We start from the raw sequence: 288,358 nt of genomic DNA, 5'->3' as shown, positions 1-288,358 counted from the left end.
CCCTTTGAGGTCATTCAGCAGGTCAACCCAGTGGCTTTCAAACTCCGGTTACCCAGCAACATGAAATTGCACCCAGTGTTCCACAGGTCGTTACTGTCACCTTACAGGGGGGGACGTGAAGGGGAGCACACCAGGGGACCACCCTTGGAAGAAAGGGAAAGAAGCAACCATGTAGCGGAAATCCTCGATTCCAGGTGGAAGGGAAATCAGGTGGAGTATTTGGTGGCGTGGGAAGGGGAACCGGAGTCAGAAAACACCTGGGTGACTGCAGGGGAGGTTAATGACGAGGTTTTAACAGAAACGTTCCACCAAAGATTCCCGAGGAAACCACAGCCGGTAGCAAGGTTTAGGAGGGAGTATTTCGGCACCACCGACGAGGAAGAGGAACTGGAAGGATTCGCGGAGTCGGAGTTGGAAGAGGGAATGGACTCCGATGACGAGGAGTATCGAGAGACCAGGAACAGCAACCAGTGGAGGAAGGTGTTCGAAACCTCGGACTATGAGGAAGGTTCTTTCAGGGGTTTTACCTCCTCACAACCCGTAGGGAAGGAGACGGGAGGGGGTGAAGGGGGCCCTGGAGGGGAGGTGGATGTCAGGGAACTGCCATCGGAAGGACAGGAGGTGCAAGGGCTCTCTGAGGCTGAGAGAGACGCAGCAGCGGAAGAGGGAACCAATAGGGGGAGAGCAGGAACTTCAAGGGAAGATGAGTTGGAGGAATGGCTCAGAGACGCTTCCAGCGAAAACAGCGGGGAGGTCTCAGGACCTCCCATAGGGACACCTATTCCTCGCCGGAAACTGTCACGCCGAGAGTCCAGAAGACGTGTTTCCGTTAAGGAGCTTTTATGTTGGAAACGATTCCGAAAGCAACCACTTTCAGATTCTGCTAGCGATTGACGCAGCCATGCTGGAGGGGCTCCGTCACAGGCAGAGGTTTGAGAACTTGATCAAACTCTGAGGGACTTGCAGTTTACGCACAAGCAGCTCTTCATCCCATCACACTGCCCCATCGAATTTGGCGCCCAGGTGCACCACACCCCTTGCAGCCCCGGGTAAAGACAGCCCTGACTAGAAAAACAGCCAATGAAACAACCAGCAGACTGTTTATTTGAATATGTTGGTCAGCAGTCTGTGTTAATTCTGTGGGGAGAAAGCTGAACCCAAAAAGGTAGAAGAAGCCTGTAGCAGAGTCATATGATGAGCCACCAGGCTCACCAGGTCTAGTCTGAAGCAAGAGTGGCCTGGCATTCTGAGGAACATCAAGGGGCGGTTAGAGGGGAGATTACCTGACTCTGAAGTGTAACTTTTGTATATACATAACGCAGGGTTTGGGTGACATGAGGGAAGGAAAGATCCAGAGAATGAAGCCAAGAAAATGAAGAGAGAGTTTGAAACACAAATGTTTATCTCTTGCAAAAAAGAAGGCATGTATGGAATAAAGTGAATGGATTAGATACCAGGCCTATCTAATCCACTCATGAATTACAGTTGGGGGTTCTGCCTTAACTCGATGACAACAAGCTGAAGAGGGTTGTTTTTCTCCCCTGCAAACAAAGAACTGAATGCAGGCAAGCTTTTTTCTTTTTTTTAAGAACTCATGAACCCTGCATGGTGCAGTTCTCAAAGCAAGACAATTTTATTCTCCTTGAGCCCTCCCAGTTGTCGAAAGAGAAGCCGCTTGATGGGGAGCATAGATATGTGTATTATCTTGGGTCTCAAACTAAAACAGAACACAACAGAACCCAAGTCCCACCAATCAGTAATTTGAAAGGGCAGGGGAAGAAACTGAGTACACACATACATATCCATGTATGTACATGCACACACCACGCTCCCTGGCGAATAGCTGGTTGGTGACATTTCAACTTTTAAAGGGCTATTACGTGAAATCTTTAGATCCAGCTCTTGACTTTATAATTACATCTGTAGCACTCACTGATGTATGCGATTTAAATCCATTAAGAATTGTATAATTTTCTGCCCAAAAAGTAAATGTTACTTGGTATGTAACCTACCATTATTTAGAGGGGGGGGGGAACCCAGGTCATCTTTCTATATAAACAAAGACCACTTTACATCTTTCTGGTAATATATGCTGTTCTGTTCCATTGTACCATTCTGCTGATGTTACAAACCCTTCACATGAATATTTCAGAGTTAACATATCCATTAGTATTAGCTTTAGAATGAGAAAAATTGCTGCAATTAAGAGAGCCGATGGCCTTTAAAAAAAAACCAAAAAACTGGCCAGGCCAATTTTTCCTCTCTCTAGCAAGCTGCCAGAATAGATGGCTAGAAAGCTGGAAGTTTCAACATTAATTTATTTTAAATAAGTGATTGAAGCTTGAAATAATTGAAGCTGGGTTTTTAAAACTAAACTTGGATTCCAGATTCTCCATACGTTGTAGGCCAATTCATATGTGTGTAAGCCACGTTTGATTCATAGTGCATTTTGCATGTGGGGAGGCACTTGTCAAAGTATTTCACTTATTAAAATATTGCAACCAAGCTTAAGACCAGAGCTTTCCAAACTGTGGGTCACGACATGTTAGTGTGCCGGCCACCATGTGTAGGTGTGTCCCACAGACATTCCCCATTCTACTCCCAGGGCTGGAAAAGGTTAGTTTAGCCTCCGGTTTGCTAGTATAACTGAATTGCTGTGTCGTGAAACGATGCAAAACTGAATTGCTGTGTCACAAAATGATGTATGTCTGAAAAGTTCCAACTTGAAAAGTTTGGAAAGCTCTGCTTTAGACCAATAGAAGGAGGAGTTTGGATTTGATATACCGCCTTATCACTACCATAAGGAGTCTCAAAGCGGCTAACTTTCTCCTTTCCCTTCCTCCCCCCACAACAAACACTCTGTGAGGTGAGTGGGGCTGAGAGACTTCAAAGAAGTGTGACTGGCCCAAGGTCACCCAGCAGCTGCATGTGGAGGAGCGGAGACGTGAACCCGGTCCCCCAGATTACAAGACTACCGCTCTTAACCACTACATCACACTGGCTGTGTGACTAGCCCAAGGTCACCCAGCAGCTGCACGTGGAGGAGCGGGGAAGCGAACCTGGTTCACCAGATTACGAGTCTACCACTCCTAACCACTACACCACACTGGCTACCTGTCATGATGGCTATGTTTATGTCCAGTATCAGCGGTGGTGTGCCTCTCAATGCCAGTTGTTGAGGACCATGAGTGGAAGAGTGCCCTTGTGCTTCTCTCTTGCTTGTGGGCTTCCCTTGAGCATCTGGTTGGCCACTGTGAGAACAGAACTCTTTGGTCTGATCCAGGAAAGCTCTTCTTTATTACATTTACGTACTGCACTTGCCATTGTTGTAAAATCCATGCTGAAGTATGACACACACAAAATCTGCAAGGTTGTATCTTTCAAAGCCCAGGAGGATCCAAAGATCTATTTTAGACTGATAATTCAGATGCGCCTCATGAGATCATCTACTTTTGTAACAGTAGACCTCTTAAGGATTCTTGCAAACCGCTTTTGAAATTGCTTTCATTTTCAAAAGCAGTTTGCCATAAGGCACAGAGGCCCATGGCACCATTTCAGTAGTTCTTTGGATCCTGGTTAAGCTCAGTGACAACTTTTTAATTTCACAAAGCTCTTTTCCAAGAAGAACATTGTGATTATCGTTCAGATAACAGAAGCCACATTGCAAATTCTATCCTTTTCATTGCTGTTGTATTTTGAAATGAGACGTATGTAATTAGATCTGTAATACATAGAATAATTATCCCAGATGGTTTGAATGTCAAGAGAAATGTGCATTCTGCTTGCTTAATGTAATGTTTTACTTTACTTTGTACGTAATTCAGGTGACGACTTGCCTCCAGGTCTTAGATAGTAAGATGATGGCAGCTTTCCTTAGATAGTTTGCCAGTTTCAGCGTTGATGGTTCAATTTCCAGTGCCCACAGGCCTCATAATTAATATAATGTCAATCTTGTGGGAGTCTTCTCTGCCAACAAACCTCTAATGTGACCAGGCATATATTTGTTAATGCTTTACCAAAAGGGGTGGGGAGAGGAAAAGATTCTGAAATTGCTCCTGAAAGTTTAAAGACTAGAAGGTAAAGCTTTCATCCTGATCATGCTATCTCTTTCAAAAGCTCAGAAGTTGGGAGTTTTGTTTTTTGTTTTTTTGCTGGAAGAATCAAATGTGTTTTTTTCCAGCCTGTTTTTATGCTAAGACTAGCTAGGTTTAGACATGTTAACTATATGCAAAATCTGTTTTCCACTGTGGCATATTGCGGGGAGTATTATTTAATGATGATGATGATTATAATAAGAATTATAATAATAATTGTATACTGCACCATACCCACAGGTCTCAGGGTGGTTCACAGGATATCAGGGCGGTTCACAGCGTATTTGGGAACTATAGGGAATTGGGTAATATTCCTCTGCCCGGGGGGGATATAAATTTAGAGATGGCCCCCTTAGGTGCCAGGAAATTACTTTCATCCAGTTTTTTATTGGTTACCCTAGTGCAGACTACTAATGTACATCCAATGAGCAGCCATGTGCTTGTTTATCTCCCTCCACTGACATTTCCTGGCACAGAAAGGTAAGAGTGGAAAGTCCTTCCTTGCCCTTCTTCCCATGCCAAAGCTGCTGGTGGTTTTATCTTGCAAACTGCATTAGTGGCCATTGCCGTCTTTAAACAAAATGTATTGTCACTCAAGTTGGGGACATCACAAAAGCCAGGTAAGGAACGTTTGCAATAACTGTGCACCCTGCTGCAATGTCCTGTGAGCTAATAGCCTCCAGGAGTCAAATAGCGTACCGTCTTTCTGTTAAACAGCCAAAGACAGCACACAGTCATCATTCAGACATAGGGATTGCTGCGTTAGTTTCCCCGGTTGCATGGCTAGTGCTTCAGTCTTGTTTACACTGCAGTACTTGTTGCATTTTGGGTCTGTGGCTTTGGGGTCACAATACCACCATGCCAGGCTAAATTTCACAAGGTGTAACACAACAGCAAACATCACCAGACATGTCACCACCCTTTATGCACAGGTGTGCTTCTGTTTCCCCATGATTAACCCATGAAAATGAAGGAACGGTATGGTGGGATACTGCCCCAAATATCATCACATGGCATAGTCCATGAAAACAGTGGCAAAATTACAATGCAACACTCCTGTGATGTTCCCAGTTAATGGAGTTGCAGACATATATTTTTTCCAGAATCTATTATCATCACCAAAATGAGCCCTAAGCCCAGATTTCCAGAAGTTGCTTTTGTATTGTCAGGGAACTGCCATTGGAGCGGGAGGCGGTGAGGGGGCTCCCGGATGATGGTGGAGAGGGTCCTAGTAGGAGGAGGGATAGCCCATCCGCTGGGGAAGGTAATCAGCGTAACACCAGAGGAGAAGGGGAGGAGATAGAGGAAGCGGAGAGGTGGCTCCAGGACTCTTCGCAGGAAACCAGCGGAGAGGGACAAGTGCTCCTTTGCCCACACCCACCCTGCGCAGAAAGCTTTCGCGCAGGCAATGGGGGAGGAGAATGGGCGTCAAGCAGCTTTTATGTTGGAAGCGGTTTAAGAAACGCCCACTGACGGATTCTGCCAGCGACTGAGGCAGCCACGGAATAGAGGCTGTTTGGTCAGAAAGGGTTCAATCATGCAACCTAGCCATGAGTAAAGGCAACTTACGCACAAGCAATCCCTAGAACCATTACATGTATCATGTGAAAGATCACATAAAACACAAAAATGATCAGGTAAGGAAATGTCAGGAAAATGAAATAAAGTGCTGTTGGAATGCAGCCAGTGAAACAACAGGAGCAACATCCATGTACAGTATGTTGAGACTCATTTCCCGTTATTCTTACCCTTCCTCTAGCTGCCTTAAAATGGAGAGGAAAAACATACTGAAGATTGCAACACATATAGAGACCTCTGGGTGGTCTGCCTGCTTCACAAGTTATGTTAGGCATGTGGTAGAAGCACATGGGACATGCCCATTTCTCCACGGTGCAAAAAAAAATGATTGCCACCTTATTTTGAACACCATCCGCTTAGATAAAACCATGTTATTACCCAGATTAAAAGCCATATGTGTATGTGATATTCAAGTATGGTGTCATTTATTCACTACATATTTTTCTGGCTTAGTATTTTCCAATAATGTTAAGTTCTTTGAAATATTGCAGCCCGAATTGACGATGACTTGCATTGCCCGTTTCAGTTAGTTTGAAGGCCTGGTAATATCCTACCTGTCATGTAACCATAACAATTTTGTTTTTCTATCATATTTATGCAGTGTGTTCGTTTCTTGCTTAGTCATGCTCCATTCTGTCTCCCAAGAACTGGCAATAGCTAGGAATGTGTAATCCATTAAGCTCTTCTGCATGCCAGCTTCCAATCCAATTTCAACAGGGTTTAAATACTACAAGCCCAGTTTTGCTCTCCTTCATTGCAAAGTTAAAGAAGTTAGTGGAATCTGAATTCTTGCTGCTCGCTGCCCTGAAAGGCACATTAAGTGAGTTCCTCTTCTCTTTGGATATGTACTGTAAGTGAGGTAAACATACAATTATCAAAGTCACAGAAAGCTAAGCCCTCTCGCTGTGCTTTCACTGCATTCCAATGTGCATGTATGGGGTACTTTGTTACAAGATACAGTGGTACCAGTGAGAGCTGGACCATAAAGAAGGCTGATCGCCGAAGAATTGATGCTTTTGAATTATGGAGCTGGAGGAGACTCTTGAGAGTCCCATGGACGGCAAGAAGATCAAACCTCTCCATTCTTAAGGAAATCAGCCCTGAGTGCTCATTGGAAGGACAGATCGTGAAGCTGAGGCTCCAATACTTTGGCCACCTCATGAGAAGAGAAGACTCCCTGGAAAAGACCCTGATGCTGGGAAAGATGGAGGGCACAAGGAGAAGGGAACAACAGTGGACAAGATGGTTGGATGGTGTTCTCGAAGCTACCAGCATGAGTTTGACCAAACTGCGGGAGGCAGTGGAGGACAGAAGTGCCTGGCGTGCTCTGGTCCATAGGGTCACGAAGAGTCGGACACGACTAAATGACTAAACAACAACAACACAGTGGTACCTCGGGTTAAGTACTTAATTCGTTGCGGAGGTCCGTTCTTAACCTGAAACTGTTCTTAACCTGAAGCACCACTTTAGCTAATGGGGCCTTCTGCTGCCGCTGCGCTGCCAGAGCATGATTTTGGTTCTCATCCTGAAGCAAAGTTCGTAACCTGACGTAATATTTCTGGGTTAGTGGAGTCTGTAACCTGAAGCGTATGTAACCTGAAGTATATGTAACCCGAGGTACCACTGTACTGTTGTTTCTCAAACCATCATCACGTCAATTGGAGTCCTTAAGCCCTTTCTAATTCATTTCTATCCAAGGTGTAAACACATTTGCATAGGGTCAAGACATCGCAGCCCGTTTAGCACCCCCCTGTGTGTTCACAAACAGAAAGGAATTGAAGCCATGCTGATGTGAACAGCTGGGGGTGAGAATGCTATGAAACACATTGAAGGAAAAAACAACAATTTCGTTGTGCATCTGCCTCAATTCTCCAACACAATTGAAGATGGCATAAATGTGAGGTGTTAAGTATGAACCCCATGTTTGATGTGTCAGATATTCAGTTTGTGGGGTGCTGCAAAACATTGAAACCCCCCCCCCAAAAAAACCCCTGCTAAACTTAGGCATAGGCTTGCAGAGGATCCCAAATTTGGGGGTTTGTGGTTAATGGTTCCATAAATGTGGTTCTAAGATAGCCTTCCAACCAGGTACCAGACCTCTTTTAGTTTCGGTTTCTGCATCATGCCTCTTAAGCCTGAATCCTGCACCGTAAATGTTTCTGTGCCCCTGTGCCTTTCATAATAGCTCCTTGCTGCATCACAAGAAGAGGTCAACAGATGTAGCCTTTGCAACACAATAAATGAGACCTCTTAGACATTGCCGGGCCACAAAAGTATTCGAGGCACAGGGGTCCTCCATGACTCATGAGTTGTTTATTCCTATTTTGGTAACAGATCTGGCTTATGGTAGGGAGTCCCATGGCATCCATGTGTAATTTGAGAAGCAGTTGCCACAAGCCTCATGCTCTTAGGGAATGTGGAAATGAGGCTCATGTAGGAAGGCTGAAGCAGGGGAGCTAGCAATATGCCATTTGTAAGGCGCACATCTGCTGCGAACCATTGCATAGCTTTCTCTAGACTGCCTTAACCCAGAGGCCATTTTAAATGATATGTTTCCCTGGCAATTATCCTCCCGACAACAATGTGATTATGTCAACTTTAGAGGCAGGCAGTTCAGCGCTCTCTAAGCACCCTGTTCTTGTGTGAGCTTCTCTGGAAGGGATGGGGATGTGAGGAACAGAGCCCAAAGCACAATTTATATTAAATACAACATGAAAAGCAAAATTAAGACATGGGGAATTACACACCAGTTTGAAAGCCCCATGAGAACTGTTTACATTTTCCAAAATCAAAGAAGTAATGGATCACAGGGCTACTGTTTTTCCCCAAATAACCACTTGTGAAAGGGATTATTCTTTATAACATTTTAAAATTCTATTCTACATTTCCCCAAAATGCATTTGTGATTAAAATCTCTTTCAATAGGCTACAACACATACCATTATATGTAAATTATATCCTGGGTTTATCGTTCTCAACATCTGCTCTTGCGGATTGTGATAATTTTACCCCAGAATGTTTTGATATAAAAAAGGAGCAATCATTGAGAAGAAAATGACCTTTTCTTCACTTGACCAGAACTCTTAGCATGGGAAACCTAAAGACGTACAATGTGATACCTTTCTATTGATAAAATATATTTTGAATGTTGATCAGTGCCTTGCATTTACTTTCATAAGCTGCAGTTTTTCAAAACAAGTGAACTAACAATAGTTTTGTTTTCAAATGTCAAATAAGTAACTGCTTCTTTTTAAAAATCCAAGTTGCCTTTTTTCAATTCATGGGAATTAATATAAATTCCTTACTTCTGACTTCTAAGGAAATGTCTGTTGAAAAACCTGTAATTTGAGGTAAGGGATTTGAATGTGCACACATGCCTTCTTTGAAAGACATCTTTTGATCTTCTGGAGGTCTCTGTTATTATTTGCACATGTTTACACTATGTTCACCATATTCAATAGAAGGAAACCATATTTTTAAAAAAATCAGGCAGCAGGAGATCAAGGAACACACTTTCCTATATATTACTGCATTCTGAAGGGCCGTCAGATAATGGTTCTGTTCATTAAGAAGTACCATTCTGTAATATTTATGAAATTATTTGCTCCAGTTTTGGAGCAGAACTCACTGAAATGACTCCACTCTTTGTCTGCATGACAAATGCTAATCTACTTTAGCAGGATGATGAACCAGCATTTGGTTACATTCTTCTTCCAGAGGTTTTTCTCTCCCTCTCCCCCTCCCCCTTGCCCTCACATGTCTGTGAAAGCATTCTTGCTAATCCTCACAGGAAGTACTAGAAGGGGACAGGTTTGGTGGTGTTGTAAGACAGCTGTTTCCCTAACAGGTCTGTCTCTTAACAGGTTAACCTGCTCAAATATATAGGGTTGTTGAAACAGACAAGATACCATCTGAAGAAGTGTGCATGCACATGAAAGCTCATACCAATAACAAACTTAGTTGGTCTCTAAGGTGCTACTGGAAGGATTTTTTTTATTTTGTTACACTTAGATATTTACACTTAACCCCAGCTGTTAGAGGATCAGTCCAAGCCATCATTCTGGGGGCTTGTTTTCAATCAGAGCGCTTTCTTTGCTGGTCTTTATCGACTGTACATGTATTGAAATGGTTATTTAGTGTTCACAGCATCTCAAGACTACATCCGTATGCTGATACAGATAGATTCAATTGGAATTTTGCAGTGGCAAAATGAATCAAGTTTTGTGGAAGAATAAGGTAGCAGAAATATGCATGTCCCCAAAGGGCTCATCTGAAAAATATACGTGCGGGCATATGAAAAGAGTCTTCAAAGTTGCATCAGGTCTTTTGTAAATGCAACATTGTTTATATGATATGATATTATATGATGAACGATTACTCTGGTCTGTTAGTGACATCAATCGTTTACCCATCAAAATTATGCAACCCACCAGGCACTGCAGCTGGGCAAATCTTACCAGGGTCATCTAGTTGACTACTGTGAAGAACAAGGTGCTCAACAAGATGGACCTTTAGTCTGATTCAGCAGAGCAGCAGCAATCACAATCACAATAATAAATTATTTCTATTCCACCCATCTGACTGGGTTGCCCCAGCCACTCTGGGTGGCTTTCTTTTTTTACATTCTGATTTAGGAGCAAAGCTTTTTTTCAGCTGGAAATCAGTTCCGGCACCTCTCAGGTGGGCGCCATTGACATTGTCAACAACCAAGGCATTCATGGTGAGTTCCGATATCTGTTTTTCTAGAAAAATAGCACTGCTTACGAGCATTTTGGAGTTGCGCTTTCCACCACATGCTTATTCTTTTGCTCAATACATTTTCCTCATAAATGTCAGGTTTCCTATATCCTCCCCTCAGTTATTAGGATTGGAGGCACAGGTGGTAATATATTTACACACCAATCCAGAGGTTCTTCAAGGTGTATGCAAGCTCCAGCTTCCCCATTTGAAGACTTCCTATCACTTGCACTCCAAATACACTCCACACACCTTTCTTTGGCAGATTGGGTGCCTTAGCTGAAAGGGATGATAAAACCCACACATAAAAGTTCTTTGTGGGCACCCCACAGCACATATGCTGTGCAGTGTAGCACCCTGGGTGGCACTATTCAATGCTGGACCACCCTGTGCCATCAGAAACAAAGACTCGGCTGTCTGAAACAAAAAATCCCCCAGTAGTTGGTTACGTTTTTCATTTGAAGGGAATCCTCACAAGGCAATATTTATGGTGTTTCCCAGGATCAAATTACATTATTATATGAGCTTTAAATTAAGCTTCTATCCATGACCTTTAAGATGGCCAGTTGCAATTACGCTTCCCAGATGATGGTGGGAAGCTTGAGCCCCCTGTGTGGAACTGAGTGAGTTGGATGAGATTTTAGTATGTAATCAAGTATAGATTCATTTAGCACAGCTGTTCAATGGAGCATCTAACGTGGGGTTATCACAAGGAATGCCCTTTTTTCCTTTAAAACAAAATGAGTGTTTATAGTAGGAGGCCCAGCTTGTTGGTGTCAGGAAAACTAATAGAGACATTTATGGATATTGGGGGGGGGGGTGTTTTGTTTTAACTGACCATGTAGAAAAATGTAACGTGATCTTCTGGGTCAGTGTATTCCGTGACAAAGGGGAGGAAACAAATCAGTAACTTTTATTTGTTGCTTGCAATTCTATTTCTAGCAAATTTAATCTCACAGGGCAATAGGCTTTCTTGAGACCAAGAGTGGCTAATTAAGAAAAGCTGAGAGACAAAAAGGTATGTAGACGAAAAGGTAGAGACATCACTTTTGTATTCTGATCGTTCAAGACTTTATCAGAGAATGATTACCTGACAGCAGTAGACCATAATACAAAGGAAGAGGGAGCAATACAACAGAAGAGACCCATGTAGCAGGGGATCAACTGATATCCTCTATCACCTGAGGACATGCCTTGAAGAGTAGCAACTTTCTGGTTGTAAAAAGATTTGATGCTTAAGAATAGAGAGATGAGGTTTTGTGCACCAGATGATGACTGAAGGCTGTAGATATCAATTCATGGGTGACTGAGTGTATGTATTTAGTAGTGGTTGTGGCGATCACACACAGGGCCCCTGGACATTTGACAGTCTATTGACCCTGTACCACCACTGCGATTGCTTTTTCCGCTGCCACCACCCCATATCTCACGGGGACACACGGAGTCCAGTCAGTTGTTAACATAAACAAATAATCAAGTTTATTTTTAAATGCAGGAACAACCTTATGGTTACAGTTAATTTTACTAGGCAGTTTCTTATTCTTAGTTCCTAACAACTCCAAACTGATTATTCCAACTATCTGTCTGACTCCACCTGACAATTCCTCTCACTCTCTCACAATACAACTCTACCAACCCACACCTAAACCTCCCTCTTCCTTCTCCAACTCCCAAACCTCAACCAACTCCCAACCCTCAACTCAACTCAACTCAACTTTTACTCCCCCCCCCCTTGCATTCTCACTGGCCAATCACATCACACCTATTTTAATGCTTTCCTTATGACCCATCCTAGGAGGCAAACACCACATTGGTGAAAATAATAATAATAATAATAATAATAATAATAATAATAATAATAATATTCTGCCCATCTGACTGGATTGCCCCAGCCACTCTGGCTGGCTTCCAACAAAAATCATATCTAAGTAAATCATATCTAAGTTAATTTTCAAGACATTTCAAGGAGGGTCTCCTTGAAGTGAGGATGATATGGATGAAGGCAGTCCTTCACGTGGCTCGGGCAACATTGTCTAGGGGTCCGAACGAGCATCTTAAATGGGAACCAGCACTAGATCCAGACACTCAAAACTAGCTGTCTGAAGAACTGGGATCCAGGGAAATGTCTCTATACCAAGGCTGTAAACCATCTTGCATTCTGAAGTGATTGCATTTACTTTAGAGCAAACTGTGCCAGAGAGCTCTGTAATAGGCACCTCACTGTTCTAAAGTACTTTATAGACCAGGCGCTGTGTTTTCTTCAATACCCCTTATTTTTGAAATGTCTGACTAGGAAATGGGACAATATGATACTGCAATTTTACAGTATTTATTGGGGCCAGACAGGTTCCACAATGTGAATGCCAGCAACAGATTGAGATGGGGATAACTGCTGGGTTTTGTGATTTCAAAGAGCGAGTTTCCATTACTTCTCTATCCCAGCATGCCTTTCTACGCAAACTTTTGCACTAGGCACAGGTCTAAGCTAATGTGCTGCTCAGGGGGTTCTCCCAAATACCCCACTGAGCCAATTTTGGGGGCACTCGAGGAGAGAGAGAGAGAGAAAAGACCCTTTGCACAAGCTGGAAGCCCTTCTGTGAGGTTTCCGCTGATGAGGTTTCTTAGGTGAATTCTGCCCAGTGGAACTTACAAGAGACATTTAACCTTTGTTGTTTTAAGGGAGACTGATGAAAAGTTCTGTGGCACTTTTATGTATAGCTATTTGTTGGAAACTGGCCCAATGCATTGCCCATGAATGCCCTTTCATTTTCTTAAAAAATAATAATACTCCGTTTGACTTTTGTTGCCACACAACCTTTTCTGTCCCAAAAATATGTCCTGATTACATGTCAAGCATCTCTTAAAGCAGATGTTCCTTCATAGCCTCTGCTGATTCCTTCTGTGCAATAACAAAAAATTGTTTTTACTGTTCTTCCTTTCGGTCCAGAAGGAAATAATTATTTTCTGTCCATGAGGTTGGTCTTTTTTAAGCTGCTCGGGGAAGGTATGCATATTGTAAAAATGGATCTGCAACTTTTCTTATACTGCCTTTGGGTCAAAGAAATGAGAAATAGAAAGATACATTTCTTACGAAGGACAAATTAACTGTAGGACCTCATATGTGATTAGAAAGCTTGCGGGCCCTTCAGTTACTGCCCTTGGCTATGGGACAATTTTTAATTCTTAGGAGGTCTTCTCAGCTACCACAAATACAGGACCAAGGTTGTTTTTTACTCTTTCTTTTTAATAAGCATAACAAGTTGTGTTCAGATAGCACATTCTAGGAACCAGATTGTTCTTTAATTTTTTAATCTAAATGAATGCTATTAGTACAACAAATAAGTCAAAGAAATGTATTTTATATTCCTCTTCTTCTTTGGCAAACACTTGTAGCCAAGTAAGATTGTCTTCCATAAACATGGTTTTAACAGTGAGTCCGTAAGTGACTGTGGAGGCCAGTTCTGGATCCACACGTCCTTCCACAGTGGGGACATAGGTTTCTGGGTGGGAATTGATTATGGTGAGGGTTTGCCAAGTGTGCCTTCCTCTTAGCACATTTCTCCCTTTTGTCCTGAGTTTGAGCGTCTTCAAAGTCCATGACACCTTTGGTAAAGGCTGTTCTCCAATTGGAGCACTCGCAGGCCAGTGTTTCCCAGTTGTTGGTGTTTATACTACACTTTTTTAGCTGTGCCTTGAGAGAGTCTTTAAACCTCTTATGTTGACCACCAGCAGTACACTTTCCATTTTTAGGTTCGGAATAGAGTAGTTGCTTTGGATAATCTGGCATCCACACAACTACCAGACAAATAAGCCAAAGAGTTGTATTTTATATTATAACCTCTACATATATGTTACAGACATAATGTAACAATGTTTGTACGTTCATCTATGACAAGTCTTCTTGGCCGCTGATTAACCTCAGCCATATGATAATAGGTGTTTCAGTACCAATAACTGACACTATCTCAAATTAAACTTTTGCCCCTGCTCCTAGTGAAGTGCCTAAGTGAGCTGGTTTCTTTGCTGTCTGCTAGCAGCACATCACAGATCAGCAGCGACAATGAACAGATGGAGGATGTGTTGAAAAGAGGACCAGAACCTAAAATCTCAATCAATCACTTAAAAGTTGCACCACTGACTTCTAATATAAGGCACAATATTCTATAGATCAGGGCTTGAGAAGGGATCTGGCCAGCTGCAAAAGAATATTTTTCTGTTGCACGGCAGCAGGAAAAGGGGTGTGTGGGTGTAAAACATTTTGGCTGCAATAGGACAAGGTTCACCCAAAAAATGTGGTTCACCCCAAATGACTCTGAGGTCTGGTGGGCCTAATTAGGTCCAAAGGCCAGAGAATCTTCACTTTATTTCTCATTAAAATAAACTTGAGGGGAAATCTAAATACTCTGAGCTTAGAATATAGATGGGCCTAGATCCAGCTTCAACATGACATTTATTTTAGTGGTATTTCTCTGGAACACCTCCCACAGAAAGGAGGGCAGGAACATGTGGAAAATATTATAGTGGACTAAAAAAATATATATGCTTGAATTTGAGATGTAGAGATCTGCAGAACACCAGATTCCTATAAATTCTGATTCCTTGGAATTTCCAACAAAACAGATGAATTTTTCATTCCTCATTCCATGGAGGAAAACATTGGGCCAGAGAGCTAGTCTTTAAAGCAGGTGTGTGTAATCTGTGTCCCTCCAAATGTCACACACTAGAATCTCCATCATGTCTGATAATTGGTCAAGTTGACTGGGGCTGGTGGTAGTTGCAGTCCAGGTTGATGGACTCCACAAGCCACAAGCCATTGTTTTTATTCAGTGTCACTGCTCCTCCCTCGTCTTCACTTTGAGGAAAACATTTCTGGCATATTTTTCAGGGTTACGCTATTCATTATAGAGATAGTGTTTGTGTTGTGATTTGAGTACATGATATGTGGTATATTAGTGCTCTGTATTATTAATATCAGCTTCAGTTAATGCATGCATAAATGCAGCTAATTCCACCAGATTTAAATTCTGCAGTGAGCCTGAAGAGAAAGCGGTGACATGTAATCATTATTTTGCACACTTTCCACCCACACACAAATACATACAATTGCCCTACTATCCATATCTCTGGCTGCCAGATCATAATTCTGGAAAAAAATAAGGGACATTTATGGCGCTCCAGTGATTATTTTCTACACTTACTTGCTCTGGAAGAAACAAGCATTCCATTCCATCTACATCCCTGAAAAAAGGAGACATGATAAATTATGGGGATTGAAGTAGCAACAAAATGTTATCAAATACACTTTAAGGACCTGCCAACAGGTAACGGGTTCTTTGTGAACAAAATCCAAACAGTGAGAGATCCTATAAATCAGAGGCATGGGAGTGCTGTTCCTGCACCTCAAATTTCAGAAGAAGAGTTTGGATTTGATATCCCGCTTTATCACTCCCCTTCAGGAGTCTCAAAGTGGCTAACATTCTCCTTTCCCTTCCTCCCCCACAACAAACACTCTGTAAGGTGAGTGGGGCTGAGAGACTTCAAAGAAGTGTGACTAGCCCAAGGTCACCCAGCAGCTGCATGTGGAGGAGCGGGGAAGCGAACCCGGTTCACCAGATTACGAGTCTACCGCTCTCAACCACTACACCACGCTGGCTCTCAATGTGCTCCCTCAACTCACGGTCCCTCAACTCACGGAATGTGCTCCCTCATCTCACGGTCTCAGAGCAGTTAATTCCTTACTCCAAGTCTTTCCTAGCTAGTATATAAACTGTGTTGAGGAGATTCTTGCCAACTCACCACCACCAGAGGTGGTGCACAACCGGTTCCCCCACATTGGATGCCACAACCATGACTTAGAACAGAAGGCGAGAAGTGGGGGTGCCAATTTTTAGCATCTCACAACGCACCGCTGAAATTTGAAAGCCCCAAGTCCACCACTGCCTTCACCCCTCCAGCACTCTCACATTGGGTTGACCTACTCTCAAGAAGGGTAGAGTTTACCCACCCTCAAAAAGCTCTCCTGTCCCCACCCTTGAGCCCCATGGCATTGATAGGTAGGTATGAGGAACACCCCACTCTTCATCCCCCAGAAGGAACTTCAAGGTGCTCAACAATTCTTTTCTCTTCGCTCCCTTTCCACCCTAATCCTGCATTGTATCTGCCAAGTAAGATTCAAGAGCCCAATACTTTGACTAACCACCACCAAGCATAGCTGTCAACTTACAGAATTGAAAATAAGGGATCAGCAGCCAAAATAAGGGATTTTCCGGGTACAGGTATGTTCAACTTCTGAGCCCCTCCAAGCCAAAGGCAGAAAGCCTAGCCAGCAGCCAAATGAAGCCTCAAGCGGTGGTTCCCACAGCGCAGCAACCTGGCAAAGGGGATGCAGCAAGGAAAACCACCGTCACCTCTCTGCTGGGAAGTGCTGAGCAAAGGCGAGTCCCCAGGCAATGCGGCCAATTTGATCGGCACAAGGCATGCAAGCTCCACCCCCCCAGTCATTCTTAGACTCCTTATTGGGTGCAGCCAAGCAACACAGTTGGAGCCTCCCTCCTCCCTGGCCGGCAGGGAGAGGAGCTGCTTCCTTTGAAACCCGGGAAATTTAAGGGACATCATCAATAATGGACAGCAGCTGGACACGGCACTGGGATAAGGGAGTTTCCCGCCAAATAAGGGACGGTTGACAACTATGCCACCAAGCCGGACCAATGTGATGTAAGAGGGAGGAGAACCTAAATAGTCTAAGGCTGATCAGGATCTAAGGTGAGGAAATGGCCCAAAATTTTAATTGGCAGCTGGAAAAACTGTGAGGACGGGTAGGAGGTTGCGTGTCCAAAAATGTGACTGAGATGGATGAGGTAGAGCCACACTACAAAGCCAACTGTGCTCCTTCCGTTACTCCCAGCTGAGCAAAATTTTGGAGCTAGACTTGAAATTAACATCTCCACATAGAGCGTTGAGTGCAAAACTCCACCAGCTCAGATGATATTAATGCTCTGCTTGCCGTTAAAATAAGGCTTCCATGATATGCAGCTGTGCAGTTCTCAACATATGTGTGTTATATACTAATGAATTAACACATTTCAACCTATTTTTCAGACCTGGAGTGACTGCAAGAGAACGCCCCTGTAATAAAATATTATCTATGTAATGGTCATAAGAGCCATTTATGACAACCCTCAATATATCTATTTAAAATAATTTAAATATAATAAACTGTAAAACTGCTGATATGAATCAGCACCAACAGGGTGGTTTACACTATATGAATTAAGCATTGTTTCATGAAGAACGGTTTATTACAACTTTGCTATTGCTTTGCTTTGTGGGGAAATTAATATGACAGCGCCTTTTCCTTCTGAGTGCTCATTCATGTCTAAATAAAGTACTTTTTAAAGAAAAACAGAAAGGCGTCATGATCTCATGATGAAGAAAGTCATCAGTGAAGACTTTATTAAGGCATTTCCTTTTAATTCCTGATTCCTGTCAAAAGCCAGTCATCTAAACAGTAATATTGATTCAGTAGTTACGCTTATAAGTATAAACTCTTCCCAAAAATAGTGGATTCTTAACAGGGGGTGAGCGAGCAGTTTTGCTATAGGTTAGTTTATAGGCATATGTCTATGTTAAGGATATGGCCTTGAGGCACAGTGCGAAATTGTCCTTTTCCCTCCTCCTCAATGTTTCCTATAAAAATACTACCCGTAGAGAAGGAACAACGGTGACTTTGAATTGTCAGATTTGGGTTATTGCCAGACTTCTGGCTTTTTCCTTGTCAGCTACAGCGTTGCCGTCATGATGCATGTTTCTAAAACTTTGGCCTGACTTCTGAAGTGCAGAAAATTGGAGAACTGGCTATAGGGGAAACTCTATTAACATTGCGATTCCATACACTCATATTCTGAAGCAAGACCCATTGAGTTCAGTGGGATTTATTCCCAGGGTAACTGTGTATAGGATCACATCCTCAAAATATAACGTTGCTGTGCCATCTACCACACAATTTATTTATATGTGCTGTAGGAAACTAGTTTAGAGTTCTGTCTTGGATTTAGCTGTGCCTGATGAGGAGTGCAAGGGAGTTTCTCTGCTTGGTAGATATTTTACATTTAACCATAGTTGCAGGACACTTTTTTGATCAAGCCAGTCCAGATTTCTAAAGCAAATTTCCTCCAGGAAAAAAAAAAACATTTCCTCAATGTCCTGGCAGTGCCTGACAAAGATACACATGGATTTCGTTTATTCTTGTCTGCCTTCGGTTTTAAAATTTTATACATGGCCTGCAGGCACGACTTTGATGCTGCTTTTAATATATCTGTATGTAAATAAAGAAGTCATACATACATTTGGGGGGGGGGGGAGAATCAAGCATAAATCAAGGTCGAAATGTTTTTAATGACAGTTTTGGAAGTGGGATTATGTTTCACCACTTGTAGTTGTTGTCTGCTTCAGCTCAAGGGATTTCCATTTTGTGGGCCATGACCAAGAGTTTAGTTACATTGTGAAACTGTATAACTGTAAAGACACAAGCCTAAGAGCTGTGAAACAGTTTTAACAGCATCAACATTTCATCTTCCCTCCCGGGACTATTAAAATGAACCAAAGGTCAATTGTATGCCAGTGACACATCTGTCTAAGCCAAGGCTCCTTCATTAACTCCAAGCATGACAAATTCAATTGTCCCACTAACGCTCGCAATGGATAACCAAACAATATTTTAGAGTCGGGAAGGGGGTTGGGGGGCTGTTTTTTTGGTTTTTGTTTTTAAGACAATAACCAAAAGCGTATGTGGAGAGATTTTTCTTAGTTTTCCCTGATCCACCTTGCTAAGTGGGTGGGCCTTCTCTTCCTAATATGCTTTCCATTGCACATTCAGAGTACATTCTGAGTAAGAGAATATGATCTCTGTAATGCCTCCAAGGTCAGCGATGCTGGGAGTGATCTTCTGAGAAAGCACTGTTCATTCAATTTGCAGATGCCTGAAAGTAATCTGAACTATCACCACACCCATTTTGCTTTGCTTCGTTTTTGCAAAGTCCTGGAACGTTTTCTTGGACTCAGGGGGAAGCTGTAACTATTCTTTCTTTTGTGGAATAGCTTACTTCGATCGTACGGCCCCAGTCCTTTCCATAACCTCTATATTGAAAATGTAGGAGGTGTCCTGGAAGATGCCAGAACTGTGCAAAGATTTTAAAATTTCCCAGTCAAATTTGAGCATTCAACAGTGCTATGAAGATGCCTATGTTGGAGTTAACTGACAAGGAATAGAAAGGAGGCAAATTGGGGCTTTTGATGTTACACTGAAGAGGGACAATAAATGTGTGATACACTTATGCGTCAACTGTGACCCATCTAAAGTATGAAGTCATGTGTGCTCCTATCTTCTTCTCTCTTCTTTGGTGATCACTCATAGCCGAGTAAGATTGTCTTCCGTGAACACGGTAACATTGATGGGCATCAGAAGTGGGGATGAATTTCTTTCCATTCTGCATCAGTTTCATGTGCACTCATTCACAGGTCTGTTCATTCCCGTTTTTGTGGATTGTTTAAAACACACAAAAATCCATTCAAATTATGCCCATTTTGCCAACCTTCTTCTAATATATGAATTTTTGTAAATTCCCCATAAAATAAATATTTTGTGCACATTTTTCAAACAAAATGTCATTGCCAAATCCAGAGAAGTGCACAATCCCTTTGACAACTGTATCCTAATCTGCATATGAGTCCAGGATTAGATAATTAGGTTGGTTTGTTTTGGTTTTATTTATTTTATTATTAGCCATTAATCTGATTTGAACTGATTTTATAATGAAATGATTTTAGAATGTTGTATCATTTTGCTGTTGTTAGCCGCTCTGAGCCCAGCTTCGGCTGGGGAGGGCGGGATATAAATAAAAAAAATTATTATTCTTTAGTTAGTTTTTATTTATTTCTTTATTAACTTTTATATACTGCTTGATTGTAAAAACAAATAAAACAATCTCAGAATGCTTTACAGAAAGAATAAAGCAATGAAATTATCAGTAAAAAACATTATTTAAAACATTCATAACTGATGGAAATCAATGATAAGCAAAACGCAGATTAAAATGCATCTCAACGTTCTACATATCTGCATAGGCTTGTCTAAACAAAAATGTTTTCAGCAGGTGCCGAAAAGAGTACCGTGAAAAGTGCCTGCCTGCTCTCTGTAAGTGTGAGTCGTGGCACAGTAAAAGATTGGTTGATTACAAATGCAAAATGAGTCTTAGGTGTAACTGTGCCAAATCTGCTTTAAAAATGTAAAGCAAATTATCTCCTCTTTCCCTAACCAGAGGTATCAGCAATTCACAGATCTCAGCATCTTCTTTGGACATTACACCAGAAGTGGAAAAAAGCAGAAACATGAGTTAGTCATACCCTCCTGGTTTCTATATAACATCTGAAGCCATCGACAGTCTCAGTCACCATATATATAGAGGGAGAGGGAGTCAGTGCATTGGTCCAACAAATAAGCTTTCTGGGGGAAACTCCTGGATGAACCCTGGAGAGATGCTGCAAGTAAGTATATTCAATGGTCTGCTAGATTAACCAATGATGTGACTTGCTATAGAGTGGCTTTATTATTGCGGCTTCTGAACACAGACAAAATTACATTGAGGGCCCTCAAGTTTGGTACATTCAAGTTTGCAAGAAGAGCAGCTACTCTCAAAGGGTTTAAGAGGCTTGCCTTTATCCACTCAACACTGTGACAAGTAGCAGCAGTGCTCCTAGAAGATTCTGGAGAAAAGGGAGAGGTGGGCAATCTATATGAGCAGTGACATAAATGCAGGATTGTCTGAGGTAAAACCAGTGTTTTTTCTGGGGGTACGCAGGGGTACACATACCCCTAAACATTTTGTGAATCTACGTTGGGCCTCATTGAGGGGCAGTATTTCAATATGAGTAGGAAAATGAGAGTACCCCTTAACAAAAAAAAAGTACTGGGTAAAACAAGTACATACAGTGTATCTAAAATGAGATTTCCATTCTTTGACAACTAAAGCCAGCTGAGAGTTATAAATTGCCAGCTGATTTGCCACAGAAGGGCAACAATTATGACAAATCTGAGTCTGTAGTTTGATGCTGACCTTTCAGGGAGTTAAATAATGCATTTATTTCTCTAAAACCCCCATAAATCAAGGCTGCTTAAAGCAAATGTTTTTTCTTCAACACAAAGCATGCATATCATCTCTTCTTCCCATTGCTAGGTTAAACTGTGGGGCTGAAAAACTGTAGCTGTGATAGGCTCATTCAGACTCAGCCAGCAACAGTTTGGTCAGAGGCTGCTGGAAAATTCCTACACCAGTTCATCAGGGTTTGCAATGGCTCTCACTTGTCCTGGTTTTGATGTATGAAGCTTGTGCAGCTGGACACTGTATATCAGAAAGACTACCCCTCCACTATTTTCCTCATGACCACAACACTTACTTCATCCAATCATCAAAACAGGGGATAAGCAGTGATTTTACCAACGTATGTGAAACTGACCCAGAAATTTGAGGAGAAATGGTCTGATAAAATAGGTGGCCCCCGCAGCTTCTTAAGCACAATACCGCTGTCCTTCCTTTGAAGGCTCTACCCATCTGAAACAAAACAGGCTGCCAAAGGAACAATCTACTCATTCAGTAGAAGTGTTAATGTTAAACATTACTGCCCTCCAAAGACTGGCAAAGGAGGCAGCCAAATATTGGCAGCCATTTTGAATTGCCCGAAATTGAAAAACCACCTCAGAACAGGACTTTCTGGAAAAAATGAAACAGCTTCTGCTCTTGTTCTCCCCCATAAACATTTTTGCCTCACTTCCGAAATACAGACAAACAGTTCATTTAAGTAGGTGAAACTGCTGAGAAATGGTCCTTTTGATTTGGTACAACCCTAATCCCAATGCGGCCAATGTATCTTTTTACTGATATTTCAGATCAGTTAAGGGTGGTCCGAAATATCTGTTTATCCCTGGCCACATAGTGATTTTTCCAAAAACCCTTAGAATGCAATGTTGTGATAGAAATAGCATACTTTGAAGACTGTGCAAAATACCCGACACTCAAATTGTTTAATTTGCTGCAAAGCTTAACCTGGAAACGATTAAATGCTCAACAATACTTTCCACACTTACCATTATGATATCTCAGCTGATCAAGGACTTTGATTAGTACAATGATAATTAACGAACCTGTATTTCTCATGCTGATTAGCAGTATCTATTTCCTTTCTCTTTCACAAAGTGTTCTTAAACATATTATTCTCTTCTGCTTCTTTCTAGGCTTAAATTTCACTGAGCAAATGATGCAAAACAAGAAACAAAATCAGCATATAAATTTATATCTGTGAGTAAAGTGGTGTATATGAATATATGTTTACAAGGGTACATGGTCTGCATGCATATACAGATATCAAGGTACTAAAGAATTGATGGGGAAACTGTGGTCCACCAGCTGTTGCCAAATCTGATGAACATGGCCTATGGTCTCTGGAGGTCTACAGGTTTCTCATCCCTGTGCTAAAAGAAATATTTCAGGGCTTGTTCATCCATGCCTCTTTATTAAGTAAAGGTAAAGGGACCCCTGACCATTAGGTCCAGTCGTGACCGACTCTGGGGTTGCAGCGCTCATCTCGCTTTATTGGCCAAGGGAGCCGGCGTACAGCTTCCAGGTCATGTGGCCAGCATGACTAAGCCGCTTTCTGGTGAACCAGAGCAGTGCACGGAAACACTGTTTACCTTCCCGCTGGAGCGGTACCTATTTATCTACTTGCACTTTGATGTGCTTTTGAACTGCTAGGTTGGCAGGAGCAGGGACCGAGTAACAGGAGCTCACCTCGTCACGGGGATTCAAACCGCCAACCTTCTGATCGGCAAGTCCTAGGCTCTGTGGTTTAACCCACAGCACCACCCGCGTCCCGCCTCTTTATTACTTCTTCTCAAATTATGCCATATGAGAGGAAGTGCTGTATCAGACCACCTCAATAGTAATACTTTTCAATGGAGTCAGTTCATGCATTCACCTGTCATCAGGTGTCCAAGAATGCTGTACACACATGTGTATACCAGATCTAAATGGAAGTTGGTTTACGACCGTCACATTGTCTAATCCTGTCATTTGTGAGACTAATCTAAACAAGTAGAACTTCTTTCCCTTTTTCTTTGTACTTCCACAACTCAAGAAGACATATTTTTCTCCTAAAAGCTGCATGATCTGAAACTTTTCCAAAGAAGCATCAACAGACTATTTTAATTAATATCAAAAAGTTAGCAGGGATATGCTTTGAATTGCAAAATATAGTTAAAAGCAACTTTCCCCCCATTCTTACCAGCACAATAAGTCTACCACATGCGGCTAACATTTCATTTTAGTCTCATGCTAGAGTCTTCCTTTGTGGATTCTTAAAACAAAAAGGCTCTGTTTTCTTTAATCATTGACTTGGACTAATGTCAGATAAATAAATACATTTCCTTGAATAACTTGGGATTGTCTGGCCTAACCCTATAAAATTCAGTGAAGTTTAGCCAGTTTGCAGAAGAGAAATATCTGGCAGAACATTGTTTATGAGATACTCACATTAAAGAACAGTAATTGTTAATAATAATGCTACATTGTCATGATACATCATAAGTATGTCAGTAGTGAAATGAGAACATGGACTTTCCTATTCAGCATATGGGGACATGGGATACTCCCCTCGCAAGAAATACAACTTCTCTGTAGCTTTCTTCCTGGTGTCCAACTATTGCCACATCCACACCATATATTTAAAGCAACTGGTTATCCAAGGAATCATGGGAACCATATTTGTTCAGGGTTCTGGGGGTAGTAGCTCCCCAACTGTTAAAGTGGTATAAATGCTTTAAGTGCATGGTGCAAATGTGATCTATGCTTTATTTCCTAGGAGAGCTGCCTGGACAAAGTCAGGTTTTAAATGTTTCCTTAGTAAAACTACCCAGTAGCGGCCAGTGTGGTGAGGCAGAGCTGCAGAACTGCCCTCCTGGCATTGGTATCACTGCAGATAACCTTGGAGGGCCTGGGATGAGGCACTGTTGCAACAAAATGTGCGTCAACGTAAACTTAGCCTTGCTGCTGCCCTGACCTGCCCCACCTAGGTAAGCTGTTGGGAGGGTACCCCATCACACTGGCAGCTACTGAAACTTAGCTATCTTTCTGTAGCATTTGCTACTGTGGATAAAAAGTTAGTCGACAATTAAATTCTTAGATTTGTTATAAAGAAATATTTTACAGAACTGTGCAGAAATGGGGAGCATTTTTTAAAAATAAAAAATGAATAATTCATTCCATATAAGTTTGCATAAAGGAAGCATTAGACTTTGTAAAAACCAGATAACAACGGTGCTTTTTTTTTTTCTTTTAACAAATGTTTAGGGGTACTTTCATTTTGACTTAAAAAAAACCCCACCGTTTTATAGTTCAAATCAGGAAAAATAAATACAGTAAATCAGCAAAAGTACAAAGATTCACAAAATGTTTAGGGGTATATGTACCCCTGCATCCCCCCAGAAAAAAAAACACTGGATAACAACAACAACAAAAATAAAAAAATAAAATGGGGACATGGGTAGCGCTGTGGTCTAAACCACTGAACCTCTTGGGCTTGCTGGTCGGAAGGTTGGCAGTTCGAATCCGTGCAAAAGGGTCAGCTCCCGTTGCTCTGTCCCAGCTTCTACCAACCTAGCAGTTCGAAAGCAACTTATTTTACTTTTTAAATAAAAAAAAGAATAATACGTTTAATATAAGTTTGCATAAAGGAAACATTAAAGGTAAAGGTAAAGGTACCCCTGCCCGTACGGGCCAGTTTTGACAGACTCTAGGGTTGTGCGCCCATCTCACTTAAGAGGCCGGGGGCCAGCGCTGTCCGAAGACACTTCCGGGTCACGTGGCCAGCGTGACATCGCTGCTCTGGCGAGCCAGAGCTGCACACGGAAATGCCGTTTACCTTCCCGCTAGTAAGCGGTCCCTATTTATCTACTTGCACCCGGGGGTGCTTTCGAACTGCTAGGTTGGCAGGCACTGGGACCGAACAACGGGAGCGCACCCCGCCGCAGGGATTCGAACCGCCGACCTTTCGATCGGCAAGCCCTAGGCGCTGAGGCTTTTACCCACAGCGCCACCCGCGTCCCCCCCCCCAAAAAAGGAAACATTAGACTTTGTAAAAACCAGATAACAACAACAACAAAAGCAGTCCTATATCCACATCAGACTGTTGGTCAGTAATGTCTACACATGGAGGCAGAGGGAGATTTTCAGCCAAATTTCCTTCTAGACAACCTTCTGTGGGTTTATACCATTGAAGGGCTGGATCAGTGGCAAAAGTGAGAGGAGCAACAAATGTGAATTTTGCCTTTATACAGTAGGCTAGCTTCTATACATATTTGCAGCAGGTGATTCTTACCTTTGCACAGCAGGGTGCATCAATTCTTCACTCAAGCAAGCAAGAAGCATTGTTAGAGTTCAAGGAAGAAGAAGAAGAAGAAGCGTTTGGATTTGATATCCCGCTTTATCACTACCCTAAGGAGTCTCAAAGCGGTTCACATTTTCCTTTCCCTTCCTCCCCCACAACAAACACTCTGTGAGTTGAGTGGGGCTGAGAGACTGCAGAGAAGTGTGACTGGCCCAAGGTCACCCAGCAGCTGCATGTGGAGGAGCGGAGACGCGAACCCGGTTCCCCAGATTACGAATCTACCACTCTTAACCACTACACCACACTGACAGGCAGAAACACTCACAGAGTGTGACAATAAAGGCCAGTGAGGGGTAGTAGGTGGTGTCCAAGGGCTAGGAAGAGAAGCTTGGAGGTCTGCCTTTCCCCCCAGCCTGAGATTCCCCACCTGCAGTCGACACTGATTGGTAGAGGCTCTACTTTGTCTTTAAAAGAAGCATCTTTCATGTTTGGTGTGTGATTATCACAAACATTTAAAAAAACTTCCCTCAAAGAAAACTGGGTTGTTAAAAGAGACTCCAGATCTCATTATATGTCAATTATCTTAAACAAATTAAGAAAATGGGTGTATAAGGATTGAAACATCATAAACACTGAAAATAAGATGCAACTGTCTATCAGCAACCAGATTGCCCAAGAATCTGGTGGATTCTCCACAACTTGAAAAGATAGATTATGACATTCTTCTAGGCGATATGCTTACTTCAAATGCAGGTCAGTGACCCTCATGTTAGAAATAGCCAAAGGAAAAGGAATTGGCCTCAGTAACTGGGGGTGGGGTGCGGGGAGGTCACACTACATGGTTTCAATGTTCCTTTCTGACCTTAACATCTGTCTATGAAATGGAACTTGCTGTTCTGAGGAAAAGGTGAAAATAATGTCAAAGTCTGCACACGGCCACACACCCTTAAAAGAAAAAACCAGTGAGGACCAATTTCTCTTTAACGCATTTAGCATACAAGGCATTCAGCAAAATGTGTGTGTTTGTATTGTCTTGTGAAATACCATCCATACTTATTCTAAGGCTTCATAACGAAGGGATGCAATTTTTTTTCTCCTTCTCCTTGTAAAACTGTGTTTCAGTATATTCTACTTAGAATCTTTTTTCTTTGATTAGCCACAAGCAAACTTTCTCACAATTCCCCCCCCCATTTTTTTTATTCATTTTATAACACAAATAAAGAACACAAGCAGAAAAAGAAACAATACAAACAGATTCTTGTCTTATCCTTATTTTTCCTAAGCATTGTTAAGTGGGCTTCCCCAAGTCCCACCTATCTGATTTTCATTTTACTTCATCTTTAGCAGTTTACATATATCATAATTTCTAACCATTTTTTTATCACACTTACTTTAACCATAAAAAACTTCACACTTTATCACTAACAAATAATACTATTTTAAAATACACTATCTTCTACTTCTAACCCTACAGCCTTTGTCCACTTCCAAAGCTATTCTGAGATTTAAATATTAACATACTTCTTCAAATAGTCCTTAAACTTCTTCCAGTCTTCTCCCACTGTCTCTTCTCTCTGGTCTGGGAGTCTCCCGGTCAGTTCGGCAAGTTCCATATAGTCCATCATCTTCATCTGCCATTCTTCGATAGTCTCACAACTTTTGGGGCAGTAGAAATAAAAATAAAATAAAATAAATGTCCAGTAGCACCTAGAGACCAACTAAGTTTGTTCTTGGTATGAGCTTTCTTGTGCATGCACACTTCTTCAGAAACTTTTGAGGCAGTATATGTTTTTTCTGTTCCATGGACCTCTTCTGTGAAGGTCTTGTCAGCTCACATCATATAGCTGCAGTTCAGTATCCAATTAATGAGGTCTGCAGAAATATATCCATATGACTCATTTGTGAGGTCCCTTCTTTTGGAGGGGGAGCAGTCCCTTCAAATGGTGCTTTGGGCTAAATGAAGCCACTTGATCTGACAGAACTAGAATGACTTTGAAATGACCCAACATACATGAGTGAGGGCAACTGAGACTCAGCACCCTACTTGGAGGTTGAGGCTGATTCCATGAGAAGAACCCATGTAATCACACACAGGGTCCCTCCAGATGTACTTTTCATTGTGCATTCATTATGATTTATGATGCTACTGAGGTGGTTACACACAATCTTGCTTTCAACACTGTTTGTACCAGCAAAAGTTTTGGGGTGGACGTAACTGTTTCATTTCCAGTAGGTGCCTGTCCTGTAGCTTCCTGCTGAAATCCTGTAACTTTTTATACCACAAATGCTCCACCTTTTTTTTTTTTTTGTACTGCTTTTGATGCACTATAGTGCAAGAGTGCCCTGCCAGACAACAATAGTGCAGTAACTTTGGGAAAACATTGCAGAACAACAACTCTCCAGAAGTGTGGAGAGAACATTCACCGCTAATGCACTATTACTGCATCAGTGTGACATGTGGTAGAATACACCCACAGGGGGGAAAATAGACACAAACACACATATACACATGCTGTGGTTGGGTCATCTAAATCTTTTGCCAGCTGCCTGGGGTCCACTAGTAGATAAACAGTTCCCACATGGCTAGGGTAATGTTTAATAGGCCCCTGAAATGGCAGTAAGAGAGAAAGATAATACATTATCCTGTTTTATAATCAAGAAGCTGTGTGTGTGTGTGTGTGTGTGTGTGTGTGTGTGTGTGTGTGTTGAATCTGAAGCTCAAATAATGCAGAGCAAATTCCGTTAGGACCTTAAATAGATAGTCTGAAATGTATTCTTCTGTAATTTTACATCCAGGGTCATCTGGGAATTCTATACCAAATGTGTTTTTGTCATGCTCATCTCATTTCCCCTCATGATTAACTTCTCTGGTAACTTTTATTAAGATGCTTGCAGCACTCTAAAGATGGTTAACTTTTTCTTGTCTGGGAGAGGAAACCATAATGTTTTCACATTAAGAATTACTTACACTTTGGGTGCCCTGGGACTTAAATGGCACATACATTGTGACATGATGATGTTCCAAATTATTTTGGTAAGATCTAAATAGAAATAAGGGCAAACTGCAGGTGCCCCCCCATTAAGTAAATCAATAAAAAAACTAACTGAGGTTCTGACACACACACCCCAACATAAAGCCTGCCCCCTCCTAAGATAAATCCTGGTTGTGCCCATGGTTCTGCAGTAGTGACCTCTGAATGTTGGGATTGTTGTTGTTGTTTAGTTATTTAGTTGTGACCAGAGCACACCAGGCACTCCTGTCTTCCACTGCCTCCCACAGTTTGATCAAACTCATGCTGGTAGCTTCAAGAACACTGTCCAACCATCTCGTCCTCTGTTGTCCCCTTCTCCTTGTGCCCTCAATCTTTCCCAACATCACTGTCTTTTCCAGGGAGTCTTCTCTTCTCAGGTGGTGGCCAAAGTATTGGAGCCTCAGCTTCAGGATCTGTCCTTCCAGTGAGCACTCAGGGCTGATTTCCTTAAGAATGAATGGCTTGCAGTCCATGGGACTCTCAAGAGTCTCCTCCAGCACCATAATTCAAAAGCATCAATTCTTCAGCAATCAGCCTTCTTTATGGTTCAGTGCTCACTTCCATACATCACTACTGGGAAAACCATAGCTTTAACTATACGGACCTTTGTTGGCAAGGTAATGTTGGAATTACCTAGCACCATATTGGACAAGCAAGGCCTTCAGGAAAGGTTCTAAAAGAAACATTTGTGCATTTTGTTTTGTTTTTGGGGTGAGCTATTCAGAATTGCACCTCTTCTGGAAAGTGCATAGGAGGCTATGCAAGCAAACTTGCAAAATCATAAACTAACCTGTTGGTTGTTTCACTCTGCATGCCTCATCCAATGTGCTCAAAGTGACTTCAGGTTGGGGGGGGGGGAGAGAGTTAGAACAGTCCCTAAGCAATTGCTTGTTGCATGGATACGACTTCATATCTCTCTCAAATGTAGCAGAAAATAAATGTTAACGGTTTGTGTTCGAAACCCTTGGAAGACGGTTTTCAGAAAGTTCCTAGAAAAGAGCTCTCTCAGCAGTTATTTCTGTAAACAAGATGCTCTTGGAACTCAGAAGTATATCTAGGGCAACAGACTTTGTGCATGCAGAATTAAGTCTATGGAAGACAGAAAAGACAGAGAGCTTAATTTAAGACTTGGAACCTGAGATTGCATCTAAATCAGCTCTCTCTCTCTCTCTCTCTCTCTCTCTCTCTCTCTCTCTTACTTATTTTAGGATCAGAAAGATTTTCCTCCCCTTAGGTTTCAAATGGAATAATGTTGTTTCTCTGCAACAGCAAACACAGATATAACTAGTGATGGGATCTCTCTGGAATAGAAGACCACGAGAACATTGTGGAGAGGCTCAAAAATAGGTTAAGGTACTTCATTCAATACATAGGGCCACATCAGAAACATCTAGAGTTGAAAAGTCACAATTAAATACAGTCAAAGACCCATCACTCCCAGGCGGACTTGCTCTCTTGCAATTCAAAGCATATGGTGGCATGCGGCTCCCAAATATCGATGGCTAGAAGACAGTTTTGGTTCTTTTTAATACCCCTATTTTCTCATCACAGAGCTATGGTTCCCAGAGTTCACTGAGAAGAAAAATTGATTATTAAACTACTCTGGGAATCAAAGGTCATTGAGGAGAATAGGGATCTCCTAACAGCTCCCAGCACAAACTACAGCTCCCATCATTCTTTAAGGGAACCCATAACTGTTTAAGGTGGTATAATGATGCCCTGTGGCCCTACTCCAGGACTCTAAGAGATCTACCATCTCCTGAACTTGGTGCTTTTGAGAAATATCTGGCTACACTAGAAATGTTGATCATATATATTTTCAACCAACTGAAATCAAGGAATGTGTTTGAATGGCTGAGAGTATATAACATTTAAAAATTCATTATAAAATAACGCCCATACTATCAAAATGAGTTATTTATTTGGATCTGTCATGTGATGTTTGGAAATGAATTTGCATTAGACAGTTGTGCTGTGAGCCGCTATGGGAACATTTATGTGGAAAATCAGCAAACAAGTTGAAATAATAATTTGAAAAAATGAGGTGTCCCTAAATTACAGTGGTACCTTGGATTACAGATGTTTCAGGTTACAGATACTTCAGGTTACGGACTCCGTTAACCCAGAAACCCTTGGGTTAAGAACTTTGCTTCAGGATGAGAACAGAAATAGCGTGGCGACGGCGCAGCTGCAGCAGGAAGCCCCATTGGCTAAAGTGGTACCTCAGGTTAAGAACAGTTTCAGGTTAAGAACGAACCTCTGGAACGAATTACGTAAGTTCTTAACCCGAGGTACCACTGTATAAACTGTCATTGCAGTTGGCCCCTGGTCTGTAAGTTTCTGAAGCCACCACCACCACCCTGCCCCACCCCTGAACACCACACACAAATGCTTCCGGGGTATAATAATAAATTATTATTATCAATTATTATCCATAGCCATTTGGACTCAGCCAAGCTGGTTTATCGTTCTGCGAGCTTCCATGCTCAAGCTGCAAGGAACCAATTAATCTCTAAAGTCCCACAGTGACTTAGAATCTCTCTCTCAGCAACCGCAGACATTGCACTCGGTGCTTATTTGGAGCCGATTATCAATGTCACTGTAGCTCTTCCAGTGTGTCACAGCTCCACATATTCAGGGGATGATGACTACAAAAGAATCCCTTCACCAATGAGGTGAAAAATAATCGCAAGCACGCTGCTATACCCACAGCCTTACCGATTCTGGGAGCGTAGCCCCTGAACTTCAATTAGCAGCTTATAACAGCACAGATGTTCCAAGTCTTGGTAGAAGCTGCTTCCAGCAGCCAAGCCTGATAGTGACTCCTCAGAGTACCGCATCTGTTGCCTTAGTCAGACATGATCAGCCTAATTTGCATATTAATTGCAGATATTCCACCCCCAGCACAGTCTTCTGCGACTGTTAGGGATATGTTTCGGTCCTTGGTTTGTCACTTTGAAGCTTATAAAGGGGAGGAGAGGAGGGGAAATTGTAAGCGGCTGAAACAAAAGTCTCTGGCTATAGTATCTGAATGACCTGACATTTTAAGATGGAGAACGTCTTGAACAAAAGCATTTCCCTCCCATTCTACTACTAATCTCCATGCATCATCTTCCTTTGCCAAGTGACAGGTTAATCCAAGCATAAACAATCATATTATCATGGTGAAAAATGGGTGTTCTGCAGAGATTCTATTTTTTAAAGGGCTTAATTTTTTTTTAATGAAACCCAGAAGTCCCTGAATAAAATTTAAGTGTCATCCACTACAAAAGACGCCTCCGTATGACAGCTTCAGATTGTGCCATTATTAATATGCCATATGGAGTAAAAGGCATGATTATAATGCAGCCCGCTGATGGATCAATTAGCACATGATTCAATAGGTTATATAATCTCTTACTTTAAAAAAACACACAATTTCATTTTGACTTACTTAGATTATCGGACATGGAACTTACGAAATCTTTGAGTGTCTGTACCCTGCATTCTTTCCACAACACACAATGTCCTCTAAAGGGCAAATAGGGGTTTGTAAATCCCTGTCTGGGTCAGGAAAGAATAAGAGCCATGTTTATCACCAGTGAATATTTGTGTTTAAGGGGGCAAGGGGTAGGATATCTAGTGTCATTTTCTTCGTGCCTAACTGAAAACTATCAGCAGTGCCACAAGGTAGTTGAAAACTGCTGATGCATTTGAGAAGCTGTCGCCAGGTTAGATAGAAGCAGAGGGCTTATGCCTTGAGAGCCTATTTATGAAAAGGAAACCTCAGTTGTCTGAACACTTATCTCTGGAAGGTTGGCAAAAGCACGGGAAATTACAGAGCATGGAGCTATTCTCCCTGCAGCCTTTATCAGTGAAATGCACATTTCGTTCTATAGGGGAAATCACTGGCATGAATTCTTCAGTGCTGAAATGCGATACTATGATTTGCAGCCAGTTCATGCTATTCTACTTAAGAAAGTAGCTGGCATTTACTCGGTGTATAATTTGAAAGCTGTATGGAGCTTGGCTGTGGAAGTTCAGGGAGGGGGACAAAAATGAAGCCCACAGGCTTTTGGGGAGCAATGTTTTTCCATGGCAAAACCAGGCACCTATTTAGTTATTAATCTGAAATATTTGTGGCACACATTTAGGGCCTAGGCCCCATGAGGTAATTGCCTGAAGTAGGCATTTTGCCTAGAAAGGCAGCATAGACAAAGAAACACAAGTACGTATACATGCAGGTCCCGCTATTGGAATGCTCATTATCTGAAATCTCGGTTATCTGAACACAAAGAATATACCCAAATCTCGTTACACAAACGGTTGATTCGGATATCTGAACAACTGGAGACGGGACAAATCAGAGAGCAGAAGAGATTGGGAAAATCTGTTTTTCTTTTGTTTGGCTTTTGCTGATTGGCTGCAGAAGTTTCAGGCAGAAACCATGGAGGGAGGTAGAAAGGACAAACCACGCATTACAAATGTTTCCAGAGGAAATAATGGAAATCATTAGCTCAATATGCAAACGCACACCTAACGAACAATTTCCTGGGAACACAATGTGTTTGGAAGGTGGAACCTGTGTGTATGTTATGATTCTTCAGGATGAGCATAGGTGTGGTGTAGTTCCTATGAGTTCCCCCTGGAAAACAACAACACTGCCCTTCACAGAGAGCACGGCCATTCCATTAGTTGAAATGATAACTGCTTCTTTTTTAATACATCTATTGAAATGTTTTCAGGAAGAATTAATTGATATGAGAGAGAGAGACTGACTGACTGACTGACTGACTGACTGACTGACTGACTTCTAGATGTGTAAAAGGGGTTGCTCACCACTGGACCTCTAGATACTAGGTTGCTAACTGCTACATTAAATATTTCCAGAGACAGTGTAGCATTTTCAGTGGGTAGGTTCACTGCTTTGCCAACAGGAGTGATGGAAGGTTGAGGTACCAGGATGCCTTGGCATTTGAGAATCTGCCTTTGTGAAAGCAGCTCAGCTGAAGTGTTAGCCCATGTTCTTCTATACTGTATTTTTTTATAGGGGTATCAGATTTCAATTACACTCTCCAGTACTTCCTTTGCACTCAGATGAATTTTATGTTCAGATTTTAATGGCAGACTCCAACACTAAGGTTACATAAAATATAGCCAGGTTCCTTGCTGAGGGCCATCAAAACAAGGACATAATTGTCAAAGGGAATATTTTTGATTGTGAATTTTGTTATATTCCTTCTTTTTTAAATTTGTGTGCATGTTTATTGTGTGTGTTTTCTTGGTAAACCTGCACTGTAGCTGATGTATATGGTCTGTGGATCAAATAAACTAAACATATGCTTCCAAAATTAGTTTCCTTGGGGCAAATATGTATAATATCGTGGCTATTTTTGTGACTGCTTCTTCACATGAGGTAGTACTTAACTTAGATGTCATGAAAGATTTAAGAGGGTATACATCATTATCACTTATGTGCATATGTAACAAGTGCATATAGATCATGTTCATGAAGAAATCACTGTATTAATATTTACATCATAACAGCTTATGAACTGGGACATGTAGTCAGAAGTGGCTAGCTAAGAAAATACCTGGTATTGCAAATTAGGTGCAACATTTAACCTTTAACAATACTGTCCTTCCCTCCCTGCCTATATAATTATGTAAAAGATTGAACATTGCTTCATATTACGTATATTTTTTTCAGGTGTCTCATTGACCTGGAGCCATGCCTGCCCTAGCTATGCTCTTTGGTAAGTGTTTTCCTCACCTCTTGCTTATTCTGCCATTTTGAATGAACGAGGGCCAGCTCTTGTATGAAGCCATATTCCTCATCTGCTGTTTGGTTGCTGGTTTACATCGACGAGCAGATAAATGCTGGATTTGTAATAAAATGGATGCAGTGTTTAACTCCTTGTGTGTAATGGCCTGGCCTGAAATGTGTTACAGCTGCTAGCTTCAAAAAGAGACAACCAACGATAATGAAGAACATCAGTTATGTCAGCTACAGGATTTCTTACATCAAAAAAACATAATTTCTAATTGGAAAGCAATGGATTTTGCTCCCAGGCAGAAGTGCTGCAGAACACTCCTTTAAAAAAAAAAAAAAAAATTCTTCCAGATTTTCAGTTTCCCTTTGTGCTATTCCTTTAGAGTCATATACCATATGGCAGACACTCACACTGCTCCGGAGATTAATGAAGCTTCACAGAGATCATATATTTATTTCCCCAAAGAACATCACTGCTTCAACTGTACTTTTTTAAATTTTATACCACTCTCCCACTGTAGAATTGCTTACAAACTGCATGTTAAAGCCTAGGTAATCCACTCTAATGTAACCCTAATGAAACCTATTTAAAGTCTGTTATTCGTTTGACACCTTGACAAGCAGAGAATACCTATGTCACCCACCGTTTTTAACAGAAGACCTCAAAAAGCAGAATGACCAGACAAATACCTTTAATCTTTTGTGTGCATTGCAATTATGCACTACAGTGCCAGTGGCAAAACGAGAAATTTTGAAAGATCTGGAATTAATTCCATTTTTCTAGATTTACACTAGTGTAATAAAAACTGTAATCCAGGTGTTGGCAACACATTCAACCCAAACAGTCATTCAAAACATATTGCAAGTTGGAGGCCTCTGTTAATTTGCATGTTTGATCGTAGGAGTGTGATGTGATTTGCATATCATTTCCATAAAATGGTTAGGTTGTGAAGGCATAGCATGTGAACATGTTGTGCTTGTTCTGCGATATGCTTGCTGTGAAATTATTGACTCCAAAAGAATTAAGATTGATGGAAAATAATTTGAGATTCTCTTATTTGTCCAATTATTTTTAAACCCTTCATGGTGCCGACAACCTTCAAATGAGAACCGAAAACTTCCTTGATCACCATAAATTGCAAACCAATCTTAAACACTCCTTTAAAAATATTTCGCAGGTTACACAAGAGGATGTGATAAGACTGATTGGCAGAGTGTGGTATTCGACAAAGCTTGCAGTCCTCTTTGGAAGATGATGCTTATAAACATCCATGGACAAGACAAAGCTACAGTTTTAAATTTTGCTATAATTTGTCTAGCCTAAAACTTTTGGATTAAATCCCTTAAACTTTACTAGTATTACTGGGTTGTAGCCAATGTCAGTCTTACTCAGAGTAAACCCATTGAAATTAACAGACATTACTAACTTAGGTGTAACCATTTCAATGAGTCTACTCTGAGCATAACAGTTGGATGCAAACCACTATATTTGTCCGATTAAATTGAACAGAAACATATGCAGATCAGGGTTATGTCAAAATAAACCCAAGATATAAAGGACCTAATGAAATGAACTGTAGTCAGCAAACTGCACTAAGTTTTTCTTTTCATTGTAGAAAGGGTCAGTTTCTTAAACTGAAAGGGGAGAAAAGGTTCAGCCATTAGATTGAACCATATTAAAAACCTCCATGTCATTGGTCCAGTGACCTTTCCTTCCTCCAGAGTTTAACCACTTTCTAATGTCTCTTAACAATCATTTTCTTGTTGGGAAAACCCTGTCTGATAGCATCTAAACAAGCTTATACCTTAATTGGAACAATTCTCCCATAAATATTTATGTTGCCATGATTAAGCCATTTACCAAATGCAACTACCCATTATGGGTTAAAATAGGGAGCATTGTTTCGGGTAGCCTGGGGCATGACATGGTTTATACTAGGGGATTTTAGCTATAATTCACTTAATCAAGCATCTGACCCCAAGCCTCTGAAAGAGCCAGTAGCTGCTGGGAGGGAAGGTGAGGAGAGGAGAATAATCCACCATTTTTCTTAACATAGCAACCATTATCCATTTTCCATCGATCAATTTCACATTATAAAACTGAGCTGTGTGCTCAGATGGCTTTTGTCAGGTATCACATTTCTCTTTTGAAATGACAATGGGGAAATCTACTAGCTAGCCTATCAGCTTCGCTCATTATCCACTTCCTGCCTCACACTCATGAGCCAAATGGGAACCTATCTACATAATTTTTATGTTATGATTTATTTATTTACCACCTTCCCCACATGTCTCAAGGCGATGTACAGAATGCAACAAAAATAATTTAAGAGAGTAACAGACACCCAAAGCAGAGACTTATTCGGCCAGCTGGGAAGGCCATAAGTCATATATTACATTAGTTTAATTAACATATTAAAAAATAATACCCAGGCCTTTCCTAAAGCGTAAGGTGGCTAACTGCATTATTATTCAGGAAGCTTAGCAGTAACAAACATATAACTAAAAGAATGAAGCAACTGATAACAGGAGACCATATCACACTAAAAGATGCAACTTATTAGTTTCACAAATATCCGTCATTTGCCAAAGGCTCGTCTGAGCAGATGAGTATTATGTAATCTGACAAATGTTGTTGTTTAGTCGTTTAGTCGTGTCCACTCTTCGTGACCCCATGGACCAGAGCACGCCAGGCACTCCTGTCTTTCACTGCCTCCCACAGTTTGGTCAAACTCATTCTGGTAGCTTCGACAGCACTGTCCAACCATCTCATCCTCTGTCGTCCCCTTCTCCTTGTGCCCTCAATCTTTCCCAACATCAGGGTCTTTTCCAGGGAGTCTTCTGTTCTCATGAGGTGGCCAAAGTATTGGAGCCTCAGCTTCATGATCTGTCCTTCCAGTGAGCACTCAGGGCTGATTTCCTTAAGAATGGATAGGTTTGATCTTCTTGCAGTCCATGGGACTCTCAAGAGTCTCCTCCAGCACCATAATTCAAAAGCATCAATTCTTCGGCGATCAGCCTTCTTTATGGTCCAGCTCTCACTTCCATACATCACTACTGGGAAAACCATAGCTTTAACTATACGGGCCTTTGTTGGCAAGGTGATGTCTCTGCTTTTTAAAATGCTGCCTAGGTTTGTCATTGCTTTTCTCCCAAGAAGCGGGCGTATTTTAATTTTGCCATACCTTCCACAGAAGCTCATTCCAGAGTCTTCTGATACTCCCCTCTGCTGACACTGCCTTTGATAATCCCTAAAGGACATCCACCTGAACTTTCAAAAATGTGGATATGGACGGCCCGGCCCACAACATCTTCACTTCCATCATGCCTCCCTGCTCTGGTCCCTGGCCCTGCCCCTTGTTGCACATATGCTTGAACATGAGTTGCATGGCATGGGGAACAATGATCTGGAGGGCTGATCTGCTGGCTCCTCAGCAGCACCCCACCCCATTGCCACTGCTACAGTGACCTCTTGGCAAATAGGAGGCACTTATGGTCTTCTCGTGCCACTGGAGATCTTTATTCCCTCCCTTGTTCCTGATGTAGGTCTTCACTCACTCCTTCCCTCTCATTGTCGGCTTTCTGACAGCAACAGGGGGTGGGGGGCAGGGAGCCATTTTGTGGTTCACCTCAGGTGCCAAAATGTCTTGGGCCTAGGTTAAGGCAACACTTTGAACTGAGGACAGAAGTAAACAGATAATCATTCCATCGTCACAGTATTGTCTGAGTATGAACATGGCTCTCCTCACCAGCTAAGAGGTGGGCTGGAACGCTTGCCAGCTGAAGCTTCAAAACCAAAGATAGCTGTAGACAGAGCACATTACAGGACTTTGTATCCCAGAAGTTACCAAAAACATGCATGACCATGGCAAAGAACTTGCTGTCTAAGAGATAGTATAGCTGACAAATCTCGTTTTCTACTATTGGTGCTAGGCCTGCACAGAGCACAAGAGACTTTCAAGCAAATCCAACCTCTTCCAGGGAATTAGACCACCTTACTATACACTATCATTTCTGTCTTGCCTGGATCCAACTGGTTTTCACCTTATTCACATGCTCCATATTCTGGCTCAGGATTGAGGCAGCTAACTCTGCACAGCTGACTTCGTGGACTATCCATACCCAGCTGGGAAAAAAAAGCTCATCTGGACAATTCCTCACAGTTTAGGAGGTTTAAGAAAATGCAACACTTGCTGAATTGGGCGAAGAAGAAGAAGAAGAAGAAGAAGAAGAAGAAGAAGAAGAAGAAGAAGACAGGTGTGAAGGCATTGATGGCATCTGAATAAGGCCCAAAAGATGTCATAAAGGAAGAAAGAGCTATTAACCTTTCAACAACATCACAATCTTTCTACATAGTTGAGGTTATATATTTTATTTTCCATCCAAGACAGAACTGGTGGAAGTATTTTTTTTAAAGGGAAATGTTAGCAAATTATCTTGTTGATAAATAAACACAGAGCTCTTTGTTTGAAGAAACTTGTGAAAGCAGACCTGGGATGGGAGGCAGTATATTCTTAAAGTTCAGCGATGACTGGGATCAAAGCAGCTTTTGTTAAATTTCCTGGCAAAGCCATATGTTTGGCAACCATAATCTTAATGTTGGACCTTATCAGCAATAACAAAGGAAGGGCCACGTTCATTTACTCAGACCTCCCATCATGAGAAGGGCTTGGGCCTCCATTTTGAACTACCAGGAATCATCTTTGGTGGGCCAAGAATAATTCCAGCTTCGCTCTTGTTTTCTAACGACACTTTTGTTTTTCTTCATCCTGAGCATCTCAACCAGAAATGGCATGCTGCTCTATTGCTTACCTCTCCAACTGCAATTATAGTGAACTGGAACCATCTTATGCTGGGAGTGAGGAAGTGAACAGACTAAGAATATTGTACCACAAATCCATTGCATGGTGAAGCACAGGTAGTACCACCGGCCATATCATTAAATACTACAATGGTACCTTGTTAGTCAAACGCCTTAGTCGTCGAACAAATCGGCAAACCCAGAAATGAGTGTTCCGGTTTGTGAACTTTTTTAAAAGCCGAACGTCCAATCTGGCTTCTGCGACTTCCAATTGGTTGCAGGAAGCTCCTGCAGCAAATCGGAAGCCGCACCTTTGTTTTCGAACCATTTTGGGAGTTGAACGGACTCCCGGAATGGATTAAATTGGAGAACCAAGGTACGACTGTATTTGAAGAAGCATCTACAGTGGTACCTCAGTCTATGAACTTAATCTGTTCTGGAAGTCTGTTCTTAAACCGAGGCTCGCTTTCCCTAATGAGGCCTCCCGCCGCCAGTACCCTTCCACCGTTCGGATTCTGTTCTTAGACTGAGGTAAAGTTCTCAAACCAAGACACAATTTCCGGTTTTGCGGAGTTTGCAAACCAAATCGTTCTTAAACCGGACTGTTCTTAAACTGAGGTACCACTGTATTACTACAGCTGAATGCAGCCACCACTTCCTCTGCTTCTGCTCGTACATAACAGCAGATCAGTACTTTAATAGGCCATTCATTCATTCAGAGCTACTTAACACAAGACATGCACACAAAACTCCTCTCTTGAAGCAATCTAATTGCCAAAGCACCTACCCTTTGGAACTCCCTGCCTATTGACATCCTGCAGGAGCATTCACTGTTCTATTTCCAGCAACTGCTTGGAAGATATTTGAAACCTGAAACTTATCCAGACATATGGGGTGCTGACCATTAGCCACTTTGACCCTTTAACCCTTTTGGCAAAAAAGGAGTTAGACCAGGCTTCTTCAACCTCGGCCCTCCAGATGTTTTGAGACTACAATTCCCATCATCCCTGACAACTGGTCCTGCTAGCTAGGAATCATGGGAGTTGTAGGCCAAAAACATCTGGAGGGCTGAGGTTGCAGAAGCCTGAGTTAGACACTCTTGTTTGAGAGCAGGGTTTCCCAAACTTGTGTCTCCAGCTGATTTTGGACTACAGTTCCTATCATCTCTGACCACTGGTGCAGCAAGCTAAGGATGATGGGAGTTGTAGTCCAACAACAGCTGGAGACCCAAGTTTGGAAAACCCTGTTTAAATTTAGAGGCTAGGGATACATTTAGAGGCTAGGGATACAAACGGGGTGGCTAACTTCTAGCCTTAAAGTTTGGCCAATATGTTGTTGTTTAGTCATTTAGTCATGTCCGACTCTTCGTGACCCCATGGACCAGAGCACGCCAGGCACTCCTGTCTTCCACTGCCTCCCGCAGTTTGGTCAAACTCATGCTAGTAGCTTCGAGAACACTGTCCAACCATCTCATCCTCTGTCGTCCCCTTCTCCTTGTGCCCTCCATCTTTCCCAACATCAGGGTCTTTTCCAGGGAGTCTTCTCTTCTCATGAGGTGACCAAAGAATTTCAGCCTCAGCTTCAGGATCTGTCATTCCAGTGAGCACTCAGGGCTAATTTCCTTAAGAATGGAGAGGTTTGAACTTCTTGCCGTCCATGGGACTCTCAAGAGTCTCCTCCAGCACCATAATTCAAAAGCATCAATTCTTCGGCGATCAGCCTTCTTTATGGTCCAGCTCTCACTTCCATACATCACTACTGGGAAAACCGTAGCTTTAACTATACAGACCAATATAGTCAATTGGCCAATATTGGCCAATATAGTCAGACATTATAGGAGTTGTAGTCCAGCAACATCTGACGAGCCAAAGCTTAGTCACCTCTGCAATAAAATGAATTGTTGCAGACAATTCATGTAAGTAAAAGCTTCATGTTTGGAGACAAAATGCCTCAGATTATCATTTGCTTCATGTTTGGAGACAAAATGCCTCAGATTAGCATTTGCTGGAAGACAAAGGGTGGTGTGGAACACCAGTCTTGCTTGTGAGCTTCTCAGGTGTCTGGATGTGAAATTTAAATAGGTGGTATGACTGGCATGCTCTGATCCAGAAGGTATTTTAATAAAATTCAAATTTTGGTGATTAGTAGGGTGGTAGTTATTAGGAATTTGTAACAATGTAATTAAAATCATATGTTAATCACTTCAGGACAGGAAATTACTGAGGGAGACTGAAGCTCATGTTTTCATATGGTGTATATTCCAGAGAAATATTGAAGCTCTGCAAAATTTTATTTTGGAGTGAATGTAGTTTACTATAAAATACTGAAAACAAGAAATAATTTTCCAAAGAAGAATGTATGGCTTTCCCAAGAGCATCAAGGCCTTTGAAAACATTAATCTTGCAATAAAGCGGAGGGGGGGGAGCGGAGAGAAAATTTAAAATAAAATAAAGAATAGATGAGATTATCTATAAGGAACTGTTATCTGTTTCACTTAATGTAATACTAAGCAGCTGTTGACTGCAAAACACCATCAGGCTTGATTTCCTACAGATGTTACTAAAGGATATGGAAGGGTTGCTAATATTAATCATAATTATCACCAGGAATAATTGTTGGAGGAATACATCTGGGAACCCAGAGGAATACATTAGTTCCCAGGAACAAACCTTGGTTACAGGTTAACCTTGTGGTTAAGGAGGAAAGAGTTTAATCATGATCCCGGGTTTGGATACCATGCAAAAACAAACCTTGGTTTAGCTGCCATGTCACCTTCAGCTAAAAGGACTGGGAAGGAGCAAAGCAGCTGCAATCTCCTCCCTGAGAGCCAGCATATTTGCATACCCTAGCTCAGTGCTTTTTTTCTAGGGGGACACAGGGGGACGCATACCCCTAAACATTTTGTGAATCTACGTTTGGCCTCATTGAGGGGCAGTATTTCAACATGAATAGGAAAATGAGAGTACCCCTAAACATTTTTTTAAGGGGAAAAAAGCACTGCCCTTGCTAAACCATGGCTCAGTAGTTAGGGCATCTGCTGTATATGCAGAATGCCCCAGGTCTAATCCCCAGCATCATCCTGAAATCCCGACCCAGTCAGTCAGTGTAGACAATACGGGCCTAGATGAAGCAATAGTATAAAACAGCTTCCTGTTTTCACCTTTTAATCCAGGTGGTGATGAATAGTTGGGTTTTTTTTCCAACTGCCTTTAAAATGTAATATTTATTTTATAAGAATTGATGCTTTTGAATTGTGGTGCTGGAGAAGACTATTGAGAGTCCCATGGACTGCAAGAAGATCAAACCTATCTATTCTGAAGGGAATCAGCCCTTAGTGCTCACTAGAAGGACAGATCCTGAAGCAGAGGCTCCAATACTTTGGCCACCTCATGAGAAGAGAAGACTCCCTGGAAAAGACCCTGATGTTGGGAAAGATGGAGGGCACAAGGAGAAGGGGATGACAGAGGACGAGATGGTTGGACAGTGTTCTTGAAGCTACTAACATGAGTTTGACCAAACTGCGAGAGGCAGTGGAAGACAGGAGTGCCTGGCATGCTCTGGTCCATGGGGTCACGAAGAGTCGGACATGACTAAACGACTTAACAACAACATATATCTTTGTGACACCACAGCTTGGTCTTCATGGCATCTGCAACTATTTGAGCCTGTAGCAGGGAGTAGAGTTAGGGAGAGAAAGAACAGAGACTGCATCTCCCCTCACCCGAAAAAAAGCAGGCCACAATTTTATGGATTGCAACTTTCAGAAAATGTTGTGTAGCATGCACAGGTACCCCCCAATTCACTGGCATCCCAAATGTCGACAATGGAAGCCCCAGTCCACCTGCTAGGGAACATACCTAGGGAAGAAAATATGTTTGGCCCACCCACCAACCAGCGGTTTGCAGTCAGTGGACTAGGGGGACTAAACTAGTCCCCTGAATGTTCCCCTGGCACCTCCTTCCCAAAGCCTGGGGAGCTTCTGCCTGGCTTAGGGAGGGAGGTGTGATACTCACACCCAATACATCATCCTTGCAGACTGGCATCTCTGGCCCTAACCGTTCCCCTATGAAGAATTTCACTGTAGACCACTGCCACCAACAACAATCTGGAAGTGGGGGTGGTGCACCAACCGCCAGGATGGGCTGGCCTACCTCTAACGCCATTTTAGGGGGTGCTCTAAATGCAAAGAGCCTGCTCCCCCCCCACACACACACACATGAACTGTGCCCTAAGGAAGGATTGCAGATACTAGCCGGATAAACTCTAGCAAATGTACAGTCATACCTTGGTTTTCGAACAGCTTAGTTCTCGAACATTTTGGCTCCCAGATGTCTCAAACCTGGAAGTGACTGTTTGCAAAACTATTTTTGGAAGCCGAACATTCGATGGGGCATCCGCGGTTTGGTTTTTTTTTTTTTTTTTTTTTATAAATATTTATTAAGTTTTACATAAACAATAAAAAAACAGCATAAACAACACATAACACAGAAAAAATACACAAACATAAAACACAAAAACAACAATAATGAACAATAAAAATAAAGAAAATTAAAAAAAAAAATCTTCATAATAACCTTGCATTTACTTGTTTCTGCGACTTCCCCCAACCTCCCTACTCTGTATTCCAAATCAAATGTTCTGTCTGCAAATTCTTTCCCTTTATCATAATTTACTTTCTCATCATCTTAAATCCATGACCCATAATTATATTTCCTTCAATCTAAATTTTGGATCTTTTTCTGTTCACCTTTCTTGCTAAAAACCAGTCACCTTCAGTCCGATATCTTCAAGTGTTCATTATCTTGCAGTATTTCTGTAAATAGTCTTTAAATTTCCTCCAATCTTCCCTCACCGTCTCTTCTCCCTGGTCTCTAATCCTGCCGGTCATCTCTGCTGATTCCATGTAGTCGATGACTTTCATCTGCCATTCTTCCAGAGTGGGTAACTCTTCTGTCTTCCAATACTGTGCAATAAGTATTCTTGCTGCTACTGTAGCATACATAAAAAAAATCCTATCTTTCTTATGCACCTGTTGGCCAACCATGCCCAAGAGAAAGGCTTCTGGCTTCTTCGGAAATGTGTATTTAAACACTTTTTTCAGCTCATTGTAAATCATCTCCCAGAATGCCTTTATCTTAGGGCACGTCCACCAAAGGTGAAAGAATGTACCTTCAACTTCTTTACATTTCCAACACTTATTATCGGGCAAATGGTAAATTTTCGCAAGCTTGACTGGTGTCATGTACCACCTATATATCATTTTCATTACATTCTCTCTTAGGGCATTAGATGCCGTAAATTTTATACCAGTGGTCCATAACCGTTCCCAGTCAGCAAACATTATGTTATGACCCAAGTCTTGTGCCCATTTAATCATCACTGATTTCACTTCCTCATCCTGTGTATTCCATTTTAGTAGCAAGTTATACATTCTTGACAAAATCTTAGTTTTGGGTTCTAACAATTCTGTCTCTAATTTTGATTTTTCCACCTGGAAGCCAATTTTTCTATCCATTTTAAATGCTTCCATTATTTGATGATAATGGAGCCAATCTCGGACTTTACTTTTTAATTTGTCGAAACTCTGTAGTTTCAATTTGTCTCCATCTTGTTCTAAAATCTCCCAATATTTTGGCCAGTTTGCCTCCATATTGAGCTTTTTTAGTGCTTTTGCTTCCATTGGGGACAACCACCTTGGGGTCTTGGTTTCAAGCAAATCTTTATACCTCATCCAAACTTTGAACAATGCATTCCTAACAATGTGGATTTTAAACATTCTATGCACTTTAACCTTGTCATACCATAAATATGCATGCCAACCAAAAACATTATTAAATCCTTCTAAATCCAACATGTCAGTGTTTTCAAGAAGTAGCCATTCTTTTAACCAACAAAAGGCTGCCGCCTCATAATAAAGTTTCAGGTCTGGCAGGGCAAAGCCCCCTCTTTCTTTTGCATCGGTCAATATTTTAAATTTTATCCTTGGCTTTTTGCCCTGCCAGACAAATCTAGATATATCTCTTTGCCACCTCTTGAAACAATCCATCTTATCTATGATTTGCAGAGTCTGAAACAAAAACAACATTATTGGCAATACATTCATCTTTATCACGGCAATACGACCCATTAAGGAGAGTTTCAAATTAGACCATATATCTAGATCTTTCTTTATCTCCGACCAACTTTTCTCATAATTGGCTTTATATAGATTTCCATTTTTCGCGGTCATAGTAATACCCAAATATTTCACTTTTTTCACTACTGCCAATCCTGTCTCATTCTGAAATCTTTCTTTCTCAGTTTCTGTTAGGTTCTTTGTCAAAACTTTAGTTTTTGTTTTGTTCAATTTAAACCCTGCCAATCGACCAAACTCTTGGATCAGTTCTAAGGCTCTTTTCACACTGGATTCTGGCTCCTGTAATGTCAAAACTAGGTCATCTGCAAATGCTCTTAATTTATATTGTTTAGCTCCGACCTGGATCCCTCTGACCAATTGGTCCTTTCTAATCATATTCAGCAACACCTCCAGGACTGATATAAACAGCAAAGGAGAAATTGGGCAACCTTGTCTCGTACCTTTCTCTATTCTGAACTCCTCGGTAATTACACTGTTTACAATTAACTTAGCTTTTTGTTCAGAATAGATTGCACCTATACCATTTTCAAACTCCTGGCCTACCCCCATACTTTGGAGATTTTTCTTCATAAAACTCCAAGAGATATTATCAAAGGCCTTCTCCGCATCCACAAATATTAGAACCGCCTTAGTATTTATTTTTTCTTGTAGAAATTCCAAAATGTCTATTATATTCCTTACATTATCTGATAGATGTCTTCCTGGGAGAAAGCCTGCTTGGTCCTTATGAATCTCCTCTATTAAAACCTTCTTGAATCTTCTAGCCAAAATATCTGCAAAAATTTTGTAATCCACATTTCCGCGGTTTGGTTTTTGAACGTTTTGGAAGTCGAACGGACTTCTGGAATGGATTCTGTTTGACTTTAAGCTATAAACCCCAGATCACAGTCACAAGTCAGGGACCTAGGTAAAATTCCTTCCCAGCACTGTCAACTCTTAGCTGGCGGTCAGCCACAAGGAAACAGCAGCAGCATCTCACACTTTTCAACTTCTGGACTGGACACAAAGAGGTTCCTCAAGTCAGATGGGGAATTAGGCAGCCTCTTTGTGCTTTCTTGTGTCCTCAGTAAGCACACCCTGCCATTTGACCCATTATGTGAACTGGGTCCCAATTCAGACTGCAAGGGCAGGACATATTGTTTTAATGTGAAAACAGCTTCCTGCTTGTAGCAAATTAGCACATCGGAGAGGCTTGTGTGAAACATCTCACTGATGTCCTGGTTTATTGCATGCAGGTATTTGTTGGCTGGCTGATTTTGCGTTAGGGATCACTCAGAAATGTGGTACCTTTTCCTTCAGTCTAAAGCAAGCTTTGCAGTCTAGAATAGTAAGCCAACAAACTTCCCTTAGGGCATCAGCCTGTTCCCAGGCACTAATCTATTCCACTTTAAAAGGAAGCGATGTTATTTATGAGAGCATGCAGCCTTCGCAACTGACACAGTATGCACTTTGTATTCAGGCATCAAAACTGACGTTCAGAAATCCAGCTGCAGCTTATTCTCATCTTTCAGATCTGAGGACAAACAGTGACACGTAAAGCAGAGGTGACTATCTATAGCCCTATAGCTTGCATCATCCCTGGCAATTGGTCATGCCGGCTGAGATGGATGAGAGTGGGAATACAACATCTGCAGGGCCGCAGGTTAGCCACCCTTTGGATAAAGCATGTCTTTATATGACAATAACAAGACCCAATGTTTGTGTCATCTCCTTGAGGCTGGTATTGAGTGTCTGTTGCTTAAAGCTGCAGGATGTAACTGTAATTGAGTTAAATAATGTAAAGCACTTTTTTTAAAAAAAGTGATGAAGAGATCAGCAAGACCATGGGTGCAGTAAGGGAAAGTGCTAAGGACTTCGCTTAGCTATGAATGCCACATGTGTCATGGTCCGTGACTCGCTCTGCGATCAAAGGCGAACGAGAATAAAAATGAAACATTTGCGAGCCTCGCAGTTGCCAAAGAATGTGAGTGAAGTCATAGAAAAATCATTGAATGCATCTGAAAGGCCAGCAGCAACTGTTGCTCCTACTTTAGAAGTTGATGTGGTTGGATGAGCTTTAATTCCTCTCTGAGGTTCCAGTAAAATAATTTGTCCCTTTCAATTATATCTGCAAAGAGCCCAAACTGCATTTGTAAATATTGCTTCATTGTTTCACATTGTTTCACATCCATCATTTAAGGAAGTTTCCTGTGGAGACCATTACAGATGTGTATTCGACAACAGTACATTCCTATGCATGTCTACACAGATTTCAGCCTAAAAATAAATAAATAAGGACTTTAACATAAAGTAAATATAAGTATCAATGAACTATCATCTCCAGTCTTCCAATTCTGGTGGAAGCTAGTGAAACCGGTGGCTTCACTGCAATTCCAAGTACACCAAGTTTCTTTGGGCTTTCTGGACAATTGACAGCCTGGAGGCTCCTCTGGTCAATTTTTTTAATCGAGAATTCATCCTGATTTACTTGCACAAAGCTTACCCGGAGGTTAGACTAGATTTTTACTGAGATGTGTTTTGATTTGTTTACAGGGAGGTTATAGAACAAAGAGTATTCAAGTGTATTTATTCCACCAGTGGATTAACTGTGTAAACCTAGAATTCTGATATGTGCTTGAATTCCTCCTACAAACAACTAACAGTCTGAAGGCAAGCTGGTTTTCTCCACAGGTAACTGTGATTACACCTAGACAATTTCAGGGAGACTATTTCCAGTCTGAATAGCTTTCACATTTTTTACCCATAATTCTGTTCCTGCGTTAATCTGTTGTTTTTATTTTTAAAGCTAAATGTCCCCAAATACTTCTATTTTTACTTATATTTTTTAAGAGCACACAATTGGCAGGAGTGGATCGTTGAATGAGTTGTGCTTGTATTTCCCAATAGCACTGACACGTAAACATTCTTTGGAGCAATTGTTGCTATTTTCCTGGGTTAAAGTTTTAAACCTTCTGTGAAGTCTCCTTTGTACTACAAGAGATGCTTTGAAAAACAGATACCATTAACTATGCTGGAAGACCTCGAAACATCTACTATAGCACAGATTTGCTGTTTGATCAAATGTCAGTACAATATTGATCAGTACAATTTGATCAAACGTCAGTACAATATTATCGGTAGCGAATAGATAGGACTAGCTCTTCAGTGACTTCCAAGTGATGTACCAAAGCTGTTAAACATGTGTCTTTGGTTGCAGACTTCAGGACAGCTGGTGTGGCAGAAGAATAACCAAGGGAGCAGAGTGTTGTATTCAGCAGGAGCATTCCTTCTGTGTGTGGAAATTCTTCTCAGCTGCCACAATCAAGTTTTAACACAACTTTGTTCGCCTTAATTAGAGCGAGACTGAAATCTTGGTGCCAAGAGTGAGGCTAAATTACAGTGTTTCCAAATGAGGTTGAAGGCAGGAGAATATCCTAAATAAGCATCCCCATTAAATAATGAGAGTGGATTGCCATAATTACAAGAAAGAGCTGGCTGTAATAGTTACTTACCCTCCGCTTGCAGGATCAATGGTATATATTGCAAACCCAGGATCCAATCCATAGCCATGGGCATAGGGAGAGAAGCCGCCAATTCATTCAAATGGGAGTTGAATCAGGCCCATAATACATGAGGTACAAAATGAACAAGGCGCATTGGATCAGATCCTGTGATCATATTATAAAGTAGTTGTGCTTTATGTTAGAAATCAAGCACTGCTAGGAGTGCTTTTGTTTTTCTTTGGCAATATGGTGTAGTGGTTAAGAGCGGTAGACTCCTAATCTGGGGAACAGGGTTCGCATCCCCGCTCCTCCACATGCAGCTGCTGGGTGACCTTGGGCTAGTCACACTTCTCTGAAGCCTCTCAGCCTCTCAGTCTCTGACCTCACAGAGTGTTTGTTGTGGGGGAGGAAGGGAAAGGAGAATGTTAGCTGCTTTGAGACTCCTTCGGGTAGTGATAAAGCAGGATATCAAATCCAAATCCATTATTTAAAAAGTACAAGTGAATTTTTATTCTGAAAGCATGGCCCAGAAAAAGAAGTTTGAGAACCACAGCTATACACTGAACTAAAGGCAAACAGGGCCCACCTACTCAGGTAACCCAATCAGCAGCAGTAAGGGCCAAGAAAGCGACCTGCCATGATCTGAGAGATATGTGTTCCAGTATCTTCTCTGACCTGCAGGAGACCCTGGGGCACATCTCCTAGATTAGGCAGCCAAATGTCTCAAGTCAGTCCTGACCAACTTTATGAAAAATGTTTTTTTTTTAAAAAAAAAAATGCTTCTCCAAAAACTTGAGATAGTTTCAATGGCCAATAAAAACATGCAGAAAGGAAGCAGCACCGGGCCTGAAAACTAAAACACTTTTATATTCATCCTATGATGGCATAGGAGCTTCAGTTAAGAAATCTGGTACACACATACAAGACTGCGTCTTTCTAAGTTAATCATGCCATAATTATGCTCAGAGTGCGGCATTACAGAAAGGGAGCAACCAATCCAGACGAAAGTTCTCCCTTCCAAAAGCACTTAAGGAACTGAGGGAAAGGAGAAAAATGCTTTCTTCCTCTCATCTGACAGATTTGTTTGGCTCTCTTCATAGCAGTGGGCTAAGTAAGGCAATAAAGGGAATGGTGGTGTCAGCATTCCACCGTTGTTGGTTTTTGGGGGAGTTTTTTGCTGCTGCATCCGACTCCGTTCTTTGAAGTCTCCATGCAAGCCTGCATGATTTTGGTACAGAAAACATTTTGAGCTTGTAGGTGGTCTAACACCTGCTTCCTGAGCCAGAACTGTAGCAGCTGTTGTCAAACGCATACTTTAGATGAGGGAGTAGAGCGTTTCTCTCATATTTGTGCCATGTTTTTTGTTTGTTTAATAAGGTTGTGTTCGTAGCTCGATGTGACATGGATTATTTCTCCTTTGGCAAATAAAACGAACCCTTTAATGTTGTAAATACGCTGCTTATAATAAAATGTAACTCACTCATCTTGCACCTTTTAATGTCTTTCTGCCCTTGGAAAACGGTAGCTGGAGTGTAAGGAATGTATTGTTGTGCTCATTATAAAGGAGACTTTTCATCCCGGGTGCACAATGATGCACAGGATGAAAGTGGACGACATTGTGGTAAATGTTCAATTGGCCTGTCCTATAGGCTGCGTACATACTATGCATTTAAGCCACAATCAACTCACATTATTCTCCTCAAAGAATTCTGGGCACTGTAGTTTGTGCAGGGGCCATGCTGATCTTCTCTGTAACGTTCCAATTTTAGTACAGTAGATGTGCTGCCGAAGCAAGCACTGTAGTTTGTTAAAGGTTCCTGGAAACTGTAACTCTGTGAGGGGTAAACCACAGTCTCCATAATTCTTTGAAGAGAAAGAATGTGCTTACAATCCAAGTTTCTCCTCAGGATCAGAGGATCTTGTCCAAAGAAAGAAGAAAATAGAGAAATGTCATCTCATTATCACCCTGCCGTATTGCCACTAAGTATTCACACATAGTCTCTCATAACTGATTGATGTGTTTTCTCTTAAACCAATTCCCATCCAATTTGAAAAGGTAAGTTTCAGTCAAGCTGAGGTGCGTACATTTCTAACAGCCATTGTGGATGCCCAGGTAAGAGCTCTTGCCCAGGAGTCTGCTTTATTGAATAGGAGTTCGGCAAGGGAGAAAAATCAGGTGTTGTCCATCAGGAGACGACACCCCCGCCCCCATATCTGGTGTGTAAAAAAGTGATTTGAGGCTCAGGAGGGGGGTGACATTCCTGTGTTTCAAGTCGCTAATATGTACATAGTCTTAGTTCTGAGCCTGCTGGGCTCCCTACAAGGACTGGTTCACACATGGCATGGCAAGCCAAGCTAAATTATTGCTTCTCTGGACCATATGACCATGTAGGCTCCTGTAGAGGAACTCCAGTGTGGTGTAGTGGTTAAGAGCGATAGACTCGTAATCTGAGGAACCGGGTTCGCGTCTCTGCTCCTCCACATGCAGCTGCTGGGTGACCTTGGGCTAGTCACACGTCTTTGAAGTCTCTCAGCCCCACTCGCCTCACAGAGTGTTTGTTGTGGGGGAGGAAGGGAAAGGAGAATGTTAGCCGCTTTGAGACTCCTTCGGGTAGTGATAAAGCGGGATATCAAATCCAAACTCTTCTTCTTCTTCTTCTTCTTCTTCTTCTTCTTCTTCTTCTTCTTCCAACTGCTTTGCTTCTCCCTCATTGTTGTTTGACTTAGTGTGTCATCTGAACCTGGGCTTGGGGTTAAACTCTCTCCTTGGCTGCAGCCAATCCATATATCGTATTGTATTTTTAATATTGCCTTGCCTTGTTTGTAAGCCATCCAGGGAATACCTGATGGGCAGCCGTATTAAATGAACTAGATACATACATACATACATACATACAGTGCTATAATGTCATGTATGAACATCCCTATGGGAAAGGAAATGTTACAATGGGCTCCACATCCCAATAAGAGAATTGGTGTCTCCCAAGTTAGATAATTCAGATGGTCAGATAGGATCATCATCATGTAAAGTGCCTACCTACAGTTTTCTACATGCTGCAGAAGAGATTAGAAAGCAGTCTTTGCCTGCTGGTTTACAATCCAATAGCAAAAAGAAACTACGACGTAAGAGAAAAGCAAGGAAATTCAGGTTATATTTCTTTCAAGTACAGAAATGTGTTTCCGCTTCACATCTTTACACAATAGGCCATCCACACATGGCAAGCATCCTTGCCACATAAAGTGTTAATCAGCCCTCAGATCCAAGTTCTCCGGCAACTTGTTATTCTGCAGTTACTGCTTCTTAAGCCCCCACCCCACCCATTTAAGTTAATGGGAAATGTTTGGTGAGTCCCTTCTCTAGTAGCTGTTCTGAATTTAAAGCTGCACTTTGAATGAGGAAGCTTCAAAGGAGGACCTTAAGCAACAGAAATCCAGATCTAGTTTCTGAATGAGAATCTCAGCTATAGCATTGCTCTTTTGTGCTTTACTCACGTAGTGGAGTGACAATTGGAGATGCATGCATCAAAAAGACAGCCTGAAGTTAAAATCCACAAAATCCTGGCTAATCTGTTACAATGAGTCATCTGCTGCCCTCAGAGCTAATGGAAGCGCTTATGTAAAATACTAAGTGATGAAGGGCTTATATGCCCAGCATGTAAGATCCTACAGGGGTGAATTGGCTGGGGATGTTTTTCTACTATTTTCTTGCGCTGGTGATATATGAGCTCCCTTAGTCATGATAATGTTCTCTGACGCACCATAATTCTGCAAGTGACTCCTGATACTTTCTCTAAAAAATAATGGCATAAATACAATTGTGCTGATGTACTGCAAATGTTTAAGGCTTGTTTTCTTTTTTAAAAGAATGTCATGCAAACAACACCTTTAGATTGTACATAGTCGTAGCTATTGGGGGGGTACCTAGCCAGGTTTTTTGCCCCAGGTGAAGCCTCCAGAGGGCCACCATTGGGACTCTCAGCCTTTGTGGGTGTGTATGAAAGTGTGTATGGGTGTGTGTGTGTGCCAAACTGGGTCTTTGACCCAGGTGAAATAAAGCCTAGTTTCACCCCTGGATTGTAATTACTATTCTTCTGGAATCATAAATTAGAGTTAAACTCACAAACTAAAGCTGTGGTGTGTCAAGAACTACCATATTTTTCGCTCTATAATACGCACCCGACCATAACACGCACGTAGTTTTTAGGCGAGGAAAACAAGAAAAAAAAATATTCTAAACGAAACAGTGGATGTATGATTTTTGTGGTTCATGCTGTGGCCACAGACATGTGATCTGACAGTGAGTTTGGAGTAGCTCAATGCAAAAATCCTGAGGATCCATGTGGATCCATGTTTGTAACCACGTTTTTGCACCACTGCGGCCCCAGGCAACAGTGGGTGCGTGATTTTTTTGGTGCAAGCTGTAGCCATGGACATGCTATGTGATCTGATGGTGAATTTGGGGTGACCCAGTGCAAAAACCCTGAGGATCCATGTGGATCCGTGCTTTGTAACCATGTTTTAAGTGGGGAGGGAAGGAAAAGCACTCAAGGGACAAGGAGCACACGTGGGGTGTGTGGAGAAGGATGCTGCTAATAATGCAGAAGAGGGGTTTAAGGGGAGAAGAAGCACGCGTGGGGTGGGTGGAGAAGGATGCTGCTAATAATGCAGAAGAGGGGTTTAAGGGGAGAAGGAACACGCATGGGGTGTGTGGAGAAGGATGATGCTAATAATGCAGAAGAGGGGTTTAAGGGGAAAAGAAGCACACGTGGAGTGGGTGGAGAAGGATGCTGCTAATAATGCAGGAGAGGGGTTTAAGTGGAGAAGGCTCCTCCCCTCTCCCACTTTGCTCCTTTAAAGCAAGCAGGCTCTGCTTTTCTCCCTCCTCCCCGCTCATCCCCGGCTTAGCGGGGTGAAAAACTTTGCTGCTATTTAGCAAGCTGAGTGGGGAGGAGAGAGGGACAGAGAGCCTGCTTGCTTTAAAGGAGCCAACCAAACAGGAGCTGCTTACACTCGTGTAAGCGGCTCCTCTCCTCTCCCGCGTTGCTCCTTTAAAGAAGCAGGCTCTCTGTCCCTCTCTCCTCCCCACTCAGTGGCTCTTCTCCCGCTTTGCTGTTTCAAAGCGAGCCACAGAGGAAGGGAAGGAAGGGGAACCATGGATCCTCTGCTCACGACTGCAGCAGATCCCGCCCCCTGCCACCCGTAGGCATTCGCCCCATAACACGCACAGACATTTCCCCTTACTTTCTAGGAGGAAAAAAGTGAGTGTTGTGGAGCAAAAAATACGGTATACAAACAAACTGAAATATACTCAAAGTCGAGTGTGAATTTCATGCTCTTTATTCAGCTCATAGTAGCAATGAATGAAACTTTCCCCAAAACATCTAGCTATATATACATTATTTACGCAATGGGCCCAGTGTGATTGGCTAATTCTGGGCTGCTTCAGGTTTCAAATTCACCTCCTCCGGAAGCCTGATTGGCTGCTCCTGCAGGCTAATCAGGTTGCTGATTCACTTCCACCTGGAGCTGGATTGGGTGGCTCCTGCAGACCAATCAGACTGCTGCATTCTGGATCCTATTGTTCTAGGATTCAGCTCAGTACATAACACAAACTGACAATTGATGCTCTACCACAGTGATTGCCAAGCCAACAGAAGCCATTGGACTACAATTCCCAGCAGCCCCTGCGTGCTCTGCCAATGGGCAGAGAATGTGGGACTTGCAGTCCAACAACCTTGGGAGGGCAGCACACATGGGCTACCCCTGCTCTTACACAAGCCACAACTGATCCACAGACCACAAGTGCATGAGATAGGAACATATCAAAGACACATTCATGTGTTCAAGGGCATCATTTTAAGTCTCTAACTCTCTGTAACAGCTGCTTGGATCCTACCAAGCTGCAGTACATTATGTGCAAAATATCATTTCCAGTTCAAACAAAATTCAAACGAGAAATTAAAAGGGAACAAAAAAAGGATGTGTGCCTTGAAGCCTTGCATTCTTAAGCATTTCCCCCCGATTTAATGTTAAAACAGGGAGAGAAAATTGAAAACATCACACAATGTGTGTGCAATATAAAATACTGCTACTAACCAAAACCATCACTGACCTAATTTGGTTGGATTCTCAACGTAAAATGACATTCAGGCATGCAAAGCAAGCAAATATAATACCACTAAGGGACCCCGACAATCCTTCAGTTGAATACCTCAAATACATTCTATAGAATGTATGTGATAGCTATATGTTTAATTTTTGGGGTTTGTGTCATTAACTTAGTCTCAAGAAAGGATTATCTGAATAGAACTGAGGTCAAACAAGACCACAAGATTACAATGCCCAAACATATTTATCTCTTCTGATAGGTCACTGAAATATAGAGGAGAAGACAGAAACAGGGTTCAGAATTGGCAAAGCTTGTTGTCCTTCTCCAAATCTCTGGGTCCTGCCTCTTATCTCTTGGTGGCCCCATTTGGACTCCAATTCTGTCGGCACTTGTGTTCCAAGTTTGCTATTAGAGGCAGTCATTTACTTTACATTTCTTCCATGCCTTATTACAATCCTCAAGAACATTGCAGTGAGCAAGTTGCTTTATTAGAATATTGGCAACATTCAACGATGTAAACAGCAACCGTCATTCATCGCTGCCTCTTGCCTTATCTGTTGACACACCCAAATCAGCACTTGCAACAATAGCTTTTTCACACCAGCCTTGTTGGGTCATGTTTACAAGGCTCAAGAGCTTGCCAGCATATCATAATAAAACCATTCAGTGACTCCAGTGTAATTATCTTCCCTTTGGTTGGCACAGCATTTCACTCATAAAAATACACAAGAACAACTGATTGTGAATAAATGTTATCCAACACCACAAGTGGCAAAACATGAAACTGCCTCTTGCACCCAGTTGGTGCCAATGGGAGAGGGATGTAGATGCAGCAGCTAGGTGCCTGATCCAGCAACACACTTTTTTGCAAACCATATTGTTTAGTTCATGATTGATCTCTCTGCATCCCTAGGGCGGAGTCCTGAACGATGCCATCAGTGTTAGGGGATGCAGAAAACTTCAAGGCTCCTCTTCCCCAAGCTGGTGTCCTGCAAATGTCTTGGACAGCTCCCATCAACCACAGCCAGCATGGTCAATGCCACTCAATGATGATGAGAATTGCCACCTAGATAAATCAATGGTATAAGGCAACTGCCTATGTTCCTATCCGATACTGAGTTGAAATCCCACAATTGTATACCACCCTGTGATCTTCAGATGAAGGGTAGTATATAAATTTAATAAATAATAATAATAACAATAATAATAAGGGACGCGGGTGACGCTGTGGGTAAAAGCCTCAGCGCCTAGGGCTTGCCAAGTGAAAGGTCGGCGGTTCGAATCCCCGCGGCGGGGTGCGCTCCCGCTGTTCGGTCCCAGGGCCTGCCAACCTAGCAGTTCGAAAGCCCCCCCGGGTGCAAGTAGATAAATAGGGACCGCTTACTGGCGGGAAGGTAAACGGCGTTTCCGTGTGCTGCGCTGGCTCGCCAGATGCAGCTTGTCACGCTGGCCACGTGACCCGGAAGTGTCTTCGGACAGCGCTGGCCCCTGGCCTCTTAAGTGAGATGGGCGCACAACCCTAGAGTCTGTCAAGACTGGCCCATACGGGCAGGGGTACCTTTACCTTTAATAATAACAACTATCCATTTAGTAAATACACTTCTAATACAGAAACACAAAGAATTAGATTAGCTGATCATTTTGGTCTACCCTCTAAGCTTCTGTATTTGGATCTGATCCAGGGAAGGGAGCTAGCTTTGCACGTCCGCTTTGCATGCAAATCGTCGCAGGTTCAATGCCCAGGTAGGACTGGGAATATCCTCTAGCTGTAACCCTGAAGATCTGCAGCCAGTCATGAATAGACAACACTGGGTGAGGTGGTCTGACAAAGTAGGACAGCCTCCTAAGTTCTTGTGTACAGAGGAAGACTCTGAGCACAAGAATCCTTGGGGGAGGTCACACTGAGTCCCTTTGCCATACTGAGCCCACAGAGAATAGTGGCCACTTTGCTGTAAATCAATTGAGGTCGCGGTATGTAATGTCGTTACTTTGACAGCGGTCTCTAGAAAGTGTCCAGAGAGCCTCCCTGAAGTGTTTAGGAAGCCAAGCAGCTCTCGCTATTAACACACTATTGATTCACAATGAACTTAAAAGTGGTTTGGGTACCCAGAGAGAATTCTTATTATTTCCCCTTTGATAATTCCATATTCAAACTGCAGAAGCAGCAATTAAAAGTTTGGCCTTTTACTCTTCACATAGCAGATAGCAGTGACAGTTCTGCCCTTCTCCCACTGTTTGATAAAATTATCATTAGCAAGATAAGGTAGCAACAGCAACAGGGAATTGTGTCAGGGCTCTGAGAAGAAAGCAGCATGCATCCCGGCTCAAGGAGCTGATTTCAGGAATTTCTAAGCAGCAGAAGAGAAATAAAAATAAAAACCCAGCTTGTGGCTTAAAGTGCTGCTAGGTGATTTCAAACAACTTTCATCACAAATAAGCGATGGCCAAGACTAAATGAAGTGGGAGTGTGTTAATCTATGTCAAAAGATAAAGTCTGGGCGAAGTCGAAAGGATGCAATTGCTCTGTTCATAACAAGTGACAAGAATCCTTTTTGGTCAGCTCAGCAAAAGAAGGTTCCACTAGATCAGAGACTGGACTCCATTTGTGATCATCTATCAAGCGGGTTAAGTCTGTGTCGCTGACTGGAAATCTTCAAACAGGCCTATTCTGTCGTCCTCTTCACTCTGACTCACCAGTGCCTAGCAGCCTGCGGGGAAGTTGACGTGGGTGAAACGGGTTCATTTTCCTCATCAAATGATGATGCAAGCTTCAGATTCAGTGAAAACACATAAAAACAAAGGTGGAAGATAAGGTGATAAATGCACCAGAGAAGCAAAGTAATTTATGGGCAATTATCTTTTATTAGTATTGCTCTGCACTGTGTGTCAGTCATGGTAAGTCAAGGAGTGAACCATTTAAGAATTCCAATACAGAAACACCTGTGGCTGTTCCAATATTCCCACTCACTTTGTAAGTATTGACTTGTAACACAGGAATATTTGTCTTTTTAAGATTAGGTTTCAGGGAAGAGCAGAAGAATAGAGCAAATTAATGGCAAAGAAGAAAAATGTTCTGTAAGCCCCATCTTTCATGAAGAGGACCTTGTGCTTTGCGGCTATTAAAACTGTAATACCCCTATGCAAGTTACAAATAACTGTGACACATTTTAGCCCGGTATAATTTTCTACAGCAATAATATGAACCAACAGCAGGCATTGGCTAATGGTCTTTCTGGAAAGTGCTCCCAGACTTATTTCAAAATCCTGTATTCAAAAGAGCAAATGGAAAAATACGGCAAATGTGAATTAGCTCTTTGAAATGCCCAAGTCAATTTGCAGCTTAGCCATTATGCATGTAACAAAGCGACCCAGGAAGTGGAGGGGGAACGGAAGAAAAAGTGAAGGTGCTCCATGAAATCACAGACAGACTGGGTGGTGCTTTTTTCATTTTCTTTCTTGTCCCTTAAAAAATGAAGAGTTCCATTAATTCCAATAGGAGGCAAATGAGCTCTAGCAGCTCCAGAGATAGCATAGCTTAACTCTAGCGTAGGAGGTTCTGCTGCCGAAGGATGGGGCCCACTGGGCAGGGGGCAGGAGATGTCCCACCAGTGTAGATAGCCTACTAGTAGTGCTTCATCTGTGGTGTGGGCCAAAATGTGCAGGGTGGGTGCTCTGCAGGTGTATTGGGGGAGAGCTGTGGATCCACAAAATCCCAAGCTGCTTCTTTCCCTTCACACACCCTCACAAATGTCCTGAAACTATGCTAGTCTTGGCCCTGGAATAGTGATTTCACTCTCACTCAATGAGAGAAAAAATAGGGTCACACACACTCACACTGCCCTTGCTGCAGAGAGCTGACAGGGCTATGGCTATGGCTGTGTCAAGTACTTCACCAGTGGAATCCCCACAAGCAGCTGGACCGTTCTGCCAATGAGGAACCACTGCAATTGCCAATGGGCTCAGTAACGTGAGTTGCTTTTAACATCTGAGTAATATCCTAGTGTGTTTGGGTAGAGAAAACGCAGAACATAAAACAGCACTGCTGGATTAAGCCAAAGGCTTGTGCAATCCAGCACTCTGTTCTCACAGTGGCCAACTAGATGTCTATGGGTATCCTACAAAGAGAACATGAATGGAATAGCACTCCTCGCACTGTTGGTAACCAAAGACTGGTATTCAGAGGCATACAGCCTTGAATACTGGATGCAGTGTAACCATCATGACTAGCAGCCACTGATAGCTTTCTTCCACCATCCTTTAGTAAACTCTGTGTTCAATGCGGCTAATCTACGAGAAGGAGTGCTTCGGTTTATAACCTTAAATTCTGTTTTTGAACTCTTCTCACTGCTTGCCAACACTATCCTTCACCTCTTCTTTCTGCCACATTCAGCACAAATGAACACTTTTTGTGTGGGATGACCAGTCTTATATAACCAACCTGCTAAAGTCTAATTAATACATGAAGAGGTTCAAACCGTAGAACAAGCTATCCTGCCAGGCTTAGCTCACCTTGGGAGGGACTAGGTAATCAAGGCTTTGTTCCAAGTCTACAGTTCTATGATTCTGTAATTCTATACATAACAGAACAGCCAACTTCTACAGCCCTTTTCAGAAGTTCAAAAACTGTACACAATGAACACATGATTGTGGGATTGCACCCACCGCAGTTTCTCTGGATCTCCATGTGTTTGTTGTCTCTGTGTACATGGAGCTCATGCATAAATAAGATTACGCACATAGGCTCTGCACATACAACCTGGCATCTCACAAAATGCATACATCTAGACTCGGAGGAAGCACACAAAGCCAGTGAACATGTAGATGCCAGAGGTGGGGTTGTGGGTGGTATACACTGTTCCAACACATGAAAAGGACTTGTGGCAAAATATTGTTGTTCAGGTTAGGAAGTAGTACCTCCAAACCATGCTGGGGTTGCCAACTTCAGTAAAATGTGGGGGCAAGTAAGCTTTGCCCCGCATAACCAATCACATGATGTGGCACACACACACCCCATTTGAATGGCAATGCCCATCAACTTGGGAGGGTGCCCCCCAAATATTTTATGGAGGGGGGCTGAAAGGACCTCAGCCCCTAGGAGTTGGTTCCTATGAAATCATCATAATACAGTATTTTACTTCCACATTTATTTTCCAGAATGTATGCTTCTGACTAAATTTTTCAGCATTCATTTGCATTAATTATTCTCTCCCTTTTACCACAAAATGATTAATAAAGGTTATTTCAAGTAGCTTGTGAAATAATCAAACTGTAAATTAGCTGGAAAGAATATGAAAATAAGTTAAGAAATTGACACTGAGTTCTTTCACATCTTGAAATAAGTCATTAAAGCTGCAGACAGACGAGACTTGCACCTGATAAATGAGTCGCACTCATTGAAACATACAGTACTCTTAGATATAAGATACATTCAAAAGTCACTCCTAAAGTAACTACAAGAGAAAGAGCGGAATAGCAAAGTCTATTAAGAATAATCCACTGTATTAACTCAGAGAAGGCCCACTGTAAACCTGTTCAGTAATGGAGATGCCTCCAGACTGTCAGTATTCTGTAGGAGGAATCCAAATGCATATCAGAACTTTGTGACATTAAAGTGGATAAAAATTAAGCAAATTAAAGTTTTTCAAAACAAAAGCAGGCTTTTTGCCATTTGGAGAGTGATGGGGAAATGTATTGAAAATGTGGGGTGGACAAATTATAAACAGGAAAATGTGTTTATTTTCCTGTTTATAATTTGCATATCAGGTTGAATGTGTAAATCTCTGTGTCTGTTTTAAAATATAGAAAAAAGAAACTGCATCAGCTCTCATTAACAAGAAACAAAATCCATAAATTCTGACCTAAAAATATATGAATATAAGCAGCCCATATCTCCAAGTAGATATCCAGACAAGATTGAGTGAAAATTTCCAACCACTGAGAAGTGGGTGGTAGGTGTTTATCCTTCCAAATAACAAAAACAACATTAATATTATTATTAGGCGTCTCCACCACCATCGTCCTACCCGGACACTGAGGTCTAGCGCTGAGGGCCTCCTAGCGGTTCCCTCACTGCAAGAAGCCAAGTTACAGGGAATCAGGCAGAGGACCTTCTCGGTAGTGGCACCCGCCCTGTGGAACGCCCTCCCACCAGATGTCAAAGAGAACAACAACTACCAGACTTTTAGAAGACATCTGAAGGCAGCCCTCTTTAGGGAAGCTTTTAATGTTTGATACATTACTGTATTTTAATATTTTGTTGGAAGCTTCCCAGAGTGGCTGGGGAAGCCCAGCCAGATGGGCGGGGTATAAATAATAATAATAATAATAATTATTATTATTATTATTATTATTATTATTATTATTATTATTATTAGGCCACCCACCTAACTGGGTTTCCCCAGCCACTCTGAGCGGCACCCAACAAAATATTAAAAACACAACAAAATGAGTATAAGGCTCTTTGCAATCATAAGGCCTCACTACGTCCACTTTTGTTGTCCATCTGTTAATCCCCACACCCCAGGAAGATAATTTTAAAATGTGTGAACATCTGCAAAATTATTATGAACAACAACTTCTGTCCAGAAAGGAGACACTATACCTACATCACATGCTTCAAATGGGCATTTGAGTGAGGATGAATGTTCATTGTCGTAGAAACAAATCAGAAAGAATGCTCAATAAAAATTAAATGTAATCTAACTGCCATGTAATCTAACCTAGCAGTTCGAAAGCACCTCCGGGTGCAAGTAGATAAATAGGGACCGCTTACCAGCTGGAAGGTAAACGGCGTTCCGTGTGCTGCGCTGGCTCGCCAGATGCAGCTTGTCACGCTGGCCACCTGACCCGGAAGTGTCTTCGGACAGCGCTGGCTCCCGGCCTTTAGAGTGAGATGAACGCACAACCCTAGAGTCTGGCAAGACTGGCCCGTACGGGCAGGGGTACCTTTACCTTTTTAGCTGCCATGTAAGCATTGTACAGATGGATGCTAAATAAACAGGTCATCCTAAGGAGCTCTAAATCTACTCTATGATTAATATTGGATGCAACACACTGGGTTTTTTATTTAGAACTTTGCAAGACTTCAAACTACGAAGCAATAGCAGTCAGTAGGATGACGTGGCAGCACTTAGCTGACCTCCCATCACTGGTGTCGTTGCAGCTTAATGGGAGGAAGCAGGGAAGAAGAGACAGGGTGATGAGGTCAGCATGGTGCAAATGCACCGGTAGAAGCACCAGTTGAACTTCACCAGGGCATTTGCACCATGCTGACCTCACTTCCATCTCTCCCTTCTCCCTCCCAGTAAGCAGCATCAGTGCCATTGATGGGAGGTCAGGTATATGTCCCCACTTCACCAACCACGACCACCACCAACAGGCTGCCCACTTTTCAGGCTACCTACTCCCCCCCCCTTCCTCTGCGGGGTAGACCACTAATAATAATAATAATTTATTATTTGTACCCCGGCCATCTGGCTGGGTTTCCCCAGCCACTCTGGGGGGTTTCCACAAAGACCAAAAATACACTAAGATGTCACACATTAAAAACTTCCCTGAACAGGGCTGCCTTAAGATGTCTTCTGAATGTCAGATAGTTGTTTATTTCCTTGACATCTGATGGGAGAGCATTCCACAGGGCGGGCGTCACCACCAAGAAGGCCCTCTGCCTGGTTCCCTGTAGCTTTGCTTCTCGCAGTGAGGGAACTGCCAGAAGGCCCTCGGTGCTGGACCTCAGCGTCCGGGCAGAACGATGGGGGTGGAGACACACCTTCAGGTGTCCTGGGCTGAGGCCCAGTAGGTAAACGAAGAACAGAAATGAAAAATAGCTGCTATGTATTTCTTATGAACTCCGCAAAGCATGAGAGAAAACTCACAAAGTGTTGCGGCCCTGCAGACAGACGGGTGAGCTTGCCATTCGGCCAGACAACTCTATTACAATTTACAGTCAACGGTGTTTCCTATTAATCAGGAATCCTTTTTAATCAAGGCAAAAGGCCACATCCCGGGGCATCTGCATTAAGTGGAATCTGGTGTTGGCTGCTTGCTTTACAGAGTGTTTCTTCCCAAAGAGCTGTTTTAAAGTTAATAGCCAAGCAGTCATAGGGTCCCAGCTGCACAGCAGAAGACTGTGCTGCTTTTGTATTCCACACTTGCAGAGCTGAAAACGCTGCACACTTCTTCCATCTAGGAACTAAATTTAAACATCATCTACTAAAATTTGAATATAGACATTTAAAATTTGGAACTTACTAGAAATTCACCCCCCCCCCAAATTATTGCATCCAGTAAATTCTAAGATTTAAAACTCCTTTTTGCATATTATCTTAATCTCCGAAATTGATAATCAAAATGTATGATGAGACTTGCTGGATCAGGCCAAAGACCCATCTAATTCAGCATCCACTTTTCACAATGGAAGCCACCAAGCAGAATTTAACAGCCCTCTCTCTCTATTGTTATTTAACAAAATTCATATATACTAATTGATTGTACAAATCAAGAAATAGTACCATTATGAATAATCATCTGTGAGTCCCAACAACTAGTAATTAGAGCCATACTGTCTCTGACAATAGAAGCATGATTTATTTGATTTATTTAGGTGGGGAGCTTTACGCTATTTGAGGAAATATATACAGGTAATCTGTTTGATCCTTCAATAAGTCACTTGCCTTTTGATTCAGAAGTCGTTAAACCTAGATATTTGGATTTAAGGTGAGCTATTCCCTACAGCTTTGACATGGCTGGTTCCACTTAAATCTGCATATTTGCCACAAATCTTACTGCAGTTCAAAGGCAGTTAGGAGCTGGTTCCTTGAGAACCAAACTCAAGTCCGACTTCAGTCAGCTGTGAGCATGTTCTGGCTCCTGTCAACTCAATCTTCAAAACAATATTCAGAATAAAAATGGCCTGACTCAGGGAGGTTATTGTATTTTAATACAATAAAATATTAAGGAATATGTTGGAAGCCGCCCAGAGTGGCTGGAAAAACCCAGCCAGGTGGGCGGGGTATAAATAATAAATTATTATTATTATTATTATTATTATTATTATTATTATTATTACTATGAGAATGGGTCAAGCATTATGCAAACTAAAATAGTATATGAAGAGATATGGACTGATGGGAGGAAAGTCTTTTTTAAGCAATCGGACAGGTGCATAGATTGCAGTAACACAATTTACAGGTTGCCTAGTTTAGCCCTCACTTGCTCTTTCTGTTCCCTCACTGTCCTTGCTTGTGAAACGTGAGAAGCATCTTGCTGCTTGGGCAGTGGGAAACTGTGCAGTAACAGAACAGGTGAAATTATGCTCTCTGTCTATGTGTGGGGATCCCTTACACACTTACAACCCTTTTATGGATCCCAGGCTAGATAAGCAAAATGAGGCTGGTGTGATGTAGCTCATGCCTTAAAATACTCCTCCTCCCCACCTGGTGTCTGCCAGACCCTTTAGACTACAACTCCCATCAGCCCTTGCCAGTACATCTGCTGTAGTTCAAAACAACTGGAAGGCAACAGGTGGGGAAAGCTGCCATCAGGGATGGGGAAGAAATTCAGTTCACAACTTGTTGAAACTGAGTCTAACAAATTCACGCTTCTGAAAACTGTATGCGAACTAAAACACAGCTGCCATTCGAAATCCACCCTTATCTGAATTTTGCTATGTAGTTCACCAACTAAGTAATGTTTTTTTAAAAACATGTTAAAGCATATATATGGGGAAAGTGTGCACAAAAATGAATATATTGATGAAAATAACATGCAAGAATGCATTATATTAGCAGGCGTCAATTGCAAAACTGCATGCATCACGGGGACAAATAGAAGAAGAAGCCTTCACCCCAGTATGGTTCTCCTTTATCACATACATAGCCCAACAAGACAACAACAAGAATCCACCAACAGCATACGAATCAATCTGGCTAACTTGATCCAAAAATACACACCCACTCCACACACTCACACACATAAACAAATCTCACTTCAGCCAACCAAAGACAACCAACCACATCCATCTTAGGCCACCCCCAACCTCTCTCACCACCAAGGAGATACAACAAGTGAATAGCAAGCGAACCCATACAACTGACACTGACACAAAACCCCACACATATACTAAGTGGAAGAATAGAAGCATTACCACCCCACATCACCCCACTCACTATCTCCCTCCTCCTTTCCTCCTCTTTTCTTCCCAACCTAATACTGCCTGCAACACTAATGTCTCACGACAAATGAAACTGATCTGTAGAAAACACATCTTGAAAAAAGATACAATGCACGTATTTTTGCAAACCAAGAAATCTTTGATAATAATAATCAAAACTGTGTGCATTGGTTAAAACTGCAACTAAAAACATGTTTATTAGCAGAAATGCCAACTAAAATTGGCAAGTTTTTAAAGTCTGGTGTTTTATATCTTTTTATGTGTACTGTAAGCTGCCCAGAATGGCAGAGTTATTATTCGTGAATTTTCACGAAGATATTTTTTAAAAATCACGAATTGCTGCAAAATGCAGAGAACTGAGTTTAAGCCTGGAAAAATGAGAAACTGAGAGAAGTTGATAGATCCTTTCATCCCTAGCTGCTATTGGGGTGTATTATGAAGATATGCACACACAAATACACAAAGATTCTCCTGAAAAGACAGTAATTTCAGCACAGTGGGGATAAGGCCAACTCTCTTGAAGTTGTTCAAGCCTGACTTATGATTTGGCTGTTTGGTTATGACAACAGGACACTCACGATGACTTTGTACGCTAAGCATTTGAATATATTGGATTTTCCAGCTACTGCCTCCAATGTGTATCCAGCTTAGTCCTCCTCTAATCCACACTTCACATTGAACTAGGTAGTCCTGTTTGTGTGGTCAGGGTCAACCAAGTTCAGTGCTCCTTTAAAAAGTTCATTGTCAGCTTCTTGTTTTCACAGCTGCTGATGATTTTGACTCCCACCTTTGCTGGGCGTTGTACTTTCTGCTGATCAGCTGCAAGACTGGGAGCCCAGCCTACACTCTAGGACATAGAGACCTGTGCTCTTGCACCCTTATTTGCATGCGCTGATGCATCTAAGTACAAAGAAAAATTGCAATGGGGCAGGAATCCATAGGAAAAGTCTCTATCTTTCAGAACGACAATTCACAGTGGGTCATATTGTTCGTCATGCTAAATTGCCCTGAGATTCTCAATGATTTTCACTCTATCTTTCTTCCCATAGCAGCAATCTTCAACCTTTTCAGCTCCAGGACCCAACAATTAACCCAAACATGTGTTTGGGTGCCCGTTCCTTTGTCTTCTTTTATAGTAAAACACAATTTGAATGTATGCAAAGGAAGCACTGTGACCCTTTACTAAGAGCATTGATAAGTGATTTTTAAAAAATCAGCTTGACATAGACATGAAAACAAAGACATAAATAAATAAGATAGAAATGAATTGTTTGGTATCTTCTTTAGTTTCGTTCTGTATGTGTGTCTGTGTTTTCTTTATTCAATGAAATAGAGAAGCGTTTATATAAATTTACATAGCATTTCCAGAAATTAAACAAGTTTTGTACAGGCTGTTATATATTATAGACAGATTTAATTATACTCATATAAAAATCATGTCTGGGTAACATTTTGTATTGTACCTATTTGTTACTAATAAAAAATAAAATAACTGGACAATGCTAAGTTAATACATTTTTACAACGGTAGAGTCCATTGCCTGTATTCAGTCCCTAAATCATGCATCCCCAAACTTGGTCCTCCAGCTGTTTTGGGACTACAACTCCCATCATCCCTAGATAACAGGACCAGTGGTCAGGGATGATGGGAATTGTAGTCCCAAAACAGCTGGAGGACCGAGTTTGGGGGTGCCTGCCCTAAATGATAGAGTTGAGCTTCTTGATGAATTGTCATCTAGCTGTTACACACTGAATCCCCACTTTGAAATTACTCAGTTCATTTGTCTGAGTCATCGGAGTAAAGACAGTTAGCAAGGATAACACACTCAGGCTTGGCTTAGCTTGGCTTGGCTAAGCATGGCAGAGGAGTTTAAAATACCAGGGAGCAAAACACTCTTAAACTCCTCTCTAGGAGTCCAGATGCTACTGCAGTCTTGCTAAAGCATAGTTTGGTTTAGTGTGACATACAAGTTAGGCCTTTGTTAAAGCAGCCCTTGCTTCAGAAATCAGGAAGACTGCACCTCTGGTTCTGGGCTGCCATTAGAGTTCTTCAAAATGACTCCCGCCTAGAACAGTATAGATCCCCAACTAGTGTTCAAAATTAGCCAGGCGCATTTTGTGACTGGTGCAGGTCCAATTGTGACCAGGTTGGCGACTAGGGAAAGCAGAATGTCACTTAGAGAAGGATCTGAAATATTTTCCTTGAAGCTTGAATTCGTTTTATTCTGGATTGTTTTATTTGACGTTTTAATGGGTAGTAAACTGCTTTGAGGTTTGTTCTTTAAAATACAAAGTGGTATACAAATGGAATATAATAATAATAATAATAATAATAATAATAATAATAATAATAGCAGCAATAAATCCCATTGGGGAAATGGCACCTAGACATTCTGTTGTGGTGACTGCAGCCCAGTTTTAAGGTGCTATTTGGTGATTAGATATATATCTGAGTTTCTAACACTGTACCATATAGAAATATTATTTGGTATAATATAATGTCTTACTATTATGAATCTTTCCTTTTTCTTCTTATGGGACAGTGTTCTACTAGCCTACAATACCAATTTAAAACATGTCATTGATTGCTACATAATCAGCAGTGTACATAATCAGCAGCAAACAACATCATAGAGAGAACATGATATGTACATTATTGGTATTAAATCCATCATGCAAGGTTTTCAGGTATCAGTTGCCATGAAACACGATGTTTAGAGCATTGTATTCTTTCATCTATGTGTCTTTGGTTTTGGGCAAAGCTTTTCAACAAGCAAATGATATGTTTGTTGTATAAACAAAGGTACAGCACTTTAATTAAAATGGGCTTTCACACTCCTGAATATAGATATCTGTATGGGATATTAGCTAGCAGTTTCTATGTTCTGACTTGTGCAGACAGCTGTGTTCTTTTCAATAAGAGAATCTGAGAGAAAAACAATCATGTTTTCCATTTGCTCTGTTTCCCCGCCCACCTGCTGTTAGTAAGAAATCACTTGATAGGTTGTCTTTAATCACCACATTAACCAACTCCCTTGAGAAAGCAATTTTTTATTGGAAATTAGAAAGCCCTTAGTACATAAATCAAAACACCGTTGGAATACTTTGCCTTGACGGAGATTTAGCCAAGTTCATGACAACAAAGAAACGTTAAAAGCTGCAAGGAGAATATATCTCTATTCAAAAATGCAAATTGAATTAATTACTTTTAGCCAAATTGTATTGGTAGCATTTTACTTCAGATTCATTACTTTGTACTCTGTTTTGATTATTCTTGTGCTGGGACTACCTGCTTGTCAATTACAGATGATGTATGGTCCGAAACCTAAATTGCAGCTTCTATCAGGAAAGACTCATCCATCTACAGAGCAAGTTATCCATCTAGCTTCTGACAAGAAACTTTCAAAGAGTTCTATAATCAAATTGGAAGACACCCATAAAAGGATAAAAGTCCTGTGCCTTGGTGCAGTAATTAAATACTGTCTTGATTGTTGAATCCATAATTGCACTTGTTGCACTAACATCTTTTCTTTTGACACACACACACACACACACACACACACGTCTTCCTAATTATGTATATTTGAATGTTCTATTAGAGTGGAAGATGTTGACTTTTCCATGTATTTTTAAAATAATTGATACTGAAAAGTCAGTGAAAGAACATAGACATGGAATTGATGCTAACACAAATAAATTTAGTGGCTCAGTTAAAATTAGACTGCAGAGACTGAAGGGAGAGAGAGTACGTGTATCTCTTAAGCTAGTCAAACAAGTTTGGCTGAAGAGCTCCAGCAATGCTATTATCTTCTGATAGTATCTTAGGCAAGTCAAACTTGTTAGGCAAGGATGGCCCCTAGTAAGAATGGCCACATATATAGAGAGAGAGAATGGACACGTATATGGAGAGCGTATATGGAGAGAATAGGACACGTAGTAATTCACTAACTGAGCATGCGTAGGAATGTAAGGGTGCCTTCCTCCCCCCATGCTCCAAGAAGGTGGAGTGTATAGGTGGATGCATATGATTGGGTGTAAAGGGGGGGCAGGAGGAGAACTGAGGGTGATAAAAGCTGAATGCACCTTTGTTTCAATGCGCCAGTCTTGGGAAGCTATTCCGCTGGTGCCCTTCTGTGCAGATGAAAATAAAACCTTTCTCTCTGAAGAAACTGGTCCCTGGTGCCTTTGTCTCCTCCGAGGTAGGGAGAGCGTGCTAATGGGCTCAGGCCCTGGATCCCCCTTGGTAAATAAGGCTTCAAGACCATAATCCAGAATGTAAGCATGGATACTGGTGTTCTAGAAGTTCTGTTGCAATGGATTAGGGCCCTGATACCTTGATTCACAGCCTGTCTTTGCAACTGTGCATGCAAGTTTTTTCACTCACTTTGGGCATGAACATATTAGCAGCTTAAACTACAGAGGGGGGTTCCCCTACACACACTACTGCGTTCTGAATCACATTTAACATCACTGTATACACCATTACCTGATAAGATTGCTCACTGACAACTGCTCCCCAGACTCCTATTCAACGATGTCTTCATCTGAGCATGTGCAATGGATTTCTAAAATGTACACATTTCAACTTAACCGTGGCATACATTTTCAAATCTGACGAAAGCTGGTTTGTGTGGAAATATGCCAAACATCAGCGTTTCTCAAGAAACAACGGGATACATATGGATTGTGGCTAACGTCATGTGTACTCAGCTTTAAACAGTAGTGGTGGGAGGGAGTACACTGGAACCCGTGTAAATGGCAGTATGTTTTTGCAAGCTGCCTCATCAGCGAAATGAAAGGGGTAGGTGGGCATGGGTAGGTGTACACATAAGAACATTAGTAACAATTAACCTGCTGGAACAAACCAAGAGACTATCTAATACAGGTATTGTTTCCAATAATGATCAACCAGATACCTCTAGGAATCCCACAAGGCAATGATTCTTCCCTGTTTGTTTGTTTGTTTGTTTGTTTTCTTGCCCCCAGCAGATGATATTTACAGGAATACTATCTGTGGACTTGGAGAGTCCAGTTTGTTACTACAGCTCTAACTGTGCAAATGATTACTTCCCAAGAGTTCTCATACTTTACAAAAGTCAAGCCCACATCTTGGGGTTGAGAATTCAGCAAGTTAACCATGGCATTGTCAGGAGCCATTGTCAATGTGTCTGGGGCCTTTGAGGCTAGAGCTAGGAGGTGGAACCCCTGGGTCTGTTTGCTCTGTCTTATGCAATATGTCCCCAGGATATAGATCAGATTATTCACTGGGCAGTGAAATCTTCTTCTGGAACTTCTAGAATGTTTCCATTCATTCAGGTTGGCCACTGATCTTCCTTCTCCTGGAAGGACTATAAATGTTTCCTGGTTCAACTAGAAGGCAGATAGAGTACTGGAGAAAATATGATGCCATTTGAGTGCTGTTCCATTCTAGCCCAGCTCTCAGCTCTCCCAGTGGTTGAATTTCTAATGGCAGATGTTTGAGAATATATAGTTCATCTTACATGTAGACGCTAAATTCAAGGTTACCCAATGACTCTTTTTAAAACAGGAGGAGCCACTTCCATTTCGAAAATCTGGACTGGAAAAGCAGCAGAGGAGAAAGTGCTTAACTTTTTGTCTTCAAGCCATTCCGCCATTCCAAATTGAACTCCCAAGATGCATCACATGGAATTCCAAATGTGCATAAATATGCATTTTAAATCCTGTGTGGTGGGACAGTCGGTTTCAGGGGCAGGGGATGTAGAAGAGGAAATAGTAGGTATGGAAAGAATAAGCGCCTCTTTCTCGATCACCTCGCTAGTTCCGATTATGCTACCAGAAGTGTTTTCTCCTGTTAAAAGGGCTGCTAGTGGTAGCAGTTGGAGGGTGGTGGAACTTACCTAAGCTCCTGTCACCAGAGTCACTACAGCTTACTGGTAGGGCCAGAGGTGAGGCTGGTGCAGTGCAAATGCACCAGCAGAGCTAATCCTGTGCTCCCACCAACCTCACCCCTTCCCTTCTCCCTCTTGTTAATCCACAGTGACGCAGGTGATGGGACGCCAAGCAAGCAACACCATCCTACCCTACTGCCTGCTAGAATGGTTAATATCCATGCATCTCTATGTAACATCTAGGTTGGCCTCTGGTATAGTCATTAAACAAATCAAGTCAAGTTCAACAAATTTTTTGGTCTACAGCCCATAAACATCAAACAGGGTATAGGGTTATCAAGACCACCACAGTCAGAAATAATAATTGTAAAAAGGCAAGAGACATGAACATGAATTATGCCTTTTAAAATGAGGCTATAGCAAAAAGAAATACTTTAAAATACTAGGAAATAGTTTTAAACTTAGAACTCATCTTCCCTTTCATAATTGCAGCCTGGTTTTGACAGCTACGGAAAAGAAGTTGGCTATATTTTCTGTGGTCTTGGGATTAGAATCTGCCATTAAAACGGAAATGTAAAATTCCCCAAGTAATGCAAAAATACTGGTGAGATGTAATGGGACTTTATATCCACATAAAAATGGCAGAATAGGAGAACCAAAGGCTAACATTTCAGCTGACCAGCTTCCACAAACACAAGCTCTCAGGTGCTGGTGCCAGCCTTGACCAAACATTTAACTCAGCCATTTAGAAAGTTCCCTTGTGTCATGAAACTTCTCCCTTCTTTTGCTCTTTGGGATTCTGCCTAGTCTGATCACAATAATATTGAAGCCGTGGCAGTAATGAAATACAACATGGGCTGTTAATTTGAGATATAAAGAAATAATCGCCTTCCTTTTAGTAGCTGCTAAGACAACTCATTGCTCAAAACTAGAAGTCTCCAGAGCATTTGCAGCTATCACAGCAGAAACAGAAAACATGGACGGACATTTGTGCTCTCTGAAAAATTACCTAAGGCATTAGCCAGAAAAGGAGAAGAGATAACTTTATAGGGAAATGGAATCCTTTCATTACACACTCAGCAGACTATCATTCACAAGGGCACCCCCTGGACTCACACCTGATGCAGCATTTTCCCATAGGAAACCTGTGTTTGGAGGGTGGGGGTAGTAAGGGGGTAATGTTGGGAGGGGGGGCTGTTATTCCATGTTATTTAAAAAACACACCAATAAAATACATTTTAAAAAATACAGCATTGGCAATGTACATTAAAAGGCTTCCTTTTCCCCCACTTGTTTACGTTTCTAGAAAGCCATTGCCAACTACAGCTGTGTTTTAGCCAGATCAGGAACATTTAACATAAATGCAACCCACCGGATGCTTCTGTTCTTTTGTGCACTTACATCCATTTACTTAGGACTTCCCAGTGGATGTGGACGCAGGTGGCACTGTGGGTTGAACCACAGAGCCTGGGGCTTGCCGATCAGAAGGTCGGAGGTTCGAATCCCCGCGACGGGATGAACTCCCGTTGCTCAGTACCTGCTCCTGCCAACCTAGCAGTTCAAAAGCACGTCAAAGCGCAAGTAGATAAATAGGTACTGCTCCGGCGGGAAGGTAAACAGTGTTTATGTGCGCTGCTCTGGTTCGCCAGAAGCAGCTTAGTCATGCTGGCCATATGACCCGGAAGCTCCCTCGGCCAATAAAGTGAGATGAGTGCCACAACCCCAGAGTCCGTCCATGACTGAACCTAATGGTCAGAGAGCCTTTACCTTTTCCCAGTGGATAGTACCCCAACTCAGCAAAGCAAGAGCCACCCTCTGTGTGGCTATACTTGTACCTGGTCCAGAAGCTCCAGCCACTGGTAGGGACAGACTACTGCTAGCACATAACACTAGTATCATAAGCTTGCATTGGCTGCCCATATGTTACCAGGCCAGGTTCAAGGTCCTTGCATTAGCTTACAAGGCTCTTAATAACTTAGGTCCAAAAACTTCAGGGCCAACTGATTCCTTATATCCCTGCCCAATCACTGAGATCTTGGGGGAGTCTCTATTAGTGGTTCCCATGGTTCAGTTACTTGAAACCCATGGGCTAGACCAGGGTTTCCCAAACTTGGGTTTCCAGTAGTTATTGGACTACAACTCCCATCATCCCTAGCTAGCAAGACCAGTGGTCAGGGATGGTGGGAATTGTAGTCCAAAAACAGCTGGAGAACCCCAGGTCTAGAGGTTCCCCAACTGTGAGACAAGGCTTCCAGAAATAGTATTTCATGCATTTCATGCTAGTATATGATAGCAGTGTATTGGCTCAGGAGAAAAGAGCAAAAGAGCCGGTATGATATGCCTTTAACCATGCAGAATATCTTGGAAACCAGCAAGAAATCACAATGCAAGAACACCGTTGTTGCAATAATGTAGGGGTCGATTTATCCCAGTAAAATATCCTGAGTCCACCAGCAATCAACTCTAGAGATCGTGAGATTTCTCCCACACTCACTCTGTTGCTCCCATGCATCACACGATGGTAAACGGGTAGGTTTCGGTATATCACATCAATATAAATCCTAGTCAGCTTCTTCTTACCCTCTTACACCTTGTGTCAGATAAAGTTATATATATCCTGTATCCCGTTCTCCCTTTCCTTACAGCCGGACATGGGAACTGCAGATGCAAATATGGCTATCAGATACGCCTGTCACTGATGTCATAACATGAACAGTTCATTTTATAAAAATGAGCGTCTAATATCCCAAGCCCCATATTTTGTCTACACAAGCACTGAAAGATCAGGTACTCACTCCAGACCATGAATCTGTAGGGAGTTCATTGTGACTTTTCAGGTGGTTCAAGCCATTAACTTGTGACTTATTACAGCAGCTGAGCCATTCAGCAATCAGCCAGAATTGCACGGCCTGTCATGTCTTAATGCTTAATTAATTTTTGGCATGCACACATTGAGAAATAATCCCCGCCTCACCTCAAACAAATTATAGGAAAAGGAAATGATGGTAATCTACCACTACACAGTATATTTCTCCCCAAACTATACTGAGACTAATTTGATGCCTTACGATTCATCATCAGTCCAGGTTGCCAGCTGGTTAAAGAAAACCATGGAAAAAAACATTATTCCTTCCATTTTGAATGGGCATTTTCAGGAGAGGGAGAGAGAAATTATCACTGCTGATCTACAAGAAATTCTGGCAGTGACTTTCTGTCTGCCCATTTCTCTGTCAAAATTCCCAGTGGACTAAATGAGAGCAGCTGTAAACTCCCCCTCCCCCCCTTTTTAAAAGTTAAAATAATGATTAGCCAGACGGACGAGCCATGCTATTCGAGTCTAGAATTCCAAAATGAAAGTGACAGGAATTCTTAACAGGAGGAAAGAATTTTCTTTTGATTCTCCACTAAAACGGACCCTCAACTTTCTAAAACTTTCACAGAAAGACATCTCATTAGTTACCTTACTCCAGTTTCTCTCCCCCCCCACACCAAACTTCTGCTCCTTTCCTATGACACATAGGTGAGTAGACATTCTGTCTATCATGCACTACAAATTGTGCGTTGTATTCTATGTCGTGCACTTACAAATGGAATTTTAAGCAAGAAGAGACTATGCCAGACATAGGCAAACTCCGGCCCTCCAGATGTTTGGGACTACAATTCCCATCATCCCTAGCTAACAGGTCTGGGATGATGGGAATTGTAGTCCCAAACATCTGGAGGGCCGGAGTTTGCCTATGCCTGGACTATGCAGTGACTTTTCCTGCCTTTTGCCTGTGAGCAATGACAGTCCTGAGCCCAAAGCAGCTACAAGCCGATTTTAAGTGCCACGGCCAGCCACAGCAAGGAGGCAAGCTCAGGCATTTGCTGATTTTTTATTTGTTTATTTAAAAAAAAAACATTTTAAAATGTACAGCCAGCTTTTTGACAGATGCCCTTCACAAAGCAGAGTACACTTCCATATAAAAACCAACTCCGCCTGACAAATCGAATATAAAAATTCAAAATGCGGTACGACTAAACAATGAACCAGCATAAAGGGGGAGTATAGAAATAAGATGCAAAACATAATGCAGATGATAAAAACAGAGTTAATAAATTAAAAAAGCCCCAGCACACACACACACACAGTGGGTTGGAGACAGTGTTATTTTTCTAGGAAAAGAGGTGCTGGAACTCATTATGAACATCTGCCTTCTTCTCTTATACTGGCAATGGTGCCCACCTGAGAGGTGCCAGAACTCAGTTCCAGTGAGTTCCAGCTGGGGGGAAAACAGCCCTGGCTGTAGGTATGCAGGAAAACAGTAGAGAGAAACAGAATTATAGAACAGTGGGTGGTTTGCAATAGCTCAGCAAAGGTTTCCGTCTCTTGGTTGGTTCACGTTAGCAACATCGCAAAAGGCTCTTGCTCCCCTCTAAATTAGAAACATGAAAATGCTTGGGCAGGGATAGGAGTGGACTTTTGTGTGGAGGGACACTGAACAGCTACCCCAGTTTATGACTCCTAAGGCATCTCAGATCGTTGGCTTTGCCCCATGTTGCTGTATCTGAGCCATAGTTCTGCACCTGGCCTGGTTGTAGGTTTCTTTGTTTTTAAGAGATTCTGCAAGCTTGATATCTACCCTCCTCTACCCTAAATCTTTCATTGCCCCACTTCCATTGGGTGACCAGTGAACTTGGGAAATATTCCCGTTGTTGCAGACAACCAAGCTATCCTCTATCAGCATTTGTGGGGCTGCTCTATACCCTATCAGCTGCCTACATGTACCCAGTAACAGGATCAACATCATTCATACAAACAAGGCCTCTGTGTGCCTTTGTAAAATATTGCAGATATTTATTGTGATCAGACAGAATTGCAAGAAACCCTCTCATTGCATAGTACACATCTAGCAATTAAGGTGGTTTTGTTTAAATAAAGAAATGCAGATTAATTTACATGCACACATGGCTTGTGTGATATTATCATGGCCCTGCTCTTTTACTAATTTACTCCAACACATTTTCCTTTATGGCTGATCTTTGCACATTGTTAACAAATGCCAAATAAAACCATATAAACCATCCTCTCCAACAGCTGTGGGAATGAGTTGCATTCTATACATCCCATAATGATAAGAGAAGACTGTTTAATGAGATCCAGCCCATCTACATGCTAAAAATACATTATTTAAATCTCACAATCCCTAATAAATATATAAGCCCCTATTGGAGACATTGTCTTGTGTTTATGTTTCACAATGGAAAACATACATGTCACTTTCTGCTGGGGACTGAGTGACTAGTAACACTATATTAATGGCTTTAATAAGTTTTAAAACAATCCCACATTTTACTTGCCGGCCCCTTTGTTCATTGTTAGCTTGCTAATAAAATACAGTCTTTCAGTTACACTTTTAAATCAATTTGTTTTTTCAAGACGTGAAAAGCCTTTAAGGCTTGCAGGAGAGTTACTCATGGAAATAAAATATGTATGGTCCTTTGTTCATAAGGAGTTCAGCAGAAAACAGCATATTACCTAAGCAAAATTAAAGCCCAGATGGCCAGTGGTTATTATAAACAGATCTAAACTCTCTCCACAGTGATTTTCAATGAATATTTTTGTTCTTTAGGCATCGAGTGGCAAAACAGGGGCACTTTTCTCTTTTTCCGCAATTTACTTCCCAGATGTGGATATACGTTTTTAAGACTAGATATGGAAAAGCATCTCTTTCCAATAACTAAAGTATAGAAATATTTGGATGACAACAGGGAGGTGGGGTTTGGAAAAACTAAATCCTTGTGTCCGTCACAAATCATGGTAGAAATAATGGTATCAACTGACATTACTCAAGTATTCTTCAGCCATGGGTGAAGCTCAACAACTCTGATTTCTTAAAAAAAACAACTGAACAACTTTTGCCGTCACACACCCCCTCAACAAAATTCTTGGCTACAGCCATGCCTTCAGCAAAAGAGCAGATCAAAGATGAGTCCTTCCACTAAATGGCACAGCTTTCAAGATTTGGATCGCATGCACACTGTATGGGTGGTGCTGTGAGTTAAACCACCGAGCCTAGGGCTTGCCGATCAGAAGGTTGGTGGTTCGAATCCCTGCGACGGGGTGAGCTCCCGTTGCTCCTGCCAACCTAGCAGTTCGAAAGCACGTCAAAGTGCAAGTAGATAAATAGGTACCACTCCGGCGGGAAGGTAAACGGTGTTTCCGTGTGCTGCTCTGGTTCACCAGAAGCGGCTTAGTCCTGCTGGCCACATGACCCAGAAACTGTACGCCGGCTCCCTCGGCCAATAAAGCGAGATGAGCACCACAACCCCAGAGTCGGTCACGACTGGACCTAATGGTCAGGAGTCCCTTTACCTTTACCAGTGGTGAGAAGATGTACAAGAATCTAGCTGCTTGCATTAAAATTTTATTTAAAAAGTGCTGTGAAGGTACTCAAGCATGCGGGAATCCCCCACTGGAAACTCCTTTCCATGCCCATGCACACCACTACACAAAAAGAAACAAAAATACCCCAAAGGCTACTTACTTTGGGCCACAGGCATGAGGTAGTTGGTAGGCCAAGAGGGCAATGCCTGCCAAAACGAAACAAGAGCACCACCAGTTCCTCACTGAAGACAACTATCCCCTCCCCTCTTAGGGAGGTCTGTGTCACAATGGAAGGGAAGGGAAGCATCCAATTAAAATCAGCATCCAGTACTCCTAGCATCCAGTGAAAACTGAGTAGAGCAAGGGGGCATGTCCAGCATACAAGAAGCCCAGCCAGGCTGAAAGCCTGGATTTTAAGGGTGATATTTACAGAGGGACCAGTGTGGATGCCATAACAGGCATTGGTAGGTGAACTGGAACCAGGGGGCGCCATGTTGGCAATGCTGGTGTATCAACCCTTATTCTCAGCCGCATCCTAGCCTAGCTCATCTCTGTCTACAGAAGGTCCTGGCGTTTCTTTTCTATCATTTTTCAATGTTTAGGAGTGGCACATGGAAAAATAATGCCAAAAGATATATATCTGCCAAGGTATTTCTTCATAAATCAAAATGGAATGAAATGAAGTCCATTTGTTAGAGTAGATTATTCGGTCCCTCGTAGCCATCTCTTCCTTTTGCCACCCATTAGCTAATTAAGCTAGCCTGCCAAATTGAAATTCACTGTCGAAGGAGGACAGGAACAATATTTTTGCATGCCACCCCAATCTCTGAGCGGTGCAGAATTCCAGGGGTTCCAGATTTGTGTTTCCTTTGGAAAGAAGGCACTGTGGAGACTGTGGTGTCTTTGTGATATATGATTTATTTACACACACATATATCAACGCAACTTGAGCCTACGATGGAGAAGTTCACGGCATTAATACCCCAAGAGGTTCTTGCTTCTCCCACAGGCTTGGATGCCAGCAGAAATCAGCCATGACCTTCTGCTCCAGCTTACCGCATTTAACAGGCTGCAACTATTTTTCCTCCATCATTCCCACCTGCAATCCTAAGCCAACTCTAAAACTCTACTTCAAAGGTCTTTGTCTTTTTAACTGATTCCGAGTTGAGGGAGTGGGCCTTCCCATTTGCCTTTGGGCACAGCACCATTCTGTTTGTGCTCCTAAGGACTATCTTTAGCAGGCCATTACCAGACCAGCTTCTGGCTTATATTTTAATATGCTAAATCCAGCTCCTGGAACCCAAGAATCAGAAGGGGAGTCCAGGCACCCCATAGACTTAAAGAATTGTAGAGATGGAAGAGACCCCAAGAATCACCAAGTCCAAGACCTGCAATTCAGGAATCTGAACATGTAAACCCTCCATCCAATGTGAAACCATACCAGATCCTGCTTAGCTTTCCAAATGGGCTAGCAGATTTTTTTTAATTCTTGCACCATTATTATAGTGCAGCTAAAAGCACATCTGGAGTGACCTATGCAGTAGCTGGGAGAACATTAATGCTATCCTATATTATAATAGCCTTGTTAATACTAGACAGGAACTTGGTGAAGTTTGGACCAATTTGCCATTTGTTTGTTTGCTAATGAGTCTTTCGGGGGGGGGGGGCTAGCCAAGGGCAAGCCAAGATTCTTGACTTGATAGGAATGCTCCAGGTTCCAAACTTGACATGAGAAATCAGGAGAGGTTTCTGGCATGTCTTCCAGGACTTATTACTAATTACTTAATACTAAGCCACGATTGGCAAGCTCTTCCTGGCTTAAATCAGAATCACAAATATTTTAAGAAAACTCTCATTAAAATCTCAGGGTTTTTCCATAGAATTGGCTTGTAAGGGTGCATGCAAAAGATTGGCTTAAAACATCGTCTATTATTAATCCCATTTCTTGACATCAATTAGTGTTTGCATAGAGCTGAAATAATTATTTGCTAAGAGGAGTTCTGAAGCTCTGCAGACTGGCAGGCAGGCAGGCAAGCCCAATGATACTCCAGAGCCGTGGTGAAACAATAAGTTGTGGAGACTCGGAACTGGCCAGCTCAAGCTCTGGGGTGCCTCCTAAATACTAGCAGGGAACTATCTCTACATCCCAGGACACTCTGCAACTGACCATTCTGTAACAAAGAAAGAACTTCAATGGGAGACTGCAACATGAATCCACAGAATGGTACAGTGGTACCTCAGGTTACATACGCTTCAGGTTACAGACTCCGCTAACCCAGAAATAGTACCTCGGGTTAAGAACTTTGCTTCAGGATGAGAACAAAAATTGTGTGGTGGTGGCGCGGTAGCAGCAGTGGGAGGCTCCATTAGCTAAAGTTAAGGTTAAGAACAGTTTCAGGTTAAGAACAGACCTCCAGAACGAATTAAGTTCTTAACCCGAGGTACCACTGTATTTCTGCAAGGGCAACGTTTACAGTTCTGGGGTGGTTAAAAAAGAACAGACAAAATCTCCCCTGTTGGTTAATGGGCAACTTTCCTAACTCTTTTATGACACAATTCCAACCCTTTAAATGCAAGAGTGTTAGCTGGTTCATATCAGCTGGTTCATGACCATGGTTTAGCCATTGCAGATGTCCTTCCAACTCATACCTCCCTGTTCCATAATCTCCTTCTGTGTGTACCAGCTGCCACTGCCAATTCCTGGTTTGCATTAATCATACCTGGCAAAATGTCGGGATGGTGTTTGGACCCGTGCCAAATTAGAAATCCACTTCAATATGTGGTTTCTGGTTCTGGTTTGAAGGCAAACTATGTTGAGTGTTGAGATCCCTTGCATTGCATGGGGTTGGACTAGAATAGAAGACCCTCAGAGTCCCTTCCAACTCTACAATTCTATGATTCTATGAACTTGTATATAAAAATAGCATAAATCATAGAGGCCTCCCTCAGCGGGGGCGGGGGGGACCTGCCAATTTACAGAAAAATAGGCTAAGGCTTTTTTTCTGCTAGGTGCCTTTGCTTTTGGGAGGGAAGAACTAAAAGGAACTCACTTCCCTGTCTGTGGTTTGTGGGAAACAATTTTATTATGAAAATGGCATAATTAATGGACATCCTAGAATTGATAAATTACTTAACTCATGCTGTGTGATAAAAAAATCCTTTATGCTGAATCAGTCTACAAGTAGCACAGAATCTCCTGATGACTTGTAATTGTAGCTATCCTTCTGAGATTTGGCATGATCAGAGGAGGCTATCATGCCTGCATGATCAGAGGAGGCTATCATGCCTGCAAATTTCACTCAAATCTGCCATGATTTTTTTTTTTTTTATTAGTTACAGAAAGTTCCTTGAGGAGGAGAAACCAAATTTTCGAGGTACCCAGCAAAAGCAACATTTAGGCCTATTTGTATGTAATTTGGCAGGGTCTATCAACTCGGAGAGGTTACTACTATACCTACAAATTTTATCCAATTGTGTCCCCTCTGACATAATTTATAGCTGTGCAGTTGCTGCTGTTTTATGTAGCTTCATTTTTCTGAATTGGGATTTGAACCCTAAGCCAAATGAGACAGCCTTCATCTTGAAACTGAATCATGCTCTTGAAACTGAAAAATGTTGGACTGCGACATGAGAATGTATAGAGAAGCTTGTTCCAATCCAGACATATTTGATGAAGAAGCAGAAACTGACAGTGACAGCTCAGAAAATGAGACTGATCAAATTTCACGTAGCATTCATTTCATTCTCCACCCTTTTTTCCACAGCTCTTTTTATGGAAATGAGAGTGTTATTTCTGCTTGACACAGTAGAGGACTGAAGGAGTCATAGTGTAGTATTCACTACTGGGTAACTATAGGGGCAAGGTAAAGGACCCCTGGACAGTTAAGTCCAGTCAAAGACAACTGTGGAGTGCTACTAATTCAACTCAGAGTAGTTATCCACTAAAGTTAATAAAAATGACTGACTTAGTTCAATACAACCCATAATATTGTTCATTATAGTATTCTTTCTATCTCCTTTTACTGTAACATTGATGGTTTCTCCTGTTATTGTTTTTTGTCTGCTCCTCATATACTGGAAAATGAAAGAGTTGCTAGCTTCCTCACAGTTCAGCAGCTTGTAGCTCTATGTGTAACATTTTTTAAAAGAACAAAACTTAAAAGTGAATTAAATTTGCAACTACGTAACTAACTAAATGTTATTTTAATATACTAAACATAATAATGTAATGACAATACAAGTTATAACAAAATATATTCTGTGCTCCCACAGTAACAAAATGACTTTCAAATGGTGCTAGAAAAGGAAAAGTGTTGCAAAGTTTTCCTTAAAACCTCATGGTGGGGGGTGTCCAAAAAAGAACCAGGGAAAAAGGTGTCCCCCCCCCCCCAATTTCCAGATATTTTACAACTCTACATGTGGAACCTAAAACAAAATGTCCCATTGCGTGCTGCTGCTCAAGATTCCAACTACTCCATTCTATTTCCCACCCTATTTTCCAGCCCACCCCTCAATTCATAGGTGGATTTAGGGGAGTGCAACCAGTTTGTTTGCACTGGGTGCAGAGTTTTGAGGGTGCTGCAACTATGATTTAAAATGGAGCATGTGAGGCGAGGAGCGCTGGAGTTTGGCATCACACAGGGCGCCCCTGAAATCTGAGACCTCAAGGTCTGCCACTGCTCAATTACTTAGCATTTGCCACAGAACACATTCAGTCCACAGTGAACAGATTGGGTCCCCCTCAGACTGGTTTTTTTGTTTTTCCCCATTGAGTTATTCCCCCCCCCCCTGTACTTCTTCAAACCTCAGGCTTCTTTCAAGCCTAGTGATGTCTCCCTCTTGTACTGTAATCAGCATGGTTGCTGCTGTTTTGTCTACATAAACTACAACACACCCTGAACATCAGAGTTACTATATATACGGTGATAACACTGGTCAGCAGATCAGAGTTTGGGTTGAGACAACAAAAGATCAGGACAAACTTGTAGCAATAAAAAAAGATTGAAAGTATTAGTTGTGTGAATAACATATAGGTTTGGTCAGATCAGAGCCAGGAAAATCAGTATGTTTGACTGAAGGCTATGACAGCTTGATATATATCTGTGCACATAATAATAAAAAGCTATAAAAGCTAAAGGTTATTCACAGCCTGACACCCATAATTTGCAAGTTGAAATTATCTTGTCTCTTGCTTTTCAATTTTGAAGAATGCTCAGAGAACATTTGGTTTAAAGTTGTCCGCTGGCTGACACTGTCAATTTTTCTATTGGAATATTAATGGGATAACTAAAAACGAGAGATCGTGCCAGATAGTTACCACCAAAGAAAAATTAAGCGTGTTCAGGCAGCTTAGCATGAGTGTTAATTAGATGTTTGGTGTGCTCAGATTAGGTGGATTTCTCAAAAATAATAATGATAAATCTCAGGTGACCAATGCCAAGGTTAAGGTAATACAAAGTAAGGATTTATCTGTGAGTAAATAGATCACTGTGAGGCATAACAGTGTGTGATTAAATAACAGTGAGTTGGGGGTTTTTTGTCCAGACAAGTCTCCAATTAAAAGCATATAATAATGTTTGGAGAAAATAGTAGCTATGGGTTGTATCCAATAAAAATAGCTATGTATTGAATCCAATTAAGTCACTGTGCTGATGGATGTTTGCCACTCATGCAACAGAATTCCACCCCTCCTCCCATGAGCACCCACAAATCAGATCTGGGTTTCTCCCCCACACTCTGGAGCAGATTGGGCGGGCACAGGGGTACGAGAGGGATCGAAACTTCCACTGTACTATCCGAAGTTGCTCCATGAACACTTTATTGGCTGCTACCTCAAGTACTAAAATCTACATTCCGTCTCTGTTGCAAATGAACATTAAAATCCAAAACCAAAATGCTGAATCCAGTACTCTTACTTCAGTCTTAGGGGAAATCAAGAATGGGGTCATCCATTTCATATCAGACCAGGTATGTTGTTGTATAATCCTAATTTGATGATTTGGAAAAGGCATTCAGATGCATCCAGTTAAAGTACAAATTCTCACAACAACAATTGGCAAATGAATGTTTTGAGTCTCCTTGATAACACAGTCGTACCTTGGTTCTTGAAAGGAATCCATTTTGGAAGTCCGTTTGACTTCTGAAAAGGTTCAAAAACCAAGGCACGGCTTCCGATTGGCTGCACTCAGTCGGAAGCCTCATGGGACATTTGGCTTCTAAAAAACATTCATAAAGCAGAACAGTCACTTCTGAGTTTGCGGCATTCGGGAGCCAAAACGTTCAAGTCGCAAGGCATTCCAGAACCAAGGTACGACTATAACTAAAACCAACAGTAAACATGATTCCATGTTTTGCCATTTCAAGTTAAGGGATATATATGGGGGAAGATATAAGAAGTAGTACAATTTGGACCCGCTAAGTATTCTGTCGTACAACCGAAGGTGGAAACTGATTACCTTATTCAGCCACATGATAGATGAATTCTGAGCAATAGTATACAGTATAGTGCACTTTTTAAAATTGTACAATTTTGTTGTCATAACCTGGCCTGGGATCTTACGTTGAAGGATGAGTAAGAAATCTTATGAATAAATAACTCAGCAACTTGGCTTAAACTAAAATAATTTCACATTGCATGGAAAAACTACTGCAACTTTCACCTTCCCAAAAAGAAGAAAAAGAAAAAGAAACCAATTTAGAAAAAGCTACGGGGCATGCTGACTCATTTTACTTGGCACAGAGCAGGTCAGACAAGCCAAATATGACTTGCAACAGCTTTGGGCTCAGAATTTGAGCAGTGAAGCAGTAGGATTTGGACGGGTTTGAGCGCTGTGTACGCATAGGCTTAACAAATAAAGATTACAGTAGTCTCAACTTTTGTTTCTGTTCCCTTGATCCTGCAGTTACCTCAGCCACCAAACCTGCCTTTCAGTAGCTTCTGTTACAGTTACAGGGACCCAGGAAATTGCAGAGAAGTGGTCTAAACAGAATATGATTCCATTAAAACAACTTTAGCATCAACAAGCAAGGTTAATAATTTCATTATTTATGCCCCACCCATCTGGCTGGTTCACCCCAGCCACTCTAGAGAGACTGTTCCAGATTCTTGTAGTCTGGTATTCAAAACTTTAAAAATATGGAACATGAACTCAAGCTGTGTTCCATAAAGTACTTCTGCCAGACTAGTTGGGCTTAAAGCAATATAGTAGTTGGTGCTAACTAGTGACAGCTGGTGCCCATTGGGACTGGTAGGGTAGAGGGCAGGGAGGTTAACAGTAGGTGGCGCCAGAGCTGATGATTGGCAGAGCCAACTAATTCTAGTTTTGTCCTCATCCTCCCTGATGAGTTCTGCAAGGGCAACAGTGAGCCTGAGGAGGATGAAGCTTACAGCCAGGACCATCCTCTGGTTGTAAGTAAGAAAGAGAGTGTATTTGGAGGAATCAGGACTGAGGTTGGTGGGGCAATGCCCCATTTGCCCTATTGGGCTAGCTTTTACTGGTCCTGGCCTTTTAAGACTTCAGTACCAAAATTCAGAGAACTTGGTGCTGATGTGCATTGGTTAAGAAATTGAAGTTTGTTGGATTGTTTTTGTGGGAAAAGGCAATGCCTAATTGCCAGACTCCTGTGAAAATTTTGTTTCCCAGGATCTGCTTCCGTCTGAAGTTAATTGACACAAATTCCTTAAACAGTTTTCTTCCATTTTGAACATGTTTACAGCTTTACAACCTCCCACACCCTGAACAATTTAAATTATGCATTGGAAAGGTTTGATTTTTGTGGAATCAAATGCGAAATGCATTCATTTCAAGATGTGCTCATATTAAAAATGCTGTTTACACTTACCAGCGTCTGGATAGCATTATTTCACTAGATTAATAGATCATATGATATCACTCTGTGGCGGATTACTTATTAAGGCTGGATAGCATTTTAACATTACACAAAATAATTCCTTAAAACCAAACAACTGTCAGGCTTGTCTCACGATACAAATTCTTCAGTTCCCCCGAAGGATTAACACTATAATCCACAAAACGTACTGGTGCGTGGTCTCAAGGACTCTTTGGAAATCTAAGGTCAAATGTCAAAACTGACACAGGACTTGTTGGGTGGCCTTAGACAAGCCACTAGCTGTAAAATGGGGCTACCAATAAAATGAGGCTTGTAAAATGGGACTTCCAGTAACTTGCCTTTATGCAAATGAACATATACAGAAGAAGGAAAATAGCTTTCTGAATCCTTGCGATAAGGTAGCCTATATCGAAATGAATAATAGAGATCCCTTTGGAAGGGATGTAATTTTTGCTTTCCTTGTGGTAGTATCTTTGGGAAAGAGCCTGCAGATTAATTGTCATGCTTTTAAATAATGTTTGATCATTTAAGAAACTGGCTCCAAATCACCATCGCCGTGATGTATGTCCTGTCTTCCAGTCTCTCTGGAATGCTGCATCCTATAATAATTATGGCTGCAGTCCCTATGCACATATAACTAGAAGCTGAAAAGCAAAGAATGAAGACCATTGCCCTCTCTTGTGGTTGCTCCCCAGCCACTGGTATTCTCAGGCACACCGCCTCATGACCACAGGCTGTCTATTGCCATCATGACTGGACTTATCGATATAGACTTATTCTCCTTGAAAACAGACCCATCTTTTATTTTTTCTATTTTTTCTATTTTTTCATAATTTTTCTTAAATTTCTGTTTTACATTTTAGAATATTCACTTAAACAACCTTAAAATATCAGTAACTTCCTTTCCTCTCTTTTCATGGTTCATTTTGCACAACATAAATAGCTGCATATTTTATATAAACGAAACCATTCAGTATTCCATTATTACATCCATCAAAACTTATTTACACTTGATTTTATCTTAATGCTGCCCACGTTTTCAAATAAACACATTTTTTCTCCTTATATTTAATAAACCTTTTCCAATCTTCTTTAAATGTATGTTTTTCTTGTTCTCTTATTCTATATGTTAGGTCCGCAAGCTGCACATATTCCATCAGTTTAAGTTGCCATTCTTCTTTAGTTGGGACTTTGCCCATTTTCCATTTGGGGGCTAGCAAAACACAAGCTGCAGTAGTGGCATACATAAATAACCTTTTCCAACACCTGGGAATTTCTGTCTGAGTTATCCCCAACAGAAAGGACTAAAATGGACCCATTTTTTATAGCCACGCTGTGGTCTAAACCACAGAGCCATAGATGGCAGAATCCCCTGGGACAGTGCCCCCCACAGGCTCCCTGCGCACCTTTGATGCTACCAGTGGGGTTAAGCAGAGCTGGCGGAGATCTTGCAAGAGCTCATGAGATCTAGCCAAAAGCCACTGCTGCAGCCCTCGCAGACATACAAGCCTGGTAATAAATAAAAAAACTAAAAGGTTGTCCAGTAGCACCTTGTTCAGTGTGCATGCACACGAAAGCTTATACCCAGAACAAACTTAGCTGGTCTCTAAGGTGCTACTGGACAATTTTTAAATTTATTTTGACTGTGTCAAACCAACACGGCTACCTACCTGAATCTACAACCCTGGTAAGCAAGGCTTCAGTGGGACACAGCACCTCCCCATTTTTCCTCAGGTGAAATGGGATGGGCCATCCCAGTAGAACAGTATAGTGGTACCTTGGGTTAAGTACTTAATTCGTTCCGGAGGTCCGTTCTTAACCTGAAACTGTTCTTAACCTGAAGCACCACTTTAGCTAATGGGGCCTCCTGCTGCCGCCGCACCACCACTGCATGATTTCTGTTCTCATCCTGAAGCAAAGTTCTTAACCAGAGGTACTATTTCTGGGTTAGCGGAGTCTGTAACCTGAAGCGTATGTAACCCGAGGTACCAGCGTACATGAAAAGGTAACCCTGTTGGAACAGAGCTGAAATAGGCAGAAATTTTGATTGCAATGAGATGATGTTTTGAGAAGACTTATAATGTGGTAGATAATTGACTTCATCCATTGTTGCTTGCCAAAATGACAAATCAACCCAAGTCATCTTCACATAAAAACATTTCTAATGCTACCTAAAGCTTGGAGACGCTCTTGGAAGTGGAGGACTTTGGATTCATTTTGTTTGGCAAAGCTGACACTATGAGCTCAACTCAGAAAGAATGCTCTTTCCTGCCCGCCCCCTTGCACTCACTTTTGCCCTCTGGCAGTCGGTAAATATGTTAAAATCAGCTTATACATTTAAAAGAATGAATAGTTAAGATATTGTCAAGCTGAATCTACTTCCCCAGTTTTTACATTTATTTGCTTCTCCATTTGCCAGAATCTAGGTCACACAGTATGTATTTTAACCCAACTTTAAAAGAAGAAGAAATAACCTGTAACTTTCAAGAGAAAATTCCAGTGATAAAAATAGCAAAGATAACGCTGCAGTGAGAGAGGCTGCTTTAATGACCAAACTAATACAAAAAAATTTAATTAATTAAGTAAATAAGTAAAATCCTACCTATTGTCATCCAAAGAAGAAATGTGATGGATATTTTCTGAGTAATAAAATGTTCCTCACATTCTTATAATGCAGGAGCATACTAATGATCAGGCCACTGAAGCATTCTGGATGGGAACATGACAACTTCCAAAAAAGTATACTTAGTTCAGAAGGACAGTTTCTTCCTTTTGAAGAGTAAAGGCATTTTACCTATTAGTCATTTTCTCTTTTCTCCTTCCATCACACCATCATATCTCCTCCCCCTTTCCCCCCTTTCCTCCCTTTATCCTTCCTCTACTCCATGGACCTTAGGCTACAAGTTCTCCACCTCTTGATCAAGACCTTTGGGGCATTTCAGCTGTGAGACCAGCTTCCTTCCATGGTTCTTCAAAGGAACTCAAAATCATCTCCAAATGCCATGCTGAATGGCAGAGAGAGCTGACTCTGTGTGACAAGAGGATAGCAGTTGTCTGTGCAACCCTATGCATATTTACTCAGAAGTAAGCTCTACAGTCTTCAGTGGGGCTTACCCCCAGGGAAAGTGCACTGGACTGCAGTCTTTTAATATGTTCAAATCCATTGTCTGCATGTCTATTCAGAAGTTAGCACTGTTAAATTCAACTGGGCACACCTCCAAGTAAGTGGTTATAAGATTGCAACATGAGAGTCTTTTGGGTGTGATATATTACTGTTTTATGTGTAAACTTCTGTGTTCTGACAGATCTATCGGTACAGAATCTTCTTGCTTTGTGGCCTCCCATTGATCTGTACTTGAATTACAAGGGAAATCAGAGAAGGATTACCTTCATACAGAAGTGTCTCGCCCAGTGGAGTAGAGCCACAATGCTAGCTTCTCAGCAGTTGTGTTTTTGCTGCTTACCAGGTGAGGGTGGGTGACGTTGATGTGGTGTGCGGTGAAGCCCATCTGGCATTGCGCCAACCCCTCCTCCACCTCATCCCTCCCAGTAAGTGGTAGTGACACAGCTACCAGGACTCTGCCCTACCGGGTAGAATAGTCCGGAAATTTAGGGTGAAATGTACTGTGGTGTCCCAATGCTGTTTCACATATATATTAAGCCACTGGGAGATGATTTGGAGCAAAGTGTCACTGGGGCTTTTTTTCCCCTCAGCCAGAGCTCAGCTCCAGCACCTCTCAGGTGGGCACCATTGCCATTCCAAGAGAACAAGGGAGAAGTTCGTGGTGAGCTCCAGAACCTATTCTTCTAGAAAAATAGCAGCGAGTGTCACCAATAAGTGGGTGATACCCACCTCGGTCTCTCTGTTCCATCTGAATCTGAAAATGCACCTCATGAGATGTACTGACTGGAGGTAGTGGCTGACTGGATTTGGGCCAACAAATTGAAGCTGAATCCTGAAAAGACAAAGGTATGATGTGTTCCGAGTCCTCTAGCCAGAGAGATGGGAAGACAGCCTAATATGGACAGGAACAGCTATGTAGCCTGGAGGATCCAGTACTGCCCTAAATCCAGTATTGTCACTGGAGGCTCGCATGACTAGATGACTAGGAGTCACCTTTTTTGAGCTATGACTGGCTTGCCAGCTACAGCCCTCTTGGTAGTTCCACCACACTCAGAAGTTCAGGAAGTGATGGCCTGGGAGAGGACATTCTCCGTGGCAGCCTCTAGGTTGTGGAACTCCCTTTGCACAGACATATGCCTGTGTATCTGAAGAAGTGTGCATGCACACAAAAGCTCATACCAAGAACAAACTTACTTAGTCTCTAAGGTGCTACTGGAGAATATATATCTCTATCTATCTATATCTTTCATATGCCTGGCAGTTTCATTATATGCACTTAAAATGATATACTGAATTTGCACCTCTTTAGCCTGCCTTTGACACCTGAGATATATTTTAGGATCCACACCATTCTGTTGACTGCAATTTGTTTTAACGGAGTGCAAGGCTGTATTTTTAAATTGGTGTAACCTGCCCTGAGACCTGATGGTGTATGATGATGATGATAGTAGTAGTAGCAGTAGTAGTAGCAGCAGCAGCAGTAACCACAACAACAATTTATAATTTATAATAAATTAACTGTAGCAATCCTATTAGTGGCAAGTAGGCATTTTGACCTGATTTTGCAAGCTTTAGGCACCCCTCAAAATACTCATCCCCCAAGGGTTTCTAAAGCATTTGAAATTCAGCTTTGCATGAAATCCAAATTAATGAACAAAATGTACACAGTCAATACATTTAAGTTTTAACTATTTGAGTCAAGAGAAGATCACATAAAACATTCCCTAATATTCCAGTGAGCTCCCCAAGTCTGCAGAGATGACAGGCAATGAACAATGAAGGCTGAGCTGGAGGCAACATGATCCGGATATTTGGCCCCAACAGTCCGATTAAAAAGACACGATTGCCATGGTTCTTGGCAGGAACAGCTGGTGTGCAACTGTCTTCATTCCTTTCCTAAGATCAACGTATCTCTCACCTGCCAAGTAAGATTTTAAATTGTGAATAGGCACAGCTAATAGATGTTCACAGACCTTTCTGCACAGCAGATGTTTTGAAACAGTTATCCAGTATTAGGGTTGACACCTTTGGTTGGGCTAAATATGGGTCAGGTCGGAGAGGGATTAGGGTGTGTGTGTGTGTGCTAAAAATTGCTTTACCTGGTGTAAAAATGACTTCAAAATAATCCATTACAATGGCACACGGGGTTCACAGTGGTTTATTCAATGAAAAAAACAGGCCCATGCAAACCCCCTCTCTCTCACTCTCTGACTCCAAGTCTCCATCTCCGACCCATCTGCCTCTGTCCGTGCAAAAACTCTAATCGCTCCCCATTCTGAACCAGGGCCATGCAAACCCCCCCCCCCCCTGCTCTCTGACCCATCCACCGCCCATCCAGTCATGCAAAAACCAAGACTCCACCAAGCAGCCCTGTGCACTGCAAACCCCTCAGTCGCTCTCTGCAACCCACCCTCTGCCCACGCCAAAACTCATTCTGTCAAATTCCTCCTCCTGGCCACACCACACCTTCCATCCACATCCCATGATAACTCCTGCTGTCACTCTTGGCTCTCCTCCTCACAGACCCACCCTCTGCCTGCACAAACTCCCACTCAATCTCTCACTCTCCTCCACCCGCCAGATCCACCCTCTGCCTGTGCAGTTTTGAGGAGGAGGATGAGCTCGAATGCATTTTTTTAAAAAGCATTTGGTTTGAAGTCCAAAAAGGACAGGGGACACTTTTCTCCCCCAAAAAGAGGACGGTCACATTTTTCTAGGGATGGGTGGCAACCCTATCAGCGTTGCTGCTCACTAAGATCAAGGGTAGACAATTTTCACCGCTGCAAGGCCTTCCTTTTGACTCCAGTGACCTTGGGCTAGTCACACTTCTTTGAAGTCTCTCAGCCCCACTCACCTCACAGAGTGTTTGTTGTGGGGAAGAAGGGAAAGGAGAGTGTTAGCTGCTTTGAGACTCCTTCGGGTAGTGATAAAGCAGGATATCAAATCCAAACTCTTCTTCAGTGCAGCTGAGCACATAGAGACACCTTCAACATAGCTTTTTATATCATTTCTTCAGTCTCTTGAAGGCTTCAGCAAAGTGCTGGCCCCTAGATCTGCTCATCTTCATTTAGAACCATTTTTTCCTTGAAGAGTGATATCAGCATCTGTCAAGCTGAAAAATATGGAATTAGTCTCTATGCTCAACAATGTTTGGTGTGTGTGTGTGTGTGTGTGTGTGTGTGCGCGCACACACACACACACACGCACACACGCACTGAATACACCTACTAACAACACTGCACCTATTCAGACAAAGAAGGAACTCATACAATGACACATATAACTAGATACTTCCCCATACCTGATACTATATTGTTCTAGGCCAGCCTATTATCCACCACAGCTGGAAATAAGGTTAAGACCTTTTCATTAATCAGAGTGGTAAACTAGTTGACTGTTATCAAGGTCTACATCCTTTCATGGAACATCAGTCAGGCTGCATGCTGGGTGGGACCAAAGCCAGCAATGAGCAGAGGTGGAGGCAAAAGAGGAATGGACATTCCTTTTCCCTCAGCTATGCTCATTTCTCTCTTTCTTCTCACCTATCCTGCTTCTCTCAGCCTTACCACTCACATGAAATTAGGCTGAGGGTCACATGTGTCCCTTGAACCACATGTTGACCATCACCACTGTCGTAAAGAAACAGCCGTCTTGTCCGGAGCTGTGGAGAATTATAATCAAAGACACTCAGGTAAGGGAACAAAGGACTCACTTTCTTCACCGTGAAGCATTCCAAGACAAAAGAAAATGGAAAGGGGGGGGGGAGAGCCTCCATAGTGACACTAAAAAGCAGAACTTTGACAACTAATCAATGACTTAGAACTGTAAATAGTCCATCTTGCAAGCACTTTGAAGGGTTCTTTCCTTCTTTAAAGCACAGATGCTCAGCAAACTTTGGAAACTGAGCTTTTTACAGGTATCTTAAATCGGATGCCCCCAAAATATGTGTGCTATAAAGCATCCCAAAGGCAAATAAAGCAACAGGGGGAAAAACAGCAACACAATAACATGTCTTGACATCAAAAGTTGTTTTGGCTAAATCAATTTATCACTGGAGTCACTAGAATTGTTAGCATCCTTTGAGGAATAGCCTCAAGTAAAGCCTTGATTAGAATGTTGATTAAGACCTTACCAGTGATACATTTGAGGAAAGCTGTTTTAAATCTGTGTAAAGTTCCTTAAATTTAGTTGCAAGCCCCTGAGACTGGCCCCACTAAGAGCAAAGGAGAGAGGGAAACATTTTACAGCCCCGATTAGCCAAGAATACAACAACTCTTGATGTCGGTCGATCACGAACAAGCAATGCTGTAAACAGTTGCCAAAATTTAATTGAAAATTAGTGTCAGCAAGGGAGGTAAACTCAGTATGTCGCGATGTGTGACTGGAGTCTCTGGAAAGGAACAGAGGCCACCAGAAGTCAATGGTATGGTCCATGTTGTGCCAGCCCTTGAAGAAAGAGGCATATGGTAGACTCCCCCTGGGGGTTTAACATATAGGAACAGAAACCCAATTCAGGAGAACTACAATGTGCCTTGGCTAATGAAGGCGTTCTTGTCATAGGAAAGGATTCTGCTGGGTAATATAGGGAAACCTGTGGCCCTCCAGATAATACTGAATGACAACTCCCAGCACTCATGATCCTTGGCTATGCTGGACGGGGCTCATGGAAGTTTACATTATTGTAACTATTTCTAAATCTGCATCTGTTGCATAAATTAGCACAAGCTGCAAATGCTTTGCAAATCAGAGTCCTTTTTGGTCCTTTGTTTTGGTGATGCTTAGCTGGCACTCCTAGGAAAGGAATGCCTGACTCATTGAGGTACAGTAGTTGGTGAATCGTATACAGTGGTACCTCGGTTTAAGAACAGTTCTGTTTACGAACGGTTTGGGTTATGAACTCCGCAAAACCGGAAGTTGTGTCCCGGTTTGTGAACTTTACCTTGGTCTAAGAACGGAAGCTAAACAGTGGAAGGGCACCCTCAATAGAGAAAGCACGCCTCGGTTTAAGAATGGTTTCGGTTTAAGAACGGACTTCCCGAATGGATTAAGTTCATAAACTGAGGCACCACTGTATTGGGGTTTGCGACTTAAGGCAAAAAAAAAGGAGCTGGGGAAAAACAGGGAAGAAAAGGAGGGTTTGAAGGATGGAATTTAGCTCTAGTTTTGATTCTGAGTTGCTGGAATAAAAATGCTTTGAACATTTGTCTCTGGTATTTGGGGTTTATTGCTATACAGCACTCATACTATTGCCTTATGGAATCTGGATATCCCCATTTGCATCATTAATAGTCATTATAATACGTAGAATAATTCCTGTTTTTATGTATTCACATTCCGAGTGCTACAACAACCACACCAGTGTGTTGTTCAGTTTGTCTTTCTATTAGTGATTTTTTTGTGTATCTGAATTTTGGATAACAAACATGACGGTTCTGCAGATAAATTACCGTATTTTTTGCACCATAACACTCACTTTTTTCCTCCTAGAAAGTAAGAGGAAATGTCTGTGTGTGTTATGGAGGGAATGCCTACAGGTGGCGGGGGGGGGGATCTGCTGCAGTCGTGAGCAGAGGATCCATGGTTCCCCTTCCTTCCCTCCTCCGTGGCTCGCTTTGAAACAGCAAAGCGGGAGAAGAGCCGCTGAGTGAGGAGGAGAGAAAGACAGAGAGCCTGCTTGCTTTAAAGAAGCAAAGCGGGAGAGGAGAGGAGAGGAGCCGCTTACACGAATGTAAGCGGCTCCTGTCCGGTTGGCTCCTTTAAAGCAAGCAGGCTCTCTGTCCCTCTCTCCTCCCCACTCGCTAAATAACAGCAAAGTTTTTCGCAAGCAGGCTCTCTGTCTCTCTCTCCTCCCCACTCCTCTTATAAGAGCCTTCTCCTCTTATACCCCTCTTCTGCATTATTAACAGCATCCTTCTCCACCAAGCCCACACGTGTTCCTTGTCCCTTGAGTGTTTTTCCTTCCCTCCCCACTTAAAATGTGGTTACAAAGCACGGATCCACACGGATCCTCAGGAGTTTTGCACTGGGTCACCCCAAATTCACCATCAGATCACATAGCATGTCCATGGCTACAGCTTGCACCAAAAGAATCATGCACCCACTGTTGCCTGGGGCCTCAGTGGTGCAAAAACGTGGTTACAAAGCACGGATCCACATGGATCCTCAGGATTTTTGCATTGGGCTACCCCAAACTCACCGTCAGATCACATGTCTGTGGCCACAGCATGAACCACAAAAATCATACATCCACTGTTTCGTTTAGAATACTTTTTTTCTTGTTTTCCTCCTCTAAAAACTATGTGCGTGTTATGGTTGGGAGCGTGTTATAGAGCGAAAAATACGGTATATGTTGGTTGAACTAGGTTTAATAAACACATCACTCAGTAACGTATGTTTAGTACTCATTCATGGGCTCTATCTCTCGCTTGCTTAAAATGAAACCATATGTTTAAGAAATTGTTTTGGCTAAACCAAATTATCGGTTGCCCCAACCATTAAAATGTCCTGGCTATTCTCCTCAGTGATGACAGGACTATGTGTAGTGAAAGAGTATCACCAGCTGTCTTGCTAACAGAACACTGGCATTCCTTTTAATTGAAAGATGCAGTATGTGCCGAATGATACCATCTCCACTCATTCAGGCTAATATTAGTGTGACCCATTTGTTAGCTGACAGAGGTTTCTTCAACTAGTTCCCCTAGTTGTCCTAGAAAACAGCGTGGCTTTGAAAGATTTGTGTGCTTGTGCGAAAGTTGAGGGGAATGTGCTCCTATCTTTACAAGCAGCAGAACAGAATGCCTGGTTCTACGATGTGAACAGTTTGTTTTTCCTGAGGTTTACTAGTGAAGGAGAAAAATAATGGAAAATAAAGCAGGATATCGGTATGTAAATAGAATGGAGAAGTTCTGTGCCTTGGCTGCTTCGAGTTTCATCCAAATCACATCTGGTTTTTCTTTTCACTTTCCTCTGAAACCAGAAGGACTTAAGACATCTATTCTTTTTTTTTCTTTAAGATATATATAAATGAAACTGCCTTTCTGCACAATTGCATTCGTGTGCTGAAAGCCAGCTTGTTGTGGAACAAGTGTGGCTCCACATGTTTCCATGCCTGCTGTAACGTTAGAGCTAAATATTGTCGTGTTGCTAAGGTACAGCCTCATATAGTTCAGTGTCCCTCAAGCACAGTGATATCCAGAGGTTCAACTAGAAGGAAAGTCTCGGAGTGTTCCTTAGGACCTAGAAACAGAAATAACAGGTGCCATCATTTCCCTCCTCAAAGGAAACTAAGGTTTTGCCTTGCTGCTCTCTGGCTCATGGACAATCATCAGTGAAAGAGAATAGTCATGAGGATACAATGGGAGGGCTTACTATCACTTAGGTCAGGGGTCAGCAAACCTTTTCAGCAGGGGGCCAGTCCACTGTCCCTCAGACCTTGTGGGGGGCTGGATTATATTTTGAAGAAAAAAATAATGAACAAATTCCTATGCCCCACAAATAACCCAGAGATGCATTTTAAATAAAAGGACACATTCTACTCATGTAAAAACATGCTGATTCCTGGACCATTCGCGGGCCAGATTAAGAAGGCAATTGAGCTGGATCTGGCCCCCGGGCCTTAGTTTGCCTACCCATGACTTAGGTTGTTTCAATGGCCCGCGTTTTAAACAGAAAGAACAAAATGCCAGGATGGAGGGATTCATTTAAATGTCTACAAGATTCAAAATTCTAATGCAGGGATGGGGAGTCTGTGGTCCTCCAGATGTTGCTGGACAGATGTTGCTCCCACCAGTCCCCATCATTGGCCATGCAGCCTTGGGCTGGTCAGATTTGTAGTTCAGCAATATCTGGAGGGCCACAGGTTCCCCATCCCAGCTCTCATGCATTTTCTCATGCATTTTATTTGCTACTTGGTGTCCTGAATCCCCAGCCTATGTGACAGCGAGGCCCGCTGGCATATACAGTATGTCAAGTCCAAAGCTCAAGAGTCAGGAAACGCTGTCTAGGGTCAAACCTGAAGCACAGTCCCATAGAAGTCCTGGAACATCTAAGCTGAGGTCCATTAACATGGGCAGTTGAGCAGACACAGCGCCTCAGCTCGGCTTCCCTTTTATACCCTGCACGTTGATTTCAGCATCTGGGCTTGACACGACATGTGACCCTCACCTGTTCTGAGTATACTCCAGCTGAGAAACCACACACCTCCCCCGCCACAAGCCAATGAGCCCCACCTGGGCTGTGGGCCCTTGCTTGCCTCAGCCTCGTAAGGGACAGCTGCATATTCCTGCATTGCAGGGGGTTGGCCTAGATGGGTGGGGTCAGTGCTTTCTTTCTGGGGGGATGCATACTGTTATGTACTGAGTTGAATAGGATCCAAACTGCAGCAGTCTGATTGGTCCTGGAACAATAGGATCCAAATTGCAGCAGTCTGATTGGTCCTAGAACAATAGGATTCAGAATGCATCAGTCTGATTGGTCTTAGAACAATGCAGCAGTCTGATTGGTTGGCAGGAACCACCCAATCATGCTCCAGATATAAGTGAATCCACAACCTGATTGGCTTACAGTAGAATTCCAGAATTAGCCAATCATGTGCAGCCCATTGTGTAAATAATGTATATAAAGCAGATTCTTTGAGGGGACTTTCATTCATTCCTCCTCACCACTATGAGCTGAATAAAGAGCATGAAATCACTTTGCGACTCTGAGTATATTTCACATACCTCTAAACAATTTGTGAATCTAAGTTTGGCCTCGTTGAGGGGCAGTATTTCAGTATGAGTAGGAAAATGAGAGTACCCCCAAACATTTTTTTTAGAAAAAAGCACTGGGTGCAGTACTGTTGTTGTTGTTGTTGTTATACTCAGGGTCCCTTCCAACTCTATGATTCAAGACAGGAATCTCTCCCAGTCCCACCTGAGTTTCCAGGAATTGAACCGTTTTCCTTTATCAGTGCTTTATCACTGAGCTATGACCCCCCCCCCAAATATATAGGTAATTAGGATTCTACTGCTATATATCTTGGTCATCAAGAAACGACTGGGGATATATGATGCAATGTGGTGCATGGATTTGCAGGTGGCAATGTGGGATTCTCACATACATTATGCTTCCAAACATTTCCCTTCCAAGACACAGAGTTTGCTCAACTGGCAACCTGCCCAGCATGCTGTGACAGAAAGCTGTGGTCCGCATAGTTGCAATACTGTGAGTACAGGCTGTGGAAGGATGTCTTGAAGAAGACTTCAAAAGGGTCGTAAAAGCCAGCTGCCCCCATGCTGCTCTGCAGAGCAATTTGGAAGTTTACATGCAGGGATGTAGGCATTTCTCGCCGTTTAAATATGTTTAAAACAACAGATTTTTAACTCGGAATGGTATTTCTGAGTGACACTCCAGCAGGAATAATGTCTTGGTTTTGGATCCAAAACGTATGCTTGAATGATGAAAAAGAAAAAGATCCAGAGGGGGAGGAATGTGAGGCACATCCTGATAAACAACACATTTCGGCTGAAGTTCAAGGATCAGGAAGACAAAGAGCAGCCTTATAACAATTGCTCTATATTTCTCTCATTGTTGCCCAAGCTGAACGGAAGTGGCTTTCCAGAATTTCAGGTGAGGGTCTTTTTCCCAGCCCTGCTTAGAGATGCTGGGGACTAAAGGGGATGGATGACCCATTAATATTACCAGTACACCAAGTCCCTACCAGGGGTGAATGGCAAACCAAGCTGTTTCACTACGTCGAAATGGCAAAGCTGACCAGAAAGCTCAGGAATCAAGAAGACAAAAATTTCAAGAAATAATGGGGGGAATTCATAATTTATTTCGGAGACCACTGTAAGCAGATGAAAACATTAGCAGGATTCTAATAACACTTGTAATGTAACAAACACTATGGACATGATGTGAAATATGAAATAATACAGTGGTACCTCAGGTTAAGAATTTAATTCATTCTGGAGCTCCGTTCTTAACCTGAAACTGTTCTTAACCTGAGGTACCACTTTAGCTTATGGGGCCTCCCACCACCGCCACTGCCGTGTGATTTCTGTTCTCATCCTGAAGCAAAGTTCTTAACCCGATGTACTATTTCTGGGTTAGCGGAGTCTGTAACCTGAAGCGTCTGTAACCTGAAGCGTCTGTAACCCGAGGTACTGAGCTGTTATGTACTGAGCTGAATCCTAGAACAATAGGATCCAGAATGCAGCAGTCTGATTGGTCCGCAGGAGCCACCCAATCCAGCTCCAGGTGGAAGTGAATCAGCGACCTGATTGGCCTGCAGGAGCAGCCAATCAGGCTCCTGGATGAAGTGAATCAGCAACCTGATTGGCATGCAGGAGCAGCCAATCAGGCTTCTGGAGGAAGTGAATCTGCAACCTGATTGGCCTACAGGAGCAGCCCAGAATTAGCCAATCACATGGGACCATTGTGTAAATAATGTATATATAGCTAGACGTTTTGGGGAAAGCTTCATTCATTACTACTATGAGCTAAATAAGGAGCATTTCAGAGGGATAGCTAATCAGGTCAAGCCAATGTAGCTCCTCCTACAAATACAAGCAACAATTACACTTGGAAAGGATGTGCATTAGGAAAGGGTGTAACAGTGTGAAAACCCAAATGCAATTCAGCTTGTAGCCTACAATGGAGGCGCTGCATGTGATGTCACACATGTCACAATGTCACATGGCCATTGCATACCTCCCAAGTGTCTATGTAATGCCTCCTGATGCTGCGTGGCCCAGGTGACCTCCTGCCAGGCCACGCCAGGCCACACAATATCTCCCAAGGCAGTGGAAGGCAGCGGACAAAGGTAGGAGGGGGTAGGCAGGCGAGGAAGGGCTCAGCCTCCTCTGTGCCCTCAAAATTGGGGGGGGGGGGATGGCTCAGCCCCATACCAACAGACATTGGGAGGCTGAAGGTGCCTCAGACTATAGAGTTGGTGTCTATGACAGTGGTTGAATGCAGTCTAGGAAATTCAGTTGTGTAGGAAAGTGGTGAAAGCTCACTCTTTCTTTTTAAAAGCTATTTTGCTTAGCTATCTTAATTATGTGCGCTTGCACAGTAGCAGCAGGTGCCATTAGCAAATCGTAGCTTATTATTTTTAGTTCTAGAACACACCAGGTGATAGTTATTGCCCTGAAGAAAGTCAGCTATTTAGATTAAGCAAGTTTGTGCACACAAACAAATGTGATGGTTGACTGCCTCTTTTTTTCTTCGAAGTGTTTTACCTTGAGGAGAAAATGCACTTCAGGTTTTTTTTCCTCTTGACATTAGGAAATCGAGGTCAGTCATCTGCACGGTGATGTAGTTTTGACTTCAGCTTGCTATCCTAAGGTAAAATGTGTCTTTGCTACATTTCACCTGAAGTAAAACACACCTATTTGGGCCCTTAACAAGTCCAAACAGAGTCAAGGAGGAGCCTTATTCATTGAATAAGGAAATCAAACTGAGGTATGCAGTCTGGCTGCCTGTGCAATTTGCATGTCTGCTGTTTAGTACCTACCCTTTCCTTTAGTGGGTATTTCTGTGGTCTTTATTGGGTGGCAATTTAGTATTGCACTCATCAATCTAAGTGGGTCCAGAGGGAGGGAAATATGGAGCAGCAATAACATCAGCAGCAAAGCACCTGTGAATACTTTTATGCTCAAGTTGGAAAGAGCTTTGAATTACAGCTTCCGAGTGCTCAAATTGCTATATGTAGAAACATCAGAGGCAGCTGACTTGATAAATTTAACTGCTGGGTTCCTGACATAATTACAATTCCATTTTTAGTATGAGGCTATCTTTTTCATGTTGTCATTCACAAGGATTCAGATCTGCAGCTCATGTTCTCCATAGACTTTATTTGATTTCTTACTAAATTGGAGGAGGAGCCATTCCCTTGTTTGTGCCCACAGCTGTTAGTGGAAAACTGAAGCCCTCTTTATCCTCTGAATGGTGCCCATGTGTAAAAGGGGGGTGAAGGGAAATGCCACTACCCCCTTCCCTAAGTTTGCATGGCTCCCCCTCCCTTCAACAGCCATGTGTTGAGTGTGGATATCTCAAAAAAGGAAGCTTACGTACACAGATTGGGGTCCCCAGCTCCTGTGGTATCCTATGCAAATAAAAGTCTACACATGTAGGATTCCAGATCATGTTTAAACAGATGTCAGGGATGAGGCAAGAAAGTCACACTACCTTGTTGTGAGGCCAGTGTGCAGGTCCATTGACTCTTTTACACTCATTTTGTGTCATTAAAAAGATCAGCTCAGGGTAAAGCTACAGGTGACATTAAATATAATATGTATACAGTGTGTGTGTGTGTGTGCGTGCGCGTGCGCGCACGTGTTACATTACACAGGATGGGGGTGGTGCTGTGGTCTAAACCACTGAGCCTCTTGGGCTTGCTGATCAGAAGGTCGGCAGTTTGAATCCCCACGACAGGGTGAGCTCCCGTTGCTCTGTCCCAGCTCCTGCCAACCTAGCAGTTCGAAAGCACGGCAGTGCAAGTAGATAAATAGGTACCGCTGCGGCGGGAAGGTAAACGGCATTTCTGTGCGCTCTGGTTTCTGTCACTGTGTTCTGTTGGGCCAGAAGCGGTTTAGTCATCCTGGCCACATAACCCAGAAAGCTGTCTGTGGGCAAATGCTGGCTTTCTTGGCCTGAAAGTGAGATGAGCGCCAATCCCCATAGTCGCCTTTGACTGGATGTAACTGTCCAGGGGTCCTTTACCTGTACAGTGGCACCTTGGGTTACATACTCTTCAGGTTACATATTCTTCAGGTTACAGACTCCGCTAACCCAGAAATATTACCTCGGGTTAAGAACTTTGCTTCAGGATGAGAACAGAAATCGTGCTCCGGCGGCGCGGCAGCAGCAGGAGGTCCCATTAGCTAAAGTGGTGCTTCAGGTTAAGAACAGTTTCAGGTTAAGAACGGACCTCCAGAATGAATTAAGTTCTTAATCCGAGGTACCACTGTCCATTACACTGGACCTGGGCACATTCTGTCAATCACTTCTCTTTCCTTTTCCCCTGACTGACTTCTGTTAGCAGGCCAACCAATGAAAGAAACGGCTGTGTTACTCTCTCATCGCTTTGAATCATTTCAGGACTGAGTCTAACTGCCTAGTGGTCTAAAGATATCTAACCAGAACAATAACCAGACTTCTTTTCCGTTTCCCATATACTGCTTACAAAATTCTTCAAAATGACTTCATATAACTTTGAAATGGTGTTTAAACTCCTGCCTCTGTGTGCAGTTTGACACGATAAGGTTGGCTTGACCTGCTACTATTCGTGTCTGTGAACCAGTCTGAAATTTAATAGGACCCACTTATGTGAGGAAAATCATCTCCCCACTTTCCCCTCTGCGCAAGGAGAACCTCTGTTCGCCAATCCTATTGCTTTTGTTAGGCATCCTTATACTGTAGCTCATTGTTCCTAAACCTGTGAAAGAATTCAGGCAAAGAAAATGGTGTCTTATAGGTCCTAAGGTCTAAAATGAGACGTTTCCTTTCCAGTGGAGTAGGGCACTGTAGCCAGCCTCCCACTATCCTGCCCACCATGCCTGAAGTGGTGAGCTTCTGTGACTTATCAGTGAAGATTATGATCATAGATTCACCCTCCTTTGGTCAGGACTGGTCTGGGTCCTGGGCAGTAGCCTCCAGTGAGCCAGGAACACAAGCCAAGAGTCAGGACAGAAGAACTAACCGGCATGACAGAAGTCGGGATCAAAGAGCAAGTAATATTTTGGTAGACTTTTAGGGCCATGTGATTTGGTCTGTCGCAGGAGGGAGCACGATGCTAATTAAAATAGTATTTTAAAGCAGGGGCAGGGTTCCTTAGGCAAGGGACCAAATGTGGCCCTTCAGGCTTCTCTATCAGGCCCCTGGGACCCTTCCCAGGCCCCACATCCTTTCCTCAGCTCATACTCCTCAGCTTTGCAGAACCCTTGAGCATTTTCCTCTGGCTGGAGCATGCCCTTGAGCTCAGAAAATGCCTCTTCCTTATACAGATGGAAGATGGGGGGGTGTGCGCGCGCATGCAAAAAACTATCCTGTTGTAAAGGTAAAGGGACCCCTGGCCATTATGTCCAGTTGTGGCCGACTCTGGGGTTGCGGCGCTCATCTCGCTTTATTGGCCGAGGGAGCCGGCGTTTGTCCACAGACAGCTTCCGGGTCATGTGGCCAGCATGACTAAGCCGCTTCTGGCGAACCAGAGCAGCACACAGAAACACCGTTTACCTTCCTGCTGGAGTGGTACCTATTTATCTACTTTTGAACTGCTAGGTTGGCAGGAGCAGGGACCAAGCAATGGGAGCTCACGCCGTTGCGGGGATTTGAACCGCCGACCTTCTTATCGGCAAGTCCTAGGCTCTCTGGTTTAACCCACAGCGCCACTGCTCCATGTGTCCCTATTTTCCAGAGACAGTCCTGGATTTACAGAAGCCATTCTAATTTGACCCTGAGAAATGTTGGAGAGTATGGAGTTATGCGACCCCTAAGCTAAGGAGATAAGTAACTATACAACCTTTAGAAGACATCTGAAGACAACCCTGTATAGGGAAGTTTTTAAATGTTTAATGAAGTTTTATATATGTTGGAAGCCACCCAGAGTGGCTGGGGCAACCCAGTCAGATGGGCAAGGTACAAACAACAACAACAACAACAACAACAACAACAATAAAGAGGAAGTCCCTGTTTTCATCAGATAAATATTGTAGGCAAGGTATGCATTTGTTGCTGTGCACTTTTGCCTCTATGTTCACGCACCACTGTCGTGTGGCCCTCAGACTGAAAAGAGGTCCCCCATTCCTGCTTCACAGTAACTTCTGTATACAGCTGGAGAATCTTAGCCAATAGGTTGGATGAGAGTTCTCGAAATTAAATTGGCAGTCGCCAGTTGGCATGTCCAGTCAGTTGCATTAATGTAATAGCTCCGAGACTGCTGTGGTGCTGAATGGCTCATGCCATTGACTTCAGTGGGCCTTAAGGATCACAGCTAATTGACTCAGGGATTGGGCTACCTTTGTGCTTAGCACAGGGCTGCTTCCATCAGAGTGCTTCGTGGATTTCAATAGAATGTGGATTGCATCCATGGTGACATTCACCCTCACTTTGTTTTTTCTTTTTTAATGGGAGGGACTGGAATGTTACAGCTAACAAAGTCTTTTTCTTTTTAAGAGACATGCATTGCCTCCCTTCTTCCAGGCCAGTTGCTTCCAATTAGACATCATCATAAATACAGGAAGGAGGCGGCCATTTAACTTGAATCCGGGATGTTCCAGGACAGAAATACAATGCAGGTGTTGTTTGCCCAGGGTCCTTTTCAGACCTAGATGGTCAGCCCTGCTGCGGGGATTTAGCTGTTGTATCAAAGGCCTTGTAAAAAAAAGCCTAGTCCCAATCTTGTTAATTTTTCTGGTCACCCAAATAAATTCTTTGTTACCTTTTCACAGCGGAAAAAAGAGAGAGAGAAGAAGTCGACTTTATGATTTTATAGCCCTGCCATTAGAAATCTTTGGGGAGAGGGGGTTAAAGGCAGCCAAACACCCAACGTTCCACCCCCAGGTTGCATTCTGCGGTTATGAACTTCCATTTGATCACTGGCCCCATCCATATGACATTAACTGCTACAATTTACAACTGCCCAAGCTTTCCACCTATTATTGTCTTACCTCTGCACATGCAGAGAGAGGGGGGGGGAGAGAAAGGGGTGGGGGAGCAGGAACCCTGCTGCCCAGGGGAAGTTTAAAAGAATGCAATGTCTTGTTAAAACCTGAAAGAGCAAATGAAGGAGGAGGGGAGAAAACCTTGCAAGACAGAAAAACCAAAGATCTGATAATGAATAATGCTTTGCTCCCTGCTGCGAACACCACCGGTGACCTGGCATGCAGACCACAGCAAAGTAGTGAATAATTCACCGAGAGAGTCATAGACCTCCTGGTTAGACCGCAGCATTGCTTTTGTCTGACAAGTACGCTCTCCCGCAGCATCAGGCTTGACAGGATGTTTCAGTCCGCCAAGGCTTAAACAAAAGGTGTGTGTGGCAGGCTCCTGCAAGCACACCTTGTATGACAGGAACAAAATTTGTACTGCTTTTTAATCCATTAGCAGTCAATTAATAAATCTGTAAGCTTTCTTTTAGAGTGGGGGGGATTTGCAATTGAGAAGAGAGGAGGGCTTTGATGAGGTTGGAGCATCTAGAATTACAAATTCCATCCAGGAATCTCATCCCACCTTCAAAAAATAAAATAAAAACCACCACCCAAAAAAAACACATTTAAATGACTTTTCACTGTCTGCAGTAAAAACCACAAGAGTCTGAATCTTTGGAGCTGGAAACTCAAGCTGACTTCTCACCCTTTACATGCATTTAAAAAAAAAGAGCAAAAGAAAAGAAAAATGTCCTGATGAGTTATTAAATCTGAGGTGTCGTTCCTGTTTTTGTATGTTGCTTTCTTGGCACTGTGTGACTGTGTATGTATGAATCTCTGTGTGTGTGTGTGTGTGTGTGTGTGTGTAGACTGGCAGCCCATTCTGGGAACAAGTTCCCCAGTGTTTATTTTTAGTTTGAAGACTTAAAGACTCATAGTCACAGGAAAATACAATAAAGGGTTTCAGTCTGCACCATCTCTAATTTCTCATGTACATGGGGGGGGGGGGCTTGTCTGCAAAAACAATTCAGCCCTTAAGTTCCTGGTGGGGATGGAAAGAGAAAGATTTCACTCAAAATTTTCAAAAGTGTTTGCAAATCAAGTGAACAGCATTCCTTCTCAATTAAATGTTCCACACATTGACTCCCTGGGGTTGCTGAAATGCTACATTGCTGCTCAAAACTTTCTGAATGCTAGACCTAAACGCTACTCACTCCTGGGAAGGCCTGCTGAAATCTGGAGAAACCTACTTTTGTGAGGTCTTCAGGCCAATGAACATGATCACTCTGAATGTGTCGTTATTGCATCTCTTTTTATCTGCTCCTCCTTGATCCACTGAGGCACCTCGGCTCACAGAAGGGCTGGTCCAGTGTTTTGGGAAGGTTTGCTGCGGATATGCAAAATCACAACACACCCAAGAGCCATGGTGGCAGCTGCTCATTGGGATTGGTAGGGCTGAAGGCAGGGAGGCCAACACTAAGTGGAGCCAGAACAAATGGTAGACAGAGCAAGGAGCCGGTAATAGGCAGAGGCTGTGTACACATCATAGATTTAAAGTACATTATTTCCCGCTCAGAATCCTGGGAACTGTAGTTTGTTGGAGGTGATGTAGCTCTGTGGGTGTAAACTACAACTGCCGGGAAACTGCAGTTCCCAAGATCCCATGTGACAGAAATAGAAGGGGAGGGAAGAGAAAGAAATAATTGTGGCTAAACAGTAGGGAAAACCTATTGTCATCTACGGAGCTCTTCAGGAAACAGCAAGCTAGCATCTGGCAATAATATTTTCTAGAGAGAAATAAACTGCTGTTTTCCATTCCTAGTAAAACTGCCTGAAGGAAGCACATATTTGCTATGGCAAATGGCATGCAGCGATTCTTTGGGAGTGTGCTTTTAAAAATAAACTTTCTTCCCAGCTCAGAAGGATTGTTATGGATGATGGCAGTAATGGGGAAACACTTCAGAGATGGCACTCCAAGCATTTTCAGTACAGAAGGGGTATGGAAGCAGTGGGGCCACAGCCAGATTTTCAGGAACCCTAGCCAAGCTGCTCCCTGAGGGCGCCCAGTATCACACTGGTGGAGCCCTCCTGGGAAATTAAGATAATGTCAGCTGAAACCACTTCCCTTGGGACTTCTCTGGTGAACACCAAGGCTGCATATGCACCATAAAGCACATGACTTTCCCTAAAATAATCTTTACAGATGCTGGGAATTGTAGGGGTAAACTGAGGGCTTTTTTCCGAAGGGAAAAAAGTGAAAGAACTCACCGCCTCAGTCTCCAACCCAGACGTCAACACTGGCGCCATCTTGAAACCAGAATCACTTGACAAGATGCCAAGTTCACCTCTCTTTCCAATCAGGTTGCTTCGGCCGCCATTTTGATAATAGGCAAAAACACAAAGTAAACTTGGGGTGGTATTTAACAAGGTTTTGCTCAAAGCAGACCCACTGAAATTAATGGGCCCCACTTAGCCATGTTTCTTAGTTTCAGTGGCTTTGCTTGGAGTAAAGCATGTTTTCGCATAGTTATAGAACTTGCTAAACAAATGGCAGGCAGGACTCCGAGTCGGCTCTTTGACTGACCATATGTCTTCCACATGTGGAATTCATGCAATTCCTTAAGCAAGCTCTACATAATTTAAATACAGATAGCCACAGGTTGCTATGATAAGTTGCCCTTTCCACAGCTGTTCATTAGAGCTCTCAGTTGACAGCATGCGATTATGTTGACCAGGGCTTGCAGATGTGTCCTCTTAATGAATAAACTGTTCCATTATCTTTCTTCCTTACCTGCCTGATTTGTGAGATATGACTGCAAACAAAACAGAATTGCATATGGTGCTTCCTTTTGAATACACCATTTATGTAAATTGTGGTGTGTGTACCCTTAAGTAATTATGTCCACATTATCCAGTATTGATTCCCAGAAGCTGAAAGACAGCTTTAATGCAAAATACACAGCATCTAATTTTAAAGTGATATAATGGAACACGGATCGGTCATATTTAAATCTCCAATAAACATGTTAAAGGGTTTCTTTTTGTTGCTCTCTTGGGTAAACCCTTTGTTAAAATAGAGTAATTATTTCTGGTGATGGAAGCACTGATATCATCTAGTGGTTTTATATGAGTTTCTCAGTGCACACACTATTATTATTTCATTAAGGCATATTATGGTAACACCCTTTCACAATAAACACAGGGACTGGGGCTTTTCATAGAAGTGTAGACTTTAAGAGAAAAGAAGTGTGTCATTGCCAAATGCCTAAGCCATAAACTGGTAGGATTTTCTTCAGCCATCATAATTTATAAACCTAATTAGTTATACAATTTTTTTTTAAAAAAATCTCATATCTGATTGCTAAATTTTGAAGGGCGAGTCTTCCCGCCTGAATAGCTAGGTTACACACAACGCATGCACAGGCAAACAATCATAGTAAGACAGGCATTTTAAAATATATTGGAACTTGTGTGTATATAACAATTTCCACCATCCTAAGAATTTCCACCATTTGTAATTTTCTGTATAAAGCACAGCAGCTGAGGGACTTGGGACAGATGGAAATTGAGCATAGGAACTCCACAGGAAGTTGCGTTACGCAAATTCAGACCATTGGTCCCTCCAGCTCAGCTTGAGAGCAGCTTCCCTGCCCCTCGCTCTTGTCCAGCTAGTCAGCAGTTTGTTTGATGCACAGCACAGCTCTTTCCAGGCCAGTTTTTACCCAGTGAGCTGGCATCCTTAAGGGAGAAAAGGGGCTTTGCATAACAAGATTACAAAATGAGTGAATGCTACTGAAATCAGGGAAATGCTACATGAGTCCATTGACAGAGCTAAACAAGATTCGGTCGCAAGGTGTCATCAAGCTCACAAATGGGTCTAAGCATGCCCACAATTGTGAGTTGGGACTTAGCTTACATAACATCATATTTCAGATAATTACTGTATACAGTGAAGTAACTGAGCTAAGTCACAGTTAAGGGCTGATGAAATTATATCCAGCCCAAGTTTTGACCCTGTGCCATATGAACTGGTGTTCATTGTCACATCTGACATGACTTCTTCAAGCCTCAACTTTGTTGTTTCACTTACTTGCTAGGAACAGCAAGGCCAAGAGCCAACACAGAGTTGAATGTGTTGAATGTGTTGAAATCACATTGAAATCAACAGGCTTATTAAGCATGCTTAATTCTGCATTGGATTAAGGCCTAAAAAATTTTTACTACACAAAGTGAATGCATACTCTCTCACACATACATGCATACCTAAAGGTAAAGGGGACCCCTGACCATTAGGTCCAGTTGCGAACGACTCTGGGGTTGCGGTGCTCATCTCACTTTAGTGGCCGAGGGAGCCGGCGTACAGCTTCCGGGTCATGTGGCCAGCATGACTAAGCCACTTCTGGCAAACAGAGCAGCACACAGAAATGCTGTTTACCTTCCCGCCGGAGCGGTACCTATTTATCTACTTGCACTTCATGCTTTTGAACTGCTAGGTTGTAAGGAGCAGGGAGTGAACAATGGGAGCTCACCCCGTCGCAGGGATTCGAACCACCGACCTTCTGATTGGCAAGCCCTAGGCTCTGTGGTTTAACCCACAGCGCCACCTGCGTCCCTTACATGCATACGTACATGAGCTAATTTGTGAGACTTTAAGAACATAAGAAGAGCCTGCTAGATCAGTCCAATGACCCATTTGGTCCAGCATATGGATGCGGGTGGCGCTGTGGGTTAAACCACAGAGCCTAGGACTTGCCAATCAGAAGGTCAGCAGTTCAAATCCCCGCAACGGGGTAAGCTCCCGTTGTTCGATCCCTGCTCCTGCCCACCTAGCAGTTTGAATGCACGTCAAAGTGCAAGTAGGTAAATAGGTACCGCTCCGGCGGTAAGGTAAACGGCGTTTCTGTGCACTGCTCTGGCTCACCAGAAGCGGTTTAGTCATGCTGGCCACATGACCCGGAAGCTGTACGCCGGCTCCCTTGGCCACTAAAGTGTGATGAGCGCCGCAACCCCAGAGTTGGTCATGACTGGACCTAATGGTCAGGGGTCCCTTTACCTTTACCTTTATTGTTCTCATAGTGGCCAACCAGATGCCTGTGGGAAAAACCATCAAGCAGAATTGAAGCACAAGAGCACTCTCCCTTCCTGTGGTTTCCAGCAAATGGTATTTCAAAGCATTGCTGCCTCTAACAATGACGGCAGAGCTTAGCCATTGTGGCTAGTAGCCATCGATAGCCCTCTCCTCCATGATTTTTTAAAGTTGGTGGCCCTCACTGCCTCCTGTGAAAATGAGTCCACAGTTTAACCATGTGATGCATTAAGAAGTACTTTCTTTTATCTGCCCTGAATCTTCCAGCATTCAGCAATGGAGGGTTTGCTATTGCTAGGGTTTATTGTTAATTTTATATCTTATGGAAGTATTCCCTGAGTTCTTTTCCCGTTGTAGAGTCAATGTTGTTCCACCAGATTTTCATAATGGGGAAAGAAACTTGAAGTATGGGTCCTTCCATCCAGTCACCACCTTCCCTTCAGGCAAAATATGATGCTATTGTCGCTGGATCAAGATTTACAGGAGTATCATGCAAAGGATTAAGTGAGGTTGGGACACACTCTCGGCTTTTGCCAAAAAGCTCTGTGATGATTTTGCAACAGCACCGGTTCCTGAAAGTAAATTGGCATCTGCGATGATCAGATCCCAGCAGACATACCTCTTCTTTCTTTTCTGAAAGCTTTCCCCTTTGTTTTCATGAGTGCTGCTTACACATTCTGACACTACCTCGCAAAAGAATGATAATGACAAGGCGTGATTATAGCGGAAGTACAACAAAATGTATTACAGGGTACAAAAGCATTAAATAAGAGTGTTGCCATCTATCAAAGTGGAATTTAATAATATATACAGAAATGGGGGAAACACTGGGAAGAAGGTATAGGATGCATTAAAGGAGTATGTAATTACAATGTGACTGTGTGGTAGTTCTGTTTTCTCAAGTGTCTGAATGAATTTTCTTAAAAGGTGATACCCGTTAAGTAAAGCAAAGGACTTGAGCCCAGCTCAGCCCATTTAATCTGTGTTGTGGATATCATTCACAATGTGTCCCAGAATGCAACCATCCATTTTGCTATGAAACTATTCATACTGCTAATCAGAGCAACTTTCCCCCCAGGTATTTTTTTCTTAGCCAGCACACACAACGCATACATAAAATAGATTTTACCTTCCCTGGGCAAATAGAAAAACAAGCCCTTTGATAAGCCCAGTGAAATCTTGCATCTCCTACAGGATAAATTCAACATTTATTGCAAATAGGTTTAGCCACCCCTGTATGTGTGCCGAACAGGACTGTTGCTAGGTACTTAAAAGTCTTGGGGCACATGGTATAAATTTGCATTAAAAATCCATATGTTAATTTATTTGAATAGATGCAAATTTAGGTTGGCTTTAGGCTGTCAGGGTTAGCCATGGGGTGGCAACAGGATTTCCTGGGTTCAGCAGACTGTATATGGATTTACCTCTCTCCCCACAATCTGTTGGCAAGAACTGCTGCTTTTGTCTATATTAAAACTAAGACACGTTCCTATGCACATATAATTACCGTATTTTTCGCTCTATAAGACGCACCAGACGCACCTAGTTTTTGGAGGAGGAAAACAAGAAAAAAAATATTCTGAATCTCAGAAGCCAGAACAGCAAGAGGGATCGCTGCACAGTGAAAGCAGCAATCCCTCTTGCTGTTCTGGCTTCTGGGATAGCTGTGCAGCCTGCATTCGCTCCATAAGACGCACACACATTTCCCCTTACTTTTTAGGAGAGAAAAAGTGAGTCTTATAGAGCAATATCCTGGGTGGCTGAGTCTCACTCCACACTAAGCTTTGTAGCACATACAGCTACCCTATAAGCAAAGTCAAAAAGTTTAAAAGTGTGGGAAAGGAACAGGAAAACCCAAAGACCCAGATCTTGGGTCCCCAGACCACCCCATAACAATGCCCCTGGTTTAAAATGTTAATATTTCCAGTTTTATTCCCAGCCAATGGATTGGATCCAGACTCTATGCACAGCATTTTTAATTGAAATAGCTTAAGTAATAATTAACTGTTCCACTGATTTCAATGGAACTTAAGTGCAACTTAAGCCTATAATCATTTCATTGTCTCTCCACACATGGCACAGAACGGGCTTTTTGCATTATCAAAGGTTCAAACGTACATTTGATGTGAAATGGCTCGTCTCCACTTTCTGCCCTACCACAACAACATTCACAGATGCCAGAAAAAGTCTAACTTGTTTTTTATTGCCATGTGCAAAAATGGCAGTAAAGACTGCGAGGGCGGGGATCTTAAACCATTTCTCCATAAGGGACAAAATACCGTATTTTACGCTCTATAAGTCGCACTTTTTCCCTCCTAAAAAGTAAGGGGAAATGTGTGTGCGTCTTATGGAGCGAATGCAGGCTGCGCAGCTATCCCAGAAGCCAGAACAGCAAGAGGGATCGCAGTGAAAGCAGCAATCCCTCTTGCTGTTCTGGCTTCTGGGATTCAGAATATTTTTTTTCTTGTTTTCCTCCTCTAAAAACTAGGTGCGTCTTATGGTCTGCGTCTTATGGAGCGAAAAATATGGTACATTGTGAAGCAAGGCATAGCTCTGCCACTTCACACATAGTATTTCTTGGGAAGGAAACTAGATGACCCCCTAAGATGTTCCGGACAGGTATGACTTACTTTGTCTTTATTTGCTAGAATTCTCCTCACAAAGAAACTGTTCCCTGAAAAGGCTACCTCATGGAATTTCCAGGGAAATAAGGAAGATGAAACATTTTATTTTATATAAATGACAAAATCTATAAGGAAAATATGTTTCCTTCTTTCAAATCCAGAAAATATTTGTGCAGAGTATAGCAATTTCAAAGTAGGTCAATAACTATACATTAATAACAGAGCTATACATTTATTAAAATCACCTCCGGACATATCCCACTACAGTATTGCTTCATGTTACACCACCAATCCCCCAGAGAAGCAATTCCCTAGTCACAAGCTATCATAGTTAAAAATTAATTGGAGGAGTTCACATTTTCCAAGTCCAGCTAAGTCACCTCTAAGCCTTCAGCTCATTTCTTTTGAGAACTCTGTTTTCAAAGTTTTCTGGCAATATCAAAATAACATCTCTCTCTCTGGGAAAGCCGAATTCCTTGATTTGCATGCAACTGTAGATTGATTCATCTCTAATTCTAATCTGCTGGAAACAAATAACTTTGGTAAGCTGTTATTTCCAAAATAAGAATGTGTGGTCTACTAGAGTCCCAATCATAGCTGTCAAGTGTCCCTTATTTGAAGGGACAGTCCCTTATTCCAGCGCCATATCCCGCTGCTATCCCTTATTGATGGATGTCCCTTAAATGTCCCTTAAATTTCAATGGAAGCAGCTCCTCTCCCTCCCTCCCTGCCGGCCAGGGAGGAGGGAGGCTCCAACTGTATTGCTTGGCTGTGTTGCTCACCCAATAAGAAGTCTAAGAACGACTGGGGGGTGGAGCTTACATGCCTTGTGTGTGGCTAGTTAATGCAAGCTGAGGGGGGTTTTGAATGCTGGACGCCATTTTGTTGCACGTGCTGCTGCAAACTTTGCAGTGCAAAGCTAGGTCGGGGAGCCATCTTAAGTTGAGGCTGCATAGGCCTTGTGGTGCATGCGATTCAGATTCTATTCAGTTGAACCTCTGGTTACAAAGTTGGTTGGACAGTGTTCTCGAAGCTACCAGCATGAGTTTGACCAGACTGCAGGAGGACAGGAAGGCTGGAGTGCCTGGAACAGGTGAGGCTGCAGGTCCCTTATTTTGGCTGCTGGTCCCTTATTTTTAAGGCTGCTGGCCCCTTATTTTCGAATCTGTAAGTTGACAGCTATGGTCCCAATTGTTGGACCTGGACTTGGGTCCAGCTCCTACTCATGCTCACTGTGTGATCAAATACCTGCGATGATCTCTTAGTTCCACTTGCAGTTGTGATGGTGGAGGCAGAAGGTCAAAAGAAGACAAATATCTGATTGCAAATTACATATACTACAGGAGAAATCAGAAATCTGTGGTCCTCCAGATAGTCATCAGAGCAATGCCTGCATAGGCAATGGTGTGGGATGATGGGAGTTGGTACCCAACAACATCTAGAAGATTTCCTATCCCTAAACTGTAGAGATGATCCTGCAATATAGACAGCTGAGTGGTGCATCTCTTCCTTTTGGGTCAAAGGTTCCTGGACTGATCAAGCAATCTGAATCAACAACAGTTTATTGGAACTCTCATTAGTTTGAATACATGCCTTATTTGTGTGAACACAAACGTTCTTAGTTTTAGACCTAACAATGAAGCAACACACACAAATAATAAAATAATAATAATAAATGAAGCACCACCAGTTTTCTCCAAAACTTGCTTTACTTTTGATCTTTGAAGGAATGAATAAAGACGTTAAAACTGAAGAACTGCTTACCTTCCCGATTCTCACAGCAAGGCTGTCTATAACTCAACGCTGAATAACATTTTCTGGTTTCAGTATTACAAACTGGTGGAATAATATTTGGAATGTTGCTCTTCAGGAAAAACCTACATGGCATGTCAGGTTCCTAAAGGGAAAGGCAAAACCAGGCTGGTGGGGATTTTAGATTTTAGACATCTGGACACTTCGGACATCTGGTACCAGCAACGTGCTCTATACTCACCATGGCCAAAAGATACATAACCACAATCCCTCTCCTCCTCCTCATTGACTCTCAACTTCTAAGTTGTCCACTTAACCACACAGATCCTTTATATACAGTGGTACCTCTGGTTACGTACTTAATTCGTTCTGGAGGTCCGTTCTTAACCCAAAACTGTTCTTAACCTGAAGCACCACTTTAGCTAATGGGGCCTCCCGCTGCTGCCGCATGATTTCTGTTCTCATCCTGAAACAAAGTTCTTAACCCGAGGTACTATTTCTGGGTTAGCGGAGTCTGTAACCTGAAGCATATGTAACCCGAGATACCACTGTAATAGTATGGAAACATTATCAACAATTGTTACTGCTCAGTGCCTTATGTTTGTTTTTCTGTTAACATATCTTCAAAATATTTCTTTTCAAACGCTGAACAAAAGTAAGTAAATAAATAAATAAATAAAACTAGAAACACCCCTTTGTGCTTTTGTGTGGACCACATGCGCAGAGCTATCAGAACGGCACCTTAGACTGCCTTTGTGGCAATGAAGCATTTTCTTTGTGCAACACCTAGGAAATTTTAGGCACTTATGGTTTTTTAAGTAAACACATTGTTTGCACTATTCTACTAACAACCCCCATCAGTGCAAGGATTTCTGCTTGCTCAACAGGACTTTAGCTCCTCTCCTCCCCAAGTGCATACCACGTGTCCTTTCCAGATTTGCTCTAGAATGTTGAGGGAACCCCTAGAATTTAGGGGGCCCAGGGAAGGGTGGGTGTTCTGTTCCACAAGCAGAAATCCTTGAACTGATGGGAACAATTGCTCTAGCGCTACATTGGATTCCACTCAAAGTACAGTGGTACCTCGGTTTAAGAACAGTCTAGTTTAAGAACAATTCGGGTTACGAACTCCGCAAAACCAGAAGTAGCGTCCCAGTTTGCAAACTTTACCTCGGTCTAAGAATGGAAGCCGAACGGTGGAAGGGCACCAGCGGTGCGAGGCCTCATTAGGGAAAGCGCACCTTGGTTTAAGAACGGTTTCGGTTTAAGAACAGACTTCCAGAATGGATTAAGTTTGCAAACCGAGGTACCACTGTATTCCCTGTTGAGGGAAGTTTTTAATGTTTTATCATGTTTTCAATATTCTGTTGGGAGCCTCCAAGAGTGGCTGGGGGAACCCAGCCAGATGGAGTATAAATAAATTATTATTATTATTATTATTATTATTATTATTATTATTAATTTAGGTGAAATATTGTAAAAGCATTTGCTGAAATGATGTTACCTCTTAAGAAAGCCCATAAACTTCAGGTTGCAACAATGACTGAGACACTCTACATTTCTTATAGTCCAGAAATTTATGAATATTGCTGAATATTGCAGTTGATTATACCAAGTCAACAGATGACTTTAGGGGAAGTGATTGCCACTATTTTATTTTATTTTATTTTATTATTTCTCCAAGGAGCTCAAGGTGGCCTACATGTTTCTCCTGCTCACCATTTAATCCTCACAACAACCCTTCCATCTAGGTTAGGCTGAGATGCAGCGACTGGTCTAAGGTCACCCAGTCAGCTTCATGGCCAAGTAGTAGTAGTAGTAGTAATAATAATAATAATAATAATAATAATAATAATAATAATTTATTTGTACCCCGCCCATCTCGCTGGGTTTCCCCAGCCACTCTGGGCGGCTTCCACAAAGACAAAAAATACACGAAGATGTTTTCAAGTGAGGATTTGAACCTTAATCCCCCAGTTCCTAGTCTAACACCCTAACTATACACCACACTGGCTCTTAATGCACCACACCATGCTGCTGTATGCAGCAATTAAGCAATTATTTTTTGCACTTTTCTATGTTTGCATTAGCTGCATGATGTTATATTTACTATCTTAGCTATAGCTCACACAGAGGTAGCATTTTTCAGCAAAAGAGGTTTGGTTCTTACAATAACATTGATCCACTAGTCAATCTTAAAAGTAACTCAGTCAAATTACCGGAAGGTGTTTTTCATAAACTAAGCATTTCATATTTAGAAGTATGGCTTGCTCTAATCGAGTTTCATAAATGTATTAAATGCTCTCTTTCACTTGGACTTCCATGTATTGCTAATCTGGAAAGTGTCCTGGATATTTAAAATTTGCATATGAAAGATGAAATGATCCAAGCTGCTTTGTTAAAAAATAAAAAAATAAAACCTCTGCCGTTACATTTTCTAACTGGTTCTCAAATCCAGCACGCTGATCTCTTTATAAATGAGGTTCTGATAACCAGTTCAATCAGGGTAGCAAAAGAAACCAGTATTGGGGGTTGTGTGTGTGTGTGTGTGAGAGAGAGAGAGAGAGAGAGAGAGAATTGGAAAGAATAATTTTGTGGAAAGCTGTTTGATTATCCAATACTCACCCATGAAGTTTAAAAAAATAAAACTATGAACGCTTTTGGATGATCTATTAACAGTCCATTCATGTGGTGATAGTCATGGCAGTTTTCCTCCTACTGATGGCTGCCACCTCTAACAGATTAAAAGGCTGTTTTGCAAAAGACCAGGTGATCATGCGACAATTGCCATTTTCAGATGAATTAACATGGTGGTTCCACACCTAGTGGGGGTGAACTATTGGGTTTTCATACACACAGAGGGAAGGGAAGTAGAAATGAGAAGTACTGATTTACTGTGGATTTGATCATTTGTGGAGTAACCTTACTTGTAGATATTGAAAACATTAAAACATTGTATGTGCAAGAATTGCTCAGTGGATAGCTGATGGGACAAGTAGAAATAAGTTTAAAAACAAAACTAAAAGACTATTGTAATATAAGGTTAACTGTAAGGAATGTAATGTGAACTAGAAATAGCTAAAAAAATAAAGCACCAGCAAGAAGAAACTTTGGACACATCAAGAATGGAGGGAAGGAAACCAACTTCTGGGGAAATTGTATTAAATTTGATTTAAGTTGTGGCTGATTTAGTAAAATTTGGAAAATCAATTTTTAAAAATCAGCAAAAAACCCCACATGGTGGTTCCAATTTGTCCTTAGTCATTATTCAGTCCTTTTCTTTTTTGCTGCACTGGCTATTTCTTGTGCTATGCCTCCCTGAATCTAAGGGAAATATGTAGAAATGCACCTCCCACCCACACAATATTTTCTCTCCATGTATAAAAATCAGACTGAAGTAGTGAGCCATCCAATTTGAAAAGGTTCTGGGCCTGAAACAGTGCGACCCCATGCATGTCTGCTCAAAAGCAGGTCCTGCTGTGTTCAGTGGGATTTAGTCCTTGCAAACATGTATAGAACTGCAGCCTTAATGTAGAAGAAAACAGAAACGTCGTGACATTTTCTCCTGCTTTCTCCTGCTAAGATGTTTTTGCAGTGCCAAAAGCAGTCACATCCCCTACTGATTTCCTCGATGATCGCAATCTTTTAAGGAGTAAATGAGAACTGCAGCAATATCTATCAACTATAATACGCCACTGAGGTCAGGATAACATCAGACCCATCTGCCTCAAGGTAATAAATATATTTTCTTGCTCTGAAAGACATCCAGCAGCATCAATAAATGGATCTCCACTGAGTTCAAACCTCATGGAATGGCAGATAAAAGCTAAAGACTCAAGACTTTAACCTTGATTGAGCAGCTGATATGCTAACAAACTTCAGTGGATAACTGAGCAGCATCGTAAGTGGCTAAACGTCTTTTGGAAATCATCAAGGTTTTGAAGCATATACAGTGGTACCTTGGTTTGCAAACAGTCTGGTTTGCATACATTTTGGATTACAAACACATCAAACATGGAAGTGCGTGTCCCGGTTTGCAAACTTTTTTTGGATTACAACCCTTTTTATTTTTTGGATTATGAACAAATTTGGGGGGGAGGTGAAAGCACGCCTTGGGTTACAACCTGTTTTGGTTTACAAACAGACCTCCGGAACGGATTATGGTTGTAAACCAAGGTACCACTGTACTTAACAGATGCATAATTATGAAAATCCATAGGTAGTGCACTGATTTAGCTGGAGGATTTGCTATAATTTTTTCCCCACTGGAAGATATTCTGATTTTTTTAAAAAAAGAAGATTTATTTTAAACATTGAGCTTTATCTGCAACTGTGGCTGCTGGTGCAGCTTTTAATTTTTAAAAATGACAACAGCATCCTATGCCTTCAAAAAACAAAAACCCTGTAAGATGCTCTGAAAGTTTTGGGGTCCAAGAGCAGTGTAATATATACATTTAGTAGAACAGAAAGTAAAATGAGAAACAGAGCAACCCCATTCTCAAGAGGCTGAGGGGCTATCGGGTTTGGCAGAAGCCCTGTTGCTCCAGCAGCATGCAAGATATCTTGCCGCCATGTGAAATAGGCCTGCACCCCAAACACATCCCAAATACACTCCATCAGTGTAGCTATTCAGCTGTTGAAGATATGCTACTGGCATGACTAAAACGGGGTAGAGTTATGAGTAGGACGGGGTGGCACCTGGGAGGAGCACTTACCGGTATGTTATATCTCATATTCCTCCAGACCATGACCATGTGTCTGTTGACGGTGCAACTTCACACCAGCCCCCGCTCAGGGCTAGAGCATCTCTCTCCTGCATGTAGAAGGTTGCAGGTTCAACCTTGGCATCTCCAAGCAGGACTGGGAATGACCTCATCATAAACCCTGGAGAAATTCCACTACTCTGTAGACCAGGGATAGGCAACCCTCCGGTCTGGGGCCAAAGGTGGCCATCTGGACCTCTTTATCTAGTGATGTATGGAAGTGAAAGCTGGACCATAAAGAAGGCTGATCGCCGAAGAATTGATGCTTTTGAATTATTGTGCTGGAGGAGACTCTTGAGAGTCCCATGGACTGCAAGAAGATCAAACCTATCCATTCTTAAGGAAATCAGCCCTGAATGCTCACTGGAAGGACAGATTGTGAAGCTGAGGCTCCAAGACTATGGCCACCTCATGAGAAGAGAAGACTCCCTGGAAAAGAACACCCTGATGTTGGGAAAGATTGAGGGCACAAGGAGAAGGGGACGACAGAGGACGAGATGGTTGGATGGTGTTCTCGAGGCTACCGGCATGAGTTTGGCCAGACTGCGGGAGGCAGTGGAGGACAGGGGTGACTGGCATGCTCTAATCCATGGGGTCACGAAGAGTCGGACATAACTAAATGACTAAACAACAACAAAGACCTCTTTATCAGATATTTGAGACTCTCTTCTGGTCACCTGCCCTCTCTAACCTCACCCCCTTTCTCCAGGCCCCACTGGCCTGGCTTTGCATCTCCCTTGAGCTAGAATGTCATAGTGCTTCTTGCTTGCCTCTATGGGAGAGAGTGTCATAGCCCCATTCGAGTCCTGGTGCCAAGCAAGCAGTGACTAGAAGTCTCCAAGAACACTTACCTGAAAGCAGAATCCATATATGAAGTTAGACAGTCCAGAGACCAGGGAATCCAGATGGTCACAGAGCCAAGGATCCAACCAGCTGGTTAGAGTATGATGCTGATAATGCCAATGTCACAGGTTAGCTGGGACAACAGCATATTCCTGCATTGCAGGCGGTTAGACTAAATGTTCCTCATGGTCCCTTCCAACTCTACAATTCTATGATCCAGATGGAGAGAGGAAGCAGCAAGGGTAGTAACAGGAACTACAGGCACTGTTTCCAGCATCTGAGTGCTGCTGAAAGCTCTGCTTACACAGGCTGAAGCCGGATGGTCCTCTTCAGTGCCTTCTCCTCTGTGAAGACTGATCAGCTACAGGTAGAATCACTCTGCCTTCTCCCCCTTTGGGCTGCTGTTCAGCAGGCGAAGCTGACTCCTGACCTGTGACACACAGAGAGGGGTGTGTGAGTAAATTAGCATGTGGGGCTCCACCTATCCTTGGCCCTGGCCCCACCTACCACTGACATGTGACCCTCGGAAAGCTGCCCAGAAGTTAATGCAGCTCTTGTATGGAAAAAGGTTCTGCTACCCCTGGTGTATACAGTGCTGACCTAAATAGTTCAGTCGTCTGACAGATTAGAGGCAGCTTCCCATGACCTGGCTCAAGGAATTCCCCTCTCATTTCTCTTCAAGGACAAGGAGGAAGTATAAAATGAGTCCACTGACAATGAAGACTATCGTATGTTTAGCATCTCACCCAACACTTGTGGGTGGATAACTGGGTTAAGATGCATAGGGGCATCAGGTACTGCTTCTGCGGTTCCCTGAAATGACCTTGATTCTTGGCTACTTATCCCTAGCTTCTCGTCCAATCAATAAGACCCTTTTCACAATTCTAATCTAGGCTGTGATTTAATTTGCGGTAGTGAATTAATCTCCATCTCTTCTGTAACTCTGCAAGTCAATAACAATGTTGAAACTGCTCATCTCAATTTGCTGGTTGTACTTTGTATATGCACGACCTGGAACTTCATTCTCTTGATGTCTCTTGGCTGCCACTCAGATCCAAGTATGCATACCCTGAGCGCTGTTAGCTGAGCATCTTGCCATGGGGGCTCAGCTGAGATTTAGGGCAGATCTGCACTCATGGTGTGTTTTTTTTATTTTAAGGAAGGGTTAAGGAATGGTTTTGATAACATAAATGGACACACAAAACCCTACTTTTTGCGTTCATCATGTGTTAATACCTTGTTTTTTTATCGCTTACTTTTTTCATGCTGCTGTATTGGTACTATATCTGCTATATGCACAGATAACACAGGGACAAATAGAAGAAGGCTCCTTCACCCAGGTATGGTTCCCCTTTATCACATACACAGCCCAACAAGACGACAAGAATCCACTGACAGCATACGAATCAATCTGGCTAACCTGATTCAAAAATACACACACCCCCACTCACACACAAAGCCAAATCTCATTATTGTGGTACCTCGGGTTAAGTACTTAATTTGTTCCGGAGGTCTGTTCTTAACCTGAAACTGTTCTTAACCTGAAGCACCGCTTTAGCTAATGGGGCCTCCTGCTGCTGCCATGCCGCCGGAGCATGGTTTCTGTTCTCATCTTGAAGCAAAATTCTTAACCCGAGGTACTATTTCTGGGTTAGCGGAGTCTGTAACCTGAAGCGTATGTAACCTGAAGCATATATAAAAGGATGTCACATAGAGGAGGGAGAAAGGTTGTTTTCTGCTGCTCCAGAGAAGCGGACACGGAGCAATGGATCCAAACTACAAGAAAGAAGATTCCACCTAAACATTAGGAAGAACTTCCTGACAGTAAGAGCTGTTCGACAGTGGAATTTGCTGCCAAGGAGTGTGGTGGAGTCTCCTTCTTTGGAGGTCTTTAAGCAGAGGCTTGACAACCATATGTCAGGAGTGCTCTGATGGTGTTTCCTGCTTGGCAGGGGGTTGGACTCAATGGCCCTTGTGGTCTCTTCCAACTCTATGATTCTATGATTCTATGATTATATATGTAACCCGAGGTACTGTACAGCCAACGAAAGACAACCAACCACACCCTAAGCCACCCCGAACCTCTATCACCACCAAGAAAATACAACAAGCAAATAGTAAAAGAACCCACAAAAGTAATGCTGACACAAACCCCCAAACACACACTAAGTATAAGAAAAGAAGTATAACCACCTGACCCTATCCTACTTACCAGCCCCCCTCTTTCTCCCTTTTTTCTTCCTAACCAAATAATAATAGTACTAAAAAGATAGGAAGCTTTAAACAAAACAGAGCCGAGCAGTTCTATCCTGTTTCCACTTGCTGTTTTTATTTAATCCACTCCACGTGGTTTGTTTAAACCAAGGACTTTGGTACATTGACCACTAATAATGAATCATATGTTGTAGATATTATTGCAAATCAGTTATGGTATTTTTGCGATGGAGAAATGGCATTAGAAGACTTGGTCTTTTTATTTATACAGTTTATTATTCCTATGATCCTTGTTTATAAAATCCAATAAAAAGTTACTTTAAAAAAACAACAACAAAGGACATGGAGGGAGGGAGGAAGAATTAAAATGGGACACCAGAGGCCGGAGCAGAGCAACCAGCGACAGGGGAAGAAACAGCGTTTTGGAAAATGGTGTGGTTGGGCATTACAGTACTTGCATTTGACGGGGGAAAGCATTTTAATTAACAAGTATGCCCTGTGATGTTTTATAGCTTCCTCCTACAGACTATCCAGTAAGCACCACAGAACGTAAGTGCCTAGTATATAGAGACAGGTGATTCGGAATCTTGCAAAGGAAAACTAAATCTTATTTAAACGATAGTTTGTTACCAAGGCGAATCAAGCTATTTTTCGAGAATGTACATCCTCATTGAAGGAGGCACTGACCCAGCTAAAAAGATTTCCTATGAAAAATGCGAGCTCAGCATTTCCAAATCTGGCCAGGTATGTCACCTACTGATGGCTGTGTGAAGATTTGGGTGCAACAGAGAAATGTTCTTAACACAATTAATGAGGAAGTTATAGCAAGAAAAGAGTTTAGAAATGCTCAAACTTCATGCTGGCCACCTTGTCTGATCAGCTTGCTTGCAGATAAATGTAAGCATTCACTTTCTCTGGAGTCAGCTTGGCACCTTTGTTGACAATATAATTAGCCTGGGCTTGTTTCGTCTAGTCATTTTTAGCCCTAGATAAATCTGTCACATCTGAGACACGGTTAAGTGCTGATTCTGCTGTATTCTACAGATAGATTATCGCATATATCATTTTTTAAAAAGATTATCAGATTGGCATGTAGCTAATAGTCTATATGCTGGCAACTGTTTAAAGGTACAAAATGCATCTCTTTCTGTAGCATGTAGTCTCGGTTTATTTATAGCCTGTCTTTCATTGGGGTGGATTCCAGGATGGTTTACAAATAAGAAAACGACAACATCCAATTAAAAAGGTACAAAACAATAACAGAACGAACAGAAGATGCAAGATAAAACAACAGTATGACGGGCATGGGTGACGGGCAGCAAAATGTCTTAGACTGGCAACGTTGGTTCCAGATGGGCTTTCTAAGGAGGGCACTTCACCCCGGGGGACCACACCTGAAAAACAAAAGGCCTTGTCTTCTGTTGACATGAGTCTCACATCCAATGGAAAAGAGACTATAAAAGCACAGGTTTGGATCTTAACTTTCATAAGCAACATATTACTCATAGATTGCCTGCTGCCTCCTTCCAGCTGCAATCCCTGCGGCCTACAAAAAGCTGGTCCTAGCTATGGAAAAACCCACTGAAATTGTGTTGGACATGGTACTACATGGGGCTACAGCACACCCTCCAAGTGTTCCTATTTTCCAGTAGTGTCCCTGATGTAGAGAAGCCATCCTGGTTTCTGATTTGATCCAGGAATGTCCTGCTTTTCCTTAAAAAGGAAACCATTAGGTCCAGTCGTGACCGACTATGGGGTTGTGGCGCTCATCTCGCTTTATTGGCCGAGGGAGCCGGCTTACAGCTTCCAGCTCATGTGGCCAGCATGACGAAGCTGCTTCTGGAGAACCAGAGCAGCTCACAGAAACACTGTTTACCTTCCTGCCAGAGCGGTACCTATTTATCTACTTGCACTTTGACATGCTTTCGAACTGCTAGGTTGACAGGAGCAGGGACTGAGCAACGGGAGCTCACCCTGTCACGGGGATTCGAACCACCGACCTTCTGATTGGCAAGTCCTAGGCTCTGTGGTTTAACCCACAGCACCACCCATGTCCCTTAGGACATCCCTATTTTCATTGGAGAAATGTTGGAGAGTATGGAGTTATCCAACCCCCAAGCCATCTGAAGGCAATCTTTGTATAGGGAAGGAGTTTTTTTAAAAAAGTTTAACATTTTATTATGTTTTTATATATGTTGGAAGCCACCCAGAGTAGCTCGGGCAACCTAGTAGAATGTGGCAGGTATGAATAGTAAAATTAACATTATGGGATGGGGCGTCCCTATTTTCATCAGAGAAATGTTGGAGGGGTGGGGAAATGAGTGACAAATTGGGGGTTCTCCGTTTGCAAGGAAACAGAAGACTGTTCCACTTTCACAATGGTAACTTTGGAGGGAAGGCCAGCAACAGGAAACTTAGAAAGACCGGAGTGGGGTGGGGGAATTAGAGAGGTCCTGACGTTTTGTTGAGGATGCCTTATCTGTGTTTTTAATGCCTCTTGATCAAAATATAATCTGATAAATGTGCCCTACTTTTTCAGCAAAGAACAGCACATAGGTCCTTCTGTGACAGGGTGCACAAAGGCATCTTCTTCATAATTCAATATCCTCCATGTTGTTCCTTTGGTAAATAGCAGTCCCATGACTCTCATATCCTTTCAAATATACCATTTATGTTTTTCAAGAGGTTTTCTCCCAGGAAAATGAATAAACGTCCACTTACATTCCTTCCTGCGCTGACTTCAGCAATATAAAAAAGGGTTTTTTAAAAAAAAAAAAATCCACAGAGACAACAAAGTTCTGAACAGTAGGAAAATTATACTTCTAACGGCATTTTGGAACATTAAAATTCTTCATATCCTAACAAGCATTGAAGGTCTTAAAAATCTACTTTTGGTGAACGGCAGTGCTATGAATCAGCTTATCATGCCAAATAGATTGCGACTGACCTGCTTGAATGCAAACTTGTGACTGTGGGGTTCTTCCTAACTAAAAGACAGTAAGACTAGTTTCTTAATGAAATTGCTTTCATCAAGTGCAAGGGGTGGGGAGGTGGGGATTCATAGCATATTATCCTAATTGCTAATTGCTGATACTGCATGTCTACGGGAGATCGATGGACGTCCGGAGACGACGTGGAGTCATGATGGACTTTGTCTCCCTGGCAATATCCCAACAGTGGTGCACCACCAATGGTGGCGCAGAAAAGGAATTTCGTTAAAGGAATCCAGGGGCTTGCCATTCTTTTTGTCCTTGTCCCTGGCATCAGACTTGGGCCGTGCAAGCCACCAGGAGCATGAGGGTGAGAAGTAAGGGACTGAGACCCAGCTTCATTTTCTCCCCAAAATTGTTTCCCTCCCTGACTGGAATCCGGAAGTCAGTTCTGTCCCTGGGCAAGGACAGATAGTCGGAACCAATGCCTAAGCAACCACTCACTTGTGTGTATTTAAATAAAGTTGTGGCCAAAATCGTGACAAAAACCCAAACCAAAATTGATGTGTGAATTATTGGGGGGTGGCTTGGGGACCTCAACACGCAAAAGAGCATGGAAAAGAATGTGGAATGTCCATCGAAAATGGCCTGGACTCAGCAAGTTTTTCTATTATAAATATATTACGCATAAAACTATATTTAAATGCTCAGCATGTCCAGTGTTTGCTGGTGCAAAGCTCTCCTCTAACAAGCATTTCTCACCACGTAATCCATGCTTTATGGTTTGCTGGTGTTTTAAGTGCAATTCTGCTTTTTGTCATTAAAGAAAAAGATAATTTGTAATGCAGATGCATTAAAAGCTTGCTGTAGTTCCTACAAGGTGTTTTATTTTTCCCCTTTGCTTTTTTTAAAAGCAGGCTTAGCTTTTGCTTTTGGAGAAGCTGGGGTAGCGTTGTTTTTTGTAAATAACACAGACAAAAAAAGTCTTTATAAGATCTAATGGCAACAGATAGAGTTTCACGAAAGCAGAGGAAGAAGAGAGGCCCTGGTTGGAACTAGTGGCTGCAGCCTCTGCGCTCATTCTTGGGCTGCTCTCCAACCCACCCTGAGGGCTCTTCTGTTCCAAATCTAATATAAAGATGTTTCTCTCCCCCCAGACAGCTCCTCGCTACATTTAAGATTCCAGGACTTTGGGATTTCTGCCAAGGAGTGGGCAGAGAGAGAAATATCTGGCTAAATCCTTCACCCAACCTTGACCCTAATCCTGGTCCTTATACCATACACTCTATTTTCAACATGTGAAAACTGCACCAAGAAAAGTTTCTGAACTATCTTTTCCCTGTTCCCTGAGGCTTCTGCGTTGAGATTGCTGTTTCCTATTTTGCGGTGTGTTTTTTTAAAAGAAGAAGAACATATGCACATGTTTTTCGATGCTGTAGCTCAGAACCAGATGAGGGGGCTTGATGTGAATAAACGAGCAAGCAAAATGTGTTCCAAGCGGAATATCATTATCCAATTCAGTCACAAAGCACTCTGGGAGGCTTTGGGAAGTGAAGACTTTGTCGAGGATGTTTCCAAAGCTTCAGCTGCTTGCTTTTCTTTCCTCTCCCCCTGTGAAGCAGTGGAGCCACCATTGGTTTTGTCTGCTCCATTTGTCAGAGCCTGCCTTCACATGCAGGGGAAATCCCTAACAGACCAAGGGTTTGAGACCCATTGGCTACCCTCACCTGGTTTAGCCGACCAGTCTAAGCCGTTCCCGGGATGTGGCTGCTGTCACATGCTGACAACTTCTAGGAACCACAGGTGAGAGTTGAGTGCAGGGTGGGGACCCCAGAGGGAGCATGGCATGTCCCCCACCAGAGGTACTACACCTCCCCTAACACCCACCCTATTCCTCTCACCAAGAAGCTGGTCTGGCTATTCCAACAACTGAATCATTCATTAAATTTTGACCCTTGCTGGATCCAGGCATCAGAAGAGGCTCAGGCACACATCCTAACTGTTAAGTTGTGGGCGAACATATCAGACGACACAGTGATTTCTCCAGAGCAGCTCTTTATTGTAAGCTGGACAGACTGAACAGCAAACAGCTCAGCCGGCCTCCTTTTATAGGAGCCGGCTGTCAACATTGTATCAACAACAACCCAGGGTTTCCCGCCTAAAATAACTGACGTGGACCTGAGTGAAAACTAACTACAGTATCCCCCTGTTGGCCCAGGGGGAGAACATCAGTACATAACACTAACCACCCCTTCAACTTGATGCTTTCATTGTTAAAAAGCTTTGGGATCTTTATGGCAAGTGGTTCATAAATGAAATAAGTAATAATGAATAATAGCAATTTTGGAAACATGGGGCTTTACACACAGAGAGCACCCCATGCCCTATTTTGTGGCCCTGTGTATCCATCCAACTGCTGCCCATGGAATCCAGGTCCAATAGTTTCATCCACCACAAACGGTTGCAGAAAGTGTCCCCTGTCCTGTTTGGACTTCAAACTGGACACCTTTTTTCATGTATTTGAGCTCACCCTCATTCTCCTCCTCAAAACTGTGTGGGCAGAGAGGGAGGGAGAAGAGCCGAGATTGAGAGCAGGAGTTTTTGTGGGACACGGGCAGAGGGAGGCCTGGGGCCAGGAGGAGGAATTTGAGAGCTTTTGTGCGGACAAGTTGGCAAAAATATATAAAACAGGTACAAATAACTGTTGGAAATGTAAAGAAAAAGAAGGCACCTTTTCTCATATGTGGTGGACGTGTAAGGTAATAAAAGCATTCTGGGTAATGATATGTAATGAATTGGGGGGAAAGTTTAAAATAATTTTTATTTTAAAAAAAGAACCCCAAAGGCTTTTCTATTAGGAATTGTAGGTGCTGAAATTCCAAGGGAGCAGAAAAGACTTTTCATGTATGCGACAACAGCTGCACGGATGTTGTTGGCTCAGAGATGGAAGGAAGACAAAGTCCCTACCAGAGAAGAATGGCAAATTAAGTTGATGCTGAAATGGCAAAACTCACCGGCAAGCTTAGGAACCAGGAAGACCAAAATTTTTCCAACAAGGAATGGAAAAAAATTAGAACTTACCTTGAGGACCACTGTAAGCAGTTGAAAAGGTTAGCAGGACTGCAATAGCACTTGTACTGGAACAAGAACTATGGACACAGTGGAGGGTTGTGGACAAAGGGTGGGTTGCAGAGAGTGGGGGAGAGGATTTGCATGGGCCTGATCCATCTGGTGGAGAGCAGGACGGGGGAGATAGTTTTTGTGTGGGCAGAGGTGGGGGGTCAAAGAGCGAAAGCTGAGGTTGCATTTTACATGGGCCTGCTCCGTCCAATTCGGTGGAGAGTTTGCACGGGCAGCGAGGAGGAAAGGCAGCTTGCCGAAGAACAAGATCAGAAGAAAAAGAAGTCACGGACTGCAGCATAGCAGCTAAAACGCTGAATAAAGCACTGTAAACCCCTGTAAAATGTGTGTGTCGTTGAAATGGATTGCTTTGAAGTCATTCTGCACCAGGTAAAGTAATTTTAGCCCCACCCCCAATTCCTCCCCCCTCCCCCACCAGTCCCATATTTTGCCTGACCAAAGGTGGCAACCCAGGTACAGTTTTAGATAAAAGAACTTGAGGAAATCCCACAGAGTAAATGGTATTAAAATCATGAAGATTTCCTGTAAATGAAGACCTTGCACATTGCAATTAAAATATGTGGCACTTGGTCCCTTTAAACAGCTACAAGCCAGGAGTCCAGGCTCCTAGGAAGGTGACTGAGAGAAAAAATGTTTTACAACTCTGTGCAGCGGCTCCCAGGCTAATTCAAGAACAAAATTTGTTGGACCATTCACTCAGTTTGTAGTGAGTTTCTGTGTAAACAGCAGAGGACAGAACAGCGACAGTGGCAGGGTATTGGGGCTAGTAAAAAAAATTTTAATGGGCTGCTTGAGGTCTCGGAATGTATTGTAAAGGAGCACATATCAATCACAACACAGCATTCAGTGATGCCAAAGCTAAGACTCAGACTTCCCACCTGCCTGCCCCCCCCCCCCCCCGCAGCTGAAGCAATAGCTCGGAAGCCTCCTGATTACAATGCAAATTGGCCCAAACTGCGTTTATCGCAATCATTGCAGCAACTTTCATTAACAGTTTCCGTAAGAAGCTTCTGCGACCGTCAATTCCTCACAAAAATAAAACCCAAAACAAATAAAGGCATCACGGCATATCAGCCGAAACGCCATTAACATTTTTTAATTACAGCGTTTAATCTGAAGTGCTAACTTTATTTCCTTGAGGAACGGCTGCTTGTTGGCCACTTAGATTTCATTAATTCAGATTCACAACAGGTACTTATTGCAGGCTACGGGAATTAGAACCAATTGAAAAGGTTCTGGCTTAAACGACCCACACTTCTGGCAATAGGCTTCCCCCATAACCTCGTCCTCTCCACCTGGTTCCATCCATCATAACACACCACTAATTGACTATAGGAAATTGCATCCCCAGGCCTCAGAGCGTTTTTCCTGCTTAGTCCAAAATCTGATAATGTCCACGGTCAGCTTCTCATTATCCTAAGGAGAGCCCATGTCACAACTGTGGGGGTGGGGGATACACCATACTAAAGCCGGTAGCACAATATCAGATTTTTCCTCCCCTCTTCTGTTCTCATAATCAAAAACACCAAAGTCATCCATTTGCTGCTATTTGTCCAAAAACTTGCTCAGAAATGGCGCCGTCATCTGTGTCTACCTGCTGCGTTTCTTAGCGCAGTGTAATTTCAAACAGTTTTAATGGCCTTTAAGTTAAGTACTTGTGAAATGACATTTACCTATTTCAATTGATTTGAATAAAATGTGCTTCTAAGTATGCTTGGAATCATATTCCTAGTACAGAAGTGCTTTAAATCTACCATTATAATAATTTATAATAATAATAATTTATTATTTATACCTCGCCCATCTGGCTGGGTTTCCCCAGCCACTCTGGGCAGCTTCCAACAAAGTATTAAAATACAGTAGTCTGTTAAACATTAAAAGCTTCCCTAAACAGGGCTGCCTTCAGATGTCTTCTAAAAGTCTGGTAGTTGTTGTTCTCTTTGACATCTGGTGGGAGGGTGTTCCACAGGTCGGGGGCCACTACCGAGAAGGCCCTCTTCCTGGTTCCCTGTAACTTGGCTTCTCGCAGTGATGGAACTGCCAGAAGGCCCTCGGCGCTAGACTTCAGTGTCCAGGCAGAACGATGGGGGTGGAGACACTCCTTCAGGTATACTGGACTGAGGCCGTTTCGGGCTTTAAATGTCAGCACCAACACTTTTATTTGTGCTCGGAAACATACTGGGAGCCAATGTAGGTCTTTCAAGACTGGTGGTCTCGGCGACCACTCCCAGTCACCAGTCTAGCTGCCGCATTCTGGATTAGTTGTAGTTTCCTTGTCACCTTCAAAGGTAGCACCACGTAGAGCGCATTGCAGTAGTCCAAGCGGGAGATAATTAGAATAGCCCTGCCTTGCAGTGATGGTGTATTTTTGCAACATGGAAGTAAGAGCGAGAGAGAGCACCACATGGTATTTGGGTTTATTTGAACATCATAACCTGCCTTATTCGTCTAGCTCGGTATTGTTTACACCAGTAGATGCCAATGTGAAGACCTCCATATGTTTTAGACTATGAATCCCATCAGCCCCAGCCAGAATGGCCAGCAGTCAGGGTCCTTAGGAGTTGTAGTCCATCTGGGGCAGATGAAGGCATCCAGTACACCATGGCGTTTCTTCTTTCTACACTCTTTCCAGCGGTCATTCCTCTTCTGGTCATTGCTGTGGATGCACAATCTGTCTGTCTATATCCAGGCACTAAGGTCAGCTGCAAGGGATTCCCACGCAGCTGGGTTGACGTTGCCAGGCTTCATGTCACATTTGCAGACCTCTACCGGGCCTGGTGCCTGAAGCCAGCACCCTGTAGAACAAGTCCTTGAGGCTCTTGCCATCTTCCATTCTGTGGACATGACCAAGCCAGTGTAGACAGGAGTGTGAACATGCTGGGAATGCGGGCTTCAGAGAGCACATCTTTGTTTGAGACTCTGTCCTGCTGTCAGGCTTCAGGAATTATCTCCCTCCCCTGATGGCACCAAGAAGCAGGGAGGAAACAAGAAAGTTCTTACTTATGATTTGATTCAGTCATCACGGTGAAAGACAAGGAAATCCAGCCATTCCTCAATAACGGCGTTGCTCGCACTGAGCTCCTCCCCCTTCCCTTTTAGCAACAACACCTGCCTCTATGGTGTCCGCTGTGGACAACTGTCTCTGTGCCCTTTGTTCTTGCACCCTTAACGAACGCTGTGTTTCGGGAGAAGGGGGGTCGGTTATGCTGTCCAGTGACATGTCAGCTAGCTCTGCCTCCCCTCCTCCTAACACCTCATAACTGCTGTTCTCCTGTCTCTGAGCTCTTATCTGCCTCAAAGCCCTGCTGTAATCTGAGACTGCCTTCCACCTCCCTGGAAGCTAAAGGAGAAGGAGGGGGTGACCTCCACCATTCCTCCTCCTCTTCAGTCCAGTCCCTAACACCTGTCATGTGATGCCCAGCATCTTCCCGACGTAGCGCGTGTGGAGGGCATCGCCTCTCTTAGAATTGCCTCCCCTCAATCCCCTTATCTCAATTATCTCAAGAAACTGATTAAGGAAGATGCAATTGCTGAGATAGCATCTCATTCTATCCCAAGCCTAAATAAGTACATGAAAGCTAGATCTTCAGTCTGATGTGATTACAAGGTCGCGCTTTTAAATGCTTAAATTGGGAATAAGAACATAGGAAGAGCCCTGCTGGATCAGACCAGAGGCCATACAGGATCCTGTTCTCACAACGGTCAACATGGGAGGACCACAAGCAGGATTCGAGGGCAACAGCACTCGCCCCACTTGTTGGTTGCCTCTGTCAGTGGAGGTAGAACCAAGCCTTTGTGGCTAATAGCCATTCCCCTCGGGTGTCTATGCTACCCATGTTGGCCATCATGACATCTTATGGGAACAAATTCCATAGTTTAACCAGAGATTCTGTAAAGAAGGACTTTATACTGCCTCTCCCGTATCTTCCAACATTCAGCTTCATTGGATGGCTCCAGTTTCTAGCATTTTGAGAGCAGGTGTAAAACTTCTCTTTATCCACCATACCATGCATAATATTATACTTCCTTAACAGGCACCAGGTGAAAACGTTCCTCTATAACCAGGCCTTTGTCTCATTAAACATTCCATGGCCTTTTACATGTGTTTGTGAGGGGGGGTACTGGTTTGGTGGTTATTATTATTATTAATTTTGTAATTTTCATTTTGTATTTTTACGTAATGAACCGTCCTGTGATCTTCGGATGAAGGCTTGTATAAAAAATAAAATAAAATAATATACATGTGTATATCTCTTTCTTTATCTCACACCCCCAGTTTGCTTTCTCTTTTTTCTGATCTAAAAAAAACCAACAACCCCAAGCTGCAATATTTCTTTCTCCATAGGGGAGCTGTTTCAGCCCCTTGATCACTTTGGTTGCCCATTCCTGAACATCTTATAGCTCTATAATTCTGGTCAGAATTTTATTTCAAGTATGATCACACCATAGATCTGTATAATGGCATTATGGAATTAGCAGTATTACAGTATTTTCAATCACTTTCCCTAACAATCCACAACAAAGAATCTGCCTCTTCTGCAGCTGCTGCACACGAAGTCTTCATTGAGCTATCTGCCATGTTCCAAGATCTCATTCCTGGCCAGTCACCACCAGTTCAGGTCCCATTAGGGATGATATGATAATGTGAATAAGCCTCCACTTCCATGGCCTTTTTGTGACGGCAACATTTCTTTTCAGTTTTAGAAATGGATTTCTCTTTACCTTTAATAATATTATGTTTAATTCAAGACTTGGGGGAAATTAATTATGATCAACTTTATTGCTTCCCTCCATCCTCCTAACTTCTGAATCCTAGATGGATTGCCCCTGCCTTATATTCCTTCTAGGGTTTTATTTTTCCAAAAAAATTAGAGAGCTTCTCTCATATTTCCAGAGATGCTTCAAAGCTTTAGTCCCAAAGGCTCACAATTTTAAGCATGAATTTGAAAATACGGAAGCCTCAGCAATAACTTATTCACTTTATATGTTGTATGCCTGTTCTAATTGCATTTGCCTCTATCGTGCTAAAACATACTGCAGGAATATGCCATACATTCTGTTTAACATCTTCTGAAGAAGATGCTCAGCACATGTGGTTTGGTAGGCATGCTGTGCTTTCCTTGCCACAAAGAGCCGTTTCACAAGAGATGCTGAAGAAGTTCTTCTGAGCTATATGCACTTCAGGAGTTTATAAAAGACCACCTCAAATGAGAGGCAACTCTTTAAGGTCCTTGCATTTTTCTCCACCTCTGATCAAACTCTAAACTTGAGAAGACTTCCCAGCTTCCCTACTCTTTTCTGTCCCCAAAAGCCCTCCCAGATAGTCCTTTGCTCTTTGAATGCACTTTCCCCCTTCTGCTCCTTTGACCTTACAAGAGGCGGAGATGGAAAGGGCTTCAGTAGCAAGCATGAGAGGAGAAAAGCTGGTCCCTTTCCTCTCTCTTTGTCCTGCCTCATGTCCAGCACAACTCTTACATTTACAGTAAGATAGATATATTTATTCAGGCAAGTAGCGGTACGAGCTTGGCAACGTCGTAGAGTTCAGGAGTCATGAAGCAGGAGTTCAGGAGTTGGGCAGGGTGCTCAGAATTGGATGGAAACAATGAAGATGTTCCAACAGTTTGCACAGCCCACCCACCAAGCTTTAAAAGCAAGTGGTGACTCACTTGCTTTGCAAGAATGTCAGGATTGTAAACATGTGCCTCGCCAGGTGGGTCTTCTTCCATCTATGGGGTGGTGCCTGGTTCTAGATAACAATACTGCATCCTCACTTCTGATCAGATGACACCTCCTCCTTAGCTGCTTCTCTCCTCTGCTGCCCCCAGCCGTCCCCAGCCTCCACTAAGACTCTCTACTCCACCAGGTCAGGGGATGGAATTGCCACGCCTTTTCTCCTTCCAAAGCAGAAGAAGTCAAGGCACAATAGGGAGAGGTCCCCACCGCCTTGGACCCCGGTTCCCACCAATCAGCCTCTGTTTCTTCCTTCTCCTCCTGCATCACCACCAGCTGACACAAGCCCCATATCCAAGGTGCTGCAGTTGTGGAGAGAAGGCATCTCCATGACGCCATCTTGAAGAACCTGTGGCTTGAACTTACCTGTGGCTCATGACCCTGACATTCCTGCCCTCACAGCTGGTTGAAAATCTAACTTGCTAATGTTTCGTGTCCGGGTTTCAACTCGCCAACTCTTGGTTCATTCCACTTGGGTGAAATTTTTTGAGGACATGATTAACCACAAGGTCCAGCTCTTAAGGTGTGTAGAATATACATAGCTGTTGCTGATGTTTGTGACGGAACTTCAAACACATGAGGGTTATTTTTTAAATAAAATGAAATCTGTGAGCTATTTTAAGTTCATTGGATTCCCTTTCATTAGTTCCACTCAGCCCCTTTGTGAATGTGACATTGTTAATATATACAGCACTTCCATCCCTTAGCTGAGGGTAGTTAAGAATAACAGTTTATTATAATATCAACATTCCTGACTCCTTTTTCCTCCAAATAAATGTTTTATAGGGAAACAGAAGATGGAATTGTTCCAAGCCAGCAAGCATCTTCAGCAAATGGACCCCCACCCCCCACCCCTTATATATTCAGCCCTCAAGTGCTTTGATTACCCTAACAGCTCTTAAAGTGAAGAGACTTACTGATATCCGATAGCCAACTTTTTATTAATGTAGCGTTTCTGTAGCACTCCTAAGCATAAACATTACACAACTGGAAAATGAATAGATCACCTTAATCCTAACATTAGCAACCAGCCGCACAACCTCAACACAACCATGTAACTTGAGATGTGGAAAACAGTGTTTAATATATATATAATTTAAAAATGTGTGGAAATTGCTGGACGTCTTTGTGTTTCATGTGGCTGTTGGACAAGAACGTTCACAGCTATATTGGTCCCACAGAATAAGGAACAGAAAGTAAATGGATAACTTTTGCTCAACCAAGCAGTTGTTTAACCGGCAGAAAAATGCAGGAATTACCGTTCCTTCTTTCCACAGCTACTGCAATCACAGAAAACACAGGGAGACTCATAAACTATGGAGGGCCCATTCACACGATACATTTCTCTGTGTGATTGCTCTAAGGAGGGGATATTTGTTTATTTGAAGCATTTTTATATTGCTTTTCTTAATAAATGTTCCATACACACAGAGAGAGAGAGAGAACAAAGGCTAGAGGAGAAACGTAGGTTCCTAAATAAAAGTAAAGTCTAAAGAAAAATCACTCCATGTAGGCATCAAGGGTATAGCATGGGAAGTCCTCGGTCAGCCATTCTTGAGGCACAACGGACTCTGACCGTCAGTTTGCAGACACTCTGCACTTTCGGATTTTACATCAGAGTTCTGCAAGTCTACAACAAAGGCAGGTTTTATTATCTGTTTCTTGATGCACAATGGCTCCCCAGCTTAAAAGACACCGTGCAGATTATAGAAAAGTGGATCATAGGGAAGTATACATTTCAAGCAGATTTGCTTGTGCAACAGAGAGGCCCCAGAAGGCTGCAGCTTGTAAGATATTGTCAGTGGGCTTTGCCTGGAGCTTTGCCATGCTGACTGAGTAGAAATAGAAGTATTTATTATCCAGAATGTTCCTAACAGCGTAGCTCCTTACACAGACAAGAGACTACAGTGACCTCTTGAACTCTTCCTAGTTAGTAACCAGGCTCCATTCATTCGCCTGGATTACAAATAGGGATGAAATGCAGGAAGAGGGGTGTACAAATTTCTCTATACAAATTTTATGTATGCCAGGGTGCGCTGTGTTCGGTGTAATGATTTGCGGACCTCCTGAGGTTTCCAAATTGCAGAACTCTGAGGCGAGTTTCTTCTTCCATTCTTCTCATTTAGCAATACAGGAAAGCTGTGTTTCCGAGGCCGGCTCCTTCCTGCTACCCTTGACATAATAATAATAATAATAATAATAATAATAATAATAATAATAATAATAATAATAATAATAAATGGAAGTATGTATATTTGTATCCCCTATTTTAGGATTTGTAGTGCAGCGTCACAATCCTGGATTTGCATGAAGTCAGGGTGGAGGAGCAAACGTGAAGGCAGAATGCAGGCCAGCAGTAGCCATGGCATGGGAGCAGGAAGGTAGAAACATTGACAGGAAAAGAAGTGGCTGTTTTAAACAGTGGCATAAGTTTGACTAAAGCAGGGGTAGAGACGCACCGAGAAGAAAATGGCAGTTTTAAACAATGGCAGTGGTTTCAGTAGAGTTGGACGGATACTTAAGGGGGGAAGTGGTCATATTAAACAATTGCAGAGGTTTGAATAAAGCAGGGATGGGGAAACACTGAGAGGAAAAAATAGTGGTTTTAAACACACATAGAAGTTTCAGTAGAGTGAACAGGGGTAGAAAGTGAGCGCTTACCAGTTGCCGTGTGTGGGAGAAAGAAGATGCAGGAGGTTACCATGGGGATGGTTTGTGTGCAAGGGGGGCTTGTACAAAAGGATGGGAGGGATGGACGTCGGGGTGAAGGTGTAAACATGTCATGAACTGGCAGGATGACAGAGAGGAGGAAGAGGATCCCGGCGAGGGTGCAGCCAGGACTGGAACACACCGAGGCAAGCAGGGGATAGGGAAGGAAGTATTCACAGGGTGACAGAGGATGGCAAGGGGATGGGGGAGGTCAATGCACAGGAACCAGAGCAGCAGGACCCGGCACTAGAAGCAGAGGAGACCCTGTCTCCATGAACACGATGGGCTCTGAGGTGTAGGGAGCAGCTGGAGTGGCACTCCTGGAGGCTGAGGCAGGCAACGGCCCACAGCCCAGTTCCCTAGCTGGCCAGGTGGGGCTCAATAGCTCTGGGAGGAGGTGTGTAATGCCTCAGATGATGTAGGCTCAGAACAGGTGAGGGTCACATGCTTCATCAAGCCCAGATGTCAGCATGCAAATTACAAAAGGGAAGCAGAGCTGAGACATGGTGTCTGCTCAACTGCCGATGTTGATGGACCTTGGCTTGGATGCTCCTGGACCTTGACAAGACTGTGCTTTGGGTTTGACTGTGGACTGTATCCTGGCTGCTGGACTTCAGACCTGGCTACTTGGATTGACCCTGGACTGCATTTCCTGACCTTTCACTTTGGATTTTGGACTCCGCATACTGACCTGCTGCCAGGTAGGCCAGGGGTTCAGGACAAAACAGGTGCAAAGAAGGGTGGCAGAACGGAGAGAATAGTTGCTTAAAAATGGGGTTGGGAAGGTGAAAAGTGAACTTAGTAGCTGCATGGGATGGGAAGGGGAAGCTCTAGCTGGTTAATGTACGGGAATGACAGGGGATTGGCGAGCAGTGAGCACGGTTGCAGCCCCTAGTAATTACAAAATCATTTTCTGTGTATTATCAAACTCTGTGCAGGAATGGCAAGGCAACACAGTTTCCATTTCTTTCAAGCTAAAATTCAGAGTTTCATTAAGTATCCTCCTTTAAAAATAAACTGAAAAGTAGATCTCAGGGTAACTTACATTTTGAGCAGACCTTCTTACCAAGAGAGAGGCCCACATATTTTGAGAAAGGGGGAAACTGCATTCATTACTATTTGACAGTAAAAAGAAAGAAGAATGATCCCAACCAATGTGACCTGGATTCAGCTCTCTGCCACAGATGTTCTGTATGTAGTTGCCTTGAGCCAATTCACTCAGACCAAATTTTTAATGCTGATTTTTTTAAAAAAGTGAAATCGGTAAAGACTTAGGGAAAGAAGAATGTAGGAAACAACAGAGTTGCCTTAGCGGTCCCTTGTATTTTGGGGTTCTCGCGGTTTGACAATTTTGATATGGGAGCTTGAAGGCAGGAAGGCTGAATGCTGGAGACCGATAGCAAATCTGCACACATCTTGCCGTATAAGGAAAATGCAAACAGCCTCCTTGTGATTGAGTCCCCATTCTGGTACAGAGACACTTCCAAGAAAGACTAAGACTGTAGCTTAGTTATCCATGCCCAACAGGTTATGGGTACTTTCTCTATGTATCACGCCCAGCCTTGGGCAAGTGCCAGGGCTACAAGGCCCAATATTGATCCCAGCCCTTGGTTCCACTTAAATTTCTGGAGACTTCAATCAGCACCTAGCAGCTGGAACTGAGCTACCTTTTGTATTTTCCATTATGCCTGGAGCAACACTTCACCAAGGGCATTGTGGTAAATTTAAATGGTGGCTCCTAGACTCTGCCTTCTCAGTGCTGATCAAAGCATAGTGCCTGTCTCCAACAGGTAAGCAGCCCAAAGCCCACCAACAAAAGAGAGGGTTCACTAGAGGAGGCCATCAAACTGGACGGTTACGTCCAATCAAAGGCAACTATGGGGTGCAGCGCTCATCCTGCTTTTCAGGCCAAGGGAGCCAGCATTTGTCCTCAGACAGCTTTCCAGGTCATGTGGCCAGCATGACTAAACCACTTCTGGTGCAGCAGGACATAGTGATGAGTGCCAGAGTGCACAGAAATATCATTTACCTTCCCGCCACAGCAGTACCTATTTATCTACTTGCACTGGCATGCTTTCAAACTGCTAGGTTGGCAGGAGCTAGGACAGATCAATGGGAGCTCACCCCATTGCGTGGATTCGAACTGCTGACCTTACCATCAGCAAGCCCAAGAGGCTCAGTGGCTTGGACCATAGCGCCACTCATGTCCTGATAAGAATTCACTGCAAGGCTGGAGGGGTTGGTATAACCAGCAACTCATCCATTCTTAAGGTCTGGATCGAGAGCTCTTTATTGCTTGGGGAGTAAGGGGGCAGTGAGACTTGCATCATTTTATTCAGCACTCTCCTCATCTGCCAACTCAACAAAATGGTTACTTGCTTCCTCTGGAGTTCAACGTGAGGAAGGCTTGCTGGTGTAGGGAAACAAATCAGGTCGTGTGCATTGAGGGAGAAGACATCGCTATTCCTGTCTGATGTGTACAGCAGCTTGAAATGCGGCGGGGAGGAAATGACCTTGGTGCGTCTTTAGCTGTTAATGTATACATAGCCTAACTCACCGCTGACACTCCTCCAGCTCCAGGACAGAATTAAACTACAGTGGTACCTCGGGTTAAGTACTTAATTCATTCCAGAGGTCCGTTCTTAACCTGAAACTGTTCTTAACCTGAAGCACCACTTTAGCTAATGGGGCCTCCTGCTGCTGCTGCGCCGCCGGAACACAATTTCTGTTCTCCTCCTGAAGCAAAGTTCTTAACCTGAAGCACTAAGTCTGGGTTAGCGGAGTCTGTAACCTGAAGCGTATGTAACTTGAAGCGTATGTAACCCGAGGTACCACTGTATTTTGTGTTTCCCTTTTTTTCTGTATGTAACATCCAGTACAATTCTATGTATGTATATTTACTCAGAGGTCTGTCCCATTAGGGTCAATAGGGCTTACTTCCGAGTAGATGTACAGGACTGAAATTCAGCACATTTTATTGTCCTCACTTTAGAATGGTTTTCTGCTGACAAAATTTAGGCAGGCCGGTTTCAGTTTGTGCCTGTGTCTGTAACACCCCAGAGACGAAGCTGATATCTTTTCGAGAACCATCAAGGCCAGCATGCAACTCTCTGAGGCCCACAGACTTCTTCAAAAGATAAGCGCACGCAGGTATGTCAGAAATCAGAACAACAGAGATGCAGCAAACACTGTTAATCAGAGAAGTACTATTTTGGGACTGGAGTGACAGGCCAGACAAGTCCCACTCTCTTAACAGTCAGGAGAAATTCAGGAAACATAGAAGTTTTTGTTTTGTTTTAAAAGCACTCTGCTCAAACTCAGACTTCTTTAAAAGGCTGAAGAGGTTTTATCTTGTTGCATAGTTTCTTTTTTTAATTTTCATTCGCTTGCATTTCCATATCCTAACCCAAATGGAAATGCCAGACTCTCTTCATGAGTTCTGTCCTGACTGGAAGCAGAAGTTTAATGGAGCTGCCCTTGTCGAATGTTGCAAAGCTAAACATTTCAGATGTCTCAGATAAACTCCAGCCACAGCAAAGTAGTTAAGAATGTACATAATTCTTTAAAAAAAAATGTGAATAGTTCCTTTGACAGGGGGAACTCCTCAGGTGCTTAAATGTACACATGTGACTAAGTGCTTTGCTGGATCATGGCCCAAAACACCAGACTTTTTGAGGTTGATGCCAGCTCTATTTCAAATGACAGGATAGCAGTCCCTTGATTATCAAAGGCAATGTGTGTGTGTATATATATATATATATATGCAAGTCCTTCAGCACCAAACAGCCTGGCTTCTGCTATCCTCCCAGATTGCATGACTGCGATGGGGTTCCCAGATGTTCCCTGCATAAAAGCAAGCTGACTTATGCCAGGAGGAAAACTACTGCAGGACTTTGTCCAACCTTATTTTGCAAAGGCTGTGCTGGAAAAGAGGGAGGGGGTTGCGAAGTTTCACAACAAATCTTCCTCCACCACCAAAAAGGAAAATATTTACATCTAACTTCCAAATTCAAATGGCCGGAATCCAAAGAACCATGCAAATGGTTCCATGATCTACTTGCTTTTCTCACAACACAGTTTCTCACAGGTTCATGCCAGGCCCATGCAGAGCTTGTCTGAGGCCCAGGGCAGGAGCCTTGTCCATAAGATGCAACATCACAGCACCGGCACCTAATCTGATCTGACACTACACGGTACTATGTAGTAACGCAGGTCCAGATTTTCCCATCAGAGCCTTGCAGTGTGTACAGACAGGCATGGTCGTTTCACCTATTAAGTTCCCAGGCGGCTGGGAGGCACGGGGCATCCTTGTCATGATAGCATAAGTCCAGCAGGCCCCTAGCAAGCCCCACCCCCAAGCTAGCATCTCACTTCCCCCCTTCTGAGGTCCACAATATGTGCACTCCACCCCACCCCCCGAGGTGTGGTTCATACCACCACAAGAAGGCAAAAAAGCTGCATGACTGCTGTCAAGGGACAACTTACTAACGTCTAGGATATCTCTCTCTCACTTTTCCTGGGACTCAGCTATACAGCTACAAATAAAACATTTTAACTGTGTTGTAAAGTGCAATTTACAATTGTGGCACCAGTTGGCGACGGTGAGCTATGCCAAATTCAATGTATTTTTCAAAACATTTTTAAAGCATTTTCACAGTGTGTGTTTTTATATGTATGTAGATTCCACCCTGGTTTGTTTCTGGAGTGTTAAGAATGCAATTGCACTTTTAAAAAAGGAGGAAGAAAAATATAGGTGCCCTGCCCTCATTTGGGGCCATGTAGAATTATTGTAGGGATACGGGTGGGGCTGTTGGTTAAACCACAGAGCCTAGGACTTGCCGATCAGAAGGTTGGCGGTTCGAATCCCCGTGATGGGGTGAGCTCCCGTTGCTCGGTCCCTGCTCCTGCCAACCTAGCAGTTCGAAAGCAGGTCAAAGTGCAAGTAGATAAATAGGTACCGCTCTGGTGGGAAGGTAAACAGCATTTCCGTGCACTGCTCTGGTACGCCAGAAGCCGCTTAGTCATGCTGGCCACACGACCCGGAAGCTGTACGCCGGCTCCCTTGGCCAATAAAGCGAGATGAGCACCGCAATCCCAGAGTCGGTCACGACTGGACCTAATAGTCAGGTTCATGCCAGGACCTTTACCTTTACCTTAGAATTATTGTTCAATCCCACTGATAACGGACCACAATTATCTCAGCAGCATGAAAAGGCTCTGATCTGGAAGAAGACCTAGCATAGGGAGCTACCATAGCTCTGTGTGATTGCTTGACCAGTCATAACAAATCTCCCAAATGCCTGAACTTGTAATCTGGACTGAGCCAAACCATTCAGATTTGCATCAGTAAAGAGTTCAGGTATAGGCTTATCAGATAGATCAATATGGAATTGCATGTCTGTCTCCTGCCTTTCACTCTTTGCTCACTAATTCCATCAATACTACCCACCGCGGCTCCAAGCCCACGGTTCTAACCGCTCAAGTGTCTCTTATGCATCACAAGACTTTCTCCAATTGATGCAGATCACAAACAATGCTTGAAAATGCTGTTCCTGAAACCACATTCCGTTTCTAGCCTGAGACAAATGACCAATGTTCCAATCTGCTAAATCGTTTAGAGATTAATTGTGCTAGTTAATATGTCTCCTGTGCTTTGCAAGCACTTTTTTTTAAAAAAAAAAAAATCTGGTCAGATATTCAGAGTATAATTCCATGGCCCTGATTGAGGAATGTGCATAAAATGTGAGACACAAGGGAAATGATCAAAGGTATCTCTAAGCTTAAGCATTAAGGTAACTCTTCCTGCATTGCGGGGGGTTGGACTAGATGATCCTCAGGGCCCCTTCCGACGCTACAATCTGATTCCCCCAAAGATAACATCCTTTCAGATAATAGGCAGAGTATTCCGGAGAATAGGTGCTGCTGCATTTGAAAGATTGGCTTCTGGCATGTGCAGAAAAAGCATTCTATGTGGTGCTTGAAATCAAATGACATAACTTCCTCTGCATCTTTTTATGTCTAAGTTGCTGATGACACAACCTTGATGGCAGAAAGTGAGGAGGAATTAAAGAACCTTTTAATGAGGGTGAAAGAGGAGAGCGCAAAATATGGTCTGAAGCTCAACATCAAAAAAACGAAGATCATGGCTACTGGTCCCATCACCTCCTGGCAAATAAAAGGGGAAGAAATGGAGGCAGTGACAGATTTTACTTTCTTGGGCTCCATGATCACTGCAGATGGTGACAGCAGCCATGAAATTAAAAGATGCCTGCTTCTTGGGAGAAAAGCAATGACAAACCTAGGCAGCATCTTAAAAAGCAAATACATCACCTTGCCAACAAATGTCCGGATAGTTAAAGCTATGGTTTTCCCAGTAGTCATGTATGGAAGTGAGAGCTGGACCATAAAGAAGGCTGATCACCAAAGAATTGATGCTTTTGAATTATGGTGCTGGAGGAGACTCTTGAGAGTCCCATGGACTGCAAGAAGAACAAACCTATCCATTCTTAAGGAAATCAGCCCTGAGTGCTCACTGGAAGGACAGATTGTGAAGCTGAGGCTCCAATACTGAGGTCACCTCATGAGAAGAGAAGACTCCCTGGAAAAGACCCTGATGTTGGGAAAAATTGAGGGTACAAGGAGAAGGGGACAACAGAGGACGAGATGGTTGGACAGTGTTCTCGAAGCTACCAACATGAGTTTGACCAAGCTGTGGGAGGCAGTGGAAAGCAGGAGTGCCTGGCGTGCTCTGGTCCATGGGGTCACGAAGAGTCGGACACTACTAAGTGACTAAACAACAACAAATGTCTATGTTGCAGATCCCTGGCATGCTAATTTACTTGAAACCAGGATCATGGTGATATTAGAACAGCCAGCCACATGGCAAAAATGGTCTCCTGCTTCCTGTTCCCATTCGCCACCCTGCACAACACCTGCCTTCTTTAGCACCCTTAACTCCACAGTCCCCGAGAAGCGGCAAGCAGGTTTTGTTTTCTTTTTTTGAAACCCTGCTCTATTAAAAAATAATAATAATGCCAATTGCCCAAGCTTACTATTATCTAGAATCTAGGTGCACATGTCTTCCCTGTACAGAGAGAGCAGTATTCCCATTTATTGAAGAAAGAAAAACTTTATTTCTTCTCTGCCCAGAGGCAAGAAAATGTGAAGCTGACTTGTGCAGGGCCTTCCTCGCTCCAGCTGCATAGTATCTCTTTTCATTGGAGGCATTTGCTGCTTTCTGAGACAGCAGAGCGAGGAGCGGCTGCCTTTCAAAACAGAAACATGGACACTACATTACTGTTTAGTCCTGAAATGCTGTTTATTAGATAAATGGAATGCTGTTTATTAGATAAACATGACATTTAAATAGCAAGAGGAAACCCACAAAGGTTAGTTGTATTTTCTTTTAGCACAACTTTGTCATTTATATTTCTTTGTCATTTATATTTCTTTTTTAAAAAAGGGTAGGGAGTTTGATTTTTCACACTGAAAATGAGCACAGCTGTAATTCACTGAGCCAGTTATGTATATAATATTATTAGTTTTCAGGATCATCGAAGTACAAAAGAAAAATGGCACACTCTACGCAAACATATTTTTGCGGATTAGCCTATAGACAAGAAGGATACAGTAGAGAAACATATGGTACATTTCTCTTATTTTTCATAATATATCATATAAAGGTAAACGTAAAGGGACCCCTGACCATTAGGTCCAGTCGTGGCCGACTCTGGAGTTGTGGCGCTCATCTCTCTTTACTGGCCGAGGGAGCTTCCTGTACATTAATTCAGTACAGTGGTACCTCGGGTTACAGATGCTTCAGGTTACAGACACTTTAGGTTACAGACTCCACTAACCCAAAAAAGTGCCTCGGGTTAAGAACTTTACTTCAGGATGAAAAGAGAAATCACGCAGTGGTGGCGCGGCATCTGTGGGAGGCCCCATTAGCTAAAGTAGTACTGCAGGTTAAGAACAGTTTCAGGTTAAGAATGGACCTCCAGAACGAATTAAGTTCTTAACCTGAGGTGCCACTGTACAAATTGGGGGAAGGGTATTACAAGGTGCGTTCCTCACTTTCCTTGCAAGTTTGTGACCTGTATTTAACTGAAACTGAAACAAATAACAAAACCTGAAGTTCCCTAGTCCAAGACAATGTGTTCCAGTCAATTACTATTAATGCTATTATAGCCAAACAAAAGCTTTATTTTATTTCTTAGCTTTATATACTACCTTTTTGCCAAGGCACCCAAAATGCTGTGAGAACCGACCTCTTATGTTGCCATCTATTAGCATAGAGAGCAAAGTTAAAGCAAATTGAGAAAAAATTGGTCCCATTTGCACAGTCCTCTCCTTCATTTTAACCTATGACACCATTTCTTTAATAGGGAAAGTTGCCAAACCTTCTGGAACCTATTCTCCAGGACTGGTGTTTTATTTCCCCCCCCAAAAAAAAATTGCAATAGTGGTCCTGACTGCAAAGAGCAGGTGAGAAATCAATTCCTTTCCGAGCAACTCCATTTGCTGCTCCCAAAATAAATTAAGGCTGACCCAGTAGTGTAGTTTCTTTTAACTTCCTCACTTCCTAATATATGTCCTTTCAAATAACAGTCTTCCTGTTCCAGTTCTGCCTCTGCACTGCTGTTGACAACGGTCTCTCTGCTGAACCTTTGTATGATGTATCGAAGGACAGAGACCAGCTACAGGGCAAAATATAAATAACAGCCATTAAATAAAAAAATTACGTTGTCCCCCTCCCTACTCCTGGGTTGAATTCAATGTCTATATTGCATTCAAGTTTTAGCACCCAGTTCTTTTTAGATACAAGAAGAATGGATTTGATAAAATTGCCTGCATGAGTAATAAAATTCAATAATTTGGTATTCCAGCTTTTATTTTTCTTCTCTGTACCTGTAGAATAGCCTCCTGAGAACTGCAGGAGATACCTATACAGTTCCCAGCAGTTTCTATAAGAGAATTTGCATGGGATGGGGGTGGCACTATGGGCTAAACCACTGAGCCTCTTGGGCGGGGGTCAGCAAACTTTTTCAGCAGGGGGCCAATTCACTGTCCCTCAGACCTTGTGGGGGACCAGACTATATTGGGGGGGGGGATGAACGAATTTCTATACTCCACAAATAACCCAGAGATGCATTTTAAATAAAAGCACACATTCTACTCATGTCAAAACACCAGGCAGGCCCCACAAACAACCCAGAGATGCATTTTAAATAAAAGGGCACATTCTACTCGTGTAAAAACATGCTAATTCCCGGATCGTCCGCGGGCCAGATTTAGAAGGCGATTGGGCCGCATCTGGCCCCCGGGCCTTAGTTTACCTACCCATGCTCTTGGGCTTGCTGATCAGAAGGTCAGCAGTTCAAATCCCATTTATAAGGGAACTATAAGGAAGTAAAGGGTGCAAGGAAGAAGTATGGGGAGGTTAAGAAGGAAATGGAAATCAGCACAGGAATAAAGAATAAAATATATGTCTAAATATATTTTATTGTTAGGCAAACCTCAAAGAGACACAATGATTTGGTGTTAGTGATGGGATCCTGGAACATTGTTAACAACGCAGCTCATTTGGATCTTTTTAATCCACAGCCCCTTGTATGACTGGAGATGACCTAGATAAGGAAGATAGTGTTTTATTTTTGCATTTACTGTATATCCCATTTTTCTTCCACTAAGACACTAAGGTGGTTGATACACTAGGGTCATTTTGTTCTCATGTGATTGTGATAGTAGGATATATTGTTTCAGCAGATGGCATCAAGCTGTGCCCCAACACAGTGGTAACTATCTTACATGTTCCAAAACCAAAGAATATGGATATCTTGTGGATATCTTTTGAAATTTGTTCCAGGTTGTGCAGATATCTCAGAACCACTTTGCTTGCTAACTGCAAAATGTGTTTCATGAAGCAACAGTGTTTCAACATCTGAAAGCCATATTTACCAAGAGTCCTTGTCTGGATTATTATAACCTTGATGCATCAACTTTTGTGGTGATTAATGTCAGTCCTGTTGAACGACTCTTGTCAACAGACGCAACAAGATGGTTCTCAAAAACTAGTGGGTCACTTTCTGCTCCAGAGAGGTGGCATTCCGCAGTTGAACATGGTATTCACACTAAATTTTCTGGGCCCTGTGACCAACCTGAGGTGGATGGTCTTTCATCTAGATACAGTCATGGGCAGTACCAAGGTGAAATGAAGAAGAAAAAACCATGATGATACCAAACATTTAGAGCCAGCACAAGACATGACATTGCTTGAGGTGAGGGGCTTCATTGCCACCCCTTTCTCCTCCTCCTCATCTTCCTACAGGTCCTTCTGCTCTGCCCATGCTTACTTGGAGGAGGAGGAGGAGGAGGAGGAGGAGGAGGAGAAGAAGAAGAAGAAGAAGAAGAAGAAGGGTAGTTTGGACTTGATATCCCACCTTTCACTCACTTTAAGGAGTCTCAAAGCAGCTAACATTCTCCTTTCCCTTCCTCCCCCACAACAAACACTCTGTGAGGTGAGTGAGGCTAAGAGACTTCAGAGAAGAGTGACTAGCCCAAGGTCACCCAGCAGCTGCATGTGGAGGAGTGGGGAAGCGAACCCGGTTCCCCAGATTACGAGACTACCGCTCTTAATCACTACATCATGCTGATTATATTTTTGCTAATGTGGCAGGCAGCAGTACTGGTACCCTCTGCTTCAGCCTTTCGCCCTTCTCTACCTCTCTTGGGAAGCAGAAACTTCCTCAGAGCAAGGCATTCTGGGTGAGGTGTTAGCCTGGGACTCTGCCTCCAGTACTACTAATCTTCTAAATTGGCTAGAAGTTAACATTTAATAAAGTTAACAGTTTAAACAAATTTTGGGAGGCTGCTTTGACTTCAGATGCCTTGTACAAATCCTGCTTCACCTTAGACAAGCCCAGAATTCCCCACCCCTCCAAGGCACTCTGCTTTTCAGCTCATGATTAATCCAAAACTGCTGTGCACTCCTAATTTGTTGCTGTTTGTTTTAATCCAAGCAAGGGATGTAGTGGAGGCATACATAAGTAAATGTGGAGGCCCCTGCTTTTGGAAGCACGTGAAATCAAAACAAGTAGTTTCTTTTGTTAAACAGAACAAAATGCAATGCAACTTTGAGACAGTGTACAAAGCAAACAGGTTGTAAGTGTTGGAAAAGGGAAGAGAAGAAACTGGAGACAGTGAAAAATAATAATTTAGTTGAGTACTACACCAAGGTGTTTTGCCAAGCACTAAGACTCTGTTGAAGAAACACGACACAAACTATAAACTGAAATCCAAAAGGGCAATTGAAATTATTGATTTCCACACCCTATTTTAATGTGTATCCCCTAAACAGGACTTGCGGTGGATTTACTTTTAAACAAAAAGTAGTTCACAACAGCAGAAACCACTCAGAAATCTGATCTATTAAACAGACTTTCCACTATATTCTACTACAGCATCTTGGCTCGCGCTCTCTCTCTCTTTCTCTCTCTCTGTGTATTCTTAACTATAATAATTTTAATAAGATTTCATTTAATCTAACATTGCATACCCCACATAAACTCTGACTCCAAAAGAACTAGCACTTATATTAAAAAGAACTCTTTGTTGTTGCAATATTATATAGATCATATTTTTGGACCTGTTCATTGAGAAAGATATATTACACTGGCAGCAGGACAAAAAAACATTAGCATGTCTTCCATGGAATAAATGTTTTGCCAACTGAATATTATCCAGGAAAAATCACACTGTTTAAACATGAAACATATTGGGAAATTGGTTTTGAGCTATTGGCTTATAAGTCCCTCATCAATCAAGGTCATCTTGAAACTACTTAATTCTGTGACATTAATTCTGAAGTGCCTCAGGAGTTGACAAACAAAGGAAATTGGTCTTCTATAGAGAGTGATCTCACAGATGTAATACCATGATATATTATGACAAGGAGGGCTATGGGGTCACAGGTCAAAAGACCAAAGGAAACTCTGATGCATTCTTTAATTAGACATATTTGGGCAGTCTTTCTGTCAAAAGCTATAGCTTTGGTCCAAAAAAACTGATATCATATCCTTGTGTATAGCAGAATGACATATTTTGCTTCAACCTTACGTCAGTAAAATTTACCTGTGAAAATTTCCATTGAAATCTGCATTGGCTGACTGATTGATTAAACATCTAAAACCCACCCTTCACCAAGAGGTTCCAGGTTATGCATATGATAATAATTATGTAATAATATTCTACATCAGGGACATCCAACTCCCAAGAGACTGTGATCTACTCACAGAATGAAAAACTGGCAGTGATCTACCCATTGGGTGGGCAGGTCAAAGTTTTGAGCTTTTTTTTAGGGAGGGGAGACGTAATTGCCGACCTTTTTGTGGGGTGCAGGTCTAAATTGTCAACCTTTTTGGGGGGGTAGTGACAGAAATAGATAAAATAGCATAGTTCATCGATCAATCAAAGTTCCACAATTCTGTGTATAACCAATATATCAGTAACATGGCCCCTTCCAAATTCCTGTGCAAAAAGGTGCATCTTCAACACCTGCAAGAAAGACATCAATGGTGCTACACAATGCTCAGGACCACAATACCTCAAAAGGACTGCCTCTTTCCATATGAACCTACCCGGACCCTAAAATCATATTCTAAGGCCCTTCTTCATGTGCCTCCTCCTCGAGAGGTGCAGAGGGTGGCAACACAAGAACAGGTCTTCTTTGCAGTGGCTCCCTGTCTGTGGAATGCTCTCCCCAGGGAAGTTCGCCTGGCGCTTTCATTATATACCAGGCAAAAACGTTCCTTTTTAACCAGGCCTTTGGTTGACCTGATCAACATCCTATACCCGTTTAAAATGTGGCTCTTTTGGGGGGGGTAGTGTCAATGGGTTGTTGTTTTTATTTTGGTTTTATGTACTGCAATCTTTTCTGTGAACCGCCCTGAGACCTCCGAATATAGGGCGGTATAGAAATTCAACAAATTATAAAATAATAATAATAATCTATGGGAGTAGGTTGTTCCAGAGCCTTCTCCTCCTTTCCACTCAAATCCCAGGGAAACAGCAGGACAAGACGAAAAGTGTGGATTAGCTCTCTAATCCAGTCACACCTTCTCTGAATTTATTATTTGGGCAGAGAAAGTGAACGATGTACTTGCAGGATGTTAACTGGAATTGTGTTTTTGCTGCCCAGAATAAGACTGTGTACACACCCTGCATTTTAAGTTCATCTCCCCACCACTGTAGGTTACCGCTCACAGAGGTACAAATCCCAGCATTCTTAACATGCTCTAGTTACAAGGATTTTTCTTGGGGAAATGTGCTTTCAAAGCACTTTGAAGGTATGCAGCATACGGTATGACCCTGCGTTGTAAATTTGTGTGTTTGTGTGTGTTGCAAAGTTTCTTCAGTGTGAGATATTGAGCTGAAACAGAGTATGGTCCTGTTTGGGTGAGAAATAGTAAAGCTGCGAGGGAGTGGTGATATTGCTGTTTGTATGGTACCGCATTGTCCTAGATGGTGGTGGGTGAATGAATGAGTTGGTTGTAAATTCTGTTTCATGCTGCCGGGTGGTTGTTTTTTTGTTTTTTGGTTGTTGTTGTTTTTGTAGACAAGACCTTTGCTTTGCGAAAAATGGTTGGCTGGGGGAATAGGCTGTTATCCACGTATGGTTGGCGAGTATGCTTGAGACTGACGTCTGCATGTGGGAGATGTTATTGGGGTGGGGAAAGTGTGGGCGCAGCTTCTACTCATTGCTTTTGTTTAGCTGCTCAGTTGCTCAGTTGATGATGCTGTATATGTGGAGCATGGCAGTGCTTTCACGTTTGCTTTTATATGTAATGTTTTTGATATTATACGCGCACACACACACACACACACACACACACACACTCGTGCTATAGAAATGATGCAAGTAAAGGTCTATATAGTTAAAGTTATCATTTCCCCAGTAGTGATGTATGGAAGTGAGAGTTGGACCATACAGAAGGCTGATCACTGAAGAATTGATGCTTTTGAATTATGGTGCTGGAGGAGACTCTGGAGAGTCCCATGGACTGCAAGAAGGATCCATTCTTAAGGAAATCAGCCCTGAGTGCTCATTGGAAGGACAGATCCTGAAGCTGAGGCTCCAATACTTTGGCCACCTCATGAGAAGAGAAGACTCCCTGGAAAAGACCCTGGTGCTGGGAAAGATGGAGGGCACAAGGAGAAGAGGATGACAGAGGACGAGATGGTTGGACAGTGTTCTCAAAGCTACCAGCATGAGTTTGACCAAACTGTGGGAAGCAGCGGAAGACAGGAGTGCCTGGCGTGCTCTGGTCCATGGGGTCACGAAGAGTTGGACACAACTAAACCACTAAACAACAACAACAAATAAGCAAATAGATTGTTGTGCGATTAAGTGTTCAAAAGGAGGGTAGTCAGCAAAACTCCCATCATCCTTTGTCTAGGACTGATGGGAACTGGAGTCCAGCAACATCTGGAAGGCCACTGGTCCCTCATCCCTTGTCCTACTAAACACATAACCAAGCAATAAGTTCATTCCTGGCAGTTCCATTATTCAAAGCTGGTGTTTAGCTAGTCTTCTACCACATGAGCAGGAAAGCAGCAGAGTTTTAAGTTGAGTAGGGTCAGCAAATGGCAGACACAGTGGAGTCTCTCATTGGTTCAAAGCAATTTATCACTGACCATCTTGGCTGTGAGTCCTGGAAGTCCTGCTCCCTGCCTTGCTAACCTTCTTCTACCTGCCCTAGGAGGGTGGGACCCTGGCTAACTCCAGCTACAAATGTAGAGGCTGCTGAACAGACTCTTGGGCTGGGGTATTGTTTAGGGTTTTAGTTGCGGGGTGGGGTGGGGTGTTGTTGCTGTCATTACTGCTTTCGTATCTTTGCATCTTTATTTTAGATATTATGATTTATGTGGTAATTGATTCAATTTGGACGTTTTTATTGTTTATGACTACTTTTTAATGTATTTTTTTCATATTGCAGGCTGCCTTGAGCATGATTTTAACTGTGGGGGAAGTGGCATACAAATAAAAGTATGTATGCATGGCCATGCCAAATGTTCCTTATGGAGATGAGTAAATATGTGGCTCTTTGTAATTTGTATCAACTGTTGATGTTCCACTCATTGAATGATAAGTTATTCAACTCTCCTGATGCTTGCCCCAGAAGTTTTGATAAATAACATATTTAGTCAAATAGTATGATACTTCTGTTTGTCCGATATCTGTATGGTTTGTATGAGTTTATCTTGTTTCCCTCCATTCCCTTTTTTTTGTCAGAGATTGCTGGTGTGAATCTCTGCCGGAAAGCCCAAAAGCTCAGTTTTAGGTCCTGCTATAGACTCCAATCTTGACAGCTGGTATGAATCCATTGTGTACTGCTTCCAACAATACACTAGTCGTCATTTGTACGTCAAAAGCACAGTTGAGTGGGCTTATTGGGCATGTATCTTCATCATATTATTAAACTTGTGAAAGCTGCAAAGCTGGAACCTTTTAAAACGTGATTGTTGTTCTCACTCCCCTTTACCGTTTGTCAGTTATTCTATTTATTATTGTTGCATTATTACTTATTGTAAAGTATCCTGGAATTTATTTTTACTCTCTAAATCCTTACCATTGTGCAAGATCCCAAGAGCCGAAGCACATCAAGGAACAAAATGTATAGGAAACATCGTATTTCTTTACATATATGACTTTTGGGGTGAATGAACAACTTTTAAAAAATCATATTTAAAGGAGGGGCTGGTAACACTTTTACCAAAATATATATTTACTAAATATGTTATTGTTTGTTCCCATGCTGCTTATCCATTGACTTTATATGGGGGGGGGGGGTGTACATGCACGTCATATACATATATACATGTATACATACTCTGGGAATCTCAGAAATACAGTGGTGCCTCGCAAGACGAAAAGAATCCGTTCCGTGAGTCTCTTTGTCTAGCGGTTTTTTCGTCTTGCGAAGCAACCCTATTAGTGGATTAGCGGATTAGCGCTATTAGCGGTTTAGCGGCTATTAGCGGCTATTAAAGGCTTAAGGGATTAGCGGATTAGCTGCTAAAAGGCTATTAGCAGCTTAGTGCCTTAGAAAAGGGGGGTGGGGAGCGGGAAAAAACCCCCAGGAATCACAAGACATTTTCGTCTTGCGAAGCAAGCCCATAGAGAAATTCGTCCTGCGAAGCACCTCCAAAACGGAAAACCCTTTCGTCTAGCGGGTTTTCCGTCTTGCGAGGCATTCGTCTTGCGGGGCACCACTGTATAGTGAATGCCTAGTGAGTAGAAGACTCTGACCTGTGAGTGAAAGTGAAATACAATATTTCAACATCAGGGCCGGCCCAACTATTAGACAGAGGGAGACAGCTACCTCAGAAATAAGATGTTCAGAGCTAGGCTGCCTCACTATTAGTCTAGTTCAGCTCTGTATTTGGAATGTGTGGTGCCCATTTTGTCCTTTACCTTAGGCAGCAAAATATTTTGGGGCCTTCTGTGCAGCCTGGTTTGGAATGGAAACCTAAAAATACAATTCCCGTCATCACCTTTCAGTGAGATCTTGGAAGATGTAGTGAGGCAGGTGAGTAAAACCACACCAGTTGTCCAAAAGCAGGAGGGATAAAGCAAGCCCTCAGTATTTGGATGCCATTGTTTCTAGATGACTGATAGTTTTGCTCTCCTTCCATGTACGGTATTTATAGCAGTGTCGTTTTACTTAGCTATTGATAGGGCAATGAAGAATCTTGGCATAACAGACCCCTGATCTGAAAGACCCCAGGGCTTGCAGACGTCCTAAAGTCACATGGATTATTGCCAGCAACTAGTATCTGGCAACAAATGAGGAAATTGTTGTTGTTGTAGGCCTTTTTAAGAAATAAACAATTAGGAGTTGAAAATGGAGAAATGTCGCTTCTTCTGTCCAGATTGGCTAAATATCCAAGTGTAGCATTGTTCCCTTTTCTTAAGAATCACAGACATTCACTGGCAGGAACAATGACGTCCTGGCACTAGTTCCTCAGTCCTTGCCAGCCGAGACCTCCCTCAGTTCCCTTTAGTACATACAACATTCCTGCGTAAATTGATTTACCAGTTCCCTGGGTAGAGGCTGCACAGTATCTGGCACACAGAGATCATCTTCCGTAATAGTTGAAAAGTAGAATTTATGGGACTCTTGCAACCCCCTTTTTCTCTCCTGTTTAAATCGTGCTGAGAGGCTCTCTAAACATTTCGGTGGCAATTCTCGTTATATAATGCTAACACGTTTTCACCATATTGTAAGATTGTAGTAATTCTTCAAGCAAGAGTTATTATTGAACCTTAGAGGAATGGCTTTTATTTCCACTGAGCAATAATGGCAGCTGAAAAAGAAATTGAAAGCCTTTCTTTTTCTTTCAAGGAGAGTAAATTCTACTTGCAGGCCTTACATTATCTACGCCATGTAGAGGGTTGGGTGCAATGTTCTTAGCCCTTAAAATTTACCTCAGGGGGTTGCCCATATTTGGGGGGGCCATGGTCTCATTTGCAAGTGAGATAAATTGTGTATTCCCTAAAAGAGGGCACGTGTTGCGGTGAGACTTGGAGACTGACCTCCTGGTTGTGGGTGGGTATATTGGACAGCCACAACACCCGATTGGTAGGTCCCTCATTGCTGGGTTTAATCTGGCCAATGGGGTGCAGTCTAAATGGATCGAGGGACCTATATATGCCTACGCACATGTCCCAGAGCTTCCTCTTTTGGCTCGTGCATCGGAACACTTGCCCACCTCTCCCTATTTTTAGGGCATTTTGCGATTGACCTTGCTATGCCATCGTGTGTCATCTGTCGTTGGGACATGGGCACAGCAGGAATTTTCCCCACTTGGCTGATTGGCTGTTGCCATTTGGGTTTCGCCTGCCGTGTAGCAAATAGTCCCAACTTGTAAGGTTGTGGATAGGCACTGGTTAAGGTGACAGGGATGGGGGAATGGTCTCGCTATCCCTATGTGAAGGGTATTCCATGGAATCCAGGGACTCAACTTGGTTTGGTCAACCCCCAAGAGGGGGTTGTGCCCATGCCTGAGTCCAGGGGAGCATCTGGGGAGTGAACAGAGTCTGTTCACAGGCTTTTCACCTACCTCAGGTGTTCACCCTTGGCTGACCTATGCTGGAGCCCTGGGTCAGCGCTACCTGCAAGGGTGTAGGGAGCTAGTCGAACCAGAGCCTATGCAACCACTCATCAGTAAAGTTGTGGCCTAAATTCTGCCAAAAAACAAAACTAAAATTTGAGTCAAATGTGTGTTTATTTGGGGGGGAGGTCTCTGGGTCTGAACACGCAATCTGTGGTGAGCAACACGCACATACCACAGCCACAAAAATCCTTCCATTGTGGCTTCAATCTCTAGGATGTTCAACCTCCACAACCATTAGGCCTCAAAAAGGCCTTCTGTTTTGATGGAGGAGAGAGGTAAACCGTTCTCTCCTTAGTCACCATCTCCCATTGCAATTAGGCTTGGGGGGAAAGCCTAATGGTTCCAGACGAATTGCAGTAGGGAGCATTTTTGATGCAGGGGCAAGAGTTAGGAAGGGATGGGATAATCTTGCTTTCCCAAGCTGCCCCCCTCCAAATTGCCCCTTCTCCATTGTAATTAGGCCTGAAGGAAGCCTTCTGAGCCAGTGTGGTGTAGTGGTTAAGAGCGGTAGTCTCGTAATCTGGGGAACCGGGTTCGTGTCTCTGCTCCTCCACATGCAGCTGCTGGGTGACCTTGGGCTAGTCACGCTTCTTTGAAGTCTCTCAGCCCCGCTCACCTCACAGAGTGTTTGTTGTGGGGGAGGAAGGGCGCTTTGAGACTCCTTAAAGGGATTGAAAGGCGGGATATCAAATCCAAACTCTTCTTCTTCTTCTATTGTAGCCAATGGAACATTTCTTTGTAACTCATTGTGGTGATTAATGTTTCCCTCCCAAACTATGACCCCCTCCCCCCCCCAAAAAAAAACACCTTCTCTACTAAAATTTTCATCTTTATTTTAGCAAAAAGAAGGGTAGGGCTTGGGAATGGGATGTTGCGTTTTGCAAAGAAGGAATCCTGTACTCTCTCTTTGCTTCCTACATAGCATCATGCCTGACCCTCCCCATTCTTCCATCTTTCTCCTGTTTTCTGTCTTTCTCTTAAGCAGATGCCCAGAGGCTCCACGGTACTGCTGAAAGAGAAAGTCCCCACCTCTGTGGATGCCTGTGGTTGAATAGCGGCAAGGATGTTATTTGCCTTTTATCCCAACAATACCCCAGGCAAATGTAAAATGAACTAGCATGTACATTCAAAAGAAGCTAGAACAGTGGTTCCCAATTAGCTAAGTACAGCGGTCCTCCTGTTTTTCAAAAGCCAAGCCAGGAACCCCCTGCTTTCGAAAATGTTGATATCTCCATGGTAGTTTTTGTTATGTGAATGGGGCCATGGAACCCCTGGATGAGTTACAAGGACCGCCTGGGTTCTGCAGACCATGCATTGGGAACCGCTGAGCTAGAGAATTACAGGAGCCTCACATTTTGTGCTGTCATTATTCAACTGAGAATAATTTAAAGATAAAATAGTTATATGCTGTGCAAAAGATCACTGGACAAAAAGTCTGCGTCATGCCAGTTGATCATAATATCCCCTTTTGGCCTTTGCAATCTAAGAATCTGTGACCTTCAGGTCAAACAGCAAAGTCTATCTGTTTATCTCTTTTCCAAAGGCTGGTGAGCCCCAAGGTTTGGCTAATCAGGGACTTACTCTTGTTTGTTTTTTAGCTACTACAGTAATTACTTGGTGGTGTTTGATACTTCTGTTGTCTTTTATGCACTATGCATATAAGATGGTGGTCTCTCCCAAGAATGTTTTGAGGGATTCATTGCTCTTATGGAGATGTAAAAGAATATTAACAGGTTGCAAAACAAATTTTCCAAGTGCACCTTTTAGCACTTGGTGGTGCAATAGCTTATCCCCATGGGATACAGAAGTTGGGAGTCCTGCTGGTTTTGTTTGCTGGTTTTTATTTTGAAAAAGGAAATTTGTCCTCTAGCACTAAAGAGGGGAAGAACAACTTTTTTCAAAAGAGGGGAAGACAAATGTTGTGAGGGAAAGGAAATGGCAGTGGCTGGTGTTTATTACGTTTTTTTGGTCTGGTGTTAAGAGCACAATTCTGAATCAACAGACATAGGAATTGCACTTTTAAGGGGTACAGAAGCACTTCCACTCATCTCAAGAGTTTAAAACAAGGGTAGCATTTTAATTAAATTATATGGGCATGGGCATTTATATTTACTTATATAAAAGTTTATATCCCATTATTTCCAGTCCAAAGGGCGCAACACAAAATTAAAATTAAATGGGGGGGGAGCTAGAAAGTGCCACTGAACCCCATTTCTCAATGATCTCTGAAAAAGAGTGATTGTAACCAGTCTTTGGAAGGAAAACAAGGCCAATACAACCAGCTAATCTAATGCAACAATCCAACACATAGTTACTCAAAAAGAAGGCCTACCATGTTCAACAGGGCTTACTCTCAGGTAAGTGTGCCTAGGATTGCAGCCATAAGCACTTTTAAACCTGTTTTCAGGGACAGGGAACCTGCTGCCATCTAGATCAGGGTATCCCAAATGTGGGTCTCCAGCTGTTTTTTGTTTTTTAAAAATAATATTTATTGTTTCCAACAAATTAAACACAACACTACAAAAAAACAAAAAAGAAAAAACATACAATACAATACAATACAATACAATACAATACATAATAAAAAAACAAACATAATAAAAGAAACAAACAAGACAAAACAAAACAAAACAAGAACCATTTAAAATTTCAACATCTTATCTTTCTTTCCCTTATTTCCTCGACCTCCTCACACCTCCCTTTTTGTATTCCACTTCTGTTAATTGTTTCAGCAATTCCTTTCCATCTTCCTCTGTTTTCTATCCTATAATTGTCTTAACACATTCTAACCGTATTTTTACCTTTAATACTCAATGAATCTATCTATACTTAATTCCAAAGTGGGTCTCCAGCTGTTTTTGGACTACAACTCCCATCATCCCAAGTTAGCAAGACTAGTCAGCGGTCAGGGATAATGGGAACTGCAGTCCTAAAACAGCTGGAGACCCAAGTTTGGAAAACCCTGATCTAGATGCTATTGGATTCCGGCTCCTACCAGCCTCAGCCAGTATGGACAATGGTGAGTGGACTTGTAATCCAGGAAAATCTGGAGGATCACAGGTTCTTCAGCCCTGCCTGATTAACCATTTAACTGGAAGGTTAAGCATTTCTGTAACTGTCCCCCTGACATGAACAAGACTTTCACCATTAACCTACAACAGTATTAACAGGGGGTACACATTGCAAAGAGACATGTATTTACTGTTCCCCATGAAGAGCCTTTTGCATGGTCAGTCATAAATTGCTCAGAATCTGAACGCACAGGAGACAGAACTGTGCCTACTATTTTCTTACCTTACTCAAGCTTCAGATTCTGCCTTTACTGATGTGGTAAAAGCAATATCAATAGATATGATACAAAAGGAAAAAAGAATGGGGAGGGGAAAGGAAAGCAAGCAATTCAGCTTCTGCTCCTTCATTGGCCATTGTATGCATATAATTGCACTGTTAAAGCAGTTAGCGTTGACTGGGTTATATTGGAAGATGTAAGCTTAGTATAAAAGAGGTGAAACAAAAAAAAAATTGAAGCATCATTTGGTCACTCATGTCACCCCACATGTGCAAGGCCCTTTCGGTTACACAGACTGAACTATCATTACTCAGTGCCTTCATCAAGCTGCTCATGTCTAATTTCCATTTTTATATAATTGCAAGAATTGTGGCATAAAAGCAGATCACCATGGAATCCACTTATGGTCTGCCTTAATTGCCGTTCTTTTTTTGTGGCATCTATTCCCATCTGAAGAACAGCGAATAAAGAATTTCACGATCTGCCACAATTAATCTGATGAATAATCAATGGCATTCAGTCAATTTGTTTAGCGATGCTGTTTAGCAATCTGCATGGAAACAAAAAAGATTACGATACCCTGTCTAGTTAATAAAGACTTCGTTTTCAAGAACATTCGAGATTGCAGCATAAAGCGACAAAAACTAATCAAGGGGGAAATCAATGTTATGGCTTGCAATCCACTTTAAATATGTTTGATTCCAAACTTCTCTGTATGGGTTTGTTATGTAGGTTATTATCCTCCCAAGCAGCCTCATGGAAGCTGATCACACTCTTCTAGATTGTGTGATTTGAGGATTGTGGTCACATAAAATTAATTTTAGGCAAACGTAATGTATAGCAAAAGGGAGGGGGGAAGGTTTTATTGTAGAGTATAAATATTGTTTTGGTGGAAAATGCCTTTCTTCCCCTTTTATGGTGTCTGGAGGCATACTTATACAGTGTGTGAGATATGCGAGGAATGACTTTCCAGTTGAGACAGGTTCAGTGTGATTCCTACTGGCTTCTCCAAAAAAAAAAGGTCGCATTTTCTCTTTTCTCTGCCTACTTAACAACAATGCTCCAACAATTATATTAGCTAGCAAAATATATTGCATGGGACTATTTTCTTGGGCTCCATGATCACTGCAGATGGTGACAGCAGTAACGAAATTAAAAGACGCCTGCTCCTTGGGAGAAAGGCGATGGCAAACCTAGACGACATATTAAAAAGCAGAGACATCACCTTGCCAACAAAGGTCCGTATAGTTAAAGCCATGGTTTTCCCAGTAGTGATCTATGGAAGTGAGAGCTGGACCATAAAGAACGCTGATCGCCGAAGAATTGATGCCTTTGAATTATGGTGCTGGAGGAGACTCTTGAGAGTCCCATGGACTGCAAGAAGATCAAACCTATCCATTCTGAAGGAAATCAGCCGTGAGTGCTCACTGGAAGGACAGATCGTGAAGCTGAGGCTCCAATACTTTGGGCACCTCATGAGAAGAGAAGACTCCCTGGAAAAGACCCTGATGTTGGCAAAGATGGAGGGCACAAGGAGAAGGGGACAACAGAGGACGAGATGGTCGGATGGTGTTCTTGAAGCCACAAACATGAGTTTGACCAAACTGCGGGAGGCAGTGGAAGACAGGAGTGCCTGGCGTGCTTTGGTCCATGGGGTCACGAAGAGTCGGACACGACTAAACAACAACATTACAGAGGAAGCTGCTTTATACCAGATCAGCCTATTTGTCCATCCAAACCAAGAGTGGGGAGGTTGTTGGCCTATAGCCAAGCTAGCATGCTCAGTGGTGAGATCATAGAATCGTAGAGCTGGAGGGTACCCAAAGGGTCATCTAGTCCAACCCCCTCCAATGCAGGAATCTCAGCTAAAGCATCCATGACAGATGGAATCCAACCTCTGCTTAAAAACCTCCAAGGAAGGAGAGTCCACAACCTCAAGAGGGAGACTGTTCCACTGTCCAACAGCTCTTAGTGTGAGAAAGTTCTTCCTGAGGTTTAGTCGGAATCTCCTTCCTTGTAACTTGAAGCCATTGGTTCGAGTCCTACCCTCCAGAGCAGAAGAAAACAAGCTTGTTCCCTTTTCCATGTGATAGCCCTTGAGATATCTGAAGATTGCCATCATATCTCCTCTCAGTCTCTTCTTTTCCAGGCTAAACATACCCAGCTCCTTCAACCATTCCTCATAAGGCTTGGTTTCATCAGAGATGATGAATACTGTTGTCTAGCAACATCTGGAGGGCCACATGTCGCCCATCCCTTATCTAATCTACCTGCTCAGACGGGCAGCAGCTCTCCTGGATTTCAGACAGCGGTCTTCCCCATTACTTGCTACCTGAGATATATATAGATATATATAACTGGAGGCACACGGGACTGACTCTGGAACCATCTACATGCAAACCAGCTGCTCTGCTCCTGAGCCATGCTTCCTCTCTGTATGGACTCTCATAAATATAACAATGAAGGTAACAGCATAAAGTGGGCCTTTAAACATTAAGCGCTACGCTGTGCAACACAGCATCTGTGTTGGATTGATCTCACCTATCACATATACAGAAAATGATACTTGGCGGTAGGAAAGGACCTCTGTGAATTGTTCTTTGAAGTAAGAGCCTGGCAATAGAGATACATCTTGACACCAATCCATAAGGAAGCCAGTTTCCATACCAGAGCCTGGCCTTGGAACATGGAAGGTAAAAGATAAAAAGAAAACGAAACAAAGAAGAATGCATCTCCGAGCAAATGTAAGATTTTGTCATCTTACACTTGATGGGCTTTTCCTCCTTCCCTTGCCTCCCCACAATGAAATGTTCCTTAATCTATAGCTGTGGGGCAGGGTGAAATTTTGTAAGGGTTCTTTCCTCCTTCCTGTAGACTCATGCTGAGGGGGAGAAGATTCTCTGCAGCTTTTGCTTGACATGTGGCCATTGGAGGCAGAAGAGCTTCTTGGAAAGGGAAGCCAAACATACTTCATATGTACGGTATGTATAGCCTACAGCAGGGGCCAGCAACCTTTTTCAGCCATGGGCCGGTCCACCATCCCTCAGACCATGTGGTGGGCCGGACTATATGGGGGGGGGGGAGAGAGAGAGAATGAATTCCTATGCCCCACAAATAACCCAGAGCTGCATTTTAAATAAAAGCACACATCCTACTCATGTAAAAACACCAGGCAGGTCCCACAAATAACCCAGAGATGCATTTTAAATAAAAGGACACATTCTATTCATATAAAAACATGCTGATTCCCAGACCATCCACTGGGCCTGGGCCTTAGGTTGCCTACCCCTAATGTGGAGCAATCGTTTTTCTCCTCGCCTCGGAATGAGAGGATACTGGACAAACTATTTGTTTGGGAATCATTTGGATTTGTTTGCAGGGAGCTTAGATGACCTTGCTTCAAAGCAAGGGTTATCCCACACTTTCCAGGCCACTTCCTCATCGCTTTTGTTATCGCAAAAAATTCAGTCTTCGGGGAATGTGGGTTTCCCAATCAACAATAATTGTGCAACTGGAATTTGCCGGTATGTGATGGAATCCCACCTGAAAACGACAACAGTCTGGAAGTTCCTGAGGCTGTAAGCCTTATTTCCCATTGCCTGGAAATAAGTCCCACTGAATCCAATGGTTTATTATTTCTGAATACATATGTGTAACCTTTCACTGTGGATCTTTAATGCTTTAACATTTGCTTCTGTCTCGAAGATTGCCATTGCCCTTTCCACCATGAGCACCGGCTGCTGAGCTGATGCAGTGCTCTGAACCTGTGTAACCTCTTTGACAGCAATCCTAAATTGCTTCCAAGTCACCTTAATCCTTTTCTTCCATAGTGCAGCATAACTGGAAGCATCAAAGAGTATGACTAACTAGAGGCGTGGTACAAAAAAAGTGGCCATACTATCAGCTGAGATAGAACGCAATGTCATTTTTTTTCTTGAGAGCTACAAAATTCATGGGACTACGTATCTGAATTAGTTAATCCTGTGTGGAGTGCAGTCTAATGTAAAGGTAAAGGGACCCCTGACCATTAGGTCCAGTCGTGACCGACTCTGGGGTTGCGGCGCTTATCTTACTTTATTGGCCGAGGGAGCCAGCGTACAGCTTCTGGGTCATGTGGCCAGCATGACTAAGCCGCTTCTGGCGAACCAGAGCAGCACATGGAAATGCCTTTTACCTTCCCGCTGGAGCGGTACCTATTTATCTACCTGCACTGGCATGCTTTTGAACTGCTAGGTGGGCAGGAGCTGGGACCGAACAACGGGAGCTCACCCCGTCATGGGGATTCCAACCACCGACCTTCTGATTGGCAAGCCCTAGGCTCTGCGGTTTAACCCACAGCGCCACCCGCGTCCCTACCCAAAGGTAAATTCCACCGAGTCAATGGAGCTCTCTCGGGTAAATGGGTATCTTAATATGTTTCCCATATATTGCTTCCAGTAAAAAATATGGAAGGTATGTTTCCATGTAGAAAACTACATATATGATATTGTGGGAGTATATTACATTTATCCTCTAGAAAAGGGGTTTCCAGCCCCCACAGCAAACAAATAACCACATTTTTTAAAAAGCAGACAATATACAGGCAACCCCCAATATGTGTGGGAATTGCATTCTGGGTCATCATGCACAACAGCAGGGCATGCATAAGCCTGCTCTGCCCCATTATGCCCCCACCCCATTACACCCCCTTTTCCAGCCATTTCCAGGTCACTATGATGCGCATGTGCACAATCATACGTCAATTGGATGTGCGCAAATTGGTTGTTTCCTGTACACCCCCAACCCCAAATGACCACATAGGAAAGCAGGCGAACACCCCTCTGCAAAGGAGCAGCCAAATCTCATTTCCAGCGCCATCATACCATTAAAATTCACATCACACATTTCTTGATTTTTGTGAATGTGAGCAAACAGCTAACAAATGCTTGAAATATAATGATAAATGGGGGTCCCCTATACATGTAGGATCTCATGTGTATTTTGCCAGTGCCTTGAATCTCAACTATCTGGAAGCCTCCACTATTCACAACATTTTTAGTATGCTGCGGGGTTAAATGGAAGCTGAAGGTTTTTCATCATAATGAAATGCATTTAAAATTAGTTTTAGATAAAGAAATGTAGAACATAAAAACAGTAGCAAAGAACTATTTTAAGAGCAAGATAATCAAACACCCCAGAGATAAATCTCTTAATATGACTGGAAACACAACAAAGAACCTGTTCTTGCTTTTTAAAAAAAACATAAGCATCTAATTTCCTATATTAGCCAAGATCAATATGGGACGAAACAAGTGATGGAAATAATACAGCAGTGTAGATCTGAAGGTGCCTAGATATTACTGTGATAAGAGTTTCAGAAATGCTTGAACAGACAGCACAAAAGAACATACATGGCATAAATTAGGAGCAAACAGAGCATAACAGTTCTGATAAGGTTTTCTGCAGTCTTCCTCCACTCCACCTACTATCTATTTCCCTTACTAGGTAATCCTTGAACCATTTTCGTCTAGGGTGTGATGTTTCAAGATATTAGCTGAAACTTTCATAATCTTTCAGTCCCCCCCCCTCCGCCCCCTAAAATGCTAATTCTAGATCACAGTTATGGATGTTATTGATCTCACTGAATTTCAAATGTAGTGTACACCACCTCTTCAATTAGAAAATCTCAATGGAGGCGAGATCTGCCCAGGTTTACCCTGTGATTGATAAAAGTACTCTGCTCTATTTTGATGACCCAGATCCTGCATTAAAACACTGGGAAACAAAGCATACTCTTCTGCTGAAGCAAAGCTGTGCCTGATTGTTTTAATTAGTGCATTCATTTTCTGCATTTAATATACAGGAAGGTTATTAGACTATTATTTTAAATGATTACACATACTTTTTGTTGTGGCAAACCACATGCAACTATACTTGTGAGAGAAATGTTATCCATTTCCCCTCAAATCATGTCTGGCCTATTTTTGTCAAGGAAAAGCCGTCTACAAACGATGCTAAAAAACTCATTTAAGCTGCATTCCTATACTAACTGAACTTGGTGGGACTTACTTATGAGTACGGGTGTATTGAATTGCAGTTTTAATATGGGGTGATTCATTTGTTATCCATGTAGATTAACAAGGGGGGGGAAATCTATCTTAACAGTGAATGTCAATTCTAGCCAATGTAGGTATTATATTTCAATGTCCCTTGTGAAAATGGCCAGAGTCAGAGACCCTGGAAGAATCTACTTGACTTCATTACGATTACTGTGGTTGGAATATTTTTGTAGAATTGTAGAGTCCCTGAGGATCATCTAGCCCAACCCCCTGCAATTTATACATGTTAAAGCCCTAACTCATAAGGCAGCTTCCTTCTGTGTTACATACATGATGTAGAAAGTGAAGTCTGAGGGAAGAATACATGGAACTGGCTTACATACTGACTCATAGCTGAAAACTGTGTCAGCTTATTAAGAAGCCAGACTTGTACACTGCTCATTCAGAAAATATATCATTCCCTGCCCCAATGTTGCAGCAATATATGCCTGAAAAGCTCAGTATATATAGCTAATGTGCATATTGCTCAATTAACCCATCAATTTCCATATGTACAACATTGGTGAATGTTGACCATTAAACCAATTTAGCAGTTGACTGAAAAATCTTGAGCATAGCTTGCAACATTTGACAATAATTTTGTTTTAGCATATTTATTTATTAACATTGGGGGGCGGGGGAGAGAGGTTGTCTTTACTCCACTTCCCTGAATGCAAATTCCATTGCCTTCCGTAGGATTTGCTTCCAAGTAAATGGCGTTACGAGCCATATGCTTCGCGGTTCATAGGGATACAACTGGCAGCACATCAAACGGTGAAATCAAATATTACGGTATCTCGACGACTTTTTCTGTATGCCAGCGGGTGGGTCCGATATATACTTGTATGCATATTATGGCAGAATCCCAAAAACCTTGGGCACATCTGCGGAGAGATGCCTGGGGCAAATATAGAAACCGAACGGAGCGACCAACTGCCTCCCTCTCCCAAGATTAGTAGCAGTGGTGTGTGGGGTGGGGGAAGCTAATTGTCAATTTCACCGGAGGAAATTGGCAACGCCAGCTCTTCCGCCCCTTTCCTAGACGCATATCCATCAAGGGAAGCGCTTTAAAACTTTTGCCATGCCTGGGCGAACTTCAAATGTACAGCAAAACGCTAATCACCAAACGACACAGTTGGTTAGAGCGTGGTGCTAATAGCGCCAAAGGATGCAGGTTCGATTCCTATTATGGGACATTCCTGAATTTGTTAGCCGCCCTGATCCCGGTCTTGGCTGGGGAGGGTGGGGTATAAATAAAAAATTATTGTTGTTGTTGTTATTCCTGCATTGAATGAGGGTGGACTAGATGACCCGGCAGGTTCCCTTCCATGCTTCTATGGGAAGTTGTCCTTCTATAGCGGTTCGCAGCAGTCTTGCAGGGCCCCTCCTCCTTCTCTTCCACCCCGCTTCCCCCCACCCCTCTCCTGTTTTGGGGGACGGGCAGCGCCTACCCCCAAAACCTTTCCCTGCGACACCAAGGGGAAGCGTCGCGTGCGCAGCCCTCCCGTCTCCACTGACGCGATCCACCCAACCGGGTTTTCCGGAGTGCCGACGGGACGAGGCCCTTCGGCGATTGGCTAGCGCGGGCAGTTGCAGCCAATGGGCTGCGGGGAAGGCTTTCCTCATGGCAAGCGGGTGCCGGGCGCCGGAATTCCAGTAGGGGAAGAGGGTCGGCCGCCGAGGGGGTCGCTGCTCGCTCTCTGCTGGCGCGGAGGCTTGCTCGCTCGCCGTCCCCGGAGGCGCCCTCCTTCTTCTTCTTCGCCGCCGCGTTTCCGCTCGACATGCGCGGCTTCGGCGTGCGCTGATTTCCCGCGAGGGGTAGAGCCGCCGAGCGAGGAACCAGGCAGGCGCTGCTGCTGCCTCCAATGTGGGGATCGCCGTCCGACGAGAGCACCTGGGCAGCTTCGTGGCCGGAGTCCTTCTCGTCGAGGGTGAGTCTGTGCTGCAGCAGAGACAGGGGGGGGGGACGGAATTGCTTTCTGTGGTGTGGGGCACTTTATGCAGAATCCCTCAAAGGAGCTCGCAGGATCGCCCCCCCCCCCGCCCTCTTAGCATCTCCTGCCACTCTCCAAGAAAAGTCCCCAGAAACTGGTTACTGGACTAGGAAATGTAGCTAAAACAAGCAACCCGCCCCCTCCACAGATCCTTAACTTCTACCAGTGATCATCATCTTTTCAGATTTCTCAGTGGTAAGTTTTAGGCTGAGGGACTTTAACCCCCCCCCTCCCAAAATTTACTTTAGAGTAAATCCCACTGTTTGTTAAAAAAATGTTTTAATTGAAGATTTTCTTGGGTGACAAAAGTGCCATCGTCTCTGTTTTCAGATCATAAAGTCCTTTCTACAGATCGGTTATCTTCGATGTGAGACGTTAATGTTGTATATAGTTTAAGTTTGGGGGAGAAGAGAGGTGGACTGCGTCTTGCGTGGAATGTTACTTCGCCTCTTTTATATACGTGCATTTTGATTCGGGCTGGTCAAGGTGAATTACGGAACCGAGACACGGAGTACTAGTTAACTCTCATTGGGGTAGAATAGCGAGAGAGTGCTCTCCTTTCTCGGTGTAAGGGATACAGTATTCAGTTCAACCCGCCGTTGCTTATCTTTGGAAAAGGGTGAGTGCTTTAGGGTTGAACCCCCTAACGCCGCAGACAGTCCACTTTTGCAGGGAGTAAGCCCCTTTGAACTCGGTGGAGCCTACTTTTGAGTAAGCACCCATAGACTTGGATCTGCAAGAAGAAAGGACTACAGTATGCATGCATTGGTGTGTGGGTGTGCAAACCCAGAATTTGGAGGGTTTTGCTTGCAGAAGAATCGTGTCCAGAATGGGGTTGGTGCAACTTTTTGCTGTAACTTTCTCAAGCAGGATCTAAAGCAGCTTTTAATTTTTAACTTTGCATGGCTATGCCTTCTTCATGCCCCCTCCAAACCACCACGAAGAAATATAAGTATCAGGAATGGAACATAGCATTAGGAACTAGTGAAACTATTTATTATATCAAGGTCAGGGTATGTGTGTAATTAAATCTCTTTGCACTTTTTTATTAAAAAAAAAGAAGAAGCTATATTTATCTCTTATGCCCATAGCAATAAGCTGTTTCGCTGCGATCAAAAGGATGCGTTTAAAGAGCACGCAGCCAGTGTGGCAGTTGCTGCGGAATATCTGCCACTTTATATATTTATTTATACAGTCCATGCAAGGAAAGCTCCCATCTGTCTTTCTAGCAGCGGGCCATGGCTATAGATGGGTGTGAGTTTCAGGGAGTCTGCCTGAATCAGGCTCCAGATGTGTGAGCTCAGCTGTTGTCTGTCACTTGGGTGACAACTGGCTCACCCCCCCCCCCCAATACAAGCAAGGCTTTGCTTTCTCCATTATCCTCAGTCAAGTGTCAATGTTTCAACTCCCTCCTATTATTTTGTATATACAGGGCAGCCCCGCGGGAGTTCCTTTGGCGATCCCTAACAATATGTCTGGGTCTTGGTTCTTTAAAGTTGTAAAGGGATGGGAGGAACATTTTTAACTCTTGAAGGTGAAAACCATCTAAAATTCAGTTTTTAAGGTACAGCGTTAGCCTTCGCTACACGAACATTAATCTCCCCTCCCCGTTCCAGACAACATTGAGCCTTAGCTTGGAAATCTAAAACTTAAAGCAGTAACCATTTATTTTGGCTGACTTGGCTGGGGGGGGGGCACTCATCTTAAGGTGTATATGTGGCTATGTTTGGGCCTAGCTCAGAAATCTGTCACTGTTCCCACAGCTGGGGGTTAAGGAAAACAAAATAAAGCTCTTTTTTGTACTAGCTTTAGTGTTTTTAAATGCCATCAACTGGGAAGCTTGAAGCACAGTGGGGAAGATTTTACAACTCCCAGCGCAATCTTGATGCAGAAGATTTAAAGGCTCGCCCTGTGTATTTCCCACATACTAAAACAAAAAGGTGACAAAAATAAATGGCTATCATGCCTTTTTCTATAGCTTGAGGTGTGATTGAGAACACTGACCTTTAGCTAGCTGTTTCCCCACCCACTTTGCCTGCAGCAAATTTAGCGGAATCTAGGTTTTTAAGATTCATTTGGCTCTGCCATTTCCCAAGTATTTCAGTTCATGTAGAAGGTTCTGTTTTCAGTTGCTCGCTGAAGGAATTGTTTAGTCTTTATTGATGCTTAAGTTTTAAAAGTAAATACTCCAGCAACAGACATGGATTTTTTTCCCCTGTTTTTTTTTCCCTAGCAAAAGCTGGTAGAAAGTTTAAAACAATTACAGCTTGATCCTGTGAATGTTTACTTGGAAAAAGTCCCACTGCACTAAAGGGGCCTCATGACTGTGTAAGCCTAAAGCTGTAATCCTAGGCGTCTTTAGTTGGGAATGAGTCCCATCGAACTCTGTAAGACATAAACTTCCAAGTTAACTTTGCTTAGGATCACAATGCAAGTTGTAGATTTTTTAATTTGGGAGCTACATGGCTATTTTCTCTTTGTATTCACAGATATTGTAGTTGGGTCAGCTTTAGTTACCTAGGCAAACTTTAACATCAGCTGGGTGGTGGAGGAAACCTTACAGGGTTAATAGCTGAGCTATTAAGATTGAAGTCAGATGTGGCTAAAAGCAACAGGGGAGTCTGGATTTCCCTAATATCCTGTAGTATAACTGAAAAGGTAATTGTATTTTAAAGGTTTTTTTTTCTTTAATCCACACTGTTTCTATTTAGGACTTTAAAAAAGAAAAGCTAAATGGAACCCCAAAATGCTTTAATTCACTGGTAAATTGAGAATTAGGTGAAGATGAGATTTTAAAACCATGCAGTATGCGAAGATTTTTGCACAGAAATGAAAGTAATCCCAGAATTTTCTTCTTTAAATGACAAAGTTTGCCACTATGGAAAAATAGGATGTAGAATTGTTACATCCACGTGGGTAGAAAATGTTATTAGAGACTATTGATAATAAAATGTTTAATCGAGAACATTATACTTGTCAGAGATGTTGAAATATTTTGTTTCTTGCTGGTTGGATAACTGAGGCGTACTTTGGCGAAACAAATGCTTCTCCCTTGGTTGTTAACTGTTTGGTCTGTCTCCCCCTATCGTCTGAGAAAATCCATGGGTTTAGTGTGTCTTAAGTACATTGGAATCTCTTATTTGCTCATAACTGGCACGGGGACTCTGGGGAGTTTTAACTCTGGGGGAAAGAGGGCCTTGTGGTAATTGTGCATGAACCTCAGCTCATTGCTGTACACATGTGCTTGACTGAGCATCAGTCACCAAATGTCATGGGTAACCAGCAGGGCGTCTTTCATGTGTTGTGGGATTCCAACGGCTCCCAGTACATTTCCGAGCACAATTCAAGTGTTGGTGCTGACCTTTAAAGCCCTAAACGGCCTCTGTCCAGTATATCTGAAGGAGCGTCTCCACCCCCATCGTTCTGCCCGGACACTGAGGTCCAGCTACGAGGGCCTTCTGGAGGTTCCCTCACTGCGAGAGGCCAAGTTACAGGGAACCAGGCAGAGGGCCTTCTCGGTAGTGGCGCCCGCCCTGTGGATCGCCCTCCCATCAGATGTCAAAGCGATAAACAACTACCTGACATTCAGAAGACATCTGAAGGCAGCCCTGTTCAGGGAAGTTTTTAATATGTGACATTTTAGTGTATTTTTCATCTTTGTTGGAAGCCGCCCAGAGTGGCTGGGGAAACCCAGCCAGATGGGCGGGGTACAAATAATAAATTATTATTATTAGCCGCAACCTGCATGGCCAATGGCAAAGGGTGATGGAAGTTGTCATCCCACAACATCTGTAGGGTACCATGTTTGCTACCCCTGCCATATGCAGTAGGAATGACTTCATTTGCATCAGCAGCTTCACATGGAAAATATAAAAAAAAGGAATTGGGCTAACACATACTCGGCCTTCAGTAGAAAACTAAGGTACTGAAAGTGGCTCAAAGGCCTATGCCACACGTAGACCTGCCACCCTCTGCAGTAGGGTCAACGTTTTCCAATAGTGGTATGGGAGTCAGCAACAGAGAAATTCAAACCCCAACCTGACATCCTGGAGGGGCTTCGGATGTTGTGGAGACATCCCTGCTGCTTGAGGGCCTCTGCCACAGTGAAAAGCCCCACTGTGCCCATTGAAAGTATGGGCAGGCAGAACTCATGCCAGCTCAAACCCCTGAAATGAAGTGTTCTTGGGGAAGAGGTAGAGCTGAACCAGCCAAGGATCTCCTGAATCCTAAGTCAGTCTAGCTACTGGTGATGGGCCCAGTTCTGGCATAGCCACTCCAAAATGGAGGGGAATACCTACTATCCTCTGCCTTGACCAGTGTGAGCAGCAGAGCTTTGGGTGTAGTGGTGGCCTCTCTAGTTCATTCGACCATGCTGCTCCCCAGCCAGAAGTTGGGTTTGCTATTTCACATTATGCCTGTGAACAAACATAACAATTTGTACCTGACTAATGGCTGTGGCAAGGGAAAAGGAGGTAAACTTTGGATGCAAAAGGCAGTATATAGCTTTTTCTGGTTAGGTTGTCTGCAATCTTAGAGAAGTGGGGGACCTTTAGCCCTCCGTAAGTTACTGAACTACAACTCCCATCAGCCCTAGTAAGCATAGCCAATGGCTAGGTATGATGGGAGTTGTAGTTTAGCAAGATCTAGAGGGCCAAAGATTTCCCAAGCCTACCTGCCCCAGAGAGCTGCTACCATTCATTGTAGGCAACACTGAGCTAGAAGAACCAGTGGTCTGACTTGGTATAAGGAATGTTCTGTGTTTTGGTGAGCATATCTAGTCTCACCATTTGACCAAAATGATTGTAATCCTAAAACTAAACTGTAGCTTGTGATTATTATTGTTATTAATTTTTGGTCTTATTGTGCCCTGATATGAATGAGCCTTTTGCCTGCTCTCCAGGCTTAGTAAGCAGAACTGTGCTTGCTTGAATGCAACCAAATACTTGGCTAGTTGCTTCACATCACATTTTCAGGGCCCCTTCACGCTAGTGACATACAGCCATTCCAATTTCTAGATAACATATCAGGGTATATGTGTGTGTGCTTGCCCTTTTCTCACCTTTTATTGTCTTTGCTATCTACCGTCTTTGTTTACTTTTTATCTTAGCCAGACCGACTTATCATTCCCCTCACAGTGATTATTACCTCTTCCTTCTCAGAAGTTGGAATATTCACAGATGTTCTGTGACACTATAACACTATTAAGGCACTAGTGTTATGAGATGTACTTGTGGCATCATTTTAAGATTAAGTTTTGAACAATAGGGCTAATGTTAGCAGTTGCTTTGACGATGGACCCTAGAGGCTCGTTCATGTATAATTTGTCATTGTTTCCAAACAAACTTTCAGTAGCAAATATTGTGGGATAGCTGTTGGATATGTGTTCTCTAAATCTGAACAGAATTTAACCATGTGAAACAATTTGTGTAAGGCTTTTATGTAAGGACAAGTTTGTTAACTCGGCCAGCTTTAATTGTTCGGTTTAATGGAAAAGGTAACCTGAAGTTACCTGTTTGGGGCATCAGTCTTCTAGGTATACAGGTGAGTTACCTTCCCCCACTTGCGTATGGGTTTGCCATAACAGGAACTGAAGGGAGGGAGTTTCTTTTCTTCATCAAGCTGAAGAATGGTGAGAAGCAACATGTTTTACAACTTATAGCACACTGATGTCATGACATTTCTGGCAGCAGTACTCAGACTAATCAGATCATTTTCCTCCTTGCCAAAATGACAGTCTTTCCAGATGCGGTTTCCTTCATTCTTGGTCCATTGTCAAAGGGTATTTCCAGTTCTTGAGATAAATTTCTCAAGGGCCCTGTAATAACTCTTAACTTTGTTTTTCTATTATATTCATGTTTAGACTTTGTTCTAACTGAATTAATTATCTTAGGAAGACTCCAGGAACATGGTATGGCCATGCAGTGTGTATTCATTACAGCTTTTTTTATCTGCAGACAGATTTCCCACAATATGCACAGTAATTAAGATGCATCAGCCCATTCAAACACTTAAAGCTGCCTTTAATAATAATAATAAAATGCTACAAAGGTGCTGTCATTTACCACTTTCTCTTCCCACTTTCCCCCTTCCCGCTTTTTTGGGGAGACGCAACATTGACTACAAGTCCTCACAGACTTAAATGTACTTGAACACATTTAAATGTCTGGCTCAAGTGCAACTAACTCTGTTGGATTGTGGCCATAATTTGAATTACTGATGACCAAAGGCACGATAATACCATAAAGTTAACCTGCAGGATATTTCCCAACAAACTTTGCTGGTTCTTAAAAATTATTTTCTTAGAACACTTCTCTTTTGCTGACCAAGCTGTTTAGAGGCTGGAGTTATCTACCCAGAAGCCCCTCTCCATGCTGACACTGCAAGCAGCAGTGAAGAGTTTATGTGCTGTAGTGGTTAAGAGACTTAGCTGCAAATAAGGAAATCCCTGGTTTGGATTTTACCTCTGCCATATACTCACTAGATGGCCTTTGGCAAGGTACCCTCAGTCTCGTATTGGCAGTATAGAAATAATACTATTTTTACTTACTTTGCAGGGTTGTTGTAAATTGGATAATCCATATAAAGCACTCTGAACAGTTGACAATGCAGCTGTTGGCAGGTTACTTTGTCAAAATAAAAGGAGATGCCCCACAGGTTTCCTTGCCACTTCTTATTCTGGGATGGCACTTGCAGATTACAGCCATACCTTGGAAATTGAACTGAATCTGTTCTGGAAGTCCGTTCGACTTCCAAACGTTCAGAAACCAAGGCATAGCTTCTGATTGGCTGCAGGAAGTTCCTGCGGCCAATGGGAAGCCCCGTTAGACATTTGAGTTCCAAAGAACGTTCGCAAACCGGAACACTCACTCCTGTGTTTTTGGTGTTTGGGAGCCAAAACGTCCAAGTGCCAAGGCGTTTGGGATCTAAGGTACAGCTCTATTCCCTGCCCACACAAAAAAACCCCACACATGAAATACCTGTGCTTTTCTTCTAAGCTGGTAATGACTCTCCCAACACCTAATTTGAAGACTTTCAGAAGCTTCTGGAATGATCTTTCTTCTGATGTTAGATGGAATGTCTTCTGGTGCAGGCTTCTAACTTAATGCAGGTCAGGCCAGAGGCAAGATGAAGTCCATTACCTGTCAGTTGGCTATGTCTGCTTGAAATACATGCATTAAATCTTGCCATCAAACGTATGGAAGCTTTTTGAGCTGCTCTGCTCTGTTCTACCTCACTTTACTGCCCTTCTCTTGGTCTGTAAGCCAGAATGTCTGGGATATGCCCAGGAATGCAAGCAAATCTATGAAGACATTAGCATGCTTACATTGCATTCAGCTGTGCCTTAAAAAAAAGAAAAAGAAAGACAGAACATGAGCTGCAGATCTCTCACTTTACAGTTGTGGTCTTTGCCTTCAGTAACAACTCTTGTTTTGAACTACTGCCAATTATGCACAATCTTGGCAGCCTGAAGCAGCTGTGTATTTAAAAAAAGATAGCTTCTCTAACAACCTTCAGAGAATGCAATTGTGATTGTATTTAATTTGAATTAGGATTCTTGGTTTCCTGTTACTTCCTTCTTTTTTTTGGTAAGCAACTTTCCCAATAGCTCCAATGGGCAACATCCAACTTAAAGCCCATTGCTTTCGGTGGGTCCATTAATGAATCTGACATAGTGTTAGATATCACCCATTGCTTTTTAAATCTTACAGAAAATGGCCCCACGATGCCCATTTGCTGTAAGACTTGTTGAAACTTAAGGACAGATCTACCGGTAATAGAGGGAAACCCATGTCTTTAAACACCTGCTGTAAAAGTGATTTTTCAAGCAGAGGATAGGACTTAAAAGTTATATTAGTCTAAAGTATTTGATGCTTTTTTTTTCCTAAACAAGAGACTGGGATATACCCATATGAGATAAGTGAGGTTTGTGTGTAAATAAAAGTTCTGGAAGGTATTCATTGACTGCTACAAAACAGCAGTGTCATTCTCATACTGAATTTAGGCAGCATGCCAAGCCATGGTTAAGGAAGCTTGATGTGAAGTCTGATTTACAGCAGACCATGGTTGTGATCTATCAACAAAGCAGAACTGGGTACTGTAAGTTGAGATGTGTTTGCAAACCATGGTTTGGCATTACATCTCAATTGAGAAACTGTTAAGGCTCCTGTTCCACCTGCTAAGAGCCTCTGCACCTAGACAATTCACCTTGATTCCACCAGTAGTACTTTCAGTGGCCTCTTCAATGTGGAGTTCATAACTACTGGAAAAGAGGGGCAACACAGCTCATTTAGATGCATAATTAAGACTTTGTAATTTAGCAGAACCTTTTCAGAATGAAAGTTTAATGATTGTCTTGTAGTACTGAATTGTAATTTTAACTCTGTTAGTTTTGATGTATCTTTTATATTCTGTTTAATTACCTGTGCCCCGAAGAACTATAGTTGATAATGGGTATAACTCTAGGGATGGAAGGAAGAGACAAAAGTGTGGAAACATAGCATGGCAGGCATGTAGACTCTAGAGTTTGGTGTTTGCCCTGGCCTTCTATTCCTGTTGCCATGGACTTTTTAACCAGATCTGTAGTTATGCTAAGATAGCAGACCTCATAGGTTCAGTGAGTCTTCTGGAAAGTTAAGTATGTGCTGGATTGCAGTGCTAACTGGAATAGCGGCCAATCCTTCCAACAAGCCAAGCTTCTTGCCTTCTGAGACTTTGATGGGCTTTGGAGGATAAATATCTGAAGTCCAAGAATAGAAACGAGAGACAGGCCCTTGCTCAGCACCTGTGATCTGCAGCAGAAGTATCCAGCCAATCTAGTTAGCTCTAGCCATTGCCAGCCCTTCATCTGTTCAAGAGCTTAGCTTCTCTTTGTTTCAGCCAAAAATGCTTAGTATGGCTTATTGGTGGTTTCGATTACCTGCATGTCTAGAACATTTTCATTTTGTTTAAATCGGGACATTCGTAAGATTGATTATGGTCCACTGATGTTCTGATGGTCAGCCTAGTTAGTACCTGCTGGTTCCTAAGATTTCTGCAAGGAGTGTTGGATTAAGTGGAGCCTCTTAAGAGGCAAGATACTTATTATGCTCAGAAGCAAGAGTGCATGCCTGGGATCCCTTAACGCTGATTAGTTATGCCTTGCCTGTTAAGAGTAGATACTTGGGATCTCTTGCTTTGTAAAATTTGAAACACTTGGTGGACCACAGGGAAACAATTGTTTTTTAAAAAAACAACCAAAGTAGCCCACACACATCTGAATGGGTCCTCCTCTTGCTTATATTACATGCCCTCGAAGAAATAATTAATGTGTCTGTGTCGACTTATAATATACATACTCATTTCTAAATGGAATTAAGTTTGGCATGAAATCCTGTCTTGTGTTTTCGCAGATGTTTCCTGAAATGTGTGGATTGTGTAATAAAACGTAAGAATTTTGGAAGTCTTTCTGTTCCTTTTGTTTATCATGATTATCTTATGGAGAACTTCATTGTGAGATCTTTCTGCCTGTGTTCAAGGCACAAAGAGAGGCTCTGGAGTGATAAATATAGTTTTCATTTATGGCTGATCACTGAAGTGATTTAGATCTTTGTTTCTTGTGCGTGTGGAAGAAAGGAATAATATAATATTGTACATTTGTTTGTTTTAGTAAAATGTAATCCTATAAATTCCTTTGTGCTCTTTCTGTAAGTCTAGACAGCTTGGTGGGCTAAAAGCCAACAAAACGTCCTTGCTCACTGCCCAGTGTGCTTGAAAGAACAAGACAACTGGCCGCCTATGCTGGAAATAAATTCTTTATTTACAAAAGAGGTTAAACCAGAAGCTGCTTTGCTCGGAAGAGTAAAGTCTTAACGGCTAAGAAGTCCAGATCTCAATAGGCTTCCCTTGTGCTTTCAAAAGGCTTGTTCTGAGCTCCTGATTTATTGGGGTGGCGAATACTGTTGAAGATCAAATAATGTTGCCATATCATTGATTGACACACTGTTCTAATGCTTTGTGGTAGGTTGTTGAGAAAGCACTCCCATACAATCATGTCTCCGAGCTGGCTCTAACAACTACAATATAGAAATTGCTGCCAACATCCCTGGATCACACTACTGACAACTGGGGGAAAATGGGCAGGCATACTCCTGGAGGAGAAAGACTTCTCCCAAACACTTCCAGCCTCTCCCTTTTTAAGGTTAGGCATTGTAGCTCTGTGAGGGGGTAAAAACTACAATTCCCAGAATTCTTTTGGGGAAGTAATGCCCTTGAAATGCATGGTGTGCTGCCATTTCAGTGGTTTATAACATTGGATCATTTTTGGTCAGTCTTTCCGCCTCCACCCTCTTTAGATGAAAGCAGAGCTTTCGGTTGAAGCCATCTAAATACACATCTTGTTGATGAATACTGAGGCTAAGCACAGGTAACCTTTTCTAGACTTAGCCAGCATTGTAATCTTCCTCCCCCCATAACAATAAAATGTAATAATATATTTAACAGACACACACACAAAATGGACTCTATTACACTGTGGACTTGCATTAATTTGGAATCCCTTTGACATGTTGTGTTACTATTTGGGACTGAGGTTTTCTCAGCACTGTAATTGTTCTTGGCATTATTGTATTTATGGTCTCCAAATAGATTCAGTTGGTAATGAGTAATGTAAGAGCTGATTATCTAAATTGTGGAGTCAGTCTTTTAGAATTAGCAGTGCTTATCATCTGATGCTCCTTGGTGTAACTAGGAGCACTTAGGACTTTTCAGAGGCATTTTGAAATCCCAACCCTTGAATTTAAATGCTTTCTTTATCTGGGCCCAGCTAATAATGTTGCAGTAAACCAGGCATAGGCAAACTCAGCCCTCCAGATGTTTTGAGACTACAATTCTCACCATCCCTGACACCTGGTCCTGTTAGCTAGGGATGATGGGAGTTGTAGTCCCAAAACATCTGGAGGGCTAAGTTTGCCTGTGCTTGCAGTAAATGGTGATAGTGGGGAGCTGAACCCCCCACTTTTCAGCATGTACTGACTACAAATGGTTAGCTGTGCAGGCTCTCAAAGCTTAAGTGGAAGGAAGCTTCTTGGTTACCTCTTTATGCTTGCTTGGAAGATTTTCCTTGTTAAACCACAGTCCTGCAAATGATAGCTACACAAGGGATCCTTGATCAAATTGTACTTCCGCAGCATAGATGTTGCAACCCAACTCAAGGTGTTGTAAGCCTTTATAAGGAAGTGCTTGAGTGCCAATATCTGTCTCTCTCAAAGAGTTGTATACAGAAGTTTTCATTCCTGTCCTGCACCACTGGAAATATGGTTGACCTCCAACTTGTGGAAATCTGCTAACTGGTCACTACCAAGCTGGGCCTTGAAATAACTCAAGACAGATAACTGCTATGACATAAGTTGTTGAAAAAAGAAAGAACCATTATTCATTGTACAGTATTTGTTAGCTGCTTTTCTTACAGAGGTCACTGAAAGTGACTTACCTTCAAACCAGTTAAGAAATTGACAATGAATGCTAACACTCAAGATACAGTAGTTGGCCTCAAAGTAAGACATGTAAAATCCAGGGATATAGATAAGGAATAAGATCATTTAGGTGGCTATGTGAATTAGACTGCCATGATGCACACATAAAATAGTTAATGCAGGAGCAAGGCCAACACAAAGCAGTTTATTTGCCTAACAATGTTCTTTTTTACTCATTATTTTCTGCTTTCCTTTACCATTGCACATCATGGGGTTATTAGATAAGCTCCATGAGATGGGTTTCTCATAGTTCAGCTATACCAGGGTTTCCCCAGTCTTTGGTCTCCTGCTGTTTTTTTGGACTACAACTCCTATCATCCCTCGCTAGCAGGAGCAGAGGTCAGGGATGATGGGAACTGGAGTCCAAAAACAGCAGGAAGCCCAAGTTTGGGAAACCCTGAGCTATACCAATGAGACTGGGTGCATCCTTAAAATAAATTTAAAAAGCCCTAAAAGTGTTACATTTTTGTATTTACGTTACAAATCACACACTCTTGAAACTACAAATGTATCCATATAATTATGTATCCAGTGTCTATACTGTATTGACTTGGCTGCGTATGCAATTCTAACTCTTTACACTGTATCTAGAAAATTCTGGGCTCATAGTTTGCATGAACTCTGCATCCTTTCAAGCTCCAGTTTGGGGATTTTACATTAACAGTATGTGAGTACTACTTTGTAACTTTTTAAAATGTCATTTTGTTTGTAGGCTTGGCTCTTTAAAGGAAGTTCAACTAATGGTGATGAAGAATTAATCTTCGGGGGGGGGGGGGAGAAACCTGTCTCAATTTGCTGTCTCCATACCGTCCGCCGCCTGCCCTTTCTAGCCACAAGTTTTTCCATAAATGGAAAACTTGTTCTTTTTTCTTTTTTTCAGACTCTCTCTGAATAGTTAATCCTGGGGAAGTGTCTGCTGAACAGCTACATAAAAACCTCAGTATTGCTACAAGTCTTGCTTGGATACTGGTACATGTGTACTTCTTGGCAATATATGGAGGTACTTAATTGGCATCTGTGCTCAAATCACTGACTCTGATTATACAGCAATGCTATAAAAAAAATATCCACACTAGGTCTGAGTTTGTTTTCCCACCCCCAAACAGTCCCCTCATTCATCAGGAGCAAGCTCTTCACCGCTAGCTAGTGGAGTTTGAAAAACAACCACCCCTAAACAGGATTCCCAACTGAAATTTTTTCTTAGTTGAACAGTTCAAAAAATAACTTCGCCCAATTGGCTAATCTGAATCTGGGACAAAAAAAGGATACATAGAAAGATTTCTCTCAGTTACTTGAAATAAACTGGATTACGCTGTACTTAACAGTGGCCAATCAGATGCCCATGGGAAGATTGCAAGCAAAATCTGAATGCAGCAGCAACCTCTCCACTTGTGATTCTCAACAAAATAAAAATAATAATAATAAAATAAATAAATAAATAAATAAATAATTTATACCCTGCCCATCTGGCTGGGTTTCCCCAGCCACTCTGGGTGGCTTCCAACAAAATATTCAAATACAATAGTCTATTAAACATTAAAAGCTTCCCTAAACAGGGCTGCCTTCAGATGTCTTCTAAAAGTCTGGTAGTTGTTTTTCTCTTTGACATCTGGTGGGAGGGCATTCCACAGGGCGGGTGCCACTACCGAGAAGGCCCTCTGCCTGGTTCCCTGTAACTTGGCTTCTTGCAGTGAGGGAACCGCCAGAAGGCCCTTTGCACTGGACCTCAGAGTCCGGGCAGAATGATGGGGGTGGAGACGCTCCTTCAGGTATACTGGTATTCAGAGAGAGAGTACTGAAGTACATACCATATTCCAGGCAATTATTTCTTGATATTTTCTGATTCTATATTACAAACTATTATTTCCCTTATTTGTAGTTTTTAAAAATAAAAATAAAAGCCTTACTCGTTCAGTTCCAAGAGATTAGACCTGTTGCTGCTTGATCGCTAGAAAGCTCAGTTTTTGCCAATGCAATGTGTTCTCACACTCTGAAACTTATTGTGTTGAGAAAAAGCACATGGTTCAGAAATAGATCTAGAAGTTGTTTGTAGGCAGTGGCTTGCTTCATGTGACACCATAAACTATAGCTTAGCAGAACCGCAGAAGCATCTCTGAGAGAAACTCTGATCCACTTTGCTTTCCCCCAGTCTTTTTTTACTCCCATTTTAGATAAGCCAAGGTTTGGCTTACTGTATCAGGCAAAAGAGGCTAGTGAGGGGAAATTTCAACCTTTGCAAAACGGAACTAACTTTGCCTTGTGCTGAAGTTTAATACTGTATATCAGTCATTAGCATAATTGCAAATGGGTCATTGGCAGTAGGGTTTATTTTTGTATGAACTCATCAGATTTCCATGGAAAGGGTAAATTTGGCTTATATGGCAAAAACGGGGCTGGCATTTCGATGACAGTAATGTCATGTGGGAGCTGCAAAAACATGTACAGTGGTGCCTCGCAAGACGAAATTAATCCGTTCCTCGAGTCTCTTTGTCTAGCGGTTTTTTCGTCTTGCGAAGCAACCCCATTAGCGGATTAGCGCTATTAGCGGTTTAGCGGCTATTAGCGGCTATTAAAGGGTTAAGGGATTAGCGGATTAGCTGCTAAAAGTCTATTAGCAGCTTAGCGCCTTAGAAAAAGGTGGTGGGGAGCGGGGGAAAAAACCTCAAGAATCGCAAGACATTTTCGTCTTGCAAAGCAAGCCCATAGAGAAATTCGTCCTGCGAAGCACCTCTGAAAACGGAAAACCCTTTCGTCTAGCGGGTTTTCCGTCTTGCAAGGCATTCGTCTTGCGGGGCACCACTGTATTTGCAAGAGCACCAATCCCACCATAAACATGCCTTGGTGTTTGGTTTGTCCTCTCCCATCACTGTTAGGCTGCCCTTGGAAATGTTTATTCATGAGGAAGTACTTACAGCAATCTCTACATGTGGCTCATTTTTTTAAAAGGTAAAAATGCTGACAGAATCTAGTTTGGGGGGGGGCCCTAATTGATAGAGCCGAACTCCTAAAGGCACATGAAAGCTTTGTTTGCCTCTTACAATTTCCTTTTGTTTTACTATAATAGCTTACTAGTTTGCTGTGGAGTAGCCCTGGGTTCATTTTCCAAAGGGAGGAGTATATTCTGCACACATACGCTGCCTGCCACATTTTTTGGGCTCGCACTGTGAAGGAAGATCATAAAAGCTTCAGTTTAACTTTTTAAAGTTAAAACCTTGGATTGCCCTCTGTTTGCAGATACATATTTGAAAAGACAAATATAAGGAAGTGTCTTGCTGTGTTTAAAAATTGCTATGCTCCCTAAAATCAGTGTAACGCTGTGATTTTGGTCTGTTACACTGCTTCTCCCTGGTGTTTTTGCCACTATATGTAGCTGTTTCTGTTGCCTGGTGCCTTTGTACACCGTTATAGCAAGCAGTGTTGGCAACGGAATATGCACACTTGAGAGCAAGCCCAGTGAATTTAGCAGGACTGACTCCTGGGTAAACATTCATAAGATTATGCTGTTAATCTCAGGAATAGCCGGTTTTTGCCTTCCACAACGTGTCTCTCTCCACATGTAGCCTTAAACATCTGGAGGGCATCAGGTTGGGAATAACTGTCCTATCTTAATTTTTAAATGGAACACCTCTGCTCTGTGCTTGCAACAAAGGAAACTGTTGGGAGTTAATATATATATGCGCTCTCTAATGATGTAACAACTTCTGCCTAAATCTTTCACCCTTCCACATTTGTTTTGCTTTCTTCGTGGCATTGGAACCCTGTGAAATTGTGTTTCTGGTTATCTTTGACATTTAAGAAGATTGAAATGTTTTGGAGGATAAAACTAGGTTCTCTTACTGTTGGGGTGGCAGATTGTCTCTGAATACCAGTTGCTGTGAATCTGCAAGTTGAGAGAATGGTGTTGCCTTTGGTTCCTTTTTGTGGGACTTGCTAGAGGCATTTAGTTGTCCATTGTGAGAACAAGATGCTGAGTTAGATAGGCCTTTGACCTGGTCTAGCAGGGATCTCCTTATGCACTTATGAGTTAAGAACTACTGTTGAATATGCAGCACTGTTTTAATAATAATGCTACGGATGGGGTTTTGGGTCTCCTGGGTGCCAAATAACCACCTCTGTGCTCCTGAAGGGGGCTTTACTCTAAACATTTTTAAAGCTGATATTTCCTGGAAATATATTTGCCCTATGCTCTAATGTATTTTTTTATTTTTATTATTTTATTATTTATACCCTGCCCATCTGGCTGGGGTTTCCCATCCACTCTGGGTGGCTTACATTAGAAATTTCCCAATACAGGGCTGCCTTCAGATGTCTTCTAAAAATGTCTTTTAAAAGTCAGATAGTTGTTCATTTCCTTGACATCTGATGGGAGGGCGTTCCACAGGGCGGGTGCCACTACCGAGAAGGCCCTCTGCCTGGTTCCCTGTAACTTCGCTTCTCACAGTGAGGGAACTGCCAGAAGGCCCTCAGAGCTGGACCTCAGTGTCCAGACTGAACGATGAGGGTACGGACGCTTCTTCAGGTATACTGGGCCGAGGCCGTTTAGGGCTTTAAAGGTCAGCACCAACACTTTGAATGTGCTCAGAAACGTATTAGGAGCCAGTGACTATCCTTTAGGACTAGTGTTATATGGTCTTGGCGGCCACTCCCAGTCACCAGTCTAGCTGCTGCATTCTGGGTTAGTTGTAGTTTCCGAGTTACCTTCAAAGGTAGCCCCACGTAGAGCGCATTGCAGTAGTCCAAGTGGGAGATAACCAGAGCATGCACCACTCTGGCAAGACTGTCCGTGGGCAGGTAGGGTCTCAGCTTGCATACCAGATGGAGCTGCTACACAGCCGGCACCTCCATGGACAGCTGCGAGTCAAAAATGTAGCCATTGATGCTGAGCATTTATGCAGAAATTGCATCTGTTAGGCAAACTGGATGTATAGAAGTGGAAACACAGAGTGATGTTGTTCAGTGCAGAGGGAAGTGGGGGTCAGGAGAATAACCCAGTGAGCGTAAGAACATGCTAAAGCTCTTAACTGTAGCTAGCAGAAATCTGTTTGAGATGCTTATATGAAAGAAAATGCCTGTTGACAAAGAAAACTGGCTTGTTGCGCAGGGGTGACCTTTTAAAAAAATTCACATAATGTAAAAAAGGTGGCCTACTACTTTGATCTTTTGCTTCTTGGACAGGATGTGTAAGTAAATAACTTAAAAGGGGAACAGCCTGCCAATAAGATGATTACCGTACATTCCCACATTCATTTTACCTGACATGAAACTGATGCCTTTTGCAAGCATGCAGATCTTAACAAATTAATTAGCGACCTGTTGTCTCTGTGGCATCAGAGTACTGTAGGAAAAAGCATAATAACAACGCTGAATCCAATTTTAATTTCCAGCCAACACAAAAGTGATGGTTGCCCCAAAGCAAGCAAGCTTGAACCAAGAAACCTTACAAAGGGAACGATCTGTGGGAAGTGTTTTTATGTTTAAAAACCACATTTAATCATCAGTGTGAAAACCCAATCGAGATCAGTAATGGGGAAAAGCCAGATGTAGCAAGAAAACAGATGGAAGACACTCACTTGTGTGATTGGGCCAGGGCCAGTTTTGCTGGTGATTTGGTATTGCTCATGTGTGGATGAGAATCTGTTTTAAAAGTAAGCATAGCTCATTGGTAGAGCATCTACTATGCATGCTGAAGGGCCTAGGTCCAATCGCTGGCATCTCCAGATAGGCCTGTCACAGACTGATGTTTGAAATGTTCTGGGCCTGCTGCCAGTGGTTCCAGTTGCTTTTGGACTACGATTCCCATGATCCCCGAGCACTGGTCCTGCTAGCCAGGGATGATAGGAGTTGTAGTCCAAAAGCAGCTGGAGACTCAAGGCTGGGAAACACTGGTGTGGACCAAACTGGCTGGACCCATTGGTGACTCTGTACAAGTCAGCCTCCTTTGTTAGGCAAACATACAAATTGGCACGCACACACCCCAAAAAAGTATTATTGCTGCTGTTGAAACTAAGGTTAAGTTTTTCAAAATCAGAACAGCAAAGAACTGGAGCCGTTTGAACAGTTGGTTACAATACTTCTTTTTCTTTAAACAAACAAAACATCTGAAGAATTGACTCAAAAAATCGGGTTGGCTTGACTCAAAGGAGCCCTTCCCAAATGTTAATTGTCTAGAGCAGTTTCCCCACCCCCACCCAAGCTAAACACTGATAATGGAAGGGCTTCAGGGCTGGGAGTGTCATAGTATCTGTATGCCATGATTTCTGCAAGTCGCTGCACTTGGGCTTCTTTCTCAGAGACACATTTGTGTGGCTAAACTGTAGCCCTCCAGATGTTGTGATTCACATCTGCTATCACCCCCGACCACAGGCTATGCTAGCTGGAGCTGATGGGAGTTGTCTCAAATATCTGGAGGACACCTGGTTAAAGAAGCTTCCAAGAATACATTTGGATCCATGCTGGGGCAATCTTTTTTTTTTTTTTTTGTACCAAATATATGTATGCACTCACATGTGCGCTGCAGCACTGGATTGGGGTTGAGGGTTTGGTCCAGAAATAAGTTTTCTTCTGAGAGCGTAGGCCTCATCTAATGACTGTTTTGGAATTTTGCGAATCTTGGATGATCAGGTTTAATTCCCTCCCCCATTTTAACACTTGAGATGAGGTCATAGTGAGAGCTGGCTATGATGTTCTTTGCTTTGAGAGCTTTGCTTAATTGCAGGGGATAATTAATTTTAAGCTTTGTAGATTAGCGGTTACAAGTGTGTTGGGTTTCTTTTTACCGTCCTCGTGGTTGCACAACTATCCAGTAGTTATGCTACTTAACTGCCATTGCGACTAAGGCTACTGGTGAGATCTTTGGCAAAGGGCTGTTACTGTTTGGTTTTTAAAAATAAAGTCAAGGGGTGCTTTTGAGGCTGAAGAAAATGCATGTATAATTTTATCAAAGTTTTCCTTAAGGAAGGGAGGAAAGGGAGTCGCTAGATGGCACTCTTAAAGCATGAAGCAATAATGATGACCCCCGGTATGTGTGTTTTTTCTCCCTATCTACTTGAACTAGGAAGAAAACTCTAAAAATTAAAAAGCTCAATTCAGGGATCTTGTACCTTAGGGAAGCAGTTTCAGAACGGATAATAATCAAAGCCCTTGTTCTCCCATGTCCAGTGCTAATAATATTATGGCATAGTTTTAAAGGTGAGGGATGTGAAAATGCAGTGAAGAAATAATCAAAAGCAGATTCCTTAAAAGTTTTTGATAAAATATATTGCACAGGGTGCATTTCAACCCACATTCCTTGGTGCCAAATGTGTTGACAGCAATAACGCTTGCTGCATATAGTCTCCAGTTGGACAAAGTGGGTTGTCTGTGTGAAATAATTTTATTAAGAACTTTAATAGATCCATAATACAACAAGCAACTCTACAAACATGTAGGACATCCTTGCAAAACAGACGCGCCTGCCCTCTGGAATGCCATCCCATCGGATGTCAAGGAAATAAACAACTATCTGACTTTTAGAAGGCATCTGAAGGCAGCCCTGTTTAGGGAAGTTTTAATGTTTGATGTTTTATGGTATTTTTAATATTTTGTTGGAAGTCACCCAGGGTGGCTGGGGAAACCCAGCCAGATGGGTGGGGTATAAACAATATGTTGTTGGTATTGTTGGTACAGTGGTACCTCGGGTTACATATGCTTTCGGTTACAGACTCCGCTAACCCAGAAATAGTACCTCAGGTTAAGAACTTTGCTTCAGGATGAGAACAGAAATCATGCTCCAGCTGCATGGCGGCAGCGGGAGGCCCCATTAGCTAAAGTGGTGCTTCAGGTTAAGAACAGTTTTACGTTAAGAATGGACCTCTGGAACGAATTGAGTACTTAACCCGAGATACCACTGTATTTGTTTGTTTGTTATTTCTTTATGATTGCATCAGCACCTATGCAGATAGCATTCAGCCTTTCAGCTGTGGGCATATGCCTTCCCAGAAAGATTTCTGGGAGCCCAGAAGAATGGGTTCAGACACTCCCATGGCTACCTGCAAGATGAATGGCTGTCCAGGGCTTCACAGCTCTGTTTTGTGCTACTTACCACCTACTGAACCAACAAGGGCAAGTGAGCTTCTCAAGTAGAGCTGGCCTCCCAAGCACATTTTTACAAAGAGAACAACATTGCGTGTGCCGCACAAGACTTGGAGCTCGTGCCATGTTGGCATCAAATCGTGACCCACCCATCCTGTAGCTGATTCCTCCTTGAGAGCTGAACTTGGTTCATGGTAGCTGTGCCTACTGCACAGTCTTGCCGCTATCTTCCCTCTTTCTCCAAACGTGGAGCGTTTCTTATTTAACACAGTTTTTCTCGGTGAAAGAAGGTAATGAGCTAATAAAGAGGATAATGCTTTCAGTGCCCCCCCCCTTGCTTTTCTCCAAATTGAAACAATTTTCTGTTTATAGCAGAATGCATGGCAGGAGGGTGTGTCTTGGTAACATACAGATGGAAATTATTGCCTATGACTTCATCTGCCACTGCCCAAGGGTATTTCCGAACCCAGCTATGAGGGAAACCAGCTCAATCTGCTTAACTTGGTTTTAACGGTGCCTTCATTTCTGGAATTTGAAGTCAGCACAATATGGCTGTGGGCAGAGTCCTGGAATGTCATCTTCCTCTGCCTACCTGTTCTAGATTCCATCCCCCTTCCCATCATATCTGCCTCTTTTATTAAATAAGATGTCATTGTTCTTCTCAAAGGTTCACATACTGACCTTGGGTTGTCCAAGCATTCATCTCCTGTTCTGTCCTGAAATCAGTAATTGATTTAGCTTGATCCTAAATGTTTATGATGGCAGAAAGTGAGGAGGAATTAAAGAACCTTCTAATGAGGGTGAAAGAGGAGAGCGCAAAATATGGTCTGAAGCTCAACAACAACAAAACGAAGATCATGGCCACTGGGCCCATCACCTCCTGGCAAATAGAAGGGGAAGAAATGGAGGCAGTGAGAGATTTTACTTTCTTGGGTTCCATGATCACTGCAGATGGTGACAGCAGTCACAAAATTAAAAGACACCTGCTTCTTGGGAGAAAAGCAATGACAAACCTAGACAGCATATTAAAAAGTAGAGACATCACCTTGCCAACAAAGGTCCGTATAGTAAAAGCTATGGTTTTCCCAGTAATGATGTATGGAAGTGAGAGCTGGACCATAAAGAAGGCTGATTGCCGAAGAATTGATGCTTTTGAATTATGGTGCTGGAGGAGACTCTTGAGAGTCCCATGGACTGCAAGAAGATCAAACCTCTCCATTCTGAAGGAAATCAGCCCTGAGTGCTCACTGGAAGGACAGATTGTGAAGCTGAGGCTCCAATACTTTGGCCACCTCATGAGAAGAGAAGACTTCCTGGAAAAGACCCTGATGTTGGGAAAGATTGAGGGCACAAGGAAAAGGGCACGACAGAGGACAAGATGGTTGGATAGTGTTCTTGAAGCTACCAGCATGAGTTTGACCAAACTGTGGGAGGCAGTGGAAGACAGGAGTGCCTGGCGTGCTCTGGTCCATGGGGTCACAAAGAATCGGACACGAATAAATGACAACAACAACAAATACCGAGTTAAACAACAGTCAATTAATACTTTGAAATTTAGCAACTTCCATGTGTGAACAAGGGAATGCTTATTGCAAACAAATGGAACTAAAACTTGCATCTAATTGAAGTGAGTTCTCTCCCTCTGTATTCTTTTATTTTTAATTTTGGTTACTGTATAGTTAAATTGTTGACAGCTGTAAGGCTTGCATTGGTGGGGGCATAATTAAATTACTTGAATCATTACTTTTCCAGATGTAAAAGCTCACTGATGCATCCTTTGCCAAAACTGAATAACATAATAAAAGTGTGTGTCTGTTTTTTTACTTTTGTTGCCTTTCATAGTTCCCCGGCACTTACTGTAAGTCCCCCCTGCCCAGCCCTCCCCCTACTTATTCCCTTCTTTGGTGGCTCCTTCATTTTGCTATTAAATGGATATATGAAAATGTTTCCTAAACCTTTAAATTTCATCCTACTCGAAGGCATTCTCATTGCAAAGCCAATGTTCTTGGAATATAATTTCTTATATGTCCAGGGACCTTACATAGGATTCCTCTACTTGCAGACTGATTACCACCATCTGCATAGCCTCAGATCTCATGCTGAATGCCAGTTGTTTAGAAGTAAGGTCTGCTTGAAATTCAGTGGGTGAGTTTAGATCATGGGTAGGCAAACTAAGGCCTGGGGCCCAGTTTTGGCCTAATCGCAGACGGTCAAGGAATCAGTGTGTTTTTACATGAGTAGAATGTGTCCTTTTATTTAAAATGCATCTCTGGGTTATTTGTGGGGCATAGGAATTCGTTCTTCCCCACTCCCACCCCCCAAATATAGTCCGGCTCCCCACTAGGTCTGAGGGACAGTGGACCAGCCCCCTGCTGAAAAAGTTTGCTATCCACTGGTTTAGATTCTCTTGAGTCTTCTTTCTGCTATAAAGCAGCCCTTAGCATAGAAAAAAGAATGGCACAAACAAAGCGAAATTCAACCACTGAATTTGTTTATTAAAACAGGGTGCTTTCCTGCAGAAGCTGGGTTTAAAAAAAATCCTATGCAAATTAGGCACATTTGTGTACAGTTATTTTCACTGGGAAATTTGCACTTTGATTGGAAATTTTTCTAATGCCCTGGGGAGCGAGCCAACTCTTAGTACAGTGGACCCTCTGGATATGAATTTAATTCATTCCAGGGATCCGTTTGCACCCTGAAAATTTCGTAAGAAGAGGCATCGCTTCTGTGCAAGCACGTGGCGTGATAGAGCACTTCTGCCGCGTTCACAACCCAAAAGTTACGTTACCCAAAGAGTGTTAAAAATGTACAGTGGTTCCTCAGGTTACGAACTTAATTCATTCTGGAGGTCCGTTCTCAGCCTGAAACTGTTCTTAACCTGAAGCACCACTTTTAGCTAATGGGGCCTCCTGCTGCTGCCGTGCTGCATTTGAATTTCTGTTCTTATCCTGAAGCAAAGTTCTTAACCTGAAGCACTATTTCTGTGTTAGCGGAGTGTGTAACCTGAAGCGTATGTAACCCGAGGTACCACTGTACACAGTGTTGATATTTTGTTCCAATATGCTACAAGTATTTGACCTGAAATATCTGAGAGGAAAAATTTAAGCACATTTTTAATGGTTTATATTGGAGATATCCCTCCAGCTGCTTTTGGACTCTAACTCCCATCAGCCCTAGCCATTGTAGCTAAGGATGATGGGAGTTGGAGTCTAGCAGCATTTTGGAGGAACACATGCTCCCCTCCTCTGCTATAAGCAGTACAGGATATTGGATGGTGATGACTTAGTGGAGAAAGGAATATATATATTTTTATAGAGATGCAGGGGAACAAGAAGCAGAAGAGCCTCATGTTTCCTATCTCCTTGCTTCATGGTGATGTCAAAAACAACCTTTAACACTTGCTCTGTAAGGAAAGTAGTAAACCATACTTGTTTCCCTTGGAACAATTGGAGATACTTATGGAACATCATTGTACAGATTCTGCAGTTTGTTTGTTTTTAATGTGGTGAGCATGAAAAGCTTCTGTAGAGGTGGTCTTAGTCCAGAGAGGCCCTCTTCCTCTTAAAATACTTCCTGCATGCTGGCAATTAAAATTTTAAGAGTTGGAACGCCTTAAATTCAATCCAGATTTGCCAATGTATATAAAAACGTTTGCTTTGTTGTATGTGCACAAGCTATGAGGGCACATGCAGTCACATATGTTCTGTAAAAGGATAGCACCAGTTCTCTGAATAGTTAGTTACAAGAAACATTAACACTATTTCTAAGTTCATAGCAGAAGCAAAGGATAGATGAGTCAGATAAAATAGAGACACACACGTGTGTGTGTGTGTGTGTCCCATGAAATCACTGTCATTTTTAAATTTACCCTGTATGTAATTTCAGCTGCAGGAAGTATATCTAGAGAGACGGTGCTTTTAGATGGAATTGCTGCTTACAGTTTTGGCAATACGTATGAGAAGCAGCCCGACCTATAATGAGCTTGTTCTCAAGATAGAATTGGGAGAAATAAAAATGACCGTCATTTCAAGCAAATGTACAGTTTATTGAACCATTTGGAGGTAGCAACCAAATAAAATGCTTTTGCATAGGCTTCATAAAATAAGTCTGTTACAAACTACCCAATCTTAAGCACTTTGGAGCGCTGCAGAGTTTGGGGTGGGCTGGGGAGCAGAGCACATCCATAATGCGGCTTGCCTCAAAAGAATCCTGCAAGCTAGTATGCAAAAAGTCCTGGGAACACTGTGCCTCTGTGGGATGAAACTGCATTTGCCAGGTTCCTTTGTGGAAGGTCTTGTGCTTTAAATGTCTGATGTAGATCTGCGCTGAGTATTTCTTCTTGAAATCAGAGGGGCTGCTTTAAGCTAAAAGCATTATCACGTTTTTCTTTTTTTAAACACTACAGCTATGGGATCTCCAATATAAATCCAAATAACCCGTTCCTTTTGTGCTGTTTTGACACATATCACCCTCCCTCAAGCTGCTGTTTGCTCTGTGACAGAAGCAGGGGCATAGCATGGGGGTGCCAGGGCTGGCATGGTCCTGGATGCACTCAAACTCCACCTGCCCAGTGCTGTATCAGCCAGCCAGGCTCCCCACTGCATGGGGGGGGGCAGGCAGCTCAGCACAGCCCCACTTTGTTCTGGTGGGGGTGGGGTCTCTCTAGTGGCATCTGCAGTGAGGACTGGGACTTCCGGAACAGATTAAGTCTGAGAACCATTTCCATTTGCCAATTCCGTATCTTTCTTTATATTCCAGGTACAGTGTTACCTTGGTTCTCAAACTTAATCTGTTCCGGAAGTGCGTTCCAAAACCAAGGGGCACTTTCCCATAGAAAGTAATGCAAAATGGATTAATCCTTTCCAGACTTTTAAAAACAACCCCTAAAACAGCAATTTGACATGAATTTTACTATCTAACGAGACCATTGGTCCATAAAATGAAAGCAGAAAACAATGTACTGCAGTCACACAATCAATCAGTAGCTGAACTGGGTTCCACACAGTCACAAAAACAAAAAGGGCCACAAAAACACAAAATAAATAACAAAACAGACAGACCTCAGTGTAACACTCAAAATGGAGCATGGTCGGCTTCCAAAAAAAGTTTGCAAACCGGAACACTTACTTCCAGGTTTGCAGTGTTTGGGTTCCAAGTTGTTTGAGTACCAAGGCATTTGAGAACCAAGGTACTGTAGTAGGACAAGTCTGCACATTCTTTAGACAACCATATGTTTAGAAAACTACAGTAGCTGGTTTAAAATGCTGTTAAAGCTATGGATTTGGAGAGTGTCATTTGATATGGTATAGACCTTAAAATCCTCCTTTTACATTAACCTTTTTATGTATTCAAGAAGCCCCCCCCCCTTTCCTACCCAACTTCTCAACCTAATTTTCTCTGGCAGTATGACATGCCTTGAGGGACATTGCAAGCTTTCCAAATACTTATACCTATGTAGCAGTTTCACATCTCTGTAAATGCCATTATATGACACATTCCTTTGTGAACGCATGTCTTGTGTGACATATCTTTTGAGAACACATGCACACAGTTAACCAATATGTTTATTGAACCTTTCAAGAACCGTAATGGATTTTGATTCACATGCTCATTCAAAAGATTCCAGGCAGAGCTCAAGTGTGGCTTTTTGACTTGTTTGCAAGAAGTTAGTGGGATTTTAAATTTTAGCTTTCATTGCTTTTATCCTGCATTTTTCTTTGAACTGGAAGCATCGCACATGTATTGGGGGGAAAGGATAAAATACACATGACAAAATACAGCAGGTTAAAGTGTTGAGAGAGAATTCTCCAACCAAAGCTAACTTCTGTAAATTGCATTTCATGCCAATTAGTTTTTGGGGCTCATTTTTAAAGTGCCGATACTAACTTTTGAAGCCCTTGAAGTTATTTGAAGGGCAGCCTTCATCCTAATGAACTTGTCTGAACCTTTCAAATGGCAACAAAAGCCTACTCTTTGGCCATCTTTAGCAGATATCTGGTTGGTTGGTTGGTGCAGTAACTAGGAGAAAGCACCTTCTCAATAGTGGTTCTACAGCTCTTGGATTTTCCTCTCCAGGAACATCAGACACCCCTTTCAGAAAGCATTTTTTTATTGACCTCCTAATGCTCTTGTACATAAATCATAATATGCTAGATTTACTACTGCGGAGTTTGTGTTAGGAATATTTAGTGACAGAAACTCGCATCCTTCTCCACCAGCCAAGGGTTATGGGAGTTTTAGTCCAACATATTTGGATAGCAACAGATGGAGATGAAGGCTGTTTTGTTCAACTGATAACAATAAAAGACTTGGAGCTATTTCAGCTATGCCATTTTTAGTCCACTTTCTGATGACTTTGGTTCATAACCACATTTAGAAGCTTCAGGAAAACTCCAGGTAGAAAGACCTCTCAATATTGGAATGCTGACCTCCGTTTTACACCTGTTCTTTTGTCAGAATAAAGGTTCGCATCATACTTCATGCATGACATCAGACGTAGCTTTTTCTTCCAAAGCCACTATTAACATGGGCGTATAGGTTGGAATGAACCATGTGAATTGGCTCTTGGTACAGGAAGCTTGTGATCTGGAATCTGGACACTTGGGAGGTGGATTTATGTTCTTAAATTAAACAAAGATGTGATCCGATCTTAACATCAGTAGGGCAGAGCTATGAGATATATTAGTATGATAAATGTTTTGTGGTAGCCGAAGACATTGTGGCAGAATTTGATAATGGGTGTTGTACTGTCCACGCAAATACATTTCTAGAACTCCTGAGGGTGTATTAACATGACTCATTCATGCTTGTGTTCAAACCTGCTAGTGTACGCAACCCCTAGCTACATGCAGGAAAGGCCAAAGTGTGAGACATCTGCGTTGCAGCAGTAATACCGTTTCTGCTAACAGATCCGTGTGAACTTACTTGTGTGAGTTTTAGTGGTTTGTTTAGAAGGATAGCTCCTTCTAAATTGCCAATAAAAAATAGCAATTCAAACTAAAAGTTCCCGTTTCCTTAACAAGTCTTCATTCTAATTGCTTGCGAGGACAATTAAACACATTAGTTTGCAACTTAAGTATGAGCTTTTTATTACCTGGAATCATAGCCCCAAACCAGTTGTCATTCTGTCTGGTTCAAATGCTTTCTCCTCCCTCTCCAGATGATTTCCAGTATTTCCACACTTCCATTTTTTTTTTCCAGGTCACCGTCTTCTCTTTCCTGTGTGCATAGGGATATAAATGGTAGTCCTGTCCCAGTGGCGGATGGTGTCCATTGGGACTGTCGGGGCAGAAGACTGGGTGGCAACTGTGGACCATGACTGGTGGACCCAGCTAATTCTGTTTTTATCCCCATCCTCCTCTCTGCTGAATTCTACCAAGGCAACACAGGCAAAGGGTGAAAAAGCTGATGGCTGGTGCCATGTTCTGGACTGACTGTAAATAAGGAGGAAGGCAAGGGGCGGTTGGTTAAGAGATTGGTGTGGCAATGCTCCATTCGCATTTGAAAGCTCATACGCACATGTAAAGGTGCTCCTTGCATTGGGAGTTCCGCAGGTGAGTAGTGAATGTGTTGTAGCATTTCCATGACACAAGACACTTTCCCAAAAAGTTGTGGGGGCAGAAGTGGCTGATAAAGTCAAGTCAATAGCTCTGCAATGTAAATCAACAGAATAATCAGGCAAATAAAGGTTCTGTTTAGAAACAGTGAAATGCTGCAAATGCACAAGAGAAAATGCTACTGGAATTTTCCTGAGGCAATTTTAGCATCTGGAGTTTTACAGAAAGCCTAGTCTTCAGGAAAAAAGGGTAGTAAATCTTAAGGGAAACATTGTACCTTTTATACTTAATTAAATTTGCATTTCTTAAATAAGTTATTACCATGCTCTTAGGTTGTTGTTGTTTTTTTCATTTTAAAGCAGCATAATGGATAAAGAGGAATTATTAAGCAGGTTTGTTTTTATTAAGCTAAGGTGTCATGTGAGCATAAACTAATTGTAAGCAAAGTGTGCATAAAATACTTTTTTGCTACATAACTTTCTGGTTACAAAGACTCCATTGACTGTATTTGAGCCTATTGAATTTATGATTTGACCTTCACATTTCATTAAGAATATTCTCTTAAAAGCTTTTTACTCATAGGTAGGTTCTCTCCCTCCCTCCTAGTTTATTACCCTTCCAAACCGAAACATGTTTACCGAGGGGAGGGTTTCAAATCATGATTAAACTTACTTCCAAGCAACTGTCCTTGAATCAAAGATTTGTGGTGATTCTAAGGCTGTGATCCTTAGAATTGTATTGCTTAATAAGCAACAAAAGGTTTGGTCAACATTCAGCCTTAGACCATATCCTTTTTGGATTCTTGAGCACAATACACCCCCAAAAGTTTAGTAAGGATACCTATTAGGCACATTTAAGAAGAAAAGTCCAGTCATCCAACAAGCAAATAAGTGTGCATTCTTATAATTGGATTGCAAAGTGCTTGACAGAAAAAGCATTTGGGTAATAACATGTGTTTGAGCTGCTAAGAAATCTCTGGATCAAGGTTAATAAAAAGATGAAGAACACACATAATCGTTTCTTCATATGATCTTCCGGTTGGGGCTAGGCGTATGACAGGGTGGGGGAAGAGGTGCCGAGTTGCTCTCGGCTCCTGGCTCGCTGGCCTTGCCATGGTTGGCCCTGCAGACAAAGTGAGCTTGGTGGAGGGGTCTAAGGCATGGTGGGAATGGTAGCCCCTGCGCCCCATGGATTCTGGGCCAGGAGGCACAACAGAGGTGACGACCCGTCGGGAGACAGCGCAATGGTCTCAACTGTGGATACAAATTGCAAAGAGGCATGAATTGGCTGCTGCGCATTAGAAGCATCTGGTGTGGCCAATCATATATTGTTGCTCTGAGCCAATGGGAGGCTGGACTGGTGCCTGCCATTTGCTCACCCCACTCCTAGCTTCAGACTCTGCCCTAGACCTCCCTCTCTTCTCCCTGCTCTTGTGCTAGAAACCTAGCTTGATGTCTTTGGTCATACCAGCTGGGCTGTTGAGATTTCATCACTTTGGGGAAACTGAGCAGTTTTCAAGGGCATTATCAACGTGCTTTTTTCCCCCTCCCAGAGTTCATTCATGAAAGTATGAGCTGCTGTGCTTTAATTAGCTACTCCGATTCTTCATATAACTTCATAATGTGCGAAAGCTGTTTGTTCTATTTGTGTTATGTGTAATGCAATCTAGAGTTTAAGATGTATTCCAGTTCACCTCCTCACAGAGAATGTGGTGGGTAGCTGACTGATGCCATACTAAACCATTCTCCTATTTCAGTTCTGAGGTGAAACCCTGTACTCTGAGAAGACACAGGGCAGCTGCTTGCATGGACCATTCCACGCATCTTCAAACTGATAGACACTCGATAGGAAGGGTCAAGTGTCTACAGGAGGCAGGAACTGCAAGAACATTCTCTAGGAAGTGATCAATGGTTTCATGGGAATAGCTTGCACACAAAGTATTTAACATAACCTTGTTTGGCCCTGGATTGGCTCAGTGACATTTGCCTTGGTACTGGTTTTCTGGTGTATATATTAAAATTCATTAAATGTGCAACAAGTTGGAAGTTGAGTGGCTACCAAGTATGGTTGAATTCTGTATATGGATGGACTCAATATTCAATGAACAAATGTCAAACATGTAATTTAACCTCAAAATATTCTTTAACTGGGGGCCACATGACCTGTTCAGCGAGAGTAAATCTCATGAGTTCATACTTTGCTGTATGATATAGATCTGCTGCTGTTAGCTAGAGCAAAACTGGAGAAGTAGCACATTCTGCAGCCTCTGTTGCATGACAAAAGGTAACATCTGAAGGTACCTTGTTAGCCCAGATTAGCCATAATAGCTGCTTTTGACACCGTTCAGTACTGTTTCTGTTTTTACTTCTTTGTCAAGTATGGGCTTTGAGGAGATATTAATAGCAACCTGTTGTGAACCATAGGAAACCTTAATGCAAGTGCTCTAGCTAAAATAATGTTAACTAATTTGGACTATAGCAAACAAATGACAAGAAGTTGGTGGGTGTTTACCTTGGTTGTTACCTGTCTATTCTGGGTGTTTCTGGCACAAAGTATGCCTTTCTTGCGCTTCTACAAAATTAGCTACAGGTATGCCTGAACCAAAGGGACGTGGGTGGCACTGTGGGTTAAACCACAGAGCCTAGGACTTGCCAATCAGAAGGTCGGCAGTTTGAATCCCTACGACGGGGTGAGCTCCTGTTGCTCGGTCCCTGCTCCTGCCAACCTAGCAGTTTGAAAGCACGTCAAAGTGCAAGTAGATAAATAGGTACCCCTCTGGCGGGAAGGTAAACAGCGTTTCCGCGCACTGCTCTGCTTCACCAGAAGCGGCTTAGTCATGCTGGCCACATGACCCGGAAGCTGTACGTTGGCTCCCTTGGCCAATAAAGCGAGATGAGTGCCGCAACCCCAGAGTCTGCCACGACTATACCTAATGGTAAGGGGTCCCTTTACCCTTTACCTTTATGCCTGAACCATATTTTGCATCTTTGTGTCTATGCCTCATCCTTAAAGCTTACAGGTGGGTCAATATTGACAGCCATCAGGATAATAGATGTTTCTCACTGCTGAGAACCAACAAAGAGCTCAAAACCTGCTTATTTTTCTCTGACCCCTTCACATCTGCTTAGAAGTCCTGAATGTTAGTTTAGCTAAGAGTCTAGAGAGAGTCCTAGTTCAAAGAGAAGGGTGAGTTGGAAATGTTTGTGATTCTTTTCTTTCTCAAAAAGGAGAATTCATGCCAAACATGGATATTTGGTTTAGGATTGCTGATAATTTACGCAGAGAGTGACATACGTCTCTGAAAAGAAGGGCTTTAAATATATTCAGTGTGTTATGTCTCTGCAATTATAGTTTCTAAACATAATATAACTATAAAATTGAAGGGTGTGAAGGCATACATTATCAAGAATAGTGTTTGATAAATTTGGACAAAAAACTCAAAGGCAGCTGATAAGAAATCAAAACAGCCCTTTAAGATTAATGAATGCTATTGATTTAGGGGTGGGTTTCGTTTTTTTGTCTGTCGTGTTTCCTCCCTGGTGCTATTTTGCATTCTCTCCCTCTAGCAATAGAAGTAATTACAGAGCTTGCTTATCATTAAACAGATGGGTTCTATTAATTCTGAATGAAAGTAAATGGTTGCAATTAACCATTTTACTTCAGACTCGGTTGTTCTGCTGCTCCAGCGCTGCAGACTGGCAGTCAGCTGGGTGGGTTGCCATCCACACTGGCTCCATTAAATTGTGCAGTTCGGTTGGCTTGTGTGTATTTGTGTGAATGCTACAATTATAGGAAGACTTGACATAAAGTGCAATATTGTCACGGTGTCAATAATAGGGCTGTGAGAAGCACAACAGGGCTCACTATTTCCTGTTCCTAGAAGACTCTTGAGAAGAATTCTTCATGAAACATAGAAATCTGCCTTATACCAAGGCAGACCATTGGTCCGTCTTGCTCAGTATTGTCTACACTGATTGGCCTCAGTTTTCAGAGCTTCAGTTAGGCGTCCCTCCCCCTCAGCCCTATCTGGGACCTTCTGCATGCAAAATAGATGTCCTACCACTGTGCTTTGTGGACCTGTCCCCGTGAAGCTCCAGGTTTTATTTCCTGCCAGCAACTCCCATTTTCCTTCTATTTCTGCATCATTGTGCAGTTAATGCCTTCCACTGAGCTGGGTAACTTACCGTTCCTGATGCTGAACAGAAAATGGCACTTACTGCTTAGCAGCCATCCTATTCTAATTGCAAAACGCTTCGTAGTTTTTACCTTTTGTTGATCCTGCTAGACAGATGGGAAGCAGAGACCATGTCACTTGCTACACAAAGTTCAGCTGTGCACATTTATTTGTTAAAACCTTTAAATGGTGGCTGTTGGGAGGGAGCACTAGGAATGGGGGCTGTGGTGCAATGGAAGGAGTTTTCTCCTCCTTCCCATACCATGTTTCCTAAAAGAATTCCCCTTCCTATTGGAAATGGAAGCGAAGCTCTCCTCTGGACCAACAGCTGCTCTCCTTCTATGCTAAATATTGCAGCCTGGGGCTGATTTTTCTTCAGGACCACAGTGTGGGAAGAAGAGTCAAATCCCACCTTCCTATTTGCTGCAATCCTGATCGAGTCTTCCCTTTGCCCGCTTCCCAGCAGTCTCTGTTTAAAAGCCCCACAAACAAAACTAAATGTACATGTCTAAACTACATGTTCAAAATCTCCTTTTTTTTTTTTTTGGTCACCATGAATCTACAATGCAGGTGGTAGGTTCTCCATCTTCTCTCTCTGGGATTTTTCTTGCCACACCAGGACAGTGTGTTATGTAACCATACACAGCTCCTCTGTAGGGACGTGGGTGGCGTTGTGGTCTAAACCACTGAGCCTCTAAGGGCTTGCTGATCAAAAGGTCGACAGTTCGAATCCCTGAGACAGAGTGAGCTCCCCTTTGCTCCGTCCCAGCTCCTGCCAACCTAGCAGTTTGAAAGCAAACCGGTGCAAGTAGAGAAATAGGTACCACTCCAGCGGGAAGGTAAACGGTGTTTCTGTGCACTCTGGTTTCCATCACGGTGTTCTGTTGCTCCAGAAGCTGTTTAGTCATGCTGGCCACATGACCCAGAAAGCTGTCTGTGGACAAACACTGGCTCCCTCGGCCTGAAAGCGAGATGAGCGCCCCCATATTGACCTTTGACTGGAATTAACCATCCAGGGGTCCTTTACTTTTACCTCTGTAGTGGTGAATAAGTTGGCCCAGACCCCACCCTTGAATACTATCCAACTCATTTTCTCATTTTGAGGAAATAAGGCAAGTCTATATCTGACAAACAAGTTACTTTTCTCACTCACCACTGACCCTTATAAGGGACCTAACCATAGTAATTTTGAGTTGTGTATGTAAAATATTAGGGACGCTGGTGGCGCTGTGGGTTAAAGCCTCAGCGCCTAGGATTTGCCGATCGCATGGTCGGCGGTTCGAATCCCCATGGCGGGGTGCGCTCCCGTCGTTCGGTCCCAGCGCCTGCCAACCTAGCAGTTCGAAAGCACCTCCGGGTGCAAGTAGATAAATAGGGACCGCTTACCAGCGGGAAGGTAAACGGCGTTCCGTGTGCTGCGCTGGCTCGCCAGATGCAGCTTGTCACGCTGGCCACGTGACCCGAAAGTGTCTGCGGACAGCGCTGGCTCCTGGCCTATAGAGTGAGATGAGCGCACAACCCTAGAGTCTGGCAAGACTGGCCCGTACGGGCAGGGGTACCTTTACCTTTACCTTATGTAAAATATTACCACTTGCCAGTTTTAAACCTCTGCCATCTGCAACGTTCTACTACTAGACTGCCTGTAAGTGTGCAAAAACCGGTTTAACTGGGCAGTTAGGGCTGTGACAAACGTTTCCTGTGGAACACTTTAATTACAAGTAAAACCTTGAATATTTTAATGCCGAAAGATCATGTTCATTAAGTTTTTTTGTTTCTACTGCCATTTATTCCAACATCCACATGGTAAATGTGTTCCATGTGGGAACCTAGGTTTTCAGAATGAATTGCTCTGCTTAAGGTACTATATAAATCGGCTTGGATGGTTCTTGCTCCCAGTCGAGACCAAATGAAACAAATGGGTTGTCTACCTTTTTCTTGGCCACACATCAGAAAAGCAATGTTCCCATTCCCCACAAGCATGTCCAGAAAGGGCTAGACAGTCATTAGACAGAAAGGATGGTCATGACTAAACAATGCCTACGCTGCCTCTACCCAAACAGTTGGTATGATCTGTTATATAGTCCTAAAATCTTGGAACACTGCTACCTGCATTGAGTGACCTATATTTGAATCACTGAGTAAACTTATATTTCACCTTTCCTCCATGGAGATCAAGGTGAACAATGACAATGGGAAACCGGTGTCTCCTCAGATGCTGTTCAAATGACAACCCCCACTACCATGTATCATTGGCTGACTGTGGCTGAAGAGAGTTTAGATTATATGCCTCCATTTTGGGGGTGTGGTCTCTGCTACCAGATCTCAACCCAAACAATTTATGTTCAATAGTACCTTATAGATGCTTTAACTTTGATGCTGCAGCTGTAAAGTACTTTGTCCAGATGTAAAACTATTTGTCATAATACAGCAGGGCATATGTTTTCCAGCCTTCTTCTGTTTCAGTTCCAAAACCCTAAAAAGGCCAAAAGTAAAATACTTAAGAATAGAGCACTGGCAAGCTTTATTACTGTATATAAATTTACCAAATCCCAGGCCAGGTTATAATTAAACAAAACAAAACTCAATACAAATGTGATTATGACGATAATGAAATTTTCTGAGGTGAAATTTCAATTGAGGTGAGAAGAGTTTTAAGAGCCAATCTACCCATTGTGGGTTTCCTAATTCATGTTTCTGGGAGAAGGAATATGTCATGTGCATAATGCTATTTGTCTGTTAGTGTTTGAGCTAAAGTTGGAAAATCGGGGAGTGGTTAAGAAAAAGGGAGCAGAGTGGCATTCTTCCTGGCGCTTAGGCTCTGAAGCAAACAAACAGGAGCCTCCTGTTCAAACAAAGCAAGTAAACAGGCAGTGAAATAGCCAAGCTCTGGCACTTACTTTTTATAGATGCTTTGCATCACTGTTAAGTTTCCTACTCTGGAGAGATCAAGGGATGTTTACTGCAGCAGTTACAATGGGGAAGGGGGTGTCATGATTTGATTTTTTTTTTAGGGGAGGGTGGAGAGGGCATGGTCCTGATCTATAAAGCAGCAGCAAAGCATCCTTTTATGAACGCCTGAGGGCAGTTTACCTGCATTGCCTGTTAGCGTGACTGGATCTGTTCACATGCTGAGATGCTGCATATTTAAAGTTTATAAGATGTGTGGGTGATTTTGTTACTGTGATCACATCTTGAGAGTTGCTGATGGGGTGACAAGGTTGGGTGAGCTTGGTTATAGCTGGTGGGTGGCTCTGTGTGTCTTCTACTATTTTTGCATAACTAAAAGTTTATTTGGGCTATTTCTACATAAGTAAAAGATTACTTGTGCAGGTGGGCAAGATCTGGCTGGGGGCTTCATTTTTTTTCTTTCTACCTGCTGCCGTTCCCAGAAGTGTTTACTAGTAGTAAGACAATGGACTTTTAATGTGCAAAACAGAGGACCTATTGACTGCTAATCACTATCATCTTTAGATGCTAATACTCCTTTTGCATTTCACTACCAAGACTATGTCTATACTCTATGTACCAATGGCAGGGTGTATATATAGATAGGCTCCTTGTGTCTAATTTAACGCAGCTTTGTGACTTTGACTTTTCACATTCTTCTATATATAGTCCTGAAGGGTGTGTTCAGATTTCTTGATGAAGAAAGCCTCTTGGAATTTAACATGAAGACTGTGGTCAATTCAACGCTGTATCTTTTGAAGTGCCTGTTTGATTGTGCCATTGTCATAGCAGTTGAAGGCAACACTTCTCTTTACGATTATGAGGCCCCTGGTGGAGAGTAGGCTGATAAATACTGGTATCCTGGTGTGAAATTGACCCTTTGAACTAACTGGGAAGAATGCTTCAGATAAGCGGCAAGTGATGTGATAAAAATGCCTAAACTTTTATTGTTTGGTGTGTTCAGCATTTAAAAGTTCAGTCTGGTTGCTAAATAAGTGTCTTTCTCTCACCTCTGCTGGGATGCAGATAACACAATATACATCTTTTGGGATCTGCCACTTCCTTATGATCCTTGGAGTTTGTTCAGAGCAAGTAGGACAATGGAAATGCTTCTTGCCTCAATCCTGTCTTGCTAGTGCAAGGTTAGTGCAAATCTCAGTGAGAGTAGATAGGCTTTCTGGAGGAGGGTCCCTTTGTCCCAGGAGAGGGATGGGGGAGTCTTTGATCCTCCAAATGTTGTTGGATCTCAAGCCCTGATCAGTCGTAACTAGGATGGTCAATGGTAGGAAATGTTGAGAGTTGTAGTCCAACAATATCTGGAGGGCCCACAGGTCTGCAATCCCTCTCCTAGAGATGCATTTTTCCTGTGCGAAATACTCCTCCTTATGTTGCCTCCCTCTGGACCTCTCGTGGTGATGATTGCAAGGTCTGTTCATATGGGGAGAGGTGGTCCTTTGAGATGTTGCAGTCCTGAGCTGTTTTTATACTGGAGCATCCACACATTATTCATTATTATAGTTCAAGGGTGCCTCTCCAGACGGCAATTATGTGGCAAACAGGGGAAGCTTTAGCAACAGTTCTGCTAAGCTTCTCCAGTTTGCCACATAATTGCCGTCTGGAGAGGCACCCTTGAACTATAGCACAATGAAAGTCTGACCAAACAAACACAAACAAACATAACCTATGGAACATTTGTGGCATGAAAAGTTACAGGATTTTAGCAGGAAACTACCACAGGTCATGTACCTATTGCAAACAAACCTGAAACCATGGAAGGAGCCATTGGTGTTGAAAGTGTGACCACAAATCATGATGAATGCTCAGCTACAAGGAATATCTGGAGCGGTTGCGTCCATCTCTCCTCCTATCATCCTTAGCGGAGGTAGCTGCAATTGAGAGAGGAATGGCTTAGCATCCTCTGTAATGGTATACCTTAGGCACGTCCAGCTTCCAAGAGACAGTGTTCTACTCCCACTATAAATAAACTGGTAGTAATCTGCCTATTGGATTGACCCCCCCCCCTTTTTTTTGTTGTTGTTCATTTAGGGCAATCAATCAGGATCCCATGATCAACCACAGACACCCTGCGATCAACCGGTAGATCGCTTCGACTGGTTAGACATCCCTGGTATAACTGATGTAGCAGCTGATGCACTCCCTAACCAGGAGTGTCAGCTGGATGCTCAGCTATTCGCTTGACATTAGGCAATGGAACATGATGGCGATTCCAACACACGCCTTCTCACAGGCATGTCGGTTCTCATGCTCCTTAATCAAGAATTCTTGGAACAAGTTCCATTCTTTCAGCAGCAACACTCCAAGGCTCCTCCCTGCTCTCCCTTGTCTACCATAACTGCAGTTGCTTCCTTCCTAAGGAGGAGGAATCTCAGGTGTGTGTCTGTGGAGGACCTGGAAGGAGCTGGAAATGAAGTGAAGAACTTCCCCACACAGCTTTGGCACAGGAGAGGTTTTGTGCCATTAGAGTGACACAACAGGGAGATTTTGGAGGAGGAAGGACCAGGGAGCCCAAAGAAGTAGATTACATTATGGTGGGGGACTAAATGGAACATAGTGGTTGGAGTTTCTCAAGCAATTATTGGCTGCAGACCTCTTGTAATTCCGCCACACCCCATCAGTTTTCTATTGGAACAGAAACCTCAGTTTCTTGGCCAAGGACCATAGCTCAGTGTGTAGAGCACATGCTTTTCATTTATAATGCCCTAGATTCAATCCCTGACATATTTCCAGTTAAATCAGTTAGTGGATGATGGGTAAAGACCTGCCAGAGGCTCTGGGGAGCCACTGTCAATCAAGAGTGGACAACACCGGGCTTAGAATTAAGAGAACAACTGTTTTGGCCTGGTATAAGGCAGCGGTTCTCTGTACTGGTGAGAGCTTCTATGTCTGTTGCTTCAGGTTATTTTCTTTATCTTTTCCAGTCACCCTTTCAAGATTAAGCTTAGAGGAGGAGATGAACCCTAAGCTATGCATGCCAATTTATCCAGGAGTGCCCTGCCTTTGAGGCTGTCACTGCATATGACAGAACTCCTTTCCCCCCCTCATCTTAACACATTCCAGTGTAGCCTTGGGAAATGTTCCCTGAGCTAATAATTTGAATCTTGTTTCAACTTACTCAAAAGGGCGTTGTTCTGATAGAGGATAATTGGGAGGACTTAAGAAATATATAAAATTTCAGATTAGGGGCTGGGTGCCTTTGGAATGACTAGCTTTGAGGAAATTGAAAAACATGTTACTTAAAAAAAAATTGGAAGTGGCTCAAAATGAGAATGATGCATTAATTTAATTATACTGAACTATAAGTATATAATACGGGAAGAAATATGGTCTGTGCCTGGAAGCAGTTTTGTAGAATTAAACTACTGTATCAGCACTCATTTATTCTTATTTTTTTGGAAAGAGCGTCAGTTTTTGAAAACAGCAAACTGCTTCTGTGCATGGAAGCAGGGGAACATATCCCACCCCCAAGATATAATAGGTAAATGTGTGAGAAGTCAGAATGTGCTTGTTGAATCTAGGGATCAATTCTAGGTATCGGTCATGACTACTGCATCGCTTTTGTACAGGTAAGAAAAATGTTTCTCAGATTTTGAAATGGTTGCAGATGGGAACATAGAAAGTTGTCTTATACTGAGTCATACCTTTGATCCTTATAGCTCCATCAGCTATATATTTTACAAAGAGTAAGTGCAGTGTTCCTGTATGCTCATTTCAAATGGAATACTGAGATACCTTTAGCATTTATTTGGAAGTTAATATTGTTAAAACCACATAAGAGTGTGCTCAGGATCATAGCCAGCCTTGTACAAATACTAAAAAACTAGGGTTTCAATCCAAAGATTGTTTTGAAAGATTAAGGAAACCGAATGATTAATGTTTTTTGACTGGTGCACAACCAACAATAGCGTCACTGCAACCTACACAACAGTGGATTAAAGGTCTCTCTGTAGGAGGTAACAGAAACTGACACCCAAGAATAGGCCATCTGACCTTGAGTAACACTGAATATAGTCTGTCTGGTTTGGAGAAGAGACTAAGATAACAGAATTTCAACCAGGCTTTGATGCTTCTGTGCTAGTAATATTGTGCACCGAACAACAACTTCCTTGTTCATCTCTGCTGCTTCTGCATCCAAGAAGTTGCTAGTCACTTTTGGAGTGGGAGGGAGAGCAGATAGTGGTGTAGGAGCTGTTACAATTGCCCACCTGCATGTTTCTTATCATGTGGAGTCTTATTCATTGACACCCATGTGAACCTGGACTCCCCGGATCCAGACTAACTTAGTCTGATTGAGAAAATGAAAACATGGCTAACCTGTCACATGGATTTTAATGGAACTTGTGTTCTGCTGCAACCTTATACTCCTTTACCTGGGAGTATGACTCATTGAACTTGGGGCTTACTTTTGCGTAGAGTTGTTTTGCACTGTCAGTCTGCATCCAACCTGTTGTTTATTCAGCATAAATATGAGGTGAAGTGGTAATACAAGAATATAAGTTTCTGGACTTGTACCCAGAGTTTTCCATGCTCACGACTACTTTAGGTCCATTAATTACATTTAGTCTACCTGAAGTACATCTTGGTTGGCTACCACCTTCGATAACTCTCACATCTGACCAAGTAAGTGTGGAGGAAGCACTCTTGCTGATTAGTGAGGGGAAAAAAGATGGAACTAACTAGGAAGAGTGTTATAGATTTACCACTGAGTAGCTCATGCACTAGGGACGTGGGTGGCACTGTGGGTTAAACCAAAGAGCCTAGGGCTTGCCAATCAGAAGGTCAGCGGTTTGAATCCCTGCGACGGGGTGAGCTCCCGTTGCTCAGTCTCTGCTCCTGCCAACCTAGCAGTTTGAAAGCACGTTAAAGTACAGGTCGATAAATAGCTACTGCTCCGGCAGGAAGGTAAACAGCATTTCTGCTCTGGTCTGCCAGAAGCGGCTTAGTCATGCTGGCCACATGACCCAGAAGGTGTACCCTGGCTCCTTTGGCCAATAAAGCGAGATGAGCGCCACAACCCCAGAGTCGGCCATGACTGGACCTAATGGTCAGGGGTCCCTTTACCTTTAGCTCAAGATAGAATAAATGTCAGCTTGTCAGCACAATTGCATATTTCTTAGAATTCGGCTCTGGATAGATGGCAGTTCTGTTCTTAGCAATTGTGTTTTGCTTGCCTTGAATTTTGGAAAAACCCAATTGGCTCAGAGCCCATGCTTCACTTACCAGGGCAAGGTTGTGTTGCAGCTCCCTTACACACATGTATGGGTGTGGTTAGGGCTTGGATGGGAGACTGCTTGGGAACTCCCATGTATGCTGCCTCAAGCTCCATGATAGAAGGAAGGCAGAATATAAGTGCACTTAATCCTGGAGCCTTCAGTTCAGACTCTTTTTGAACTACAGCAGTAAAACACGTCCCAGCAACAGACAGCATGAATGTTTTGGAAATAAAGGTTTGAGTTCAGACTTTTTCCTGCAGTTCCCGACAAATGACCTCCTCCTGTTATGGAAACTTCAAGGAAAGAAACCCCCCAGGAAAGATGTGAGTGAATAACTGTTCTTTGCTCATAACAGGATCCAGACAGCTATGTAAGCTAAATTGACAAGCAGAAAGTTGGTCATCCCCCTGTTAAGGTGGAACTCAAGTTTAGCTTTCAGATTTTTCTGTTGGTAGACTCTTTCTTGGATTTCTTCACAACCTTTTACCTGTGATACCCGTGAAACGCATCTTAAACATAATATAGTTACTTAGCTACTGGCAGTCATGTATGAAAAGTTAAAGGGAAAGTATTTTGTGTGTGATGCATTTTGGAAATTTCTGCTCAGCATGGGGCTTTATAACTGTTATCTAGGTAACTGTTATCTGACACCTTTTATCAATTCTCTCTGCAATACAATATAGTGTTGTGTTTGAGCCGGATATCACCAGAGTTTAAACTAATTGTCAGTGAACCTTACTAGTGGTTCAGTCCAATAAGTTTTTTTTTAATGAGCTGGAATAGCTCAGTCAGTAAAGAATGAGACTCTTATTCTCAGGTTCATGGCTTCAAGCCCCATATTGGGCAAAAGATACCTGGATTGCAGGGGGCTGGACCAGATGACCGCTGGGGTCCCTCCCCACTCTACAATTCTGTGATTCTATGTGTGTCTCGGTTTGATCTGAGTTTGCTGGTAGGGAGTGAGTGTTGTTAGCACTCAACCAGCCATAAACAGACCTGCAGTTTCAGTGGGTCCTGCCCTAGGGGGGCCAAAAAACCCAGCACCACCAGCTGTTCCATTGTGGGAAGGGCACTTCCTGCTTCCTCTCCTATAATAATAACTTTAACAGCAGCTGAGAGTCCAAAGGGAATTTGGCAACCAGTTGAAAGTGTTGCTAGCGCTCTTCCAACCGCTTCCCACACACCCACCTGCCAATCTGGTGTGTGTGTTGCGCTGTGAAAAGAGTAGGGAGAAGTGAGTGGGCAGCAACAAGGTATTTGAAGTAGCATCAGCAAAGCTTCAAGGTGAGACTAGTGAAAAGCGGCAAGAGGGAAGTGGAGGCACATCATCAACAAGAAGGCTTCCATTGGCCACAAGAGGCTTCCATTGATCAACTGCGCAGAGCATGTTTTCTGAATGGAATTTGTTCTTCCCCTTGAAGAGTTGTAGTTCCATGGGGAGAACACATGCTTGCTTTGCATGGAAACAGTCCCTGGCATCTCCAGGTAGGGCTGAGAGAGATAGCATTGTAGATAGCATTGTGCTAGATGGGCTAGAAAATGGCAGCTTCCTATGTTAAACTAACCTGATTAAGAAACAGACTGAAGGTATTTCAGCCAAGTCCTGTGAATAGCATGTATGTGACTACTCTGGCATAATAGCTCGATGTTCAAAGTTTGCATTTAGAACTGCCTCTTTACCAAATATGTGAGTTAAGATTTCAAACAGGCAGAGTGTAAATATAATACCTAGTCCGAGATTGGTAGTAGACGGGTCTCCCCCCCCCCCCAAAAAAAAAGAGAGCAGAATGTAATAAGCTATTTTAAAAAGGAACTTAAATGGCAGTGGCTTTTAATCACCTTGATGATGGGTTCAATCTTTTTCCATGTAGAAAAAATTCCATAGACCACTATTTATAACATATCATTGTTTTTATTTATCTCCCTGTTAAGTTTATTCAGTGGATACACAGTTTCAGGGAATGGGAAATTTAGTATCCCTGCCCAGTGCCTCCCCTCTCCTTGTTTAATAAGAGTTGTTCATATTCCTTGACACTGAGCACAGGGCACAAGCTGAAGGGAAATACAGAGACCCTTTTCTTCCCTTTTATGCTCAGCTTTTAGTGAGGTGTTTTTGTTTTCTTAAACCACAGTTTCCCGTGACATCTGAAATGGGAAACTGTGTCTTAAGGGCTCCCTGCAAACCAACTTATGAATTTGGATTAAATTCAAAGAACAAAGTCACAAGTCAATATTTTGTCAAGATCTGAAAATACAGTGTACACACACACACACACACACACACACACCCTTGCAATGCGCTGAGTTAAAGGGGATTATTAAATTAATTACCAGGAAGTATATTACTGCTAAGCGATTACATGTGATGATGGAAACTACAATTCTGTATGTTGCAGATGTGGACCAGATGTAGGAACCTTCATTTTTTAATGATGTGTCCTAGAGCAAACTGTTGGGAGGAGAAGAATAAATGGGTTTATAGGGCCACAGCTAAAATTGTATCGTCTCCTGTTTGTGTAAGATACACAGAAAAGTTGCTGTAAAAAGAAGGGGAATATATACCCTGTGGCCTTTTTAGCTGGTGTTTGCTGAATATTGGAAGGCAAATAAAATCCCCCAAGAAGAAGAAGAAATAATTTGTCTATGGTAGTTCTTTCCCTTAATTATAAAAGGGTAGAAGTGTGAAGATTGAAAATAAATAAATTTGAGAAATATTTGTTCAGAGTGACTATTCAGGTTTCATTTCCGCAAGTATTTACATATTGTATTAACATTTATAATGTTTATGGTGTGTTCTGATTATCTTTACAGTTTTCAGCTTGTTAATTTGGTTTACTCTTCACTGGACCTAAAATCCATGTAATACATTACAATCTTCCAACTTTATTTCCTGAGCCTAATTTTGAGAAATTTGTGCCAGAAGAATTTGGTAGTTCACTACAGTACTTTGCTTCAGGTCAGAATCGAAACAAAAAACAGTGTGGAAAAACAAGCCTAAACAAAAGTTAGTAGTTACTTTTATGCGGATTACTAGAACTGGATGAGAATTTGGGCCAGAACTTTTGATTTTTGCTGTCTAGTGTTCTGTACTCCCTGCATATGCAGATTTGTTTCACAGCACTTTGGAATGCACAAAACATCCTTTCCTATGAAAAACCCACTGAGGCAACAACTTCACCATCTTTTTCAAAAGAATATTTTAAACTTAGCAGCAGCATGTAACATGTCCCACAATCAAAGCATTTCCATTGTCATTGAAAACAAGTTTTAAAACAAAACAGCAATGCTAAAACTTTTCTACAAGTGTAGCTATTTCACCCCAGGGTGTCCAGTCATCCCTTAAGGAAGTGACCTGCAATACACAATTTGCACCTGGATAATGTGTATGTGATGTTTAAACTGGTCATCAGTGATGTAAGGTGATTGCTATCAAGAGAGAGATCCTCTAGCCTGAAGGTATATGTCTAATAGCGGAGTGATTAGTCTAGATAAGGATGTTTATACAATGTTTATTCCAAGTCTCTGCCATGTACTGAGAGACAAGTGAGTCTCCTCCTGACCTGGATGTGCTTCAGCAGCCAGAAACAAAAGTAACATTAATACAAACTATGACGACTACTACTAGTAGTAGTAGCAGCAGCAGCAGTGGTACTACTAGTAGTAGTAGTCATTATTGTTGTTATTTTGTACCCCGCCCTTCTGACTGGGTTACCCCAGCCACTCTGGGTGGATTCCAACATATATAAAAACACAATGCATGTATGTATAAACTCTCATTCCATTGTCATTTTAAAATTAACAATGCAAAGAAAGACGAAAGAGGAATTCTTTCCCTCAGCGGCAAAGATGCTAGCTGTTCCTTCATAGTGCTGCACAAACTAGAGAGGAGTGGTGTCCCATTAAATCATTAGCTGAAACATGATTAAATCATCCTTCTAATGTAAGATAGAAAGAGAATTGTGGTGAGCAGTAAGCCATCAATTTAATGCATTAAAGCACCATCAATGTACATGGCACTTAACAGAGTAAGGGAAGTAAAAAATCAAATCAACCCAAAAACACACAAAACAGGAGGAGCTTTCAATCTAAAGGGGAGAAAGATGATATAGTACAGGGGTCAGCAAACTTTCAGCAGGGGGCCAGACTATATTGGGGGGGGGGTGAATGATTTTTGCCTGCCCGCGAAGAGGCCTGAAGATGCTTCGCTTTACCTGTCCCAGTTGTCGTCCCAATAGCCACAGTTGGGCTTCTCCAGCCAGCCAGGCACTGTGGTGGGGTAGGAGGCTGTGTTGGCTGGTGAAGACAAAAGCAGCAACCCCGCAGAGGAGCCGCGGATGGAGGTAGGGGAACCGGGGCGTCACCAGAGATTTTACCCACCACCACCCGTTGCTGCTGCTTCCCAAGAGGCACCACAGAGAAGAAGACGGAGCTGCCCGCCAACCCGCAAGTGGTGGCCGTGGCCACCGCAACAACCCGCCTGAACACCATGGGAGGAATGAAGGAGGGAGGCAGGCAGCAACAAAGTGTGCTAGGAAGTGGTGTGGAAGGGAGGGCGGACTGAGGGAGAGGGAGGAGGAGCAGGAGGAAAACACAGTGGCAGCCCGTGTCACACGTCCCCCTTCACAGTGCCTGCAAGCCAACTCCCACCGTCGATGGCGCCCGGTGTGGGACAAGATTGCTCCGTCTCTGAGGAGAAAAGCGCTAACGTGTGAGGGAGAGGGGGGAAATGCGTGCACTGGCAATCCATGAGGCGATTCCTGGACTGTCCGCTGGCAGATCTAGAAGGCAATTGGGCCTGATCCAGGCCGCGGGCCTTAGTTTGCCGACCCATGATATAGTAGAAGTGTTGTCACAAGGCTACCTGTTTTCTCCATTACTCAGATATGGGCATTTTATTACTCCAGTCAGGAGTGATCCGCTCAACACCGTTACAGCCGTACCTTGGAAGTCGAACGGAATCTGTCCGTTCAACTTCCAAAATGTTTGGAAACCAAAGCACAGCTTCCAATTGGCTGCCGGAAGTTCCTGTAGCCAATCGAAAGCTGTGGAAGCCGTGTCAGATGTTCGGCTGCCAAAAATAGTTTGCAAACCAGAACACTCACTTCTGGGGTTGCAGTGTTCAGGAGTCAAATCTTTCGAGAACTAAGCCGTTCAAAAACCTTGCGACTGTATTATCTTTCTCTAAAGAGGCATGGGCATAACTATTGATGTTTCAAGGGACTTAATGTGTAGCAATACTTCTGGGAGCAAAACCGTACTGATGAGCCGGATTTTGTCATCTTTTCTGGGTGAGAAAATGCTTTTCCGGTTGGAGCTGCCCATGTTTCTTTCCAACACTCTTTAAGAACAACAAAAAACTTGGAAGTCCCTTAGAGTTCTAGTGCACAATTTCCCCCCGACATCTAGAATGTTGCCTCTATTTTGCCACAATTCCGGGTGATGATATCTACATGAGGAACCTCTGAAATCAAGGCGTCTCTGTCTGGCCCTTGGGGACCCTTCCCAGGCTGCACCCTGCACTCCAAACCCTTGACTGCCTTTGCCCATCTAGATGGTCTCCTGAACTTGGCAATTCCTTTTTTGCTTACCTGGGTGGAGGACGGGCACGTTTTCTAAGCAGAAACCCTCTGACATTTCCATGGGTGGAATGCAGATTAATGTGCAAAGTAAGAGTAACATCTGTTTCTCCAACTGTGCTTTGCGTTTTTCTCCTGGGATGCTGCACCCAGAAGCTTCCCCACAAGGAAGAAATGTTCCCTGTCTGATCAACATGCTTCCCTCCCCCCCCCCCCCCAGGTTCTTGAGCTCAATTAGCTGACTACTCTTCCTGCTGCAAATGTGGGAGAGCTCTTCCATCAACAACTTGTTCCAAATAATTCAAACAAGACTGAGTGTGGGCTGCAATATGGTGTATTTGCTACTGTGCCACAAACTCCTGTATAGCCTCCTACTTTACTTGGAACCTGGCAATAATAGCAACAAACAGGACATTATAGGGGTTGGGCTCTGCCCCAGTGTTATCACACTGGAATCACAATTGCTAAGAGAGACCTTGAGGTGGGGATTCTGCATAGAAATGGGCTTCATATAGATCAAATTTTATAAATAGGTGTAATATAGCATAAGCAGCAATTAATTTTGTAAGAGGGGAGTGCTTGCCAAGCTGCATGGAATTTGGCTTAATGTTGCTTGTAACAACAACAGTCTTTCTGTGTGCTCTTAAATCTGTTCTGCCTGACAAATGTCATCTACCAGTAGTTTACTTCATGATACTCTTCTTGGATAATTTATGAGGCAAGCAGTTTTATCTTTATTGATGAAGGCTCCAAGGATTGGGGAGGAGGAATGGGTGGAGCTTGTTAAAACAGAATTCATTCTGCTGAGCTGCCAACTCTGGGACAGCTAAACTTCCCCACTGAAATCAGCCTGGGCCTTGATGGACCTTGTGACGCACAACCTTTTCCTTTTAAGAATGGAGAAAAACAAAACAAACCCAAAAAGAATGGATTCACCCTTGGCAATAACAATCCATTTGAGACATGATTAACTCCTCTTAGCATCCTGTGGATAAATTTGCCTCATTCAAATTTTGAATCTTGTAGGAAGTTTCTGCAGATTTCTTCATCCCACCCAAAATAGCAGGCTGTAAAATTGTAGTGCCATTGCACATGGAATAGATTTAAGCAGCCCCCAGTTCCATCTACATACTAGCCATTTTTTATATACCTCAAACAAAACATTCCCTTCTGACTCCCTGCTATCACTTTTTAAATTAATGACTGGAAGCAAGAAAATGGTGTCCTGCCTGGGATCAGTCACCTGAATGAATCATATGCAATGACCAGCCCTGAGTCGATCTTTGTTTCCTTCCATTATCTTTCCATTTTAACGATTTCCAGAGGGGTACCTGTGCAGTTGCTTTGAGTTACAATTAGCTTGGTGTTCTTTGTTACAAAAAACAAACAACAAAAAACCCTTCACATTTAATTAACATAGACTTTCCCCGCACCCAAATAATGTTTCATATGTGGATTTAGATCAGGCATAGGCAAACTCCCCTCCAGATGTTTTGAGACTACAATTCCCATCATCCCTGACCACTGGTCCTGTTAGCTAGGGATGATGGGAGTTGTAGTCCCAAAACATCTGGAGGGCCGAGTTTGCCTATGCCTGATTTTTACATGAATTGTTTTAAATAACTATACATTCTTGTTTAAGGTACATAAACTCCTTCCTTGAGAAGAATAAAAAAAAATTCACCTGCATATAAAACATAGCCACATAATGTAAATGTGTGTGGTCAGTCATATTTGGGATTAGTTAGCAGCTGTGTTTGTCTTACGGATAATGCTGCAATATGTGTTGTGCACTACATACTCTTGATAATGCATTCTTACAGGGAATTTGAAGTTGAGAAATCACTTCATATTCCCTGTAAGAAATTTGGTGTCCTAAAGAGGGTTTTTAAATAGTATGTATCAAAGACTATTATCCACAAACTTCCTGAATAGCAAACATGAACAGTTTTTACAAGATGTTTGGGATTCTTTTAAGTTTAAATATATATAAATCCTGGACAAATCTGTTGCATCTTAGACTAAAAAGTTGCAGCTACAGATGAAATGGATGGTTGGAAAAAGTATTCACCTTCAGGTGTTAACACTCTTTTCTTTTCTTGGTAATAATTTTTCTATGTAAGTAAATTGGAGATCTCAGGGAGTAATACGACTAAATAGTTGCCATCATGCAGGTATTGGGAGTGGTTAATCATCAGAGAGAGATGCCTGCAAGCTCTGTTATCTTCTCCTCTGGCAGGATCTGTTTGTCTCATTCTTCCCCAAGTGATAATTTGTTTGCTGTGCACAATTTTAAGTTGCATGTGACACAAGGTATCATTTAAAGAACAATGCAGATTAACTGAATTCAAGAAAATGTTTCAGTTTCTGACCAACAAACAATCAGAGGCTAAACAGAAAAATAAATAAATTGGATCTTCTTTGAGTAGAGTTTAGGGTGGATAAATCTGCATGTGTATCTGTATTTAATTTATTTTTTTTAAAAAAAATACTGCACTGAAAACCATCTAAACATATATATTTGAACATACGTTATCTCACAAGAGTGTCAATTAAAAATCACTGTTATGAAGTTGGGGACCTGAAAATTGTTGCACTGTGTATAGAAGCGCAAAATAAGGCGGACAGCTATGTTGCAGTGCACAAATTATTGTGGATCCACTTCTGTACTGGAATTGGTAAAGACTGAATGTCTCAGGCATACCTAGTAGAGTTATGCTGCAGGGTTCCTAGAGTGAATGGCAGGCTAGCTGTTGAAGGCTGTTGAAGCCTGAAAAATCATATCTAAAATGAGAGCTGGGGAAAAAAAGTTTCCACTTTAAAATGTACAAAGAAGGAGCAGCCGTGTCATTAGTTCATCCCGTTTTGAAAGTTCATCAAGTTGATTCAGTGCTGGCTGTTGGCCAAGCACGTCTGAATTATAAATACTGTTGTCTGACCAGGGCCAAGTCTTGCTAGCTGTTGCACTTACAAACTTAACCTTCAGCTATCTGTGCTCAAATACCAACATTCTTCGCCGGTGTCCCTGTTACTTGGCACTGGAAACCCAATTCTACTTCTGAGCTGTTAAGCTTTACTAAACTCTTCGCTGCTAAGTGTGCAATGTTACACTGAAGCTTACAATGAGGTCTGTTGTTCAGCTGAATGGAAATGTTTGTTTAGACAGCTTTTGCACCCAAGTTCTTAGATAACATATGTTTAAACTCCAGTATTGTAGGTAGTTCAGTCATTTCACAGTCAGTAGTTTATAGGTTCAGATGTTGCAGAGGCTTGTTCAGCCGTAATACAAATTAATCACTGGCGACATTCGGAAGACCACAGTTTCCTCACCCCTGATATAAACCTTTGACAACTTGCTGCAGCAGACTAATATGCCTGCTTTTTCAGGAACTATAACCCTCCACCTTCCTTACCTTGTTGTCTTTACAGATGCCCTACACTACATTTATTCATATCCATTGTAGGCACTGAAGTATAAATTGAAATCCTATACACACTTAAGTCCCATTGAACTCCATAAGTTCAGTGTTTCTGAGTAGACATGCAAAAGACTGTGCTATTAAGTATCTTAATACGGCAAAGGCCAGTGTAATGTTTAAGGCAGCAATCCAGACTGGGGCAGAGGGAGCATGGCATGGCAGATTCACCACTGGATCAGGCAGAAGGTGGTAGCATAGTGCTTTCACCTATTTTGCTATGGCAGCTGTGGATTGGCACAGCACAGGGGCCCAAGCTCTGTCAGTTTACAGAACCTGGACCATTGCTGGCCCTGCTGCCACTCCAGTGTCCCATTTTGAATGCAGGTGCAGAAGGGGCCTGCCACCACTGAATCCTACTCTTTGCCAGCAGCGCTGCTCCTATTAAATACAAGTAAGCTGTCTGTGTTAAACACAAGCAAACAACAGAGTTCTGTCTGCAGCCCAGCTAAACCAGGCTATTCGGCTTTACTAGAGTTTAGTTCTACCGAAGTTAATGGGGGGGAAACAGGGCTAAAATGAAATACCTGGGTTCCTGGAGTCGTGCAGTAAGCTGCTTATGCCACCTGCCCACAAAATGAGGATTTTGTGACTTCACAAATTGGTTGTGAGGCTAATACTTGAGCTTTGAAAGAGAATTACTTAATCGCTTTTGACTATAATTGTTAAAGGGATCAAAGGTTCATAGAGACCTGAAGAAGCAGTGAGGCATGCTCCTATATTTCTACCCCAAGGTGTATAATTATTAGGCGGTATAGTTTTAACACGTAAATCCAAGCTTGTAATGGGATGTGCAGATACATTTTGAATTAGGAGAGATCTTGAACCTTGCTGTAAGACCCATGGCCAATGCACAGAGAGATGAGAAGCTGACAAACATGGAAGTTCCAAGCCATTGTTGCTTTTTGTTGTCTGGTGGGGAGCAATGCTTTTCCTTCCAGAAGTACCTAACCTTCCTTGGCTTACATGGTAGGGAATGCTTAGGCGATTCATATGGAAATGCTTCCCTTCTCAGAATAGCCATATGCTTGTTAATTTCTGACCCAGTGGCATCCTCTTGCTGACTTCCTTGTTGTGCGATGATGAAGGGAGTGCCTGGGAAGAAAGGGGAAATTGATGAGGCCTCCCATCTTTTTGGTTTTACGCACCCATGTGTTTCAGGACTGACTTGGCTGCTCCTCTCCCCAGCTTTTATGGCCACTTGTAGTTCATACTGGGTCACCAGTGATTGATTGGTAGCGTTGACTGGCGCTTAAGGAATTAGAAACTGCACAGGGGTCAGCTCAGATATGTAGCCAGGAGGGCTTTTAGGCACAATGGAGGGTGGAGTTAGGGTGACATAGACTGAAAACTTAACATGAACACCATTAAAAAACCGCCACTTTTCTCCAGCACGTCCCCACCCTCAGGATGTGAGCTGCCTCCTGTGTCTGAAAATACCCTGCCTCGGACTCAGTTGCCTGAGAGAGGAAATTGAGTCTCTCCTCCCTGAGGAAATACAATGCACCCGTCTCCCTCTCAGCCGGGGCAATTGATCTTCCAAGTGGGCGAAGACTTGACAGCAGAAAGTGAAGGAATTTCCTTCGCTTCTTCACAGTGAAAGAGCTGAACTTGGCGTTAAAGAGAGCCCATTCAACTGCGTGTCCTGCTCTGAGTAAAACCCCCTTGAGGAATCATTTTTGTGTGTGCGCGTGTGGAGGAGACCGACTGAAGACGACGCTCCTTCGGCGGGATTTGTCAAGGCCCCTTGAGAGGATTGCTCGGCGGCGAAGGGAGTGGGCGGCTGAGAGGGGTGGGGGGACGTCGGGGAGGAGCGAAGCCCGCCGCGGACTCCGGTCTCGCGAAGAAATGGGCAGGAGCGGCGGGGGAGCCCAGGGAGCCGGAGAGGCAGGGGGCTGACTGGAAGCGCTGTCGAAGGGGGACAGCAGGGAGGCTTCTTCCTCCGGGAAGTTTTTTTCGGTGTGGAGGCGTCCGCTTCCGATGCAGTGGAGAGACGAGCCACCCCCCTCCTCCCCTTGGTAGGTATGCCTGCCTGCGCGCCGTGTGCGTTGACTGCGGTGCTTCGTGTGAGGGGGTGCAATGGCCATCCGTTTTAGAGCGACGGTAGCTTAGAGGGGGTGCGGGAATCGGAGTCTGAGGAATTTTGTGTTGGGGGGGGTATGAGAGGGGGAGCCCGAAAGAAACGCTCTCCCATTCTTTTTTATTATTATTGTTTATGCTTTTTCGGCTCCCCTGAGTCGTTGCGCACGCGAGCGGGTGAAGCCCTCCGGGCCGCAGAGCAGCTCGCCCTGCCTGTGGCGTTTGCAGCGGTGCTTCGGGCTTGCGGAGACTGCGCGCGCTTTTCATTGGTCGCGAGGAGTCCCGCGCTGCAGTCCCTGGCGAGCCCAGGGGAGCGAAGGAGGAGCGCGCGCGGGGAGAGCGAGGCGAAGCAGTTGACGTAGGAAGGGCAGCCTCCTGCCTCACCGAAAAAGGGGGCGAGCTTCCCTGTGCTGAGGAAGCCTGGGCTACTTCGGGTTTTGGAGTGCATCTCCCTTCTTCCGCGCCCCGCACAAGTTCCCCATTCATAAGTTCCAGCTTTATAAGTAAAGCCACCCATCCATGTCATTGGGGGGGGTGTTATTGTCTGGGTCCCAAACAGAGATAAGTGCTTGGGGTTTCTTTCCCCCCCTCTCTTTTGTAATGAAGATGCCTTGGGGGGGGGGGGCTTCTGCTTCCGTGCCCCCTCCTTTTTTAACAAGAGGCTTATCGTTTTCATTATAAATTAAAATGTCCAGTAGCACCTTACAGAGCAACTAAATTTGTTCTCGGTATAAGCTTTCATGTGCATGCACACTTCTTCAGATACACTGAAACAGAAGTCACCAGACCCTTATATCTAGTGGGAGGGTGGGGTGGGGTTTTTCTCAGAAGGGCAGTAGGAGATGGGTATATGGGTTTTCCATACGCATTGAGTCATTGGTGACTTCTGTTTCGGTGTGACTGAAGAAGTGTACATGCACACGAAAGCTTATACCCAGAACAAACTTAGTTGGTCTTTAATGTGCTAAAGGTAAAGGGACCCCTGACCATTAGGTCCAGTCGTGACCGACTCTGGGGTTGCGGCACTCATGTCGCTGTATTGGCCGAGGGAGCTGGCATACAGCTTCCAGGTCATGTGGCCAGCATGACAAAGCCGCTTCTAGCGAACCAGAGCAGCGCACGGAAACACCGTTTACCTTTCCGCCGGAGCGGTACCTATTTATGTACTTGCACTTTGACGTGCTTTCGAACTGCTAGGTTGGCAGGAGCAGGGACCAAGCAACGGGAGCTCACCCCGTTGCGGGGATTCGAACCACTGACCACCTGATCAGCAAATCCTAGGCTCTGTGTTTTAACCCACAGCGCCACCCGTGTCCCTTTAAGGTGCTACTGGACAATTAAATATATATATATTTAATAATTTATTTTGACTGCGTCAAACTAACATGGTTACCTATCTGAATCCGTTTTCATTAATCAACACAATGCATTCCATCCGTTTTCATTAATCAACACAATGCATTCCATTGTGACAGTAAGTTGGGATAGAAATGTCACACAAAAGTAATTTACTTCTTAGGCACCTTTTCTCTTTTTTTGCCTGCACCTCTGAGGAAGAAGGGCATCCTGGCATTTCTGCCCCAGAGCCCTGAGCATTTTTGTTGTGCCAATTTCTCTCCTCTTGCTCCTGTAGACATGCCACAGATGGAGGACCTTTAATTCATCAGACCTGCCTGCTGGAAATGACTTTTTTTTTTTTTTAAGGCAGGCAGCTTTGACCAAAATATAGCAAAGATCTTCCAAGTTTAAAGCTGAAATCTTCAAGCCATTAAAAAAATAAAATAAAGAGGAAGTCATTCATAAGTAAGGTTTGGTAGAAGGAGTCTCGAACACTTCAGAGAGACTATTCCTGGCTGAAGTAGTTTGTACAGACTGCATCCTGTGGACGTTTGGGAGTAAGGCCCCCCCACTGGGTCTTCTTAGTAGACGCAAATAAGATTCCCCTTTAAAGTAAAGTTAAAGCATTCTCTCCCCACTCCAAATAAAGCCCCACATGTTGGCTTTTATTTTTATTCTTAAAAGATAATCGGGGCTAATTTATATGCAAATCTACTGCTTACTTTACTACTTCCTTGAACAGTTTTCTTTGTAAATGATTTCCCTCCCAAAAGTTAGAGTGGTAAGTTTTAACAAAGAAGTATGGTGTTCAAGAGCCAACAGGTGATGGGAGTGAAACATGAGTATATATTTACACTGGAGTAAAATCTGGCCGCTGTTTCCTATGGTGGCTGTTTAAAGAGAAATGTAAAGCATATATCAATAGGGATATTTTTAAAAGTTAGAGGAAAAACTACTACTTTGGGATATTGCTTTCCTACCCTAAACTATTTGGTTGAGATTAATTTCCATTGAGACAAAGCCTTTTGTGTGTTTCCATCCTAATTAATATGTCAGTGCTTTTCCTCTGCAAGATACAGCCAAGTTAAGCATTTCTAAAATCTCATTTCTTTCCAGTGGAAGCCTACTCTCATTTTCCTGGGAGTAAATCCCATTGGCCTCAATGGGACTTACTTCTGAGTAGACACATATATATAGACTTATGCCATTGAATGTATTCCAGTGGCACTTTGGATCATGCCTATAGAGATTTAGAGGGACAAATATAATGTGTTTTGCGATATCTGAAGATAAAGAGAAGCTGAAATATTTTAATCAACATCTAAGATCTTTTTGCTATTTTTTTTGTTTTGTTTTGTTTCTCAAGTGTTACTAAAGTGTAAATGATTTCAATACAGAATTTAATAAGTCCGGTTCCCTATCACCCCTTCCTCTTGCACTTGAAATATATGTATCTTAATATCCAGCTTTGGTAATATTGCCACTCCTTGCTCTCTTAATATCATGCACATTAGAACAGCAACAAAGACACCTGCTTTTTAACCTCAAGTTCTGACCCTTTGGGTTATAGTTGCAGTGTACTGTGAGCTAGGGGTGTGATATGCATCTTGAATTCCCCATAGCCTTGTTAACAAGCAGTTTAACAAAAAGTTGTTAAACAATTTGCCCTGCAGGACAGAGTTAAACAGCAGGGGGCAAGGAAGGATGTTTGTGTAACTGGCCTTATGAATTGTGACCTCTTACGATCTGGTCAGAGGTGACCACAGAGCATACATACTCTGGGAGCTGGAAATCTTAACATAAGGGCTAGTTTCACACATGGCTTCAACTGTTGCCCAGAGAACAAGGATACATCTATCTTTTAGAAACTGGGTGTCTCTGGTAGCTTTTATGCAAAGAGTTCTGCCTTTAGAACAGCTTTTTATTAAATGACAATAGGTGAAATTTACCCTGGTGTATATCTAAACGTCATAATCAAATTACCCTTTAATCCAATTACATGGTTAATAATTGCTCATTCACCAGTACAAGGATTCTCTTTGTAAGCTTTAGTAGTTAGTCAGCACTTATACAGAGGTGGCACTTAAGGTCATTCATGTTCTGCAGAACAGAGCAGGAAGATGTCACATAGTATTTTCTTCTATGTAGATGTTTAACACAATCTACAATGGTATCATGAGCTGAGAACTTCAATCATAAAAACTTTCAGCCTGTTCTTAACTCATATATTAAATAGTGTACAGTGGTTTTTTTTTTTTTTTTTGGTTTTTTAATGAATATAGTTAGTTCTAAAGCTTGATTTAAAATTAACTTATAAGTACCAAGCATTGTTGCTGCTTAAGCAGAAACAGTACCTGGAATGTGTGCAAAGTTGGTTTTTTCTTTTTAAAAAACACATTTTAATAAGCAATTTTATACATTAGCCTTCAGTTCCTCCAGTGCAGACGAAGATACTCTTAAGACTATATTTATTTTGTTAAATTATTTTTCTCCCGCCCTTTTATATGTATCTACTCAGGGCAACATAACACTCATATAAATAGATACATACAACAATGTCTATCAAAACAAAAGGCAACAACAGTTAAAGCAAACATAATAGTAAAATCTGAGGGTTGCAATGCAGCCTAAAATTAACTTAACCATCATTTATGGGTGGGAGCCTGGCGTCCTCCAAATGCTTCCGGACTCCAGCTCCTATTATTCCATGGTGGCTGGAACTGATGGAAATTGAAGTCAGCAACCACCTGGATGGCCTTTATGTTCTCCATCCCTGATTATAAAAGTTAAGAGAAATGGAGAAATCCTGAGGCTGGGAACCCAATATAAGATGGTGGCTTCCAGGCAAGCCTAAGCTGCCTCGGAAGAGCATTCCAAAGGTTAGGGTGACACAGCTGGGAAGGCCCTTTGCTCAGTTCCCGGTTTCCTCACTGCAGAATGTGGGGGTACCCAAAAGACGGCTTCAAAATATGGAAATTGTGAATGGGCCGGTTCATCTGGCACTTTGTTTTAGTGGCTTAAAAGCAGGCTTTTACTTTTTTCCAAATATTCTCTTATTTAATGTGGCTTATTGAACAAGATTGGCGAAGAAGGCTGAGCAAGTTCTCAGTCTTTTACATTGGGACTGTCTAACCTAGCGGAATGGCAATGCTGGCCAAAATATGTGTTGTGTCCAGAGAGGCAGCAAGGTAACTTAATTAGTCTTATTTAGTGTTCCGCCAAAACCTGTCCTCTAATTTTCTTTCCCTGCAAAGAGAGGCTTCTTCTCTCTCTCTTTTTCTCTCTGCCTCCTTTGCAGACTGCTTGATAAATAATTTTTAAGTGCATAATTTTGGTTGGTATTGAGCAGGCTTCCTCAACCTCGGCCCTCCAGATGTTTTTGAGACTACAATTCCCATCATCCCTGACCACTGGTCCTGCTAGTTAGGGATCATGGGAGTTGTAGGCCAAAAACATCTGGAGGGCCGAGGTTGAAGAAGCCTGCTATTGAGCTTATTTAATTTTTGTGAGGTTTCGTTTTGTATGGCTTTTCTTTCCACAAACCATTTTTTCAGTGCTCTGCAGTTCCCTGCAGCTGCCCATTAGTTTCCAAAGCCCACATTGGAGGAGAGATACCTTATGACATCTTCCTCTGGGATTAAGAGTGGAAACCTGGGGAGATTGGCTACCAATTTCCTAAATTTCTGTGCATTTGCCAAGTTTCTCTTTAGTATCATTTTAACCCCTTTTAAAAAACTTTAGGCAGTGATTCCTTGAAACGTTAAAAAATTTTCACAGGAAAAACAACAACAAATCAGTAGCTGTCAAGAGCATGTGCTAACAGAAAAGCCCAGCTGTGGGTTTGGGGAAAAGTGCAGACCCCTGGGAAAGCTATATAATGGAAATACTAGAGAGATACAGTGGTACCTTGGGTTAAGTACTTAATTCGTTCCGGAGGTCCATACTTAACCTGAAACTGTTCTTAACCTGAAGCACCACTTTAGCTAATGGGGCCTCCTGCTGCTGCCGTGCCGCCGGAGCACGATTTCTGTTCTCATCCTGAAGCAAAGTTCTTACCCTGAAGCACTATTTCTGGGTTAGCGGAGTCTGTAACCTGAAGCGCATGTAACCCGAGGTACCACTGTAATATGTAGAGTTGAAGCAGTGCTTCCCCACCCCCCTTAAAAAGTGTTTAGGTGTACTCTCATTTTGAATCAAGGAAATCACCATTTTATAGTTCAAATCCGGAAAAATAAATACAGTAAATGGACAAAAGTAATTTAAAAAATCACAAAATGTTTAGGGGTATGCTTACCCCTGCAACCCCTCCCCCTGAAAAAAAGCACTGGAGTGAAGGAATGGACAGTCACCAAAAACAGCGGCCACCTTGATAGTAAGGTAAATGCATTGCACTTCATCCATAAGAATTTTTCTCTCCTTAGAAAATTATAAAATCCAGGGTTCCCCCCCCCCTCATTAATTGATAGAGAATGGTTGGAAACTGTGCAGAAGAAATTTTCAGCACAGTGCAGTTAAGCTTCCTAGTGAAGAAAAAACAACAACATAGAATTATTAAAGTGCTGTTTTTGAAACTGTGGATTGGGTCAAAGAAACTGAGCAGCAGGGAAGTAACGTTTGGTTCGTTAAGTGCTGTAATTGGTAAGCTCTGTATAGTACTGAAGCTAATGCAGTATTTGGATGCATAAATAGAAACATCATGTCTAGATTGCAAGTGTCTAGACTGCAAAAAGAAAATTCATAGTTCTGTTCTATTATGCACTTACTGGTCAGGCTTCATGTGGGGTGGCCAGTTCTGGCTACTGTATTTTAAGGAGGAAACTGGCAAAACCCATATTGGTAAGGTCTCTGGAAATGCAAGTCCCAGGAGGAATGGCATGCTTGGAAAAGACTAATGGGAGACATAACTGTTTCCTGATATCTGAAGGGCTGTTTTGCAGAAGATGGAGCATTCTTTTTCTCTACTTTCAGAGGACAGCATTGGCGCTAATGGGTAGAAACCAAATTTTGGTTAAACACCACAGGAAGCTTTCCCCAATCAATAAGAGCCTCTTGAGATGGTGGTCTGTTTCTTCATTGGTGGCTTTTAAGCAGAGGCTGTATTGTAGAGTTACTGTGGAGCATGGAGTTGACCTCCAAAGTTATTTCCAGTGCTTGTAACTGTCTTTGAGTTCTCAGCATACACAAGCAGAGTATGATTTGGGTTTTGCTTCTATTTACTCTTGGAAAACTCTTGGGCAAAATGTAAAAGGTGCCCATCTATGGATAATATATATGATTTCAAGTGCATCTTTGGGATCCAAATGAATGCCTGTATATTTCATGATATTTTGAACCATCAGTGTGCTCTATATTCTTGGAATGGCTCCTTTCCAGTTACTGTATAATACATCAATAAAATGGCAAAGCTGATCTTCAGTATATAAATTAAAGTATTAATTAGCACTTTCTTTCTTTTTTGAGACTGCATTCCTAACACACACTTTCCTTGGAGTAAGTCCAGTTGAGCTCAGCCTGGTTTACTTCTGTAAATTTTTGTTTTAGAACTGATTAATATTTTCCATGTGCTTAAACTCTGTAATGAAACTTGACACTGTGCCACAATGAGTTTAAAAAATGGGGTTTTGATCAGCTCAGTAAAATGGATATTAGTCTTACCAGCTTGAAAAGCAGTTTCATGAAGGTAACTAGTGTGGCCTAAATGTCAAATTATTTTTGCTATCAGCAATGTGCTGAATAAAATTAAACTTACTACGAAGATTTGTTGCATATAATATTGATCTCTTTTCATTTAGCATTTTGCATTCAAGGAAAAGAGACAGATTTGAATGCTCAAGAGACTGTAGTATTACTTGTCCCCCCCCCCCCTTAAATGTTTGCAAATGACACCAAGAGATAAGAGTTAGCAAAATCTGTTCTACTAACATGAAACTGAAGGAGATAAACTGTTAGATGGTCCGTCTACCACACACAGCTATCGGATTGCATAGGAAGGACAGGAAGTTCATTCAAGACAACAAAAGGAAAAGGAGGGGCAGAGGTGAGAGAACAATAAGGGGTATATTTGTAGCTCACACATGGACCAAATTTAATCTTGGCAAACCTATTGAGTTTGACTTATTTTCACTGTCCAAAATGTGCAGTTCACCGCCTAGAAAAGCATGCACTGATTGGTTTACCAGGGTTAAAACAAATTTGTACTTTAAACCACATTGAGTTGCCCCTTGTAATAATTCCAACAGTTGTCTCTCTGTGCTATAGATTTAACTTGCAGAAGTTATCTGATGGTAGGGGATGACTCACCTTCCACAGTGATAACCCTGTTTATAAGTAGTGATGGTTCTTATTGATCTCAAAATTCGTGTATGAGAGGAATTCAACATTGCGCTAAGGCAAACGTTCCACCAGACGTTAAGCTTACTCAACACAGCATTTCTCCTCTGCTGCCTGCCTGTGCCCTGTTTTAGGGGTTCTCCCAACCCCAACCAAGCCAATTTTGGAAGGGGCAAGAGGAAGTCTTTTTGCGCAAGTGGAGTCCTTGTGTGGGCTTCCGCTAGTTGGGACTAACTAGTTTAATACAGCCCTGCGTTTCTCAAATTAGCTTGGCATATTGACACATATTTCAGGGTCTAACTCAGCATATTATTAAAGAATTGCGGTCTGTAACTTTTTTGTAAATAGCTATCACTACCACCATAGAACCCCAAAGCACATTTTTGCTTGGGGAACTTCATTTTAGTGGTTTAAATAGTGACACTTCTTTCCAATAGTGTGTTTGCGTTTCTAATTAAAAGCTAAAAGTTGTGTCTGGTCCAGTTTGAGATCTTTTGTTAAAGCCCAGTGCATTTTACAAGTTGAAATCATGCAGCCAGAAGCAAGCAGTTCAGCGAAGCACAAATATTTATCATTATGCCACTGAGCATGAGATGCTGCGAACAAGCATCTAAAATGTCCCAGAGTATATGTAAAAATTGCCTTGGGATAGTTTATGATGACCCAACCACATCATACATTTCTTCTTGGCATTCCCCCCCCCCCGCCCAATTTGCTAATTCTGTATCTTTATTTATATTATAGAAGTATTTCTCCATTACACCACTGCTCAGTCTGTAGAGTTTTTGTGGGTTTGGGCTTTAAATTTTTAGAAACACGTGATTAAAAAACCCTCAACTGTTTATTTGAAAAACAGGCTTGGTTTTTTTTAACCCCCTTGGGCTGTTATCACATAATATGTATGCACACCAGAGAGTTTGACATTTCTTTGTTTTGAAAACAGCAACCAAGATTTTTTGTTGTAACATTTTTACTTTCCAACTTGTTTTCAGAGCTCTTAATTGATGAACTGCAACTGAGTATCCTGACACTTCCCCACTGACCGTGTGTGTTTTAGAAATGGAGCCAAAGGGGGGCAACTTGACATTTGGCTTCCAGCGAAGCTCAACATCTGATGATGACTCTGGTTGTGCCCTAGAAGAATATGCATGGGTTCCTCCAGGTCTTAGACCTGAACAGGTAAGAGCAGAAACTACTCATTTCAAGCTTACAAAAAGAGGCGTTTCCTTTATTTGTTAATTTGATTTAAAACATTTTCTACAGCAAGTTATTTGTTGGACCTTAACTTCTTTGACCCTTAAGTGTCCTTTTGTGCTGACATGCATAGTCAGTGGTCCAAAAGCAAAAGATTAACCCAATTTCCCCTCACTTAGGCAGCACTGTTCTCATTATTTTCTGCAGGAAATGATAGTCAAACTTTGAACTCCTTAACTTTAACTGTGTAGATGAAGCAAAAGACCTTATTTTATATTGGGGATTTGACAGTATTTTTGTTAATCTTAACTTAAAAACAATACCACCCACAGAGCAAAATAAACTTTTGGTGGAATAATTTTATTTTTTGAGACCTACACTGAAAAAAAGGACAAGTTCTTAGTGGATCTCCACTTTTATCAGATGGGAAATGGAGTTTCTTCCAACCTTCTTCCAAAGATAAAAATTCAACAGTTTCTAGCAAAGTTCACATGGAAAGAATTAATTTACAAAACAATGTTTGTTTCTTTATTTAACCTGTAAGATTAAAGCCTGCCGATTATAACTGTTGTTTTTTCTGGATATCTTCACACGTTGGGTGATAAAATGCAGAAAGAGAATGTGGAATTTTAACAGACTTGCTGACAATCCTTGAAGGATGTGGAAATTAGATGTGCATAATTTATGGCACCCCTAATTGTCACTGCAAATAGCATTCCAAAACAGCAATTCAACAGCTGGGTGCTGGCTATCTGAGGCAATCCAGTTTCGCAGAGTTGGCTCACCTGCTCTTAGCAAGAGGAATGCAAACTTTGCCGAACATCTAAGAAGAAAATCCTAGTGTCTTTTGTTAAAAAACAACAACAAAACCCTAAGATAACAGCAGTAGATAAGAGAGAGCACATGGGTCATTATGTATATTTCTGGTCTCTGTTCAGGTACAGCTCTACTTTGCTTGTTTGTCTGAGGAGAAGATCCCTTACGTTAACAGTCCAGGAGAAAAACACCGAATTAAGCAGCTTCTGTATCAGCTGCCACCCCATGATAATGAGGTAGATATGGTCAAGCATTTCTTGTCCTGCAGTCTGGGCAGAGGGACCAATTTGCTGAATGTGCAACAAGCCTGCGATTTCTCAATTACGGCACTGTGTTATAAGGAACTATTATATCTGGCCACAGTTCTCCATTCGCTGGCAAACTCCTGAATGGATTACTGTGGTATGTCATGCATGGGTCTGCCTTTGAAGACAGTATATAGATGTTTCAGTTGGTACAGAATATAGCTATATTCGGTACCAACTGAAACATCTATATACTGTCTTCAAAGGCAGACCTATGCACGACGTAATGCTGTCATCATTTTGACTGCAGAGTTTATTTGGGTAGTAAGAGTTCCACTTCTTGTTCACTTCTGAGGCCGGGCACTGATACTTTGAATGACTTGAGACATAGCTACCTGAAGTTTCTTCCTCTGTTAGGGGTGTAGGTGACACTAGAATTTATGGGAGGATTACCTGGCACCGGTATTGCTATCTTTTCAGCACCAGGCTATTAAATAAAACATCCTAGGCTTTTGAAATGCATTTGGCATTTTACAATTTTGCTGGCTGTTAGTATGTGCTGGTTGCTTTACTGTGTGGCTTATGATATTTTAACTTTGTCAAAAGCCCTTCACCAGATAATGTTGTATAGATTTAGTAAATAAAAGTGTGTTGCAAGAGATCACGAGATTCTCCTCTACAGAGGAATCTACCTTCTGTGTATTTGCATGATTCCCTGCTCTGGTGTGCCAGCAAACTATTCGGATAGCAGGTAAATACTACTACTGCATCTCTGCATCTGTTGTGATCGTCATTCCTGGTGCAAAGATGCAGAGACACAGCAAAATAACCTGAAAAGGAAGGCCAACTCACACAGAAACACAGGAGGTGAGGTTCTCTGAGGCAAGTAGCTCTCTTGTACACTGAATACAAACATCTTTGGATGTACGTAACCAAACTTCTCAGCTTTTTCCTTTGAAAAGTACTTGCCTAATGATATCTAAACGTTATGTTGGTACAGTGAGTATAGGTGCTGGATGCAGTAGAGGTTTGGGCTGGGCAGGTTGGGTTTGTAGTATCTCATTAAAGGTTCTAAACAAGAAGCTACTAAGTCTCACTGGTGTCTCCATTGAGTGTATTGTGTTAACTGTGCTGATATAAGTAATGTTTCCCCAAACAGTCCTAAATTACAAAACCCTGAGGCTCATACAGTGTATATACCTAATCAGGTTTTAATCTCTTCCATCCCTTTATTTCACTGTTATAGTCTAAAAGAAAAGAAACCTGGAAGGAACTCTGCTTAAAGCATATTGTATTAACTTGTAAAACTAAATGCCCTTATACCATCTCCAAAAAGCAACGTCTGCATATAGGGTAGAACTGCACTCACATCTTGTGATGGTTGTCTCATGTCACTGTACCAGTTCCCATTAGCAAAGACCTGAATCATTGAACAGGAGTGAAAATGTCAGAAGAAATCTGTTTTCAGCTCTCTTCCATTTTGATGGACATAGTCACTTCTGAGATAGATTTCTGAGGAAAGACAGACTGCATTTCTTTCCAATATAACTAGCATAGATCTTAAAGTTGTTATCCTTTCCTTTTGGTGAAGGTGAGATACTGTCAGTCTCTAAGTGAAGAAGAGAAGAAGGAACTTCAAATATTTAGTTCACAACGAAAGAAGGAAGCTCTGGGACGAGGCACGGTGAAGTTGCTCTCAAGGGGAGTGATGCATGCACTTTGTGAGCAGGTAACGTTCTTATTAACCAAATTAAAAATAGTGTTGGACCTGTGTGAAGCTCAACTGTGGATATTTAAATCTACATAAGAACCAAAGTTAATGGACTAAAGCTTGAAAACTGCACAAATTTAATAAGGCTGCATAAAAGGTATGCGGTTCAGCTCTGTTAAAATGGAAAGAGCAAGCAAATATTGAACTAGAATAAACTGTTAATTATGTTAATTGGAAAAAAGCAGGATGGAATTAGGCTGTAAAGTATAGTGAAGATTCAGCATTCATAAAACAGAAAACTAATTTGAACTTGGCTGTTCGTTTGTATTTTATTTTCAGTGTGGCACAAAGATCGGCGGAGGTGAAGTTGCAGTATTTGCCTCAAGAGCTGGGCCTGGAGTCTGTTGGCACCCATCCTGCTTTGTGTGTTTCACATGCAATGAACTACTTGTTGACTTAATCTATTTCTACCAAGATGGAAAAATTCATTGTGGAAGGCACCATGCTGAACTTCTCAAGCCACGTTGCTCGGCATGTGATGAGGTAATACCACATTCCCATAACACTTAAAAGCTGGAGGTCGAAATGAGAATTGTGTTCTTTGCTCAGTTAAGCAGCTAGCGTCCTGAGGACAACTGAAAACTTGAGGGTTGTATTCTACTAACTTTTGCTCAGATTAAGACCCATTGAAATAAACACGTTGAATACCACCCTGAGATTCTCTGGACTTTTCACACATTAACTTCTCCAGTAAATTGAAGAAACGTTCCTTGCAAAAGAATATTGTTAAATATAGTGGCTGCAACTGTGCTATCCACGTCTTTGCCTAAACTATTTTTTCCTCCTCCTAGATTATTTTTGCTGATGAATGCACAGAAGCGGAAGGTCGCCACTGGCACATGAAACACTTTTGTTGCCTTGAGTGTGAAACCATCCTTGGAGGACAGAGATACATTATGAAGGACGGGCGCCCATTCTGTTGCGGCTGCTTTGAGTCCCTCTACGCAGAGTATTGTGAGACTTGTGGGGAACACATAGGTAAGTGTATGTTAACACAGGGGGGGAAATGGGCACACTACAAACTAAGCTAGAAGCTCAAGTTTCTAATCTGTAGGTGAAGGGGTCTCTGAAAATGAATGTTAAAAGTGTTGCCTGTTTGGGAGGCACAGCTGGCATCTAGAGTTTTGTTTTTTGAGGGGGCAGGGCTTAATCTCCCAAGTTTGTTAATTTAAAAAATAAACATTTAGTAGACATTAATCTCAGAATGATGACCTCAAAGTCACCATACTCAATGAAAGGCTTCAAGGGGAAGCTCCAGCATGTTTGCTGAACTAGTCTGCCGGCAATTTCAATTTGATTTAATTTGAAGTATGAGTTTCTTTTATTACTTCAGCTGTGTTAAATTAGCAAAGAACAGCTCGTTCTGAAAACTGGTATACCGCCAAGTGAAAACTTTTCATCCATCCACTGTTGTGAAGTGGGTTCTGGTGCCACAAAAAGCTTTGTTGCAACAGATCTGTTAGTCTTCAGCAGTGTGGCTCCAGTTTTTTCTTTTTTAATTGACACCAACATGCTTCTAGCAGACATGCACACAAAAATAATAATCTCAACTACTCCTTTTCTTAACCAGGGGTTGACCACGCTCAGATGACTTACGATGGACAACATTGGCATGCCACAGAAACATGCTTTTCTTGCGCTCACTGCAAAGTTTCCTTACTTGGCTGCCCTTTCCTTCCCAAGCAAGGACAGATTTATTGCTCCAAGTCATGCAGCCTGGGAGAGGATGTTCATGCTTCGGACTCTTCCGACTCCGCTTTCCAGTCTGCCCGCTCGAGAGACTCCAGGAGAAGCGTTCGCATGGGGAAAAGCAGCCGGTCAGCAGATCAGTGCAGGCAGTCTCTCCTCTTGTCCCCAGCCCTGAACTACAAATTCCCTGGCCTTTCTAGCACTGCTGATGATACGCTCTCACGGAAACTGGATGACTTAAGTCTTTCAAGGCAAGGAGTAGGCTTTGTTGATGAAGAGCTCTGGAAAGGAAGGCGGGAGGATATGCCTGATGATCCAGAAGAATGGGCTGAGCATGAAGACTACATGACTCAGCTGCTCCTAAAGTTTGGCGACAAAGGCCTTTTTCAGCAGCCGGTGGAAGCAGACGTTAGATCAAACGAGCAGTGGATTTGCGAGAGCATGGTGAAAGGCAGGTCAGAGATGAAGAAAAACAGTCAGAGCCTAGCGAGCAAGAAATACCACTCAAATATGTACTGGGCACAGTCCCAAGATGGCCTAGGCGACTCTGCATATGGTAGCCACCCAGGCCCTGCCAGCAGCAGGAAAATCCAGGAGTTGGACATGGAACATGCCGCAACTAGATACAAACATGACCAAAAGCAATGGTATGACGATTCGCTGGAGCGATTGTCAAACCTGAAGCAAGAGCAGTGTGTTCGGGATTCAATGGATTCCCTGGCTTTATCTAATATCACAGGTAAGAGGATCAAGAGAATGTAATATTGTGATTTGCACTTCCATTTAGAAACCACTAATGATGCCTAATCTATAGTTAGCATTCATCCCAACAGATTTGCTTCTTACTAGTAGGCTAAGAGGTACGCTCTGTGCAAGGCTTGTGCTCGTTGTACAGATACCACCTGTGTCGAGGCATGGGAATTTAAGATCACGGAAGAGGGACTTGATGAGATAGGAGTCTTTTGATACAGGTTTCTTCTCTCTCCATTACTAGCCAGCTGAACACTGCAAATAAGTTTCCGCTGCTGCTTTCCTCCTCCCTTTTGCCTTAGCTGAGCCTGACAAAGGGGAAAAACTGGGTAGGGGAGATAAGGACCTACGATTTCTACTAACTATAGGGCAGTGGTGTCTAAACTTTTTTCAATGAGGGCCAGATTTGATGAAGTGAAGGGCTGAGAGGGCCGACCAATTGTTAACAATTTTTTTAGGATTGAAGTTGTTGAGCTCTTTTATGATTTTACTCCAAAGTTGTTGAAGCTTTTTTAGGGTTGAAGTTGTTGATTTTACCCCAGGAAATAAACTGCCACAGGGGCCAGATTAAACCAACCGTTCTTATGTCACTATCCTTCATAACCCATACTTGAGTAACGTAGCGAGAGCTGAAATGTAGAAACATTTGCATCTGAAGTGTTGGGAAATAATGGTGGTGGATTCATTAAACCTACCTCATTATAATGTATTCCTCTTAGGTGCTTCAGTTGATGGAGAAGTCAAACCAAGACCTTCCTTGTATTCCTTACAAACCTACCCAGAGTTGGAAGTAGAGGATTGTGAGAAAATGAGCAACATGGGCACTCTGAACTCCTCAATGCTTCACAGGAGTACAGAGTCTTTAAAAAGTTTAAGTTCTGAATTATGCCAAGGCAAGACGCTGCCAGAGGAAAAGCCAATGCACGTGCCAGTACTGAGAAGATCCAAATCGCAGACCAGACCTCAGCAAGTCAAGTTTTCAGATGACGTCATTGATAATGGAAGTTACGAGAATCTCGAAATCCGCCAGCCTCCTATGAGTGAAAGGACTCGTAGGCGTGTTTACAAGTTTGAAGACCCTGGGAAGAGACACCAGCATCGCCGCAGGAGGAGTAGGAAGTCTAGGTCTGATAATGCGCTTCACTTGGTTGCAGAAAGAAAATCTCCGCCAAAGGAAAGACTTAATCTTTATTCTCCTCAGGATTATGACAAGTTTGTTCAGAATAAAGGTCATGCTGTTCGAGCATACACTCCAAACCCGTACAGCCAATATACTCATATTGCCTCTGACTACACAATGAGGAACCAGAGGGACCAGTTTCTTGGATTTTTTGGAGAGGAGGAAGACTCTTGGTGCTCGTCTTCATCCTCCTCGTCCGATTCTGAAGAAGAAGGGTACTTCTTAGGACAGCCCATTCCACAACCCCGACCAGTCAGATACCCCTACTATACAGATATCCTTTCCAGCCCGACTGCTGAACTCCCCAGTTCTCAGTTTGGACAGAGGCTAACCAAATCGAAAAAGAGAAAACCTCCCAAAGGCAAAAACTGTATAATTTCTTAATTTTGAACTGTTTCTTCGCTGTTCTTCAAACGTTATGTACATAAATGGTTAAAACAACTTGTGTAACCTGTAACGGGGTAGTCTCTTGTTCATGTTCTCTATAAAGGCCTTGCAATCAATAATCAGTTGAATCAGGAGGGAGTAGTAGAAGAATAAATTGAAAGAGTTTATAATACTGTTCAGATGTGGTTTTAGAGGGCCTTACCAGCAAGAATGCCAGTCCGTATCTTAGGTTTAGAACTTGCCTGCTACTTCTGTTGCCTAGCTAAGACACAGTATCTCAATTATAGTGTGCAACCCTATTCATCCTATAGATATTACTGTAGCCCAACCATTTTAAGCAAGAATGCTGTTTCTGTACAGGGCAAAAGGCGTATCAGATTGACTATTCTATTTGCTTTGCATTGTATCTGAGTGACCCTCAGGTAAATTAATTTAAATATATGATGTTCCTTGCCCTTAAAAATATGGTGTAAGCTACAGCCCCTTCTTATGAAGTTAATTGCATTAAGTCAGTGAGTCTGCTTATATTAAACTTTTGTGAAAATGAGTCTTGAAAATCCTGTATATTTGAAACACTTCCCTAAGTTCCAAATGTAGCATATAAGCAAAAATTAGAGCCATCTGATATTTATAATGTAGTATTTCATAGCTAAATCTGTATTTGTAACTTAACAGTGCAAATAATGTACATATTGTAAAGTTGAGATTTAACAGACTATTTTTATATCCCTGAATTGCAAGACATTTGTTTAAAATACCATTAGTTTTGTTTGAGGGTTTAACAGCAGTTTGAGTCAGGCAGGGGTTTGTTAAATGTTCATAAGTTTAAAGTAGTGAAATGTTTAATTTTTGAGGGAAAAGCTCTGTTTTGCATGGTAGGAGCTATGTAAATACTGTTTAAGCTATGGTACGTAATATTAAAGGAATTATTTATGGGTTAAGACAACTAAGTGTGAAGCAACATTACAACAAAACACTTCATTTTGGCTGTTTCCATATGGCAGGCTTGAATCTAGTAACACGCTTTAAAATGAGCATCTGACCATTGTGATCAGGTGAAATGCCCCATGTTGTATAGAAGTAGTTGAAAATTAAATCAGCTATATGGTAGCTGCTTGATAGCTGGGCTGTAGAGTCCCACTTTCTGCAGCAGGTTTCCTAGTAGAAACCAAGCCACCAAAAGGCAGTAAAATGCTGCCAAAGGAAGACTGGGTGTATATGTGTGTGTGTGTGAGAGAGAGAGAATGCAGATGTTCTTCCTACGAAAGGCACTGACATCTTTCAGCTCACTGTCTAATACCCAAGGAAAGTCTGTGTCTTAGCAGCATTTGCAATCTGTTATTTGCTGTTGATCCACCACAACCATGTCAATAGTTCATAAGCATAGGGTCAACCTGCCGTTACTGATTATGTGGACAACTATTATGTTGTCCACTTTGGAGATAACTCGGGCAGATAAGTGTCACACTGGCAAATCCTTTGAGGTAGTTTACTTAATCCCATATTGCAGGTGAAAGGTATGAGCAAGGTAACACATGTTCACTCTCCCGTATCGGTGGAGGGGAGAAATGCACACATTATGCATCCCTGACACTTTTGGAAATAGTTGTCCATATAATACCACTTCTAGAGTGATTATGCTACCTCCAATTACCCCATATATACACACAAACACACACACAAAATCTGAAATATGTTTTTATGTACACAAATGACAACAATGGAAGGGGAACAGCATACCTTTTCTTCCATTACTTTTAGGATTAAATAATTTTTTTAAAAATGCAAATTGTCAACTTATTCAGAAGTATTTTGTTTAATTTCAGTTTACAAAAGGCTACTTTTTAGTTTAGTTTTACAACATAACAAAAAAATTCCCTAAACACATATGTAAATTTACTCCACCATTACTACTGTATATACGTTTGGTAGCTTTGGTAATGGGGCATGTCACTTTGTTAAGCATGTTCTAATGTATACTGCATACATGGAATGTACATCTGCACCGAAATTCAGAAATGACCATAACAATACCTCAAACATGTTTTCGCCTTCTTCAGGAATTTACTTAACTGTTAATAATAAAATAGATTACTACAAAGGAGGAATTATGCAGTCAAGTGTGCAGATGCTGATGGGAAATCAATTTTTAAATAGTTTCCAATTTACATATGGACAATCCCAAGTTGATCTTACGATTCTTCAAATTCGTGCCTGACGGTGTCGTATTCTGCAATGAAGTGCTTAAGTTCTTCAATACATCTCTCACCAATCTCGTGCAAATTCTGTCTCAAGGAAAACTGGATGGGTTTTTCTAACGCAGGGTCTTTTTCAATCAGCATTTTCACTACAGCACCAAAGGTTTCGCAATCCTGTCTGTACACCTAGAAATGATTTTTTTGAAATTCATGAAATACAGCAATATTAATGTATCCTCCACACTAAAGAACAGTAGGCTAACTGGTACAACAGACTTTCTCCAGAAAAGTACAGAACTTTAACTCAATTTCCAAAAACTGGCAGCTGTCATTCTGTGCCCTTTCCCCTTAAGGTAGGACTAATGGCTGGAGTTTCCCCAAACAGTACAACTTAATGATAAAATTAAAGTATTTCCCCATTACATACAGAAAATCACAGCATCAGACTAAAACCCAAGAGACTGATTTGTAATTTTCAAAGACCTGAGAACACAAAAGCCAAACATCTAGCCTTGAAAAAACAAAACTAGGCGTCAGCATCAGACAGGCCACTGAGGACTTCACTGAACCACCTTCTCTGGTTACTACCAGCAGCTTAACTTCTGAAGACAGAAAAGGATTCCCAAAGTGTGTCCATAGTTAGGAGAATAATCTCCATCTAGCTACCTAGGGCCTAGCAAAAAAGGCAAATGCTGGTAAGTGGTATGGAGATCTGAACTGGTGAGATATGTCCTATAGCTGTTCCCAGTCTGCAACCCTGCAACTGTATTTTGAACTAACAAGTTTCCAAACTTGGAGAAGTCATTGATGTACAACACATTGCAATAGCTTAAAATGAAGGTTTCCAGATCATGCACAAACCTGTACCCAGAAGCAGCCGATTAAGTCCATGGCACAGAAGCTGCTTAGGCCTCCTGTGACAAGTTGTATCTCAGCACCCGGGCTGCAAACTTGATCCTTCAGAAAGAATGCAAATACATCTCTCTGGCCAGATAAACCCACAATCAAACTCTGGGTGGTCAGGATTTAGTTTGTTTATTGGCCTTCATCCTGTCTGTCTGATTCACTACTTGTCCATTTCCAGAAACACCACATCTCAACTATCCCACCTGCTTACTATTGAGGCACACAACAGAATTTGAATATGTAAAATGGGAATGCATGCAATCTGCCCGTATTTAGTACAGCAGTTGAATTTATTTGACCTGGTTAAAAATAAATAAAAAAAACACAGTTCTGCAGAAACCGCGGGCAGAATGGAAGGTGATTTCAGATTAAGAACATGTTAAGTCCAACTTTCAAAACATTATAAAGACTGATAGTACAAGTTACAAAAATAGCTGTATGAAGTTTGCAGCTAATTAATTGTATTACACACAAATAAAAGGTGCCTAGCCACAAAATGTTGCAATGTGCCGACACTGCCTAAAAACTCAAAATGTTAGTCCCTGCTCTTTGCACAGAGTTTCCTCCCTATTTTAGTACATGTTAAAAAAAGTGGGAGACAATGGAGTACAAGGTTTCTGTATGGAACTGGAGTGCTAGATTTGTCTGGGGAGAATGATATTTGCTGCAAGCTGAGAGATGTGGGAGACAGGGATTAGGAATCCAAACCAGCCTCCGCTTGAGTTTCTCCTGACTTGCAATATTTAACTCTGGTCTATATTTGCTCTGCCTGCTTCAAGCTACTCTCAGCTCAAGCTGAAATGTGGAGGTCTGAAACATGCAGGGCAAAAGCAATGAATAACTGCAGGGTGGTTGTAAGCCAGGGGTGGACAGACTTCAGGCTTCTGGGATCTACAAAGATCTAATTAGAGATGGCGAGTCATGGCTGTTTTTAAGTTTCAATTTCTCTGTTGATTCTACTAAGATGCACCAACAGGAGCCTGGCGGAAAATACAAAACACTTTGAATTAAAGAATTCAGAGCCTGAACAGTGCAGTGTTCGGCGACAAGACAGCTTCACAGTTCTTACAGATATCATGAACTTAGGGTTGTCCAACACCACACCCAAGACCACCTTAGCCAGGGAAACAGGAAGGGTCGCACACCAATAGCAGCCCTAATCTCTCTCTCTCTCTCTGGCCCAATACTAGGCATAGGCGTTCTATCCCAGCCCAGAAGAGAGGGGTTTCCTGGCAAGACACATAGTTTGGCTTTGTGCTACACCAAGTACCTGACTAGGTCAAATCTACTCTGCCCAGGTCATCCACCTATGTTTTGGTAATACACCTTGCATGCACAAAAGTGTTTTACGCTACCATGAAGCAATCCTTGAGCCAACGGTTTAAAATGTTGATTAAACCACTTCCAGTGGTTTCCAAAGATTTTCAAAAGGGCAAACAGCTTTACTCAAAACATTTCAAAATACAACTAGGGAGTAATAAACTTTTGACTGCAGGAAGGACCCCACCCTTCAATGGTTTATTTTAAAAGTAGCAAACTGACCAACGCCGTTTCCTAGTAAAAATTGCTTCTCTGTGAAAACAGGAAGGGTGTCGTTTATCTACAAAAATTGTTTGCTTAGTATTGATTTGACAGCTAGAAATGCATTAATGATTCTGGTTTCAAGTTTATAGCCCCCTCACAGGAAGAAAATTTAATTTAGACCTCATCTAAAGGAGAACAAAGGTTAAGTGAGGGTGGGGTTTATTGTGCTTGTATGGAAACAAAAGCAGCCCATTTTTAGCAGACACGGAGAAATGCAATTTGCTGCTGACAACATATATTCATTCTAGCACGTATTTATGAGGCCTACCACTACACGTATGCCATAGAGACTTACAACGATTAGCTTTTAATATACTCTGTATTTTTCCTTCCTCATTTCACGCACTCTTGACTCCACTTTAGGCGGCAAGCCACCTCAAATACCAGATTAGAACTAAAAAGAGCAAAATACAAATGCAATGCTTGTGAAAGCTAGTCATTACTAATTTTCTGTAATGGACTGCATCATTTCCTTAATTCTGAAGCATTTAAGGATTCAGAATAGGCACCTGCATTTGCTGAACAGTCTGGACTGGGCAACTGGGGTGGAAGAGTATCATCTTATTGTTCTAGAAGCATAAATATCTGAGGTTTGCAGCTTCACTCCTATGATAAAGAGATTACTGTATAGACACTGTGAGAAGTTTCTGGTCTTTGTAGCTTTGGAATGGAAACAGTTTCCCCCAAAATTAACAGAAGCAATAACATCAAGTCATTTACATTCTTAGCTAGCAAAACTATGAAATATAATTTTGTCCAGCAAAAGCAAATGTGTGCTAAAGAAAACCAGGAATATTAGAAAAGCTTAGTTTATAGAGTGGAGTAGACTAGACCCAAAATACACTGATTGAAAAGCAACTTTGAATCAACCACGGTTTTCTTTTTTGTCTATATTCTTTAACGTGAATGGAAATATTTTAAATTTATTTTATCAATGATATTACTGAAAATGTTAAGTAATAGGAGTAGCCTTCAGACCCTGTTGTGCAAGTATTCCCTATGATTGAAGCAGCACATTCTCAAGAATGATCATTTTCATTGCAGTCTAAAAAAGGATGCGGTTTCCAAGCAGCTGCTGCTTCAGCTTCATAGAAACAACGAACACTCTGATCTAGATCTACATTGCTTTATTCTGTAGCTTACTGTAAGCGCATCTGCACCAAATCTACACTTAACTTTTAAACTCTCATTAGCTTGCTATGCTGCAAAAAGCCTGATCTGACGGCTGACAATCTGCTTTATTTTAAAAGATGATGATGAAGAAGAAGAGTTTGGATTTGATATCCCGCCTTTCACTCCCTTTAAGGAGTCTCAAAGCGGCTAACATTCTCCTTTCCCTTCCTCCCCCACAACAAACACTCTGTGAGGTGAGTGGGGCTGAGAGACTTCAAAGAAGTGTGACTGGCCCAAGGACACCCAGCAGCTGCATGTGGAGGAGCGGAGACGTGAACCCGGTTCCCCAGATTACGAGACTCCCGCTCTTAACCACTACACCACACTGGCTAAAATACCAGCTGGCAGAAATCACAGAAGCACATGGCAGCACCCATGTTTGCCCCATTACAGCGACTCATTTAGTCATTAAAAAAAAATTATAACCCTGAGACTTGCCTTCATGCAAGTTTTAAAGTACTTGCAGCCACCATGCAAGTCTTTTCAAAAAGGATTTTTTCTTCTTATGGATTTTCAGGATTCCATCCTAAATAAACTTAATAATGAAATAAACAATAATTACAAAGAATCAGAGAACAACAACTACCAGAGGTGAGGTTTACCTGTTCAATCTCCTTTGTCTTTGCTGCGATTGCTTTGGAACGACTAACATGTGGGCTGTCTTCAAACAATTCATTATTGTCTGGTATGCTGGCGCCAGTTTCTTCGTGGCGTTCTGCATATAACGGTTCTGAGGATGCAGCCTTTAAGAAAGGTACAGTAATTTGATGCAGTTAATGTACAATCTGTGTAAGGGCAGGAATGAGAGAATAAGGAAAACACATAATTGACACAATGCAGCAAAAGCCAGTTGAATCTAGGATGCAAAAAGACAAGGAGTTATAGTCTTGTGCCTGCTATGGAGGAGCGCTCTCAGCATTTTGGAGATTTTCTCTCCTAGATAAATCTCAGAGAAACCAGTTTTTCAGATGAGGATGGATTTGTATTCTGGATCGGACGCAGTGAGAACTGAGAAACAGTGTTAGTTGAGAGGCTGCATATGGAATATGACAGGAAAGTCTCTCTTTGAAATTCCTTTACTGCAGAAAAGGAACAAGAATTTCGAAGTGTGAAACTGCTGAATCAGAACTATCAAGAAGTCTGACTCACTATTCAGGCAATGGTTTCCAGACCCAAATTTGTAGAATAGTGTAATTCCCAAAGGTAGTTATAGTATAAAGTTGGCAAATTAAGCCACTTAAGTCCATTAATTTCAATGGCTCTATTCTGAGTAGAACTTACTTGAATACCGGTTACATGGCTCTGCTATCAGACCAGTTTGGAGTTTTGCTCAGTCACTCATTTGGATGTACATGAAAATGTAAGATAGCCAAATACTGCACAGTGGCAAATTATTGTTTTTAACTTACTTCATAATCTGAAATTTCAGGTACGCTGCTTGTGTCTGTCTTCTCTGCTTTTTCAGCTGCCCACCTACTTGCAGCCTCTGCAAGCTCCTTTTCTGACAAGCGGCTACTTTTGTCTAAGGCCTAGTGAGAAAAAAGAAACCCCAGAGTCAGTGGCGGAGAGCAGGCGGGGGCGGGGCTGGCACACATCCTGAGGGTGTGGCATGTGTCCTGGGGGTGGAGCACGCTGCCTGCAGGAGTGTGGCGCCCCGCACGGGCGGGGGGTTGCCATGATGGTACCCTACCAGGATTGTGCTGCCAAGGGGCTGTGTGCTCCCCCCGGCACTCCTCTTCCTCCGCCAGTGCCCAGAGTGTGGCTGTTAATGTAACAAACCTGCTGTACCTGGAATTGGGTGTGGAGAGGGGCAGCAAAATAGGACACAGCTGTGGGCAGCCTGAGGAAGTGCCCCCAGCCTGCCCATAAAAAGCAAGTCTCGAGTGAGAGACTAGGGCGATGTCCGCTGTTTCTAGGGACTTTCCTCTTTGTGAGACTTTTGTGGGTGAGCGGAGAATTTGTCTGGATCCTGGGTGAGAGCCCAGAAGGTGAGAGCGTGTGTCAGAAGGAAGATAAATATATATAATAATAATACATCCACATCAAATGCACTGAAATACACAGAGAAGCTTAAAGGGGCAGTTTTAAAAAAAAAATACTTGCAAAACGTTACTGTTACAAAAACTAGCTTCTATATTAACATTCTAAAAAAGAAAAAGAAAAATAAATTTACAGCTGAAGGGACTCTGTAAAAGATACAAAAGGTCCAATTTTTCAGAGATAAAATGATACTTTTCAAGGACAACCCATGAGCAATAAATTAAATGTAACGTACCAAATAATGGTTCAGAGTTGACATTGTATTCCCAAACTACTGAACAGTTAAGAGCTCAGGAGCATCGAACTGGCTTGCATGCTCCTTCCCCTTATAGAGAATATATATAAGAATAATTTTATTATTTATACCCCAGCCACTCTTGGGCAGCTTTCTGCAAAATATAAAAACATTGCTGACTATGGTTAATGCCAGCAAGTTGCCTTCATAACCAGAATTTGAAAGCAGTGTTGGAAGTTGGTTTCAAATTCACATTAATAGGGCAATCTTGGATAGCAAAATAAAGATGGAAAGCAAACCAATGAAGGGAAGGACAAGAGTACAAGAGACATGGGAGGGACCAGGCCTGCACGATCCATCTATTTATCATGTTTAGGAGGCTGAGAACAGTACATTTTATTTATTTCAACATTTATAAACTACATTTACAGAATGGCTGATTGAGGTAGAGAAATAAAATATAAAAGAAAATCAATAATAAAAACACTATTTAAAACATAAAAACCAGCAAAAATTAAAAAAATGGCAGAGAGAAAGAGGGGGGAAAGAACTAACTGAGGAAGACTTGGAAGAAAAGAAATGTTTTCAACAACTACTGAAATATTAAGCCTGCTTCATTTCATTTATGACTCACTTCCGATGAAACATCCTAAAGCAAAGGAACAATAAAAAACAATTTCAGCAATAAAAACAATTTCAAATCCTACAGACGTGGATAAAAATCTCCACTTAGGAGGGTTTGTTGAGGCCCTCTCCTGCAGAGTGCAGCAATCAGCTGGGTATAAAATGGGTGAGATTATATTTTAGCTATCCTAGTCCCAGGTTGTAAAGGACTTTTGGCAACGCTTTGAACTTAAAACCACTGCAAAAGGATAGGACCAGGGAGAGAACTTAATCAAACTTTTGAACATCTGCTAAGACCTGTGAAGGAATTCACCCTCCTTGAGCACAACCAACAAACTTACACCTTGAGAATGCACACTATAAGAGTTGTATAGATATGAACTTTAAAAGGCAAAAACAAATGCAGGTCTAATATTTGAAAAAATCTAAAACAAAGAGGCCAGGATGTAACGGAGACTTCCTGCATTTAATTTGCTATCTTTTACTATTGAAGTCTACTAATGAATTCACCTTTGAAGGTGGCCCTGCTGCTGTTCCTGAGGGAGAGACATCTCTTGACGTTTTCAAGGACTGAGAGGCGCTTTTCTCTTTACCTAAATGGACAACAACATAAGTGTTTTATTAGTCATATGAAGAAAAGCATTTGGAAATGAAACTGTTACACAGCTGCGTAATGGCAGTGGGTTCCGTTTGAGTTATATGGTAGATTATTAGGCTGTCTCTCCTTCCTCTGTAAAAACCTGAAATGGACTTTTCTCCATCCAAGCCCACTTATCAGATTTTGGGGTGGGGTGAGGACAGAACTTTGGACCTCCACAGACTTAAATCATCTAAAATACTGAAGACTTGTATTGTTAATGTACATGGTTGTTCCTTTATTTTTAAAATAAACGTACGGTAAATTAATATTTCTGAATCACCTTTTCACCAGCTGGGTAATACTAGACCCACTTGTGTGTGAGTAAGCCTTATTGAATTGGGTGAGACTTGCATCTGGGTAAATCAGCAGAGGAGTTTACTTTTAGGCATGCAAAGCAATTTCAATGTAAACCCAAAGCAAATGAAGGATCTCAAAATTTCCCTTACTTGAGGCTTCCAGACTTTGAATGCTTTCCTGTGATCACCTCTTCCGCTATCAAGCGATTCTTTAATGCATTCCACTGCCTTTATAAATCACATGATCACACATAATAAAATACTAGCAAAATTGGTCGGTTCAATCTGCATAAACCCAAAGCTTCCATGATGTATAGACATGTCCTTTTATCCTGTGCAGTTTTTGCACATGAGTCGGACAGACTTCACTCATACAATGGGACTTCATCGCCTTCCCACTGCACCAGCCCAAAATCTGTTCTAGAGAAAGGATGTGATATGCGATCTCTGCACCAGAAGAGGGGAGGGGAGGCAATTTGGGGCAGTTTCTCCTTGTGCTGACCACGCACCAGCCCAAAATTTGCTGAAAGGAGTTTGAGGAGCCTTTGTAATGATATAATGGGACGCAGGTGGCTCTATGGGTTAAACCACAGAGCCTAGGACTTGCTGATCAGAAGGTCGGTGGTTCGAATCCCTGCGATGGGGTGAGCTCCTGTTGCTTGGTCCCTGCTCCTGCCAACCTAGCAGTTCGAAAGCACGTCAAAGTGCAAGTAGATAAATAGGTACCGATCCGGCGGAAAGGTAAACGGTGTTTCTGTGCACTGCTCTGGTTCTCCAGAAGTGGCTTAGTCATGCTGGCCACATGACCCAGAAGCTGTCTGCAGACAAACGGCGGCTCCCTCAGCCTATAGAGTGAGATGAGCGCCGCAACCCCAGAGTCGGTCACGACTGGACCTAATGGTCAGGGGTCCCTTTACCTTTAATACATGGCAACTGCAGAAGAAAGGTGGAACTGGGCAAAAATCAACTCCTGCCTTCTTTTGGACTCATAGAAACTTGTGGACCAAAGAGCCTTCTCAAAAAGTGCAGGGATGCAACTAACTACAAACCTTAGAGCGAGGAGCTGAATTCCCTCAAGCGCTTAGCATTGGCACCTTGTATATAGCAGAAGTCAGTGCCAGCTCACTAATGTCAGTTTCCATCCATCCTCTATTACCTTGTTGAGAAATATTTCTTTTAGGTAAAGATGACATACTTCTGCTATGCTGGGACTGGTGGTAGGCATAGGCTTTGCTTCTGTCGGGAGAGTAACTTCTGCTGCTGACGCTGGACCCAGATCTGCTGTGGGGGGAATCCCTTCGGCTGACCGGCGATTTCCTGAAGTAAGGAGAATCTCTCTTATGCGGGGATCGATCTCTCGCATAGTGAGGATAGACGGGTTTCCGGCGCATGCCGTCTCTCAGGTCCCTTTCAAAGTCCCATAAAAAGAAATTAAAATTACTTAATAGATGTCAAAATTCTAGGAGCACATAACTAAATATCTGAAGCAAGTACCCATCTTCTATTGAATCGTTCCTCCGAGACAAATCAGTTTATTAATAATAATAATAAATTTTATTTATACCCCGCCCTCCCCAGCCAAGACCAGGCTCAGGGCGGCTAACACCAGATATGAAACAATTGATTAAGATACAACTTAAAAACAAGATTAAAATACAACATTAAAATGCAGCCTCATTTCAATAGAAACTCAAATCAAAAACTTTTGGGGGATGAAAACGTCAAATCTTCACCAAGGCCAACAATTCAGACTGGTCCTACATAGGACAGAAAAAAGCCAGGGAAGTCCCCAAATAGGAGTTCCATCACAGAAGTATAAAGGGAAAAGGAAAGAGGGGGAGGGAAACATGTTGATTCTGAGCCAAAGGCCAGGAGGAACAACTCTGTCTAACAGGCCCTGCGGAAATAAATCAGATCCTGCAGGGCCCTGGTCTCATGAGGCAGAGCGTTCCACCAGGCCGGAGCCAGTGTTGAAAAGGCCCTGGCTCTGGTTGAAGCCAATCTAACTTCCTTAGGGCCCAGGACTTCTAGGGTGTTGCTATTTATGGACCTTAAGGTCCTCCGCGGGGCATACCGCGAGAGGCGGCCCCGTAGGTACGAGGGTCCTAAGCCGTGAAGGGCTTTAAAGTATTTAGTATTATACGAGAAGGAAAAGCATTGGTGTAAAATACATGGTGATTGTTGCCAACTTGGATGTTGTTTGAAGAGGATTAGATACATTTGTGGGAGGTAGGGCTACCAATGGTGATTAGGAACGATGGCTATGCTCAACCTCCACTGTCAAGAGGCAGTGTGTCTCTGCATATCAGCTGCTGGGGAAAACAAGTGGGGAGAATGCTGTTGCACTCAGGTCCGGCTTGTGGGCTTCCCGTGTCATCTGGTTGGCCAGAACAGGATGGTGAGATCCAGCAGAGCTCTTCCTCCAAATTCCTCTAATGTCTTATACATCTCTACTTGTGATTTTCTTCAGCTGATAATTATTCTCAGGGAGCCAAGAGGCTGATTCCAGTGCAGTGCACAGAGCGCAGAGATGCAGTGCAGAAGACAGGATAAACACTCTGAATGGGCAGCCTGAGACGTAAGCACGCTGTATAGTTTTAATATTTGGTTGGAAGCCACCCAGAGTGGCTGGGGAAACCCAGCCAGATGGGCGGGATATAAATAATAAATTATTATTATTTGGTAGATCACATCTTCAGAGGTTTCTTCTCCATATTCACTTTACCTTTCTAAGGAAGAATAGCTACCTTCATTGGATTGCAATGAATGCTGGTCCTATTCGGAGCAGACCGACTGAAATTAATGGACACAACTAACTTAGGTTTATTAATTTCAATGCCAGGGACGTGGGTGGTGCTGTGGTCTAAGCCACTGAGCCTCTTGAGCTTGCCGATCGGAAGGTTGGCGGTTTGAATCCCTGCAACGAAGTGAGTTCCTGTTGCTCTGTCCCAGCTCCTGCCAACCTAGCAGTTTGAAAGCGCACCAGTGCAAGTAGATAAATAGGTACCGCTGCAGCGGGAAGGTAAACAGTGTTTCCATGCGCTCTGGGACTTGTCACAGTGTTCCGTTGCACCAGAAGCAGTTTAGTCATGCTGGCCACATGACCCAGAAAGCTGTCTGTGGACAAACACTGGCTCCCTCGACCTGAAGCGAGATGAGCACTGCAACCCCATAGTCACCTTTGACTAGACTTAACTGTCCAGGAGTCCTTTACCTCTTTACCTTTACCTTATTAATTTCAACAGGTCTATTCAGAGTAGAACGTAGCGGGATACAGCCCATGATCTGTCATAGCTGCAAATCTTTCCTTTCAAACTCATGGATATTTTCACATTCTCAAGTTGAAATAGACATTCATATTCTCATATGGCTAAACTGACAACATCCAAAGGGAGATCAACATTTGGCATAGGTTGGTGTAGCTTTATTGGTTTCCAATAGGGAAGTCTAATGTATCCCTCCTAGAAATAAGGTACCTTGGGAAGAAACATGAAATTTTCATATCTTATAAGCTATAACTCTCACCATCCCTAAGCTAGCAGAACCAGTGATAAGGATGAGGGCAGTTGTAGTTCAACAACAGCTGGAGACCCAAGTTTGGGAAACACTAGTTTGGATCGATGATCATTAAAAAAAGATTATGAAAACAAAATTCCATCAAAGATCCAACAGCCAAAAGTTGGGCTGTACTTGGGCAATAACTCACCCGTACAGGAAAAAAACTGCATTAAAAACTAGAGTCAAGTTTCAAACCGTGAAGATTCACATAAAGTTTCGAAGTGTGGAAACCAACACCAACTAGATCTAGATTAGGAATGTCCATGGACCAGTCAGGAAATGCATTAAAGTGACCTGAAACTTGCTCACATCTTCACTTGGCTTTTACAACCGTTATATTGCTATGCAGTAAAAGGGAGATATTTAAAGCAAACTGAAACATGGGTTATTTTATTGCTTTACTTCAGTCTCTTTGTAAGTTTGTGCTTTAAGTGTATGATCCACAGAGAGCCACACGGAGATGGAGCAGTTAAATTAATGGTAAATGGGGGGAAAGAGCCCTCTAGTGTACACTTTGCAGAGCGCCTTCAATGCTGAAAGCAAGCATTAGGCTCTTGGGAGGAATGCAATGAACAGTCTGCACCACTAATACAAAAATAACTGTGGCAATATCTATCAATTTCAGTTTCAGGTATGCATGCACTTCCCAATGTGCTCTAAAGGACCTGTAAGCCTGGTCACTATTTTGTGACATTTTGGTTGCAACCAATGGCTGCATTCTCTTGCTGCCAAGACAGCAGTAGGGAGACAAAGTGAAGTCTTCTCCCACCCGTCCATTTTCTGCCTGTATCCTGCTGTCCTTTGCTCATAGGAGCATTTTCTTCACACTTCCATGCCTTATCGCTTCTGTCTTTTGTCTTCACCTCCTTAGAATCTTGGTTTTATTTCCTACTGAACTAATTTCTCACTTTCCTCAAAAGGAAATTGCCTACAAACCTTCCACACAGTCTGTTTCATTCTCTCACAAGAGTTATAAGGTGTCGATGAGAGCCATATGCGTTATCTCAGATGCCACAAACACCTCTTAGCATATGAAAAATATGGTTGGCAAATAAACAACAACAAAAACTGGTTAAAGGGGCAAGCATCAATTAGCAAAGGAAGCTTGGCATTAAAAAAAAAGGCAACTAAGCTCTTGGAGCAAATAGTTGGGACCTAGGTTTCACAACATCAATAAACTCATTTTATGACAAAGCTCAAGCCCTCGTCACATGCTTGCTCTAATAAGTAAAGCAGAATGGAATGCCAGCAAGTTGGCCGAAGCAGAATCAAGACAAGACAAATGATGGTCCCACTTTCTAAGAAGCAACTTCCACTGTGTTCAAATAGGACCTACTTCTGAGTAAACACACTTGGGACTGCATTTTAAGTTACTGGCAGGGTGGGAATAGCTTTACTTAGATGTTCAACATCCCCTTAGCTGCTTAAATTTACAGGCTTGTGGTGCTGAGTGTGTTGTTCTTTCTCTCATTCCACAAAGAGGGTTTGTGTTTCCCGGAGCCAATGCTCTGGAAGCAGTGACAGTCTCTTTAAAGAAGTCACTTGGATCTCCAAATGTTTGCTCACTCTCTTGTTTTTTCAGCTGCTGATGGCGGCAGCAGCAAAGAAAACGATCCCTTTTGTGCTACTTTTAAATGCACTGCATTAAAACATTCTACATTAACAAGTTTTTGTTTTGTTTTGTTATGAAGCACTTAATGTAGCAGCAGTAGCATGCCAAATTCTAAATAAAAGCACCTAATAGAATCTAATATTCTCTCTCCCCCCAAAAAACTTCCAGTGTGAATTTCAACTTTGCAGATATGTCCATCTTTAGGATTGCAAAAATGAGTCAACCATGGAATAGGAATACTAAACAATATGCCTATTTCTTCAGTTCTAGCCTTCAAACATAAAAATATTATTAGTGGCCTTGGATTAATAAAGAGCAGAATTCATATCTTGTACTGTTAATATCGATATTAAATGGCTTCTCACCAGCTAAACACTACCAAAATAAAATCTATATAAGCTAGCTCTTTGCCTAAAAACGGAACTGCTTTTAGAGTCTTTAAAGGACGTCAAGTAATCCAGAAAACACAAAAAGAGGAGAAGTAACTGCTTATAGCCTCTTACTCCATTGCTAACAAAGCAAGCCTTCATGCAATCACATCTTTTAAGAGCAAGGTCATGGAACAGACCCAGGGAATACATCCAGACATTGTGACAGTATGTGAAAGATGGAAAGGAAGTGCTGGTTCCTAAGAACCAAAACCATTTTTGGCATTCACGTATGCAACACACACACAAAAACTCCTTTCTCTCAAAAGGTTTCAGACGTAAAAAACACTTCTCCTAGACTTGTTAAAACTGTTCATCTGATGAGAGAGCAGGCCAATCCGCAGGCCAATAAATCACACAATGGCATTTATTAGCCACCCTTTCCCTGAAGATCCTAATCAGCTCCATCCCAATTTCTTCCTGCTAAGAGCATATAGTACTTTGCTATTACAGAAGTAAATAAAATGCACCTGGAATGAGTGACCCTCATCTGAACTCATGATGTGTTGGCGAGGGGGGGGGGAAGAGATTTTCCTTACGACTGAGAAATATAGTAGTCAAAACTGAGGAAGCTTCACTGTTCACATGTAGCAGCAGAAATGCACCAGGTTTATGGAATCTTAAGTGTAACTTCACAGTCACTGATTCAAAGTTGGTTTGTATTTATTGATTTGATCCTGTTATCAAGGAAAGCTCAAATTTAATATTTATTCTGTTTGGCCATTGGAGGTCACTACTGCACTTCAAACACTGTCTACCATTTGATCCAGTTTTAAGTTAGAAAATACAAAGATTTAAAGTGCATGCCATTTTTTTTCTTTAAACACTCAAGTCTATGACATTTAATGAAGTGGCAGGTTTTAGGAAATAGATAATGATGTTAAGTCCTTAAAGTTTTGATGCATTGTTTTGATCACCAGTAAGTCCACAAGGCAGAAAAGGAAACAGGGGTATCACTAAAGGAATGGACATCAGATTAAGTCCAAGAGGGTAGTCCATCCAATATAGTCATGGATACAATTATATCTGGAATGAACCTAGAAGCAAACCAAAACCCCCTACCAATGCAGTTTCTTACAACTAATTTATTCAGATAAGCAATACAACCTATTAAATGTTTGTCAGATTGTTAAATTTCAAAACTGCACTCATCCGAAGATCAAAAGGCAGTTTATAATATAAAAATACCAAAATACAGAACATTAACAAACAAAAACAATACTCCCTACAGTTTAAGAGGCCATGTTTACAAACGAAATGATGCTTAATGTCACTCCAGGGTAATTCTAATTAATTCATACCTCTCATACAATTTCAAAATACAATTTCAACGTAAATGTCAAAAATCTGTAACATTCTAACGAAAATACATGAAAAAAAATCAGGAATCAAAAGTAGCTGGGGAAAACGTTTATATACCAAGAAAGACCACAACATTCTACAGATGTGGAAGGAATAGAAAACTTTTACCATTTTTTTTAGATTGAAGTAATTAGGAAGGCAGATGAAATCAGAAATTCAAATTAAACGCTACTGTTACTCTACTGGGAAACCTAAGAGAGAGGGCTTTAAAAAGAAAGAACTATGGTGACAGAATGAATATACTTGTAGCAGCAATAATTTTAATTCCAAATATGAGGTGGGGGGGAGGGAGGGGAGAGGACGACAGAAGGCACCGCCTATAAAAGAAAGGAAACAAGCTAACCAAAACAGGATTCTAATGCAGAAGAAGGACAGCTTGGCACAAGTTTATTAATTATCTACATAGTAAAACAATATACAAATACTGGTAAAGCTGTTGTGGAGATACTAAAATTGGACACAGAATGAAAAATATTGCTATTACTGTAGAAATCAAAGAGCAGTTTTCATTTAAACAACAATAACTGTTAATATTCTCTAGAATATGCATAATAAATGTTTTTGTTTCTTCTTTTGAGTAAGTAGTTCATTTCTTTTTCTGTTTTTTAAAAGCATGATCATGAGCAATGGATGTTTGTTTTATAGAATGCTCTTCTTATTTTAAATATATATGATATTGCTGCATTTTAGTTAAATTATGATCAATATATTTCTTCCTTAATTTTTCAGCAATCCTAACAGCATCCATTTCAACATGGGGCTCACAGGCAGCCACTTCTACCTACCCTCGAGTTATAAAGCATTGTAGACACACACATTGATGCAGATACTTATATTAAAACTGACAGAACAGAATTGCCCCTCTGTCAGTCAACCACTGCCCTCCACAGGTTGAAGTCTGAACTACAAACCAAACACACTTGGGCGATCTGCAGATAAAAATAGCATGCCACACTTGCTGAAATCTCTTGGCAAGCTATGAAAACAAAGTGAAGTTTTATCTACGCACAGATTTGATCGAAGCTGTGGCCCTCTCATGGTTGTTCAACTGCACTTCCTGCCCAATGGCCATGAGCAACTCTGCCAAGTGCTTTGCTGAAATCCAGATAAACTACATCCACAGCACTCCAACAATCCACTGAGGTAGGAACCCAATAAAATAAAAGACGTCCTGGCAGGATTTATTCTTAACAAATTCATGCTGCCATCAACTAATCACTACACTGGGATCAAAATGCTTACAAACTGATTTATAATTTATTCTAGTATCTCTTGACTTGGAAGTCAATGGTTAGTTACCCGTTGTCAAAGATGTCTCAAGGACAATAGACAGCAGTCCCAAAAGTACATCTGCACATTCCACTAGAATAATAGAACTGTAGAGTTGGAAAGGACCCGGGGAGCATCTAGCATAACCCTCTGGAATGAAGGGATATGCAGTCGTCCCATATGGGGATCGAACCTGCAACTCTGGTATTATCAGCACCATGCTCTAACCAACTGGGAATCCTAGAACTTGAACTCAATTAAGGCAGACAGGTAGGTATTACCAGACCAACCTTGAACTACAATCCTGATTTCTCACCAGTTCACACCGGCTTATAGGAGATCTCCCTTCCTCTTTGTACCTGTTAATATTTCATCATCCTTACACAAGAGCAGCTTGCTGGATCAGGCCAATGGCCCATCTAGTCCAGCATTCATTTCTCAAGAATGGCCAACCATATGCCTGTGGGAAACCCGCAAGAACTCCTGTGGCTTCCAGCAATGGATATAATCATATAATGCCATTCCAAAAATATCATTACTGAGCGGGAGAACTACCGTTTCCTTCCTCTCCCTTTGAAGATACCTCTAAAACACATTTTAATGCTTTTACCAACTCTTGCATGCATAGCTTTCAGAATCAAGGTTCCAGGCAGCATAAGAGCTTATGCATTCATAGGTCCTAGAGCCCAGTGAATTAGGTGACATGGTAGGTAGGTATTTTACCATGCAATGGCATCCAGGCCATATTGCACCACACGGGGGGGGGGGAGTGTTCAATCTTATCTGGTCCTCCCCATCATCCGCTCCAATCAAGTCCAATCAAGTACAGTAGCAACAAGAGCAATAAAGTTATTTCCCCCATCAGATTAAAAGTTTCCATCCTATCCAAACAAACATTGGATTCAGGTCCCGGAAAGCTCTGTGGCTGGGAAGCAAATATCAAAAATAGCTCTCACTACTGATGCATGGCACACCAACAATCAAAATAATAAAAGAAATACTATCAAAGACACAGAAACATGGGTAGAATTCAAGGTATTTAGTGGTAAAGATGGTTCAGGAACTTATAGCGTCATTGCAGAACAGTATGAACACTACCACCCTTACTTTAAAGTGCCAATGAGATAGATAGTAGATAGATAGATAGATAGATAGATAGATAGATAGATATATATTTGTAGACCTGGCATTCAAATTGCTATGCACAAATTGATCTTTAATATCAACAAAATAATTCTAAAAAATTCAGGAGTGTATGCAATTAAAACACAATTATTTCATGTTAAAAACACAGTTACCTATAATCAGGCTGACGACTAGCAGGATGGTCGTCCCTTTGCCATCTATATCCAGGATCATCCTATAAAAGTGAAATTGTACAATGCAAAATTGAGTATAATGCAAGATACAGTTTGAAGAATTAAAACTTCATCAGTCTTCTACCTTACCTTAAACACAATCCACATAGTAGTAGGGATCTCAATTTCACCACACCTCTCACAAATATTTGGAGCAGTTCTTTGCTGAGAATCTTTCTCAACAATATATAAAACACTATAGGTCTTTCACAGACACTGAAGTTGCTAAGTATTATGAAACCAAAATTATTTCCCCCAAAGGGGCAAGGAGCGGAATGCACTGATCAAATGTTAAATCCAGAGATTAGATCTTAATTTGCATGTTGCTGATGAGCTTGTTTCATTAGGCACACAGAATGATAGACTGATGAGACCGAGACAATACTTCTACAACAGTAATAGCCACCCTCCAAACAAGGTGCCCTGGAACTATGAAAATCCATTATAGAAATGAGCAAAAAGGAGGCTAGATTCGATGCACCATTTTAAAGGTACCCTAGTGTGTTACATTTTAGGAAATAGAATCAAAGCATTGTGGTTGCTTTCCTATTGTGATTGCATAACAAGTTTCATGGTGGTTGAGGTGCAAATTCAGGCATCATTTCTTTGAGCTGGTTAATTTAAGATAGCAGCACAAAAAACCCACCAGGAGCATGCAATTTCCAGCTGTGTGCCACGAGCGGCAAAAATTTAACTTACCATTCTGTGTGGTGGTCCACTTCTTCTTTCGTGGGCAAAACCGCGGCCCTCTCCGTAATCTCTATAGCCAACAGGAGCGTGACTATATTCATATCTACTGTAGCTTCCCTCCCCAGGTCTCTCTGGAAGTGGTGGTTTCTTGTTTGCAAAGTTGACTTCTCGAGCATAGTCTTCCTAAAAAGGTGAAAGGGTGTTTTATTTCTAAGCCACTTCAGGGGAGTGAGAGCCCACCCAAGGCAACTCACAGGGATTTCCATTTTTTCTCCTCCTCACGCACGCACGCACACGCACGCACACACACATACCCGATCAGGATAAAGAGTAGTTATGCCAAAATAGCCCAGTTTCTTCCACCATTCTATTAAGATTTTACCACTACTTTATTTACAGTTGCTTTCCCATATTTAGGGCAATGTCTAATTATATCTATCTGCTTGCACAACGGAAATCCACTGGGACTTCCAGCGTCACCTCTTCCCCCTTCTGCCTTCCCAATACCATCCAAAATCTACTCTAGAGGGGTGAAGGACTCTCCAGAGCAGAGCGGATTTTGAGGGCACGGGGGACGTTGTGGGCAGATTTAGGAGAACCTCGCTGCTCATATGATACTGGAACTCATACCCTGAGATCTAAAATTACACACTTCTTCCATTATGTTTCCTTTTCAATAATTTAATGTTACTATATACTTGTTCTGTTTGCTTGTTTAGTTTACTGCCCTTCCTCCGAAGATAAATAAGAACACAAAATAGATAATAAAACAAAATCAAATAAAATCAAATCACCACCACAAACACATTTAAAAGACCACAGAATGTTAATCAGCCAAAGGCCTAGTTATACAGAAATGTTTTCGCTTGGTGCCTAAAAGTATTTAATGAAGGCACCAGGCGAGCTTCCCTGGGGAGAGGATTCCACAAACAGGGAGCCACCACAGGAAAGGCTCGTTCTTGTGTTGCCACCCTCCAGACCTTGCATGGGGGAAGCACACAAAGAAGGACTTCAGATGATGATTGCAAGGTTTGAGTTGGTTCATATAGGGAGAGGCAGTCCTTGAAGTATTGCGGTCCTGATAAACTAAAGGTTTTGTAAGTCAAAACCAGCACTTTGAATTGGGCCCGGAAACCGACTGGCAGCCAGTGCAGTGGAGCCAGGTTCAATATAATATGTTCCAACTGACTTGCCCCAATTAGCAGCCTGGTCACCAAATTCTACACCAGCTGAAGTTTCCAAACAGTCTTAAGAGGCAGCCCTATATATAACACATTGCAGTAATCTAATCTAGAGGTTACAAGAGCACAGACCACAGAAGTTAAAGTTATTCCTGTCCAGACAGGGGTGCCGATGGCTCACCAGCTGAAGCTGATGGAAGGCACTTCATCCTTTAGAACTGTTCTTCTAAAAGAAGTGCAAAATTCGGCAAACTAATAAAATATATTGGGTTGGATCCAGAATTGTGCTCAGCGAGATTATGCTTGCAGTAGAGGAAGCAGGCAGAGAGAAAACTATCACAAATTTATTTTCCCCTCTGCAAAGTCCTGAAAACCTGCTCTCTTGAACACTGTGCAAAGTAGGCTAATACATGAAAATGCTCTCCCCATCTTTCATTCAGAGGTGAGCATCTGCATGATTCCAATTCCCTCTGCAAACTGAAGAGCTCTTACAGTTTTCAGAGGAGGAAATCTGGACCCAATCCTTTGGTAATACACATTTTACATTTTTACTGTGAATGATTTTTCTAAGCTTTTCAAAACTAGTATAACTTCTGCCTTAAAGGAAGTTGGGGGATAGAAATAAAAAAACACATGACATCTAATTTTTATATTGATAGCAAAGATAGATATCCATCCACGATTCTGTGTATGGAAAATATTCAGGAATACATAAAGTTGAACTTAGCGATAATTATGTGCATTTCTTGTACAGTGGAACCTTGGTTCCAGAACGGCTTAGTTGCAGAACAAATCGGCTCCTGAAGTGTTCCGGTTTGCGAATGTTTTTAGGAAGCCGAACGTCCGACACAGCTTCCGCTTGAGCGCAGGAACCTCCTGCGGCCAACTGGAAGCCGTGCCTTGGTTTTTGAACAGTTTCAGGAGTTGAATGGACTCCTGGAATGGATTAAGCTACAGAACCAAGGTAACACTGTATTGGAAACATAAAACCATTTAAAGGACCAAAAGCAGATCCCTCAAAATCACTTAATAATTATTGAAATGCACTGATCCTTAGCTAAAAAATGCTTCTGTAAACTATTACTGTCATCATAGAATGAGTAACTGTTAGTCAAAGAGCAGTTCTGCCAATTTTTACATCCTACTGCTGCTTAGCTATTAAAACAAAAAAAAAACTGACTGACTAGATATATGTCGTTCAATCTCATCCAATCTCCAGCCCGTTGAAAATGGGAAGAGCACTCTGACTCCTGTAAAAGGAATTAAGAAGCATCACAAACCAGAAGAAAATTCAGTGAGTTTGTATTTTGACCTTTACTTGCTTTGATTTCTTTCCCCCTAATGTGTTGCAATTACCGTATGTTTCGCTCTATAAGACGCACTAGACCACAAGACGCACCTAGTTTTTGGAGGAGAAAAACAAGAAAAAAAATATTCTGAATCTCAGAAGCCAGAACAGCAAGAGGGATCGCTGCGCAGTGAAAGCAACAATCCCTCTTTCTTTTCTGGCTTCTGGGATAGCTGCACAGCCTGCATTCACTCCATAAGACGCACACACATTTCCCCTTACTTTTTAGGAGGGAAAAAGTGAGTCTTATAGAGCAAAAAATACGGTATATAGTCTCCACAAAATTCCCACTCCAGCTACTGCTGATGGGGCAGCTTCTCTGCCCTTGGGGGCTCTCAGGAATTAGTCTCACTATACCCTCCCCTATGTATAAGAAGGAGGGAGAGACTGAAGCCAGAAGCCGCTCTTGCAGGTATGGCCCTTTCTACGCTGCTCACCCCTGGCCAAGTGTCACAACATGCAGATATATTGGACAGTTGCAGAGGAACCTTAGTGCCCAGTTTTCCCAGAGTAACGCACCTGAGAAAGAAGAGTGCTCAAATGGTAGTTACCAGTTTGTCTTGGTAATGACAAACAGTGCCATATGTGAAAACCAGAAAAAAAGGTGCACAAAAGTAAAACCATCAAGATTTACCAAAAGCCAGCTTAAAAACTTAAAAAAGAATGACAACCTAGTTACTAATACCTGGTGTTCTACGCTGTCAAATACTTTCGTCAAACACTGCAAATGAAAAAAATTAGAAAGTTTTCTTTTTAAAAAATCCCATTTGTTATCACTAAGGCTTAAAGGAATTCGTATATTTCTATACCACGTTTTCAACAACAGTTCTCAAAATGGGAATTCTGGGAATTGTAATTCTGGGAATTATAACATATAAACAATGATAAAACAGGAAATTGAAGCAACATGTAAATAACTAAATGATTTGAGAGGCATGGGGAACTGAAATGATAATGTAAGCACCAGGCAAACCTTCCTGTAGATGGAATTACAAAGGCAGGGTGCCACAACCAGGAGGTCTTACATCAGAGGTCAAATGTTCTTAAACACAGACATCTATAGATGACCTCATGGCATAGACAGATGTCAGAACAGACACTCCTTTGTTCAGCTAGATAAGCCATGTAGGGCATTAAAAAGGAAGAACCACCACTTTGAATTGTCATTGGAAATGGGCTGGGATTTGCTTAACAATGCCCTTTTTCATTTAATTTTAATTTCTTCATAGAAGAAATTCATACTGAACAGTTTTGACATTTTACTCAAGTCTAAGATATAGTATGTCAAAACTGTATCTTGACTAGGGGCAAAACATGGAAATATTCTAAGTTTCCATTGCTGCTCCAATTTCTCTCCCTATAAAGGCCAATTCTGATATTACTTTTTTTCTACACAGATAAAGATGTAACTGGGGAGGCAAGTGAGGTCTAAAGGCAGGAGTCTTTGAACCATCCAAATGTTCAAGTCTGCCATATAAAACTGGCAAGGTTCCTAAACCATCACACAGGTGTTTTTTTAATCAGACTTGTATTCTTACCCAACCTTTGCATCTAAGATATTCTATGATTTGCTCCCTTGCGTTACATAGCCATTTTACATTTAAGGCACCAGAGAAAACCAACTCAGAAATGGACTGCGTAGTACTGAACTATTTCAGAACTCTGTTGATCCAATATGAGTTCTGCAACTATGCTAGGCTGTATTTGTCCTCAAGACAGGACTGGTAAAAGACCTCTGCTTCTGCAAAGGATTTGAGCCTGGGGAGCAAAAATACTCATGAGTCATTTCATGGAAATCAGTGGGATTTATTTCTGAATGGACTTGCTGAGGACTGGGATGCAAATGTGATTTTAATTGGCTTTTTGAAGAGCCAATATCTTCTCTCTGAATTCTTCAATCCAATATGGCAAACCATGTTTTCAAAGAGAAAGGTAATATTGATTTTGTAAACTGCTTACAGGATTTCAAGTGGTATATAAATTTTGTTAAATAAAAATTGCTTTATGTTTATAAGTTTTTACAACTTCCAATAATTCTCTCTCTCTCACATACACACTCACACTCACACACATACATATATATATATATATATATATAAACTTTACAATGTTGCCTTTTACTGTATCAATTGTAAACTTCTCAGTTCACATCCTGTCTTCCAGGTTACAAATGTATCATTAAAAAAGTGGGGTGTGAAGAAAGATTCACAGACCAGCAAATAGCGGGAGAACCTATGCACAAAGAACAAATTATTAGGTGGCAGCTTCACTACCATTTGAAAGTCTCACAATGCCCAACACGGGTATTTGGGAATGAACTTAACAAAAACTCTGATCTTTGTAATTTAACAAAATCTAGCCAAATTTTTAGCACTTTGCCCCCAAAACAATTCATTTGTGCCTACTCTTAACATCCACCAAAAGGTAGACTGATGTAGAGAAGGTAAAGTATTCCCCAGTGATCCAATAAAGCCCAATAAAGGACATTTTACCTAAAACCTAGTGTCCCCATGTGGTACCCTCAGTCACCTCCTTTGGCGCCTATCTTTCTTTCTATGGTGGGGGATTGTCTGCCTCCTGTTTTTGATGGCAAGTTGTGAGAATTAAAAGTTTAAATAAATATTTTGTGGTGCTCACGACAGTTTCTAAGATTTCCAAATGTGCCCCTGAGCCCTGAAAGGGGGCTCCTGCATTAAATTAACCCATGACTACTGAATTTCCAAATATCTAGGAAAAATGTACACTGAACTGCCATCAAGATTCCTATTCCAATTTTCATAACATCATTCTATATAACCCTGCTTGAGTTTGACTCACATCCCCTGGTTACATGTTCGGTGTCTTTAATAGAAATCCTCAGTGCATAGTCCAAGATAAAAGATTTGGGAAAAGGAATCGATAAAGACAAAGAACTATGAGCAGGAAATACGTAATGCAGATTAATGGCACTATACTTACATCAGGACGTGGAGGAAGCCGCTCTCGCGGAAGTCTATCATAATCATATCGTTCATCAGACCACACATCATCTCTTCTGTATGCCACTAAAGATAAAGATTTTATTACCCAAAGTCAAAACTTGGGTGATGGTACAAGTACCTGAATACGTCTTCTACTTTTCATGAGATACATTGTCATATACTGGGAAAACCCAAGATTCTAATACACCAAGTTGACACTTATTTATCTGGAAGCGTCAACTGATTTCAATAAAACTTTCCCAATGCCGTTAACATTTTTTTAATCATTTGCCTGTAAATATTCAACAGTACACCTCAAGGATTCTTTTTTGACATGATTTGGTGGTGCAGAATTTTAAGACAATTTATATATTTGAAATATGCCAATTTTTCATTTTACGCATAATTAACTCAAAGCTTCTTTGGCCTGGTTTGCATAGCACATTAAATTATAGCTTAAAACAAACTATGATTTAATGCGAATGAGCAGAGTGCTAGTGTATGCTCCTCAAAAATTCTCACACAGCTCCTCTCCTGCTGCTGCTATAGATGAAAACAAGCCAGATTCTGGCTTGGGGGTTACTTCCCCTAAGAAGCTAGACTTTGGTTTGTTTCCTCCTTGGTGCAGCAGTGGCAAGGACACAAGCTTAAGACTTGTTGAACTCCACTAAAAGTGTCATGAGGCAAAGAGGGAGCTTGTAGAACTAAAGCCCGCTCACATACTATAATACTAAAGCATGGTCTGCTATTTGCACAAGCCATAATTTTCTCATTTATGACATAAATGCAAACTAGGATTTGTCAAAGGTGTGAAAGATGAGGGCAAGCAATTATCTGTGCCTTGGAGAACTGATAAAAATCCTTGGGGCATATCCGCATTTTCCTGCAATGTGACTAATCAGTATGCTCTCATGGAACAAGTGGGCCGGTTTTAATTTATAGATAGCTAAATTAAATTGGGCTCACCAAATGTAACTAGAAAAGTTGACATGCCACAACCTCCATATTTAAATTATTACCTGCTATTCAGTCTAGGGGAGATAAACTCCAAGGGTCAAATAACTTCACCTGTTTTAAAAGTGTTATTATACACTACACAAGGCTTGTTCATTTTCTCTGCAATGACTCAATTACCTTTTACTAAATTTACCTTTACCTTTTGATAAGCTGTCAGTAGGCTTTAAACCCACTCTTAAGCTGTCCTGTAGCGCTACTGTTGTACCTGTTGTATGCATTCTTGTAGTAAAACACTGAATCAAAGCTCACTGACTGAACTTGCAGCCTTGTGGCTAGTCCAAATCTAGCTGTATTGTCCAGGTTGGCACTACCATATGGGAAAAGAGAGAAGACGGCATGAAAAAGCCAAACAATTATTTAGGTTTGTTCATTATTATGGCTTATCTCATCTTAATTTCAATGCTTACAGTGAAATTCTAATATTACATTTCCAATTGTGTTCACTGCTCTTCTATTTCAGCACACATAGGCGATTTAAATAATTTCAGAACATCATACAGGCAATTCCCCACTTGTGCATGTTTCAGCTGACACACATGTCAAAAGGGAACAAGAAGAGCAGAACAGGGGAATCCTAGTTTGCAATGTCCCAGTGATGCACACCTAGAACAGATCCCCCATGCAAGTGGGACATTGCCCTGTAATTACATAGGTTTTATTCAAAGCACCTGTGAGAAGAGTTCTCGATCCCTGCTAAAGAAAGGCGAGAGGAAGTCAGTTTTCACTCACTTATCTTTTAAACCAAAGGCTTTCTCCCAAGGGCTTGGGGTCTTCTGAAACATGTGGGTGGTTCACAAGAGAGGCAGAACTGGTTAAATTTACCTCCTTTCTGTGAGTAGATGCCCCAACTGGATCATAGGCCCCTGAATTCACAGAAGGACTTCTTCCTTCCATGGATTCACCTTTGTTTGAAACCAGCCACATAAACTTTTTGACCTGGTGCGCATAATAATTTATGTAATAATTAAAGCACATCTGACCAAATACTACATACATCTGACATGTAAGATGATTGATCGGGTAAATAGATATTATATTCGCTTGAAAATTCTAAGTGACCTATTGTGTCATTATATTTACTAAGGTTGTTACATATTTTACACAGAAGAGCAGTATTTAACTCATTTTTTGATGGCTAATACATCAATTCAGTTAACAGATGAGAGCACACATGTTTATGTTTGGGTATGATTTAATTTTACTTAACAAATTTTTAAGAGGCCGTGGGTTGAATCCAATGCTATCTGTATGCGAGTAGAATGGATTTCCATTGACATAACAGAACTTCCCCTTCCTCTTCTCCCCTGCACCCCCAGAATCTGTACAGGATGGTCCCCAACTCTTCACTTAACATTAGCAGAACTTTAAAAAATCTGAAACGCACCACAATTATAGCTTTTATTTTTTTTAAAAAAAAAAACTTTTTGCCCACTGTGTAAAATAAAGAGCTTTGTTATCAGAACTAATTTTAGTTCAACAGACATAGCATTTGAAATCACTTACTTTTGTTCTTTCTTCAACAATGTTTTAAATCCCAATAAATTCGTTCCTGTGTATTTTAAAAACAAATGTAAAGGGGGAATGAATCTATCTCAATTTAAAGCAAAATAACATTAAGTTGGGGCCAAAGAACTATGAACATGAAGACAGTTGTGCAAGGGGACTCTTCCACTCTCCCTTACTTTCTCCAGTACTTCTGAAAATCTACTACTGACAGTCAGGAGACAGAACCCTCCAGTACCAGTAGGGATACCTTTTCTAATATGGTGCCTGCTTCAGCACATATACCAGCACATATATACCATTTAGAACCAAGATTTGGTTCTAAAATCCGTACAAGCCAAAAAACAATTTCATTTCCAGAATTCCTCAAAAGTAATTCTGTACCGTCATCTATCTCTTGGAGTCAGTTCCCAGGAATTTGAGGAGCTGCTGATGGGGGTGGGTGGACAATAACACTGATTACCCCATGCAGGAAAAGAAGACATCTGAGGAGCAGAGCCCTTTGGTCAGTAGTATTACTCCCCTAATAGTAACATGACACATATAAAAGTGAGATGGTTGTGTAGAGAAAAGCTCCAAGAGAATCGGCTCCTACAAGGGCGAGGAGGCTGAGGTATGCAGGAAAAGGGCGAGGAGGCTGAGGTATGCAGGTATGTGTGTCTCACACACACAAAGCGGAAGCCAAAGGCTGGAAGCCAGTATGCTGGCTCCATGAAGCAGAGTATCATGAGAAGTTAATGCATGCATGTTCATCTATTTTACCTCTGGTTCCTGATCCGTGTGTGGATTCCCTTAGTTAGATGGGGCAAGGGCTTGTGGATGGTCCACATTTATTATCCAACACAAACAAGAAATTGTGTTTAATTTACAACAAGCGTGTTCAGCTTGCAGCAAGGCAGAAAAGGTTGGAAGCAACTTGGGCTCTGTTAAGAGTAATGCAGCTCTCCCCTCTTCCACTTCTGTTGTCGTATGCAAGGCACGTTTCATGTATTTTTGCTGGAAGCTGCCCAGATTGGCTGGGGAAACCCAGCCAGATGGGCGGCTTATAAATTTTTTAAAAATCATTACTATTATTGTGTAGAGTGGGTTTTCTGGATCCCTGTGTGTATGCCTGAAACGGGATTCTCCCCCCCCCCCCCCGTAGATGGTCTGTGTCTGTCTGTTTCCCTTGTATATCAACTCTGCACAGACGCGACTGCCACAGAAGTTCACCGGGTGGAACATTTCTCAACCCTTCGACGTCTCATCGAAATTTCTAGGCAGCGGGTTCCTGTTAAAGAGACCCAGGAACGGAATCAGCAGCAAAGGAACTCAACGTGCAGCCGGCGTGTTTTTCAAAGACGTGCTGCTAGTAGACGTGTAGTACTGCGCCCCTGACACCACGTCTGAGTGAGGGACGCGTGAATCCCCTCGCCCAAAGGCGGCTCCCGAAGTGCCACGTTGCCGCAAGAGGAAATCCCATTCCCCTCAGCGGGGCTTCCTTCCGAGGACACGTGCACAGGGCTGCGGCCGACTGGCTCAAGGCTGTAACCTCAGCCGACCTGGCCCTTGTCTCCTGAGGCGCCCTTAGCCCCGGCGGGCCAACGGACCGGGCGAAAACCGAAGGCATCATCCAGGAGTAGGAGTGAGCTCCGAGGGATCCCCAAGCGCCGGGCAATGCCGTTCTGCGCGTGCGCCTCCCAAAAGAGGAGGCCGGCCATGGGAAATTGGGAGGGGGGCTCCATTTTTTCTCTCCCGCATACCCCCTACCCACCCTCTATAATCCCTTGTACCGTACCAACCAACTCACCCGCCGCCAGTAAACACCGCCACAACACGGAGCTTGTCCCTAAGCCACTTCCGGCGCGTTAAGTGACGTCACCGGAAACACGCGTCCATTGCGCGTCCCTCCGACGCCCGTCCCAAACCGAGAAGTTTACCATAGAGAGCCCTGCCAATAGACCTCCCGCAATAGAGCTTTGCAAAGAGGAGCGGCCATAGAGTTGCGGGAAAGGAGCGGCTTCCTCGCATAGGGCGGCGTTCAAAGGGGACCCGGAAACGAGGGTCCTTTAAAACGAATAGACTTGGGGTGGCCGAGTTTGTCCGCTCCGCCCCCCCCCCCGCGCCGATACCCTAACGGAGTCTCGTGCTTATTACGTCATCAAAAAGGCGCCCAGGCGTGAGGCGTCCTAGAGGGAAGTCGACGTTCGGGACCACAGGAGGGGGAGGCGGCTCCAGAGGAAGCGAGGGCGATGGTTTGGCCCGACTGAGCGGCTTCTCTGGGCTGCAGGGAGTCCCTCAGTTACTACCTTCGGAGGTGTGCGGCGGCGTCTTGGAGTAGAGACCAGTCGCCCCATCTCTTAAAAGCCCTTCAAGCGCAGTAGCCCTGCAGAGCGCGTCCCCCTCAAGTCTTCATTCCCATCGAAAACCCCGCGAGGGACTTGACATCTGAGGAAGCAAGACCTAATCGAGCTGTCAATTCCACCTCGTGACAGCCTTGTCAAGTCTGCTGTCCAATGAAGCAGAGATTAATGAAGCCTGCCTGTCGCTTCCAGGGGTAGGGTTCAGACTTTTAACTACTCACTTAAAACTGCTGAAATATGTAACAAAATCAAGCCACTCGATTTACCCATGATATTGCCAAACGGTACTGCTCGTAGCTTTGAATGGACTTTGTTAACAGATCAGTTGCATACTATTTGTGGCGCAAATGGGGGTGAATATTTACTTGCCGCATGCTCTCATGTCGTCTTCATGAAGCTGTGGAAAAAGTTCTGCTTGGTGGATGACATCCAATTTCCCACAGTGGTCACCCAGATGTCTATAGGAATCCATCCACAGAGCATAAGTGCAGTTTCCCAGCAACTAGAATTTAGAGGCATGCTTATAGCAATTTTGACTACTTCCATGAGTTTGTCTAATTCATTTTTAAAGCCAACTAAGTTGGTAACCATCAGCAATTTTAAGAGCATAGCAATGTGTTGTGTGCGGAAATATTTCCTTTCTACTACTCGGCTCCATTGAACAACTCAAGGTTCCAGAACAGGGTTTTTTGAAACTTGGCCAAGCTTCTAGGGACTGCATGCTAACAGTGGGCATGGTCACCCAAAGTCTGCAGGCATACTATGCATATGAATAGGTCAAAACACAATCCCTCTTCAGGATGGAGAGATTACTGTGATCATCTCCCTGATCTCTCCCCTGCTCAGCTGAAGCAGAGGCCATCACCTTTCCCAACAGAATGTTAGGGAAACCAAGCTGACCTACCAGGCCCCATCTAAAAGGGAGCAAAGGCAGGGTTGGACAGAACAGAATCTCTAGTGTTGGCTGAGCTCTCTGATGTTCTCCAAGCAGTGACACTGCTGTCTATTCATTTCAGAAGATTCCGTCCATGTCTTAATTTAGACTGCTGAGAACACTGGAAGTTGCCAGCCATTGAACATTCCCTGTTGACTGGAGAGGTTTGTGGTTTTTCAAAAAGTTTTTATATTGCCACTGCTGCTCATAAAAGCAGGAAAAAGAGGACTTGCAGAGAATGCTGGACGCTGGTTTGTGTGGGTGGGTGGATGTTTATGTTGCTGCCACCAATAAAAACAGGAGATTGATGGGCTGTTCAGAATGGATTGGTGCATCACTGGTTCCCCAACCCTGTTCTAGTATTATGGGAGGGAGAAAAACTTCCCTCTATCCACTTTCTTTATGCTCTTCATAATTTCATAAGCTTTCATCACATCCCCACCACTTGCCTTCTTTCTAAACTAAGAAGCCCAAATCTTTCCTCACACCACCATGGTGAAAAGAATGAAAAACTGGTTTGTTACCTTTCTGCTCCTAGATGTTGCTGCAGCCAGAATTGTAGTTGGCTTGCTGGGGATCAGGATTCTCACTTGGAGGTGTCTGGACAGGATAGATGCCTATCTCCTGCCTCTTTTCCTGACCACTTTCTGGAATGATAGTTGGTCTGGGTGGTTAAGCATGTAAATATTTTTTTTTTAAAAAAAAGTCTTTGCTGTCTATAATTTTGTACATGACTATAGTTTAAAAAATGGTGTGTTAATTAGCTAAGTTAAAGTTAACTATTTTTTTCTTTTTCTTTTTGATCTCTAGAAAAAAATGAGTGGAGGGTTAGCACCAAGCAAAAGCACAGTTTATGTGTCCAATTTGCCCTTCTCTTTGACAAACAGTGACTTATACAGAGTAAGCATGAATACTTTGAAATTATGTATGAATTTTAAGTATGATATATAAAGCCTTAGGCAGCTCAGGACTACAGTACCTCAAGGACTGCCTCTACCCATATGAACTGGCCAGGACCCTGTGATCATCATCTAAAGCCCTTCTTTGTGTGCCTCCTCTGCAAGAGGTCCAGACTGTGGCAACACAAGAACAGGGCTTTCCTGCAGTGGCTCCCCATTTGTGGAATGCTCCCCCCAAGGATGCTTGCCTGGCTCCTTCATTACATATCTTCAGGCATTTCTCTATATCTGTGGCATTTTAAATGTATTTGTGGGAGGGGGGTTATTGATTCGTTTCGTTTTTCATGTATTTTGTCTTCGCATTTTGTATTTTTATGTTGTGAGCCCCCCTGTGGCTCTTTGTATGAAAGGTGGTATAGAGATTTAATAAATAAATATCAAGTTTTAGCTACTTTGTGCATCGCCGTAGGTTGCATGTTACATTGTTTCTCTTGTCTTACGGAAAAACACTTACCGTATTTTTCACCCTATAGGACGCACTTTTTCCCCTCCAAAAATGAAGGGGAAATGTGTGTGCGTCCTAGGGGGCGAATGCACCGACCCCTCTCGCTCTCCAGGCTTCAGGAAGCTCTGCGCAACCCTTGGGAGACCGGTGCAACTTCGCGTCGGGCTCCCGACAGCTGCGCAGAGCTGTCTGCAGTCCCGGGCTTCGCGCAGCTCTGCGCAACCCTAGGGAGCCCAGCGCGACTTCCCGAGGGTTGTGCAGAGCTGCCTGTATTCCGAAGCCTGGGGCGTGCTGAAGAGCGCACCTGGGCTTCACACCGCTCTCCGCAAGCCTGGGGAGACCGGGGCGACTTCCCACCGGTCTCCCTAGGCTTGCGGATAGCAGGCTGTTCTTGGGGCTGGGGTCGGGGGAAGCTCGGGCTTTCCCCGCGCCAGCCCCACGTCTGGGGGGGGGGAATATTTTTTTTCCTTTATTTCCCCCCCCCCAAAAAAAACCTAGGTGCGTCCTATGGGGCGGTGCGTCCTATGGGGCAAAAAATACGGTATTTGAATTCTTGTTACACATTGCCTTACCTAAACAGCTAAAATCCCTTTTTATGTCTTTTTCAGATTTTTTCCAAATATGGCAAAGTGGTTAAGTGAGTAAAGATTTGACATATATTTCATATTTTTAATTATGGTTTGTGACAATTAACATACGGAGCTAGTTCACATGTAACATTTAGAGTAGCCCATTTAAAATTTACAAGCCAGCAGCATTATTTCTGAATTTATGCATTCATGAGCAATCTGATAATGATTTTTTTTGTCCTGCTAGAGAAACATGAGCAGTTCTATTTCTCATCCAGGCATATTTTAGATGGCTAAATTTCATTTTTTTTACATATGGAAACTGTGATCCTTCAAGCAATGATGGACCCTGACTCCCATTATCTCTGACCATTGGCTATGCTTGCTGGGGCTGATGGGAGTTCAACAACATCGGGGGTGGGCACAGATTTCCTCTCCCTGCTTTAAAGCTTCAGCCAGCTCATACTATTGAAGGTGATACTTCATATAACCTGGTCTCAAACCACTTAGGACTTCAATGATATATGAACTGTTAACAAGCTTTGTATTGTAATAATTGTTACATATAAAACGCGTCAAAGAGCAAATAATTCAAAAAGTGCATTTTTATCCTGAGTGATATATAAACACACTGTTCTTTTGTTCATATTAGTAACTTGCTTGTGTTTCAGAGTGACAATTATGAAAGACAAAGACACACGAAAGAGCAAAGGGGTTGCTTTTATTTTGTTCTTGGATAAAGAATCAGCACAGAACTGTTCTCGGACGCTTAACAATAAACAAGTGAGTGACAACAGCATACATTGTTATGAGGAAGCTTTCGATTCATTCAGAAAACTTAAGGTTGTATTTGCTTTTCTTGCCACTTGCATTTAGCTGTTTGGAAGAGTAATAAAAGCAAGTATTGCTATTGACAATGGAAGAGCTGCAGAATTCATCCGCAGGCGAAACTACTACGACAAATCAAAGTGCTATGAATGTGGAGTGAGTATATTTATAAGGGCTCTAGCAGAAGTATCTATTTTTGGTCACGCTCTTATTCTTAAACCAGTTCAGCTTGAAGCACACTTCTAGATTACCAACTATTAAATTGCTAGATAAATGGTTAGAATTATTTTCCAGGATATATATAACTTTCAAAAGTCAACTTGCAGGTGGCAATTCCTTCTTGCTTTATCACAATTCGTATGCTAATAGTCACATGCACTCTAGTTCATGCTTCTGTTTTTAAGTGTTTGCAAATACTACACTGTCTCTTCCAAAGAGTAACACATACCTGAGGTATAGGCCCACTTTCTCAAAATATGCATTTGTGAGGTGGGGAATATTAAAGTTCACAGTCCTTCACACTTTTGCTGCTTGAGTATACTCGTGTGTAGGCACCTTGTTAGAAGCTTTCCATTTAGCAGAGTTTCTGAAAGCAGTGGTCAGCAATTGAAGCTACACTTTGAGAAGAAACACTCACAGACACCATAAAACTCAGTCAAGTGATTTATTGCTTGACTGGTCATAAACGCATCATGGTAGCACTATTTATAATCATTATAGCAATAGCTGTAATGGCATACTTAAGTTTCAGTTCCTGTTTCTTTTTAGTAACGATGTAGGCAAACACAGTCTATAGGCAGTCATGACGCATCAGTTTGCAGATAGCATTTGGTGGTCAGTCGTCTGCAAAAAGTGAAAATGAAAGTTCTCCTTTTATTGGCCCTTCTAGCTGAAGCTGCACATGCTCAGAGTGCCTTTCCCACTTATATACGACTGTTCTGGAATCTTCTCCCTGTTCCTGGATGAATGACTTCCTAACAGGGAAACCCTAGAACCTCTTTGCACTTTGCACTGGGAGCCAGTGTGGTGTAGTGGTTAAGAGCGGTAGACTCCTAATCTGGGGAACCGGGTTCGCGTCTCCGCTCCTCCACATGCAGCTGCTGGGTGACCTTGGGCCAGTCACACTTCTTTGAAGTCTCTCAGCCCCACTCACCCCACAGAGTGTTTGTTGTGGGGGAGGAAGGGAAAGGAGAATGTTAGCCGCTTTGAGACTCCTTAAAGGGAGTGAAAGGCGGGATATCAAATCCAAACTCCTCTTCTTCTTCTTCTTCTTCTTCTTCTTCTTCAAGAATTAATAAATAATTAGTTAGCATAGTGGTTTGTTTGTATATTGATTCTCAAAGCTGTTGTGCTTTTCTGTGAATTCTGTTCACAAATATGTATACCTTTTCTCTTAAGGAAACGGGGCATTTAAGCTATGCATGTCCTAAGAACATGCTAGGGGAGCGTGAGCCACCCAAAAAGAAAGAAAAGAAGAAAAGAAAGAAAGCGATAGAAGAAGAAGAAGAGGAAGAAGAAGAAATGTAAGTGCAAGGAGATGTATGAAGCAGCTTTCATTTCCCCATTTTTTTCTTGTGAGTTTATAAGATATATTTGGGTGTCTCCCCTCTCCTTTGTTTCTTTCTTTGCTGCACAGTGAGGGAGAACCAGAAAGTGAAGAGGAGGGAGAAGACCCTGCCCTGGATAGCCTCAGTCAAGCTATAGCTTTCCAGGTACTAAAAATACTTATTTTGATTCTAATTAAATGTTAGCATTCTAACTTTTAAAGGAAAGCTGGAGAGATTCAGAATGTACAGGAAGGGATTTTTCTGCTCGCTTCTGTTCAGTGTCATAATTGGTGCTAGTCTCTTTTCCAAAGCTATGGGACTCCTTCAGGTAGTGATAAAGCGGGACATCAAATCCAAACTCTTCTGTGCTCTCCAGGATGATCTGTAGATGTAGCCAATGGACAACTGGGGATTTATCACGATTCACATCATGATGCTCATCTTGTCTCTGGTTAAATGGCTAGTTACAAGAAAAAACACAAAAAGAAAGCAAAAAGGGAGAAACTAGTTTGGAAAAGTGCCAGCTATTAAGGTTTATTGTAGTTCTCAACATGTTTTGGAACTGAACTTCTTTCTTTGGGAGCAATCCTGGACTTCCTGAAGCAGATTTCTTTTCTGAAGTGGCTTTCCCAAATTTTTCCTCATGGTGCTTGTGCAAACTGCTTCAGATATTTGTGTAAAACACTACAGAAAGTCTAAGATAGCTTCTGAAAAAGGAACTTCAGTTCCATAATGCCTCAAGGTGCAGTAAAACATATCATATTTTTCGCCCTATAGGACGCACTGGCCCATAGGACGCACCTCGGGGTTTTTTGGGGGGAGGGGGGAATGAATAAAAAAATATATCCCCCCCCCCAGCCGCGGGGCTGGGGCAGGGGAAGCCCGAGCTTCCCCCAACCCCAGCCCCCAGAACAGGCTGCTATCCGCAAGCCTTGAGAGCCCGGCGGAAACTCCCGCCGGGCTCGCAAGGCTTGGGGACACCTGCGCGAAGCATGGGGCGCCCTCCGGGCTGCAGGCTGCCGCCCGCAAGCCTTGCGAGCCCGCGGGAACTCCCCCCAGGCTTGCAAGGCTTGCGGATAGTTTACTGAAGCCTGGAGAGCGAGAGGGGTCAGTGCGCACCGCCGCCTCTCGCTCTCCAGGCTTCAGCGAAAGCCTGCATTTGCCCCATAGGACGCACACCCATTTCTCCTTCATTTTTGGAGGGGAAAAAGTGCGTCCTATAGGGCGAAAAATATAGTAATAGCTGGCACTCCTTGAGAACTAGTTTCTCCTCCTTCTTTTCTCTCTCTTTCCCATTGGAGGTCAACAATTCTTATGCATCACCAGTTGCCCGGGACTAGAGTTTGATCAAGTGCCCTGACTCTATCCTATGGTTTTAAAACCTGACATTTGGGTGTAATGGGGTTTTGTTTAGTTCAGTGTGGGTTGTTGTTTTAGAAAACACTGTATTCTGCTTCATTGTGTTCCTGGAGAAACCATTATCATTATAGTGTTAGCAATAAAGATTCAGAAGCCAAGATACAAATCCCACATTTCTGTTAAACTGTGTGACTTCAGAACAGTGATTTCAGTCCAAATATCCTGCCATGCAAGTGAGAGATGCTTCTACTCACATTGAAAGTGGAGTAGCATCTTCCTTCATCATCTCCCAAAAAGCAACTCCAAATGGCCAAGGGACCATCTACAGCAGCTCTTCAGGGTGGGAAGTAAGCGGCAGACATTCATCATGTACAAGCAGGAGGCCATCTGCCTTCATAGTGGGATCTATTTTGTGTTAGTTATTTACAATACATGTCAACAGTAATTCATCTTGCCCTGAAAATCTTTCCATGGCCAGGGAAGTAATTTTTCTAATCCTTCCAAAAGGAAGATTGCATAAGAGGAAATGGTTCAGTGTTGCAGGCGAGGCAATGGCGCAGATTCAAGCAATGTAGTACCAAGAAAAGGACTGGCCCGTCAATAAGTATATTTCGCATTACATAATTTCATGTAACTCTCTGTCTTCAATTGTCATGCAGCAAGCCAAAATTGAGGAAGAGCAGCAAAAATTGGTGCAGGCAGAAGAAGAGGCCTCAACCTCTGATTCAAGACGACCGCGGATCAAAAAAAGTGCATATTTTAGTGACGAGGAAGAACTTAGTGATTGATTCATATACCATGTACATTTATAAAATGTAGGCTTCTTTTATTCTACACACGTTTGTGATGCTATGAAGACTTCTCTTCTATTGTAAATAAAAATAACAGTAATTTGAGGACATCAGATATTTCTTGTTTTGTAAATTCTGATGAAAAGCACAGCATTTTATCAGTTTTTGTAATCTTATTTTAAAAACATGAACTAAATTGTTTCCATGTCATCCTCAAACATACTACAGTAAACACAGCATTTATTTCTAGAAGAAGCAGCTCTAAGCTCTTAAGGAAGGCATACCTAGAGAATTTCACTCTTGGAGACTCTAGTTGCATCCAGTCTTAGTCCTATTCAGAGTAGACCTGTTGACATAAATAGACACAACTAAGTTAGGCCCATTAATTTCAGTAGGTCTGCTCTGAGTAGGGCTTAGTTGGCTACAATCACATAACTCTGAAATTATGCTGTAGATCTGTGTTGCAATATACATCTAGATCAGTTCTTTGTTATAGTTTGGACATGGTACATGAAATCTGAGGGCCGAACTAAATATGACAGGTGGGATGGATGTCACAGTGTCTTCCTCTTTGAATAATAAAACCAGCCATGTGTCTTTCTCCCCTTTGCCCCTCCCTCCCCACATCTTAAGCTAATAGCACCAGGTGGGAGAGAACTAGGAACAGAGCCACAGCCTGGGGCAAAGTGTTAACCATCACTCCTTCCTCAGTCGTGCAGTCATAAACCAAGTGGGCAACTCACGGTTGCTTTTACAACCCCCCCCCCCAAAAAAAAAAGACAATAGGAGTTTCAGTCCTTGATCTCCCTAACCCATCCTTTGGCCTTGAGAGTGGTGTTCTGTAAACCTATAATTTAGGGGGGGGTAGTTCTTGGAGGAACTACGTCCCCCCCCGACTGTAGTACAATAAGTTAAAACTTAGTTGACCACCCATCTGTTGGAAGCATCAAATTAAAAAGGAAATCTTAACGAGGAAGGGTTGTGATGACACAAGAAAGATCAGTTTATTTTTTGGGATTTGTACAGGACAATAACCCATTGAATTGTTTTGCCTTGAACAATGATCTGTATTTTCTAATTCCTCTTTAATATAGGGCATGGATGTCAGAATTTTTGGACTTAACAAATCCGTGGATTTTAAAGTGTGTGGCGTGCTAAGCGGCCCGTGTGTCTTGTGGCGTTGCTGACTCTAAAGCAGATTTAAGTGTTCATGGTCATATTGAAAACCTGCTTTCACTTTAAAAAAAGAATCCTCATAGTTATTCACAAAAACCAGAAACATGTGAGTGTGCGTGGTGAATGGTATAGAAATCTTCATGCAAGCTGGGCATTGTTTTAAAGACGCAGACTCAGAATTTCACATTTTTTCTAAATATTTAAAGCAGAGTGTACAGTATAATTCTCTAAACAGTATGCAGGCTCCTTGTGGTGTGAGAGTGAAAGCCGCTCTGAAATCAGTTGCCCCTGAAATCAGTGAGGAAATATGGTTGGTGGAGACAGAGCAAAAATACACCGAAGGGAGAAAAAGTAGGCAATGATGCATAAGAAGGTAACATGGGGTGCAGAGGCAAAGGATGTCTGGTGGTGAAATGAAAGTGGGGAAACAGGAACTTGCATTATAGAATAAAGAATGCAAGCTAAGTACAAGAGCACTGTGGATGGGATGAGAGAAAAGGCAAGAGGATTAAGGGAGGAATTTTGGAGATCTTTCATATAAAGGGAAGAGTAAACTGCAGAGAGAAAAGAGGTCAATAGAACAGCTTTCGAAATAGTTACAACTGCAGTAAATTTCCTCTCCACAGTTGACACTGTGAAAGTGGTCCTCAGATTGATTTGGGTTGTGTGCACCCTTGATTTAAAATAAATGTGCATAGATATGGGTCCTTACCCAAGCAAGCTGTTAGCCTGGAAGCTCTTTGCAGCGTGCAAACTTTTCTGCTGGTGAGATCTATACCCCTTTCGCATATAGCTTGAAATAAGAAGATTCAGAAGGAGACAGTGCTTCCAAATCAAGGCATTTAAAATAAGAGCCAAATTGTTTTTTTATATTTTAGCCAATTAATTTTTATGGCTTTTCCAAAAAAAACAAAAACAAATTAACATCAAATTAATTCAAGTTCAATACTCGACTTCTGCAATCAGCAAAGCTTGCACTTTTGCAGATGTTGCATAATGCTTGTCCCCCGTCTGTGAGAAGCCAACATTTAGATGTGGCAGTACCTATGCCTTGGAACTTCCTGCCTATTAACAGTACTATCTTAAATGCCTGCTGAAAACTTTTTTGTTCTAGCAAGTCTATCCAGGCATTTAGTTGTGCACATTTGCTTTTGCTGGTTTTTATCTTTTGTTTACCCCTTACAGTTTTGTTGTTTTTGTTGTTGGGATTTTTATGTAGCAATGTGTCAGCTCGACATACAAACCCCTCTGTTGTGGAAGTTGACCCCTGTCACTTTGGCAAGCTTCTCCTAAATGGGGAAGGGGTTGGAAGTGGCCTTCGGTAGCGTAAGGAGACAGTGATAGCAAGGGGACCGAAAAGGAGGTGGACATTAATTCACATACTGAGTAGTTTGCCATACTTGTGCATTGTTTGGATCCCAGCCAAAGTGAAGGATGTGTTTCCAGTTGATCCTAGATCAACTGTAATGGGAAATAAAAGAGATCAAAGGGCCCAATTCAAACTTCTGTGGTGCTGTGTGAGTTGTGAGCCAAAAAGGCTTCAACCTGATGCCCTTGAATTTACTGCTCTATAACCCCCCATTTACATCTGGATGGCCACAGATTCCATACTCCTATTAGAAGGCAACAGAAAACAAGACAAAGAAGGCTCGGGACTGATGCTGGATAACTTCCACAACTGTAAAACGACTGCATTCTATTGGGTTTCCCATACTTTCCTCTGTAGGTATCAGCAGCGGTACTAAGAGGAGCTCCTGCTTCATAAAATTATAGTAGCTTGAAAACTAATATTCTACTATGCCAAATTGTTATATATCCTGGCTCTCTGATGTGTTCTTAGCAGCTGTGTTTTTGCACAGGTGTATTTCTCCTGTCCTTCCCCTCCCCCCAAAAAGAGTGAGAGATGAAGTCAGTAAACCAGCAAGCAGCGAGTTATAGCAATTAGGTCAACAGGATGAGATAAAAGCATATATGAAAGGCTTAGTCCCTGGTGAGACACAGAGGTCATACTAGCTTGAAGCGATTCCTGAGACATCAATGTAGGAATCTTCCTGTCTGATTAATATGATGATTCCTCAGGAGAGTTTCAGATCAAATGCATCACCAAGGTTATAAGACCATCAAAGGCAACTGTTTGGAAGTGGGGCTTGGGGAAAGAATCCTGCCCCGGAGTGAACCAATCCCCTGTAGCCCTTTCTTATCAGTATTCAGCTAAGGGAAGTTAGAGGACATCCAAGTTTAGACATCATAGCAACAGTGATACGTTGCAAGCGATCACGTGACTTCCTGGAACTAACTGCGTTTATTATAATTCACAAGGCAGCAGATAAAAGATTCAGTTCTGCAAGCTGCTGCACTTTGGAATAATCCATCGGGGGCTAAATAAATGCATAAGCCCTGTACTGCTTATGTAAGCAAATGATTAGGGCCAAATTGTTAAGGCAGGGATGGGGAACTTCCAGATGTTGCTGAAATCCCGCTCACATCATCCCTGACCATTGGCTGGGACTGATGGGAGTTGGAGTCAATGAATGCTGGAGGACTACAAGTTACCCCTGTGTATGTATGTATGGTTTTTTATGTGTGTATGCAAATTCTGTATGGCTTTGCCTAAGCAAGCATGAATATAGAATAACTCTGCTCCTATTTTGCCACTAGGGCCAGCTTTCTAGGCTACTACATTGCCATTCCTTATTCTAAGCGGAAGCCCTGTTTCTGCTAAATAAGCAACTATTACTGTATGGTTATAAGGTTGAATGCTACACCTAATGCAGGATGTTTGAAAGAAAGGCAGGTCTATAGGCCTAGATTACAAAGAACTCACACCAACCACTTGTTTTGCATGACAAGGTGGCATGACATAGGAGAATTTTCTTCTACCGGGTGGGTGGGAATTATGTGCCAGCTTTTAGACATGCCAAAATAGCACTTCAGACAATAGTCCTAATCTCCAATGTCCACATGAAACTGATTATCTGCTGTCTTCTGATCCCTGATATGGTAAATGAGCATGGTATAATTTATGGAGCATTATTAATTACAACTAATCCAGAATGCAGCAGCTAGACTGGTGACTGGGAGCAGCCGCCGAGACCACATAATACCGGTCTTGAAAGACCTACATTGGCTCCCAGTACGTTTCTGAGCACAATTCAAAGTGTTGGTGCTAACCTTTAAAGCCCTAAATGGCCTCGGCCCAGTATACCTAAAGGAGCGTCTCCACCCACATCATTCTACCCGGACACTTGAGGTACAGCGCCAAAGGCCTTCTGGCGGTTCCCTCACTGCGAGAAGCCAAGTTACAGGGAACCAGGCAGAGGGCCTTCTCAGTGGTGGCACCCGCCCTGTGGAATGCCCTCCCACCAAATGTCAAAGAGAACAACTACTACCAGACTTTTAGAAGACATCTGAAGGCAGCCCTGTTTAGGAAAGCTTTAAATGTTTGATGCATTACTGTATTTTAATATTTTGTTAATATTGAGTGGCTGGGGAAGCCCAGCCAGATGGGCGGGTTATAAATAAATTATTATTATTATTATTATTATTATTATTATTATTATTATTAATGATTTCTATTTTAACATTGTTAAGAGCACAGTCATGTTTCTTACCCTTTGAGCTTCCTTAAATGTTTTGTTTTGCTTCCCTGTTATCCATTTACTTAAGCTCAACTTTTGCTTACATTTCTCCATCTTTCCACACTAATCATCTGGTTTAGTCAAAACTTACTCTCAAATATTCAGTTCATTCGTCATGCGTATGATTAGAAGGGATGAGTATGTGCATTCCTTTGTAGTAAAACAGGTCACAAGCAGTTTCAGGAGTTCGACAGAGCCCAAACAATTTTTTCTGTGTCTCAGCAGACACAAATAATGTGCCCACACAACCCTCAGTCCTTACCCAACTGATGTCATCTCCAATGTCCCCGTACATAGAGGCTGAGGTGAACTGTGAAAATTGTTAGTGGGGAGGATGCGAGACCCTGAGGTAGCACAGGGTCTTTAGAGTTCACTAGAATTATTTCTTTGAATACCAAGCTTACAGGTCTGACTTTCTTTACACTGATTTTTCTGCAGCTCAAAGTGTAGCTATAATTTATTTTCCATTTTTACCTCCAGGCAGCTCAAAGCAGCATACAGAGTTCTCCCCATCCACCTGAGAGGTGCCACAAGTGAGTTCCGGCAAGTTCTGGCTGAAAAAAGTCCTGAATAACATTTATTTTCACAACAGGCATGTGTGTATGTGTGTGTGTGTGTGTGTGTGTGTGTGAGAGAGAGAGAGAGAGAGAGAGAGAGAGAGAGAGAGATAAGACTGCAGCAGGGCCATGGAGGAATTCTGGTCTCCCATGTCCTAAATGATACTCGCACCATATATTTAAAGCACTCATCTATCATCTTAACAGTCTTGGCTTCCCCACCAATAATCCTGGGAACTAATTTATTCAGGGGACAGGGAATAGTAGCTCTATGAGGGTTAAAATACAGTTCCCAGGATTATTTGGGGGAAAGCCATGAGTGTTTTTATTGTTATTACAGTGGTACCTCGTGTTACATACGCTTCAGGTTACAGACTCAGCTAACCCATAAACAGTGCTTCAGGTTAAGAACTTTGCTTCAGGATAAGAACAGAAATCGTGCTCTGGCGGCGCGGCGGCAGCGGGAGGCCCCATTAGCTAAAGTGGTGCTTCAGGTTAAGAACAGTTTCAGGTTAAGAACGGATCGTTTCAGGTTAAGAACGGATCTCCGGAACGAATTAAGTCCTTAACCCGAGGTACCAGTGTATTCTTTTGACAAAGTAATAATCATAAATCAGTAAGAATAAAAATGTGCACCCCACCACCAAGACCATTCCATTGTAACTATCCAAACTCCCAAAATTTCAACCCCTTTCCCGATGGTTTGACCCCTTTCCGTTTTAACAGTACAAATTCTACAACCACCCTCCATATCTCCTCAAAATAATTTCTCCTATATATTCCCCATCTGACTTTAATGGCACATGTTAATTTATCATAAATAGCTATATCCCACATCTCTTTATACCATTCTTCCATTTTATATTCTGCTTGCCCCACTTTCAAGCTATAACAATTTGTGCAGCTGTCAATGAATTTGTGAGCAAGTCCTTCATGGGCTGTGAACCTTCCACTCCATCGTAAATTGATAATAATGCTACCTCTGGACTTTTGGTCAGCTTTAACCCAGTGATTTCTGTTATCTCCTTAAACACCCTTTGCAAAAAAAAATTGTACATATTTACACCCCCACCACACGTGAACCTAATTCCCTGTTTTCTGGGATCCCCTCCAACATAACCCCGAATATGCCTTGTTTATTTGATTTAATCTGACTGGTGTTAAATACCATCTCCAAATTAATTTATAATCATTTTCTTTTATTCTTATAGACAGCATTTGCAATGTACGATTCTTCCAAATTTCCCCCCAGCTTTGACTATCTATCTGCCCTGTCACAAGTGCTGAAGTGATATACAGTGGTACCTCAGGTTACAGATGCTTCGGGTTACAGATGCTTCAGGTTACAGACTCCGCTAACCCAGAAATAGTACCTCAGGCTAAGAACTTTGCTTCAGGATGAGAACAGAAATCGTGCGGCGGTGGCACAGCAACAGCGGGAGGCCCCATTAGCTAAAGTGGTACCTCAGGTTAAGAACAGTTTCAGGTTAAGAATGGACCTCCGGAACGAATTAAGTACTTAACCCGAGGTACCACTGTTACTGGGTTTTAAATATACAGTATGTTGTTGATATGAGCCTAGTTTAGTGCTCTAGCCACCATCTTGTTTCTAGCTGTGTGTTTTGGCCAGCCCTGGCCAGCCACCCAATCGTGGCTAACCAAACTCAGTTGGTTGGACACCTTTATCACTTTCCTTATCCCAGGTTATTCATTCAAGAGGAGGCAGGCTTGATTGGAAATGCTTGTATTGGCCTTGGAGCCGCTCTTGACATATAGAGATCTCCCCTAACACCTGGCTTCCTTACAGCTTTTGCACAGAGCAATCTTATTCTCATCAGTATTTGCAAGATGTAATTCACAGCTGACTTCCTGAAAATGAACCTGTGGCAGTATTTGTTCCATTAAGTAGAGATGGCTAACCTGTGTCTCTCCAGATGTTACTGCGGACTCCATGGACCATGCTGGCTGGGGCTGATGGGAGATGGAGTTCAACCACATCTGGGAGGCTGCATGCTAGCCACCCCTTACTCTAAAGGTTAATTTAATGCCTGTCACATATTAATAGCTTTTAAAGAGGCTGGCTGACCTGTAACAGCTCAAGCAGAGTTTATTACTAAAGTGAATAAATTTAGGAAGATAATAGCCACTTATCCACGTTGGCATTTCAGGCAAAAGACGAGAACACCCATGGCAACATAATACATGAAGGGGGTGGGGGAAAGTGTGTCAAAGATCTGTATTAAACGTGTGAGAAATACTGATGCCTCAAAGGTAGAGAAGAGCAATTTGCAAGAAAAACGCACTAAAGGCCTAAAAGGCTCAAGGTCCTTCACAAAGATATATCTCTTTTTCTCTTGCAATCTTTGTGAAGGACCTTGAGCCTTTTAGGCCTTTAGTGCGTTTTTCTTGCAAAATAATAATAATAATTGTGGCTATTAACAGGTATATAGAATTCACATTATATTGAAAGGCTGTGAAATACAGCTTGAACAAATGTTTATACATATTTTTTTAACTGTATTTTTTGCTGCTGACTGATTAAACATTGTGGCTAGGTTTGTATGGGTGATGATTTACAATTATTATTAGGAAGGTGGATTTTAACTGTTTTATGAAATTCCATAAAAATAATTAATTGATGTTTAGATTGTAAATTCCTTGGTGGGAGGGGCCTGGTTTTTGTTTGATTGTTTGTTTATGACACTCTAGAAAGTGCCGCGGACGTTGATGCCACTTTATATATAACAACTATGTGAACTCAAATTAACAGCTCAATCCTATAAATACCCACTCAGAATAAAGTTCCATTGAGTTCAATAGAGGTTATGTGGATTCATATCATATAGGATTGTGCAGTAAGCCAGTGGTTTTCAACCAGCGTACTGTGGCACCCTGGGGTGCACTGAATGATGGGGAGGGGTGATGCCAGGAAACACTGGCCTCTGTCCCTCTTCCTTCCCTCCCTCCTCTGATGCACTCTTGAGTCTCTGCCTCCCGAAAGCTTGCACAGCTGTTTGTTGCAGCAGCCCTGGCTACAAGCTCCCCGGGCGAATGGTCCCTCTGGGGCTGGCCAAGGGGTGCTGGTTGCCAGGAGCTGAGGCGGCCTTGGAGTAAGCAAGTGAGGGAGCCCAGCCAGCCAGTCCACCAGCCCTTGTTGTTGGGAACTGACAGACAAGTGGGAGGCCGGGTATACAGACAGGCCCTGTGTGTCAGGAGTGTGTGCAGGAGCCAGGCCCTATGACCTGTAGGGCTTCGCAGGACTAGGGCCTTCTTAAGTTTGTTCTGGAGAGGCGAGGCGTGGCCGCACAGGTGAGGCCACTTGGTAAGTCGTTGCAGCTGGTGGCAAGAGCCAGGAAGGGATATAAGGTCAGCATTTCCCTTCGGCTCTTTGCCACAGCAACTCGTTTCCTGCCTTGCTGCGTTTGGCTTCTTGCTTCCTGATCCTCGGACCTTGGCTTCTTGACTCCTTGCTTCTCGACCTTTAGCTTCTCGAACCTCAGACCCTTGACTTCGTGACTCCTTGCTTCCTGACCCTCGGACCCCTGGCTTCTGGACTCTTGTTCCTGCTCCCACCCCACCATCTTGCCCCCGGTCCTGACGTCCTCAGCCAGGACTTTGATCGCCCGTAGACCGGACCGTGACACTGCTGGCCTTTCTTGTGCTTGTTGTGTGCAATGCCTGCCTGGGAGCTGAGCGTCCAACACCAAAGGGGAACTTTTCCACCATGCAAGCCTGGCAGCACCTGTTGTTGTTGCTGCTACTACTGCTTCCCAAGGTAAGGTGCTGGCCTCATGTTCACCTTTGGCCAGTCACTGTAGGGCCACTAAGGCTGGGGGCATCCTCTTTCTAGACACCTGTGAGGCAGTGTGAGGAGGCACTCCTCTTTGGGGCGGGGGGGGGGGTGGTAGCTCAGAGATTGGGACGGAAGTGGGTTCCCAGAGGACTCCCAAGGAGAGGGGATAGGAGAGGAGGCTGAGGGAACACTCCACAAGGGGGGTGTTCAAAAAGGGGTGAGGGGCTGCCAGTGGCCTTGTGTGGGGGGTGCAGGGGGGCCGGCCGCACCGGGCGCAACATCGGGGGGGGGGCGCTCGCACTCACAGCTCTCTGCCCCTACCTGGCTCACTCACTCTCTCTCACTGCAGTGCTGGCTGTGCGAATCCAATCCGAGCTGCTGAGTTGCCGCCCACTGTGGAGGGGAGGGTGCCAGACGTGCGGTGCGGAGAGAGAGCGAGGGACTATCTGGGGGAGGGACAGTGCAGCGGGGGGGGGCGCAAATTACTTGCCTTGCCCCGGGTTAGGGGGCGCAAATTACTTGCCTTGCCCCGGGTGCTGACAACCCACGCTACGCCACTGGGGGCTGCCAGCTCTGCAAGCAAGGGCTGACATAACTGGGCTCCTGAGCCCCACAGGGGTGCCACAGAAAGAATGTAGCTGGTCAAAGAAGCTGTGGACTCAAAAAGGTTGAAAACCTCTGCAATAAGCAATTGTAAAAATATTTCAGGAGACTCATTAGCTGCTTCTGGAGTACTTGGGAACTCTCACAAATTACAAATAAAAACAAGGGCAACAGAAACTGGCAAGGAGAGGGTACAGAAAACAACTGCACAAGATAACATCCCAGATTATTTCTCGACAGCAGGTGATTTGCTTTGAATCAAAAGAATCCCATTGTTGATTTTGTAATCGTTTCATTGTACTGAAAGTCAAAGTAGAACATCATATACAAGCAGAAAGAAGCAGAGCCACTGAGCAAATGGTCAGAGTTCTTAAAGGCATTTGTTGTGGCAGCTCCCTAGCTCCTTCTAGTTTTATTCTGAGCATCTTCCAGAGGAATAGGGAAAATTACTATTTTTTTTAGGCAGGGTGTTAGTGGCAGAGACAAAGAACCTGTAACAACCCCAGATGCTGTTGGCCTTCCATCAATGTAGGCAGCACAGCCAATGCTCAGGGATGATGGTTTTCTGGCCCTCCCCTGGGTTAGAGATAAGGATGAGGTGGTGCTGTGGTCTAAACCACTGAGCCTCTTGGGCTTGCCGATCAGAAGGTTGGCGGTTCGAATCCCCTCAATGGGGTGAGCTCCCGTTGCTCTGTCCCAACTCCTGCCAACCTAGCAGTTCGAAAGCATGCAAGTGCAAGTAGATAAATAGGTACCGCTGCGGCAGGGGAAGGTAAACAACGTTTCTGTGTGCTCTGGTTTCCATCACGGTGTCCCGTTGTGCCAGAAGCTGTTTATTCATGCTGGCCACATGACCCGGAAAGCTGTCTGTGGACAAACACCATCTCCCTTGGCCTGAAAGCAAGATGAGCACCGCAACCCCATAGTCACCTTTGACTGAACTTGACTGTCCAGGGGTCCTTTACCTTTACCTTTTACCTATCTGTAGCTGTCAATTTCCATTTATATGCTGGCTAATTTTAATCTTGCATACATTTCTTTAATTTATTAATGCAAACAGAAACTAAAGCAAGTCTAGCACAATATGTAATTGAAGGAGGTGCAGATAAAAAAAAAATCATCAGTGCAGCTTACTTGACTTTAAGATGTTGCCTTTTGTACAATCAGAGCACAGTTTTCCCTACAAGGTCAAGGTCTGTAACATTAGAAGGTGGACGGATTATTACTGTTCCTTGTTCAAATAAGACCAGCAATCACTCTCAAATCCATTCCTTCTAGTCCTATTGGTATGCCGTCAGTTCTGTCTGGAGGCAAAGATATGAGATAATGCAGTGTGACTGATGGGTTTTTTGTTTCTTTTAATTAATAAGGCTGCATGTTTGGACAACTGGAAGCAGCGTTTCATTCTGAGAATAGCACGTAAAAACTGGGAATGCATTCTCTTCTAGCAACGCTGATGACTCCGTTGAAACCCTCCTCTAGCAACTGAAGTTTCAGAGAGGCTTAGGAAATATCATATTTGTTTTCTTTCTTTTGCTGTGGCTTGCAATTTAGCTGATGACATGCTATGAAAGGATGGATGCAGCTTAAAATGCCTTGCTGAATAATTGATCATCATCGCTTCAGGCTACATCAGAGGATGAATGGATGTGTGAGATGCAAAGACGATGTCTCCCTGCTGATGTACTTAATTGGTAAACAGATCATTTCAACTAAATAATAGATAAAAAAAATAAATTCCATTTATGCTAAATATAATTTTATGTTTTCCACATCAGTTTTGCGGATCAAAAGAAATAAAATGCAGTATCTTCCACTTTAGTGTAATTTAAGCAATCCCATATTCCCACCAAAATGCAACTCTTTCCATATATCCTTTTGAAGATGCAAAACCTGTGCAAGCAATCCCACAGTCACCAACTCATTTGTAGACTGTGCCTATCATTCTGTAGAATACCAACCTGCCACAATAGATAAGGCAGGAAGGAATTTAAAAGAGGCCTCATTGACTCCCTTTGCTCTCTTGGGTTTATATAAATGCAGGATAGTCTGGGCTAATTATTGTCATCAAAGGAAGTGGCAACAACTTAAGTTTTAGCAGGAGGGAAAGTGCTTGAAACTATCTTTTGTCTATATGACAATGGCGGAAATAATGGACTTGTAGAGTGTATTATTTCCTGACAATAAGATCCAGATACTGTATTTCAGACTGAATTATATTTTCAAAGCTGGCCATGGAACTGTAAGTGCAGTAAGAAACATTTGTCTCCCAGATCTGTCCAGAAGAAAACCTCAGTTGTGTGGGGAAGCTAATGTGATAGCTTTGATGAGGCTGACTTTTCTTGGTGGCATGGTATGCAGGCTTTGGTGTCTTCACAAGGCAGAAATGAAATGCTGAAATAATAGCGAACCCACTTCTTTCCGAAAGCATACAAAGATACGGTGAGGAGAATGAGCCGACATTTGTCTCAAACACTAAGATCCCATAATACATCTTGTTGCTTTTACAAATGATTTTAGCAGAGAACTTAAAAGCTATGACACTTTTATTATAAAAAAATGATAAGTGCATTCTTTTTTTGAATTTAATAACACAGATTCTACTTGCCTGCTTTTATAGTAGAGTCAATTCATTATTTTGCCTGTGCAGGGGGTGCGACTTCTGTAAAATGTTTAAGGAGAATTCATTTGATGATATTTGCAAAACAGAACGGCACAATATTAAGTTATATTATCGGGAGATGCCTGCATTTCATTCTGTCTGTATCCTCATTCACTGTTTCATTCATTGGTTGCGTTCTCGTTCACACTAAGCCAAATTTTGGCTTTTTTCAAACATGCTAGCTTCCCAGGCATGGCAACAAAGCCAAAATTTGGCTTAGCAAGTTATCTGAACTTCGGATCATGGTTAAGGTCTCTACTACTCCTTAACCACACTCTATAGCCAAGCTTTGCCCTACGGTTACAGGTCATGGTTAAATAGGGAAGACCTTAACCACGATTTTGGGTTCACACAAGACGCCAAGTCAGACTTTGGTGTGGCTACCATCCTGCATTGACCTTGAAAGCCCAGGAAGAAACAAAATGGGTGCAAGCACAGTCACGTTAAGCCATATTGTGGTTTAACATGATGTGTGGACCAGCCAGGCCATTGTTATCTTTGCTAACACCAAAGTAATAACAAGCAAAATCAACAAAGAGTCTCGTGGCGCCTTAAAGACTAAACATATTTATTATGGTATAAGGTTTTGTGGACTTCATTAGCTGCATGAAGTGTTATCATGAGATGTTGCTATGCCCATTTTCAAAGGTGCCGTGAATAATGAGGCATCTTTGAAGGAGGCATGCACACACACAATAATGGGACCATCCTGTGTTTTAAGCTCAAACTCCAGCTTGGTGTCTGTGTTCATTTTCAACGGCTTCAGGAAACATATAAAACATACCGCATTGCAATATGCCCTTTGATTATTCTCATTGCGGAGTTATAGTGTGCATGCTTAGAATACCGTTCTAAGTTTTATGCTTGAACCTATTTGCAAGAAAGCCGGGAATGAAAGAGAAAAAGAAATCCCTACGATGTAATTCACAAGCATTGAAATATCACATTAAAAACCTGGCAGGTGGGTATGGGGTTTCAGGGCAGAAACCCACAAAGTACATTGCATTGGAATAAAACAGGAGTCACAAAAAGGGAGCCATAGGGGTGTGGAATGACACAAAATGGCTGCCATGAAGAACAATTGTTTGATGAAAAGTCACATCCTTGCTCTTTTGCAGCTGACCAGCAGAAAGGGAAATGGTGATGCTGCAAGGAAATGCCAGCAGCTGGGATGTCAGGCAGAGAAACAGCTTAGGCAGGAAGAATTCAGAATGGAAGGAGTGCAGAGTAGGATGAAAGAAACCATAGTTACTTTGATCATCATTGGCTTAAGCATGGTTCGTTCAATAAATCCATGGTTTAAGATTGGTGTGATGTGATGTGAGAACTAGGTCAATATATACTTGTACTGAATTCTGAATATCTCCCACGTTTAGGCATATTTTACAGGTTAAAACAGTGCTGTAGGAGCCACTTTTTGTGGTCTAACCTCACACCACTGCTATAATAAAGTCCCAATGCCATGCAGGTGGGTCCAGTCACACCGGCCCTGTCTAAGCAGTCATCACCTAGTGGAGACCTGGTGCTGGTCCTTTAAATGTTATAGAGCACTATGGGGTGGGGCTGCAGAAAATGGCTTCCACAGCATTGCTGTAACATCAAAATGGTGGTGGGAATTCAGTGTCAAACTAAGGCTTCCCAAACATTTCTGCTCTTGTCAGATGGAATGATCTCCCGTCTCCTTCCCCTGGCACTGTTCTGGGAGTGCTCCCAAACCCCAGCTCAGCCGATTGTGGGGGGTACCAGGGGGGAGAGAATGGAAGGGAAAGCTCTGTTTGGCTGAATGTGGCCCATGGTCTCTTACTTATAAGAGTGGCTTATGGTAGTCCTGGCCTGTTTTCAAAGGCTCAGTTCTGTGAATGGAAGAACTTTTTGGTTATGGAAGTAAGTCTTCTATTTCAATCAGCAGTAGAGTTATGTCTGTGATTCTCAGAGAAGGATGTAATCATGGCTACTAGTCATGATGGCTATAATTATTGCCTCTAAACATCAGTTCCTGGGGGACAAGAGCTGGAGAATGATGCTGTAATAATGTTTACCTGAGGGCTTCCCATAGTGACCACTGTGTTAACAGAATGCCAAACTAGATGAGCTTGTTCTGACCCACCAGAGTTCTCCTTATGTATTTACAGACAAACTCTTGAGTCTTTGCATCACAACTGTGACTGCTTTTCTATTGTTCCCACCCAGCTAAAAAGGGAACAATGGAACAGCACTGCCTTTCCATTCAGAAAGTACCAGTTTTGTCCTTAAAACAACTTGACATTTCCGATGTGCTGACAGAGATAAAGCTTGTTCCCATAATTGCTGCACTTGTGATGTCCATCAACTATTCACTGAAAGCACATTTCATTTCGCAATTCTCCCTTTCTCTGAAATAATCAAAAACAAAACTTTTCAAGGTTGCTTCCCTAGAGCAGTACCATTCATGATAATGTTATTGAATGAGCTGAAATAGTTATTTCAAGCTCTTGACCGGAGTCTACACTTTAAATGTTTCTTGAGTTAAAAAGCAGTCCTGCTTTGGCAGCTGTTGCTGGAACAACAACAAAAAATATGTATTCTAAAAGCACCTGCCTGTGCATGCAGGTGTCAAGCAATGTAGTCCGAGTTTTGTAAAGAAGATTGGGTTGTTGAATATGTCACCGTCACAGGTCAAAATGAACCAACATAACATAGGCACTTCATTTGCAAGCAGGTTGCTGATGCAATACTCCTTTGGCAGTCGTTCCAGAGAGATTTTGAAAAAACATATCAATTGAAAGCATCTTCAGCTATTAGAATCTGGACCCACTTTCTGGCAGATGTGAGCACAAAAATTTGGGTTGCCATATTTTAAAGAGCAATAAGGACACATTTGCCGACTTCTATTTTTAACTATAGATAGCTATGATGACTCTACCCATGAAAAGGAGGGCATGTCCAGGAAAAAGGACACATGGCAGCCCATCATGTCAATATTTCTGGCTGTACTTTACCTTGTTACTCTTTCTTGTGGATATACTGTTAATTCATCTTCCATATAATTTTGGGCAGAATCAAGTATTTAGACCCTGACCTCAAAAGGAATGGAAATATTTCAAGTTTCTTAGCACCAGGATTAAACTTTTTGGCCCTTGGGCAACATGACACTTGAAATGTTTCCAATCCTGCCTACCAATAAGGGACAGGAATTTGCAGTACTGTAATTCATCAGACCAAAACTCATGTAAGAATATTTAGGGTTGTTAGACAACAGCTTAGGGGTGCCATTTATAATATCTGAAAAAAGCCCAGTTTCTTAAGCATGAGGCCACACAGTCTTTACTGTTTGTTATAATAAACCTGTGGAGGAACATATTGAGTACATAGCTAGTTCTGAAAGTTAATATCCATAAACAGCATACAAAAGCAATATTCTGTTGGGTAAATTTCCATTTGAATATTATCCTGTCTTTTTCAGGGATAGAAGGTATACTGGAGTAGAGTAAAATAAAATTATAGCCCCCCCCCCCTTTGTTTTAGATTTACCTTCCATTATTTGCTTCAGTTTCCCTGTGTCATTAAGTTGTGGGCTTTTGCCTTGCTATATGGTCCTTAATCATGCTTTCTGCAGTTGTCCTATATTTTGTGTCCCCTCTGCTTTGCATTCCATGACCCCTCTTGAAACAGTATGTCTTTTGCAGCTGGAATACATTCATTCAGCCATTTTTGCGAGCAGCCTGGAAGATGCATGACACAGGCTTGAAGTTTTATGTCAATAACACTCAACTGGAGATCTGTTCAACCTCAGATGGTTTGTCTTTGGGCCAATTCACGCAAAACAGTTTCTCCCACACAATTGCCCCCTCCCCCGGAGCACGACAGATCGTGCTTGCAGGATGTCAGTTCTTCGTTTAAACTGGGGATTCCATGTGGGCAGTTCATTTTGTGGCTATCACAATTTCCATGGGGAAGTGCTGATGCCACCGTGTAAATATTTGTGGTTACACAAATACACAACCCACATGGAAATACAGGTTCACACAAACATGTCACTTTTGCCACAGGGATGCGGCCAAAAACTGCATTACTGTGGTGGCAGATCTTATTCCCCACTGCAACATTTCAAATTACTCATCACTGTACCATTACAGCACTTTCCAGAGGAGCAGCTGCGGTAGCCTTGTGCAGAAAAAAGGTCAAAGAGTCATGTGGCTCTTTAAGCCTGACATATTTAATTATGGCATGCATTTTCATGGACTACAGTCCTCTTCAGAATCTTGAAGTGTTATCCTGAAGTACAGGAATACATATATGGTTTGGGGATGGATTTGTAAACACTGAGGTCTGAGGGAAATAAAATTACCATTGCTAATTATGTTAAAAATAAATAAATTATTAATAACGGTAATTCACAAAACTGCTGTTGATGACTCAGGAACTCTGGCATTGGTAATCAATCAACTCATATAATGTGCTAAAAATCTTTGGCTTCACTTCAGTCCATAAGTGATAGCATCAAACCCCTCGCTCAAAGGTTGCCTCTCTTAAGATTGCTTACAGAGTGCCTAGAACTGGCTTATGAATATTGCCATGTCTGATGTCAGATTTGTGTCCATCTTTTCTTTGGAGCAGAGACTGATCTGCTTGCCCTGGGTAGAATGTGGAAGGGTACTGCTGGCAAATGATGGCATATATCACATTGCAAGATGAGCAGGTGAATGAATGTTGTGGATGACATTGTTAGATCAGAGTAGACATGGGGACAGAATTGGCATCTGGATGTGTGAAAGAAGTTCAGATTATTTTGATTTCTTCTGAAATCAGCTGGAGGAGAGGACAGAGGGTGTGAAGAAAGAGCTATGAATGGAGGGGAACCCTTTTCCTGCCCTTTAGACCCCCTGGGAAACTCAACAAACCTGCTGTATTTGGAACTGGGTGTGGAGAGGGAAGTCAAATGGGACACAGCTGTGGGCAGCCTGAGGAAGTACCACCCACCTTTGGCCTGTCCATACAAAGCAAGTCTCAAGTGAGAGACTAGGGCGATGTCTCCATTTTCCAGGGACGTCTTCTCGTTATGAGACTTTTGCGGGTGAGCTGAGAGTTTGTTTGGACCCTGGATGAGAACCCAGACGTGGAGAGGGAGAGCATGTCAGAAGGAAAATGAAATGAGATAGATGATAGATAGATAATTTTTGTACACCGCTTAGAGATATTTTTTAATATATTAAGCGGTTTATAAATTTAATCACCATCATCTGTCTCTCCCAGAAGTATGTTAACTGGGTTATATCCAATTCAAATTCAAGTTCCTCTACTGACAGCAGTCCCATTTAGACTTCCTACAGTGGAATGGGGAGATTTTTGGTGCTCCCTACTGCAAACTCCCAAAATCTGTCCCAGACTCATTGTCTGCAACTATTATTTTCCATATTCTTGTTTTCTCTGTTTAATTTAAAAAAATGTGTTAGCAACGTGCTCAGTAAAGCTCCAATCAGGCAGAAAATATGTATTTATTTTAAAAAAAAATACTGGTCATATGAGATTGCAGAAATAAAAGAACTGTATATTATCTTCAATGCATGCAATCCTATGCATATTTACTTTGAAGTAAAGTAAATCCTACTGTGTTCAATGGGCCTCACTCCCAAATACATATAGATAGGATTGTAGCCAGGAACCTAAGTTTTCAGTTCTCTGTAAAATGAATTTGCATACAGATTTTTTTCTACTTCTGCTTTGTTTTATCATTGATGAGAAGAGAAAGTATGGGGGAGTTTCTTTAAGAATTGGTCATGATATGTTGTGCCCATCTGGCTGGGTTTCCCCAGCCACTCTGGGCGGCTTCCAACTGAATATTAAAAACAATACAGCATTAGACATTAAAAACTCCCCTAAAGAGGGCTGCCTTCAGTTGTCTTTTAAAAGTAAAATAGTTGTTTATTGCCTTGACATTATATATATATATATATATTTATATATATAATGTAATATATGCTCATTTTTAATTGTCCACAGACCCTCCCCACAGCTTTCCTATGAAAAACTGAGCCAATTAATCAAATTAATTAAAAAGCAGTGATGCTGGCATATTTTACCCTCTATATCCCTTTCATCTCTACATAGAAAGATTTTCAAGACAATCCACATAGGCCGCATTCTGATCACTTCTATGTGGTTATAAATGATCACTTTATCAAGGACAAAATTTGCCCTATGAAAAGCACTGAGACACTGTTAATAAACCCATGAATGTCGTGTGTCCGTAGGTATGGATCGCCGAAGAATTTGATGCTTTTGAATTATGGTGCTGGAGGAGACTCTTGAGAGTCCCATGGACTGCAAGAAGATCAAGCCTATCCATTCTTAAGGAAATCGGCCCTGAGTGCTCACTGGAAGGACAG

The 288,358-nt window shown here is 42.4% G+C and overlaps 3 protein-coding genes across 26 annotated transcripts; 2 read left to right on the top strand and 1 right to left on the bottom strand.

The window, feature by feature from the left end:
• Nucleotides 1-165,080: 165,080 nt before the first annotated feature.
• On the top strand, nucleotides 165,081-232,754 carry PRICKLE1 (prickle planar cell polarity protein 1). The gene is made up of 8 exons (XM_083399590.1): nucleotides 165,081-165,427; nucleotides 224,769-224,955; nucleotides 225,909-226,022; nucleotides 227,623-227,760; nucleotides 228,082-228,285; nucleotides 228,594-228,780; nucleotides 229,373-230,230; nucleotides 230,961-232,754. Exons 2-8 carry the CDS (start codon nucleotides 224,836-224,838, stop codon nucleotides 231,803-231,805), a joined length of 2,466 nt encoding a protein of 821 aa, XP_083255716.1. The 5' UTR covers nucleotides 165,081-165,427; nucleotides 224,769-224,835; the 3' UTR covers nucleotides 231,806-232,754.
• A 739-nt stretch (nucleotides 232,755-233,493) lies between these two features.
• Nucleotides 233,494-261,716, bottom strand: PPHLN1 (periphilin 1). Of its 21 annotated transcripts, none has more exons than XM_083399924.1 (13): nucleotides 261,580-261,716; nucleotides 259,791-259,836; nucleotides 258,427-258,594; nucleotides 257,269-257,354; nucleotides 254,996-255,031; nucleotides 254,147-254,212; nucleotides 251,791-251,964; nucleotides 251,032-251,093; nucleotides 242,661-242,911; nucleotides 241,079-241,161; nucleotides 239,079-239,198; nucleotides 238,272-238,412; nucleotides 233,494-234,192 (listed from the first exon to the last, which is right to left on the bottom strand). In XM_083399924.1, the coding sequence occupies exons 3-13, from the start codon at nucleotides 258,503-258,505 to the stop codon at nucleotides 234,001-234,003; spliced, it is 1,290 nt and encodes a 429-aa protein (XP_083256050.1). In that variant the 5' UTR covers nucleotides 258,506-258,594; nucleotides 259,791-259,836; nucleotides 261,580-261,716; the 3' UTR covers nucleotides 233,494-234,000. The 21 variants fall into 21 exon arrangements, with proteins under 21 accessions (XP_083256050.1, XP_083256065.1, XP_083256070.1 ...); XM_083399939.1 differs by having other exon boundaries at nucleotides 242,700-242,911; XM_083399944.1 differs by having other exon boundaries at nucleotides 242,661-242,821.
• Nucleotides 261,717-262,097: 381 nt separating this feature from the next.
• ZCRB1 (zinc finger CCHC-type and RNA binding motif containing 1) lies at nucleotides 262,098-269,677 on the top strand. Of its 4 annotated transcripts, none has more exons than XM_083400091.1 (9): nucleotides 262,098-262,326; nucleotides 263,149-263,230; nucleotides 263,877-263,966; nucleotides 265,079-265,107; nucleotides 265,711-265,822; nucleotides 265,916-266,023; nucleotides 267,266-267,390; nucleotides 267,504-267,579; nucleotides 269,433-269,677. In XM_083400091.1, the coding sequence occupies exons 3-9, from the start codon at nucleotides 263,883-263,885 to the stop codon at nucleotides 269,559-269,561; spliced, it is 663 nt and encodes a 220-aa protein (XP_083256217.1). In that variant the 5' UTR covers nucleotides 262,098-262,326; nucleotides 263,149-263,230; nucleotides 263,877-263,882; the 3' UTR covers nucleotides 269,562-269,677. The 4 variants fall into 4 exon arrangements, with proteins under 4 accessions (XP_083256217.1, XP_083256219.1, XP_083256218.1 ...); XM_083400092.1 differs by having other exon boundaries at nucleotides 262,106-262,326; nucleotides 263,152-263,230; XM_083400093.1 differs by lacking the exon at nucleotides 263,149-263,230.
• The last annotated feature ends 18,681 nt before the right edge of the window (nucleotides 269,678-288,358 follow it).

Source organism: Podarcis tiliguerta (assembly GCF_965153285.1).
Source record: "Podarcis tiliguerta genome assembly, chromosome: 10".
NCBI classification, from domain to species: Eukaryota; Metazoa; Chordata; class Lepidosauria; order Squamata; family Lacertidae; genus Podarcis; species Podarcis tiliguerta.
This window is presented reverse-complemented; position numbering and strand designations above follow the sequence as displayed.

What these genes read in the sequence shown, in the direction of transcription:
- PRICKLE1 (XM_083399590.1), top strand. Translation starts at nt 224,836, where the DNA reads ATGGAGCCAAAGGGGGGCAACTTGACATTTGGCTTCCAGCGAAGCTCA. An exon ending in CAGGTCTTAGACCTGAACAG is followed by an intron (nt 224,956 to 225,908) that starts GTAAGAGCAGAA and finishes GTCTCTGTTCAG; the next exon opens with GTACAGCTCTACTTTGCTTG. An exon ending in GGCTTTATCTAATATCACAG is followed by an intron (nt 230,231 to 230,960) that starts GTAAGAGGATCA and finishes TATTCCTCTTAG; the next exon opens with GTGCTTCAGTTGATGGAGAA.
- PPHLN1 (XM_083399924.1), bottom strand. Translation starts at nt 258,505, where the DNA reads ATGCATACAACAGGTACAACAGTAGCGCTACAGGACAGCTTAAGAGTG. An exon ending in GGCTTCCTCCACGTCCTGAT is followed by an intron (nt 255,032 to 257,268) that starts GTAAGTATAGTG and finishes TTTCATTTGCAG; the next exon opens with TGTTTGACGAAAGTATTTGA. An exon ending in CTGAAATTTCAGATTATGAA is followed by an intron (nt 238,413 to 239,078) that starts GTAAGTTAAAAA and finishes CCTTTCTTAAAG; the next exon opens with GCTGCATCCTCAGAACCGTT.
- ZCRB1 (XM_083400093.1), top strand. Translation starts at nt 263,883, where the DNA reads ATGAGTGGAGGGTTAGCACCAAGCAAAAGCACAGTTTATGTGTCCAAT. An exon ending in CAAACAGTGACTTATACAGA is followed by an intron (nt 263,967 to 265,078) that starts GTAAGCATGAAT and finishes TGTCTTTTTCAG; the next exon opens with ATTTTTTCCAAATATGGCAA. An exon ending in GAAGAGGAAGAAGAAGAAAT is followed by an intron (nt 267,391 to 267,503) that starts GTAAGTGCAAGG and finishes TTTGCTGCACAG; the next exon opens with TGAGGGAGAACCAGAAAGTG.